The sequence below is a fragment of the Ambystoma mexicanum genome, chromosome 6q, assembly GCF_040938575.1.
Source record: "Ambystoma mexicanum isolate Mex_15411 chromosome 6q, UKY_AmexF1_1, whole genome shotgun sequence".
In the NCBI taxonomy this organism is placed as follows: Eukaryota; Metazoa; Chordata; class Amphibia; order Caudata; family Ambystomatidae; genus Ambystoma; species Ambystoma mexicanum.
The window spans coordinates 931654217-931942574 of record NC_090937.1 but is presented as its reverse complement, the minus strand read 5'-3'; the positions used below and the strand labels follow the sequence as shown (position 1 = coordinate 931942574).

The 288358-nt window shown below is 45.6% G+C and overlaps 1 protein-coding gene across 1 annotated transcript; it reads right to left on the bottom strand.

Annotated features, from left to right (window-relative positions):
- Positions 1-48958: 48958 nt before the first annotated feature.
- Positions 48959-50788, bottom strand: LOC138515296 (zinc finger MYM-type protein 1-like). The gene has a single exon (XM_069630208.1). It carries the CDS (start codon positions 50786-50788, stop codon positions 48959-48961), a length of 1830 nt encoding a protein of 609 aa, XP_069486309.1.
- Positions 50789-288358: the final 237570 nt, after the last annotated feature.

The following is a 288358-nucleotide window of genomic DNA, read 5'->3' as shown; positions in this document are numbered from 1 at the left end:
CCTCACTGTCACTGTCAAAACAGTCCTTGGGGATTGGTCCTAACAGTTCATTTAATAAGTCGATGGAAAAATGTCGGTCATCAACCGCCATTCCAATAATGGTGCCTGCGGCTAGAGTAATACTCTTTAAGTCGCTGTTATCCACCTCTATTGGAATGGTGTCATGTTCTATGTTGACTAATGGAGTTGGGTTTACCCCCAACCTTTGCTGTTGGAGAGAAGCATTTAGATGTATGTAAGCATCAGGGTTTTTCAACTCTTGTCCCCTTTTAACTTTCACTTCCAGGGAGAATTGTCGGGTCCTTTCTGGGATGGTGACTTCCTCTTTAACCTGAATTTCAACTGCATAAGGTAGCAATTGAGCTGACCTAAATGCTTTTTCTGGATCATCAAAGCCCATGGGATTATCCGCTAATCGGGACCAAGCTTTGAAGTTTATTAGGTCGAAACTAATGGCAAAGCGATTGAGAATGTCACTGCCTAAGTAAAAGGCGGCAGTGACGTCTCGCACGACCCAACAATTGTGGACTATGCTCTTGTTGCCAATGAAGATTTTGAGCATGCACCTGCTTGGCAGGAGATGTTTGGAATTAGGTGCTTCCAGGTCCATTTCCCATTTGTCTATCAGTTTGAAGGTGGGAATGGCTGGATCTTTTGGGAGTTGGCGGAACATGGCTTCGCTGATGAAGCTCTTACCGTTGTTCACACACACTCGAGCGAGAACAGAGTCCTTCCCATCATTTAACTGAACAGGGATGAACAACTGCTCTCCAATTTGCTGAATATCAGCCGGGCTCTGAGCTGATTTCACATCTTTCTGGACTATAGGAGTGGGAGTTTCTGATTGTGGATTAGTATAGAATCTCAGAGTGTTTCCTTCCAGCGTGGAGTACCACTTTAGACTGGAAGGAAGGTTGATTTTCAGAAATAGAGAGGACCCTCCTTCATCAGTCTGTTGTCCTACTGCTATTACTGTCACGTCTGGAATTTGGTTATTCTAGAAGTGAAATTCTACTTGGTCAGATTTTTGTTCAACCATGTGGCAGGTGCCGTTTAAACTAACATGGTTGACACTCTGTTTTAATTTTATTGGTCGGCTAGTCTGGGTCCAGAGGACCTTGTTTACGCAATCTATTAGGGGTGACAACCTTCTCAGGAGGTCATTCCCTAGTAAACAAGGGGTGCCCTCTGGGGTCACAACTATGACCGGGTGTTTCAACTTATGTCGCCCAATTTTAATGTCCAAGTCTGCCGTCCCCTCAACGGGAATTTCCTTCCCGTCAAAGTTCTGGAGTTGTCCAGGAAGAGAGGTGAGAGGAATTTGGTAATTCTCTCCCCTTCCTGCATTCAGTTCGTCAAAGGCCCTTCTGGACAGAAGGGTAGCTTGAGATCCAGTGTCCACCAGTGCCGAGATTGTACCCTGCCCCTGTACTTGTACCGGGGCATAATATCTTCCCTCCTTCTCCTCAAGGGGGCACAGATAATGTACATTTTTGGACAACTGGTGGGCTAATTTTCTGGTTCTGGACAGTGCGAGAGAAGAATTTTGGGCAGAATTCTGTGGAGAGCCTTGGGAATCTGAAAGAAAAATTTGGCAACTGGAGATCAGAGCCATTGTGGGTTCCCCTGGCTCCGGTTCTGGGCCGCCCCCCCCTTTTTGGAGGCAGTCACCAGGATGGGTTTGAACCAGGGGATTTTCTTGCTGTTGGTTCTGGGATGAGATGGTGGGCGGCGGTAGCTCAGTCTCCACATCTCCCCAGTCTGGATTTGCATCCCTAGGGACCCATTTTTCTTTGGGAGGAGTTCCCCCCTCTCTGAAGGAGAAGATCCTTTTCCCAGGATCCTCTGAGGATCCCTCTCCCTCAAATTGGAAGATCTGTACCTCCTCCTCAAACTGAGTCTGTTTGGGTCTTTTGTTTCTCCTACCCCCCCTCTGCTCCTTAGGAGGCAGACTTTCAGGGGCAAGAGATTTTGTTTCCGGTTCCTGGGTTTCCAGGGGCTGTTTACAAGTGAGGAAGGAAGCTTCCTCCAAGGCTTTACACCCCCCTTCCCTTTGTGCCTCCTCCCTGGGAACCGGTGAGTTATCGGGGTGCTGCCCCCGTCATTGTTCTGGAGCACCAGGTCCAGAGTTGGGTGCGTTCTGCGCCGGCACGCCCATCTGAGGGTTCTGCTGAGCCCTCAGTATGTGACCCAGATCCCGCGCCATGTTTTGAACCTGGCGCTCTAACTGGGAAACCCGCTCAGGCTGATACGGGGCCCTGTTTTCTCCCCTGGGCTGATCCCGGGAAGGGTAGCTGTCCCTCCTCTGGTAATACCCCGGGTTGGGAAGATTTGGGTACCCCTCCACCCTTGGCCTCCCCTCTCCCGGATTCAGTGGTCTGGGCTCAGGGAATTGGGGAAAGAAGGATGGATGGTTTTGGGGCTGAAAGTCGGGTGGATATCTGGGGAAAAAGTTCTGCCCAGGGTTTGGTAAATTTCTGCCCTCCTGTGGGAAGTTTGGAGGGAAGTTCCCTGGGTTAGGTGCTTGGCTGGATCCCCCCCCTTGGGCTGGAGGAGTCCACACATAACCCAGGATGGGTCGATTTCCCTTGTAACGGGGACTTACATAATCAGGAGAGCGAGGGACCCCATTTGTGGATTGCCTCCTTGGCTCCCTGTCTGTGACTGACCCGAGGACCTCCTGGGCCTAGCATTATTAGGTGCAGGTAGGTTTTTAGGCCCCCCCATCTCCAAATCCAAAACGGGGGTGACCTTTACCTCTGCCACCTTGGCAGCAGCAGGGGTGCTGTTGGCTTTGGGGTTTTTCTGGGCATTACTTTTGCTATCTATCGGTTTCTGCACCTCATAGATCCGGGTAGCCTGTTCAATGACCCAGTCTAAAGATCTTTTCTCGTGAAAATCCCTCACGAGCTGGGTCATGATATATTTGGGCAAGGCATGAAAAAACGTATTTATAAATTCTCTGCTATCCGTGCGCACCCTTCTTGTGGTCTGTGCAAAAGCACGCTTTAACTCCTGCACAAATTCTTGTGGGGCCTGATCCTCCCCACATTGCAAATTGTAGGCTGCCCTGCGAGCCTCTTGAGGATTTCTGTGAACAGAAAAATGTTTCAAGATGGCCGCCTTATAGGTGGACCATCTTAAATGATTTTGGTCCTCCAGCCCCGCAAAGAAACTGGAGTATTCCGGGGAGAAGGTCCACTTTACATATTGAATACAGCTTTGGCTGTCCTTCAAATGGAAAGTCTCCATCATTTGTTCAAACAACTCTAAGTGCTCCCAAACAGAATACTTAGCGTTCTTATGGTAAGGCGTGATGACGCTCCTGATCGCCTTAATCTGCTTTAAGGGGTCCTTAAGCAAGGCCCTTTTTGCCTTATTGGCCTTTTTGGTTCGGGTAACCCTTGTCCATTCGTCCTCGGACTCAGAGGCACTGCTCCCAGAGGTTCCCGTCTGTTCTTCCAGGTTTTCCCGGATTCTGCGAGCCTGGGAATGGCTGGCAGACTGTGGGGACCTGGTCTCCTGTGTCCTGCGCAGTTCAGAGGAGTCTTCAGATTCCTCCTTGCTGCCAGGATTTGATGGGTACCCCCTCCACTGACCTAACTGGGCAGAGGTTTTCAGGATGCCCTTAATGGGCCTACTCTCCTGGGGTTCCCCATTGAACTGTACTGTACTTGGGTGCCCATACCCGGATGCCCACCCCTCCATTCCTGAGTGGTACTGGCCTATGAGCCCCATACTCTTAGCTGGATAGTAATCTGCCATCCCTGTGGCCCTGTGCTCATGTGCGCCAGGGGACATGGGGGTGGTAGAGTCCAGGGACTGGGGGAGATGAAGGCCCCTGGTGTTAGGGCTCCTGCGGTTATGGTCAGGAATCTCTCTTTCCCAGCGGACCTCATCTCTATCCGCCCCTGCTCCCTGTTGCAATGCAAGAGCCTGCATTTGTGCTTTCAGTTCCTCTGTTAAGGCCTTACTCGACTCTATCAGTTTCTCCTGCATCGCTACCTGTTGCTGGAGCCTCTCATTGTGCTGGCAGAGAGCCTCATTTTCCCTCAGTGCTTCCTGGTTGGTCCTGGAGAACTGGGCCAGTCTTTGCTGCAGGAGGGTTACCTCCTGAGCTGTGTCCCTATTGGCCTGCTCCTTTCTTGCTAGAGCATCCTCCACCCTCCTGGTGTGCTCTAGCAAGTTCTGGTGTTCTTTTTGGAGGTCACCCAGTCCCTGGTGGGCCAGGTGGTTTTCTTCCATTTTTCTTTTTAAGTGGCAGACTTCCTGGCCTAAGGTGTCCCTTTCCTGACTAAGAGTCTGCATCTGTACCGTCAGGTCGTCCCTTTGCCTTTGGAAGGCACCAGCTTTCTGGCGCTCCTGATCAAACTCTGCCTGGGTATCCAGGTCTTTCAGAATCAGTTTATTGCTCTCTGCCTTCTCCCTATCTAGGTGGCTTTGCAGGGTGACTACCTGCTCAGCACATGCCCTATTGAAGTCTAGCTGTTGCTCCAGCTTTTTCTGGCTTTGCAGTAGGGAGTCCAAACCTTCTTGGTACTCCTTCTGCAAGGCCAGAAATCTGGTATCCTGTTCTGACTTTTCCTTTTGCAGCACATCCATATCCTCCTTTATTTTAGTGATGTACTGTCTGGTCTCATTTTCTGACTCCTGGCTTCTGTGCAGCCTTTGCTCAGAAGAGACCAGGTCAGATTGGACCTTCTCTAACACCATCTGTTGCCTATTTGCCAGATTTTGGCTTTCAGCACATCTATCCTGCATGTCTCCCATATATAGGTACAGGTATGCTGCTATCCTGGCAATCTTATTGTGTTCCTCTTTGGCTTTAGGAGCCATATATAGTTCACTCAGGGCCACATGTAAGGGACCCTGATCTCTATATATATCTGACCCTGTTTCAGTGACCTGTTGTGTGATGGCCTGCAACCACGCATCCTGGCCCTGTTCGGTCCATTCACCTCTCACAAATAGCTTATGCAAGAGGTGCTCTCTGGCTATTTTCATGTCTACTAAGGTCGTCATTCTAGAGATTGGTCTCTGTCCTGACTTACAGAAGTTTGTATTTTATTTTTGCAGAACAGAACTTTTCTTGGAGTGTCCCTTTTGAGGAATGCTTCACAGCGTAATGCAGCGTGGTGATCCGACTGGATGTATGTATCCCGTCAGTTAGCACACTGTATTAATCTGCACAAGCGATAGATCTAACCCAAACGTCCGGCCCGAGCCCCCAATTTGTAAGAGGATTCAATTCAACACTACAGCCAAGTCAACGCCTAGTCTAGAATACTGAATGAAAACCCTTATTGATATATCTTTATGTCCAGTTCATGCGTTCTGGATGACTACCCCTATATAACACCCCTCTCTTGGAATCCTCCTGACCCCACTGAGCCAAGAAGTAGTTCTGTTTTGCAAGTTAAAAGGTTTATTTGATAATTTAAACAATAGATATATATATCACACTTTATAATAAATTAATAATTGAATAGCACACTTAATCTGATATGATAAAGATTAACAACGGAGAATCTGGCACTAACACACTTCTTTATAATCACTAATGAGTTGACATGAAATGGATAAGATAGCACACTGGTAAATAGGAACAAAAGAAGAAGGTGGTAAAGAATGCTTTATGTAAGCTCAGGTGGATGCACTATTCAATGAATGCAGTACAGAAAATAACTTGATAGGATTTCAGCAAAAGACAATGTAATCACTTTCTTGGACAATTCACTCCCCCCCCCTTTATGCAATGCAAGGAAATGGAGGGAAGCACACAGTTCTCAGAAATGCAATCAAATGTGATTCAGTTCACCCAGCAACTTAGACTACAGAAGTTGAAAAACAGGCAAAACGCTTTTATATGTGCTGGCAATAAAGTGAAAAAATATGCTAAAATTTGCTTTGAATTCCCTCTAGAAGTTCAGGGTGAGTGAAATCAAGTCAATATTAGTCCAGGCTCACTTTAGCAAGGATCTAGGAGTAATTGGTAGGTTAAACGAATTTTTGGCAAATGGAAGGCAAGCAAACTGCTGTTTTCACACGTGGAGAAATTTGCAAATCGCGGTAAAATGTCAAATCGCGGCTAAATTTGCGAATGCGCCGAGCACGATTACAGAGGAACTACAAGGACTATCACTATCGTCTTGGGGTCCTAAGAAAGCCTAGGATCTCAGCTTCCAGATGAAAGTTACTGCAAGTCTCTAGCACAAACGGTCGCGGAGATATGAGCGATTGAATAAAGGTCGTTTTTCAGATTTGAAATTTTAAAGTTCAAAAAGACAAGTGCAGCTTGCAACTAGAAAATGACAGGTGACAGCTTTGCAAATGACAGGTGACAGTTAGGAGGCAGTTCTACTTAGATTAAAATAGCTTGAATTATATTATCTTAACTAAGAGATTGGTTCTGCACAGTCTTGCTAGGTACTCACACTATATTCTTGAATGAAATGGGCCACGCCACGGATCTGGTCAGGTTTTAGACTCGCCTCTGGTCTCTGCACTTCACAGTGATCTGGGTCTGCTCTCTCTCTGGATTCTGAAGATGGAGGGATTTAAAGTCTGGATCTTTCTGCACAGCTTTCTCTGGAGATTGATGGAGGTAAAGTATGGATTTTCCCGGCAGAGCTTCCAGCTGCAAATGGATTTGAAAGTCCCTATCTGTCCTGTCTGTCTGCTTTTATGTGTTTTTAAAATGGGTGTGTGTGAGCATCACTAGACCCTACCCCTCTCTCAGCTTCTAATTGGTCAAACTTCCATTTCTCACTTGATTGGGGGAGCTAACTTGTGTCAGAGTGATGTCATTTTACAGCCTTGCAGAGAGGACACTCCCCAGTCAAATTGCACACAAATCTAGATTTGAAACAAATACATATTTGCACAGGTAAACATTGGTTTAAAATTACATGCACACATCACATATCACAGGAGATATACCCTGTCCAAACTCTGCTCTTCCTGGGGGCTTGCATTCAGAAATGGCACATATTTCACTTTTTAACTGATTTTGCAATTCCGGACATTGACCAAAATTTACATACATGTGCGCAGGGAGTATGGACATTAACTGATGAAGTTTCAGATTTTTAACATGCATACATTTAGAGTAATATCCACTTTTCCGCTAACACCCCCCTGAACATACCACCGGTTCTAAAAACCTCTTAAACTGTGGGCAGAAAAATCACAAGAATTATGGTATCATTTATAAAATTTTCACATGTCCGCACCATGAGTTATTCATCTTTTTCTAAACAATATTCTGGCTACAAAGGGGTGTGGTTTCCCAGGTCACATGGTGGAAATACTGGTTTATCCAGTTCTGCCAAGCCAGCTTGCTCTCACAGGCAGTGCCCCTCCCAGCTTCTGCCAAGAGGAAGCTACATTTTACGACCGCTGTAATAAAACCTTTGCCTGAGTCAAGACAGGCTTTGTTCAGAGCTCCTGTAGAGCACAGGTAATTCAATTATCAGATAGATGGCATATCCTTAGTGTGGCCAGCAAAAAGGCAGATGGGCCTGGGAACACAGTTGTGACTCAAGTTTCACTCCTGATGGGGGTAGTTGCCAGGCAGAATCAAGTTCCTTAAGCCAGACTTTCAGCTAACTGTCATGTTTTTTGTTGCTTTTTAAATTAACTTGCAATTTTACACATGCAGCTAGAATGCTGATTCTAAGTTTAAACTATGACATTTAAACAATTGCAAAGGCATGTGACACCAAACATAGGTCACTCATTTAATCTAAACATTTTCGATTTTAGTGTCTTTAAATCCAGTGCAACTTAAACTGCTGACTCCATAGCAGTTTTGTTATAAGCATTGTTTTGGGCTCTTCATTTCCCAGATTTTGTAGGCACACAACACTCCATTCTACCAAATGTCTGCTGGTGTCCAGTGAGTTTTTAGATGTGTTGCAATGTTTAAAATAGACAGTTTGAGCCTGCCTTCAGAGAAACACAGGGTGGTTTTAAACTGCCGGCTTTTGGATAGTGGTGAGTACTGGTACTGCACCCATTTTTGGGATTTAAGAAAATGAATTCTCCACAGTTATGGGTTTGCATTTGGCAATCAGCATTGCCATTCCCAATGGTTTCAGACTACTGTGCGGGTAGTCCAATGGTGGTTTTAAAGCGCTTTGAAGCTAACCGGCGCTACTGTTTTTCCTTTGGCAACCCATTTCCCTCATGGCAACCCGGCCTTTCATTCTCGCACTGGTGGGTGGCAAGTGAGGCAACCATTTTGGTGTGCGCACAAACTGCGCAGCTTTCCTGGATTTCGGCGCACATGTGGGTTTTCCGCCATCTTGAATTTTCTAAGCCCACAGCACCAAATGTTGTGGCATGATAGCTTAAACGTGGGTCAGGACACCCAACAAGCCCCCCCACGCGACTGCACTTTGAATTTGAGTCGATGGGGAGTCGCGTGCCCAAGGGTTTTGACCCACGCACCGGTCTGTCCGCATAATCTTCTTCCTACTCTGTAGATGGCACAGTTCAGCATCTTCTTCTCCATCCGGTACTGATCGATCGGTTCTCCTCGCCGGTCCTGATGGGAATATTGGGCAGTCCACTGGGCCCATTGGATCTTCGTTCCCGGTCTCCGGATCGTCCTCCTTGGCCAGTCTCAAGGTCTTCTTTCTCCTAGGACGACAAAGGAAGAGCGGCAATACCTACTCATAGACGTTTTTCCACCACTGTTGAGATGGTGGGACAGCATATGCATTTCATCATGACGAAACATTACATTCTTATTTTGATAAAAAACAGTATAACTAAGAGACAGTTTCATGCAAATCACAATATTTTAGAGACTAGATGTGGTATGTTTTATGATTGGAACTGAATTAGTCCGAGACAGTACCCGCTAGGATTCCAGAGGATTCCTCCAGTTGTTGCAGAGCGTGCCTGGGATGGCAACACTTCAACTGGTTTATGTGTACCCACTTGTCTTCCCCCGCTGCCAAAGGACCTTTGGGGATGTGGATTTTGTAGGCCACAGGGGAGATCTTGTCGATGATCTCAAAGGGTCCCTTCCATGTAGGCAGAAATTTGCGCTGCTTGGCCTGGTTCCTTTGGAAGTTGTATAGATAGACCCGGTCTCCCACCTGATATTCCTTTCTGGAAGTTTTCAGGTCATAATGGGTCTTCATGCTATCAGCTGATCTTTCTAGATTCCGCTGAGCATAAGCAAAAGCATGTTGGAGGTGTTTCCTTAAATTCTCTACATACTCATGAGTAGTGGAGGCATTTATCAGTGTCTGCTCTTGGGTCCTGTAGAGCAAATGCTGAGGAAGCACCATCTTGCGTCCAGTCATCAACTCAAATGGTGACATTTTGGTTGCAGATGAAGGGGTAGATCTGATGGCCATTAGGACCAGAGGTAATCGGATATCCCAACTTGGCCCAGAATCTGCCACAAACTTCTTTAATATGCTCACAATTGTCCGGTTATATCTCTCTACTGCCCCAGAAGAAGCTGGTCTATAAGCAATATGCAGCTTTCTCTTGACCCCCAGTATCTCCCACATCTTTGTCATTACTTCACTGGTGAAGTGGCTACCCCTGTCTGACTCAATCCTTTGAGGTAGACCAAAACGGGAAAAGATGTGGTTAATCATCAAGGCAGCTGCAGTTTCTGCCTTGCAATTTGGGGCTGGGAGACATTCCACCCACTTGGTAAACAAGCATGTCACAGTCAACATGTACTTATTCCCCCTAGCCGAGCGAATCACAGGGCCTACAAAGTCGATTTGTAAATCTGACCATGGCAGTGTCATCCCCCTCTTTTGGAGAGGCGCGCGGTGCGTGAGGGATGATGGCTGAAATTGTGCACACACAAGACACCCCTTCAAGTATTGGTCGAGGTCCTGCCCCATGTGTGGCCAGTATGCAACCTCTCTTAAGATTTCCAATGTTGTGTGAAACCCCCTATGACCGGCAGTGGCCGCATCATGGGCGTGACTTAACATCAGGCTTCGGAATGAGGTAGGAACCACCCACTGATCGTGGCCAGCTTTGGATTTCCTTACCAACAAACCGTCTTGGATCCGGAACATTTTTGGACATTTCATCAACACTCTTAGGTCCTCTTTCCCAATGTAATCGGTGTCCGTCAGGGGAAAGTTCTCAGGGTCCTCAAGGTGTTGGTAAAACTTACCAATAATTGGATCCCCCTTCTGAGCGGTAATCAAATCAGCATCAGGGGTCTCCTTACTCCATTGTGCAATTGAAAGGTCGTTGTGAGCATTTGTCTGGGACCTAGTGATAGCAGTGACCTGGATTTCCCCCAACAGGGACTCAATCTCAATTAGATCCCCTTGGATGGCCCCGGTTTTGGCCAGCTGATCAGCTAAGTCATTTCCAGTTTTGTCTGGTCCCTCTACTTTGGAATGACCCTTGATCTTTTTCCAATAGATGGTCATCCCATTCGATGTGACCAGATCATCAATGTTTTGGATCAACTTCCCATGTTTCAAGGGTTTGTTGTTAGCACATAACATGCCTCTGGTTTTCCAATTAACCAGGTGCTCCACGAACCCGTTCCGTACATAATCCGAATCTGTGATTATGACCAGTTCGTGGAGTTGATGCTGGACAGCAGTGAGGATGGCCTGATGCACAGCCATCAATTCTGCCACCTGACTACTTCGGGGACCAATTTTGTATCCAGCGGAGGGTTCTGGGGACTCATTCACCCATGCATTCCCTACGCCAGCCACCAGTTCTTTCTCCCCGTTGTTGTCAACATGGTAAGAGCATCCATCCACATACACAGTGGGCATTCCCTCACACTTGTCTTCTTCAAAGACTTTGTGGGGGGAATTAAGGTATGCCTCCGTGTTGTCCTTTATTTTTAGACTTTCGTCCTCGAGACAGTTTTCTCTGGCACAATCATGCAAGTCAGCCAGACCTTGCGCGAGGGGACTCTTCTTGTTTTGGCCATATCTGACCTCCACAGGAAAGCCTTGCATTGACAGAATCCAGGAAGTAATTCGGGAATTACTCACATTTCCGGCCCGGATTCTGTCACTTTGGAGATATTGCAGAGGCTGGTGTGGAGTCTCCACTATGATGTGTTCCCCCTGGATAAACGGGCGGTAATTCTTCAATGCCCACACCGTCGCCAGGAGTGCCTTCTCACAATCGTTGAATTTTTCCTCCACAGAGGATAAAGTTTTGCTCGCATAGGAGATTACTTTATTGACCTTGTCATGCTTTTGGTATAATACTGCCGTCAAGCACGTATTAGAGAACCCTGTCTCCAGGAAGAACTCCTTGTTTCTGACAGGGTAAGCTAGGCAAGGCGCTTGTGAGAGGCTTCTTTTGAGTTGTTTTACCGCCTCGGCTTGTTCTGGACCCCATTCCCACTTGACCCCCCCCTTCAGGAGATGAATCAGGGGTCTGGTGATCTCTGCGTAGCCCTCAATGAACTTTCTGCTGTAATTAGTCAGTCCAAGGAGGCTCCTTAGTTCCCGCAGAGTTGTGGGGTCTTTCAGTTTCTGAAGTGCTTCCACTTTCTTTTCCTGGGGACAGAGGCCCTGAGGAGTAATCTCATGCCCCAAGAAATTAACACGGGTTCTACACCACTGTGCTTTCTGAAAGGAAAGTTTTGCTCCGGCGGCCCTCAACTGCGTCAGAACATAACGGATCTCCGCTATGTGTTCCTCCACAGATGAACTTTTGATGAGGACATCATCTACATAAGCCAGGTTACCCCTCGCACCCAGGTCGGGCATGGCCTTATGTAGGAAAATGTTGAATTAATTGCCGGAGTTGAGGTATCCGAAGGGAGTCCGGGTCCAGGTGTACTGCTGGCCCCCAAAGGTAAAAGCCAGCTTGTATTGGTCCTCCCTACTGACAGGCACAGTCCAGTATCCATTGGTCAGGTCTATTGCAGTGAATACCTGTGACCCCTGGATCTGGGCCAGCCCTTGGTCAATGTAGGGCAGAGGCCATCGGGAAGTATGGACCCGTTTGTTGAGCTCCCTGAGGTCGGCGCAGAGACTCCACTGGCCGTTTGGCTTCAATATTCCCAGCACCGGATTATTGAAGGTGCTGTGGACTGGACGGATTATTCCCCGGGACTCAAGGTTCTTAATTATTTCAGTAAGGGACTCCATTGATGCGAGAGGCAAACGATATTGCTTCACAAATACAGGAGTCATGCCAGGGTCCGTGGGGATTGTTGTTGTGTGGATGTCGGTGCGACCACAGTCATATGAGTCTACCGCAAAGAGATCTTGGAAATCCAAGAAAACTTGTTTCAACTTTTGCTTTTGTTCCAGAGTCACACAGGCATCAGCTAGGTTGACTCTCTCTTCCACCATCTGCCTGAAGCCTGGAAAGACTTCTGGTTTGGCTATCTCCGCGGCCTCCTCCAGCTGGGTGGAGAAGTCCCTGGTCAGAGTGCTGATTTGGACCGGAGGCTTCAGCTGGGAAAGGCAGCCCTCATGGACCTGGAAAATCACCTCATCCCTCCTGAAGTCACAAGTCACATCTTCCTTACCATAGGGGCAAGAAGTGTACACCAGGAAGTTCCCCCCATGCCGGGTAAAAATCCTGTCTGGTGTTGTATGGTCCTCACTGTCACTGTCAAAACAGTCCTTGGGGATTGGTCCTAACAGTTCATTTAATAAGTCGATGGAAAAATGTCGGTCATCAACCGCCATTCCAATAATGGTGCCTGCGGCTAGAGTAATACTCTTTAAGTCGCTGTTATCCACCTCTATTGGAATGGTGTCATGTTCTATGTTGACTAATGGAGTTGGGTTTACCCCCAACCTTTGCTGTTGGAGAGAAGCATTTAGATGTATGTAAGCATCAGGGTTTTTCAACTCTTGTCCCCTTTTAACTTTCACTTCCAGGGAGAATTGTCGGGTCCTTTCTGGGATGGTGACTTCCTCTTTAACCTGAATTTCAACTGCATAAGGTAGCAATTGAGCTGACCTAAATGCTTTTTCTGGATCATCAAAGCCCATGGGATTATCCGCTAATCGGGACCAAGCTTTGAAGTTTATTAGGTCCAAACTAATGGCAAAGCGATTGAGAATGTCACTGCCTAAGTAAAAGGCGGCAGTGACGTCTCGCACGACCCAACAATTGTGGACTATGCTCTTGTTGCCAATGAAGATTTTGAGCATGCACCTGCTTGGCAGGAGATGTTTGGAATTAGGTGCTTCCAGGTCCATTTCCCATTTGTCTATCAGTTTGAAGGTGGGAATGGCTGGATCTTTTGGGAGTTGGCGGAACATGGCTTCGCTGATGAAGCTCTTACCGTTGTTCACACACACTCGAGCGAGAACAGAGTCCTTCCCATCATTTAACTGAACAGGGATGAACAACTGCTCTCCAATTTGCTGAATATCAGCCGGGCTCTGAGCTGATTTCACATCTTTCTGGACTATAGGAGTGGGAGTTTCTGATTGTGGATTAGTATAGAATCTCAGAGTGTTTCCTTCCAGCGTGGAGTACCACTTTAGACTGGAAGGAAGGTTGATTTTCAGAAATAGAGAGGACCCTCCTTCATCAGTCTGTTGTCCTACTGCTATTACTGTCACGTCTGGAATTTGGTTATTCTAGAAGTGAAATTCTACTTGGTCAGATTTTTGTTCAACCATGTGGCAAGTGCCGTTTAAACTAACATGGTTGACACTCTGTTTTAATTTTATTGGTCGGCTAGTCTGGGTCCAGAGGACCTTGTTTACGCAATCTATTAGGGGTGACAACCTTCTCAGGAGGTCATTCCCTAGTAAACAAGGGGTGCCCTCTGGGGTCACAACTATGACCGGGTGTTTCAACTTATGTCGCCCAATTTTAATGTCCAAGTCTGCCGTCCCCTCAACGGGAATTTCCTTCCCGTCAAAGTTCTGGAGTTGTCCAGGAAGAGAGGTGAGAGGAATTTGGTAATTCTCTCCCCTTCCTGCATTCAGTTCGTCAAAGGCCCTTCTGGACAGAAGGGTAGCTTGAGATCCAGTGTCCACCAGTGCCGAGATTGTACCCTGCCCCTGTACTTGTACCGGGGCATAATATCTTCCCTCCTTCTCCTCAAGGGGGCACAGATAATGTACATTTTTGGACAACTGGTGGGCTAATTTTCTGGTTCTGCACAGTGCGAGAGAAGAATTTTGGGCAGAATTCTGTGGAGAGCCTTGGGAATCTGAAAGAAAAATTTGGCAACTGGAGATCAGAGCCATTGTGGGTTCCCCTGGCTCCGGTTCTGGGCCGCCCCCCCCTTTTTGGAGGCAGTCACCAGGATGGGTTTGAACCAGGGGATTTTCTTGCTGTTGGTTCTGGGATGAGATGGTGGGCGGCGGTAGCTCAGTCTCCACATCTCCCCAGTCTGGATTTGCATCCCTAGGGACCCATTTTTCTTTGGGAGGAGTTCCCCCCTCTCTGAAGGAGAAGATCCTTTTCCCAGGATCCTCTGAGGATCCCTCTCCCTCAAATTGGAAGATCTGTACCTCCTCCTCAAACTGAGTCTGTTTGGGTCTTTTGTTTCTCCTACCCCCCCTCTGCTCCTTAGGAGGCAGACTTTCAGGGGCAAGAGATTTTGTTTCCGGTTCCTGGGTTTCCAGGGGCTGTTTACAAGTGAGGAAGGAAGCTTCCTCCAAGGCTTTACACCCCCCTTCCCTTTGTGCCTCCTCCCTGGGAACCGGTGAGTTATCGGGGTGCTGCCCCCGTCATTGTTCTGGAGCACCAGGTCCAGAGTTGGGTGCGTTCTGCGCCGGCACGCCCATCTGAGGGTTCTGCTGAGCCCTCAGTATGTGACCCAGATCCCGCGCCATGTTTTGAACCTGGCGCTCTAACTGGGAAACCCGCTCAGGCTGATACGGGGCCCTGTTTTCTCCCCTGGGCTGATCCCGGGAAGGGTAGCTGTCCCTCCTCTGGTAATACCCCGGGTTGGGAAGATTTGGGTACCCCTCCACCCTTGGCCTCCCCTCTCCCGGATTCAGTGGTCTGGGCTCAGGGAATTGGGGAAAGAAGGATGGATGGTTTTGGGGCTGAAAGTCGGGTGGATATCTGGGGAAAAAGTTCTGCCCAGGGTTTGGTAAATTTCTGCCCTCCTGTGGGAAGTTTGGAGGGAAGTTCCCTGGGTTAGGTGCTTGGCTGGATCCCCCCCCTTGGGCTGGAGGAGTCCACACATAACCCAGGATGGGTCGATTTCCCTTGTAACGGGGACTTACATAATCAGGAGAGCGAGGGACCCCATTTGTGGGGCTGCCTCCTTGGCTCCCTGTCTGTGACTGACCCGAGGACCTCCTGGGCCTAGCATTATTAGGTGCAGGTAGGTTTTTAGGCCCCCCCATCTCCAAATCCAAAACGGGGGTGACCTTTACCTCTGCCACCTTGGCAGCAGCAGGGGTGCTGTTGGCTTTGGGGTTTTTCTGGGCATTACTTTTGCTATCTATCGGTTTCTGCACCTCATAGATCCGGGTAGCCTGTTCAATGACCCAGTCTAAAGATCTTTTCTCGTGAAAATCCCTCACGAGCTGGGTCATGATATATTTGGGCAAGGCATGGAAAAACGTATTTATAAATTCTCTGCTATCCGTGCGCACCCTTCTTGTGGTCTGTGCAAAAGCACGCTTTAACTCCTGCACAAATTCTTGTGGGGCCTGATCCTCCCCACATTGCAAATTGTAGGCTGCCCTGCGAGCCTCTTGAGGATTTCTGTGAACAGAAAAATGTTTCAAGATGGCCGCCTTATAGGTGGACCATCTTAAATGATTTTGGTCCTCCAGCCCCGCAAAGAAACTGGAGTATTCCGGGGAGAAGGTCCACTTTACATATTGAATACAGCTTTGGCTGTCCTTCAAATGGAAAGTCTCCATCATTTGTTCAAACAACTCTAAGTGCTCCCAAACAGAATACTTAGCGTTCTTATGGTAAGGCGTGATGACGCTCCTGATCGCCTTAATCTGCTTTAAGGGGTCCTTAAGCAAGGCCCTTTTTGCCTTATTGGCCTTTTTGGTTCGGGTAACCCTTGTCCATTCGTCCTCGGACTCAGAGGCACTGCTCCCAGAGGTTCCCGTCTGTTCTTCCAGGTTTTCCCGGATTCTGCGAGCCTGGGAATGGCTGGCAGACTGTGGGGACCTGGTCTCCTGTGTCCTGCGCAGTTCAGAGGAGTCTTCAGATTCCTCCTTGCTGCCAGGATTTGATGGGTACCCCCTCCACTGACCTAACTGGGCAGAGGTTTTCAGGATGCCCTTAATGGGCCTACTCTCCTGGGGTTCCCCATTGAACTGTACTGTACTTGGGTGCCCATACCCGGATGCCCACCCCTCCATTCCTGAGTGGTACTGGCCTATGAGCCCCATACTCTTAGCTGGATAGTAATCTGCCATCCCTGTGGCCCTGTGCTCATGTGCGCCAGGGGACATGGGGGTGGTAGAGTCCAGGGACTGGGGGAGATGAAGGCCCCTGGTGTTAGGGCTCCTGCGGTTATGGTCAGGAATCTCTCTTTCCCAGCGGACCTCATCTCTATCCGCCCCTGCTCCCTGTTGCAATGCAAGAGCCTGCATTTGTGCTTTCAGTTCCTCTGTTAAGGCCTTACTCGACTCTATCAGTTTCTCCTGCATCGCTACCTGTTGCTGGAGCCTCTCATTGTGCTGGCAGAGAGCCTCATTTTCCCTCCGTGCTTCCTGGTTGGTCCTGGAGAACTGGGCCAGTCTTTGCTGCAGGAGGGTTACCTCCTGAGCTGTGTCCCTATTGGCCTGCTCCTTTCTTGCTAGAGCATCCTCCACCCTCCTGGTGTGCTCTAGCAAGTTCTGGTGTTCTTTTTGGAGGTCACCCAGTCCCTGGTGGGCCAGGTGGTTTTCTTCCATTTTTCTTTTTAAGTGGCAGACTTCCTGGCCTAAGGTGTCCCTTTCCTGACTAAGAGTCTGCATCTGTACCGTCAGGTCGTCCCTTTGCCTTTGGAAGGCACCAGCTTTCTGGCGCTCCTGATCAAACTCTGCCTGGGTATCCAGGTCTTTCAGAATCAGTTTATTGCTCTCTGCCTTCTCCCTATCTAGGTGGCTTTGCAGGGTGACTACCTGCTCAGCACATGCCCTATTGAAGTCTAGCTGTTGCTCCAGCTTTTTCTGGCTTTGCAGTAGGGAGTCCAAACCTTCTTGGTACTCCTTCTGCAAGGCCAGAAATCTGGTATCCTGTTCTGACTTTTCCTTTTGCAGCACATCCATATCCTCCTTTATTTTAGTGATGTACTGTCTGGTCTCATTTTCTGACTCCTGGCTTCTGTGCAGCCTTTGCTCAGAAGAGACCAGGTCAGATTGGACCTTCTCTAACACCATCTGTTGCCTATTTGCCAGATTTTGGCTTTCAGCACATCTATCCTGCATGTCTCCCATATATAGGTACAGGTATGCTGCTATCCTGGCAATCTTATTGTGTTCCTCTTTGGCTTTAGGAGCCATATATAGTTCACTCAGGGCCACATGTAAGGGACCCTGATCTCTATATATATCTGACCCTGTTTCAGTGACCTGTTGTGTGATGGCCTGCAACCACGCATCCTGGCCCTGTTCGGTCCATTCACCTCTCACAAATAGCTTATGCAAGAGGTGCTCTCTGGCTATTTTCATGTCTACTAAGGTCGTCATTCTAGAGATTGGTCTCTGTCCTGACTTACAGAAGTTTGTATTTTATTTTTGCAGAACAGAACTTTTCTTGGAGTGTCCCTTTTGAGGAATGCTTCACAGCGTAATGCAGCGTGGTGATCCGACTGGATGTATATATCCCGTCAGTTAGCACACTGTATTAATCTGCACAAGCGATAGATCTAACCCAAACGTCCGGCCCGAGCCCCCAATTTGTAAGAGGATTCAATTCAACACTACAGCCAAGTCAACGCCTAGTCTAGAATACTGAATGAAAACCCTTATTGATATATCTTTATGTCCAGTTCATGCGTTCTGGATGACTACCCCTATATAACACCCCTCTCTTGGAATCCTCCTGACCCCACTGAGCCAAGAAGTAGTTCTGTTTTGTAAGTTAAAAGGTTTATTTGATAATTTAAACAATAGATATATATATCACACTTTATAATAAATTAATAATTGAATAGCACACTTAATCTGATATGATAAAGATTAACAACGGAGAATCTGGCACTAACACACTTCTTTATAATCACTAATGAGTTGACATGAAATGGATAAGATAGCACACTGGTAAATAGGAACAAAAGAAGAAGGTGGTAAAGAATGCTTTATGTAAGCTCAGGTGGATGCACTATTCAATGAATGCAGTACAGAAAATAACTTGATAGGATTTCAGCAAAAGACAATGTAATCACTTTCTTGGACAATTCACTCCCCCCCCCTTTATGCAATGCAAGGAAATGGAGGGAAGCACACAGTTCTCAGAAATGCAATCAAATGTGATTCAGTTCACCCAGCAACTTAGACTACAGAAGTTGAAAAACAGGCAAAACGCTTTTATATGTGCTGGCAATAAAGTGAAAAAATATGCTAAAATTTGCTTTGAATTCCCTCTAGAAGTTCAGGGTGAGTGAAATCAAGTCAATATTAGTCCAGGCTCACTTTAGCAAGGATCTAGGAGTAATTGGTAGGTTAAACGAATTTTTGGCAAATGGAAGGCAAGCAAACTGCTGTTTTCACACGTGGAGAAATTTGCAAATCGCGGTAAAATGTCAAATCGCGGCTAAATTTGCGAATGCGCCGAGCACGATTACAGAGGAACTACAAGGACTATCACTATCGTCTTGGGGTCCTAAGAAAGCCTAGGATCTCAGCTTCCAGATGAAAGTTACTGCAAGTCTCTAGCTCAAACGGTCGCGGAGATATGAGCGATTGAATAAAGGTCGTTTTTCAGATTTGAAATTTTAAAGTTCAAAAAGACAAGTGCAGCTTGCAACTAGAAAATGACAGGTGACAGCTTTGCAAATGACAGGTGACAGTTAGGAGGCAGTTCTACTTAGATTAAAATAGCTTGAATTATATTATCTTAACTAAGAGATTGGTTCTGCACAGTCTTGCTAGGTACTCACACTATATTCTTGAATGAAATGGGCCACGCCACGGATCTGGTCAGGTTTTAGACTCGCCTCTGGTCTCTGCACTTCACAGTGATCTGGGTCTGCTCTCTCTCTGGATTCTGAAGATGGAGGGATTTAAAGTCTGGATCTTTCTGCACAGCTTTCTCTGGAGATTGATGGAGGTAAAGTATGGATTTTCCCGGCAGAGCTTCCAGCTGCAAATGGATTTGAAAGTCCCTATCTGTCCTGTCTGTCTGCTTTTATGTGTTTTTAAAATGGGTGTGTGTGAGCATCACTAGACCCTACCCCTCTCTCAGCTTCTAATTGGTCAAACTTCCATTTCTCACTTGATTGGGGGAGCTAACTTGTGTCAGAGTGATGTCATTTTACAGCCTTGCAGAGAGGACACTCCCCAGTCAAATTGCACACAAATCTAGATTTGAAACAAATACATATTTGCACAGGTAAACATTGGTTTAAAATTACATGCACACATCACATATCACAGGAGATATACCCTGTCCAAACTCTGCTCTTCCTGGGGGCTTGCATTCAGAAATGGCACATATTTCACTTTTTAACTGATTTTGCAATTCCGGACATTGACCCAAATTTACATACATGTGCGCAGGGAGTATGGACATTAACTGATGAAGTTTCAGATTTTTAACATGCATACATTTAGAGTAATATCCACTTTTCCGCTAACACCCCCCTGAACATACCACCGGTTCTAAAAACCTCTTAAACTGTGGGCAGAAAAATCACAAGAATTATGGTATCATTTATAAAATTTTCACATGTCCGCACCATGAGTTATTCATCTTTTTCTAAACAATATTCTGGCTACAAAGGGGTGTGGTTTCCCAGGTCACATGGTGGAAATACTGGTTTATCCAGTTCTGCCAAGCCAGCTTGCTCTCACAGGCAGTGCCCCTCCCAGCTTCTGCCAAGAGGAAGCTACATTTTACGACCGCTGTAATAAAACCTTTGCCTGAGTCAAGACAGGCTTTGTTCAGAGCTCCTGTAGAGCACAGGTAATTCAATTATCAGATAGATGGCATATCCTTAGTGTGGCCAGCAAAAAGGCAGATGGGCCTGGGAACACAGTTGTGACTCAAGTTTCACTCCTGATGGGGGTAGTTGCCAGGCAGAATCAAGTTCCTTAAGCCAGACTTTCAGCTAACTGTCATGTTTTTTGTTGCTTTTTAAATTAACTTGCAATTTTACACATGCAGCTAGAATGCTGATTCTAAGTTTAAACTATGACATTTAAACAATTGCAAAGGCATGTGACACCAAACATAGGTCACTCATTTAATCTAAACATTTTCGATTTTAGTGTCTTTAAATCCAGTGCAACTTAAACTGCTGACTCCATAGCAGTTTTGTTATAAGCATTGTTTTGGGCTCTTCATTTCCCAGATTTTGTAGGCACACAACACTCCATTCTACCAAATGTCTGCTGGTGTCCAGTGAGTTTTTAGATGTGTTGCAATGTTTAAAATAGACAGTTTGAGCCTGCCTTCAGAGAAACACAGGGTGGTTTTAAACTGCCGGCTTTTGGATAGTGGTGAGTACTGGTACTGCACCCATTTTTGGGATTTAAGAAAATGAATTCTCCACAGTTATGGGTTTGCATTTGGCAATCAGCATTGCCATTCCCAATGGTTTCAGACTACTGTGCGGGTAGTCCAATGGTGGTTTTAAAGCGCTTTGAAGCTAACCGGCGCTACTGTTTTTCCTTTGGCAACCCATTTCCCTCATGGCAACCCGGCCTTTCATTCTCGCACTGGTGGGTGGCAAGTGAGGCAACCATTTTGGTGTGCGCACAAACTGCGCAGCTTTCCTGGATTTCGGCGCACATGTGGGTTTTCCGCCATCTTGAATTTTCTAAGCCCACAGCACCAAATGTTGTGGCATGATAGCTTAAACGTGGGTCAGGACACCCAACAAGCCCCCCCACGCGACTGCACTTTGAATTTGAGTCGATGGGGAGTCGCGTGCCCAAGGGTTTTGACCCACGCACCGGTCTGTCCGCATAATCTTCTTCCTACTCTGTAGATGGCACAGTTCAGCATCTTCTTCTCCATCCGGTACTGATCGATCGGTTCTCCTCGCCGGTCCTGATGGGAATATTGGGCGGTCCACTGGGCCCATTGGATCTTCGTTCCCGGTCTCCGGATCGTCCTCCTTGGCCAGTCTCAAGGTCTTCTTTCTCCTAGGACGACAAAGGAAGAGCGGCAATACCTACTCATAGACGTTTTTCCACCACTGTTGAGATGGTGGGACAGCATATGCATTTCATCATGACGAAACATTACATTCTTATTTTGATAAAAAACAGTATAACTAAGAGACAGTTTCATGCAAATCACAATATTTTAGAGACTAGATGTGGTATGTTTTATGATTGGAACTGAATTAGTCCGAGACAGTACCCGCTAGGATTCCAGAGGATTCCTCCAGTTGTTGCAGAGCGTGCCTGGGATGGCAACACTTCAACTGGTTTATGTGTACCCACTTGTCTTCCCCCGCTGCCAAAGGACCTTTGGGGATGTGGATTTTGTAGGCCACAGGGGAGATCTTGTCGATGATCTCAAAGGGTCCCTTCCATGTAGGCAGAAATTTGCGCTGCTTGGCCTGGTTCCTTTGGAAGTTGTATAGATAGACCCGGTCTCCCACCTGATATTCCTTTCTGGAAGTTTTCAGGTCATAATGGGTCTTCATGCTATCAGCTGATCTTTCTAGATTCCGCTGAGCATAAGCAAAAGCATGTTGGAGGTGTTTCCTTAAATTCTCTACATACTCATGAGTAGTGGAGGCATTTATCAGTGTCTGCTCTTGGGTCCTGTAGAGCAAATGCTGAGGAAGCACCATCTTGCGTCCAGTCATCAACTCAAATGGTGACCTTTTGGTTGCAGATGAAGGGGTAGATCTGATGGCCATTAGGACCAGAGGTAATCGGATATCCCAACTTGGCCCAGAATCTGCCACAAACTTCTTTAATATGCTCACAATTGTCCGGTTATATCTCTCTACTGCCCCAGAAGAAGCTGGTCTATAAGCAATATGCAGCTTTCTCTTGACCCCCAGTATCTCCCACATCTTTGTCATTACTTCACTGGTGAAGTGGCTACCCCTGTCTGACTCAATCCTTTGAGGTAGACCAAAACGGGAAAAGATGTGGTTAATCATCAAGGCAGCTGCAGTTTCTGCCTTGCAATTTGGGGCTGGGAGACATTCCACCCACTTGGTAAACAAGCATGTCACAGTCAACATGTACTTATTCCCCCTAGCCGAGCGAATCACAGGGCCTACAAAGTCGATTTGTAAATCTGACCATGGCAGTGTCATCCCCCTCTTTTGGAGAGGCGCGCGGTGCGTGAGGGATGATGGCTGAAATTGTGCACACACAAGACACCCCTTCAAGTATTGGTCGAGGTCCTGCCCCATGTGTGGCCAGTATGCAACCTCTCTTAAGATTTCCAATGTTGTGTGAAACCCCCTATGACCGGCAGTGGCCGCATCATGGGCGTGACTTAACATCAGGCTTCGGAATGAGGTAGGAACCACCCACTGATCGTGGCCAGCTTTGGATTTCCTTACCAACAAACCGTCTTGGATCCGGAACATTTTTGGACATTTCATCAACACTCTTAGGTCCTCTTTCCCAATGTAATCGGTGTCCGTCAGGGGAAAGTTCTCAGGGTCCTCAAGGTGTTGGTAAAACTTACCAATAATTGGATCCCCCTTCTGAGCGGTAATCAAATCAGCATCAGGGGTCTCCTTACTCCATTGTGCAATTGAAAGGTCGTTGTGAGCATTTGTCTGGGACCTAGTGATAGCAGTGACCTGGATTTCCCCCAACAGGGACTCAATCTCAATTAGATCCCCTTGGATGGCCCCGGTTTTGGCCAGCTGATCAGCTAAGTCATTTCCAGTTTTGTCTGGTCCCTCTACTTTGGAATGACCCTTGATCTTTTTCCAATAGATGGTCATCCCATTCGATGTGACCAGATCATCAATGTTTTGGATCAACTTCCCATGTTTCAAGGGTTTGTTGTTAGCACATAACATGCCTCTGGTTTTCCAATTAACCAGGTGCTCCACGAACCCGTTCCGTACATAATCCGAATCTGTGATTATGACCAGTTCGTGGAGTTGATGCTGGACAGCAGTGAGGATGGCCTGATGCACAGCCATCAATTCTGCCACCTGACTACTTCGGGGACCAATTTTGTATCCAGCGGAGGGTTCTGGGGACTCATTCACCCATGCATTCCCTACGCCAGCCACCAGTTCTTTCTCCCCGTTGTTGTCAACATGGTAAAAGCATCCATCCACATACACAGTGGGCATTCCCTCACACTTGTCTTCTTCAAAGACTTTGTGGGGGGAATTAAGGTATGCCTCCGTGTTGTCCTTTATTTTTAGACTTTCGTCCTCGAGACAGTTTTCTCTGGCACAATCATGCAAGTCAGCCAGACCTTGCGCGAGGGGACTCTTCTTGTTTTGGCCATATCTGACCTCCACAGGAAAGCCTTGCATTGACAGAATCCAGGAAGTAATTCGGGAATTACTCACATTTCCGGCCCGGATTCTGTCACTTTGGAGATATTGCAGAGGCTGGTGTGGAGTCTCCACTATGATGTGTTCCCCCTGGATAAACGGGCGGTAATTCTTCAATGCCCACACCGTCGCCAGGAGTGCCTTCTCACAATCGTTGAATTTTTCCTCCACAGAGGATAAAGTTTTGCTCGCATAGGAGATTACTTTATTGACCTTGTCATGCTTTTGGTATAATACTGCCGTCAAGCACGTATTAGAGAACCCTGTCTCCAGGAAGAACTCCTTGTTTCTGACAGGGTAAGCTAGGCAAGGCGCTTGTGAGAGGCTTCTTTTGAGTTGTTTTACCGCCTCGGCTTGTTCTGGACCCCATTCCCACTTGACCCCCCCCTTCAGGAGATGAATCAGGGGTCTGGTGATCTCTGCGTAGCCCTCAATGAACTTTCTGCTGTAATTAGTCAGTCCAAGGAGGCTCCTTAGTTCCCGCAGAGTTGTGGGGTCTTTCAGTTTCTGAAGTGCTTCCACTTTCTTTTCCTGGGGACAGAGGCCCTGAGGAGTAATCTCATGCCCCAAGAAATTAACACGGGTTCTACACCACTGTGCTTTCTGAAAGGAAAGTTTTGCTCCGGCGGCCCTCAACTGCGTCAGAACATAACGGATCTCCGCTATGTGTTCCTCCACAGATGAACTTTTGATGAGGACATCATCTACATAAGCCAGGTTACCCCTCGCACCCAGGTCGGGCATGGCCTTATGTAGGAAAATGTTGAATTAATTGCCGGAGTTGAGGTATCCGAAGGGAGTCCGGGTCCAGGTGTACTGCTGGCCCCCAAAGGTAAAAGCCAGCTTGTATTGGTCCTCCCTACTGACAGGCACAGTCCAGTATCCATTGGTCAGGTCTATTGCAGTGAATACCTGTGACCCCTGGATCTGGGCCAGCCCTTGGTCAATGTAGGGCAGAGGCCATCGGGAAGTATGGACCCGTTTGTTGAGCTCCCTGAGGTCGGCGCAGAGTCTCCACTGGCCGTTTGGCTTCAATATTCCCAGCACCGGATTATTGAAGGTGCTGTGGACTGGACGGATTATTCCCCGGGACTCAAGGTTCTTAATTATTTCAGTAAGGGACTCCATTGATGCGAGAGGCAAACGATATTGCTTCACAAATACAGGAGTCATGCCAGGGTCCGTGGGGATTGTTGTTGTGTGGATGTCGGTGCGACCACAGTCATATGAGTCTACCGCAAAGAGATCTTGGAAATCCAAGAAAACTTGTTTCAACTTTTGCTTTTGTTCCAGAGTCACACAGGCATCAGCTAGGTTGACTCTCTCTTCCACCATCTGCCTGAAGCCTGGAAAGACTTCTGGTTTGGCTATCTCCGCGGCCTCCTCCAGCTGGGTGGAGAAGTCCCTGGTCAGAGTGCTGATTTGGACCGGAGGCTTCAGCTGGGAAAGGCAGCCCTCATGGACCTGGAAAATCACCTCATCCCTCCTGAAGTCACAAGTCACATCTTCCTTACCATAGGGGCAAGAAGTGTACACCAGGAAGTTCCCCCCATGCCGGGTAAAAATCCTGTCTGGTGTTGTATGGTCCTCACTGTCACTGTCAAAACAGTCCTTGGGGATTGGTCCTAACAGTTCATTTAATAAGTCGATGGAAAAATGTCGGTCATCAACCGCCATTCCAATAATGGTGCCTGCGGCTAGAGTAATACTCTTTAAGTCGCTGTTATCCACCTCTATTGGAATGGTGTCATGTTCTATGTTGACTAATGGAGTTGGGTTTACCCCCAACCTTTGCTGTTGGAGAGAAGCATTTAGATGTATGTAAGCATCAGGGTTTTTCAACTCTTGTCCCCTTTTAACTTTCACTTCCAGGGAGAATTGTCGGGTCCTTTCTGGGATGGTGACTTCCTCTTTAACCTGAATTTCAACTGCATAAGGTAGCAATTGAGCTGACCTAAATGCTTTTTCTGGATCATCAAAGCCCATGGGATTATCCGCTAATCGGGACCAAGCTTTGAAGTTTATTAGGTCCAAACTAATGGCAAAGCGATTGAGAATGTCACTGCCTAAGTAAAAGGCGGCAGTGACGTCTCGCACGACCCAACAATTGTGGACTATGCTCTTGTTGCCAATGAAGATTTTGAGCATGCACCTGCTTGGCAGGAGATGTTTGGAATTAGGTGCTTCCAGGTCCATTTCCCATTTGTCTATCAGTTTGAAGGTGGGAATGGCTGGATCTTTTGGGAGTTGGCGGAACATGGCTTCGCTGATGAAGCTCTTACCGTTGTTCACACACACTCGAGCGAGAACAGAGTCCTTCCCATCATTTAACTGAACAGGGATGAACAACTGCTCTCCAATTTGCTGAATATCAGACGGGCTCTGAGCTGATTTCACATCTTTCTGGACTATAGGAGTGGGAGTTTCTGATTGTGGATTAGTATAGAATCTCAGAGTGTTTCCTTCCAGCGTGGAGTACCACTTTAGACTGGAAGGAAGGTTGATTTTCAGAAATAGAGAGGACCCTCCTTCATCAGTCTGTTGTCCTACTGCTATTACTGTCACGTCTGGAATTTGGTTATTCTAGAAGTGAAATTCTACTTGGTCAGATTTTTGTTCAACCATTTGGCAGGTGCCGTTTAAACTAACATGGTTGACACTCTGTTTTAATTTTATTGGTCGGCTAGTCTGGGTCCAGAGGACCTTGTTTACGCAATCTATTAGGGGTGACAACCTTCTCAGGAGGTCATTCCCTAGTAAACAAGGGGTGCCCTCTGGGGTCACAACTATGACCGGGTGTTTCAACTTATGTCGCCCAATTTTAATGTCCAAGTCTGCCGTCCCCTCAACGGGAATTTCCTTCCCGTCAAAGTTCTGGAGTTGTCCAGGAAGAGAGGTGAGAGGAATTTGGTAATTCTCTCCCCTTCCTGCATTCAGTTCGTCAAAGGCCCTTCTGGACAGAAGGGTAGCTTGAGATCCAGTGTCCACCAGTGCCGAGATTGTACCCTGCCCCTGTACTTGTACCGGGGCATAATATCTTCCCTCCTTCTCCTCAAGGGGGCACAGATAATGTACATTTTTGGACAACTGGTGGGCTAATTTTCTGGTTCTGGACAGTGCGAGAGAAGAATTTTGGGCAGAATTCTGTGGAGAGCCTTGGGAATCTGAAAGAAAAATTTGGCAACTGGAGATCAGAGCCATTGTGGGTTCCCCTGGCTCCGGTTCTGGGCCGCCCCCCCCCTTTTTGGAGGCAGTCACCAGGATGGGTTTGAACCAGGGGATTTTCTTGCTGTTGGTTCTGGGATGAGATGGTGGGCGGCGGTAGCTCAGTCTCCACATCTCCCCAGTCTGGATTTGCATCCCTAGGGACCCATTTTTCTTTGGGAGGAGTTCCCCCCTCTCTGAAGGAGAAGATCCTTTTCCCAGGATCCTCTGAGGATCCCTCTCCCTCAAATTGGAAGATCTGTACCTCCTCCTCAAACTGAGTCTGTTTGGGTCTTTTGTTTCTCCTACCCCCCCTCTGCTCCTGAGGAGGCAGACTTTCAGGGGCAAGAGATTTTGTTTCCGGTTCCTGGGTTTCCAGGGGCTGTTTACAAGTGAGGAAGGAAGCTTCCTCCAAGGCTTTACACCCCCCTTCCCTTTGTGCCTCCTCCCTGGGAACCGGTGAGTTATCGGGGTGCTGCCCCCGTCATTGTTCTGGAGCACCAGGTCCAGAGTTGGGTGCGTTCTGCGCCGGCACGCCCATCTGAGGGTTCTGCTGAGCCCTCAGTATGTGACCCAGATCCCGCGCCATGTTTTGAACCTGGCGCTCTAACTGGGAAACCCGCTCAGGCTGATACGGGGCCCTGTTTTCTCCCCTGGGCTGATCCCGGGAAGGGTAGCTGTCCCTCCTCTGGTAATACCCCGGGTTGGGAAGATTTGGGTACCCCTCCACCCTTGGCCTCCCCTCTCCCGGATTCAGTGGTCTGGGCTCAGGGAATTGGGGAAAGAAGGATGGATGGTTTTGGGGCTGAAAGTCGGGTGGATATCTGGGGAAAAAGTTCTGCCCAGGGTTTGGTAAATTTCTGCCCTCCTGTGGGAAGTTTGGAGGGAAGTTCCCTGGGTTAGGTGCTTGGCTGGATCCCCCCCCTTGGGCTGGAGGAGTCCACACATAACCCAGGATGGGTCGATTTCCCTTGTAACGGGGACTTACATAATCAGGAGAGCGAGGGACCCCATTTGTGGGGCTGCCTCCTTGGCTCCCTGTCTGTGACTGACCCGAGGACCTCCTGGGCCTAGCATTATTAGGTGCAGGTAGGTTTTTAGGCCCCCCCATCTCCAAATCCAAAACGGGGGTGACCTTTACCTCTGCCACCTTGGCAGCAGCAGGGGTGCTGTTGGCTTTGGGGTTTTTCTGGGCATTACTTTTGCTATCTATCGGTTTCTGCACCTCATAGATACGGGTAGCCTGTTCAATGACCCAGTCTAAAGATCTTTTCTCGTGAAAATCCCTCACGAGCTGGGTCATGATATATTTGGGCAAGGCATGGAAAAACGTATTTATAAATTCTCTGCTATCCGTGCGCACCCTTCTTGTGGTCTGTGCAAAAGCACGCTTTAACTCCTGCACAAATTCTTGTGGGTCCTGATCCTCCCCACATTGCAAATTGTAGGCTGCCCTGCGAGCCTCTTGAGGATTTCTGTGAACAGAAAAATGTTTCAAGATGGCCGCCTTATAGGTGGACCATCTTAAATGATTTTGGTCCTCCAGCCCCGCAAAGAAACTGGAGTATTCCGGGGAGAAGGTCCACTTTACATATTGAATACAGCTTTGGCTGTCCTTTAAATGGAAAGTCTCCATCATTTGTTCAAACAACTCTAAGTGCTCCCAAACAGAATACTTAGCGTTCTTATGGTAAGGCGTGATGACGCTCCTGATCGCCTTAATCTGCTTTAAGGGGTCCTTAAGCAAGGCCCTTTTTGCCTTATTGGCCTTTTTGGTTCGGGTAACCCTTGTCCATTCGTCCTCGGACTCAGAGGCACTGCTCCCAGAGGTTCCCGTCTGTTCTTCCAGGTTTTCCCGGATTCTGCGAGCCTGGGAATGGCTGGCAGACTGTGGGGACCTGGTCTCCTGTGTCCTGCGTAGTTCAGAGGAGTCTTCAGATTCCTCCTTGCTGCCAGGATTTGATGGGTACCCCCTCCACTGACCTAACTGGGCAGAGGTTTTCAGGATGCCCTTAATGGGCCTACTCTCCTGGGGTTCCCCATTGAACTGTACTGTACTTGGGTGCCCATACCCGGATGCCCACCCCTCCATTCCTGAGTGGTACTGGCCTATGAGCCCCATACTCTTAGCTGGATAGTAATCTGCCATCCCTGTGGCCCTGTGCTCATGTGGGCCAGGGGACATGGGGGTGGTAGAGTCCAGGGACTGGGGGAGATGAAGGCCCCTGGTGTTAGGGCTCCTGCGGTTATGGTCAGGAATCTCTCTTTCCCAGCGGACCTCATCTCTATCCGCCCCTGCTCCCTGTTGCAATGCAAGAGCCTGCATTTGTGCTTTCAGTTCCTCTGTTAAGGCCTTACTCGACTCTATCAGTTTCTCCTGCATCGCTACCTGTTGCTGGAGCCTCTCATTGTGCTGGCAGAGAGCCTCATTTTCCCTCCGTGCTTCCTGGTTGGTCCTGGAGAACTGGGCCAGTCTTTGCTGCAGGAGGGTTACCTCCTGAGCTGTGTCCCTATTGGCCTGCTCCTTTCTTGCTAGAGCATCCTCCACCCTCCTGGTGTGCTCTAGCAAGTTCTGGTGTTCTTTTTGGAGGTCACCCAGTCCCTGGTGGGCCAGGTGGTTTTCTTCCATTTTTCTTTTTAAGTGGCAGACTTCCTGGCCTAAGGTGTCCCTTTCCTGACTAAGAGTCTGCATCTGTACCGTCAGGTCGTCCCTTTGCCTTTGGAAGGCACCAGCTTTCTGGCGCTCCTGATCAAACTCTGCCTGGGTATCCAGGTCTTTCAGAATCAGTTTATTGCTCTCTGCCTTCTCCCTATCTAGGTGGCTTTGCAGGGTGACTACCTGCTCAGCACATGCCCTATTGAAGTCTAGCTGTTGCTCCAGCTTTTTCTGGCTTTGCAGTAGGGAGTCCAAACCTTCTTGGTACTCCTTCTGCAAGGCCAGAAATCTGGTATCCTGTTCTGACTTTTCCTTTTGCAGCACATCCATATCCTCCTTTATTTTAGTGATGTACTGTCTGGTCTCATTTTCTGACTCCTGGCTTCTGTGCAGCCTTTGCTCAGAAGAGACCAGGTCAGATTGGACCTTCTCTAACACCATCTGTTGCCTATTTGCCAGATTTTGGCTTTCAGCACATCTATCCTGCATGTCTCCCATATATAGGTACAGGTATGCTGCTATCCTGGCAATCTTATTGTGTTCCTCTTTGGCTTTAGGAGCCATATATAGTTCACTCAGGGCCACATGTAAGGGACCCTGATCTCTATATATATGTGACCCTGTTTCAGTGACCTGTTGTGTGATGGCCTGCAACCACGCATCCTGGCCCTGTTCGGTCCATTCACCTCTCACAAATAGCTTATGCAAGAGGTGCTCTCTGGCTATTTTCATGTCTACTAAGGTCGTCATTCTAGAGATTGGTCTCTGTCCTGACTTACAGAAGTTTGTATTTTATTTTTGCAGAACAGAACTTTTCTTGGAGTGTCCCTTTTGAGGAATGCTTCACAGCGTAATGCAGCGTGGTGATCCGACTGGATGTATATATCCCGTCAGTTAGCACACTGTATTAATCTGCACAAGCGATAGATCTAACCCAAACGTCCGGCCCGAGCCCCCAATTTGTAAGAGGATTCAATTCAACACTACAGCCAAGTCAACGCCTAGTCTAGAATACTGAATGAAAACCCTTATTGATATATCTTTATGTCCAGTTCATGCGTTCTGGATGACTACCCCTATATAACACCCCTCTCTTGGAATCCTCCTGATCCCACTGAGCCAAGAAGTAGTTCTGTTTTGCAAGTTAAAAGGTTTATTTGATAATTTAAACAATAGATATATATATCACACTTTATAATAAATTAATAATTGAATAGCACACTTAATCTGATATGATAAAGATTAACAACGGAGAATCTGGCACTAACACACTTCTTTATAATCACTAATGAGTTGACATGAAATGGATAAGATAGCACACTGGTAAATAGGAACAAAAGAAGAAGGTGGTAAAGAATGCTTTATGTAAGCTCAGGTGGATGCACTATTCAATGAATGCAGTACAGAAAATAACTTGATAGGATTTCAGCAAAAGACAATGTAATCACTTTCTTGGACAATTCACTCCCCCCCCTTTATGCAATGCAAGGAAATGGAGGGAAGCACACAGTTCTCAGAAATGCAATCAAATGTGATTCAGTTCACCCAGCAACTTAGACTACAGAAGTTGAAAAACAGGCAAAACGCTTTTATATGTGCTGGCAATAAAGTGAAAAAATATGCTAAAATTTGCTTTGAATTCCCTCTAGAAGTTCAGGGTGAGTGAAATCAAGTCAATATTAGTCCAGGCTCACTTTAGCAAGGATCTAGGAGTAATTGGTAGGTTAAACGAATTTTTGGCAAATGGAAGGCAAGCAAACTGCTGTTTTCACACGTGGAGAAATTTGCAAATCGCGGTAAAATGTCAAATCGCGGCTAAATTTGCGAATGCGCCGAGCACGATTACAGAGGAACCACAAGGACTATCACTATCGTCTTGGGGTCCTAAGAAAGCCTAGGATCTCAGCTTCCAGATGAAAGTTACTGCAAGTCTCTAGCACAAACGGTCGCGGAGATATGAGCAATTGAATAAAGGTCGTTTTTCAGATTTGAAATTTTAAAGTTCAAAAAGACAAGTGCAGCTTGCAACTAGAAAATGACAGGTGACAGCTTTGCAAATGACAGGTGACAGTTAGGAGGCAGTTCTACTTAGATTAAAATAGCTTGAATTATATTATCTTAACTAAGAGATTGGTTCTGCACAGTCTTGCTAGGTACTCACACTATATTCTTGAATGAAATGGGCCACGCCACGGATCTGGTCAGGTTTTAGACTCGCCTCTGGTCTCTGCACTTCACAGTGATCTGGGTCTGCTCTCTCTCTGGATTCTGAAGATGGAGGGATTTAAAGTCTGGATCTTTCTGCACAGCTTTCTCTGGAGATTGATGGAGGTAAAGTATGGATTTTCCCGGCAGAGCTTCCAGCTGCAAATGGATTTGAAAGTCCCTATCTGTCCTGTCTGCCTGCTTTTATGTGTTTTTAAAATGGGTGTGTGTGAGCATCACTAGACCCTACCCCTCTCTCAGCTTCTAATTGGTCAAACTTCCATTTCTCACTTGATTGGGGGAGCTAACTTGTGTCAGAGTGATGTCATTTTACAGCCTTGCAGAGAGGACACTCCCCAGTCAAATTGCACACAAATCTAGATTTGAAACAAATACATATTTGCACAGGTAAACATTGGTTTAAAATTACATGCACACATCACATATCACAGGAGATATACCCTGTCCAAACTCTGCTCTTCCTGGGGGCTTGCATTCAGAAATGGCACATATTTCACTTTTTAACTGATTTTGCAATTCCGGACATTGACCCAAATTTACATACATGTGCGCAGGGAGTATGGACATTAACTGATGAAGTTTCAGATTTTTAACATGCATACATTTAGAGTAATATCCACTTTTCCGCTAACACCCCCCTGAACATACCACCGGTTCTAAAAACCTCTTAAACTGTGGGCAGAAAAATCACAAGAATTATGGTATCATTTATAAAATTTTCACATGTCCGCACCATGAGTTATTCATCTTTTTCTAAACAATATTCTGGCTACAAAGGGGTGTGGTTTCCCAGGTCACATGGTGGAAATACTGGTTTATCCAGTTCTGCCAAGCCAGCTTGCTCTCACAGGCAGTGCCCCTCCCAGCTTCTGCCAAGAGGAAGCTACATTTTACGACCGCTGTAATAAAACCTTTGCCTGAGTCAAGACAGGCTTTGTTCAGAGCTCCTGTAGAGCACAGGTAATTCAATTATCAGATAGATGGCATATCCTTAGTGTGGCCAGCAAAAAGGCAGATGGGCCTGGGAACACAGTTGTGACTCAAGTTTCACTCCTGATGGGGGTAGTTGCCAGGCAGAATCAAGTTCCTTAAGCCAGACTTTCAGCTAACTGTCATGTTTTTTGTTGCTTTTTAAATTAACTTGCAATTTTACACATGCAGCTAGAATGCTGATTCTAAGTTTAAACTATGACATTTAAACAATTGCAAAGGCATGTGACACCAAACATAGGTCACTCATTTAATCTAAACATTTTCGATTTTAGTGTCTTTAAATCCAGTGCAACTTAAACTGCTGACTCCATAGCAGTTTTGTTATAAGCATTGTTTTGGGCTCTTCATTTCCCAGATTTTGTAGGCACACAACACTCCATTCTACCAAATGTCTGCTGGTGTCCAGTGAGTTTTTAGATGTGTTGCAATGTTTAAAATAGACAGTTTGAGCCTGCCTTCAGAGAAACACAGGGTGGTTTTAAACTGCCGGCTTTTGGATAGTGGTGAGTACTGGTACTGCACCCATTTTTGGGATTTAAGAAAATGAATTCTCCACAGTTATGGGTTTGCATTTGGCAATCAGCATTGCCATTCCCAATGGTTTCAGACTACTGTGCGGGTAGTCCAATGGTGGTTTTAAAGCGCTTTGAAGCTAACCGGCGCTACTGTTTTTCCTTTGGCAACCCATTTCCCTCATGGCAACCCGGCCTTTCATTCTCGCACTGGTGGGTGGCAAGTGAGGCAACCATTTTGGTGTGCGCACAAACTGCGCAGCTTTCCTGGATTTCGGCGCACATGTGGGTTTTCCGCCATCTTGAATTTTCTAAGCCCACAGCACCAAATGTTGTGGCATGATAGCTTAAACGTGGGTCAGGACACCCAACAGCTAGTAGAGTGCGATGTTTCATGCCCCGAAAGCTAAAATGCAAGCGCTTTGGCCTGTACTTTAGGCACATATTGTGGAACACCTCCAAATCTCCTGTGTGACAGAATTCTGTCAGTCCTCTCAAATCTCTTGATAGAGTTTTGTCGAAAACAATCTTCTCAACGGCTTTGTGTGTCGGTGAAGATGGAATCAACCACTTCTTCTTCCTTGCCTCCTCTGGGGACAAAGGGTCATGTTCACATTGGTGGAAATGTAGGTTTTCTGACCAGCGGTGAACGTTGGTACAGTGGTGCATCACTAACCGCCATTTTTCAAGTAGTATTTCCACTGACCCTTCACAAGTTTTTTAGCTCCACCAAAGATGGTTGGTGATAGACTGGGACCACTGCGAAATACTTTCAAAACCTTTTTTTTTTCCTGCAGCCGAGATTTTCTTACTGATTGATTTAGCAAGATGCCATACGTCAAAATGATGATTAATAAGCGGGAACTTCTCTCTCATTGTCTTGGCAATTGAAACGTGTCTGTCCGTGGCTATGAGGTCGATGTGCATTCCCCTTGATTGTAGATATTCCATTGATTTTATAAATCCTAGTTTCTCCATGGCCACTGAGGATGTACATTGTGTTACCTGCACGACCACCGAACTCACAATTTTCTTATTATACATGACCTGAAAGTGGTAGGTGCAGTGCTTGGCAGAAAATCCAGGGCTGTCGCACTGTCCATCGCCGGCTAGCCTGAAATGTTTCCCTTTGAATGTACTTGCTAGAGACAATTGTTCAATTTTCCAAGCATCACTAATGGCCGGAAATAGATAATCACGTTGGTATATGTAGTACAGCGATTTAGAAATGAAATGGAGTCCCACAAACTGAAAGAAAGCCTCTAACTTTCTAACACTGGAGCCACTAAAAAGTGATGCAGCTGCACACAGTAGATTGCCTGCTGGCATTTTCCCCAGCATCGTTTGTGCAGACCATGAGAACCTATGATTTAATCGACAGGCGGCATTTATTTTGACGTTACTGCCTTTTATTTGACGAGTCACATTAATCAATGGCTTCCCACATACTTTCCCTCTAACTGAATGCCCAGATTTCAGCATACTTATAATATCCATCAAACAACTGTCGAATACAATGTATTTGCTCTCTTTCATTAGACTGTCATCCTGCGTCAACATTGTTTCGGCCTGTGACGTTGCGGAGATTTCAACACATTGGAAAGTAATATCGCTGCTATCAAGTTCTGATGCGTCTATGGATGCTGCGGCTGGTTCATTCGCCGTCATTTCGACATCTGCTACTTCAACATTGATGGGAGAACACAACAATGTCGACATGTTTTTGGGTGGCAATTTTTTGGGTGGTGTAGATTGTGTGAATTGATCTGCAACTACTTCTTAGCTATCTTCAATACATTCAATATCATCTTCTTGTGGTGGTGCGGTCGCACTGTAGCAATGGTCCAATGCAACTTTGCTGTATTCTCCAAACACAGTTAATTCATGTTCTGGCCATTGGACATGAGCATCTCGAGCCTGAACACGCCTCGCCTAAATTAATAGTTCCTCCATAGTGTACATGGTCTGGCAAGCAACATCTCTCATTCGCTTCACTGTCTGTGTATGTATAGTTCTGACACCCACGGGTAACTAGAGGAGAGATTGGAAAAGGGATGTTCAGTTTAAACACAAGATAAAGTGTAGTCCAATTGACTGGAAAAAAACATAAAATAGTCCCCAGCACAAACATTGTATGTAACTAACCTTTTTTTGATTTCTTTTCTTTGCAACTTTTTTGACTCGACCTTCAACATCTGCACGCTGTAGCTCTGATTCGTTTCTTCATGTCCTCCCTTCCTCTTGCGCTGCAACGACTATATTTTCTGTATCCGCATAGACAGCACGGAATGAGGCTCCATCATCTCCCTGAAACATAGTACTTTCATTGCTATGTATCAAAATATTGTTAGCATAAAACACACGTGAGGACGAACACACAGGTACATCTCAATAGCCAAACACGATTTAAACATTGTGTGCAACAATCAACCGACAAGTATTCGACCTGTGGTGATTTATTTCGATGGAACTGTCAGTATCCATACCTCTGGCTCTGCATGGACTGCCATGAATGGTTGTATTGGAGAGGAGGCATCAGCATCTCCCTGAAACACAGTACTTGCATTAGTATGGTTTTCAATATTGGAAACATAACACACACTTGGGGTCGACGGCACAGGTACATATAAAGAGATAACCACAAATGATGCATTGTCTAAAACAATCAAGGAAAATATAAATATGCAGATTTCATCGACTTATTTCTCCGATTCCTTTACATCTGCATCATCAAAATGGGATGTTGTGATTGTAGTGGAAACTCCGTCGTCTCCCTGAAACACAGTACTTGCATTAGTATGGTTTTCAATATTGGAAACATAACACACACTTGGGGTCGAACGCACAGGTACATATAAAGAGATAACCACAAATGATGCATTGTGTAAAAGAATCAAGGAAAATCACATTTCATCGACTTATTTCTCTGATTTATTTACATCTGCATCATCTAAATGGGATGTTGTGATTGTAGTGGAAGCTCCGTCGTCTCCCTGAAACACAGCACTTGCGTTAATAGGGAAGAAAGTATAGCAAATGGAATCACGTTATATGATCACGCATGATGGAGCTGTCAGTATCCATACCTCGTGCTGCTGAAGTATATCTATGGATGTTGCAAATGTAGTGCACACTTCCGAAAGCTGTTGCGCCGATTCGTATACGCATGGTCCCGCTTCCACTTCCCCTGGAATTACTTGAATGTCAGGCTCCGCATCAAGTGCAGGGGTTGACGCTCCATCAACTGCCTGAAACATAGTACTTGCATTAGTGAGGATTACAATAGTGAAAACATAACACACACCTGGGGTCGACAACACAGATACATATCAACGGCTAACCACGAATGAAACATTGTGTAGAACAATCAAACGACAAGAATTCCAGCTCTGATGATGACTCTCGATGGAGCTGTCAGTATCCAGACCTCCTGCTGGTGAAGAACATCTAGAAATGTTGTAGATGTGGCGGACGATTCAGCATCTCCCTGAAAGACAGTCATTGCATTAGTATGGATAACACTAATTATAACTGAAAACAAACACCAGTGGACGATAACTAAGGTGTATATCAATTGGAAAGCACTAACCAAACATTCGGTAAAATAATTACACGATAGAATAAAACTATTACTTGACATGCATAAAACAAGTCTGTAGCGGATTAGCCTAGTAAGATTACCTGATACGCGCTAGAAGTGGTTGATAACTGCGACCACGTCAAGGATGTAGAATGTTCTTGCTTCAGATTCAAGGGATAGTCAAGAAGTTGTAAATTTAAATTAATGATTGATAATGAAATGCCAATATTAAAAATAGCCATGTAAGGCGACAGAATACTTGAAAAATGCTCAATACAGCACAGTTCCCTGTTCCCATATATATACATTTCGTTTGTGGGTTATGAAATCGAAAAAGAATATATTGATAAATGTCATTATTCAAAAAGCTATACACTCATATCAATATCAAAATTATTACAAGGGATAGAACACCTACAATATCAATTAATCAATTCGGATACCTACACACTACCGCAAGGCCTAAAGCTAAATCCGGACACACCGGTGGCAGAATGTGGACGAATAGAGTGGGAATAGCGTTTTCGAGCAATTTCCGTGTCGTTCGCCGTTTATTCTTCTTTGTTACCCAAGATGTTGTGTACATGTCCAAGGAAAAGTGCCGGCTGCAGATGCGGTATCGATCACCCCTCTTGTCCTGTAAGACTTGTTGGACTCTACTTTCCAGCTCATCCAGTGGATATCCGCAATGTCTGACCCATTTTCTTATTCGATCAACAGTTTTCGGGAATACATGCATTGTAGTGCCTTCAGATTTCACATGGGTCTTCGAAGGGCAACCGCTAATCGAACAGGCAGGCATTGTTGATAAATCTGAAAAGTAAATATCGACATTATTATACAATCTTCATGAATAAAGATTTGATAGAAAAGTAAATGAATCACACAGTGATCAATGCAAGGTTTGTTTTGGTCGCAGGAACTATAACAGTTCATTATGTGCGGCTCAGTATTTGCATAAGTTGCAGAAATGTATAAATGATGTGACTAAAATCTGAACATGTGACTCGTCCCTTGGATGTTTTGTCTTGCACGAGAAGGAAACATGCTTACATTATAGACTGGACCCCCGAAGGATGCAATTCGATGACAATAGACAAAGATGAAAATAAATAGATCTATTGATAGCATAGCAATGGAAACTCAAGTCAATAGCAATGAGACCAATGAACATAGCGCTATTGTGTACTCTACTCGCAAATAGATAGAAATTAAAAAATCTGCGAAATATGACTAGGATACATGGCCTTACCTTGACCAACAAACAGTTGGATTCAGCCAGCAGAGCAGTATGTTGCAGGAGAATAGGTGGGTGGCCACAGGTAGCACACTGATGGGTTTGCTCTAAGCGTTCACAGAAGTTCACGGATAGCACGACGACGAGCAGATTAGCGTAGATCTCAGTGGTTGCCAGGTAGCACGTTCAGGAGTTGACTTGCAAAGCACAAAGATGTTCTCATGAGACATATCAAGTGGTTTATAAAGTATTAGAAACAGGGGTGTGTTTGTGAATGAATGACGTATGTATGTCGTGGTCTTAGGGGGGCGGCCTGCTTGAAGGGGAGGCCTGGCTGGAAACACAGGGTCTGAGGAGGCAATGTGACCGATGGCCCCTTGGCCTGGGATACCTTTTGAAGTGTACATGTAGTTTGGCACCTTGGCCTTTCGCGCCCCTGACAGCGCGCATCCACTGGCGCGAACCGCCTTTGATACAGGGGGGTGGGATGGATGGGCCTGGGGCGTGCAGATAAGGCACAGGAAGACTGCTGAATGGAGAGACACTTATGTGGATTGCAGGGGGGCGGCCTGCTTCAAGGGGAGGCCTGGCTGGAGACACGGGGTCTGAGGAGGCCATGTGAGCGATGGCCCCTTGGCGTGGGATACCTTTTGAAGTGTACATGTAGTTTGGCACCTTGGCCGTTCGCGCCCCAGACAGCCCCACATGCCAGCGCTCATCCACGGGTGCGAACTGCCTTTGATAGTATATCGCTGCTTATCAATAACAAATGCCACATACCAGAGATTCTTGTGAGCACAGACCCACACTTCAACCGGTGTATTATAGTGGTCAAGACCCTAAGGCCTGTATAATCCAATGGTAATTGTTAGTATAGATATATGTGTGACTTTTATAGAGACATAACCTACTGAAAGACTTTGAACAAGTGTTATTTAGTGGATGCATTATCGAGAATATTTTATGTTAGCTTAGATAGATAGTGACCACCCTGCTTCACAGCGACCAGACCATCACCCATTCGGAGCACAGATGTCTGACGTCCATCCTTGAATGGACACACACTTGATTCATTTAAAAAATCGAAACAACCGTTGTTAAAATATATGTGGTGTTTTATTTTGTATCTTATTTTCATGACACAAAAGTTCAAGGCTTTAAAGATTATACAGGTCAGGTTGCAGCACAGCGAGAGAAAATCCCCTGTACTGACCGCTGTCACTCGGAAACGTTTCTCTTATGGCACGAACGGCACAGGCGGGTATCACTCTTTGAACGCGGTGTCCAAGCCTCCCGTGGAGCCACCATGTAAAGGAACGATAGGCCACCAGCCTGTACCACCTGTGAAAAGGAATGAAACAAACTGTTTTTAAATGACCAAGATAAGTTTAATAAACGTTTGTTGTCAATGACCATTCTTGTAACTAATGGCATTCTGCACGGACAAATGCTATCTAGACAATGCACACTATTGAACGACTTTCATGCGGTACTATGATATGAGTATATAATTTTGGATATAGTAGAAGAACATGAAATAGGAGTGGCATGCCAAGCTGAGTATACTTACTCGTTTCTCGGATTACGAGGACGAACAGTTGCGCGAAGTTCGTGCATAAGTGCCATCATTATTCTCAACACGGCCCGTGTGAGGCAGGCTGCCCTGAAGTCTGGCAGCTCGGTGATGCATTGCGGTCGTGGCTCGCCTTCCGAAATGTAGGCCAGGCATCCCGAGTTTCTCGGCAGCAGCAGTTCTCGTCCTCGGTTGGCATTAGCTCGCACCGATTGCATGTGCACCAGGTGGAGACGCCGTCCATGCGACTAGGCCCAGGCTCTTCACCTGTTGAATCGTCCTCCAAACTGCCGTCCGAATCCCCATCGTTTTCGCGTGCTTCCCTTTCCAGTAGTTCCTCCTCGGTATACTCGGGCTCGTACATGTAGGGCATTATTATAGCCATTGTGTCGTAAACAAAGTAAAATAATTTACAGAGATGGTACAGGTGCTCACAGGGGCTACAAGCGGCGAAGGTAGCTGACCAGAGCACAGAAACGAGTCACAGAATACTCAAAGTAACACAGAGAGAGGAATGGAATCGAAAATCTGCTGCTGTGTGTTGGGAAACGGTCTGTTTATACTTATTGAGGAAAGAGGCGTCCTGCCATTTCCATGGCGACACGTCATTAGCTGAGGCGCAGCGATTGTTGACACAAGACTTGCTTTGGCGTTGGGAAATGGGCGGTACGAGTCTGCTGATGACAGGCTCAGGGGCGGGGGATTTGATTTAGTGCCGCAGAAGCAGGTCAGCCAGTGCGATGCGGCAAGTGATAGGATTATCACAAAATGGCGGCTCCCTGGTGCCTATTTTCACTTTTGTTTAATGGACGAAAACTCGGGTAAGGTCCATAGGAAAGTTTTCTAAAATAGAGCCACTTAGGCTTAAAAAAACATGGCCGACCCGTAGGGACAATAAAACATTTTACTGGACCATGCCTTTAACTGCACCCCAGTGATAAGGCGTGATAAGGACCTCTTCCATGTGCTCCAACTCCACTATTTGCAACATCCCGTAGTAAAGGCATCTGTGAGAACTTGAAGTTTAGAATCCCTCTATGTAGTGCGCCACAATGTGCAAATGCGAACTGGCTTCTCTCCCAAATGCCACGGCCCGCTTGGCGCGTTCTAAGGCCCCCAATTTTGTCCCCGTTGTCTGCGAGCTTTGCAGCCCAAATGGAGACATTTAATTTTTGGCGGAAGGTCAGGGAAAGTATAAAGTACCACAGGAGTTGAGTTAAAAGTGAGATTTATTGTTTGTTTGTTTGTTTTATTATTTGCAATACGCAAGCCTCCCCTCCGTTAACAGTGCACAACAGTGCGCAGCATTTACATTTACATGAGATGAGACATGAGAAAAATATATACATACACATATATGAGGTGAATAGAGAGAATTCAAATATGACACCCAGCTTGTTCGCCACCCATGATGGTGAAGGTAGGGGTTAGGGTTACAGGTACACTGTACAATAACATTTATTTACAAAAAGACAATCGTATTGCAATTATTTAAACCGGGATTTGTACTTCACAACCAGCTGTGCTTCTGGTGGACATGGCACAGTTGCAATGTTCGGTGGCAATGGATCACTGCTCTGCACAGAAACGTCCAAAATTCCATATCTGTGCTTCTCTAACACAGCAACAATAAGGCCTTTCACAAAGTCGAACTGCATTTCATCATAGACTGGTTTGATCACCCATTGCTTACTTCGTTTTGAAAACACCTTAGTGTAGCGAGGCATCCTTACTTTACCCCTAGTCCTAGATTGTTCACGTCCGACATTGCTGTTATGGGCCAAGACCGCTAGTAGAGTGCGATGTTTCATGCCCCGAAAGCTAAAATGCAAGCGCTTTGGCCTGTACTTTAGGCACATATTGTGGAACACCTCCCAAATCTCCTGTGTGACAGGATTCTGTCAGTCCTCTCAAATCTCTTGATAGAGTTTTGTCGAAAACAATCTTCTCAATGGCTTTGTGTGTCAGTGAAGATGGAATCAACCACTTCTTCTTCCTTGCCTCCTCTAGGGACAAAGGTCATGTTCATATTGGTGGAAATGTAGGTTTTCTGACCAGCGGTGAACGTTGGTACAGTGGTGTATCAGTGACCGCCATTTTTCAAGTAGTATTTCCACTGACCCTTCACAAGTTTTTGAGCTCCACCAAAGATGGTTGGTGATAGACTGGGACCACTGCGAAATACTTTCAAAACCTTTTTTTTTCCTGCAGCCGAGATTTTCTTACTGATTGATTTAGCAAGATGCCATACATCAAATTGATGATTAATAAGCAGGAACTTCTCTCTCATTGTCTTGGCAATTGAAACATGTCTGTCCGTGGCTATGAGGTCGATGTGCATTCCCCTTGATTGTAGATATTCCACTGATTTTATAAATCCTAGTTTTTAAAAAAGAGGATGTACATTGTGTTACCTGCACGACCACCAAACTCACAATTTTCTTACTATGCATGTCCTGAAAGTGGTAGGTGCAGTACTTGGCAGAAAATCCAGGGCTGTCGCACTGTCCATCGCCGGCTAGCCTGAAACGTTTCCCTTTGAATGTACTTGCTAGAGACAATTGTTCAATTTTCCAAGCATCACTAAAGGCCGGAAACAGATAATCACGTTGGTATATGTAGTACAGCGATTTAGAAATGAAATGGAGTCCCACAAACTGAAAGAAAGCCTCTAACTTTCTAAAACTGGAGCCACTAAAAAGTGATGCAGCTGCACACAGTAGATTGCCTGCTGGCATTTTCCCCAGCATCGTTTGTGCAGACCATGAGAACGTATGATTTAATCGACAGGCGGCATTTATTTTGACGTTACTGCCTTTTATTTGACGAGTCACATTAATCAATGGCTTCCCACATACTTTCCCTCTAACTGAATGCCCAGATTTCAGCATACTTATAATATCCATCAAACAACTGTCGAATACAATGTATTTGCTCTCTTTCATTAGACTGTCATCCTGCGTCAACGTTGTTTCGGCCTGTGACGTTGCAGAGATTTCAACACATTGGAAAGTAATATCGCTGCTATCAAGTTCTGATGAGTCTATGGATGCTGCGGCTGGTTCATTCGCCGTCATTTCGACATCTGCTACTTCAACATTGATGGGAGAACACAACAATGTCGACATGTTTTTGGGTGGCAATTTTTTGGCGGGTGTAGATTGTGTGAATTGATCTGCAACTACTTCTGAGCTATCTTCAATACATTCAATATGATCTTCTTGTGGTGGTGCGGTCGCACTGTGGCAATGGTCCAATGCAACTTTGCTGTATTCTCCAAACACAGTTAATTCATGTTCTGGCCATTGGACATGAGCATCTCGAGCCTGAACACGCCTCACCTCAATTAATAGTTCCTCCATAGTGTACATGGTCTGGCAAGCAACATCTCTCATTCGCTTCACTGTCTGTGTATGTATAATTCTGACACCCACGGGTAACTAGAGGAGAGATTGGAAAAGGGATGTTCAGTTAAAACACAAGATAAAGTGTAGTCCAATTGACTGGAAGAAAACATAAAATAGTCCCCAGCACAAACATTTTTTTAAAGTTATGAACGGTTTGTAACTAACCTTTTTTTGATTTCTTTGCTTTGCAACTTTTTTGACTCGACCTTCAACATCTGCACGCTGTAGCTCCGATTCGTTTCTGCATGTCCTCCCTTCCTCTTGCGCTGCAACGACTATATTTTCTGTATCCACATAGACAGCACGGAATGAGGCTCCATCGTCTCCCTGAAACATAGTACTTTCATTGCTATGTATCAAAATATTGTTAGCATAAAACACACGTGAGGACGAACACACAGGTACATCTCAATAGCCAAACATGATTTAAACATTGTGTGCAACAATCAACCGACAAGTATTCGACCTGTGATGATCTATTTCGATGGAACTGTCAGTATCCATACCTCTGGCTCTGCATGGACTGCCATGAATGGTTGTATTGGAGAGGAGGCATCAGCATCTCCCTGAAACACAGTACTTGCATTAGTATAGTTTTCAATATTGGAAACATAACACACACTTGGGGTCGACGGCACAGGTACATATAAAGACATGACCACAAATGATGCATTGTCTAAAACAATCAAGGAAAATATAAATATGCAGATTTCATCGACTTATTTCTCCGATTCCTTTACATCTGCATCATCAAAATGGGATGTTGTGATTGTAGTGGAAGCCATGTCGTCTCCCCGAAACACAGTACTTGCATTAGTATGGTTTTCAATATTGGAAACATAACACACACTTGGGGTCGAACGCACAGGTACATATAAAGAGATAACCACAAATGATGCATTGTGTAAAAGAATCAAGGAAAATCTAAATATGATCACATTTCATCGACTTATTTCTCCGATTTATTTATATCTGCATCATCTAAATGGGATGTTGTGATTGTAGTGGAAGCTCCGTCGTCTCCCTGAAACACAGCACTTGCGTTAATAGGGAAGAAAGTATAGCAAATGGAATCACGTTATATGATCACGCATGATGGAGCTGTCAGTATCCATACCTCGTGCTGCTGAAGAATATCTATGGATGTTGCAAATGTAGTGCGCACTTCCAAAAGCTGTTGCGCCGATTCGTATACGCATGGTCCCGCTTCCACTTCCCTTGGAATTACTTGAATGTCAGGCTCTGCATCAAGTGCAGGGGTTGACACTCCATCAACTGCCTGAAACATACTACTTGCATTAGTGAGGATTACAATAGTGGAAACATAACACATACCTGGGGTCGACAGCATAGGTACATATCAACGACTAACCACGAATGAAACATTGTGTAGAACAATCAAACGACAAGAATTCCAGCTCTGATAATGACGCTAGATGCAGCTGTCAGTATCCATACCTCCTGCTGGTGAAGAACATCTAGAAATGTTGTAGATGTGGCGGACGATTCAGCATCTCCCTGAAAGACAGTAATTGCATTAGTATGGATAACACTAATTATAACTGAAAACAAACACCAGTGGACGATAACTAAGGTGTATATCAATTGGAAAGCACTAACCAAACATTCGGTAAAATAATTACACGATAGAATAAAACTATTACTTGACATGCATAAAACAAGTCTGTAGCGGATTAGCCTAGTAAGATTACCTGATACGCACTAGAAGTGGTTGATAACTGCGACCACGTCAAGGATGTAGAATGTTCTTGCTTCAGATTCAAGGGATAGTCAAGAAGTTGTAAAGGTAAATTAATGATTGATAATGAAATGCCAATATTAAAAATAGCCATGTAAGGCGACAGAATACTTGAAAAATGCTCAATACAGCACAGTTCCCTGTTCCCATACATATACATTTCGTTTGTGGGTTATGAAATCGAAAAAGAATATATTGATAAATGTCATTATTCAAAAAGCTATACACTCATATCAATATCGAAATTATTACAAGGGATAGAACACCTACAATATCAATTCATCCATTCGGCTACCTACACACTACCGCAAGGCCTAAAGCTAAATCCGGACACTTGACTCACCGGTGGCGGAATGTGGATGAATAGAGTGGGAATAGCGTTTTCGAGCAATTTCCGTGTCGTTCGCCGTTTATTCTTCTTTGTTACCCAAGATGTTGTGTACATGTCCAAGGAAAAGTACCGGCTGCAGATGCGGTATCGATCACCCCTCTTGTCCTGCAAGACTTGTTGGACTCTACTTTCCAGCTCATCCAGTGGATATCCACAATGTCTGACCCATTCTCTTATTCGATCAACAGTTTTTTGGAATACATGCATTGTAGTGCCTTCAGATTTCGCATGGGTCTTCGAAGGGCAACCGCTAATCGAACAGGCAGGCATTGTTGATAAATCTGAAAAGTAAATATCGACATTATTATACAATCTTCATGAATAAAGATTTGATACAAAAGTAAATGAATCATACAATGATCAATGCAAGGTTTGTTTTGGTCGCAGGAACTATACCAGTTCATTATGTGCGGCTTAGTATTTGCATAAGTTGCAGAAATGTATAAATGATGTGACTAAAATCTGAACATGTGACTCGTCCCTTGGATGTTTTGTCTTGCACGAGAAGGAAACATGCTTACATTATGGACTGGACCTCCGAAGGATGCAATTCGATGACAATAGACAAAGATGAAAATAAATAGATCTATTGACAGCATAGCAATGGAAACTCAAGTCAAGAGCAATGAGACCAATGAACATAGCACTATTGTGTACTCTACTCGCAAATAGATAGAAATTAAAAAATCTGCGAAATATGACTAGGATACATGGCCTTACCTTGACCAACAAACAGTTGGATTCAGCAAGCAGAGCAGTATGTTGCAGGAGAATAGGTGGGTGGCCACAGGTAGCACACTGATGGGTTTGCTCTAAGCGGTCACAGAAGTTCACGGATAGCACGACGACGAGCAGATTAGCGTAGATCTCAGTGGTTGCCAGGTAGCAGGTTCAGGAGTTGACTTGCAAAGCACAAAGATGTTCTCATGAGACATATCAAGTGGTTTATAAAGTATTAGAAACAGGGGTGTGTTTGTGATTGAATGACGTATGTATGTCGTGGTTTTAGGGGGGCGGCCTGCTTGAAGGGGAGGCCTGACTGGAGACACAGGGTCTGAGGAGGCCATGTGACCGATGGCCCCTTGGCCTGGGATACCTTTTGAAGTGTACATGTAGTTTGGCACCTTGGCCGTTCGCGCCCCAGACAGCCCCACATGCCAGCGCTCATCCACGGGTGCGAACTGCCTTTGATAGTATATCGTTGCTTATCAATAACAAATGCCACATACCAGAGATTCTTGTGAGCACAGACCCACACTTCAACCGGTGTATTATAGTGGTCAAGACCCTAAGGCCTGTATAATCCAATGGTAATTGTTAGTATAGATATATGTGTGACTTTTATAGAGACATAACCTACTGAAAGACTTTGAACAAGTGTTATTTAGTGGATGCATTATCGAGAATATTTTATGTTAGCTTAGATAGATAGTGACCACCCTGCTTCACAGCGACCAGACCATCACCCATTCGGAGCACAGATGTCTGACGTCCATCCTTGAATGGACACACACTTGATTCATTTAAAAAATCGAAACAACCGTTGTTAAAATATATGTGGTGTTTTATTTTGTATCTTATTTTCATGACACAAAAGTTCAAGGCTTTAAAGATTATACAGGTCAGGTTGCAGCATAGCGAGAGAAAATCCCCTGTACTGACCGCTGTCACTCGGAAACGTTTCTCTTATGGCACGAACGGCACAGGCGGGTATCACTCTTCGAACGCGGTGTCCAAGCCTCCCGTGGAGCCACCATGTAAAGGAACGATAGGCCACCAGCCTGTACCACCTGTGAAAAGGAATGAAACAAACTGTTTTTAAATGACCAAGATAAGTTTAATAAACGTTTGTTGTCAATGACCATTCTTGTAACTAATGGCATTCTGCACGGACAAATGCTATCTAGACAATGCACACTATTGAACGACTTTCATGCGGTACTATGATATGAGTATATAATTTTGGATATAGTAGAAGAACATGAAATAGGAGTGGCATGCCAAGCTGAGTATACTTACTCGTTTCTCGGATTACGAGGACGAACAGTTGCGCGAAGTTCGTGCATAAGTGCCATCATTATTCTCAACACGGCCCGTGTGAGGCAGGCTGCCCTGAAGTCTGGCAGCTCGGTGATGCATTGCGGTCGTGGCTCGCCTTCCGAAATGTAGGCCAGGCATCCCGAGTTTCTCGGCAGCAGCAGTTCTTGTCCTCGGTTGGCATTAGCTCGCACCGATTGCATGTGCACCAGGTGGAGACGCCGTCCATGCGACTAGGCTCAGGCTCTTCATCTGTTGAATCGTCCTCCCAACTGCCGTCCGAATCCCCATCGTTTCCGCGTGCTTCCCTTTCCAGTAGTTCCTCCTCGGTATACTCGGGCTCGTACATGTAGGGCATTATTGTATCCATTGTGTCGTAAACAAAGTAAAATAATTTACAGAGATGGTACAGGTGTTCACACGGGCTACAAGCGGCGAAGGTAGCTGACCAGAGCACAGAAACGAGTCACAGAATACTCAAAGTAACACAGAGAGAGGAATGGAATCGAAAATCTGCTGCTGTGTGTTGGGAAACGGTCTGTTTATACTTATTGAGGAAAGAGGCGTCCTGCCATTTCCATGGCAACACGTCATTAGCTGAGGCGCAGCGATTGTTGACACGAGACGTGCTTTGGCGTTGGGAAATGGGCGGCACGAGTCTGCTGATGACAGGCTCAGGGGCGGGGGATTTGATTTAGTGCCGCAGAAGCAGGTCAGCCAGTGCGATGCGGCAATTGATAGGATTATCACAAAATGGCGGCTCCCTGGTGCCTGTTTTCGCTTGCGTTTAATGGACGAAAACTCAGGTAAGGTCCATAGGAAAGTTTTCTAAAATCGAGCCACTTAGGCTTAAAAAACAAGCTGAACTGCCGCAGTCGTCGCATAACATACTAGCGCCATAACAGCTAGAATCTGAAGAATTACAACACAAGCACTATATAATAAATGTGATCATATGCATTGTCTCATTGTCAACCGTTCATTTCAGTGTTCATGTCCCAGTCTGTGCATTTTATTAGTGTCAAATCTGAATTGGCTCCTAAAAACAGCCCCATCATTTTATATGCGGATCATTTTTAATGCAAGAGCGCGTGAACCTGCACCTGTAACGCATTCATCGTACAGATGCAGGTTCATGCCGCGGCAAAATACAAAGTACCAGTTCATAAATAAATGCACCTGTAATGCAGGGCCAAAGCATCCTTTCGCCCAGTGGCATCTCCAGGAATCAAATTCCAGAGGGGGCCACAGACAAAAGTAGGGGGGGCCGCCTATAAAAGGCCAATGTATATGCTTTTGTCAAATTGACGCCGGCAAAGTAGTCCAAAGTGGTCCGGGGCAAAATTGTAATACTTCTGGGCATGAACTGTAAACCGCATGCCATGAATCATAAGTCAGTAGAAATGACACTAGTTTTCATATTGGCCGAGGAGTACGTGCAGTGCACAGCATTGAGTTCCGATGTTCCAGAATATAAAAACATATCTGGTAAGTCGACATGTACAAGGTGTAGCCTTGCAGCAGAAGAATCATATATAGAGTGTAAAATGCCTTACAATAGTGCCTCCATAGAGCTGTACCCAATGTGTAAGCTTTAGTATCACTGCTGAAAGTACTTCTCCTGAGCAGTACATACAATGCAGAACTGGCCTAATTTAGAAGATCTTTTTAACAAATCATTTTATTGTCAAATGCTTGTCCTACCTCAATTGCAACATGTAACTTAACTTGAAAGCCAAACATTTTAAAGCTAGGGCTGAAACTGAACATGTGTGTTTGTGGTCTCAAATTACAGAAAACTGTTTACATTAATAAAGATTCAAACGTGAATTTTTGTGGATCGATGCAAACCTGTCAATTACAATGTCCATGCTTATTTGGCCAGCAAGTCTGGACTCAATTGCCAGTGTGGCAAGATCTGACAGCCTTTCCTCTGTCATTGTTGTGCGCAGATATGACTTTATTAACTTTAGCGCAGAAAAGCTTCTTTCACATGAAGCGCTACTCACTGGCAAAACACAAGCAATTTTACACAGTTGGTACAGTTCAAAGAATGGAACAGCATAAGGCTCCAGAAAGTTTGTGAACTCCAGAATTGTATTCACCTTAATGGCATCAGAGGCCTTCTTCCTTGCTAGGGTTTCCAGTGCCTGCTTTAGTTCTGTTTGCAAGTTATCCAGATCACAGGAGTAGAATGTGGCAATTTGTGACAATTTCTGAAAACTGAGAAAAGAATCAGATCTGGGATTTAGTGCCTGTATACCTTCCATGATCAGCAAAGAATCTTTTGAAAAGCGTGATTTTAGTTCTGAGATTATCCGGTCAAGAACTACATTCACAAAATGTTTAGTGAAATCTTTTGTGCACAGTCTTGGTCGCTGTCCCACAGTCTCCATTATGGCACTATTTCTTAAGTGGAAAGGCCGTCGACAATCACGCTTTTTGCGAGGCGGTTCAGCCTCATGAATACTAGATGCTGCTATACCACACTTACTGCTCAGCGGGACTGCTTTGTCCCAGAGATTTTGTATAGTTGCATCCATGTCTTGATTACGCACTTCCTCAAGTTCTTCTATGACTGTGCGTACAAGGACAACAGCGGAGGCCAAGTCAAGATCTGCTTGCTGTAACATATTTGATAGTGTCTCAGTCCTTTTTAATATGTTTTCAAAAAGCACGAGTGCTAGAATGAAGCTGAAGTCAATTAATTGCCGAATGCCATTTGCTTCTATTGCTCTTTCTGTCTGTCTCCCTTCTGTCACTAGTGTGAGGGTTTCCAGAAGAGGCTCGAGTGTTTGGAGGAGAGCTTTACAGGCAGAATATTGGCATGTCCACCTTGTATCACTTAAATGTTTTAACTGTATGACCTGTTTTGACATTTCTGTTTGAATACTTACAAACACAGAGTGAACACCAGATGTACTGCAAAACACATAAAGCTTCTCCAATTTCACAAAAAACTCAGTTGCTGCATATACGTTTTTAATCGTGTCAACAATGACTAAATTAAGCCAGTGATTCATACAATGAACATAAAGTGCAGAGGGTACCACTTTTTGAACCCGTGCTTTCACACCATTAAGCCGACCACTCATCACTGAGGCCCCATCATACCCTTGCCCAACACATTCATTTTTATCAATGCCCAATGATGAGAGAACATTAAATATATAGCATGTTAAAGATTCTGCATCAAGGCTATCTGCTTTGTAGAATTTCAGGAATCTTTCATGGACAGAATTATTATGGAAGTATTTCACAACAACAGACAGCTGTTCGGTTTTGCTGAGATCTTTAGTCTCATCAGCAAGAATAGAAAATGGGCTTCCTTTAAGGCTTTCAGCAATGCCCTCTCTAACGAGAGCCGCCATAATTGACAGAAGTTCATTTTGAATGGATGGATGTAAATAGCGTGCATTTTTGGGCCCATTAAGTTTCTTTTTTACAATACTGCCTCTTTCAGCAAGTAAATACCATATTTCTCTCACGTTTCTGTGATTGATGTCATCAGAGTTGCAGCGATGCTCCCTTTGGGCAATTTTAGTTTTGCCAGTTAACAGTAAAACTTGAGAAATTGTTTTAATGTAATGCCGATTTTCAGCTATCTCTCTGGTATATGCATCACTGAGTCCTTTCATGATTGATGTATCATCTTTTATATTTCTTTTTAAATCCTCCCATCTCACATAGTCTTCCTTATGGGAAGCAGACTTCTCATGCTGCAATATTCCTTTGTTTCCAGTTGGTGAAGCCTACACTGATAAAAGTTAAATGTTTAAGTTCTCTATGAAGAGATTTGGACATAGAAATAAATCAGCATGGAAAACAGTATGCTGCATCCTGGGAAATGGAGTATTCTAGCCATGTGTATACCTGAAACCAATGCACACAGAATGATCTAAGGCGTGATCCCAGTTTTGTTTGAGGATATGTTTTTAAGACAGGCTGTCGAGGGCCTTCACTACACACTGGCTGATATCACTGGGACCTGGTGGTGCCTTTCCCTTGACAGCATCAACAGCCATTACTTCTCTTTGAGGTCGATCAAAGTCAGTGCATACTTTTCCACAAGCAGTGTATTGGTTGATGGGTGGAGGCATTATGCTTGAACCAGGACTCTGTGATGACGAGGGTTCAACACCTTCTGTGGAAGCATCAGCTCTCATAGGGTAACTATATTCCACACCTTGCCTTTCAAACACTTGATCCTCATCCACGGAAGAGTCATTCAGCTCCCTCTTGTCTTGCTGCTGCTCCTTTACAGTATTATCTGTTTGATGCTTCACTGGCGTACGGGAATCATAGGACCGGATATCCATTTCTGGGGTTGTTGTCTCACTATCAAGTAAAATCAATAAAGAGATATGTTTTATTTGTTAAAGGTAGCCAGCATAGGTGGCTCACTCACCGGTAATCACATTTGAAAGCACGGATGATAAACCACCTCACACGCTGCTTTTTTTTGCCTCCCTCCTTAAATGTATATGCATGTATAGCTCTAGGGGGTTGAGCATGCAAGCCAGTCTTTTAAACAGTACATACATCAAGGGTAAGGAAAGAAATGTTGTAATTGGGCAATTCATTCTGCAATGTTCTGCTGCTTACTTTACTCAGACGTGTGTGAAATTAATGATCTATGATATGATATGGCATTTATAACGCACCTATACACAAGTGTTTCAGTAGCAACGAGGCAAGGGAGGGGGAACAGAGGGGTAATAATTGGTAAAAGGTGAACAACCAACAGATTCAGTGTGAAGATTAAGCTGGGAGATGGCCAGCTTTTCCAGGAGTTTGCCCAGGAAAGCAGTGATGGAGATTGGCTGGTAGTTAGCAGTAGGGCAGGAGGGGTCAGCTGAGGGTTTCTTAAGAAGAGGGTGCACAAGGGAGTGTGTCAGAGGGGATGGGAATGCTGTCTAAATCACTTAACATATCTCTTGACCTATGTGGCACACATGGTTAGCCTGATAGGTTACTTCAGCAAGCGAGTAGAGAGGTTAGCTTGGTGCTTCCACTACTCACTGGCTACAGGGCATGCAGTGGGGTTCAGGAGTACTCAGATCTACTGAAATGCTTACCTAGTGAATGCAAAGTGGAGAGGTTAGTTGGGTGCTTCCAATACTCAGTGGCTACAGGGACCTCGCACTGTGGGCATGCAGTGTGCAAGATGGGGTGTACACCCACAGCGGAATGCAAAAGGTGCGTTTGGGGGACCTCTGTGCCACCAACGGGCATCTTTCGCTTATCTGATCAACTTGTGGTAATGTATATTACGGGCAAATAAGTGTCACGAAAACATTTTGCGCAACTATATTAACCAAGTTGCAGGTGGCCTAACCCACTGAGGGCGGGGCCTTCCTGCACATTTCCCATCCCGTGGAAGCTTTTTAAAAGAAAATCCACTGTTTACGTTCTATCACACGATTACAGCCTCGTTTTGGTGTAAATCCCAGGCCCACATTACAGAAATGGTGCACCGATGCAAGTGCAATTTTGCACACTATTAGCACTCGGTCAAAAATTGTCCATCTGCAAAAAAAGTATTCTTTCAATGCATTTTTGCACCAGGGCAAAATTTGCCCTAGTGCTAATACTATGGCAAGCTTTGTCCTGGTGCAAAAAGGCACTGAAAGAATCATTTATTTCACTAAGACAATAATATTGCTTATTAGAATGTGTATAAACTTTGCCCTGGTGCAAAAATTAATTCAATGAATACTTGTTTTGCTCTAGAGCCATGTTTGCCCTAGTGCTAATACCATGCAAAATAGCACATGCACTGTGGCAAATGTTCAGTAATCTGACCCCAGGCGTGTTTACTTTCTCCAACTCCATGTTGCCCTCCATGTTAGCGAGGTCAGGGGGATTAAAGGACAAATGGACTTCTCTGGGATTTGAACCCATACCAAGGACCTCGTGTAAGGATCTCAACACGAGAAAATGCTGAGCTCTCCTAAAAAAAAGGATTGAACCCAGGACCAGACTGGACCCTTGGTTTGGACCACAATGAAAAGGTTTTCCCTAATCAATAGTCATTTTGATCTTTTTTTGAGGGACTGTTGTAGTGTTGCAGTGTATATTTTAAAGTATATTTGATCCTTAAAACTGGTCGAAACATCTAGCTGCACAACGTAGTAACTCATCAACCTGGCCCACTTTCACCCAAAAAAAACATGGCCCCAATAGCATGTTGAGCCTGCACATCTGACATTGCCCTGCACACAAGTACAAGCCTGATTGAACCCACTGATGTGAAGGTTGCTGTGGGTCGCATGAGCTTAATCAACTCAGCTATTTCCACCTAGCATGCTTTTCACCTATGACTACAGGAGCAGCTCAAACCATGAACTGGCTCAGCAAGCATTAACATGTTGTTTGCAGTAGTAACCCATTAAGCTATCGTTGCCAAGCAGGATTCAAGCGTGTCACTTGTAGATTGCATAAAAGTATTTTCAGCCGGTGCAGTAGATTGACTTCTTGAGCTATCTTAGAGCTAGATTCTATCCTTTGTCTTATAGGCTGCCCACACATATCAGATGGAGCCTGCACTGCAGCCGCCCAACTAACCGAACTATACACAAATCGCAGCAGCCTAACCCACTAAGCCATGACAGCAAAGCAGTATTCAAATCTGTGACTCACAGGTGCACAGAACGCATTTCTGCTGTAGTACAATGCAACCTATTGAGCTAACTCACTGAAGCTATTTAAATTGGAGGCATGCACATTTAAATCCCGATCCTTGAAGCAGGCCGCAATAAGCACACAGAATGGCCTCTTGCCGCTGCCAGCAACTCAATGAATGCCTGTGTGTCATTTGCAGCGTGTTCAGGTTGGGAGTTGAAGCAAAGCAGTGGGGACGTGTCTCTGTTCAGAGGGTCGGGTAACGGGTTTGAGTGCTTGAGTGCTTGTGAGGGACTGCCTCAAGGCTGCAACCACACCTCTCCACAGTCCTACCATGGGCGGCCCGGAAGGCGAAGGAGGGGCTGGTGTTCAGCTGCCATACGCTCCATAAAGGGTCAGAAACTTCTTCCCTGTAATGGCTGGGTGCCCCTGCCCTAGGGTTGCTCAGTAGGTTGTGCACCTGAGAGGCACGGGTGGCTCTGTTCTGGGGAGTGGAGGGTGGGTGGCGCTCAGGTTGCGGGGTGCTGCAGGGGGACTCAAAAGAGGGCTCAGCTGACTCACAGTGGCCCGGGACTGTAGGTGACCCCTGAAGGTGGCTGTGGCAATGAGACGCTCATTAAAGGCTGGTGGGATGGAGGTGGTTTAGGGGTGGAGGGAGGGAGGTGGCTGGTCGTCCACATTTCTAAAAGAGGGTTATGTATTTTTCTCTCCGCCCTAAGCAGGCTGAGCTCTGAGAGCCAAGCCCTCCTGCCGCTGCGATACCAGGGCCATCGAGTTGGTGGGTGGCTATATAACCCCCCGCAGTGCAGCCGGGCAAAGAGACCCAGAGAGCTAAGAGGCCCCAGGACTGTCCAGCAGCAGAGGGCATCGTGAGACACTAGCTGCAGAGCAGAGATGGCACACCAGTGGGGCTATGACAAGCACCACGGCGAGCCACGCCAGGGGTGCCCTCGGCATAAACAGGGATGGACCACTTTTAGGAGCCAAGCTTCAGGGCAAGGGAAACGAACAGCATCAAGTGCCCGGACCCAGTTCCGGGGCAGTTCACTGCAGCAGGGGGCACCCGTTTTGCAAGGCGTTCATCGTGCAGCGTAAGGCACTAATTGCAAGAGTAACGACTTGTGTGTCCTGCCTTCACTGTGGCTGCCTGCTGCAGGTAGCAGTGCACCTGGCAGTGCCAGTCTGTCAGGTTGGTGAGTGTGCCCCTGTCAGTCTAGCGCTTTTCGGTGTACCCTGGTGTCCCCTATCTGCAGGCTGCCGGTGTGCAGAAAATACCACCTCTGCGTACATTTGAGAAAAGGTGTATTCGTTTCGGTTTTTATACACCTGAGGTGGTAGAAACGTTGCACTAGTACAAGTGCAATTATCACAAGAGCCAACATTACCCTAGTGAAAAGCATGTACGTTTAATGCGTTTTTTAGAATTGGGAAAGGACTGGGATAAATAGGGCTCTTTAATACTACCCCGGGTTGCTGTTTGTCCTAGATTTCATACAGAGGGCAAGGATACTGGACACAACATGAAGGTGCGGGGAACATGGTGAGTATCGCTGCAGTGCACTGTGCATTTTCTGACAGTTACCTGTGCCGTGCAACAATGCATGCATTGGCAACTTAACGCATTGGCGTGCATACAGGCAGCCAGTTATTTCACAGCAAGAACCAAAGCTGGGATATCATATGTTCACGACTTTCTACATTTTTTTGTGTTTTTTTTTTAACAATTCCCGTTTGCAGATCTGTGAAATGCAAGGAACTTGCAAACAAACATTCTCTTTCGGAAGTTCCCTTTATTTCTGGGCACTATTGCTGCTGCTTGTGAACTGCAGCGCAGCGATTCCGCATTGTATTCATGGAATGCCTTGAAACCACCTTGAATCTGACCCGAGTTTGACCCGCGGTGCTGGCGTGTGCGTGCATACCACGCTAGACATCTCATGCTGTTATCGAAATAAAGCTCGCATTTAATACCCCGAAACCGTTTGATGATGTAAACAGTTTGTGCAAGACCAAAGTGATTCTATTCTCTATTTAAATGAAATTGGGCTGCTTAGTGCCCACGTACCTTCAATCCGATTCCGTTTGGGTAGGTGCTGCAGGAGCAGCTTGTCCAGCTTGATGGTCAGTGTCACTACACTCAGTGTGCTGCAACCTGCTATGCACTTCGGTGCACACCTGTGTGTGTCCAGTGTCCACAGTCAGACAGCCGCCTCAGCAGATCAAGTGACTGACCATAGGTCGGATTCGAATGAGCAACAGTCCCTAGCACAATCAATCATTTTATCGTCCCAGAGGCAGCACATGCACGAGGAGGAGGCATGTGAGGTCGCTCAGGTCGGGCCTAGCCCTGGCCGGACGGGGATTGGAATTTAGCAACAAATGTTGCTTTTACTAGTAGAGGATCATAAAACCAAGCATCCTGGACTGCAATGCAGACCCCAGGTGCACAGCTAGCAGCCTGGGCTTTGCCACGTGCCTTTGCTGCTAAAAGGCTGGCTGGCATCTGAGAGCTGGGGGTGGGGGGGGCACATAGAGGGGCACGTGATTTCAGAGGGGGGCACTGGCCCCCCCAGACACCCCTAGCGACGCCACTGCTTGCGCCCAGTTGTCGCTGCATTCTACTGACTGCGGCGAAACGGTCGCACTATAACAGCATGCAAACTTCCTGCTCTGCATTGTTGCGCCATTTTTACTGTGTGCACTTACCTACTATATGGCGGGGGGATTCAGGGTTTTGCTGGGGATTTGAGCTGCTACAACCCTGGCACGGCTGTGCACAACAATGGCTAAACCCTGCACCAGCATGAGTGGGGGTTTAGATTCTATCAAGAGATACGGATGGAGGTAAGTATTATGCATTAACTTCTTTACTTCACAACCAGAAGCAACGATTTAAACATGTTTACACCACTTTTAATTTGTAAACATCAAACAAACTTTGGAAACCTAGGGAAAGACCCCAGTCCAAGATGGCAGTCCTCTGTATTCATCAGCCAATCAGCGTCTATTTCCCCAGTATAAAACCCATTATAATTAGTCCCTCTTCCTTTTCTGAAGCTGTGAGATAAACTCAGAAACAGAAATCACGCTGAAAACGAGAAACGCTATCCATACGGAACTTGAACTCCAAACAAATCTTTGACTCCTCAGCAACCTTTGCGCATTCACCCCACTGAGCTTTTCCTCAAACGAACACTGTAAGAAACACGAGACAAACAGTAGTGCGGGGCGGGATCAGGCATACTATGTTGAGACCAGAGACATCCTATTATGCAAATTCAAAGCTCTTGGAACCCCACATTTGTCATATGCTGAACCTTTTTATGATGAAAGGTTTTGAAAGTAAATTCCTTAGACCAATCAGCTGCACAGAGAATATCCTCCAAACTTCATCCCAAAGAAACTGATTTAGAAGCCATTTTATGATGCAAATTAGCGGCTGAGAGGTGGAAGATGATTGCAAAGTGCTAGGCACACATACATAACATTGTAAACCTTGAACAACACATGATTTCTGATCCTCTGGAAAATAATTATTAGAAAGTGAGGTAGTTAAACATAAAACGTGTTGTTTGAACGTACCTCCTAATTACCTCACGTTACTTAATTCACTGGAATTCTAGCTATCCCCCCACTTCCTCCTCACATAAGCTTTTTTACCTGTTAATGCCCTCTGGTTCTGTGGACTGTCCTTCTGGGAAATGTTTAACAAAAAGTCCCTTGCCCAGCACAGATGGTCTTCGAAGGCTAAAGTATACTGTTGGCACAACCTTTCCCCCATATAGAATTCCTATAGAGCAGACACATCTAAACCTACATATTAGTTAGATAGATAGAGCTATATAGGATATCATCGTTCCAAATACCGCAATGAGATGTATCATCGCCCGCTGCCCCTTATCGACTAGAACAGCAGATCTTGCATACAGAACTTGGACAGTGATTAGATGACCAAGACCAGACTCATAAAGTCACCCTCACGCCCGTCCATGACCTTCTCCACTGGAAACCACCACATAATGTCCTTTAATATTGGGTCAAAGCCCAAGCACAGCTATAGTGTGTATATCATTTGATATAAGTGGCTATCAATTGAGGCAATTTCATTGCCGCCAAGATCATGCATTTTATAGAAATAGCTAACTCATTCATTTAAATTTCAATCAACAAAAAACATCAGCTTTCTGTCACAAATCCTCACAACCGCAACGATATCTGCGGCGTTGTTTGAGTTGGAAATAACGAGTATTGCCGTCAGTGAAAAAAGCGACAGTTGTATTTGCATAGCGGGCGTTTGTCGCTGCTCTTATCCACCTGCCGAATACACCGTGTATTCAATTCTCACTGGCCCTCTCTGAAATCATGCATAGACCGATCAGTTTTGGAACACATCTATGGAGCTGAATCTATTGTGAAAACTGCTTCTGATTTTTTTATTTGGAAAGAGGCATTATGCCTATTTTAGTATTTCCTGCTCCTATGAACTGTGTCATGTGATAGTACATTGACAAACTTTGCACATGGGCTAATCTATGCACTATTATTAATTTTAGATATATATTTATCAATTGTGTACTGTTTACTCTCATATTTATGAAATCTACCTTAAGTGATGTTTTAGATTTCCTTTTATATTTGAAATGTCCAATTGTACTGTGGGGGCAGCAATTATATGTATTTTGTGCAAATAAAAATGTGTTCTTTGTTATGTGTTAAAGCAGGGCAGGACTGTCCTATATGGAACTCTGGACATTTCCCGGTAGGCCTTGGCACTCTGGGCCTCTTTTGTGTTGCATTTCCAATTTTTCCCATAGGAAAAGGGTTGGGCTTGCTGAAAATGTGTAATATGGGGCCACTTTGAAAATTATTTCCAGGGACTCTTTTGTTTCTCAGTCCACCCCTGTAAAGGCTTTATTGATTAACCAAAATCACAGTTAAAAAAAAGAAGTGATGCGTGGAGAGGGGCGCTGGGAGAAACAGCCAGAGAAGAACCTGCGCTAATCCATGTACCACCATCACCATTGATGGGTAGATTGCAGAAATACAATATCTAGGGAATAAGTAATTGAAGGCGGAAGTGTGTCTCTTCTACAGCGCGAATGCTCAAAGGACAGCGTTTACCTTGTTCCTCCACAGCTTCCTTAGCTACGGCAGTCTCATGCCCCAGGAAGCACAGTGCTGAAGCTGGTGGTCTGGGATATTGTGTGGGACTGGAGCAATGATGCTCAAATTATATAGCGGCTCCTGTGATGAGAGAGCTCCCGCCTCGAGGGTCGCGCAGGCTCCTGAGGCACGTGCGATATGCTTCACCTTTAGCCAGGTGCCACGTGACGGGACAATCTGTGTGCCACTCAATCTGCCAGCCTTTCTGAAAAGTGGCCATCTGTTGCCAGTGATAGACAGGGCAACCTGTATGTAGCACCTGCAGCCTGCGGCATTATAAGCCTCCGAGGCAGTAAGCAGTGCAGGCCAATAGCACCTGCTGCCAGCTCAGGATCAGAAGCTTGCGTCCAAATACATTTGCGCCGTGCAACGCTAGGTCAGTGCTGCCCAGCACAAGCATTTCTTCTGAAGGAAAGAATCTCTTTGAGAGGAAACATTACGCATGTCGAGTGAACTGAGCTCATGGTTGCTAAGCAACCACAAGCACTTGACCCAAGACACAGTGGTGCCAAAGCTACGCCCATGCCCCCGCCAAGCAGGCATGGAGCATGTGCTTTTTAAAAAATAGTTGTTTGTTTTCAATGTTAAAAACAACAAACTATATATTTTTTTAAATACAGGAGTCGCAAAGGCATTCCAAGAGACACAAGGGAGACGCTAAGGGTTGCTGTTGCAACCCCCAAATGACATCCCTATAAATAACTCCAAATTTTGAAGGAGAGCAGTTGTCAAGTGGAGATGGGGTAGCAGAAGCTCCTACTCTTGTACCAGAATGAGCATGTTATCCAAGCATACTATGATTCTCACACCCTCGCTCAAAGGAAAGACATGACTAGGCACAGAAGCACCATGGTGCTGAGGGCAGGTCAAATGGGAGAGGATAACTGCCACTGATGACCCTGCCACTGAAACTGAAGGTACCAGGGGAGGATACACTGGGCCTATCAGATATGCATCCTTCAGGTCTATCTTCCCCATCCAATCTCCCTGAAGGAGAAAGTCTCTCAACAAATGAATACCCTCCATCTTGAAGTGGTGATAGACCACAAAAGAATTGATGGCCTTGAGATTGATCGCTAGCTTGAACCGCCCCATCCGTCTTTGGCAGTAGAAACATGGATCTGCAGAAAGCAAAAGCTACATGGGAGGCGGGAACCACCGGCCCCTTCCAAATGAAATCTCACACCTCTGCATCCACCAAACACTGCTTTTCTTGATTGAATACCAAAGGCAAAGGGAGGTCCACCTGAATGGGAGATCAAGAAAACTATAAATGGAAACCTAATACTGTCTGCGAAACCCATGCGTCTGTAGTCACTATACACCAATTGTGAGCAAAACGGGCTAACCTTCCCCCAAGCTCTCCCTAGGAAGAAACATTGAAACATAAACCGCTCACCTGATGCAGAACGGCCTTGACTTGCTCCTCTGGTGGAGTGACCCCTCAACTGGGTCCCCCCCTTAAGGGAAGAAAGTATCTGACGCACCTCTGGAGGTGAACGACCCTGCATGCATTCCTCTGAAGGCAAACCGTGCTGGACGGGCAGAGGCCTGAAAGTGGCAGCTTGAGGAGCGGGATCTCCCTCTTCCAGCCCTGGAAAAATAACTACGGGACAAAGCCATTCATATGTTCGTCTGGGCCTTATCCAGAGTGGTGAAGGTTTAATCAAAGGAGGAACATTCCTTAACAAACGTGTCCCCAAACAGAAACCCCTGAGGCCTGCCTCTGACAGAGCCATATCTGCCAATTTGGGATTGGGGCGTATTAGGAATGATTTCCTCTGTTCTGTTGATAGGGCTGTATTGGGGTTGCCCAAAAGAGACACACATTCCTGCAACCACCTTCTGAGGACAGTAGCATCAAGGGGAGAATCCTACACTGCACTTTACCCTAACATGTCAAACACCTGAGTGAGGCGTCCCAAGACATCTAACGGCTTGTCCTGACAAGCCTGTAAAGCCTTATCTATCCTTTTCCTGGGCTCCTTCCCCTTCTTTATAAGGAAAACCACCAAAGACTGGTCAACCGCCGATGTTAAGGCTATATTATCCAGAAGACAGTGACGCAGACACTGCACTCCCACCTTATTTCCGGGCCTCTTTCTTCATGAGCTTTATGACCCAGTGTCGCATGAAGGCCCCTGCAGCCTCCGAAGGGCGTCACTCTGCAGAGCATGGGTGTTGGATATGCTCAGGATAAAAGAACTGCTCACCTAGCATATCCCTGAGTACCCTTTGACTATCACAGGACTCAGCCATTTTAACTTCCTTCCTCTTGGAAGGGGAAACAACTGTGAAAGACGTGGAAGATGTTGAGGGGGAACCCCTACCCTTACTTCTATGCCTCTTACAGAGTCTTTTACTGGGGCCTTTTTATGGAACATTCCCCTGTAGATACACTCTCATTGTGTTTGGTCTTAGCCACACACTTCCCCTGCTTAGCTCTATTCGGCACTGGGACCTCCACTAGCACCGCAGGCCCCCCTGCCTGGAAATCTGAAAAACCCACTGTCAGACGGTCAAAGGCAGAGGCGAGAAGATCATTTAGGTCCCATAACGCACAGTCCATAGACTCCCGGACAGCCCTATAAATATCCTTGGCACAAGCCTCAGACCTAGGAACAGAAGGCCCCTGCCTACCAGTGCCCCCCAGCCCTTCGGAGGAACTAGAATGAGGAATAATAATGCCCTCCTTATCTACTTTTCGCTAGACCTCACTGCCCAGGGAAGCTGACATGTGTATTTTAAAGCTGGCATTACTGTGACAATAATAATACTTTGTCACACTGGATCCAACTGGAGCAGAGGCTTCCCACACTCAAGCAAGCCACAGCCATGCTTTATGGATGAGAGGAAAGGCCTAGCAGGCCATGACAAAGGATGGATCCACGGGCCTCAACAAGGCCTAAAGCCAAGCCGGCTTCCGTTCGACAGTGCAACAAGAAATATGCCTACCCCACGGGCACTGACACCCACCAGGTGAAAAGGAGGAAAGAGGAAACACACCATCCCAAGCATGTGAATGGAAACCCTTGTGATGCCAAAGAAAAACAAAGCCATGCAGGGCCATCGTGAGGCACATGGCTCAGCGAACATGGCACAAACCCCTCACTGAGAGCCCTCAGACCAAGAAACACAGCTGACGCCCCAAGTGGAACTCTGCGTGGGCAAAGTCAGTCACACACTCCGCTCAGGGAAAGAAAAGCAGGGCAGGGAACACTGAACCTGCAATGAAACAGTACAAAAATCTTCCAGGGACTAACAAGACACACCCAAAACTGTAGCGTGTAACAAAGGGAAAATACCAACCCACTATCAGCCCTACCAATACACTGTAACACACTGTACCTAAACGCTCGACAGCAGAAAGTGACTTATCTGCTGGTCAGGCAGCAAAGAAGAGGTTAAGGGACAAATTGTAATGGGTTTTATACTGGGGAAATAGACCCTGATTGGCTGATGGATAGAAGACTGCCATCTTGGACTGTGGTCTTTTTTGTTTTAGCTTACAAATGTTTTGTTGGATGTTTTAAAAATGTTTAATGTGGTGAAAACATGTTTAAATCTTTGCTGCTGGGTGTAAAGTAAATAAATTAATGCATAATAGGAAGCCCACAGTCTCAACATAGAATTGCTTTGATGCTGGAGCTGGTAACAGACTGGCAGATTCAATGCCGGGTTAGAGGATGTGGGTAGTGAGTGGACCCTGATGGATGTCTGGTGTTTACCTGGATAGAATGAAACTTCTCCAGGGCTTTAGAAAGTGTTTTAGACGTCTGTTTACTTATTAGTCTGCAGAGCTGTCCCTAACCTTTTTCCTTCCACTTGCAGCCAATGCACACTGCCACGCAGATCATATCACCGGAGCCGGCCTGTTAAAGCGCTTGTTGCCTGGATGCAAAAGTGTAATCTCAAAGGACAGTGGGGCCGCCGCAGACATCCTCATTCAGGAAATGTTTAAGTTTCCGGGGAGGGTTATGGGGGTGCGGGATCTGGGAATGCATCACAAATTAATAGCTTATACTTTTTAATTACTACATCCATAACCACAAACACAAAAACATGTCAATTTTTAGAACATAAAAAAAGTGGATGAATTTATATACTGTTTAGATTGTCATTGGATCGAGGGAATGTTTTGGTCCTTCTCGGTAGTGCACAGTTTCCAAAAAGGTTGGGCAGACGGTAGCTGGCAGTGCGCTGGTTAGGTGCTGTGGGATCTTTTCCTAACATGGGGTATTATCGTTATAGCCTTTAGATTATTTAAGTGAGTTAAGCACTCGCTGCCGTGGGTCACATGCTTTAATTAATCTAGGACTGACTGCGTCATATGCTTCCGAAGTCAATACAGTGAGTGCCAGAGTTAAACTGCATTTACAAGTGCTCCAAATGAACACCTAGAATCCCCTTTTCGAGTAAAAGTTATGGCACAGGTCACACCAATGTCTGATTGTACATTTCTCTTGGAAGTGGGATTCCCCACTGTTGCTTGTGAAACTAGGGGTAATTTACGCCAGGTTGGGGGTCAGGAGGCGTGTAAATTGTGCTTGATTTACTAACTGAAACAACTGTGTCAATGGCGTTTAGCCTGTGTAACTAAAGGAACTTGAGCCAGCTCAGTTCTAGGTGAATCCCAGTTAACAGAACACATTTTTTTGTTCATGGCTTATTTCACTTCCTCGACATGTCTACCTGATTTGCAGGGCAACAATTTATAACTCACACTTGTACTACATTTAAACCAAGAACATTTGGGTGCTGTCACAATATATTACACAGCACGAACAAGTCAGTGATCTCCTTCCCCTGCAATGAATGTGGAGCACAATATAACGCTTTCTTCATTTTTACAACATAGATTCTTTCTTAAGGAGGCCTCCAACCCGTCTCACACCCAACCTCCACAAGCACCTCGTGTCACAGTAGACTGGGAACCAGGCTGGTGTGTTATCAATAAATATTTTATTAATTTATGATTTAACGGGAAATTAGAATAAACAATTACAACAGCCACCATAGTGTGGCAACACAAATAGTAGAGTCCTTAAGTCCTTATTGGTCAAACAGCACAATGAGACAACTCAAAGATATATAGGACAAGGATTTACTTTGCTTCTTTCATCACTAGCATCAAAACTGGTAAAAACATGAAGAAAATGAATGCAAACAACGGGAAAGTGCTTGTGCACACAAAATGATTCTTGAGTCCCAGAAACCCTCACCCCCTTTAGACCTACACTAGGCTTGTCAGCTTTAAAGGGAAAGCAGTGTCAAGGGATGGGAACACAAGGTTAAAATCGGATTTTGAGTAGTGCTTACAGAAACAATATGGGGAGCCAGCAATGACTTGGACAATTAGTTTTTCTCACCATGAAAAATTGTTTTTTATAATTTTTTAGCACCACTGCTATGGGGCAGACAAAAGGGACTTTGTATAGCTTATACTTAGAAGACAGGCACGGCTTTAGAGAATACTGGCCAGCAGACAAGAGGAGAATCGATTTTAGGATATGCAACCGATGGGCAAATGGAAAGGGAATGCAATTGTCAAAAAAACATCAACATGTCCAACAAGGACAGCCAACTCCTTCAGCCTCATAGTCCCTAAATTTAATCTGAAAAAAGCAGGAGGCAGCAGCTTTCCTGTTATGGCAGCCCAATTATGGAATTCTCTCCCCATCTCTTTGAGCAAGGAAAAGTTATTCTTCAGTTTTAGGAAGAACACCAAAAATGGGCTCCTCTCTAAAGACGGGTGATGTGTTGCTCATGCCCTAGCACAGAATAATATTTTATGTATTTGATTTTGATTGATTTTAGATTTCTGGATGAATTTAATCGTAATTGGCCACAGATGTATCAATTGCCAGTAAACAATGTCTTCATCCACTTCGTCATATGAGAATGAAATGCACCAACTGAGGTCCAGGAGAGTTCTAACAGAACAGATAGGTCTTCACGGCCCTCCGGAATGCCACAAGGGTTTTGATCTCACACATTTCTCTGGGTAGGCTATTCCATGCTCTTGGACCATAGACACTGAATCTGCGGTCCCCTTTGCTCATTTACCTGGTACGGGGTATATGAAGCAGATTTTGATTTGCTGAACGCAATTGTCAGGTAGGAACGTGCCTCCTGATTTTATCTGATAAATATCGTGGTCCTGTCTTGTTAACACACTTATAGACCAGGCAGAGTACCTTAAACTCGATTCTCTCCTTTACTGCCAGCCAATGTAGGGCATTTCTTAAGTTAGAGATTGGAGCAGATGTTTTTACCCTGTACGCCAGCCTAACCACAGCATTTTGGGCCATCTGCAGTCTTCGCAGCTGATAGGCTGGTATACCCGACAGCAGTGCATTTGCATAATCTAGCCTAGAATTAACCAGAGTGCCAATAACTACCGCTCTGTCCTCATTCACAATGAATGGTAGGATGTGTTTCAGTAGACGTAGTGAGTGTAATGCTGCTTGCACCTTCGCACTGACCTGAGCTCCACTTCCCATGTTGTCCTCCCAGACACAGACTACATTTTTTATTTTCTTAGAGAAATTCAGCTGTGTCCCCAGGAAGCATGGGGAGTGTAAGTGCTCCCTCTGCAGATGGTGTTTTGAAGCGAATAAAGTCACTTCTGTTTTGCTGGCATTCAGCAGTAGCTGGTTCGCATACATCCAAGCCTGTATTTCTTGTAGGCACCGTTCAACTATTTTGTACGTCTCCTCTAGATTCTGTATCCTCAAGAACACCTGAGTATCATCTGCATACGAGTGAAACTGTATGCCGTGCTTCCTCAGAATGTCCATGAGTAGTTTAACATATAAATTAAAAAGCAGTGGGGATAGGGAGGATCCCTGCGGAACTCCACAGCTTTGTAGTACTGAATCTGACAAGAAATCTCCCAGTTAAACTCTTTGTTCTCTTTTGGAGAGAAAAGATTCAAACCATTGAAGCGCTTGTTTCCCCACCCCACCCACTTCTCTCAAACGTTTCAACAGGATCTCATGGTCGACCGTATCAAAGGCGGTGGACAGGTCCAACATGACCAACAACGGCACGCCCCCCCCTGATCCACTGTCTCTAATAGATCGTCCCACACCGTCAGCAACGCCGTCTGCGTCCCAAAACCTGGTTAGAAGCCAAATTGCAATGAATCCAGCAGATTCTCCTGGTCCACATGTTCCTGAAGCTGAGCTGTCACAATTTTTTCCAGAATTCTAGATGGCCATGACAATCCTGCCCCTGGCCTATAATTTTGGAAAATCTTAGGATCTAGGTAAGTTTTTTTAACAGTGGCGTGACCACAGATTTCTTCTGAATCGTTGTTACTACCCCTGATGTTATAGATGTGTTAACACATTTTGTGATAAATGGGGTAATATCTGGGGCTATTTGTTTAGCTACTGAGGATAGAATGACGAAGAGTGCATCATTAGTTGCCTTCAGAGCAAAGAGCAGGGTACAAACCCTTTCCTTAGATACTTCCGTAAACATAAATAATGTCTGATCCACCCCCGCGTCTTCATCATGAAATTTGCCTTCTGAGCTAATCTCCTCTATTAATTCCAGCTCCTGTTGAGGATGTGATGGTTTAATATCCATAATCTTTCCTTGTATTAATTCTATTTTATTTATAAAGTAATTATTCAAAGAATCCGCCTATATTTGTGATGATTCAGGAGCTGCTGATGCACACCCAGGATTAGCTAACTGGGAGATTGCAGCATACAATTCCTGTAGCCTATTCAGAACTTTGTCAATTTTCCCAGTTATAAATTTAGCTTTGGCTTCAAAAATGGCTTTTCCATATTCTCTTCGGAAGCTTTTGACCTGTTCTAAAATGCTCGCTACACGATTTTTTCTCAATTTCTCTAAAGATCTCACCTGTCCCCTTTTTTTGGCCAGATCTGGTGAGAATCAGGGGTTACTGGCCTTCCTGACTTTTTTGGTTGGAGAGGAGCCTGTTCATTACATAGCGTAGCCATAATTTCCATGCCTTTATTGAAGAACTATACTAATATTGTCTGTTGCTATGTAAATTATTGATGTGAGGAATATCATGCATGTACTATATTGCCTGTTCCCTGTAAGATTCCTGTATTTTATGTCTGTCATTTCTTGTATATAAAAACTGATATATATCCTTGTGCAAACGGAAACATGATGCCTGTATATAATGACTGTAATATTCTATGCTACTGAAAACTGTAACCTACCTGTAACATGCCCTGATACCTAAGGGTCTGGAGCGCCATATAAATAACAAACAAACAAACCTCAAAACTATATCTGTGAATAATATGGCACTCGGTGGGAGGAATATGAATCATATCTGGCATGTTTCCTCAAATGTTCATGTTTCTCAGCCACACCAGGAGTGCCCCATAATATTTTCATAAATAATTTGAGTTGTGTAGGTCCCACCAAAATCGTTTTTTGGTGACCAGAAGTGCCTGGCTGGGACCTTTTAGGAAATCCTACCCTGATTATTGGGCAACCAATATTGCCAAAGTTATACAATAAAAACATATCTCCCATTTTGCACAATGGGAGTGAAACCACTTCTTAAACCTGGCCTCCACCCTTGGCATGGGTCTGTGACGTCAAGAGGGGTTCCTATGTTTAGATTATCTCAAAGCTTCAAGGGCTAATTGCCAGCTATGGCCAGTTTTATTGCAGCATAAGTGGTTTGGATCAAAAACTGTTGGAGTCTCCTAGAGTTTAAGGTTGTATTTCTAAGAGAAACAATCATGCTTGAAGGGAAACCAGACTGACATCCCCATGAAAAAGGGCTTTGAAATCTAGCTTGACATATGAAAACCCACAGCAGAGAAACACAACCAAGATTGGGGCCTGCCCCCCAATGAAGCATAAACCCTTGGAAATGCACACAATTTTAACATGTACCACCCTTGCAAAATAGTTCCCTGCACACAGTCGTTGCAGAAGGGCAACATAATTATATACTTAGAGACTTTCGTTGCACATCTGGATGCTCAAAGTGTCATTTTAAAGGCACAATTGCAATGTCACTTTGTGAAGTTTCAACCGTGAAAAAGCCTTCCTTCTGTTGAAATTCAACATCTTGTAGATTTTGTGAATTAGTGTTTCCTCTGTGCTAGGCTCATGCTGGACAGAACCCAAGTTCATATATTACAAATCTGCACACATTTTCATGAGCATATTTTTAATTTAAAGGGAAAAACGGATGTATCCATTTTCTTTAATGCTTCTGCCAAAATGCTATCTGCTTCACAGCAACTGTAGCTCACAATGCTGAAATCCCATTTAGGGTTCTGTAGACTGTAATTTCTGAGGATGTTTCCTCAGCTCTACCATAATTTGGCCACTTGTGTCTTATGTCTTTCCCTTAGACGGGCAATCAACATTTTTATGCATCTCTAGGTTTTGAGGCAAAAATTCACTCCTTTTTGTTTTGAAGGTGCAGGGCCTTATTTCCATGTTAGTTCCAGGCAGGCCTTTCATTTTTGGGGAGCCCTCATAACTGACCTGACCCCGGCCTTTGATTATGGCATCCAGGAGTCATTTCACCCTACAAGTGCAAGATACACAACCAGAGTTGTGTTTAAGAATACTTTCCATCTGCAAAAATATAAGTTGTACCTTTGCAGATGTCTACTTCTGTTCACATGACCCATCCACCGAAACACCAATTTCAGATTATTGACTGCATCAGTTATGTATGTGCAGTTTGTGTTAAATCGTATGTCCTTATAAAAGGCAAACATTGCTTCATGAATCACGCCTACGCCCTTTAGAGAATCGCGCATAAATTGCACAAGTTACACCTTTTCCCGCCGGCTAAAGGATCAGCTGCTCTTGTAAAAGGTTTTGGGGAATGGCCTTATTACATTTAAATGAGACCTAGTGTATCTCTCTACCCCTTCTGTGCTTCTCTCCTTCCCTTAAAAGTATTAATGATCATAATCTCATATTTGTATATCGCTCTTCATCCTGGATTAACACTGTTATGATAAATTATTATTCCCATCATTTAATGGTAGTCCATTTATCTACCAAGGAGCAGGGCGGCCTTAGCTTGGGCCTTGCACAGGGCGTGCCAGCAAAATGTGGTGCCTCCTCCCGGGTCCTTGCAGGGGGGACAGGGAGCAGGGAGTTAATCACTTCAATAGAGCACGGCTGTCAAACCAGCATGAGGCTGCCTTTCATACTGGTTTAGCATCAATGCCTTATTGTAATAAAAAGCACCCTGCACATTTCATTACAATAGGGTCGACTGCCGCACCTTTACCCACCACTCCAGCTCGAGGGAGCCCTTGAAAGACAGGCTAATGTGACGCCCCGGATAGTGGCCCAGGCCTAAAGCCGGCCCTGCCATGGAGGGATACAGAGCTGAATTAGCCAAACTTGGATCCTGCTGACTGAACACAGATGTCTGGGACAAGCACTTGACTGGCTGAGATATCTTGTTTAGCTGTGGCAGATTTCACATCAGTTGAAGGCTTTTACGAGAGCTATGTATGCTTGCTAAATATGCCGGTCCCTGAACCCTGTATCTGTATGTTCAATCAAGAAAGCTTGGAGAAAACTTAGTTTTATTGTAATAATGGTACACCCTGTTTTGGCACAGCTGTTTTGGTGCGACACTTAGGCAGCAGAGCCCCTGGCCAATTCACTGCGAACGCCAATTCGGCGCAAGCCTTTTGCCATGAGGGTCGTTTGGACACTGCTGACATTGCAGCCTATGTGCAAAGGGCCTTAGTGCCAAATGAGCTTGCACATCCTCTAAAACGTACTTAGATTACTGATGGGCAGCCAGAGCCCTGGACCCCTCCCCTTTCACATACGCATGCACACGGTGAATATACTGCCAGGTAAATCCATATTGTCTCTGCTCCTTTGGGCAGGGGATTGTGGGTGGTGAGACAGAGAGGGTGCAAGTAGTGTATTTGTTTGTCCCTTGAGACTTGCTCTGCCAGCTGCAGAGCTGTGTGTCGCTTGGTGGTGGTGTGGGCAGCACACTTGCTTCGCTCTCCCCGACTTTGAAATGCATTGCTGTGCACAGTTTGGTAACTGGATGGGCTAGGGGGTATGCGTCATGAGGCCTGGCTTTCTTTCCTTTTGGGGGCGTGTAATGCTGTCAGTGTATTGTCCCAGAGCATTGTCCTAGTATCGCACACACTGCATGGTGAGTAATGTGTCCCACGGCCTACTGATTGCTGGTTCGTAGGCTGTCTCATAGACTGTGCTTAGCACCTGTCACTGAAGTTCTGAAAGCAGACACAGGGTTAATTATTGTGAAATCATTGTACATCAGGCTTATGAGCACAGATTGTATGATGTTGGTAGGATTACATGCCGTCTCACAAATTATGGAGAACGTACTTTGTGCAGTGTGGGCAACTCTGTTACAGTCTCTGATCATTGGGGTGCTGTCTCACACAAACTGAGTGCTTTTCTGTGGCACAATCTGTGCAGGATATGGTGCTCTCTGTGTAGGTTTATGTCTCTCTGTGTCACATAATGTGTGCAGCATGGAGTGCTGTCAGTATCACCCATCAACTGCAGTGCAGGCTGGGCCAGTGTGCTGGGTTAGGACATGGCAGCAGTTATGAAGATATGCCACTAATGGCCCTGCATAAGAGCAATCTCCAGGGGGGTCAAGTCTGATCCTTGTCCAGCTTCACGCAGCCCAGGAGCATAACTGCTGGACCCATATGCAGACAAAATTACATATGTTGTATTGTCATGCCTTGTGGCCCTTGCCCTATCCCATGAAGTATTACATCACAACATTCGGTCAAGTGTTGGCAATAAAAGGCTGTAGGTTTTTATTGTTACAGATATGGTTATGGAACATAAACAAATATCGCATACCGTAATAGTATAGTACATTTGGGCACCAGGTCCTGAGTTTAGCCCCTCTGGCCCGTGCCGCTTTCTTTGTCACACGACTTGTTATGGCCACTGTAGAGTTTCCTGTCTTTCCTTCCATTGTTCTTCTCCCTTTTTCTGGGGTGGGAGGGTTTGCGGAAAAGGAAAGGAAAGAGGAAGACACTGAGTACACAGCCCACTTCCCCAGCTGTTTGGGTACCCGTGCAGGGTCCACAAACAGTTGTATTTCTTGTGATGCAAGCAGCTCCTTATATAGGACCCAGGATAGCCCCTGGGTCCTTGTTGTGTATCTGTGGAGGCTGTGACCCCAGCCCCCAGGCCAGCCCTGGAGCTGACTGTCTGTGCCCCTGGGAGGGGCTATTCTTTGTTGTTCCCTTTTTGGCTGTCCTCACTTCCCTTGGGTGCTTAGCACCCATTTGGTCTTGTGGAAGGGCGAGGTGTTCTTTCACACCTTGCCCTTCCTGCGCTTTCCAGCGTGGAGACTGCATGTCTCCTGGGGTTATGGGAGAGGAGAGCTGGGCCCGCGGGGGAGGGCCGCTCCCCATCCCCTGGGCCTGCTGCCAGGGGGCAGCAGTTACCCTGCCTCGCCTAGGGAGGCCCAGCGGCGTTGCCCATAACCCACGACAATACCCAGGGAAGCAGCAATGCCACTAACAGCCCCCATAGAGAGCAAGAACCTGCACATGTAACTCATTCATGTTACAGGTGCAGGTTGATGACGGTTCATGAGTTTGCGCAGAAACACCCCTGCGCCAAGTGGTCCCTGTGCCCTACTGGCTGCTGCAAACAGGTCATGCCAAAACGGGACCTGCAGGCAAATGGCCACACCATAGCGTCCTGTGCCAAGCCGGTTGCGCCGTAACGTCCTGCTCCGTCATTGTTGGCCACAACAAATACCCACAAGATGATATGTTCTGAATTCTGTGCAAACTTTCTTTTCACTTTTCAGCAGCAATAGGAATGGTTTAAAAAGTTAACTTTGGTGGTTTGGACAGCAAGGCACCCCTGCCTCTGAATCTGAGGATCATGATTTTCTCTTTGTCCAAGCAGGGTTCATTGACGATCCCACCTAACACTGTGAGGACAACAATAATGACTTTTTGATGATGCAGAAATGACGTGCAGGCCAGCATTGGGTCACGCCATGCACGCCTCTGCATCACTCCCCTCAGTGTCAAGTCTCTGCTCCGTCCAACTTCAGCTAACATAGGACATCCCTCCAACCTCCGTCCATTCTAGTGAACACAAAACAAAATGCCCCCAACTAAACATCCCCCAATGAATGCAGGCACATTGCTTATTTATATATGTATTTATTCATTTAGTTATTTATAACAGTATTCCTGTTGATTCAACCTACGAAAATAAAACATCAACATTCTTGTCAGTGAGCATGAGTGCTGTGACCAGATCTGTTGGCAATTAAAAAGGGAATGCCACTTGACATTTCCAAACATCAGGAGCATACTAGGCAACCTGTGGAAAGAATTGCCTCTTGGTGGCTATAGGCTGCGGAATTGAACACCTATTCCCCAGAAACAAAAAGTAAGACAGGGCTCCGCAACCTGCCATTCTTCAGATGTTTTGGACTACAATTCCCATGATTATGCTGAGTAGGGATGATGGGAGTTGTAGTTCAAAACATTCGTGGAGCAAAAGGTTGTAACCCCCTGATTTGGGAAATGCAAAGAGCTCCCACAACTCACGTCACCCCCAGCCAGTTTTCCAATGGTGAGGGAATGGAGAGGGAGCTGTGGCCTAAACCATACGGAGAACAGCAGGTCGAGCAAAACCGCTGTTTACAGTGGCTGAATAACTATGCATGGAAACATACAGTATCATGCAGACAGTCATGCCCCGTGTCCAATCCCCAAAAAGAAGATACAGTAAAGAAAAGACTTCACGCAAAATGTACTGTCTACAATACGAACTGTCTGGCTAGAGCTCCAGAAGAAAGCATCGCCTTTGAGAATGAGAGCAGCTTGTGTGCTTTCAAAGTCAGCAGGACTAACGTTTGCCCCATTGTCTGCTGCACAATTAACACTGTGTGGTACACACCTTTGGAAGACATGATCATCCTGCAGCATACACAGAATGACAAGAGGCCACACCTGCATTATTGTTCTGTATCAGGTGCTCTATGCTGACTGTACTGTAACTAAACAAAGCTATGAGGTACACTATGTGTGCCTTATAGCCATGTGCCCCCTTCTGTATGTACATCATCTGAAGTAATAGGGTGAAAAGCAGGGAGAGCAGTTTCCACGGGCAAGGGTAAGCTTGGCTTGATGAGAATGAGCGTGACACAACACTGTGAACATCGGTAGTCAAGAAGGGCTACCTGCTTTTGAATTTAAATGTGCACCTGGCTTGGAGCACAGCAACATTGCTGCAAATGGGCCCTGAGCCCAGGAGGCCAAATGATGGTTGTGGTTATCATTAAAGTTGTGGGAGAGCTGCCCTACCTCTCCATAGCCCTTGCACTGTCCATCTCTCTGCACAATTTGGGGCACTCTCCCTACAGTACTGTGCAGAGCAACAGAGGTTACCCTGGGTCCAGTTGGTATCATGGTTCTTTAGTCCTCACAAGTTGCAATGTAAAACAGCTATCAGCTTGGAGCCATAATACTTAGGGCCAATTGGTCTTTGCATTCTATGTAGGAAGAAACTGGTCTTTGAAACGGTGCAATGGTTCAGGGGACAGAAGTTAGAATGCACTAGATGCTGGCATCAATCCTGTACCAGGCACTTTGCAGGAGGGTGACACATGACTTCATATGTACTGGGCACCCCTGTCAGTGTTAACATAGCATGCGAGAAAGGCCTTACAGCAGGGACACTGTGTCCTGAGACAATACAAACACAAACCCATCATGCTCTACATGGGGCCTGTCCTGGCCCTATGAAACACAAGCAGGGGCCTGGCAGAGTGGGGCAATCACAGCCCCCACTGCGAATAGTAGTCCACTATATTCGGTTAGTGGTCAATTCTGCTCCAACATTTTAGCACCTTCCTATAACCAACTTCTTACTGTGCATTTCTGTTATTTTATTTATTTTTATAGCAGCAAAGATTTCAGACTTTCAGTCGGTACCTTGCCATATTGCTTGGCAATTATTTAACTGTTTGCAGATGGAAAACAAAATGTTGAGATTAAACTCCCAAGTTCACAGATATACCCCCTCAGATCCGTGAGGGTAATTGCTCCCGGGAAAAAAGTTCAAAAGTTCATCATTAATATTGTGTTGTAAAGAGAAGCCATTTTGGGTCAATGCAAAAAAAGGCTTTGGAGGCTAATTGGTCGCAGAAAAAAAAGAAAGCCTTCAGTACAGTTCATCAGTTCATCATTGTAAAACACTTGTGTATGCGCGATATAAATAAAATATCATATCAATAATATTTTGTTGTAAAGAGAAGCCATTTTGGGACGATCCTCAAAAAAGGCAATGGAGGATACAAACTCAGAGCATGCTTTTAAAGCGCATACTCAAACCACTCTACCAGTGCTGTGTCTATAAAGCACATTCAAATTTATGTTAACTTAGATAGGTCCCATCTTGGCTAATCTCACTTCAAAAACACAACATTTCGCTATCAAATGCATTATGGAACGTGGAGTCCTAAATAAATGAGAATTCAGCTTAAACATTAGCACAAAATCAATAATGCAATGTATCCATTATCTCCCCAAAGGGGAGAGGGTGCTGATCTCTACAAAGGGCTGCCTGGCAGGGGTGCCTATAGCCCATTAAACCAGGGCTCATCAAGGGATCGTGGACTAACTAGCCGGCAGGCGACCTCCCGCCATTAGGCCAGGCCCTGTGGGATGTAATGGCAGCCCCAGCACATGAAAGAAAAGGCCAAGTTATGCCTCCTATGCGAAATGCATGCACCTGAAGGAAGGGCATACTGGCAGAGTGAAAAGCTAACCTTAAAACTGCAACCCTGCTAAAGATATCTAGCAAATCCAAAGATATGTACTTCTGCAAATGACATAAACATTTGAAAATCAAAAGCATATTGTTGGCTGAGAGATAAACACAGGAATTTCAGTGAAACTGTCAACCATCAAACTACTGTGCACGCTAACTTTAAATAAGTCAGCCTTGCAGGTGTAATTCAAAGCCTTGTGAATACCTTTCCTTTCAGGTGACTAAACCCACTTTCCAGCACAAATAATGGACATCAGATAAATAAAAATATGTTTGTGAGTGACCAGAATGAACAGCAGTCCTTCACTTAAAGTTGCCACATTAATAAAGATTGCTGTTTGCAAAGTGAAAGAAAGGCTCTGGAGTAATCAAAATAAAATGTCTAATGGACAGTGGGGCTGACTGCAGCACAGAGATTCAAAACAAACTTCCCCACGACTGGCTTTGCGTAGGCCTTCGCAGTTGATAAACAATTGCTTTGAACCTTCAAGCCCAAGCAGAAGGATGTGGCCAGAGTATGAGATTAATCTATTGGTGGGTTGCATAGACAGAGGCTGCAATCAAGTGAAGCTGAACTTTACAATTTTGTGGACTAAAATCCTGACTTCACTGGGGGATCGCATGGCATAAAGAAAGATATAATCTTTGCTATCTCCCTTAGCAAAGCTTTTGGGCCCCACCCGAGTGATTGATCATTGTATTGTAAGCCTGAACCAACAGCCTAATGCACGCGTCTAGGCCACATGGCTTCAGGACCAAGAACCAAACATGAAACGGTTCTTTATTTATAAAAATACAAGGTAATTGACTTTCATTGAAAATGTCTTTTTATTCAATAACTTTGAGAACACAATAGTTACAGACGTTTGTCATTTTAAAGGTAATTTCAAGGCGATTATGTTGTCACAAATGTCATCCACATGAAATTTTTGGGTCTCATATTATAAGTGAAAATGTGTTTCTAGCTGCCCTGAAAATTGTAGAAATCTGAAATGTGGGGAGCTAATTTACTAAATTGGAGATCTAGTTATAAAGTTTCACATTCCTAGCTATGTTAGTTTTCAAATAAAGGATGGAAAACCATTGCGCACCCATGCAATCACTTGTCGAAATGAGAGTTACCGCTCCCAATCCGTCATTAAGAGGGGAATATTAATATTTATATAACATGGCATTTATTGGTAAATTAAAAACATTTTGCTAGGTAGGGACTTTTAAGGTAAAACTGGACATGGAAAAATAATAGAATCTCAAAGGGGAGTTGTCATATTTCTGTTTTAGACTCCGGAATGAATCCTTAGAGAGGGGCTGGACTTGGGGGGGTGGGGAGAAATGTAAATGTCTAATCCTGGTTGCGAGATCAAATGTTAGCATCTCCTATTGTTCATTTTCAAAAAATCATCTGGGTGGAAATATTGGAAGAGGGCTGGAGATTCCCATTGCTGGGGAGACCACAAAACACAGGCTGTGATACTTACCTGGATCCCATAGAGGGATGATTACTGTGAGATCCCATTGACTGAAGTGCTGGCCAGAATCCTTTTTTTCCCCAAAAGCAAAGCCCTGCTCTGTCTCCATGAGTGCTAAGCCCAGAGATTTCTAAAAGTAAGTAGATTATCCAAAAAAACATTTTAGTTTGGGGACCTATTTAATTAACTTGTTCCCTTTCATTAGTGGGTTCCCTTTCATTAGTGGGGGTGGGGGAATTATGTAGACCCTTAGCATATTTTCTTTTTTTTAATTATTTTTTTCCAAGACAACAACACACTCTACCCCTTTCACGAGTGGGGCCCTCACTACGCCGGATGGGCTTCTGTTGGCTGCACCAGGGCCAGGCTAGGTGCTTGACCACCAAAGGACCTCCCCCTTCTCCAGAATCCAATGGACATTATCAGCAATGCCCAAAGCAAGAGCAAAAGGGAAGCCATCGGACATCACTGTGTTATCAACCCCCAAGACACTGGGAAACCAGGGATGAAAGCTGTGAGAGCTGAGGTCCACTCGCCCCCACCGGGGTCGATCCACCCTGACTCTGTATTCTCCAAAAGGGACTTTGAGGACATGTTAATGGCTTTCAAGCAGAACATCACGCAGGATATAAAGCTGGATATAAAAACCTCCAAGGACTCTCTGGCCCAGTCAATTGCAGATTTGAACTCTCATCTACTGGGTCTCGGATCTGGGGTGTCCTTACCACCAAAACGAAATTGATCATTGTACCATTCCCAAACCCTCCCTTTAAAACAAAAATGTGTTTGTTCCATTCCCAAACCCCGCCTTTAAAACACGAAGGTGTCTGACAATTCTCAAACTTTGTACTTAAACAAAAAGGTGTTTTGCCACCAAATACAATTCCCAATTGTCGCCCCTCCTTAAACATTGTATTTAAAGGGGTGCCCTTGGCCCCAAAAGAAATTCCTAAACTATCCCCACTCCCTGGAGCTGGTCTTTAAACAGACGGGTGCTGCATATCACTGAGGCTTTGGGTTTTCGAGTTGGGAAGAGAAGTGCTTTTCAAAAGGGGAATCTCATATCTCCAGCATGGCAATGTACAATGTGTAATTTGTTTTAAAATCAAACCTGTGCTTGTTTGCAATCTAAATCTTCTAAAGTCATATTTGCGTGTTTTTTCCAGAAAAGAACCTGATTGAGTGTGAAGCTTTGTTTTGTGACACAAAGAAGGTGGCGTGTGGAACATAAACAGAACCTAATTGAACCTATACTTTAAATAAATATACTTTCTTTCTGTACACTGGCCTGGCTCTTGGCTCATTGTTGGCACAGGGGGAGGGATCCAAGGGGCTCCATATGAATCAGAAGTAGGGCATATTGGATTCTAAATAAATGGTCTATTGTGGGATTGTTTAATTGGTGGGAGGGGAGCTCCCTTTGTTGAATGTGGTCTCCCATTATATCGTTACAGCCCCCTTAATGAGCCATGGCTCATTTTCCAGTGCTGCTTAAGGCACTGGCTGACTCCCAAAGCTACCAAGCCGTGAATCTAATTGCTTCCCCAAGCGTACATGTTACCATATTTCACCAGGCTCTCAGTGCCATCTTGAGAATGACAACTGCGGATCAGCGGACAGTACGACTTGCGAGGCAAAAACCTTGAGCATGGGCAGCACGGGCAGTGTAGATGACGTCTGGTGCCACACCATGGAGATAGTGGAGAGGTTCAGTTACTTTGCCTTTAGGCCTGACATAGAAATACATTTGTCACAGGTGAGACACGGAAACAAAGGGTCTCATATCGCGGGAAAGGCCACATTGGTTGTCGGCTGATTTTACAAATGTCTATGACAATGGAAATCTCTTGAACCGAACTATTGCAAAACACGAAAAGACACCCAAGTCTGTTGAAATCATGACTGGAAGTAAACTTGCTTTGTGCATTAACATTGTACCATGCTAAGGCATGAGCAATTGACCATCAATTTACAATAAAAAATATAATTCGTGTTAAGAAACGGAGCAAGTTCACTAATGTGTACATGTGTATGCATATATCTCGCTGTGCAACGAAAGTTGTGTAAACAAAAGGGGGTTTTGCCTCTAAACGGAGCCTGCCCATAATCTGTATTTCCAGTTGAGCAAATATGCCCCAGGGTCTGCATGATGATCTGCGAAAGTGTAGCGCATCATGCTTCCAAGCACTGTAGGAAATGGGCGCGACTGACGCACAATGGGATTTAAAACGTAAAGATGCTAAAAAAAATGGGCATTCGTTTTGTGGGCAAAGACATTTTCCACAAGTCTATTGTCACAAAAGTACCCTATGTATTTTCCGTGCAAAATGTGTGCCAGCTCAGCTGAACTAATCCTTTCAGCACACGAAGACTCAGAGCAAAATGTATGAACTACGAACGGAAAAAGATGAATTTCGACATGTCTGACATGACAGGCCTAGACATTCTCTACGTAAAATTAACATAACGAAGCTGTCGGCCAAAACGCATGTGGGCCCAATGCCATGTTGCTTTAAATCGTATGAATTATTGCAGCACGTGAACATTTCTCTGTCACGTTAATGCGTAGCTTGACTTTCCAACATATACACTATTTATGACATTCCCTCGCATTTCAATATGTTCTTTGTTCCAGATTTATGATTCCCATTTCCTTTTTTTTTTTTTTTTTTTAAATCAAAGTAGCAGAGCAGAGGCAGTGTGGTAAACATATTCAATGGCCGACGAAGGTGGAAAAAACGTGTGGGACTCGGCTCTCAGCTGAAATGGCGGATTGTCGGGCAGAGGGCTCCTTCTATTTAACAGGTGGCAGCATCACTAATACTTTAATATGAATTCCATTATGACCAAGGTCGTGGGTCACATTGTCTAGCCTGAGGGGTGGAAGGTCACAGATACAGTAAAGGACATCTGTTCATGTGAGTGCATAAGCAATGCAAACGGTGCTGTAGCCAGAGTGTAACTACAGGGTGCGCCTGCACTGTATGGTCGCAGGTATTGGGGTTCCCCAAAAACATAGGACATCTATATATTTTATTGGGGTGTAATATTTCCGCGCTGCCGCAATCAGTTTGAACTTTGAGCTGATCTAGGCTATCTTCATTGCATTGTGAAAAACAAATGCTACTATTACCCAACTAAGGGGCCGATTCATGGAATTCAGCGCACAAGTGGCGCACGCGGCTGGCGCACAGTGTGCGCGTGCGAATCCCTGCGCCAGCCGCGTGCGCCAAAACCCATTTCCGCGCACAGCGTATTCATGGATTCCAGCCACCAAAACCAGCCGTGGCGCACAGTGGCGCAGCGACCTTGCAGCAGCGCCAGTTACGCCCCCAAGAACGCCTTCCGCGCAGGGAAAAGCCATCAAAATCCCCAATCCAGCGCAAAGGGCTGCGCTAACCCTGTACCAGCACGGCAAGCGGGCTACGTGTATTACAGGGGTTCACGTGAAGTTTCTCACGCGATCGGTCCTGGGGGAGCGGGCTACGTGTATTTCAGGGGTTCGCGTGAACTTTCTCACGCGAACGGGCCTGGGGGAGCGGGCTACGTGTATTCCAGGGGTTCGCGTGAACTTTCTCACGCGATCGGGCCTGGGGGAGCGGGCTACGTGTATTCCAGGGGTGCGTGAGAAGTTCCACACGCGAATAGCCTGGGCGCGTGTATTTCAGGGGTGCGCGGGAAGTTTTACACGCGATTTCAGCAGGCTATGTGTATTTCAGGGGTGCGCGGGAAGTTCCACACGCGAATAGCCTGGGCGCGTGTATTTCAGGGGTGCGCGGGAAGTTCCACACGCGAATAGCCTGGGCGCGTGTATTTCAGGGGTGCGCGGGAAGTTTTACACGCGATTTCAGCAGGGTACCTGTATTTCAGGGGTGCCGGGGAGTCCTACATGTGATTTGACAGTGTGGGTCCTCCCAGGTGTTCCCTGTACACCCTCCACGGCCCCTGCAGGCAACCCACACCACAGGGGACTACCCTGCATCCCTGGTCATGTCCCGCAGGCAGCCCACCCAACATGGGCATGCCCCCCAGCAAAGGCACATGTCTCCTTGAACTAATGAACACCAACTCATGTCCCCCACCACCCCCACCCCCCAGCACTGTGGGGCACCTGCCAGCAGGCCCCCACCCATGTCCAACTCATGTCCCCCACCACCCCCACCCCCCAGCACTGTGGGGCACCTGCCAGCAGGCCCCCACCCATGTCCAACTCATGTCCCCCACCACCCCCACCCCCCAGCACTGTGGGGCACCTGCCAGCAGGCCCCCACCCATGTCCAACTCATGTCTCCCACCACCCCCACCCCCCAGCCACCATGGCCAGCCCCCACCAGGCCCCCACTCATGTCCCCTATCACCCCCACCCCCCAGCCACCATGGCCAGCCTCCACCAGGTCCTCACAATCCCCAACACACATGCACGTCAGCGTGTAATACGAGGAAAGGGCCATGCGCGTAAGCGTGCGTGGAAACTGCACGTCCACGTGTAATACGAGGAAAGGGCCTATGCGCGTAAGTGACGTGACGCACGCAGGTGTTTCCCTCATTGCACGTGATGACAGAACACACGTGGATTTCCACCAATCGCGTGTGAAAGTTCCCGGCACCCTGGAACACACGTACCCAGGCTATTCGCGTGTGGAACTTCCCGCGCACCCCTGAAATACACGCGCCCAGGCTATTCGCGTGTGGAACTTCCCGCGCACCCCTGAAATACATGCGCCCAGGCTATTCGCGTGTGAAACTTCCCACGCACCCCTGAAATACACGCGCCCAGGCTATTCGCGTGTGAAACTTCCCGCGCACCCCTGAAATACACGCGCCCAGGCTATTTGCGTGTGGAACATCCCGCGCACCCCTGAAATACACGTAGCACGCTCCCCCAGGCCCGATCGCGTGAAAAAGTTCACGCGAACCCCTGTAATACACGTAGCCCGCTCCCCCAGGCCCGATCGCGTGAGTAAGTTCACACGAACCCCCGAAATACACGTGCCCCGCTCGCACAATTGCTGTATGTTGCCACTTTTGTAATGCGCAGGGACGCTACCGCCTGCCTTCGTGTGGCGGACGTGTATCGGCTTGTGCGTGTCTTTCGCTGTGCGTGGCTTTGCCCTATTCGGTTCCATGAATACGTGTGGTTCGGGTGCGTGTGGGCGTTCCCTCTGCTTCCCTGCAGTACATCCCCAGTTACGCCCTTGTTTTCGCAAGTTGTTCCCCATTCCGCGCGTTACGCCCCGTGTTCCGCCCACTTTCTAGTGTATGCGCAGAGGTTGTGCGCTTTCACTGTGCGCGTCGCGCACGTCTTTCGGGATGTTGCAGTGACGTGTGCGCCATGCACGGGTTTGGCGCACATCCGGAGGAAGACACGCGCAGGGTGCGTGCGCCTGTTTTTTTCCGCTTGCGCCTGCTTGCGCCAGCTTGCGCGAAGATTTTCGGCGCACGTTTGTTCCATGAATCGGCCCCTAAATGGCTCTCATTTTATCGATTGTGCAAATATGAAAGCCAGTAAGAACTTTGATAGAATTTGAACATAGGCATCCAAGTTCCACAATGGTTTGTATGTTAGTGAAGTATGGGTGTTCTCTAGGTATGTAAGCACAAAAGTGATGGGTGGAAGGTTTTGAAAGAACCTGAACCACTGGCATTGCTCTGGAACAACCTTCCACACCACCATTTTTTAGCCCGTCATCGCCACTGCAAAAGGGGTCCAGCCATATGCAAATCAGTCAGGTACTGCCACCAATGGTAGCAGCCCAGCCCGAACTGCTAGGCCAAGTCCCCTCTGCACAGAAACACAAGCAACCCCAGACATGTTTCGGCCTTGTTGGGCCTCCTCAGTGAGGTGCAGCTTGGTTCCCTATGGCGCAGGAGCAAGGGACCTACGTCTGGGCATACGCTCTCTCACATAGTGAGACAAACTGTAAGCACAAAAGTGATGGTTGGAAGGGTCTGAATGAATCTGAACCACTGGCACTGCTCTGGGCAACCTTCCACACCAGCATTTTTTAGCCCGTCTGCGCCATTGCAAAAGGGGTCCAGCCATATGCAAATCAGTCAGGTACTGCCACCAATGGTAGCAGCCCAGCCCGAACTGCTAGGGCAGGTCACCTCTGCACGGAAACACAAGCAACCCCAGACATGTTTTGCCCTTGTTGGGCCTCCTCAGTGAGGTGCAGCTTGGTTCCCTATGGCGCAGCGAGCAAGGGGCCCACGTCTGGAGGAGTGCTCTAGAGAGCCACCCAAGATGGCCGCTTCCTGAGTGAGCTCTGTGCGGCTCTAATGAATCCTGCGACATCGCCGCTCTTGTGGTAGCCAGATAATCCCAATCCTCTGCTGTGCACATCCACGGTGTCCTGCTGATTAATTTGAGACAAATCTCATCTCTGACACTTGATCACAGCCCAAGATACAAACTTTTGAATCCGAGGCCTGCAGTCCGACAGACAACGTGTGAGAGGCCTCCTGGGGACTCGGGCCGTCAGACGAGGCGAGCACCTGGCAAAAACACAGTCATCTGGAGCGTGCACTATGCCGCTCAAGAAGGCGGGTGGACGTGTGCGTTTCGGCACTCGAGAGACGCAGTGGTCTCCGTCCCCGCGGCGGCCTGGTGCGGGACCAGCAGGGCAACAGCCTGGGGCTCCGTAGCGGTCCAGGTAGGAGAGCGCTGTGGAGTGTGCGGCGAGGGAGCGGTCCCTCGCGAGGTCTCTGGATGAGACGTGCCCATTTCCCTCGAGCCCTTCCTGGCGGCATACAGTCAACGAGATCCCCCCAGGCCAACGGGCTCTGAACTCTAGCAACAAAAGCACCTAAATCACTGCCGCTGTACATTGGACTTCTCACGACAAACGAACTCCGTGGAGGGGGGGGGTTGAGGCAGCGGGCGCCGTGGCACGGGCCGGCAGGCAGCACGGCAGGAAGGCCCACGCACCAGGCCACCTACCAACGGCTTGAGTCAGGACACGTAATTCTGCAAAATCACCCCCAGCGTCAATCGGACTCGCTGCAACTCTAGCAAGACCCGACTAGGTCATCAAGCAACTGAAAAGTCGACATACCCCAGCTACACGAAACCTGGGGACAATCGTCACACAAACTCAGCACCCACGTTGCTCCGATAACAGAAACACGCACTGTTGCCCACTGGCGCTGCTGGAGAGGAGAAAAACAACAGGTTCTGCCAGAGGCCCCCCCAGAGGCGCAGAAGCACAGAAGGTATTGCCTAATTCAAGTAAAGACACGAGGCTCCCCCTTATCCGCCAAGACCATAGGAAACCCAGGCTAGCCGCGGGACCTAAAAAGGCTGCGCCCTACCTGCCGTACACATCCTGCAACGTCCACTGAACAAACTGCATATGCCCCTCGACAAAAGGAACTAAACGCCACCGTCGTCTCGGTCCAACCAGGTGCTGTCATTGATCAGAACAAACAAAACCTAGCTTTCTCCCACAAGCCTCTCCCAAAGCCATCATGAGGAAAACAGATAAGACTCCGAAGAAACTGAATTTTGAAACTAGCTCCTTGAACAAACCCACGACCAACAGCAGACATGAATCCCCTACGCCGGACGCGGCGCTAATGGAGGTACAGACCCCACAATCAGATATCAGAGAAGTCCTGATGGACCTAAAAGCCGGCATTAGTGGCCGGGGAAGCAAGTTGGACACCTTGTCAACAAAGGTAGATCAACTCCAACACAGACTCGACAAGCAGGCAGATAGACTCGACACCGTCGAAGAGCGCGTGTCCGACTTGGACGACGGGACGGCAGCACTGACCTCCCGAGTTTCCATGCTCGAAACCCAGATGAAGGTAGTATGCGCTAAAAATGAAGATTTAGAGGGCCGCTCCCGAAAGAACAACATCAGGATCATAGGAGTAAGAGAGCAACAACCTCTGGGTAAAATGGAAGATCATGTCGAACAGATGTGCATAGCACTCTTTGGAAGAGAAATGCTGTCTCAGCTTTTCGTGGTAGAAAGAGCGCACAGAATCCCGAATACTAGACCAGTGCCAGGCGCAAATCCCCGACCGATAATAGCCAAGCTATTAAACTACAAAGACCGGGATGCGATACTCAAGGCAGCCAGAGACAAAGGGAAGCTCCAGTACGACGGCAACCCCATTCAGCTCTTCCCAGACTTTTCCCAGGCAGTACAGTCACAGAGGCGGTCGTACATAACAGTCAAGCGGCGCCTGCAGGATAATCATATCCTTTATTCTATGTTGTACCCAGCGAAACTCCGTATTCAACATGAAGGGAGGGCACATTTTTCAATACCCCCGAGGAGGCCAGTGACTATTTGGACCGGGCCGGCTGCAGGCCCTGTGGGAACAATCCGAGATCTCGACGTGAGGATCGAGTGAGAAGAGACCCTCCGTAACCCAGGACTCTAACAATAGGTGGATGATGTCACCACACCTCCATTCTCATTCATGCTAATTACCACAGGAACAAAATCCTGTTGTCAAAGGGAGCGTGGTACCCTCTTGGCAGGCTACTAGCGCCCGTAGTGCAGCAATGTTTACAGTTCTGGTTCTAAAGGAGGGATTTTCACGGGCCAGTTGGAGGTTGCCCACACTAGGGAGGGAATCGGGTTCTACGCGTCCGCCATACTCACCCCACTCTCATTTCACAGCAAGTATGATGCACTCCATTGATGACCCAGAAGCCAAGCCCTTCAGTCACTTATTCAGTTCAAGATATCAGTCTCACCTTCACATCCTGACGAGTAAGAACCTACCTGGCCACCTGAATGGCAGTAACAACGTTTAAAATCGCCACCTGGAACATTCAGGGTGGTAATCAACCGGCGAAGAATAGGAGAATCTTCCAGTATCTCCGTAGACATAAGATCAACATCGCCATACTTCAAGAAACCCATCTCCTGCCAATGTCGGAACTGCAGTGGGCCAAATCCTGGGGATGCCACAAGTACTTCTCGTCGTATTCGTCCTTTGCCAGAGGGGTTGCAATCCTCATTGACAGGAAGTCAAACTTCAGTCTCATCGAGTCGCGGAAAGACACTGAGGGAAGGGCCCTGCTGGTAAGAGGGATAATCGCAGGGAAGGAAGTGGTGATTGTGAATTCCTACGCTCCAAACACTGATGGACCTGACAATTTCAACTGGGTGATGTCCCAACTTGGCAGGATCAACGCTGAAACCATCATATGGGGAGCTGACCTCAACATGCCAATCGACCCCAAACTCGACAAATCCCATAACACAACCGGAAACCTGTCTAGAGCCAGCATTCAAGTTCGAGAAATATGCCGAGCGTTTGATCTATCCGACACCTGGCGACATAATAACCGCAATGCGAGAGACTTCACATTTTATTCCCCTGTTCACAACACTAGCTCCAGGATAGATTACATTATGGCATCCACCCACTGTCCGTTCTCCTGGGGAACGAGTCAAATTCTACCTCGCACGTTCTCCGACCACTCAATGGTCACACTTGATGTCTCCCTGGCAGGCGCAACAGTTCCCGGACTAAACTGGAGATTCAAGCCTGGCTCGCTTTCAGACGCCGTCTTCGCAGACGAATTGCGTCAAGAAATAATAACCTTCATCGAGATAAATCAAGACTCTGTCAATTCAAATAGCAACATCTAGGAAACACTGAAGTGCTTTGTACGTGGTATATGCCTTGCTAAAGAAAACGGTATTTTAAAGCTGATCCGCAAAGAACTCTCTGACAGCGAACGTTGGTTGAAGGAACTAGAGACGAAAACCACCACAGCATCAAACCCTCAAATTCGGGCAGACCTGAAAGAAGAGCTTCAGAAATTCAGGGAAACAGCCGAAAGGGAACTAAAATTCCTCGGCCGCAAGCATCAGATCCGACAATATGGAGAGGGCTAGAAGCCAGGCGCACTGCTTGCCCGATTACTATCGATAGACCGCACCCCAACCCGCGTGGAATGCATTAAAGACGCACATGGGCAGCTGGTATACTCGGAAGGAGACATCGCCAACGCATTCCGAGACTTCTATCAGAACCTGTACAGCTCCAGAGGTATCTCAGACCCTAACTCTTTACAAGAATATCTCAATGACACTGGGCTGTACCGGGTGGAGGCAGCCCTGCGAGAGCCATTGAACGCACCAATAACAGCTGAGGAAATAATAAATGCAATAAAATCCCTCCCGAGCTCCAAAGCGCCGGGACCAGACGGTCTCACTGGAGAGTTTTACAAGGCCCACGCGGCCATCTTGGCTCCTCTCCTGCTACGAGTCTATGAAGAATCTATTGAGCGCGGTTGCCTTCCCTCCACACTACGTGAAGCCAACATAATACTGTTACATAAAGCCGGCAAACCTGCCGATGAATGTGCGTCATACAGGCCGACTTCTTTGATCAACCTGGACAATAAAATCCTGGCAAAAATTCTTGCATCACGGCTTCTCCCCCTCATGCCTGCTCTAGCAATCGGAGATCAAGCAGGATTTATCCCGGGACGCAGCACCACCTATGGCACCACACGACTGTTCGGCGTCATAGAGGCCCTAGACCCGACACAGCAGGCAATAGCAGTGCTCCTCGACGCCGAGAAGGCATTTGACTCTGTGGAATGGCCTTTTATGATGGCAACGCTTAGACAAATGGGCTTTGGCAACTTCTTCATTAAGTTAGTGTCCCTGTTATATAACGACCCACGATCATATGTCACACTTGGAAACACTAGGTCCTCGAGCATATCACTGGAGCGCGGAACGAGACAGGGATGCCCACTTTCTGCTCTAATCTTCGCCCTTATTATGGAACCCTTTGCTTCGCGACTACGCGAATTCCAAATACATAGGGGTCTTAAACTAGGTCCACATAAATTAATTGTCTACCTTTACGCTGATGACGTCATATTGTTTATCGGCAACCCCCAAGAGAACCTTAACCCGGTAATACGCAAAGTAATAAGGTTCGGTCAAATGTCGGGTCTAAAAACGAACCACTCCAAATCTGTGGTTTTTCCCCTGACCCCTAACACAGTGGAATTTGTAGACAATCATGGTTTTAAATGGGAGAACTCGAGGGTGCGCTACCTGGGTATATATATGTCTCGCAATCACCACGAAATATATAAAGATAAGTATGTCACCGCGCTCAATTCCATTCAAGACCGAATGCATAGGTAGAAAACGCTCCCGCTAACGCTTTGGGGGAGGGCCTCTCTGACGAAGATGGTCATCCTTCCTAAGCTTCTGTATTTGTTCACAAATATTCCGCTACTCCTCCCCAAATCCTTTATCCTGAAAGTTAAAGCTGCAGTCTTGGAACTGCTATGGGCAGGCAAACCTGCGCGTGTAGCATATAACACTCTAGTTCTACCAACGTCGAAGGGTGGTCTAGCGCTCCCAGATATAGAAAAATATTATTGGGCGGCCCAGGCGCATTTTTTAAGCTACTGGTACATGTCCCTCTTCGTTCGCCCACATGTGCAGGTGGAACGAGCTCTTGCCTCACCCGACTTGCTCAATGCCGTTATCATAAGTCAAATCCCAGTCCCGTACAACACACTAAATACAGTCCTATCCACATACACAATTTGGAAAAGGATGGCTGTTAAATACGGCGTGACCGTAAGATATTCCCCTCTACTCCCAATCAGATTCATTCCTGGCATCCCGCTCACAAATGAAAAAGTATTCTTAATATGGGCCGATAAGATCAATATCCATTCCTTCGGCGATCTATTCCCAGAGGGCACTTTCCTAACCCCAAAAATGGCCAAGGACAGGAGCAGCAACACCTCCCTAGACACCTTCCTTTACTTTAGACTACGCCACACCCTACATAGAATGTTTCCCACATTTCCTGAACAACCCCCTATATGGGATCTGTTACACAACACCATCCAGGCGCAGGGAGAAGGGAGGTTGGTTTCACTGCTCTACAAATCCCTTGTGGCGGACACCGCGTCACCTAATGCTAAAACACAGCAGAAATGGGAGTCAGCCATCCAGGAGTCAATAAACGCTGAAGACTGGTCCTATATCCTACGCCAAACTCAAAAAGTCGCGGTGAATACACAATATAAACTAATACACTTCAACTTTGTGCACCAAACATACTATACCCCTGAAAAAAAGCATCAGCATCACCCAGAAGCATCAGCCCAGTGTGAATGATGTGCGGCGGCACACACAGATTTTTTTCACCTAGCCTGGGAATGTCCAGGAATTCGACGTTTCTGGGTTTCAGTTTTACAAATCATTGCTGACATTATAGGGGAACATGTGGCTCCGCTGTCATTGGCAGCCCTTCTTGACCTCACTAAATACCTACAACCCACGTCCCATAAACTAGCAGCCCTTCTTTTGGTGTTGGCCCGGAGACGAATCGCCATGGCATGGAGCAGAGGGCCTCTGCCCAAAATCGAAGACTGGAAAAAAGACATAACATATTGTCAAGATGTGGAGAGTGAATTTATAAGAACCCAACCATTACATGCTCGCCCCCAAGACATCTGGGGGCCTTATATTGCATATTTGCTAAACTGTACAGAATCATCTGATGCCGAGAGCAACTGAACTTGGCATAGTGCTTTGGAACTGAGGGCTATTACATACTCATGACTTCAATCTAATAGGCATTAAACAAAGAATGTACTGATATTAGTTGCTGTGGATAATGGGGGGAGGGAGTGGCTATATAGACGAACCCGGGGGTGGGGAATGTTGTGTGGTTTTTTGTCCTGTCTCCTCCTTCTCCTTCCTCCTCCTCCCCCTTCCCTTCCCCTCCTTTCCTCCTCTTGTTGTCTTGACAATGCACCATGTTGGTGCAATTGTTTTTTGTTGTTATGAAAATCTCAAAAATAAAGTTAAAAAAAAAGGGACCCACGTCTGAGCATACCCTCTCTCACATAGTGAGACAAACTGTAAGCACAAAGTGATGGGTGGAAGGTTCTGGATGAATCTGAACCACTGGCATTGCTCTGGGCAACCTTCCACACCACCATTTTCTAGCCCGCCTGCGCCATTGCAAAATGGGTCCAGCCATATGCAAATCAGTCAGGTACTGCCACCAATGGTAGAAACCCAGCCCGAACTGCCAGGCCAGGTCCCCTCTGCACGGAAACACAAGCAACCCCAGACATGCTTCGGCCTTGTTGGGCCTCCTCAGTGAGGTGCAGCTTGGTTCCCTATGGCGTAGCGAGCAAGGGACCCACGTCTGGGCATACCCTCTCTCACATAGTGAGACAAACTGTGACCACAAAAGTGATGGGTGGAAGGTTTTGAATGAATCTGTACGACTGGCATTGCTCTGGGCAACCTTCCACACCATCGTTTTTTAGCCCGTCTGCGCCATTGCAAAAGGGGTCCAGCCATATGCAAATCAGTCTGGTACTGCCACCAATGGTAGCAGCCCAGCCCGAACTGCCAGGCCAGGTCCCCTCTGCACGGAAACACAAGCAACCCAGGCATGTTTCGGCCTTGTTGGGCCTCCTCAGTGAGGTGCAGCTTGGTTCCCTATGGCGCAGCGAGCAAGGGGCCCACGTCTGGGCATACCCTCTCTCACATAGAACCTTCCACCCATCACTTTTGTGCTTACAGTTTGTCTCACTATGTGAGAGAGGGTATGCCCAGACGTGGGTCCCTTGCTCGCTGCGCCATAGGGAACCAAGCTGCACCTCACTGAGGAGGCCCAACAAGGCCGAAACATGTCTGGCGTTGCTTGTGTTTCCGTGCAGAGGGGACCTGGCCTAGCAGTTCGGGCTGGGCTGCTACCATTGGTGGCAGTACCTGACTGAATTGCATATGGCTGGACCCCTTTTGCAATGGCGCAGACGGGCTAAAAAATGGTGGTGTGGAAGGTTGCCCAGAACAATGCCAGTGGTTCAGATTCATTCAGAATCTTCCACTCATCACTTTTGTGCTTACAGTTTGTCTCACTATGTGAGAGAGGGTATGCCCAGACGTGGGTCCCTTGCTCACTGCACCATAGGGAACCAAACTGCACCTCACTGAGGAGGCCCAACAAGGCTGAAACATGTCTGGGGTTGCTTGTGTTTCCGTGCAGAGGGGACCTGGCCTAGCAGTTCGGGCTGGGCTTCTACCATTGGTGGCAGTACCTGACTGATTTGCATATGGCTGGACCCCTTTAGCAATGGCGCAGACGGGCTAAAAAACAGTGGTGTGGAAGGTTGCCCAGAGCAATGCCAGTGGTTCAGATTCATTCAAAACCTTCCAACCATCACTTTTGTGGTCACTGTTCTCTAGGTATGACAAGTTGGAGGTCATCCAAAATGAAGTTCTGCAGAGGTTGACTGGCCTCCCATTGGGAACATCCATATTGTGCTCTTCGCCTTGAATTGGGGGTGTCCGAATTCCAGACCCAGGCTAAAATCAGACTTGGAGCCTTTTTCTTGAAGTTATTCCAGGGAGAGAACAAGAATCCAAATATGCCATATATTTTTGAGGAATTGGTCAAATCTAACTCCTGCCCGAAGTACAGGTGGTTCTGTGAAGGTTTCCTATTATTGAGGAGATGTGGGGCTGAGTCAGAGAACGCGTGAATGACTCATGACTCAAATCTTCATTTTTAGGGGGTGAATTGAGTGCAGATCAGGCGGAGGATTGGAGAGAAGTATATTCTTTGGGCACTTTGAGTCTGTTCTCCTCTTTGAGATGCAGATCTGAGGTGGGGGAGGCAGTGTGAGTATAGTACAATCGCCCAACTGCCTGCGTCTCATTCTGATGATCTGACTAAACATGTTGCCCCTGGAGACCTGGACTAATCGGGAAAAGGATGACCCTGCTAAATAATGTACCTGTGGCCGCTTAGTGAGGGACCATCTTTGGCATTTCCTGTTCATTTGTAAGTGGTATTTGGATTTGCGGAGGGACCTGTTAAGGCCCTTTTTTATTTAAAAAAAACTATGTTCGGGATTGCAAGGGGGATTTTTATTTTATCCTGAGTTTCACAGACATGGACTTTATTTATACATTTTACAACTATGTGAAATTGGCTTTGATCCGTCGGGAGAGAAAATTGTCAACATAGTCATTTTTTACCAGGGATGGGGGTGGAGGGCCGCGTTTGAGGTCTGGGGGCGGGGTCAGTTTTACATTTTCTAAGCAGTATGATGGCTATTATTAATGTATTTGTTTTATGTCTAATGTTTGATGTTTGTGTTTTTACATTTTTGTGGAGAATTCCGAGCAAATACAGTATTAATTCATTCTAGAGATCTACATATGTGTGAGCCTGGCCCCCTAGTATGAACCCTCTTAATTGGCTCATCTTACGCTGCTTCCCGCTGCCCCTGAGCAACTACTGCCACTCCTCACCCTCACCTCCACCTGTTTGCTCTCCTGTTTTTGTACAGCTCTGATTTGCTTTTGAGTTCGATCTGCACTGTATCATGTTTGCATGTATTGGATTGCATGCAGGGGCGTTGCTAGGGGGGGGCTAAGGGGGCTATAGCCCCTGATCTTTTGGTTGTAGCCCCGGATAGAATCTCAGGAGCTACAGCCAAAAGACTAGCTAGCCCCCAGTCCTAACAGTTCCGACATCAGCTTAGCCCCGGGTCTTTTCCAGACCTAGCAACTCCCCTGATTGCATGTATGAATCCCATACATGTAAAGAAATATGCATACATACATGGGTAAATGGTTCCTCATCCGCTGCACAACAGTGATCTGGATGAACCATAACTGCTGAGTGCAAACAGGTTAAAGCTAATAAAGCAGATAAACTACATTATTTAGTCTTGTTCAGAAACAATAATCTGAAATCGAGCTCTCAATTCATGTTCTGAAAGTCCTGGTACTGCTAGCAAAAATCATGTTGCATTCCTTTACAGTTCAGAAATATAGCACTACAAGAACCAGAATGGAATATGACATGAGCATAAAGCCACCACCGATTGGATATTTCACAAGTGGAATGCACAGCTTGAAATCCTGCACAAAGATCTGGATTACTTTCAAGACTAAGTGACACCCCAGAAGGGCCTGTGTGATAAAAGTCACATGCTTGTAGTCATATTTAGTCACAGGCATACAGCTTATTTTGATTTGTAACATGCAAAACAGTTGCAATTACATTAAAAGTTGAGCATGTCTTTTTGTGCATCAAACAAGCAAATATGCACCCTCATCAGCTGATAGGCACCACTCTACACACAGCTGAACGGGATGGAAAGATGATCCCTGGAGCAATTAGGGAACTCATGCCACAGCCTGCCTAAGCATTTCAGAGACAAATTGGCACATTATTTGAGTCTTAAAAAGCCTCATAGCTACTAGAATATTTCATCTGCTGTCAAAAGTACGTAATGCAATGATTACACAAAGCTCACAAAATGGGCATTAGCATCTTTCAGAATAGCATTTAGGCTTCAATAGTTACTCAAAGGTATTTTTTTGTGGCTTCAGTGGCTACCATGCAGTGGTGGGACCACACTTCACTGATCATAGGAGTTTCTCTCTATAGTGAAATCATTAGTGCATTACTATTCATGGCCAAACATTACACTGTTTATGCTTCAATGATTCCTGTGCTTATTATCCCATCAACAGTTTCTTTGGATTACATGTTTTCACGATACACAATTCTCTTTTTTCTGCTGATTTATAAGAGCCACAGCAAAAACCTTTAATGATTGACACTTCAGTGCAAATAATTCAACTGAACACATCATCCATGTGTGCGTTACACAACATATTCCTTTGTACTACGCCTGGTAAATCTGACTAACATGAAGTTTTTAACATAAAAAAGGTTTCCCATAAAAGACATAGGGCCTCGTTATGAGCATGGAGGTAACGAACAAAGGAAGGCGGAATGGTATTCCTGGCATCGTTAGCGGGTCCAGGCCATTACGAGCCGACAATCCACCTATACCGCCACCACCCGTACCGTGCCCCTTCGTACCGGCATGCGCGCGTACATGCTCCCCTTTGCGGCGGAAATATTGGGATGCCGCTAATAGAAGGACATCACAAGTTACGCGGGCATGCACTTACCGGCATCCCGAAGGCAGTAATTAGGGCCTGCACGACGGCGACAATACAGGCATCGTGGAGCACCCCTAAATAGCAACCTGCAGTGTAGGCAACTGCCACAGGTCACACAATCACCACAGGTGGAGTCAATGGAGCCTGTCCCAGTACAAAAGCAGTACACCCACACACCACACCCCTTCCTACAACCAAAATGATACCACTAGCTGTTGCAATCATGGGGCTGGAGGGCATGCCTGTACTGCTACACCTACAGCAACAACAGCAGCAACAACAACAACTGCAGCTACAACAACAGGCAGCACTTAGGAGACGCAGGAGGAGAAGTAGGGTGAGACAGGCCCAGCAAGTTCCACCAGTGCAGCCAGTGGTACCACGTAGGCAGCCACCAATCCCTTGCATCAGACCCAGTCCATTCATTCTAACCCCTGAGCAGATCCACACTCTGTACCGGTTGGACCGGGACACCATCACCACCATAGTGGACATGATACACAATGACATTGTCAGCCTGATAGAAATATGCACTGCCATCCCCCCGCTACTAAAGGTGGTGTCTGTGCTCCACTTCCTGGCCACAGGCACCTACCAGCACACAGTGGGCTAGCTTCATGGTATATCACAACCACTCTTTTCACGCATGCTGGCCCAAGTGCTGGATGCTCTCCTGAAGCATGCTTGCACCCACATATCCCTACCACGGACTGCCCAGGCACTTGCCGACACTAAAGTAGGCTTCCATGCACTGGCAGGCATGCCCAATTGCGTCGGTGCCCTCGACTGCACCCATGTCAAATTGGTTGTCCCTGATGCTATAGAGGTGGTGTACCGCAATCGCAAGCAATACCACTCCATCAATGTGCAGATGGTATGTGACTCCTGCAAGATCATCAAAAAATTGTTGTGCCCCATATCCCGGATCTACACATGATGCTATGGTGCTGCGTAACTCCACGCTACGCCGTTACATGGAGCGACATGCTGGACGACGTGCCTGGCTGCTTGGTAAGTCTGGCCCATGGCAGTGCATCGGGGTTGTGAGGTGGGGGGATGCATACTCCACCTGGGTGGGATTGGGGGGGATGCATACTCCAACTGGGTGGGATTGGGGGGAAGATGCATACTCCACCTGGGTGGGATTGGGCGGTGAGTGGACAATGCACTCAGAGCTAAACACTGTTGTCCTGAACATCCCAACCTGAACATGACACATCAATTGCATACATAACACCAATGCCGCACATCAATGACAACATGCAAGATGCACAAGTAGGCCACCATGGGTATGTCAAGCGATGAATGACTGAACATGATTACTACTGTGCCAATGCCGCTAGTGTGATTAGGTACAGAGTAGCATAAACTGCAATTATGGGTGGCAAGACATTGTTCCGCATCCACAGTATATCCGCATCAGCATGCAAGTGAACACCCTGCATCATCTATACATCGCAATCCATACTAGCAGACCATAGTGCAGTACACAACGCATCAAATGAACCTGTGTACATACATACAGGTATATGTGCATGTCAACACCAAATAGCTGCAGCCATGGCTGTGAATCCTAAAGGTGTCTGCTCAGATTGACTCACACATACCTCTTTGTGCTCCCATGCAGGGGATGGAGGCTATCCCTTGAAGCCGTGGCTACTTACCCCTGTGTGGAACCCGCAGAACAGGCACGAAGAGGAGTACAATCGGGTACATACTGGTACCCGTGTCTTGATTGAACAGACCTTTGACCTGTTGAAGGCACGGTTCCGCTGCCTAAGCAGGTCTGGTGGAGCACTCCTTTATGGCCCTGAGAAGGTGTCAAAGATCACCATGGTCTGTGTAATGCTACACAACATGTGCATCCGGAGAAATGTACCACTGCCACCTGACATTGACATGCATGCACCGGGCGAGGATGATGAGAATGATGATGGAGGAGAAGCAGCACCCCTGCCAGTGCGTGATGCACAAGATGGCTGTGCTGTACGCCAATGACTGATTGACAATTACTTCTGAACCACAGGGACATTGATGGTTATGTGTCAGTGATACACTGAGCACTGGGACCGTGCGGACATGGACACAGGATGTGTGGGGAGTTGGGCACTGTGCGCTGTCGTGAATTGAATGGACACACACAAAATGAACAATGTCCAGGCATTACATGATTTTGAACACAACAGGTGTATTAAGAATATTTACAAAAAAGTGCTTCCCACCTCCACCACTCACACCTCCTCCCCCTCCCCCCAACATACCCAAACACCCCATACCCCCAATGAACACCCCATACCCCCCAAACACCACATACCCCAAATAAACACCCCCATACCCATCAATGAACACCCCCTTAATCCTCTCTACACCACCAACACCACCTCCCCCCTCACCCATTGTCATTCCACACTATTTCTGGGCTTTTTTTGTGTCCGGGGGCACAATTTCTGTCTGCCTTGCACTGCGCTTCATCATCCGCACAGGGCTGGAGGGAGCGGAGCTTGCAGGTGTGGACAAAGGGGCGGATGCGGATGTGATTTGCACCGCCGGTGCAGGTTGTTGGCGCTGCATGTGTTGGAGCATGCTGGTTAGGACCTGTGTGACGGCCCCCAAACTGTCACATATAAATACAGTGCATGTCTATACTGCATTACGCCGCTGTCCTTCAGCAAGTGGATCATTTCACTCTGTCCTGCAGATCTATAAAGACCTCATAACAATTCGAAATCATCATCACCTGAGCCGCAATGCCACGTTTCATCAGCAGAACCCTCATGCACCCAGCAGCTAGTAAGAAGTTGAAATTGCAATTTACCAAACCACAATCTAGATAGCCCTGCCTTATGTTTTTAGTCTGTTACCCAGAGCAAGCATGCTGGTACAGCATTGCGTAGAAGCAATGGCAAACAAGAGCTTTCCAATTCATTGTTTTCAACTGAATGCTCTGCAACGCCTAGACGCATGTTGTATGACCAATTTAAAAGAGTGCCTGCTCCCTGGGTCTTTGTACCAATGTTGTAAACCGGTCTTCATCAAGACAGTGCTGACTAACATAATGTATTCAGGGTATTTGTATGCTTACGGACAGTTCTCTTAGGTCAGTCACACGTGACCTAGCAAGTGTCACGTGCTTGGCGAGGCGTGCGTGCGTGCGTGGCATGGCCTATGCTTGGCGGGCACAGCTCTTGTGGTTTAACCAAAAGAGCATCATCCAAACATGATTCATTGAACTCCATATGGATGCGATCAGGTGAGGAACGCACACAATGTTTCCTAAAGAAATCATTCTCTACTGTTGGCTTTCATTGGTGCCCTAGGCAGCCCCACACACACGCACGCACACAATGCAGAGAAGCACGGACACGTCTGGTCTGTATGGGGTCCCGGCAGCAAGTGCTGTGTCGGGTCCTCATTTATTCGTAACCGGCATGCGCGAACCAGAACGAGGCTCGCGCATGCGCACAGCATCATCGCGCTACGTAACATCCCTCTTTTCTTTAAACAAGAAACACACTAAAACATTAACAATGCAACAACTCAACATGAGTTAACCCAAACTGTCCAGGAAAACCATAGGCCTCGGTGTCCATAACATAGTCTCGAAATCGAGCGGGACGCTGCCGCCCTTCTATGCTCGGATACCTTCGACTGCCCTCTGGGGACGGCATTTCTCCTGGGGCAAGGCCCCCACCTCCATCGTGTGCCTCTGTAGGCCGGGTGGTCTCTGGGTCTGCTGGCTGGGGCACCCTTGGATTCTCCTCCGGCTGGTTGACTTCTAGTTCCTTGAGATAGGACAAATTTCTTGTTATCGTCCCTCGCCCGTTGGCCGCAGTTACCATGGATCCTTTTACATGGGTCACCCCAAGGGGCTGTGGTTTGTACGTGAGGGACATTTTCCCTTCCGGATGTCTATTCCTTACCAGCACAGTGTCTCCTAGCATGATTTCCTTTTCCTGACGATTCCTTCGCTCACTTTCCTTCTCATTCTTGGTCCGCCGCTCCTGCCGGACACGTTTGTCGTCAATTACTCATGGTGCTCTTCCTTCCACCTCTGGTATTAGCCCTCTGGGGCAGCGGTTGAACAAAGCTGGTGTGGGGTCGTCCAATATTCTCTCAGGAACTCGAAGAGATTTTGGCATAGCTCTCCTCCCCCATTTATTGAAATCCTGAAGATTTTGTTGAGAGTCTGCATGAACCTTTCAGCTTTCCCGTTCGCTCTCGGCCAGAGCGAGGTCACCCTCCGATGTTTGATGCCTCTTTCTTCCAGGTATTTGGCAAATTGCTGTCCCTGAAACAGCGGGCCATTGTCCGAGCACAGTTCCAGTGAGAACCCCTGAGTGGCAAAGATCTTCTCAAGTGCCAGAATTGTGTGATCAAACGCTGTCGACTCCACCAACTCAATCTCTCCGTACCTGGACCACTGATCCACCACGGCCAGAAAATACGTCCCCCTTCCCGTGGACCCAAAGTCGGCATGCACGGTTCCCCATGGCTGCTCACTTCTTTCCATGGATCATATCGGGGGACCTCTTTCCGCTGGGCTGGCTGCTTAGCAGGGCACACAGGTGCACACAAACTCTTCTACTTGACCCTCTAGGTCAGGGAACCACATCTTTGGTCTCAGGCGTGCTTTTTTTTTGCCGCCCCTTGGTGTCCGTTGACATGCGGCTGCCAAATGCTGCCATCAAAAGAGAAAGACACCTCATGCCGACTTTGGACGACATCATTGGCGAACTGCAAGGGGCTAAGATATTTTCCAAGTTAGATCTAAGGTTGGGATATCATCAGCTGGAATTACACCCGGTGTCCTGCGACATTACCACTTTCACCACACATAAAGGATTATACCAGTTAAAAAGATTAAGCTTCGGAGTCTCATTAGCGGCCAAGGTGTTCCAAAATGTCATTCGTGGAGCCCTGGCGGGACTAAAAGGGGTAATTAACATGAGCGATGACATCCTGGTCTTTGCATCCTCTGAAGCCAAACACTTGAAAACACTAGAATGAGCGCTGGACAGACTAAAAAGCCTGGGCCTCACACAACACAAGAAGAAGTGTGAGTTCTTCAAAGACCGCATCGAGTTCTTTGGTTTTGTCTTCCACACAGGGGGCATATCCCCAGACCCTGAAAAAGTGCAGGACATTTGTGAAGCGGCTCCCCCAGAGTCACCATCCGAAATTAGAAGCTTTTTGGGCATGGTGAACTATTGTGGCATGTTTATTCGCGATTTGGCGTCTCTAACGGAGCCAATGAGGTGGCTGACGAAGAACGATGTGGCATGGGCATGGACTACCAGGGAACAGAAAGCATTCACAGACCTCAAGACAGTGCTGTCTGGCCAAGGAGCCATGGCTTACTTCAACCCAGAAAGAGAGTTGGAAATTGTAGTGGATGCCAGTCCAGTGGGACTGGGCGCTGTATTTCTGCAAGCAGACACACAAGGACATATGCACCCCATAGCATATGCAAGCAAGGCTCTCTCAGAGACAGAGAGAAGGTACTCACAAATTGAAAGGGTGGCGCTGGCCATACTATGGGGGTGTAAACACTTCTGACGGTACATACTGGGCAAACCCGTGGTTGTCATCACAGACCACAAGCCTCTCATACCCATCATGGACGGGGCATCATCAAAACCTCCTCCCCGAATCGAATGGTGGATGTTGTCCCCGATCGAATACGGAGTAAAACTGCAATACCGGCCTGGCACCCACTATCCAGCAGATTATTTATCCCGGCACCGCAGGTTGGCCATGATCGAGACAACGTAGAAGTGGTGGAGTGCATCGAGATGGTCCGCAGCATTGTGGAGGCCGCCATGCCGGTAGCGCTGTCCCATAAAGAAATAGTGGAAGCGTCGGACAGCGATGAGATGTTTCAGGTCATTCAAACAGCATTGAGCTGCAGTGAGTAGAAGAATGTGCTAGCCAACAATGCCAGAGTGAGGCTGGTGCCCAGAAAGATCTGCAGGCAATGTGGAAAGCACGCAACGAACTATCGGTGGCGGAAGATGGACTCTTATTACGGGGTCGGCAAATTGTCATCCCGCAATCCCTGGTAATGCGCAAATGCGCACTGCTCTGGGCTGCCTAGGCTTGGGCGCCACTACAATCGAGGACACTCACAGAGTCAGTCCTTCTACCCTTTCTATGATGTCCATATCAATCAACAACTGCAGTTCTTTCTCTACTTGTGCCCTCAGATGAAATGGTATCCTCCTGTGCTTCAGGGTTGTAGGCCTCACCGACCCATCGATACGTAGTCTGATCGGGTCTCCCTTCAGCTTACCTACTCCATGGAATAGGCTTTCGTATCATTCCAGGAGGCAGTCGACACCTGTTTGGTACACCAACATGGTGAAGTGGACGATGTCCAATGCTTCTGAGGCAGCACAGCTCATTAGGGAATGGGGACTTACATCAGTAACAAAGAATCTGGCCTTAATTGTATTTTGTCCATGGGTGACAGGTGCTACGAAGACGCTATGAATTGGCAGAGGTGTATTCCCCCAAAAAGTGTCGATCCTTGCTTTTGAAGGTTCAAGTTCAGGAGGACCTGGGAGGGCCTCATAGTGATCTGCTGCTAGATCACAAACCGAAGCCCCAGTGTCAATCAAAACCGGCGTGGGGGTGTCTCCAATGTTAACCACGCATGTGGGATGCCTTCTTTTCTTTGCTCCCGTGGCAATGTTGGAGATGAAAAAAACTTCTTCATCATCCTCCTCTTCCTCCGCTATGTCCAATTCTTGCACACCGTGTTCGATTGCCGCCACATTCCTGAACTTCCTGGGGTTTCCCCCACTCACTCTCGCTGGTCCCCTTGATGCAGCTTGATGGGGCTGCAGCTCTACACACCCTTGCATAATGTCCAGGCGTGTTGCCTCTGCCACACACTCTCGCCTTTGCCAGGCATTTACCCACATGAGGCAGATCGTACCAACAGTATTGGCAGGACTGCAGGCTAAAGGGGGTCGGTGGGCCCTCAGTTCTTTTCTGGCCCCATCGTAACTTTGCCGGTGTGGGCCAACCAACATCAAAGTCCTTTTCACTCCTTCCTGGGCGCATTGCAGCGTCCATCTTGGCCCCCCTACTCTAAGCTAGCTCATACACACCCCCAGTGTCCAGAATCTGTGCTAGCGTCAGGCCAGGCTCTCAGAGGACCTGTCTCTTCAATTTTCCAGAGCTGCACCCTTGGATTAGTTGATTCTGCACCATTGCTTCTTCATTGCCCCACCTACAGGTGCTGGCCAAATGTCTCAGTCTCGCACAGAATTGGTCCAGGGACTCATCTCCCAGCTGCTTCTCTGCGCACATGACAAAACGCTCGTAATCCACGTTTGCCATGGGCAAAAAATGGTTCTGGAGGGCCAGTTTGAGAGCCGCATAGGTGGTCGCCTGCAGGTTTAATGACTCGAATATTCGGTGTACTTCCGTCCCCGCTGAGTATAGTAATGTAGCCACTTTTGCATCGTCCTCTATCTCCCCTGTGGCTTTGAAGAACATTTTGAGCTTTTTCACCCAGAGTACCCATTTTGGTCCAAGTTTGGAAGGGGGCCCCGAAGTGTCAACTCTGGCATGGGCGCTAAAGTACCTTGTTGTCTGCGTGGTACTGGTGCAACAGCGGCACCATCCTGTTCCCCCATTTCAGCAGACCGCACGAGCACCTCCCTTTGCTAAAAGAGGCCGCAAGTCTGTCAGGTCCCAATTATGTCAGGAGTCCCCACTCACTTGTTGTGATGACTTGTACAGCCCCTACAATGGGCGTGCTCCTCCTCGGTTGTGTTGCCTTCTCAGTAGTAGAGAATGTCACCACTGACCTTTCTCACCTCTGTCCTGGGGCAGGATGTCTTGTGTCCAGTTGTTCCTTGTGGTATTCACCGTTTTCAAGAAGATTGGTAGCTTGCTGTGTCAGCCAGCGCACGTGGGGTGTTCACGACACCTTCAAAATGTCCGAGACATGACCATCGGGTAACCAACAGCCATGTGGGTTCCAAAAATTGTATCTTGGTAGAACACGAATGGCGCATGAGCACCCTTTCGGGCCGCAACCGTTGTGATGAAAGATTTAAGATGGCCGCCAACTCGCTGCATCGGATTCGTAGCTGCATCGCGTGTCGGAATGCTTCCTCTGACTAATGAACGTCTTCAGAAGACCTCGCGCACACACACGCAGCACTTCCTCGTCGCCAGTGTTGGCTTTCATCGGTGCCCCATGCCGCCCCACATGCACACACGCACACACGCACACAATACAGAAAAGCATGGACACGTCTGGTCTGTATGGGGTCCTGGTGGCAACTGCCATGTCGGGTCCTCGTTTATTTGTAACCCGCATACGCGAGCTGGAACGAGGCTCAGGCATGCGCACAACAACATCGCGCTACGTAACATCTACTACTTGCTTCGTGTCACTGCAGGTTAACCCTTCCCAGACATCCAGGTCATAACTCACTATACTTATAAATTTACTTTTAAAAAACAGCAACATATGATTGATGGGGTACTAATTTAGTTTGCAGCAAAACATGATTTCTCCCACGCCTGCAGCACCCTAATCTTCGTCTTTTTGTCACTGAAACTTACACGTAGATAATCCTCCGGTCGGCACTTTGGTAAAGGCTTATTCCTGGTACTAGTCTTGGAACTAGGTGAATACCATTTTATTTCGAAGTGACCCGTGTATTAAAAAAAGATGTAGCAATCTCCCAATTTATGCCATACCAAAAAGTATGAGGCATCAACACTTCGTCATCTACATAGAGAAATAAAGGAAGACACCTGGTGCCAATTCGAGGAATACATACAAATTAAACAGAAGAACGGCCAGCACGCACCCCTTTCAAACCCCCTTTTCAGTGCGGAAGGGGCTGGTAAATTCGCCATTCACACCATCATTTATTTAAGGGAGCACCAGTGCCTGTATGTAACTCAGTCAGCGGATAAAGACAGGAGTTAGGAATTCTCTTTCTCCTTAAAATAGACCACAAAGTGGGTAGGTTGACATGATGAACTGTGGAAGGCATGTCAATAAATGTCAAATGCACCTATTCACCACATCCCCAAAAATATTTATTTATAGCCAAATACAAGCTCAGGCACTGCAATAGTTACTCAAGTCCTCACAGAAACCGAATCGGAAACCCGTTAGAACCCCCTACGTTTCTATCCAATCCCTTTACCTTTGATGGAGTGTTTTGGCAAACAATGCTCTAGAACTGTCCATTGAACTGATAGTACAATAGCTCATAGGACTGCATCTATTACCCTTTTTAGTTTGGGCTATTAGGTGGCACAGCTGAAACTATTGTATGAGAGTCCAGATAGGGAGAAATGGCATATGAGGAGGGACACACGTCTGTAGGTGTAGTCTGGTTATTTGCCCACCCATTGACAGCCCATGGCCATGCTAATCCCTACAGCCATTCCCACCCAGTTCCTGCCCCGCCCACTGCCAAAATAACACCTCCTCATGGGAACTGTTTTAGCTCGCTTTAATCAAGCCTGATCATCAAACTTTGCACTCAAAGAGCCTGCCTGTGTTTTTTTCAATGCGGTCTTCAGAGAGTTAATGCCTTAATTGGAGCTGTAAACATGCTACTGGTGTAATACACAAGTTCGAAACCAGTTCTGCCTTCAGCCACTCGATTTATAAGCACTATGGGTATCCTTCACTGAAGTCCTGTTAAACACAAGTATGATACTGGCCTTTTTCCACCCTTCTGGTAATCTCCCACATCTGGAAAAGAAATGAGTATGTTAGCCATTTCTGGAATGTTTTTAAAGATATCAGTAGGCACCCCTATGGATCAGGACTGCTATTGGGAGCCATCGCCCAAATAGCAGCAGTCACCTCCCAAATAGAGATGTAAATAGGTCTGATTATGGACCAAGTCCCCCTACCTAATAAAGCCTCTGGGATTTCCTGTGAAGAATCCAAGGTGCCATTTTAATTCCCTGCCATTTTCTTTGCATGCAATAAACTAAAATCATTTCCCAAAGCTGTCAGTGGAACATGTACCTGGGAGGCACGGCCAGCATTATATTTTGCAATTACCTTCCAGAACTATTTTGTATGGTACTATTCTGCCGCCACTTCTCTGACGTCCAACCAGGTGTCTATTTGCAACCCCTTCTTCCTTTCTCTCAGAGCCTTCCTATATTTTTTCTACAAGTTCCAACCACCGCGCATCCAGCCATGATTTATTTTCAGCCATCATTCATGTTTTACACTATATAATGCTATACTACAATCCAGGAACAATACAAAACATACCAACATTGCTTGGCCATATCCACCAAAGAAGAAGAATAGTTTCCAAACACACGGGTGGGCAACTGTCCAAATACCTTTGCAGCCCCAAACTAAATTTTCCTGTCCCTTAGGTACACCTGAACTGTCCCTTTGAACACGGCAGACCATGGTGGGCAGTCTATCTAATAGAGATAGAGGAGAGAAAAGAATCACCCCTGCTCTGAACTCCCCCTAACACACTGGATGCTACCATGGACACACAAAATCCCCAATTCAAATTCAAATTCTACCTCTACTCCAAGCACAGACTCTAGTTGGAGTGGGGAGAAAACCCCTTTTACAGTAATACTAAAAATGGCCGGAACACGAGACACGCAGGGATTTTAACTTTAATAAACCCTCTCCTGAGTTAGCAACTCCTTCTCCCATAAGGCTTCCGAAATCCACAGTTATAAAAAACACACACATTCTAAAAACACCAATTTCTTTAAAAAAATATCCTCCCACTCAGGAAAAGGGATATCTGCATTCTGGTCGACCGGTTTCAGTGATGTCACTTATTTGCATATCACCTTCTTTAGGACCAACATATTAATTTGTGATCCCTTGCAGGTGTCTCACTCTGCCCTTTGTCTCACCTGTTTATCCTTTACTGTCTTCTTTTTTGGAGGTCTTTCCTTGTTCCTGGATATCCGGGACTTGTACAGGTAAGGACGGGTATCCTCTGCCTCCAGTGTGAGGATAGAACACCAGCCTTGAAGAGATGGTAGGGTTACAGTATTCCAGGAAGGTAAGAGGTGAAGCGGTCAATGTCCAGGATGGAACTAGGAACCAGGAAGGACGTTGCAATACTCACAGAGAGCAGGGGAACTGAAAGTGAGCACGGAAGTACTGGACAAGGCCTGGAAGGGGAAATGAACATGCGGCCCTCAAGCGGGAGCATGAGGACAACAACAGAACACCAGGAAGGGATTTGGAACCGATAATATCAGAGAAACAGCACGGGAAGAAGGGAGAAAGTTACAAACACACTTGCCGTGTACTGGGAAGGGAAGCGTTGAGACACTGGACTGCAGCGTTTCTGCGGTGTCAGCCATGTTGGGAGGATAGTAGATACAACGTTGTGGTGCACAATGGACCATGAAGTCCAAAAGGGGCGGAAATGGTGAATCATGACAGCATGCCCGCTCTTAAATCCTGATCCACCGGGTTTACCTGGATGGGTCAGATGGAATCTCTGTACTAAACGAGGGGCATTCATGTTGGAGACAGGTTCCCATGTTCGTTCGCTGGGGGGATATCTTTTCCATTCCACTAAGTATTGTAGTCAACCTTTTCTATATCTGGAATCACATATCCTTGACACCGCAAATTCAATCTGATCATTGACAAGCACAGGGTTAGTTCGATGAGCTGATCTGGTGGACTGAGAATAGGGTTTGAGCAACAAAGTGTGAAAAACAGGATGTATCTTCTTCCAGGATGCTGGTAACTGAAGTCGACACGTCACTGGGTTGATGATTTCCTTGATGGAAAAAGGTCAGTAGAATCTACTGCAGACAGCTCAGGCTTGGACATAAGCCTTTACTCCGTCGATCACTTTAGGCCACCAAAATTGTCTCTGAATGAGGCGCAGAGTGGTAGTAATGCCTCGATGCCCGGAATGGAAGGTATCATGACAGAGGTTTATAATCTTGGTTCTCAGTCTTTGCGTGGGTATCACCAATCTCTTGTCTTTAAATAGGTAACCATCTTTAGCAACTAAGGACCATTGGTTGGCCTTGATGTAATCCTTCCAGAGATCAGAAAGTGGTGTTTCGGCACTGACGTTATCCAATAAGGAATTGGCCTGGGCCACGAAAACAGTGTCGGGAAACATCTTTGGAAAGGCACGTGCCTCAACTGGCTCGTAATGAGGGTGTCTGGGTAAGGCATCCGCGATAACATTGTTCAATTCCAGGGACGTGGTGTATCTGAAACTGATACTATTCAAAAAAGAAAGCCCAACGTGCCTGACGACTCTTCCTGGAAGTTTCTGTGATCGGTTGGCACTTGTACCGGGAATTTGGCACCCAGAAGTAAATGACGCCACTCTGTAAAGGCCTGCTGGATGGCGAGCAGTTCATTCTACAGGACTGAGTAATGGGTCTCGCTGGGGTTCAGTGTTCGGGATAGGTAAGCGATGGGGTGTTCCACCTTGTCCTCAGATTCTTGTTTTAACACTGCCCCAATTGCATAATCTGATGCGTCAGTTTCTACCAGGAAAGGTTTATTGATGTCAGGTTGAGCCAGGACGGGACCTTGAGTAAATATTTGCTTTAGTTCCTGAAAGGCTGTCTCTTGAGCATCTGTCCAGTTGAAAGGAATGTATTTCTTTAACAATGCAACTATAGTTTGTACAATGTCAGAGAATGTAGGAATGAATTTCTTGTAAAAGTTTGCTAGTCCCAGGAAAGATTGAATCTGTTTTACTGTTGTAGGGGCTGACCAAGAAAGAATAGAGTCGACCTTAGCAGGATCCATTTCTATTCCTTTGGAACTCAAAACAAATTCTAGGTAATGTACTGTCTGGACATGAAAGATGCATTTTCAGGTTTAGCCAGGAGCTTAGTCTCTCGTAAGCATTGTAAAACCAAGGTCACATGTTCTTGATGTACTTGGGGATCGTTGGAATAGATCAGTATGTCATCCAGGTACACAATGACAAAGAGAAACAGCATATCGGAAAAAACTCTGTCCATGAAGCGCTGAAAAACCACAGGGGCATTGCCAAGGCCAAATGGCATAAACAGGTATTCAAAGTGACCAAAGGGCATCCTGAAGGCGGTCTTCCACTCATTGCCTTCCTTTATACGGATTAGATGGTAAGCTCCTCGTAAGTCAATTGTAGTAAAGATTACAGCACCACGAACAGCTTCTAATATGTCGGAAATGAGTGGCAGTGGATAGCGGTCTTTGAGGGTGCATTGGTTAAGGCCTCGGTAGTCCAGGCAGGGTCGGAGTTCCTTAGTGTCCTTCTTGGGTACAAAGAATAAAGAGGCCCCGGCTGGAGATTTAGAAGGACGAATTGTTCCATTGGCGAGATTGGTGTCCAGGTACTCCCGTAGTGCTCTTTTCTCCAGTTCAGAAAGAATAAACATCCTCCCAAATGGTATTACTGCAGAGTCTTCAGTATCGATTGCACAATCTTCTGGTTGATGGGGTGGTAGTGATTGGACAATGGGTGTTGAAAACACATCTGAGTATTGTTGGTAGGTCGCAGGTACTTGGGTAATGTTGGAAACACATATAGATGGTTGTTCAGTGATCGGGGATTCCATGGATATGGTCTGCATCACATTCTAGGACAAACAATGAGACAAGCAGAATTCGGAGCTTAGAAATAGGGATCCAGCCACCCAGTTGATATATGAGTTGTGTTTTTGCAGCCAGGGCATACCCAGAACCATGGGGTAGTGTTCTGCCTTTATGATATCAAAACAAATCATCTCCTGATGATTGTTTATTGAGAGCAACAGTTCCGTGGTTTGCTGGGTTATGGGTCCTGAAGACAGTGGTTTATCATCAATCCCTTTGACAGCTTGGATTGTTTCTTTGGACTCCCGAGTAATGTTGTGCTCTATGGCCCATTCGTGGTCCAAGAATATTCCCATAGCACCACAATCCACTAGGGCCAGGATTGGATGTGTCTCCTTATTGGTGGAAGACAAGAATGCTTGTAGCACCACCAAGGTATTTTGGCAAAGACAATTCAAGGAAGGAGAAGAAACAAAGTGAGTACCTTTCTCCCGAAGCTGGGCTCCGTTGAAGATCGGGAGCTGGCGTTTCCCGAACGCCTGGGTGGAGCTATGGGACAATTTCTTACAAGATGTTTATCCGAAGCACAATACATACAGAGTCCAATATTGATCCTACGAATCCTCTCTTGTGGAGAAATCGGAACTCGCAAGGAGCCCAGTTTCATAGGGTCCGGATCAGGGGAGTGCGGAGTGGTCGTTTCCTTAGGGCTGGGGTAATTCACGGCAACCTTTGGAGGAATTGTTCTTGTCTTTCTTTTCTCTGCCTTTCTCTCTTGGATTTGGATGTCGATTTGTAAAGACAAATCTATTAAAGCCTGGAAAGAACCTGGTTGGGCTACTCTAGCCAGTTCATCCTTTATTTCATCATTTAATCCTCTGCGAAACAGGGTAAAACATGCCTCCTAAGACCAATCAGCCTCCTTAGCCAATTGCTTGAAGCATGTTACATAAGACAGCATGTCTTGGTTTCCTTTTTGGAACTCCAGGAGCTTTTCCTGAGCACTGTATACTTGTTTGGGGTGGTCAAACATGGTTTTGAAGGCTTCCACAAAGCCGTCATAGTTGTCCAGAAGCGGGTCACCCGCATTGATCAAGGGAGTTGCCCTGGCTAAAGCATTCCCAGAGAGATGTGAGATTATAAATCCCACCTTGGCCCTGGCATGGAAAAATAGTACGGTTTAAAAATGAAATGCATCAAAAAAGAATCGAGGAAAGAACGCAGTGCCTTGGAGGAGCCATCGTATGCCTCCTACCAGAGCACTTTCCTGGAATGCTGAGTCTCTGGATAGCACAAGTTGTTTTAGTGCTGCATTTTCGGCTTTGAGGTTTTGAACCTCTGTTGTCAGTTCTTGCATTCCTCTCATGAGGCCCTGGACAGCAGCCTCCATGTTAAATTCAGTATCAAGTCTTTGGCGTCTCAAACTGTCACACTCAGCCCTTTGTCTCACCTGTTTATCCTTTACTGTCTTCTTTTTTGGAGGTCTTTCCTTGTTCCTGGACGTACGGGACTTGTACAGGTAAGGACGGGTATCCTCTGCCACCAGTGTGAGGATAGAACACCAGCCTTGAAGAGATGGTAGGGTTATAGTATTCCAGGAAGGTAAGAGGTGATGCGGTCAATGTCAGGGATGGAACTAGGAACCAGGAAGGATGTCGCAATACTCACAGAGAGCAGGGGAACTGAAAGTGAGCACGGAAGTACTGGACAAGGCCCGGAAGGGGAGAGGAATGAGCGGCCCTCAAGGGGGAGAGAATGGGCAACAACAGAACACCAGGAAGGGATTTGGAACTAATAATATCGGAGAAACAGCACGGCAAAAAGGGAGAAAGTTACGAACACACTTGCCGTGTACTCGGAAGGGAAGCTTTGAGACGCGGAGAGCCGCAGGGGCGTGTCTGTTTTCTAGGAAGCAGCGGTTCTTGCGTAAACACTAGACTGCAGCGTTTCTACAGTGTCAGCCATGTTGGGAGGATAGTAGATACAACGATGCAGTGCACAATAGACCATGAAGTCCAAAGGGGCGGAAAGGGCTAATCAAGACAGTAGCGTCAGCACCAGCAACTCATTCTTTGTTCACTGTGTCATTTTTGACCTAGTGAAGGGACAAAAAGGGACAACAAATTCTACATTTACTTGCACAATTGCATATAAGCACCAACTCAACACCATGCCAGCTGCACCGTACATGTCTTACATATCAACACCCTGTTAAGAACCACTTTACCAATGAGAAGCGAAAGAAGCATCACCCGCTCATATTCACTGTATGTTCGATGTTGGCAGAGAAACCATGGGGATGCCTGAGAAAGATACAAAGGGCCGCGTGAGATGCGGAAATGGACCATGGAGCTAAGCCGCTCTATGTCAAGCAGTCTAATGATCGAGGGACACGAAGCAACCTTACCTGTGACAACGTCTACATAAGAGACTTTTGCAAAAGCATCTAGTATCATTGCGGAATGTGACCATCACATGTTCTGTGCTAAGGTCCCTTGAGTGCACAGTTTAAGTTGCAAATTAATTTACATTTGTTTTGTCACAATATGAATTCTCTGTCGCCACCTCAAATATGTGCATATAGGTGCTCAATGGCCAATTATACGTGTTTATTTAATATTAGTATCCTATTATGTTGCCAATGTTGTGCCAGTGGGGAGGGCACGTAATTGTTTCTGATTGGCCTTAAATGTTCTAATATCTGTTACCTTAACTGGCTGATATTTCTGACTACATATTTTTAATTACAGATGCAAATGGCAAAGTATATAGTTTACCTCGTTCCACGAATAATAAACTATTTGGTGGTACATTGGTTCCGAACACCAAACTGAAGGCTTTGTGTTTTATTTAATGCATTCTAGCAAGCGTTACATGTTCCACTTCTATGAATTGTGTTGCTATAGTTGTAAGCTATGCAGAGGCTGCTTTTGTGGGTATTCAAGCTGACAAACCTTTTTAGTTTGGCCTATTAGGCGGTGCTTCAGCTCTACCTATAAGCCAAAACTATTGCATTTGAGTACAGCTAGGACGGAGATAGCATGTGAGGAGTGGCACATAGCGTGTAGGTGTTGCTTATTTGCCCACCCATTGACTGCCCATGGCCATACTAATTCCTATGGCCATTTCCGCTGAGTACACGCCCTTTGCCACCCAAAACTCATCCTCCTGCGATCTCTATGAGCTATCTTTAACAAGCAGTAACAATGACTTTTGGACTGCCATATTATTTCTAAGCTGTCTGCAGAGAGTTCATGAATTAATTGCAGGTGTAAAATGTGCAACTGGTGTAAAATAAATCTATTAGTCAATCGCCCCTTGATTTATATGTGTTCCCTACACTGTTGTATTGTTAAAAACAAGCATTGATAAAGGTAGACATTTTATCTAACTTCCACAGACTACTTACTCCTATCATGGTGCAGGATAGGAGCTGTAAAGTAATGTGATTTCATTTCACTATTACATATGGCATATTTTCTACCTTAAAATGTGCTTATCCAGACATGCCTGTACAAGAACATTTTCTGATTTGTGATTGCTTATGAGCAGCTTTGAACCGACTGTTCTCATTGTTCACAATCATTACATTTCAGTGAGTGAATGTTTTCTTTACATCTAACCATTTAGTAAGTAGCCATAACATTGTTTCTCAGTAAATAAGCTGTATGTAATGAAATATTAAAACGTCTTCTTCGTGCATGACCTTCGTCACATGAATATCTTTGGTAATGATATAATTATTGGTCAAATCTTTTGGGGACGATGAATAAGAAAAGCCGTGATACATTGACTTTCGAAAGAGCATTATTAATTTGTAACCAGGGTTTGTTACTTCTGCTAATGACATTTGCTCAATGCAAACTTTCAAAAGGTAAAAACACTTCCTCGTCCTTGATAATTTCATAGTTAAAGGCAAATGTTTTGTCTGGTTGTTGTGCACTCCATTCGTAGTTTGTCTAAGCCTATACACACCTTTCATTTCCCACAACCTTTGTTGAAATGGTTACAGTGCATCCTTCCACTTTCAGTTTGACCTGTTTTAGAGACTGTAGTGGGGAGCTGAAGTGGAATAGCGGCTAGAGGCTAATTGTGATATACCACCCTAATGGTTTGCAGACAAGGGCAAATCAAAATGCTTTCTTGAAATACATTTCAGCTCACTGATAACATTGCAATTCAAGCTCAAATGTTTAACTATCCTGACATGGCAAGGAGGCAGGAATCACAGGGCTTTCACTTTTCCCAAGGCCACATGTAAAAAGACCATCCAGACCTGTTGCTTGGAATTCTGGATCTTGTAGTGTTCCTACATTTGAAAACAGAACGAAAAAACTACAAGTACCAGAATCCAAACGGGAAAAAGAGGACTGGATGGCTTTCTCATTCATGGTCATTCAAAACCTGGGAACTCTGGAATCACAAGTTTAAAAAGTGGCATAGTAATGAGATAATGGGCCTCATTACGAGTTTGGAGGTAGCCATGGCGTTCTTACCGGCATGGCTACCCCCAAACTGGGTACCGGGTCCCAGAAATAGGCAATTACCGGGCCATTACGACCTTGGAGGGCTCAGTAATTCCCTTTTGCGGGACCCAGACCTGGTACGTCCCCATTCCCATTTGAGCTCCCATAGGGCATAATGGGAATGGGGAGGATGCTAACAACGGGCCCGTTAATGACGGGCCCGTTGTTAGCATCCATGACTGCTAGCGAGTCCCGCTCTGCACGTCTGGTCTTGCCAGGAACCCAGAGCGGGACCCGCGGCAGACCTTGTAATGTGGCGGCCCGGAATGAACGGTGCCGGTCCCTTACCAGCACTGTTCATTCAGCAGCCGCCTTCCTCGTAATGAGGCCCAATGAGTGTGATTCACCAAATGTTTTCAAATGTTGGCAAATAGATGGCACTTTAAGTGCTATCTTTGAGCTGCAACTATTGGCATGGTAAGTAAAGCTAAGAGAGAGATGGGATGCGAAGGGCGACACACAAGCTGTGGGTATTCTTTAGATGTTTATCCACCCATTGGCCACCCATGACCATGCTTTCTCTATGACAATGCTCACCCACTGCCTCCCCTCCCCAGACAGGATCTCTTTCAACCAGATTATGGGGAAGCATATATTGTTCCTATGCGGTATTCTGTAAGGTAATGGAGTACTATTTGCAACTATAAACCAGCTCCTAGTGTAACAAAAACATCTCAATATAGTTTGCCATCAGGCACGTGATAGACACATTATGTGTGTCATTATGTCTGTTCCTTGCACTGAATTCCCCTTAGTAACAGGCATTGGTAAAGCCAATAGTTGTGGCTCTTGAATAGGTGTTAGACAGGCACCCTTATAATTAAGGCTTCCAGTTTTTCGATTTTTACTGATGTTTACAAATGAATAATGAAGGAAATCAATCTGCTTTCTGTCTATATTTATTTATAAAGAAAAACAGGTTGTTCTGTCTGCTTCTTTATTATGACACTCATACATTGCGGGCCAATCACATTGCAGACAAGAAACATGTGGAGTGTAAAAGTTGTATAAAAATAGCATTAAAAGGCAGCAGCAGTCACACAAGCAACCGTTGGTTGTTATGGAAAAAAATGAGCTAGCATTTCTTTCTTATATGGCTGCATGTGTGCTTTAATAAATTCATTTTTTATTAGAATAATTGCAGAAAAATACTCTTTGCAAATTATCTTTTTAATATGACAAAAAAGAAATGTGGTTAAATACAGAAAAAAGGACACAACCATAAATATGGATGAATACAGACGGAAATGGCAGAAAAATAAATACCATAAAACCAGAAGCCTTACTTATAGTATACGGAGGTGCTAACACCATTTGCCAGCTGTTGACATCTTCTAGCCAGATAGTACCATTATGGTAGTGCCTGGAAAATGCCTTTCCCAGGCCTACATAAAAGCCCAAACTGTTGGATTTGCTAATGTGTGTTTCTAGATGATTCCACAGTACATAACGTGCAGGCAACCAGGACGATATCATGAAAACCCATCTGTGTTCTTCAGGAAATGCAATTATTACTTTCCTTGAAGGAGGGCATTGCACTGGACTCATTGGAAATTTGTAATGACTTTTGAATTAAGCATCACCACAGACGGGAGATACCATCGAAATGAAAAACCGCTTACCTTGCGCATCTATGGCATATTTAATGGTTGTAGAGCAAATCTGGTGTCACCTGCTGCACTACTACTAGTGGCGCCCTAATTTTAATCTTGAATTGTCTCGTCAAAGCACTGGCCGTGAAGTAAGTCTGAGACCCTATGTCACCAAGCACAACTGTCAGCTGAGGGTTCCTCAGAGGCCTGTTCTTCAGCTACTCTCTTTAACACCTACATGGATCTGCTGGAACGTATTCTAAGCTTTTATAAGACTGGCTTCGATACATACGCTTATGCCACCCAGTTGCACCCAGACATCAGTCGGAGCTTGCTACTTATAACTCCATGGTTGAATGACCGTGAACTGAGTACTTACTAGGGTGGTGAAGAGAGGGTCCCAAGAATGCCCCTCCTCACCCTTAGATTCAGGACAGGATGAAGGGCCAGAAATGCTTGCAGCCACCCATCTTATTTCGGACTAATGCCAAGTGCACCAGTGATTGACAAGTACAGAGAAAGGTATCTGCTCAACCACCCATACAGACTGAATCCAATACATGTCTCCACAGGTATAGAAGATAAAATAGAGATTGTGGACGGAAATACCTTTATGGACAGTCTCGACTAAGCACCAAGAAGCCACTATGCTGATGTCATTAGTGAAACCACTACATAGCAGCATTAGTCATGAAGCACATCCGCACTCCTGCACCGCACTACACAGACACACTCTTGCATACACAAAGAACATGCTTACACAGTTCTATAGCAAAAGGACAGATACATATACATACTGTCAAAGCTTTTTTTATTTTTCTCATTAGCCAAATGCAGTAACGCAGAACTGCAAGGCATGAGAGATCCTGAGCAAACCTGCTGATGCTTAAACCAATAATCCGACGGAACTACAGGAGTATGTTTGGAACCTGGTAGGACCATGTGTGATTAACGTATATGTTACTTAGGATAACAGGAACATTTAGAAGTCATATTACGACACACACCACAAGACAACAGCCTTAGGGACTCCTCGAAGATTGATAGAAACTTGCCAACCGGCCTTCTGAATGACATCGGATTAATTCCCCCAGACTACAATTGCCTTAATAAAGACCCTTCGGGGTTGGAACACGTGTCGGCTGACCACCCTCTTTCTAACTATGTGTCCACATAATGGACAATAAAATCACATATTAAGACACAGCAACCTGCGTGAGATCCTCGTTATTTACAAGGGTCTAACATATCACGTCTAACTGCAAGGTAACCAGGACCTATCTGTTAAAATAAAGTGACCCTTATGAAGGCAAGTTCCTGAACGCTCACACCAGAGACAATACAACCCACTAGGGAAGAAAGGCCCAAGTCAATCTTGTAAGTATAAAAAGTTTTAATGTCATACAAAGATGAGCGCAACAGCAAAGAACTCTGCTGCTAAGAACGTTCTGGCGAAAAGTAGTACAAGCAGAATCTTATAAAGAAAATAATCGTCACTGATGACGCAACATATACAGTGGAACCCTTACCGCTGGTTGGTGGGTGCCTGTACATGATCCGCCTGCTACATGAAACATACTGTTCACCTGGGAGGCCTTAGGAGCACCTAGTGCCTTGGAATTCAGAGATCTTAAAGTTTAGTCAGTTATATGGGCTATAACTCGTGGTTGCCTAGGAATGGGACGGGTAATATTTTGGCCAGAGTGTGAGATAACATGCGCACCAGGCGCCAGTCTGTGGTTACTGTCTTGTAGGGCACATTCCTCTTGAGTAAAAAACACATCTTTGCAACACTGTTTGAACAATGAATAGGCGTGGTGGTGGTTGTGGGTGTGGACTGTCCTCATGAGGGCTTGGGCATGACTGGATATTTACCTCATCTCACAATTTGGGCCTAGTGCATGCAGTGCCACATTTGTTGTGCAGGCTGTGTCTTTTACCTATGATTACTAGCATTCTACACAAAATAGCGATGTTGCTCATGCCCTGCTCTACACTATGTGGGTACATTCTATTTTCTTATATTGAAGAGGGGTCCTTTATATTGTGCAGTGGTCTTTTTACCATCCCCCCTACGCCCTGGCCCATCATAGTGCTTCAAATGCATCTCGCCTCACTCTAAAGCACTTAGGGGGTTGGGACGGGGCTGCCCCCTTCCTAACAGTCCCCCTTTTTGTTACTTTTACAGTAACAAACACTTTAATGCCCCTCCACAACCGCTGTCTCCTTTCTGCGTTCATGTATGGCTGTGTCCCCTTTATCGGAACCCCACGCCCTGCATACTGACTGCAAGCTCTCCCTCTATGTGCATATTCCTCAGGTGTGCAAGTCCGTGCCAAGTCCACCCAAACCTCTGTGTAATTCTCTATATCAGGGGGTGGAGAATCTCCAAACGGAAGGGGGAACATTTCATACTTTGAGCCACTCTGTGGAATATCAGTCTGTACTACACTATCCTTTGTCTTGTGAGGTGCCTTTGGAACTCCAATTGATACCATCATTACTGTGCTATGTACTAGCACAACATCGAAAGCCCAGTTGGCATGTGCAAAAGATAACTAGGATGAACACGGTAATGGGCATCAACATCTTCAGGATCGCTCCGAGCCAGGACGGGGCCCAATTGAATGCCAAGGTAAACCATTCATGTCCTGTACTCCTCCCTCCTTCTTCATGAGAACACCCAGGCATTGGACAGCTGCAATGATGTGTGATAATGATGCATTATCTGCATCCTCAGGAGGCACAAATGTGCAGCAGGAATTGCCACATTTTTTCAAACCCCTCCTTCCATTGCTGTTAACATGTCCAACACATATCAGTTTTGCAACGTCATAAGTCTTAATGCACACAACTCAACCTTGATCATGTTGAACCCATTCTCTGTACTGTTCGCAAGCTGGACCAGCTCCCATCTCACGATCTGCAACCATTTGGCATTAGCTGCAGCCTGCGCTCCCAGCAACAGTAGAGATGCTAAAAATGATTCTGCTGAGCTGCAGAGCCTGTATTGTTCGGGTATTTCAGCAAGCAATACGGATGAATCTTTGGATATGTAATTTTATCTTTGTTCCACTTTAGTTGTTGAAATTGTCCTTTCCCTTGTGGGATGCAGAGCTTGTGTGTGGGCAACAGGTTCTTTTCATGTTCAAATACGGGGAGACTGATTGACTCCTTGACAGGCAGTGCTACCCCCTTCAGGTGTTCTTCTGGGATTACTAGTAGCGCTGAGTGCAGTGTGGCCAGTGATCAACAGCCCCTCCATGATGGTGGGAGGTGCAACTAAGGTTGTTGGCCACAGACCCAGTAGTAATCCATCATAGCTGCCATTCCCTTCTTCATGTCTGCAATTAGGAGAGTCTTATTGCAATGTTTGTTCAAACCAACGAAGACTGTACCCTTGCTCCGGAAACAAAGTTTGCATTCTTCTTCCTTGTGCACTTGCACCAGTTTTTCCATTGTTGCAATCCACATCAACTTTGTGATATGCTCTGTCCATATTTGTGCAGAGAAATTGTCCATACATCCTATCATTTCCTTGCTATATGTTACCAGTCCTTCTGCCAAGGAAGGTAGTGTGGTGTCCTACCAGTTGTTATTGACATGTTTATGCCCTTTCAACATCAAATAGGGTAGCTCCAGACACTTGATGTTTTTTGGATCATCGCTGCACTTTACAAGATTTAGACACACCAATTGCAGTTGCACACCGTGTGCCTGGAAAGTTCCTTTTATTCTGCATAGCACAAGCTGAACTAGGCATTGTGACTCTATAATTGGGACTGCGTGTGGCACTATCACCTTGGGAGACCCTTATGTGTGCAGAATGAGTGAACACACATAACAGCTTCCATTCACAACGTTTCTTCCCACACCACTCTTGTCAGTATACCATGAGTTTGTAAACTCGAGATGACGGATATCCTCAATTGCATCCAAACCCAGCCCTTGAATCATCACTTCTACTTATATCAACACTGTTGTTACACTATATGCATTTCCATTGTTATTGTTAGCATTCATATTGTTACTAATATATGTAAATCCACTAATATTAACATTTATCTGTACTGTCCCGTTTGGATAATATACAATCCCATCCTCCTTCTTTATAAGACCTCCCCCTATGACATAATCCCCCAATACAGCCCCAATAGTACCATCAAAATCATATATAGACCTGCAATAATGGCTATTCCACAATAGCAGGCATAAGCGCATACATTTTCATTCGTGCACCTATACTTCGGATCCCTACTTAGCGAACAATTATTTGCATTAGTGACATTCATCTTCTTCTCTCCTGAAATGAAACCAAAAACACACAAAACAAAGAAAAGGAGAGACGTACAAGACATACTTTTACAGAGAGAGAGAAAGTGAGAGAGGCGAGAAAGAGAGAGAAAAAGCTCCCAAAAAAAGAAGAACATGGAACTAGCAGCTGGCTTCAGCCTGTCAATGGAGTGCAGCACTGCACACGTGTCGTGCACGGACAGGCCGGTGAAGTACATAGGGTGCAGGTATTGCTCCCCCTCCTTTTACGATAACTGATGTGCCAACGTGCTGTCTGGAGGTGCCCTGTGGATGTCGGAAAGGTGTACCTAATATCGCAAGGCCTTTACCTTAACCATGAGGGGAGTGCAAAACACCACCTACTAGGGCTCATGGAACCGAGAGTTGTTCCACCTAAGCACAAAATTCTAAATGTAAAGAAAGTCACTAGGCAGCAACAGTTGTGTGGTCATGCGCTTGGGATCTGTCGCCGTTGTGGTTGCTACGGCCGGTGTCTCTGTCGTCTCAATCCTGGGAGGTGCAATCTGTCAGGAGACACATTTAATTGCCCTTGTTAGTGTGGTCAAATAATCTTTGAACTAATCACCTAACACGCTGCTGCCCTATGTGCATCTGAAGCTCTTCTCACAGGGGATATGGAGGTGTGCATACGCCGACCAGTGACCACCTTGTGATGTGACAAATGGTGGTCTTTGCTGGGTGTGTACGTAAACTGATGAGGACTAGGGACAAACAGTGCACCCAGTTGTTCTTCAACATGGTACACAGTTTGGATAACCAAGAGCCATTACAACCTTCACCCATAATGGCATAATCTATGTGTAACTCATGGAATGGCCCACTAGGGAGGGGCAATGTGCCCGGTCACATCCATTTTATCATCCCTGTAGTGAAACTTTGACATGTGGAGCAGTGTATGACCATTTCTGTGATGCTTTCCTGGATTTTTGGTGTAAACCAGTCCTCCTGTATATCTGCTGCGATGTGCTGCTTCGCACTGTGGGACGGATAGTGTGACAGCTCAAATGCTACGGCTAGCAGGTCTTGAGAATTACTGTCTTCTGGGAGCTCTCTTGTCTCCATAATAGATCCGTTGTGGATTGCTTGCATCCCCTTCGTCACCACAATTCCTTTTCCCTTTCTGATGCCCTATCCTATAACTCTATTATCTGGGAGATAGGTAATACTCTATAAGGTGTTGGATGTTCACTGGCTGGTGGGGTGGCTACAATATACTCAACAGGCATTTAATTTGGCAGATATGCTGCCATTTTGGCTGCCACACCAGCGGCTGTGTTCCCCATCGATATTTCCTCTGTCCCATTAGTGTGGGCAGCGCACTTGAGGACCACCACAACAGGCGGCTGGGATAATGCTTCTATCGGTGTTTCGAGCAGTGTAGCATGCTGCACTGGGGATCCATCCACTCTCCAAAGCCCCCTTCTCTTCCAGCGGGGTAGACTGGCATGCACAGTTGTTGTGACGTATGCTGAGTCTGAATATATTGTGACATGGCACCCTCAGGGTGCTCTCAATACATTCAATAAGTGCTATGAGATCTGCCACCTGTGCAGAATAATGCATTGGCAATCTTTTCATAATCATTGTCTCTAACTCCCCTTCCTCAAGTCATACCACTGCTGCCCCTGTTTGTCTTTGTCCATCCTCCTGGTCAATTGTGGACGACCCATCAACAAGGATTACCTCACCCTCCGCTAATGCTCAATCCTTTGCTTTGGGGATGTCCTCCTCCTCCCCCTCATATGTGGTGCAGTCGTGCAATGTCAGATCTTGGCAGTGGTCATAACTGTTTGAAAGGAGGCCCGATTCACCGTTTTGCATCTAATCACATGAATGTGGGGCTTTGAGATAATAATCTCGTACACCGAAGATCTCTGTGTAGTTAGGGTAGACTTTGACCTTTCTAGGATGGAAAATAGAGAATGTTCTACATACAATGTAACTGAACACCCCATTACAATAGTAGAACTATTTTCTATTGTGAATGCAGCAGCTGCTAGATTGTGTTTGCACATGAACTGCCCCTGCATCACTGAATCCAGTGTACCACTGTAATATGCCAACGGCTTATGGCCCATAGTACTTTGCTGAGTCAACACTGCGGTCATGAGCTGGCCATCTGAATGTGAGAACAAGTACAATTCCTGTGTGAAGACTGGGGTGACTAGTACGGGTGCTGAACTAAAGGCTTCCTTTAGATCATCCAACTGTTTGATCATATCTGCAGTCCACTGTAATTTATGATCCTTTGTTTTTTGTGCTTCCCATAAGGGCCTGCAAAAGTGATCTTGTGTATGCCGTGTAATCTAAGATCCATGCCCTACAGTAGTTGCACAGCCCCAGAAACTTCTGCATTTCTTTAACTGAGGAGGGTCTGGGGTTGATGCATACTGACGCTGCCCTATCTGGTAGTATCCTTTTACCATTTGCTGATATGAACTGTCCCAGATAGAGCACTTCCTGTTGGCAGTATTGCAACTTTTCATTATCAACCTTTTATCCTTTATTTGTAGGAGTGAAATGGAATCCCTTCGGCAGTGCTGCTCACTGACACTGCACACTAAAAGCTCATCCACGTACTGAATAATCGTGCTAGGTACCTGAATGTTCCCAAATCAGTGTGCAGTATTCTGTTAAATATACTCTGGCTCTCACAGTACCCCTGAGGTAACCTAGTATGTTCGAACTGCATCTGGCCCTGTGTAAATGCCGTGAGATACCGCGACTCAGGATGGAGTGGAATCGAGAAGAATGCATTTTTCAAGTGCACTAAAGTGAAGTATGATGTGTCTTTAGGGCTACTCCATAACATTGTCACAGTATTCTGGACAATTGGAAATTCTTTTTGTACCACGTTATTTAGGGGGCACACATCCTGGATCAATCTCCAATTGCCCTGTTGATTTTTTGACAGGGTATATCGCTGTGTTATATAGAGTCGTCGATGGCACAATGTTCCCCTGCTCCAGCAGAGCCTGTATTGTATTTCTGATACCCTCTTCTGCTTCCCTTGATAATGGATATTGTTTTACCCTGGGCAGCATTGCACCTGGCTTCAATGTTATACGCACAGGGGTCACGTCTTTCAGTAATCCTACATCGTGTGGATTTGTAGTCCACAACATCGAAGGCACTGTCCACTCCACTCATCAACCTGGTAATAATAAAAAAGAAAATGTAAATAATAAAAAAAAGAAATAGAGGTGGATTTAGTACTGCCAACAGGGTGCACTAAACCCTTCGATACGGTACCATTATGTAACAGGGGATCCAAATCTCTAATATTATCTCCCCATTTTTGTCATTGTTCTCAAACAGCTTGTCATCCATCCCTTCCTTTAACTGTACTGTTTGATCTATACTGAGCACTATGCGCCATTCACACCCGTCCTTGTCTATTCCTATCATGACAACTCTTTTGTCAGAGACCAACAATCCTTGTAAAGCCAGCAACAATATTGTTCCCGCCACCACCTCAGGTGACACAACTGGATGAAAGATGAAATCTGTAGGCACTGCCAACAATGCTTAGCAATCTGAGGCACTGCCTCCAAGAGCACAGTAATGCCATAAATGAGCATATCCAGGTCCACTGTGGTCCTGCCAACCACCACCTCCCCTGTCATTGTATGTATTACCAGCATTGCCTTACTGCGCATATTGCAGGTGTGAAGCAAACTATACCACGATCTGTGAATTATATTGTCATATTTAGTTTGCTCAGCAGATCCCTGCCCAGCAGATTAAGAGGGGAACTTTTGGAATATAGTAAGGGAGCCTGTACCACCTTCCCTCCCACCTTTACATCCAACTCCTCAGTGTATGGAACCTTGGAAATAGCCCCAGAGAATCCCTATGTGTCAAGATATTTGCCTGATAATGGAAAATTTCCCTCCATTATACATGATTTTGTTGCACCTGAGTCTACCATAAATATGAACTGCTTGTTTCCTATCTCCACCCCACTAAAGGTTCCTCTTCATGGTGGCTGGTTGCTGACAAGACCGGACACACAAGTGCTCTCTGTGGGCTGTCATAATCAGCAAATGTGTTTGTTCCAGGCAACAAAAAGGGGTTACAACCATCACTGTTGCTCCTCCAAAGGGGCGGTAGTTCCTCCTGATACCCTATTGACTGGGGCCACACACCCCTGCTTTTGCTGAGGGTGCCATACCTGTATATCAGATACTTGAGGCTGCTGGTTGTATGTCTGGGGTTGCCCCTGTGGATACCCTTGATTTTGATACCCTTGACCCTGTTGTGGATACCCTATTCCTTGGGGCCCTTCAAGCCTTTGGCCCTGCTGCGGCGACCCATAATTATACCCGATTGCAGACCTGCTCCTGCATACCCTTGAAGAATGCCCCACCTGAAACAATTTCAACATTGTGATGGTACAAACCCACCGCCTCTGGATCCAAATCCCCCTCTCGTGCTCCTCGGAATGCCACTCTTCCTCACTGCAGTCTTCCTTGTTGCCACTGTGGGCCGGGATACTGTTGCCCCCGCCCCAGTATCCTTGTCCTCCTTCAGTCCATAGCGCAACAATAGTAGTGCTCACAACCTGTTGGGTGCTCTCTGTCCCCTCCACCTGTACTGGCGTCGACATATATATACTCTATTGGTGTTCCTCCCCCATGCTAGTGATGTCTATCTCTTACTGAACCCGAAAAGCCCCGCTAATGCGCCGCACACGCTGCTACTGTTTGCGACAAAAAGAAAATCAACCACCACCCTTTTCTGTCCCCCTTCTTTGCGCGCACACACCACTCCACAAATCCATCTAATGCCACACATTGCCGTGACACACACATTGCCATGACACACACAATTACCGACACTCCTAGTGCCTGTTCTTCATCCAATAAAGCACAAATACAATAAACTAAAATAACAAGCTAAAATAACAGCCACTACTTGTTCCAGGCCTACTACTTATATGAGACCACTACTTTTATTTCTGTATTCCTCCTTTAAATAATATATTTGATTGTGGTATCACCTTCCCTCCCCTTCAACGGAGGGGCTGCCTGCCCTACCCTTGCCTTGCCTTATAATGCCTGACCGAAATAATCTCTTTACAATGCAAATGCCAATAAGAAATAACACAAATCACACCCACGTCAAATCAACGACCTCGCTCTCCACGTATTCACACTCCACACACTTCCCCACGCATCTGTCCCCGACTTGTTATCACTTACAAGAGTCTACTCACATGTGCATGCTCACCCAGACTCCTCCGTCATGGGGTTCAAAAACCAGCTTGCACTCTCCTCAGAGCTAAACCACTCAGAACACGTGTTTTTTCGGGACCGGTCACTGTAGGTGGGCGTGACTCCTTCTGAAGAAGCGACATGGAAGCCTCTGCAAATACGGGGGGTGTTGGGGTAACGTTGGGATCACCAATTGAAGGCAAGTCCCTGAACGTTCACACCAGAAACAATACAACCCACAAGCAAAGAAAGGCCCAAGTCGATCTTGTAAGGATAACATGTTTTAATCTCATACACAGATGAGCACAACAGCAAACAACTCTGCTGCTAAGAACGTTCTGTCTAAAAGTAGTATAAGCAGAATCTTATAAAGAAAAACATTGTCACTGATGCAATTTATACAGTAGAAACCTGCATGGCTGGTTGGTGTGCACCAATAAATGATCTGCCTGCTCCATAAGAGATGCCAGGTCGTTGGTTCCTGCCCAGTCCGTCCGTCTTCCATCACGTGGGTGTGGCGGTATTCATCTTCTTTTCACGTCAAAGGTCAAAGAACAAATTAACTACACTCCTAACACAATGCTACTTTTGCCACTGGCATGCCTTAAGACGGGCACAAAGGAGGTTCTGGGGCACTCTAACCTTCACACACGGATTTCACTCACTCCCTTTTGCACCATCCGGCCCCAAGGTCTCCACCCTCAATATGATCTATAATATATTCCTCCGAGCACCTTGCAACACAAATCATATGATTGTCGCTCAACAATGTGCACTGTCCCTTCCCTTTAAACAGTCAGGACTTGTGACTGTCGGGTTGGTGGTCAAAGGGCACCTGGTGCTGTGGAATTCAGGGATCTTAAAGTTTAGTCAGTTATATGGGATATAACTCGTAGTGGCCTGGGGATGGGCCGGGTCATACTTTGGCCATTGTGAGATAACATGCACACCAGGCGCCGGTCTGTGATCACGGCCTTTTAGGGCACATTCCTCTTGAGTAAAAACTCATCTTTGCAACACTGTTAGAAAAACAAATAGGCGTTGTGGTGGTTGGGGGTGTGGGCTGTCCTCATGAGAGCTCGTGCATGACTAGATTCCCCTCGTCTTGCAATTTGAGCCTAGTGCATGCAATGCCGCATTCGCCGCACAGTCCTTCTCTTTTACCTATGATTACTAACATGCTACGCAAAATAGAAATGTTGCTCACACCTTGCGCTACACTATGTGGGTTGATTATATTTGATTATTTTGAAGTGGAGTTCTTTATATTGGGAGGTGGTCCTTTCACCATCTCCCCTGGCCCATCATAGTTCTTCGAATGCATCTCGCCTCACTCTAAAGCGCTTAGGGGTGGAACAGGGCTGCCCCCTCCCCAACACGTATTACAAATTTGGCAGTATTCGAATACCACCAAACGTATATACCATTGCCACCATCGCTAACAGTGATAAATTCAACACATAAATCGTTATTCTACATTCAGAATGTGCATGGTGCTTTTCGCTCAATTCATGGAAAAGTGTGCAGAGATCCTCCAAAGTCTGCGTGCCGAGAACAAGGCTACGCGCAGAAGATATTCTGCACACTCTGTGCATTCATGGAATTGTTAGTGCAGAGTAACTGTATACACAAGTCGTGGCTGGAACGCCCACAACGCGCCCCCCACAAAGCCTAAACAGCCAGAACAGCTACCTTTGTGTGCTCCCCTGGGCACGAATACATGCACCCTTCAAACAGTTTATGAGGTCACTCGCAAGCAGGCCTGCATCTCGGGGACCCTGCACAGGGTCCCCCATAACTGTTACTGGCGCCCTGACAACATGCGTATGATTTATCGTAACTCGGGTATAACTCAGAAAATCTGCGTGCAAACCCCCATAAACCATTCCTGCACCCCACTACACTGCATATGCTCACCCCTAAGTCAGATCGGAACCCCGGCTGTGTCCATGCACCCCTAAATCCAACTACCGATCTTACCACTGCGCTGTGAATCCTATGCGCAAGTGTCTGTATGCCTGCCTTCAGGTGTGTGGATAGTATGAGGGCTTTGTGTGGCCATTTCGCAGCCGAGAGGTTGCGCACTCGGATCCATGAATACGTATCGTTGCATGCAATAGCGGGTGTGCGATGGACTCCCTGCGGGCCATCCCTCTTGACACCCCCATTTTTCCTGTTATTCCTCATTTTCCAAGCTCCGCCCCTACCCTGCCCTCTGTGCTAGCCATGCTCACGCTTTCTGTGGTTTCTCGTGCAAAGCACTCAGCCCCTCACAGTGACGTGCTGAAGCCTGTGAAAAGTCCCCGCAAAGTACGGAAAAGAACTGCACAGTCGATTCCACGAATCAACAAACAGGAGTTTGCGCACGGTTTGGCAAGGTCCATATTTGCCGCGCATTTATTTCCATTTATCGTGCCCTTAATTGGAGATTAAAGGAATTACCACCACTGGTAATTCCGCAAGTAATAATTGTGCTATTATTCTGGATGAAATCGATCCATGCAAGTGCTGGAAGTAGTTCCTTCTAATGCGTGTCCACATAATTAGGCAGACTGGAAAAGTAGGCGGGAATTATGGTACTTCCGGTTTTTCCATTTACTGGGCCTCATTACGGGTTTGGCGGTAGCCATGTCGTTATTGGCGGCATGGCTGCCTCCAAAACTGGGTTTGGGTTCCCTGAATGGGGAATTACCAGGCCATTCCGAGTTCGGAGGGCCTGGTAATTCCTCCCTCAGAGAACCCGGGCCCGGACCTTCCCCATTCCCATTCGAGCCCCCATAGGGCTCAATGGGAATGGGAGAGGGAGCTAACAATGGGCCGATTACGAACGGCCCGTTGTTAGCTCCCTGGTCCCGTCGCGGGACCCGGTAAGGACGCCTGGTTTTACCAGGCGTCCTTACCGGGTCCTGCGAGGGGACCTCGTAATCAGGCGGAATGGGAATAACGAGTCCGCACCCATTGGCGGACCCCGTTAACCCATTCCACCTGACTCGTAATGAGGCCTGCTGTCTAATTTGAAATTTGGCACTGTGCCCTCCCATTCAAATTCACTTTTATCACCAGTGCAATCCCACTTTGGCCCTCCCAATTCACTGAGCCCCACCATACCACATTGGCCTTACACAATTCACTGGGTAGCAGTCCTGCACTTGATAGCGCACATCATACCTAAAATTCCACAACGTCAGCCCCCCACCCTCCAGACAGCGCTACCATAAGGATAACAGAGGTGCAATTGTAAAGGAAATTTGCATCTCCTCTGTAAATATTCCTCTGAATGTATCTGTGGTATTTGTGTAGGTCCTACCACATTCAGCCTTTGTTTTCCATTCCAATCAAGGCTGGCTCTAATCATGGGCAGTCTGTGCCGTCTCTCATGGCTCTGCGTTCATGGGGTGCCGCAGGAGCCATGTGCTAGCCTGACACCATTCCTGCCAACATTTATGAAAGAAAAACCCAGAGCATGATGTCAGTGGACGCCCTTTTCTCCGAGACTCCGGTCACCCACGCTGCCCACATTTTTTTTAAAACAAAAAGCAACGTTGTGACCAAGAATATACTTTAAAAACATTTGCCCGCTATAGTAGAAACCAAATGTATCCATAATTTAGGATGCAGGAGGATATGGGTTGTTCATTTATTTATACCAGAAACACAATGCTTCCCCATTCAGATGTCGGTTTATTCTCCTACCCTCGATGTTTGGATGTTTGTGGAAAACTCAAAGCTGATTAGACATCACAAAGCAAGAGTTACTTTCCACTTAGCAGGCAACTGTTAGGACGCCGACCGTCACCACTGTCAGGGGACAGCCTGCGTCACAGGCGAATAAATAAATAGGGAGCTCCCCGGGAAAGAGTCCCAGTAACTAAGACACTGTGTGCACGTGTGTGCGGCTACCGCTGATCCCGGAAATCACAGAGACTCCATGGTCTTCCCCGGAGATCCGGAGAAGAGCGCAAAAACCCAGAGTTTGTTTGTTTGTTTGTTTATTTTATTTATATAGCACTCCAGACCCAGGAGTAAAAGGGTGCTTAAGGACAGGTTACAAGTCACCATATATATAGAATTTGCAGTTATACATTTGTAATATTATGTACAGTATATACAGTCAAAGGTAGTTAGAACATACGGTTGAAGCATTTGTGAGGCATGTACAGTATATACATTTTGTAGTAGGCTTAGTCGGACTTAAGATTAGTTTTTATTCAGTAGCCATCCAATGACAAGTATCCTGAATTATTGGAAGGATTTGGTCAGTTTAATGTTCAGAGGCAGGGTATTCCAGAGTTGAGATGCGAGGACCGTGAAACTCGAACCGCCAGTTCTTTTAGAGGTGAATCTGGGCTCTGTGAGGCATAGAGTGTTGGAGGATCTGGTAATTCTAGTGTCCGGCTTCATGGTGAATTTGTTAGTGAGGTAGGGAGGGGCTAGGTGGTTTAGGGCTTTGTAGGTGAGGCAAAGGGTTTTTAAGTCAATTTTTTGTTGTATGGAGAGCCATTTGCATGATATTCTGGTGGCGGATATATGCTCACGCTTAGGAATGTTTAGTGCTACTCGTAGCGCATTATTTTGGAGAACCTGTAGGTTTATTGATTATAGATTGGTTGGAACCTAGGTAAAGGCTATTGCAGTAGTCTAACTTAGATTGTATGAGAGCTGTGGCCAGCGTGAGGCAGCTATTGGTGGATGAAAAAGGTCTGCAGGCCCTGATTAGTTTCCCGGTGTAGGCGGTGGCTGAAGCGGTCGTATTAACTTGTTTAGTGAGGTTGGTATTGGCGTCGAGATAAAAGCCGAGGGTTTTCACATTTTGTGCGACGGGGATAGTGTTACCATCGATGATGATGTTGGTGTAGTCAGGGCTAAGTTTCTGTAAGTTATTAGGTGATCCGACAAGGAGAAGTTCAGTCTTCTCATCATTCAAGCAGAGGCCATGTGTGGCCATCCATGCCTGAATGATGGAGAAGATTTTGTTGATCCTGGTGACGTCAACACTGTAGTTGCCAGAGATGGTGAGGAGTATCTTGGTGTCATCCGCATAGTTGGTGTAGGTGACACCCAGATGGTCCAGTTTGTCAAAGAGAGGCTTTGTAAAGATGTTATATAGGGTGGGGGAAACACAGGATCCTTGTGGGACACCACAGGTGATGCGGATAGGGTCTGCTGCTGCCGCGAATAAAAACCCCCTCATGGTTCTGTTGGCCAAGAAGGATTGTATTCACGTGACACCAGAGGAGGAGAAATGGGCAGCAGAGGAGAGGTGGTTACAGAGTATTTTATGGTCGACCAGGTCGAAGGCTGCTGAGAGGTCTAGAAGGAGTAGGATGGCAACCTTGCCTTTGTCTTTAATGTCATCAATCCGACTTTTGAGGTCAACAAGGGCGGTTTCTGTTCCATGTTGAGGTCGAAAGCCAGATTGACGCAATCCTAACAGTTGGTTGGTTTCTAAGTACTCCTGAATTTGCAGGTAGGCAAGTCTATCAAGGATTTTTAGCAAGAAGGGAACCGATAGGCCTGTAATTAGTGGGAATGGCTAGGTCTAGAGATTGTTTTTTTAGAAGGGGGAGAACCCATGATTGTTTCAGGTTGTTGGGTACTGAGTTGGTGGAGAAGGAAAGGTTTATTAGGTTGGAGATGAAGGGGAATAGGTCTCTTGCTGCATCTTTGATGATCTGGGCGGGGCAGCTGAAGGTTTGAGGGATGTTATGATTTTTTGGACTTCTGGTATAGTTACCTTTTTGAATGTGAAGCCAGTGGTGGTATTAGTGGTAGTAGGTATGCTTGGGGTGGAGGAGTTACTGTTGGAAAATTGTAGTCGCTTGGCCTCAATTTTCGTTTGGAGGCCAGTGATTTTGTTGGCAAGGGCATTTTGGATGCTCGTGCACCAGGGTTTGTCTTTCACAGACGTGTCCGTCTATGGGTTAGGATTTTCTAGCTCCTTTGAGATGGTGAAGAGTTCTTTAGCACATGATCCTGCATTGTTTATTCTGACGTTGTAGGCTTCTTCTTAGTGTGGATTATCTCCTTTTTGTAAAGGGAGGAGATAGTCGTGAGATTGGTTTTATTTTCAGCTGATGGAGTCATTTTCCATAAGGTTTCCATCTTGGCTTTCTTTTTTCTAAGTATTTTGAGTTCAGCTGTGTACCAAGAGTTCAGATGAGCTCTAGGTTTACCTTTGCGTAGCTTTAGTGGGGCAACAGCGTCAATGGCGTTGGTCATGGCTTCATTGTAGGAACTGACTAGTAGGTTGAGGTCAGCAGTGGCAGGGAGCGTATTTAGGATGGGGAGAACCAGTGGAGTAAGGGTTTCCGCAGTAATGTTGCACTTATTTCTGGTCAGACAGGCTGGTGCAAGGGGGCACTGTTTGGGGTTCTGGTTATTAATGCCAGGGCTAAACCCAGAGGTTAGGCAGCTATGCCTGACACTCTTGTAAAATTAATGAATCTTGCTGCTGGAGGGGCTGGGCTGCTTCCAGCGTGATTTCTCGATCAATGCCATGCTCCCACCTCCCCAAACTCCTGTGTGGCCTGGAGCGGAATCCCCCACACTCCTGCCTCGCCAGTGGCCAGCAAACAGATCACAGTATGTCCCACTGGGGCCTGATGCTTAAGTACTTCACAATCCCTTTGTTATGTTAAACCAGTTAAATAGGAAGCTATTTGTATCAGATGGTTCATTTGAGTAACCCTTGTTTTCGACCTGAGGCCTTAAACTCTAACATTTAGATGATTATTACTGCAATAGGAGCATTTTTATTCTGAATGCAAACACAAAGCACCAGTGGTCTAGCAAACCCCATGCCTTCCCTCAAGACAATACGTCACACAAAAAGAAATGTGTAAACTATTTCCCTTCTTTGTCTCCTAAAAGTGTTTATTTTTGTCGAATGTCACATTTACCTTACATAATATATGAAGCATGACTGTGTCAAACAATGAAAAACAGCCAGGCTACTTTTTCACACGCTATCATTGACTTGAAAGTTCATTTACAAAACCCACAGATCATTTTTTCGCTCCACCCTGAATTCCATTCTGATATTTGTAGTCTTGCATTCTAGCTGGTGCAAAATAAAACAAAACTGATACTTGTTTTGCTTTACGTAATCCTCGAAGGAGTTATATTTTTGTCCCAGTGGCTTATTATGAAATCCAAACATGAGGGTCGAGGAGGAAAAAGAAGGTGTGGGAAAGTGGGCCATGATGCTTTGCCAAATTCAGAGATGTGGAACGAAAAGTTGCTGGACTGGAGAGGTTCTTCTCACTGGCCCAGGCCCTCTGCTGGTTTGGGTAACATTTGAAGACTTGACCTCGCCTGTAAAACGGCTCTGCTTTGTTCACAACATAAGGCAGTGCAGCAGCAGAAACATTTTGCTCCATCAGCCTGACATCCATTCCTAGGCACCAGGTCCTTAGAACCTGCAATCACAGCTGGAGACATTATTTCATTGTTTAAATGACCCTATGTCTTTTTTTTGTTTAATTGCATGTTCATTTCTTTTGACAGTCGAAATAATCCTCATCTGTATCGTGTACATTTAAAGCACATTGATTGTTTGGACAATATGGATACATATATTGACCATGAAAAAGCAATCATGAAAACCACTGCAAAACAACAGTTAACTTCACATAGCAAAGCACAGTCACACATTGCTTGCAATCCAAAGCCAGATGGTGTTTTTAAACAATAATTCTACCAACTACAGCTGGGAAGATGTGTTCAAGTGCCTGAGTTGCAGACTGGTCTCAAATCCTGGCTCTGCCACTTAACCAAAGTATTTACTCCCAGGCAAACCATTTTATATGACATGATATGATAAGTCAAGTGTTTCTAGGTGTGGCATGATATATCACACTATGATTTATCTCCCAAAATTGCAAGTCTTTACAAATGATCCAACTTACATTGCCCCCTACTCCAAAAAAAAGTCTCACTGCCCCATATATAACCGTATATTTCTCACTTGTCTTAATCTTGGCAACTTATTTTAATGTAATTTCCAGTGATCCCCCTCAGGTCTGAGTCGTAATTTTCTGTGATGTCAATACATTTGCACATGAGGAGCCCCTGCAAATGTGTTGCCGCTCAGGGCCTGCAAATCCTAGGGTTGGACCGGCCTGGACCAGATTTCAATTCTTTTTTCACTGTAACTGATGCCCAACATTGGTCAAATAACTTAGTGAGTTACGCTATCGCTGTATAGGTACCTTCCAATAGTGGGCAACTAAGCCTTTTACCCTTACGACGTTGATAAATGTACTCCCACTTTGGCTCTGGGAGCACCTGCCAGGTGGAACTTTAGGAAGCAGGACAAGCAATGGCACCGAAAAGCGAATATAAGAACCACATTTATATTTAGGAATCGTTGTGTAGTAGTTGGGGTGGAGGGGTGGGGCAATCGAGCCCGGGAGTGGGTATTTGATAGCAAACTTGTAGCTAAGCATGCCCATGGACTTTCCCGAAGGTTGTGAAGCTGGGCTGTGTTTAGAGACGCCGAAACTCTGGAGTGCTGCTGCTGCTGTCACTCGAGTATCCCGCCGACTCTCTTGAAATCTCATGGCATAAGCATATCTAGTTTAAAATCAGTGGGTGGTGTGCTGTAAGATCACAGTTTATTTAGGAAAGGAAATCCTCTCCAGGGGTAGAGGAAACAGTTTGGATTCTCGCCCTTTTAGAAATATTTTCCCTTTGCTTAGTGCTCTAGTTCGGAAGCAATATATTGAATTAAAAGTCATGTTTTGAATTCAATAGCATTAGCTTTTGTCTACCGCCATCTAGTGGGCAGCCTTGTATAACGTTTGCTCATTCGGCTAAGCCAAACTCCATGGACATTGTGTTTGGCACGTCAGCGGGGAGAGAGACTGACAGATTGTGAAATAAAGATGGAGAGAAAAGGAGAAAAGGTGAGGGGGGAGAAAGTGATGGAAAGGCGGGAGAGAGTGGGTACGTGATTGAACCATGCCACACACCGAGTTCACGTGTTCCATTTAATTTTGCAGTTTACAACCACCATAACCCGTACACAGCAGAAAAACACACACAAAATAAAAATACAGAGCGCTCAGCCTATCTATTGCATTGCTCCCATTTTCGCAATAGGGTTACCTCGGATTGTGCTTTGATAGGTTTATGGACGTACAGTCTGTCAGGTTGTGAAGCATTGCTCCTGAAATGTATTTCATGTCTGCATAACTGTATTTGTATTTTGTTTATTTGTATAGCGCCTGGCCCAAAGGTTTCTGGGCGCATATCTTAAGTTACATTACATGGTATACAACATAGTAAATTACACAGGCAATAGAAAAGGGTAACACGCTGTAAATACAGTAGGCAGTAAGGTTAAGAGCATACATATCAGAAGCTGATACTGCAGGTAATATTGTAGGAAAGCATCCATTAAAGTCAATTAGGAGGGATCAACAGACTATGTACATAGTTAATGTGCAGAATGGCGGATTTAGTAATCCTGGGTCACCAGCCACATCTTGGCTTTGTGCTTCAATGTGTGGAAGGAAGGTTCATTCCTGATAGGGTTGGGCAGTGAGTTCCATAATTAAGCAGCGAGAACTGGGAAACTTGCCCCACCTGCTTTCTGCAATTTGTATCTGGGTACATTGAGGCTGTGTACTTGAGCAGCTATCTGCGGGCGTGTGGATGAGTGTTGAGAGAAGCAGTTTACCAGATAGGTGGGGGCCTGGTTGGTCACACATTTGTGGATGAGGGCAAGAGTTTTGAGTGATATTTTTGGGTGACTGATAGCCAGTGTAGGCTTTGTCTAGTATCCGAGATGTGTAGGGATCTGGGGAAATTGATGGCAGCCCCGATGGCATTATTGTGGATGACCTGAGGTTTTTTAGGTTGCGTTGGCTTGTCCCTAAGTATGATGCATTGCAATAATCGAGTTTGGACATGACCAGGGTCTAGGCAAGTGTAGTGCAATTGGGAATGGTGATGAAAGGGCGGCAGGCTGTGATAAGTTTACACGTGTACGCGGAGGCTGCGATTACAGCGTTGGTTTGTCTGTTGAGCGAAAGTGTAGAGTCGAGGTAGACTCCTAGAGTTTTGGTATTATTGGAGACCTGGATAGTATTGCCATCAATATTGAAAGCATTGAAAGCCGGATCCAGTCTGTTGAGCCGATTTTGGGAACCAAAGAAGAGAAGTTCTGTCTTATCATCATGAAGACAGAGCTCATGTTGGGCTATCCTTACCTGTATGACTTGATATACCTCATTGAGGGCTTTGGTGTCCATAGTGTGGTCACTCGTAATAGGTATGAGTATCTGGGTGTCATCAGCATAGTTAGTGTATGTGACACCCAGATAGTCGAGTATGTCAAAAAGAGGTTTTGTAAACACGTTATAGAGTGTAGGGGAAACACAAGATCCTTGGGGGACCCCACAGAGGACAGGGGATGGTTCAGCAGAGGCGGATGGGGAGAAGACCCTCATGGACCTGTTGTCCAAGAACGATCTGATCCAGGTGGTGGCTTTGTCCGAGAAGTGGGCAGCAGTTTTGAGATGCCGGCAGAGGATGTGATGGTTAACCAAGTCAAATGCCGCTGATAGGTCGATAAGAAGTAACAGGGCTAGTTTGCCATTGTCTTTAAGGTCCTCAATTTGTTACTTAAGGTCAATGAGTGCAGTCTCTGTTCCATGCCTAGGACGGAAACCTGATTGTCCATGGCCAAGGAGATTATTGGATTCGAAGTAGTCCTGTATCTGCAAGTAGGCAGCGCGGTCTAAGATTTTAAGCAGAAAGGGGACGGTGGTGGTGGGCTTATAGTTCGTAGGTATGCTTGCACCCAAGGTTGTTTTTTTATGAGAGGAATGACACATGCGTCCTTATGGTTGTCAGGAACAGTACCAGAATTAAAGAAAGAGTTAATGAGGGCCGTAATGAAGGGAGCTAGTTTGTGTGCAGCTTCCTTGATAATAGGATCAGGACAGGTGTCACCCTGACAATTAGAAGGTTTAAGTTTGCTGATAATACTTTCGACTTCAAGAATGGTAAAAGGTGAGAAGTTGAATGGTGCATGAGTGTGGGTGGACGGCTTGGTTACAAGGTTAGGCTGTAGATCACTCTGGAGGCAGTTTTTTAATGTTGATTTTCGATTGGAGAGTAGCTATCTTGTCAAAGAGCGCTTTTTGGATATTAGCACACAAGGTGCTGGCTTTGCTTCAAGTGTCTGGTGGGGAGGCAGGTGATTCTAACTCCTTCAGGATTTTGAAGAGCTCCTTAGTGTTAGATCCAGCTTGAGTTATGCGCGTGTTATAGGTCTCCTTTTTAGCTTGGAAGATAGCCTCCTTGTAATTAAGAGTGGCTATAATGAGGCTATCTTTTTTGGCTATGCAAGGGAGACTTTTCCAGCGGGTTTCAGTGGTTCGTTTTTCTTTGCGTAGCACTCTCAGTTGTGGAGTGAACCACGAGTTAAGGCGCGCACACGGTTTAGATTTAGATATTGGTGCTACATTGTGTTATATTTGGTATATTACTGTGAAGGTGTGACATATATGTTAATTTTGAGTACTAATTCCCCCAAACACCTGGTCCATGTGCGCATTATCATTTATTTTAATCCGAGTAATTGTTTTATCATGTTTGGGTGGTTCATGAACGTTTTAACATGTGTGTTTATGCGAGGCCGCTGACAGGAAAGGGGACGCAGAACTTATAAAACACCAATACTGTGTTAACATTTACAAAAGAGACAGTGGAATTCTTGTTGGACTCTGGTATTGGAAGGGTGGGAGCAGAATTATCAGATTACTTTCCGTAATCTTCATTACATTTAGTCCTGCTCTTCCTCATCACAGTAATAATTAATGAAGTCTGACCCTGCCCCGAGAGGAACCCCCTTTTTCTATTTATTTTTTTAATACCCGTCCCCTTTCCGTGGCATTGCATCACTCCCCTTTCCCCAGCAGCCATGAGATTCTTAACACTTACAACCAAGATACAGAGATCCATTCCATCCGAACTTGAAAGGAGAGGCGGGCTGTAAGTACTGTGATGAAGAAGAGCAGGACTAAGAGTAAGTAATCAGAACATTACCTCCATGTCCCTCTCCCTTGTCACAGTACTTACTTATGATGCATACAAAAGCTCCCTTGGAATGAGTTTAGAAATCAGATATGACCAGAAAATATGATGTGGGCATATACCCCAACACCATTTTATTTAGGCCTAGCCAAAGCCCAGCTTTCACAACACTCCTACTTAGGGCACTCCATTGCCAAAGGAGCATGTCCCTTCTGTGTGCAAATTAGTTGATAATGTCTTCTGAATGTGGCAGAGTCTGCCCTGGAAGCAGTCCTACAAATGTCCTGTATGTCCACCCCTTGGGATTTTACCCAGGATGCCGAAATTTCCCTGGTGGATATTCCCCGAACTCCATGAAAAGCCCTGAAGCCTCATAGCCTACCTTAATCACTTTACATATCCAGCTACTTATGGTAGGAGTCATAGCCTTCCTTCCAGGATTAGATCCCCAAAGGTGGTGAAAAACCTATCCGACTTCCGAAATGGGAGCTGTCTTTTCGAAGTGCATGAGAACTGAATGCCACACTTTGAGAGTAGGTAATTGTGCCTCCATTGGGGGTGCCAGTGTGATGAATTGCCATCTGGCGAGGGTGTGAAAGCCCAGGCTTTTTTATTTTGATTAAATAATAAAATGATGCAGGTAATTCCATCTCTGAATAGGAAATCTGCTGATCAGATTCTCCTGTCATAAGCTCCATGCCAAAAGCAAAGGGTGTTTATGTGTCCAGATGCACCAGTCTCCTGATTTGCAGCTCCTGCTTTACCAGTGGCACAGAGCAGTTTCTGCGGCCACCGTTGCCCATTTGACAACTGCAGTGACTCCCAAGTCTCTGCAGCACAGGGGCTGCATTTAAATTATGCACCCCTGTACCAAAACTATGATGACCTGGCAGGGTAAACAAAAAAATAAGGTATGTCTCACTTAAGGCATGGTGCATGACACTACTTATAATCATTGCACCCACAACTAATTTGATATCACACACGTGTCAGCTCCTGTGACCAGATAAAGTTTTACGTTTTTATTGAACAGTTTTCGGCCAGCCAGAGGCCTTCAGTGCACCAGAGTTACAACCAATAGTGCATAAAATCGTAAAACAGAGACAAAAAAAAAGAAAACAAAAAAAAAAAGCATATTCAACGTGTCTATGATATGGTAATAACTGTGGTCTCTTATGCTGTTTCCACTCTTATCAGTGATAAAGAAAAGTGCTATGACTCTATTGGGCCAAAGAACACTGTAGGGAAAATATATAGAGCAGGTAATGCACAGGCACTTGACTATAATCCAGAGAAGAGGATTGTTTGTGTTGGTTAAACTTTGAGAATTATAAATAGAAATTGGCTTGGGTTAATAAATAATGACCCGGGATACATGGGATTTCCAGAGCCTCCGCAGGGTTTAACCAACTAAGGTTAGTCCACCACAATTTTCAAGTTGGAACCAGATGACATGTTTGACGATCTTTCACAGATGCTCAGAAATGAAGGAAGATTGCTTTCACCACAACCTAAAACAATACAGCCTCTATAACTAGAGTCACACCATTCGCCGATCGTTATCCTATAGAGCACTTCCAAGTCGAGCTATCTATGAAGCCATGTTTATCAAAGCTTCTCTTGGCTCACTCCTCGATTGCTTCTCTACATTAGTGATGATGATATTCCTCTTGTCCTGATGTAATGCACTCATTTTACTACTCGCAATTGGTGCCATATGATTTGTCTTTACGCGGAGGTCCCTTGGTGTGAACATTCCTTGCTTTGGACTAGTGGGATAGGCTGGGCCTCAAAGAGGCTGTGCGAGACCGCATGACTGTCGTATCAGGATTGTCGATTCTACTGACACTGAAGCATGATGTGGGAAGTGCACATTCACCCTACTGATTTCTTCTTCTCGTCCATCCTCATTTCTGCTTCTAACCGCTGTTAGGGAGGTTTGATAATATATTTCTGCTGTTCTTTGAGGAACCTCAATTTCTTCCTCTTTGATAGACTCAAGCCACTGCCAAAACTCCTTTCGATTAGCAGATTGATTGAAATTTGTTATGATATTACATTTGATAAATTATCAATCAAGGGAGTATGTAGGCTCTGGGCCTGTCTTCTCCCAACTTGGTCTAGCCTGGCATAAGAGGGTGAAGTGTGCCTGAGGTAAGACTCTTTCTGCCCCATACATTTGAGACTGTAGCAGGGATGTCTTGGTTGATGCTTCAATGACTGGTAATGCACTTCCAAGCGCCATCATCAGGGACTGTGATGAAGTGTTCTCTATTGAGGATGTCAGCTGTGGCCGCTATGACATCTACTGGGTGTAATCCCTTTTGCAGTGTTTTGTTCAATGGCAATACTTATAATTTCACCGAAATTCTCAGGCTTCATTTCTGCTTTTCTGCAGAGCTTGTAGAGCTTGGTGGCACCCTGCTCAACGGATAAAGTCAGCGTAAGCTCCTCAGACTCTATTGGACATAACAGATTTTCAGGAGCTGCCAAAAAAGTTTGGGCTGATCCAACTTCCTCTGCCGTATCTTCAGCTCTCAACTCGCTCAACCTCTTCCTTCTCCTTGCACTCCTTACTAGGACTTCCAAAAGCCAACTCACAGTTGGTGATGGAAAACTTGATACAGTGAAAGGAGCAGGAGTGGACTCTGGCAAAGGTTTTCTAGTTATCCCAGTAATCTTGGAAAACAGGCCCTGTCCAAATAGGTCTTTAAGCTGCATAGGCCATTTAACTTACACATTAATTGAGTTGCACAGGTTGTCCATCTTTCTTACCTAAAAACCTGTATATGCAGATTTCAACATTGGTTGGTGGAATCTTGAGAACCTTGCAATATGTATTTCTTTTTCTTAGAAGATAATAGGGTAATACTAAGGTAAAACTCAAGATATTCAGGGTGATGTTCGAGGAGTACCAAGATGCAAAGATTATGGTTACAAAGTTCCAGTAGGATCCAAAATAAGAAAGGCCACACTGCACTAAGCACAGCGCAGAGAGCACTCAGACATAATCTCCTTCAGAGTGCTATTGCGCATTTAACCGAGCTAGAGCATGGTGCGATGTGTCACCGGCCTGAACATTCTGATACCTTAGAGGAGGTCTTACGGCTTCCGCTTCCACCTCCGAAACTTGAATCATCTCATCTCGCTCATCGATGTTGGCCATGGACAGTCTTTAATCACCAACCTCATGCAGCCTGCAGAGGGATTTCAGTGTGCCTCCCCACACAGCACACCAGCGCCATGGTGGATATCTGCAGGCTCCTCCGTCTGCGCAGAGACATCTGGGGGGTAGCACTCTAATATGCTATTCCCATTAACTCTGCTTCTGATTATATGTCTTGTTTGATAGTGGTGGGTCATCCTGTTGCTTGGCTCTGTAGACCTCCTGGAAATGGTTTTCCTTTTCACAATCACTGCAGTTCTTGGCCATTACTGATCAGGAGCCTTGGGAGGAAGGGGGTTTCCAGCTTACTTGTGTGAGATTGTTCTGGGGTGTAACTCCTCAGGCAGTATGTTGCCTGTCCATCTCTTCTCTCTGACTTGCTCATGATCATAGGGCTCATCTATTTCTGCTGTGCCTGATTCGATGTTGGTGGCTTGTCTTTCTGCGCAGTCATCCTCCCTGGCTTCTTCATGTGTACTGTGGTAAGTCAAACATAGGAGACGGACAAGAGGACATGTTTCAACAGAGTTTATTAACAAGAAAGGTAACCTCAACTAACCCTATGATAATGTTCCCTAACATCAAAGAAAATAACAAACAGGTGCTTGACAGGATGTCTCACAAAAATTCTGTCCTCTGTCCAAAGCCTAGCCTATCCCATGCTCGCCCAACCACTACAACATAACAAGATAACTTGGCCTAAGAAAGTTAACTTGCACTATACTTTGGCTACATGTGGCTGGTTTCTGATCCCCGCCCAACGTGTCTTTGGTTCTCTCGCTTTTTATCTCGGGGTGGGCCCTGCTGGTATGGTTCAAGGAAAATAAGTAATTTGAGTCATTCCAGTCCTTCAACTCCTTCTCTCTCAGAGAGACACACTCCTGGTCTTGAGAAAAATGTCCTTGGAATCTCACCAAGTTCACAAAGTTCCAAAGGTTCAAAAAAGACAAAAAAGTTCCCAAATCTTCCACAGTTCCCACAGTTCACTTCCAAGTTCTTTGGATCAATCACTTGTAAACTACTAAGTTACTCAACCCGTATCTCTCTGTGTCCTTGATTGCTTTCACCATCCCCTGGGCTAATCTCTGCACCAGCGCCTTGTGAGCTGCATGGCCTCCCTGGCCATATATTTCTTTGCTTGCATTCACCCCCTTGTGGAGTAGTCCTGGTGTCAGCCCCTTGTGGTCTACTCAGCTTCTCTCTCTATCTTTTGAGGCTTGCTTTCACCTCGTTTTGGGGTCTTGTCAGTGCTATCCTCTCCTGGGCTCCTCAGCTCCACTGGGTGTGTGTTTCGTGGCTTGCTTTCAACCCCATGTGGGGTCTTCTCAGTGTCCGCCTCTTGTGGGTTTCTCTGCTTATCTGGCCATGTGTCTCGGGGCTTGCTTTCACACCCATGTAGGCTATTCTCAGTGTCAGCCCCTCGTAGGATTCTCAGCTTGTATAGCCACGTGTCTCGTGGCTTGCTTTCACCACCTTGTAGAGTGTTCTCAGTGTCAGCCCTGTGCGGACTTCTCTGGGCCTCATTGCCCTCCACCCGGGTTCCTTCACCAGTCGCGTACCTGTTCTACTGTGATGTGGCTCATTGGGAAAGGCAGCTTCTCCAGTCATCATGGAACCGCAACTCCAACGTCTCCACAGTCAGGTCATATACATTGGATCCTCCTGCCTGTGACCGGCAGGTCTTCGGTGTCAGGACTTGAGGACACCGGTGAGTGCTTGTGGCAGAGGCTCACTTCTCCCTCGGTTTGGTTGGCTCTGTGCTTCTCGGGCTCTCTGCCTTCCTGGGCTCAGCTGTGTTTCCGCAGGCACTGGCTTTCCTCCACCCACCACGTTCTTGCCGTGGCAAGGCCTCCTGGCTTCTCAGGAAAGGGATACGTTCCCTTCCATGTTCTCCAGCACAGGCTGCAGTCACCTGCCCTTACGGTGGCTCTCTCCGCAATTACATGGGCCTCAAGCCTTTTATGTTCGTCCCTGGTGCAAGAGATGAGACACCATTGGTCCAGTTCTACAGGTAAGGGTGCTACTAAAACAGGGTCAGAAACCAAGCCAGTGCTTTTTAAAGCACCCTGCGCATTGGAGTATTGCTCAATCCCCATATGTCCCAAAAGCAATTGGGACTGTGAATGAAAGGGAGATGTAATAACAGCCTTACTTGGGGATTCGTTGTCCCCTAAGGGCAGAGTCACCCCAGTGAGATCCTGCTTACCCTGCCCCATAGGGAGTATATTGTGTAGCAGGCTCACTTCCCTAGTCCCAAAGGGGGTGGATCCCTGTTGGGGGAGGAGGGAATTCCCTGGATTCGTGACAGTAAACACTCGAATTTGCAGTGATGAATAAGTGTTTTGAGATTATATTAATCCATGCATTCACCCTTTTGTTTGCATGCGTGACTTTATGTGTATCACTCATAATATACACTTGTTCTGGGATCAAAATATTTGCAGAATAGTTCCCTTATGCTGGGCTAGGACTCCATTCTGTCACTGGGGAATGTTTAATGAGGTTATTAAAACCGTCTCCCGCCAAGTTCCTTAATATTCATGCTTTTGTTGGTCATGACTTCTTTCGAGCACTTGAATTAAATCCATTTTATTCCATTTATTTTAGTTTCATAGTTTTGCACCTCGCCAAATTGCAGATAGATGCTTGGAGGTGAAAGCGTCTCATGTCATTCCCCAAACTGCGGCCCAGATTGTGCTGCATTGACATGTGACAACTGGGAGGGGGCCCTAAATGCAATGCTGCTTTATGCAAGTGCCTCCTTCCTCATGGCATCACTGCTCATGTTAGCAATCAGCCGCTACATACATTTTGGGGACCTTTGTATTTGGACTGAGCCAGTTTCTACCTTAGCACGGAAACACGAAGAGAAGGAAAATGGCCTCGTTGTATTTTCCAACCTTTGCATTTTTTTTGTGTAATTTGTGGATACCTTGACGGAGTCCATAAGAGAAAATATATGTGCAGAATCTGGTATGCACAGATTTGGTAAGGCCCTCTAATGCATTCCATCCTGCCATACTGATGCCGGGCGCCCCCGCCCCCAAAACTATTACCACGCCCACCCACTATCGATTTTTCCAATGACATTTTACCAAACTCTCTACCTGCAGTGTTGAAAATGAGAGCAGAGTGGCCCAATGGCGATGTCCATGCTGCCCCCACAGCCCAGTGCCCCTGTGCCAGGTGATGCGACAGGCAAAGAGAAGCAGGCAGGGTGTCTGGAGGAAACTGCTATACCAGATGGTGGGCGGGGGTGTCCTTCGAGGAGTGGAGAGGTGGTTCACAGCAAGAATTGAAGCCACATAGAAATTGTAAATATCCCAGGACGGCCTTTGAACGGGAGCAGTTGGGAAGAGTAACTCACGTGATGCCATGTTTGTCTGAAGTCGACCATAGACATCTGGTAGGAGGAGGTGGTTGCGGAATGCTACTGGATTTCGCCATACCATGATTATATAAGAAGATGCTTCTGGCTTGACGGGAACGTCCTCCACGACTAAAAGTCTCTCCCTTTTACTCTGACATGCCACTATAAACATGAGCAGGACGGAAGAGGCGCCTCCAGAATCCAATCACACATGTTTCAGTCAATGAAGAAATGCACCGTCTACTTAAACCTCCCTCCACCTGATTGAAATATGTTAGGAGTTTATAACACACTTACGTAAAAGCTGCTTGAAAAGCAATATAGCATGGAGTTGTTAAAATCGATCTAAATAAAGATTTTTGGTGGTCTCCAGAAATGACCTGAGATCAGAGTCACGTGTGCAGACTGTGAAAAGGGAGCGACTATTCATAGCCTAGAGAATAGGAATCACTGGTGGAGTAATTGAAATATTTACCTTGGAAAGGTATCTTTTCACATTCCCTAGAACAACAGTCGGAGATTAATCAGGAGAGGTGGTTGGTTCCCTAGTTGGTCCACTATGCCTTGGATGTGGACCTCTTCAAAGCTCGCCTAAACCTTGCTTACTTGTCAAAGAGGGAGCTCCACCTACCCTTTCTCCTTTTCGTCCAACCTGACCCCACCACTCCCTCCAGTGCTGTATAATAATGTCATTTTGTGTATTTGTACAGTACACTCCCTTAGTTTCTAGCACTTGTCCCCAAGGTCAATGGTTTTGTTGTGTCCCTGGTCTAAGGCCGACTTTGTTCATACCCTCATAGACTGGCTCATTACTTGTTCCTATGTTTGTGCTATTGTGCTGGCACTCTTCTGGGGAATGGCACTGCCGTCTGTGTAATTGCATGTCATTTATTATCAAAACTAACATACCTATTCTTTAACTCAACATAAAATACAAATACAAAATACAACTGAACACCATTGAGTTGAATTAGCCCATCTTCAACAAAAGAAAGGCAGGTAATAGATTATGGGTTTGCGGACAGAACACTAGAGAATACCTGTACCACCTCTTGTACTTCTCGACATGTTAATGACAACTAAGGATATGCATTGGCAACACCAACAGTTTGGGCTTTTGTGTAGGCATGAGAAAGGCACTTGCCAGGCACTGCCGTAGTGTTATTTACTGGTTATTGATGCTAGCAGGTGCAAAATGGTGAGACTACATGGTCATCTAATAGCAGTGTCTGACGAATGACTAACACTTATACACAAGCGAACAGGACTTCAGCAATAGAATATAATAGAAATAGAGTTGCTGAAGCCAAACCTGGTTAAGACATTTTTCTTACACCAATAGTATGTTTAAAACTACAATTAAGTCATTAACTCTCAGAAGATTGCTTTGAAAAAACACTGGCAGCCCCTTTGAGTCCAAAATGTGATGGTAAATCTTGTTTACAGCAAGTGTGGTGGCCCAATCAACACAGGACACTAGGATGATTATAAGATTTTTTTTTATTAGCACCTTGTAACATGCAGAGCATTTGACATACTCACATTTGAGTCCTTGGTGAGTCAGGGCATTTGGAGGTGTAGGGCCTCACCTCAGGAGGAGCGCTGGGGCACAAGCGTTGCCCTGGCAGTCAGCTCCGGGTCTCATGCTTCCACTGCTTCGCACACGTGGGATTCCTGGGCATAATCTTGTGAGATCTCGGACCCCGAGATCTTGCAGGACGAGTTCCCACATACCTTCTTTCATTAGAACAACTTTGCCCTACTCCATTACGAAGTCTGTGTATTTGGTTGGTCTTCTATTTTCTCGTTGGGGGTCGGAGTGTTCATGCCTGATGTTTCTCCTGAGCATTGGGCAGTTGGGGTTGCTTCTTTGTGTTGTTCATTCGCTGAGGGTGCAGAGCTCATCATGACATTCTCACTTTGGTTCTCTTCTTCCCTCTCTTTGAATCTTGTCCCTGCAGACCGTTGGTTGATTGGCATCTCCTACTCCTGTGGAAGTGCTGGTTGCCAGCATTTTCTTTTTGTACATGGCCACCCTTTCAAGATTGCACCTTTTCCCATCACTGTGATAAACCTGATTGGTGCCTTTCTGGATAACTTCAATGGCCTGGCTATATTTGGTGTGAGTTGTGGTGTCCTTGTGCGGCAATCATATTTTTACTAGATCCCCTTCATTGACTTCAGTGCGATGTATAGCTCGGAATGCGTTAATAATAATAATAATAATAATAATAATAATAATAATAATAATAATAATAATAATAATAATAATTAGGCAGTTATATAGCGCTACGAACCCTCAGGTATCTGAGCGTCGCTTATTATTACCCAAGGTGTGTGGTACTCATTTATCGACCTCAGAAGGATGAAAGGCTGAGTTTGGCCCCGGCAGGATTCGAACCTGCGTTAACAGGCTCTGCACGGATGTCAAAGCGAGCGCTCTACTCGCTCTTCTGTATTCTCCACACTATTTCACTCATGTCAATATCATCATCCTGCCTAACTTTGTGTAGCCACGGGGTACCAATGTAGATGCAGCCCTTCTCCCTCCTAACATTTGGAATGGCAAGACGCCCATAATGGCATTGGGGGTCAGTCGGTCAGCTGCCACCACCTCTTTGACTGTCATATAGGGATTCAGCCTTGCAGCACTCACTAGTTGTAGGGCTCCTTTGATGAACCGGTCCGCTCTTTCCTCAAGCCCGTTGGCTTGGGGGTGGTAAAGACTCGCTCTCAATTGCTAAATGTAGTGCTTCTTGAGAAAACTTTCTTGAGACAAACTGAAAAAAATGAAAAAATGTTTCTCGAGACAAACTGGACTCTGTTGTCCATCACAATTTCTTTGGGCAACCTCTCTCTTTGAAAGACTGCATTGAGTACACCGATGACTGTGGCTCCAATGACTTGGACAGATAGTCCACCATGACCACTCTGTACTTGTTGTCACTGGACATGTCCTCCAGCGGGCCTATGAAGTCCAGCCCTAATTTGTGTGACACAGCCAAGGGAATTTCTGTGGGGATCATGGGTTCTTGCCTCACTTTCAAACTTTTGTCACTGTTGGCACATTTATGGCACCTCTCAATCATTGTCCTAACTTCTTGGTCGATGCCGGGCCACCAATAGGGATCCTGCACTCTGCGTTGTGTCATGTTGCTGCCCAGGCGACCAGCATGGGCTCTACATAATATGGCCTTCTGCATATATCTGGAGGAAATTACCTAATCCCCTCTCATCACTAGGCCGTCCCTCTCTACAATTTCTTTGTTGACCTTCCAATACGGGCGTAGGGCTTCCGGGACGTCCCTCTCATCATATGGCCATGGAATTACGCTCATGTGATGATTGTGCAGCACCAGGGTGTCACCCTGCTCAGTGGACGTGTAGGGCCTCACCTCAGGAGGAGCGCTAGAGCACAACTGTTTCCCTGGCAGTCCGCTCCGGCTCTCGTGCTTTCACTGCTTCACACGCACAGGATTTCAGTGCATAATCTTGGCCCATACTGGGCCACCAATAGGCATCGTGTCATGTTGCTGCCATTGTGACCTGCATGGGCTCTACATAATATGACCTTCCGCATAGCTCTGGGGGAAATTACCTGATCCTCTCTCATCGCTAGGCTGTCCTGTAACAGAATTTATGACACAGCACACTCCAGCCAAGGACTTCTTCAACTGACAATGAATGTGGCGCACAATAAAAACGTTTTTATTTTATTTGAACCCTGGGTTATTGGTTTGAGTAGGCACCCAACCCGCCTCACAACCACCTTAACAAACACCCGTGTCACAATGGACTATGAACCAGGCCAGTGTGTAACAATGAAATATTTATACATTTTTAGAATTCGAAGAAAATAAAGCAAATCAAAATTAGGGCAGCAGCAACCACTGTGTGGCTGTATGCATGCAGAAATCCCCCAATACAGTTATTTCACATTCCTAATATGAGATATATAACCTTTAATAGAAACAGAAACAAAATTACTTTCCTTCATAATACAGATAGCACACAGGTTAAGCACTCCCCCTGCAACACTTCCCCCAAACACCTGTTAACAAAATTCTTTGTGGATGGAAAGCAGTGGCAAGGAGACTACTGAACAGGGCACCAAGCAATGTGAGAAAACCGAGTTTGGGAGGAAAACAATGCTGAAGAAAACACCCGCGGCAGAATTGCAATTCTTATTTTACACTAGCTTTAAAATGACAAGCAGCTAAGAAAAGGCGCTTTGCAGTCAAAATCGGTTTTTGGATGAGAAACAAAGACACATAACAGACAGGATTTTTAGGGAAAGGGAATATTCTTAACAGGTTTATGTTTGGCTTTTTGTATGGGAAAAAGGCAAATCGGAATTCAGAGAAAGACACAATACATGGGCAAATTCTTTTTTTTTGTTGCACAATGACAGGTTCTAATGAGGCTATATTTTAATGACTATATTATTAAAGAAGGACACCGCATGCAGGGAGGTTAATTTTGAATTTTAACCAGCTCACACTATGTTCCTCCTTTAGGGGAGTTAATTAATTTATTTGAAAATGGTGCTAAGTACTTACACAGATAACTGAAATAATAATGAAAGGAATACGCTACAAAATTAGGACTAACACAGATTCTTCTAAGGAAGGGTGAAAAGATGATACTGGCAATTTGAGATTTTGTATCGGATTTTAATAGGAATGGAATAGGATGGAAGGGTAAAAAGAGTGGGATATGCAGTTTTGGGTACTGGGTGATGTGATACTTACAAGGTAAGCTTGAGTTTGGTATTTTGGACAGCCAGCGAGGCCAATGATCTGGTCACTGGGACAGCAGGGTCAAGAGATCTAGTCACTGGGACAGCTGGGCTTGCCTGGCTGGGATGAGCTGGGCAAGGTGTAGTCACTGGGCTCTCCTAGATGGGATCAGGTGCCCTTCCTCCTTTCCCCCTGGATTATTGGGTATGGCTGGATCTGGAGGGATGGTTCTGCCTGGATCTGGATGGTCCTGCCTGGGTGGAATTAGCTACCTCTGGATCTCGTTTTTGAGTTTTTGATTATCCTGAATATCCCTTGTGTCTCTCTGTCTCCTGCTTATATAGCCAGAGTGACATCATAGAATTGTATAATTTTATAATCTGGGGAAGTACCCTGGACTAGTGTTCCCTCCTCCCTCCGGGCTGCTTGGTTCAGGGGAAATTACATCATTTTATGTGTGTGAATTTATGACTTCCTTTGTCTCACCAAGCCTATTTCTTGCCAAAAAATGAGTTATAGATCAAAACTTCAAATCTATACTTGTCACCCTCATAAGAAACAGATATGCAGATTCCATATTTCACAGGGAATCGGACAGTCCGACTGCCAATTCTGTGCGAGGTAGCATCACTTTTGGGCACAATTTCACCATTTTTAGGAGAAACATAATATTTAAAATTCTGCAAGTGGCTACACATAATATGCCCACTACTATTTCACATAGTTTTACCATGTTTTATGACTGTATCAGTTATACTTCACCCAGAAATGCATTTTTCCTGCCTTTCCAGTTCCCCAGGTCCTAGGAACATGTGCTTAGTCTCTTTGGGTTTGTCCATAACTCACATAAAATGCTGGCATAATATAACATTACTGCTTATTCAGGGCATTGTGAGAAATTTCTTAATATAAAAAGTTATTTAAAGTCAATGGGCTGGATTAGTCACGTGTGGCAAACCCCCACAGCCAAATTGTCTTTCCCTGGGTCAGTCTGAACAAAGGTTTTCCATGACGCCCTTTGAAGCCATACAGTTGGGGCTGGGGAGGGATGTCAAAGTAAATCACACTTCCTGGTGAATATTATAGTTGCCCTTGGGTCCTTTGTTCCTTTCTATAGGAATGCCGGCCAGTCTGACGAGGCTGGGTCACTTGTGGAGGTAATTCTTTTTCCATGGCAGGCAGGGCACCTTTGAAGTAAGTGCCTGAGCCAAACTTGTTCTGCTGGTTTCCAATTTCTTACTTTCTTTCTTTTGTTCTTTCTTTCTTTCTTTCTTTCCTTCTTTCTTTCTTTCTTTCTTTCTTTCTTTCTTTCTTTCTTTCTTTCTTTCTTTCTTTCTTTAGAAACCAAGTCTTTTGGGAATAAATATAATGTACATTGTGGAGCGGAACCCCCATCCCCACATATTCAATCCCATTTCTGTGTGAGCACAGGCTGTAATTGTATTTCACTTTTAAACGGCATTCTCCTGATTTGTAGAAGCAAGTGTTGTGTTACTAGTGACCTTATGTGTTGGTTTGTATGTTGCTCTTGTGGTCATTCCAGCATTCCTTAGCTCTTCTATTTGTTTGTCAAAAGTAAAAGATGCCACACGAGCAACTTAATCCGTACATCACATATTTAGTCTCACATGTTGTATAGTCGTTCAGCCTGATTTTATTGCCATTGTTGGGTTGTCTCACATACCCTCCTTTCATAACATTGCTACAATTACAAGAATTTGGGCACGGGAATGTGCCAGTTTTCTTCTTTTTCAATGTCTTTTGTTTGTTAATCTGTCCTTGTTCTGCTTTGACCAATAGGTCTTTGAAGTTTTGTCCCCTCTTATATGTAATAATGGGTGGTTTTGGAAATTATCTGTCTAATTGTGTATCCATTTTAATGATGCACAAGTTCTTTTTTATGAAACAGGTGATTTGGTGGCTTTGTGCAGAGTATCTGAGTGCATAGAAAAATGGAATCTCTTTAAATTTGTTCTTGTTTATAAGGAGATCCCTCCTATCGAGTTTATCAACTTTTTCTTTAGCTTTCTCTATGATGTCTCCAGGATATCCTCTCTTTTTGTACTTGTCTGTCATTAGTTGGTTCTCTTGCTGTGATGTTGCTGTGCATGATGTTATTCTTTTCAACCGTAAAAATGCACCATATGAAAGATTACTCCTAAGGTGTTCCAGATGGTGGCTTAAATAATGTAAAGATTTATTCACGTCTGTAGGTTAATGGTAGATGTTGGTTGTGATTTTGCCTTGTGGAACAAATTCTCTTGGGTCCAGATCCTATCCAAACTGCAGGTTGTAGGCCACTTTGCAGGCCTCCTGGGGGCTTCTGTGCGTGGAGAAGTGCTTCAAGATGGCCGCTTTGTAGGTGGACCACCTTGAATGGGTCTGGTCTTCCAGCCCAGAAAAGAAGCTGGAGTACTCTGGAGAGAACATCCATTTGGCAAATTCTAGACAATTCTGATAATTTTTAATGTCAAAAGATGTCATCATCTGTTCATATAGCTACAGCTGATCCCAGAATGAATATTTGTCATTTTTGTGGTACAAAGTCATGACACTCTAAATAGCTTTTATCTGCCTGATGGGGACTTTCACCAGAGTCCATTCTCCCTCAGACTCAGAGCTGGTGCTATTTGAGGTTCCATTCCTATCCTCTAGGCTCTTTGAGCTTGGGAGTTTCTCTTAGAATGATGGGGCCTAGTCTCACCTCCCTTGTTGTGCCTTAGGCTCTCTGGGTCACTCCCCTTGGACTCCCTATTTCGCACAGGAGAGTGGAGTTCTGACTCCTCCCTGCTTCCAGGGTTGGTGGAGAACGCCGCCCACCACCCTAATTGGGTAGAGGTTTTCAAAATACTCTTTTTGGGCCTCAACTCAGACTCCTTTTTCTCTGCAAAGCGAACCAAGCGGTTCCTTTGTAGCTGATATTTCTGCAAGTATAGCTCCCTGATTTTCTCGTCATAGGAGCTTTCCTGGTCAGATCCATCAGCCATGGCATTTTCTAACCTGAACAGGGACTCCCGTCCATCAGTCTCTGATGGATGCCCGTCCATCAATCTCTGAAGGATGCTGACCTGTCAGCCCAATCATGCTCGGCCTATTTAAGTCTGGCTGCCTCATGGTTTCTGGTTCATGAGAACCTGTGGACATGAAGTGAGCAGTGTCTTGTGCATACAAGGTGGTAAATGGATTTGAGGCCCTTGGTACAGCGGGCATTACACTGTGATCAGGGGTTGCCCTGGCACTCTCTATCTGTTCGAGTTTTGGTTCAACCTAGCACAGACCTTTTCCAACATTCCAAGTTTTTCCTTCTCAGGCCCTACCTCTTGATAGTAGGCAAAGGCCTGGGCTTTCTGCTCCGCTATCAGGGCTTAACTGACCTCTATTACCTTCTATTATGCTGCTACCTGGCTCTGGAGTACCCTGTTCTCATCACAAAGGGCCTCATTGTCTTTTTGTGCTTCTTGTAGTGCCTGGGAACACTGAGACCAGTTTTGTTGCAGGAGATACATATGACTCTGCACATTCTTGGCTTGGGGGTCTCTTCTAGATCACCTTCTACTTGTCCCACATGCCCCATCAATTTTGCATACTCAGTTTTTAGGTCAGTCAACTCTTTAAGGTCTGACTCTCTTTTCTGTAGGTCTGTTTTTAATTTGCACACTTCCTGTTATAGAGCATCTTTTTCCCGATACAGGGTGCCAATATGTTCAGTCAGTTCATCTCTTTGTTGATTTATAGCACATAACTTCTGGCTTTCATGGTCACATTCTGTTTGGGAATGGAGTTCCTTAATGATTAACTTATCACTCTCCTCTTCCAATTACTTGATATGATATAATAAAGTGGTTATCTGCTCTGAGCAGGCGCTATTATATTTTACTTGTTAGCTTAATTTTAGTTGACTCTCTTTCAGGGAATCAACCTTTTCCCTGACACTCTTTTAATGTAGCTAATTGGGCCTCTTGGTCTGAATTATTTTGTCATTGTACAGCCAAATCTCCTTTGAGCTGTGTGATGCTGTTTTCAAATTCCACCTCAGAATGTGTGCTCTCTTGCAATTTTTCTGCTACATGCTTTAATTCACTCTGGGTCTGCTTTAAGAGTTCAGACTGGTTTCGTGCAAAAGTTATACTTTCTTGGTGTTTTTCCTCCATAACCACCATGTGGAGATATATGTAGCCAGTGAGTCGGACCATTTTAAGCTGCTCCTCTTTAATATTCGGAGTCATTTACAACTCAGTCAAGGTTTGATGTAACAGACCACTGTCCTGCCACACATCCATGTTCATGGAGGTGACCTGTTGGATCATGCTGGATAGCCAGGCTTCCTGCTCCTGCTCTGCCCATTCCCCTCTAATGAATAGTTTGGACAGAAGGCGCTGCCTAGCCATGTTAATCTCCACAGTGCTCATTATGAAAAGTGTTCTTCCTTTATTTAATTATCCATGCAAGGACACATTTCTACCCTGCTTTTGTCTAGTTTCCATCCAGGAAGCAGGTGAGTGTAGCCTTCTTTTGTTGCTCCATTTTAGAGTTGTAAATTTTAAAAAAGTGTTTTGCAGGCCCCGTACATTTACCTTCCTCGATCCCCAGTGTACCCGTCCTGGTCTCCCTCTCCCTCTCCCTCTCCCCTCCCGACTCGCCCACCGTCTCTAATTGGCTTACACCTCCCATTGGCTGGGTTTACCAACCTGCTTGTTGCCACCTGCTTCTATTTCCATCGGTGCAGCAGGTGAGTGTAGCCTTCTTTTGTTGCTCTATTTTGGAGTTGTAAATTAAAAAAAGTATGTTGCACGCCCCATGTGTTTACCTTCCCCGATCCCCAGCGTCCACTTCCTGGTCTCCCTCTCCCTCCTGCCTCTCGACCCATCCACTGCCTCTGATTGGCAGTTTCCCCTGGTCTTAACCGACCCTCCCAGGGCAGCCCTCTGCCCGGCAGCCCCTGTGGTTAAGGGCCCCAGGCAAAGGGCGGCTACCTCAGAAGCGTCTCCAGATCTTGTCTGCAGGTGTCAGCAGGGGAAGCCACTAGCCAACCACCTAACTGCATCCAACCATCAAGGCAAGTGTAACCAAGATCACTCCCACCTCACAGAACACCCATTTTAATGAAACGTTAGCCTAAGTCATTCTCTGCTGAGTATTTCAGACCTACCTATGTTAATAGGCATACACACCCAACTCTTAAATCTGTATGCCATCCCTACTCCTAGATGGCACACCCTTAAAATTACTGTACTGCTCTCTACCTGGCAACATTTACTGTGTTAGATTCTGCATTATACTTATTGAGCTATATTTTGCCTCTTAAGACGGTGTCACATCTAGACATTGTGCCCAAATGATATTGTGTTGCATTCCAACCTCTTAACCTATCTCAAGATTAGATAGTGCACTGAAAGTTTACTGTGTTGAATTCTGCCTCTTAAAACTGTGTCACATCTAGATAGTGTGCTGCAAATTGACTGAGTTGTACCCTGCCTCTTAGAGATATTGTTGTATACCACCCTCTCAGCCTATCAATCTAGACATGGCACTGAATCATTTACTGTGTTATTTTCTGCCTCCTAAGACTGTCACATCTAGATAATGCAATGAAAGACTATTGTGTTGTACTTTGCTTCTTAAGACTGTGTCACATCTAGACAGTGCACTGAAAGTTTACTGTGTTGAATTCCACCTCTTATGACTCTGCCACATCTAGACATTGTGCCAAAGTGATATTTTGTTGCATACCACCCGCTTATCCTATCAAATCTAGACAGTGCACTGAATAATTTACTGTGTTATTTTCTGCCTCTTAAGACTGTGTTACATCTAGATATTGTGCCCAAGTGATATTGTGTTCCATTCCACCCTCTTAGCCTATCCCAAATCTATATATTGCACTGAAAGATTACTCTGGTGAACTCTACCTTGTAAAGATGTGTCACAAAATCCCCCTCCCACACCCGTCCAGACCCCTAGGACCCCCGCTCCCTCCCACCCATCCTTACTCAGTCCCCATGGCTCGCCACCCACACTCTAGCACCCACCTTCTCAAGCCCCCTTCATTCCTTCCCTGAGCACATCCATAGAATTACCCCCGCCCACCTCACTTCAGCATAACGCCACTCGCCCAATCCCCTACCACCACCCTGCATCTGACTCCAAATTCGGGCAATCTGGCACACCAACCACCTCCCTCCTCAGAAGCCCATTCCCCCTCCCCTTTCCACCCAAACTCATTGCTCCCCACCCTCCCTCTGAGAACTCCCCTTTACGCCACGCCATGACATCGTGCCCCTATCAAACTCTAAAATCAGAGCCGCACACACTGGTGCGCAAACCACCCTCCTCAGAAGCCCACTCCCCCTCTTCCCACCCAAACTCATCGCTCCTCACCACCCCTCTGACTGCCATTGAGAACTTACTAATACCCCTCACCATGACACCCCACCCCCTATCAAACCCCCAAGCCAGAGGAGCCTGCTGGTGCTCCAAACAACTGGAACCCTCTCTTTATTCCACCCCTTCCTCCCACCCTCCAGCAATCATCCTTCCCCTCCTTTCGCCCCCCCATACCTCGGAGACCCTATCCCACAAACCATCACAGAACTGCAAACCCCCTCCAACCCACAAAGCCCTCTCCCGCACCCCCCTTAACTGCCCCTCGACACCAGTCAACAACCCCCCACCATATCCCTTCCCCTCTCTAAAAGCAGCACATCTCGCCCTCGCAAGAACAATAGCTTCATCTCCATCACCCTCCAACCCCCCGCACCCTCTCTCACACTCCTACTGCACTGAAACCCTTAGAAAGCAGAAAACGAGCCTGGTCCCCTCCATGACTGTCTACTCCTTACCACTTCTACCTCTACCTAGCCTACCAATCTCTCCCTCCCCATCACACCCCCCCTGCCCTCGCCCTGCTTCCACCCCCTCTCTCTCGACTTCTCTCCCCACACACCGGACTCCCCCAATCCTTTGAGATTCAACCGAGACTCCTCCTTAATCCCCTCACCCACTGACCATCTGTCCACTTGCCTGCCCCTCCTCAACTCCACCCACACCCCTCACATATCCTCCTGCGCCTGCCTACTCTTCCCTACCTCCACCGACTTCCCCCCACCATTTGTCACCCTGAGCCTGCTGACACCCTACCTCCCCACTACCCCTCCTCTCCCTACCTCATTGACCTTGAGTGCCCCACCCCTCCCGCCCTCCCACTATCCCCCACACACCTCCTACTCACACCCCAGCAACCTCCATGGCCATACCCCACTCTGCAGTCAAAAGCATCCTTTTTATTGCCCACTCTGTAGCGAGAAACAGACACATCTTCGACCTCCTGTTCTCTGACAAACCTGACCTAGTCTTTATCACTGAAACCTAGCTCTCCAATGACTTTGCCCCTGTTGCACATGAGGCATTCCCCCCGGCACTCCCTCATCCCGCTCAACAGACCCTCAAGAGGAGGCGGCGTGGCAGTCCTCTTCAAATCTAATTTCTCTGTCTCACTCGTTGATTCTCAGTCATGCATTCCTTCATGCGAATCCTTCCTTGTTAAACTCTCACTACCTCTGACTTCCTCCCACAGCTTCCTAATCATTTACAGACCTCCTGGTTACTACAGACACCACAACCAACCTCTGTGACTCTGTAGCCACCATTCAAGTAAATCACCCCTCCCTCACTCCCCTAGGAGACTTCAATATCTGGTTGGACATTTCCACCAACCCCATGACCCATTCACTGGTCGACAGTCGTGATGCGCTCAACCTCTCCTTTCATATAAACGGTCCAACACATGCTAAAGGGCATACCCTAGATGCTATCTTCAGCTTGCATGACCTGATACATCTAGCCCCCCCTTATCAGTTATCTGGTCCGACCACTTTGTCGTGCCTTTCTCTATCCTCACCACAGCCCCAACCCCCACGCCCTCCAACCTCCACCCTTCACCGCAAATGCTGGAACAAACTGAAGATTGTCCCTTGTTAGGGAGAATTCTCTCTTTAGGCTGAATTTCCTAACCTAGTGAGTCCCCCAGCAGCTTTGCTGGATTTCTGGAGTTGTTTTTTTCCTCCTGCCAAGAGTGAGATGCTTTTTCTCCCACTCTTGGACATGATTTATGGTATTCCTTTGACTGGTAATGTGTTTTATGGGCTATGGGGTCCTTCACTCCATAGGGTCTCATGTGTTTTCCTATGTGTGTTACACAGCACCCTCCGTGCAGTAACACAGGGGTGTCATAGTGACACCCCACCATAGACTCCATACCCTGGGACTGACTACTGTCTCCCAGGGCATATAAAGTCACCATTGGCTTTACTAGTCCCAAATTATTAACAGAAACCAGTACAAACCATCATTTTGTGGATGTACTGGTTGGGGCAATTCGATTACCCCGGGGTCTGTTAGCCGAGGGGGCACGTCTCCGTCCCCCCTGATCGAGTTTTGGCTGGTGGCAGTGGAAACTACTTTTTATATTCGACCGCAAATATTTTCCTATGGGATTTTCCCATTGTTCGAGGCTACCAACTTTAATTATTTAATTCTCATAGCCTCGAACATACCACCGGTTTATTTAATTAATATTAATTCGCCGGTTGGCTCGACTCGATTCTAAAATGGCGTTTGTGTTCTCTTCTGTGACTCCAACCCAAGTCGAGCCCTTTGTTCCACTTTTTGGCGGGTTTCTCCACAGAAGCCTCCGAAAGTGGTGCCACTCTGTCTGGCTACCACAGGGGGTGTAGGAGGGGGTTTAGGCACCCTGGACTGAGTTACCTTGGTAACTCAAGTCGCACTCTTGTGTGATTGGCCCAAATGGTGAGCCAGCCGGCACACCACTTAGCATGTTTGAGTGACAGCTAGGCTGAGTGAATGGGGGTTTTCTACATAAAAGCAGGGCTTTGGGGACTGGAACTTCAGAAGTCGCCACAGGACCTGAGAATCCGACGAGGGAGAAGCTGAGCCGACCTACCACGACAACACCACCGGTGGAGCCCTGCAGAACCGACTGACCACTTCCCGACGACAGAGAAGATCTCCCGGCTGGAGAGGCTTCTTCCCCTGACTGGTGGGCACAACCAGTTTACCTTCCTTTCTTCGCACCCCATCCCGGTTTGTGGTCGAACTGCCCGTGCCAAGCACCCTGGCGGCCGGATAGCCACTCACCACTGAACCGCGAATCACCGGACCGCTCCTTGTACCTGAGAAACTCTGTGGCTGGTTTCTTCCCTGGCAGTGCAACGGACTCATGTCTTGCTCCACGACGAGATCCCCTCTTCCCCTGGATGAAGCACCGACTTGCACCCGCTGCCAGGAACAACTGCCCCCGCTGGAGCGTTCTCACCACATTAAGGTACCGTGTCCGCCAGGCCTCCCTTTCTAAAGATTGCTACAAGGTAATAATAACCCCTTAACCTTCTGGACTGGGCTGGCCGCCTTGACCCTCTAACTGGTCCCTTTCTTTGGTCCAACTCCTTTTTGAACCTTTATAAGACTCTTGTGCACTGCAACCGTGTGACCTTGGACACATTTCGTTTGGATCCTCTAAAAGTGGATCCGGCCGCTTGAACTCTAACTTCACAGTTTTACTTTGCCTTTCCCTCTTGTTATGTTCTGATGAAAGTGTTGGGATCTGTTTCAACTTGTTCTCTGCTCTTCTCTCCCTTTTTAAAACGAACTATTAGAGTGCCATCTACGTTAAGCGCTCACCGCTGTCTGAAAATAAGTGGGGCTTTACTTAAGACTTGTCTAATATTCTTTTAAGCGAGTGTATATCTTTTAGTGACAGTGTTTTTGAATTGCTTAGTATTAGTGCCTGTGTGTTTTTCAAGATGTGGTTTTAAATAAATAATTATATCTCTTTTACACCAAGCCCTGGTCAGTGTTTACTTGTTCTACTGTGTTCTCTCAACCTATTGTGAATACTCTGTATACTGCCCAACTCTTCTTGAGGGAAGTCTGACTGCTCAGCTACAGCTACCAAGTGAATCTGTGTGGTAGACAGACCAAGTGGGTTTACTGCCAAACACCTGTAGTCCTAAATCTTTTGCAGTGGTCCCAGAGAGAACTGCACAGGTTTCTGCCTAACACTGGTCAACAGCGGTGGGATTTCTATTGAGTATACACTTTAGAGTGCTTGTTGGACACTTTAGGACAACTAACCACAGAGCTTAGCACTAAAAAGCTGATTTTCTAACTATGTCTGCTATGGAGAGTTACACCCTAGAATCATTGTCTGCCAAAACTGCTGATTGCTTAAAAGTATTGTGTAGACATAAGAATCTCTCCGAGAAGGGCAAGAAAATGGAACTTATAGAAAGATTTTTAGAAAACCAAAGTCTGGGTGGTACAGAGGAATCTACCCCCCCCCCCCAGCAAATGTAGAAAACAGTAATGGTATTGATCTGAATCAAAGTCTTGAGAATGAGTCAGAAGAGGAAAGTGAACCTAATGAAGTTAGCCACTCTGAGCCTCTGTCTGCCTTACCTATTGTACCTACTGGGCCCATACCAGGTCCCACATGTAACCCTGCTTATTTTGAACTTGAAAGAATTAAGCTTGCATTAGGGTACAAATGTTTTTTTAGCTCAATCTGAAAGAAACCAAGAGCTAGAGTTCAGAAGAATGAATGCTCAGGCTGAGCAGAAGCAAGCTGAGTTAAGACTCAGAGAAATAGAGCTTAATCATGAATTAGAAATGAAAAAGTTGTCTGTAGAAAATGGTTCTCTCTCCTCTGGTTCTTCTAGGAGTTCCAGTCCCAAAAGACCCCGGATGCCTAAGGAATTAGTGGGTATGTATGAACCTAGATTGGATGTGTTGGATTGGTTGAAAATCTTTGAGTATAATCATGGGCTCCAGGACATCACAGGGAATGAGTTACTTCCCTGGTTGTTCTCTAGGCTTCCCCCTGTTGCAACTGATGTGGTAATGGAGTTGGGGGAGGTGGATAAGAAGGATTATGAATGTGTGAAGCTAGCTTTGATAGCTAGATCTGGGAGGTCCCCTTCCCAGTACCTTAAGAGGTTTAGGACCCTCAAAAAGCATGATGGTACCCCTTGGGCTACCTGGGTGAGTGAACGTTTGAAAAACTTAGAGGGATGCATTAGGGGTTACAGAGTTAACACTTATGAAGGAATGAAGAATCTTGTAATGTTGGAGTCAATTTATGATGCCTTCTCTCCTGAGCTCAGACAGCACTTGGCTGATTCAAAGGAATTGGATTCCAGGAAGTTAGCTAAGGCTGCTGACTTGTGGGTTGCCAACAGGAACACTCACAAGGATTTTGGGGCTACTCAGAAAAAGGATGAGGGAAAACAGCCAAAAAAGGACTCCAAAGAAAATTCCAATAATTCCAATTCCAAAGAGGGCCCCAAACAGAACCAAAAGGGTAAGCCACCAGGGAAACCAAATCAGGCTAGTGTACCTCCTGGTGCCAAACCAGAAGGAGGTCAGAACAAGCCACCATTCCAAAAACCATTCGGTAAATGCTTTGTTTGTGGCTCTACTGACCATGTGAAAGGAGATCCCAGGTGTAAGGGTAAACCTTCAGGGGTCCAGCTTGTCTCCTTAGCCTTCGCTCCAGAGGAGGAAGTCCAAATTGCAAGTGGAAACTTTCTATTACTGGCTGATGAACCCATTGGAGTCTCAGCTAGTGTTTCTTTAGTGTCTCTGGGGGAACAACAGAACTTAGATGTCTATAATTCTATACCAGATAATACTAAAGAGTATTATAAGGACAGTGTCCAGGTGAATGGTCAGGAGACTCCTGCCATCAGGGACACTGGGGCCAGCATAACTGTGGTGGACAAATCATTTTTTCAGGCTGAGGATGTTGCTAAGGCACCCCAACGCCTCACCAAGTTAGCTTGAGGGCCTGTGCAGATGCTTCCCCAATTACCAGTTCACATCCAGTGTAATGACATGACTGTGAAGATACCTGTCAGCATACAAAGTGAGGTGCCAGGAAGGGTTCTGCTGGGTAATGACTTGAAAACTCTTGGAGTAGTGTCACACACCCCCAGACCTCCTAGTAAAAGGTTACAGGAGCTCACCAGACCTGCAAGGGAGAGAACCATGAGAGGTACTCCCAAGGAGATGATGAAGAAAGAGATCACTCCTGCTCCACTGGAGATGTCAGCTGCTGTCTCTAAGAAACTAGAAGAAAAAGGGAAACCTAAAACTTCTAAAAAGAACCTCACAGCCAGCACTCCAGTGCAGCCAATAAGGACTTCCCCTAGGTTGTCCAAAGTTACACCAGTAACTTCCCCTCCAGCTGAGGCTGAGAGGGAGGTACAACCTTGTGTGGTTGAACAAGACTCTGAAGAAGAGCTAGTGGAAGGCCAGGAACCCATTGGAGATCTGGATCCTGTTGACCATCCTGAGCTGCAGTCTTTACTGGCAGAAGGTGGACCCAACAGGGCAGACTTCAGTAGGGGACAGAGAGAATGTCCAACTCTGGAAGGTCTTCGCCACCAGGCAGATGCTCAGGCTGAAGGGCAAGAGCCTGGGAAATATAGGTTACACTGGGAAGATGGCCTCTTCTACAGTGAACCAACCGAGTCTGCAACTGGGGACAACAAACGACTTGTAGTACCCCAAGAGAACAGACCACAGTTCTTGCAGTTAGCCCATGAGATTCCTTTGGCTGGTCACTTGAGTTTCAAGAAGACTAAGGAAAGGCTCTCACTCTACTTTTATGGGCCAAAAATGGGGGCCGAAGTAGATAAATACTGCAGGAGCTGCCACACCTGCCAGACTTCTGGTAAGGTTGGCTCCAAGAATGTGGCACCTTTAGTGCTTCTCCCAGTTGTGGGAGTCCCATTTGAGAGAGTAGGGATTGACATTGTTGGTCCCCTTGATCCTCCAACTTCCTCAGGCAACAGGTTCATACTTGTTGTAGTAGACCATGCTACTAGGTACCCTGAGGCAATTCCAATGAGGACTGTTACAGCTCCGGCTGTGGCCCTATGCCTTTCTTGGTATTTTTACCAGGGTTGGGTTTCCTAAGGAAGTAATCTCTGACAGGGGGTCACATTTTATGTCCCACTACATGAAAGCCATGTGGAAAACCTGCAGAGTTACTTACAAGTTTTCAACCGCATACCACCCTCAGACAAATGGACTGGTTGAAAGGTTCAACATAACCATGAAGAGCATGATAGGTGCTTTAGAGGACCCCCTTAAAAGAAAGTGGGATCTTCTACTGCCATGCCTTCTCTTTGCTTATAGAGAAGTCCCTCAGGAGGGAGTAGGTTATTCTCCCTTTGAGCTTCTCTATGGTCATCCGGTTAGAGGTCCATTGGCCCTGATCAAGGAGGGGTTGGAGAGTGCTCCTTCTCCCAAGCCAGTCAGAGTGACTGACTATGTGATAGGTCTCCGGAGGAGAATGTCACAAATGATGGCAGAAGCAAGTGATAACTTGAAAGCTGGACAAGCATTGGTCAAGCACTGGTATGACCAAAAGGCTAACATCGTTAGGTTTACTCAAGACCAGCTAGTTCTCGTTATGATTCCAACAAGGCAGAGGGCGTTGCAAGACAAATGGGCATTGCAAGACCCTTCAAAGTTGTGGGTAAACTTGGAGAGGTCAACTATCTGGTGGACTTGGGCACCCCCAAGGAGGCTCCAACAGTCTTCCACACCAACAGACTAAAAGCGTATGTCTCCAGACCTGATGTAGGAGCTTTGCTTCTAGCATCATCAGAGGAAGAAGAAGAGAGTGAAGCTCTTCCTGATCTCCTCAGAGGCTTAGCTTTAGACAAAAAGATTGAAGGAGTAAATCTCTCTTCAAATCTGACACCGGAGCAACAGGAAGAGTGCAAATCTATGTTGAATCAGTTTGCCTCTCTGTTCTCCCTTTCACCAGGCTTGACCCCTTGGGGACAGCATGACATACTCACTGGTGACTGTCTGCCAGTCAAAGGCAGAGGATATCGAATGTCAGAAAATGTAAGAACCCACATCAAAGGTGAGGTCCATGGTCTAGCCCAGTTGTGTTTGTACCAGTTTAAGGTTATGCCTTTTGGATTGAAAAATGCACCTGCTACGTTTCAAAGGATGGTAAACCAGGTTCTGAATGGGATGGAGGACTTCTGCATGGCATACTTGGATGACATAGCAGTGTTCAGCAATTCCTGGGAGGAACATGTGGACCATCTGAGATATGTTTTGCAGGCTCTTGGAAAGGCCAATCTGACCATAAAGGCAAGTAAATCCCAGATTGGACATAGTAAAGTGGTCTACCTTGGACATGAGGTAGGAGGTGGAGAAATAAGGCCTTTGCCCAGTAAGATTGAAGCTGTGCAAAATTGGACAACACCTACTACTCAGACCCAGGTGAGAGCCTTCTTAGGTCTCACTGGGTATTACAGGAATTTCATTGAGAACTATGGGTCCATAGCTTCTCCACTGAATGTCATCTCCTCTCCTAAATTCCCTAAAAAGGTTAGATGGAATGAGGAATGCAATCAGGCCTTTGAAACCCTGAAAAAGGCTCTTTGCCAAGCCCCAGTACACAAAGCTCCTGACTATCACCACACTTTCATTGTGCAAACAGATGCTTCAAATGTAGGATTGGTGCAGTCCTCAGTCAACTGGATGGGAAAGGTAGGGAGCACCCCATATGCTTCATCAACAGAAAGCTGAAGGATCCTGAGACAAGGTGGGCAACAATCGAAAGAGAATGCTTTGCTATTGTGTGGGCACTGAAGAAGTTTAGGCCATACTTGTATGGTTCTACTTTCGTCATTCAGACTGACCACCAACCGTTGAGATGGTTAATGCAAATGAAAGGGGAAAATCCAAAACTATTGAGATGGTCAATCTGCCTTCAGGGGTTTGATTCCACCATTGAGCACAGGTCAGGGTGTCACCATCAAAATGCTGATGGACTCTCTAGGATGTATGTCATTGACTAGAGGCATGAGGTTCATCCAGGAGTGGATTAAATCCTCTTGTCCCTTAGTCTGGGGGGAGGGGGTGAGTGTTAGGGAGAATTCTCTCTTTAGGCTGAATTTCCTAACCTAGTGAGTCCCCCAGCAGCTTTGCTGGATTTCTGGAGTTGTTTTTTTCCTCCTGCCAAGAGTGAGACACTTTTTCTCTCACTCTTGGACATGATTTATGGTATTTCTTTGACTAGTAATGTGTTTTATGGGCTATGGGGTCCTTTACTCCATAGGGTCTCATGTGTTTTTCCTATGTGTGTTACACAGCACCCTCCGTGCAGTAACACAGGGGTGTCATAGTGACACCCCACCATAGACTCCATACCCTGGGACTGACTACTGTCTCCCAGGGCATGTAAAGTCACCATTGGCTTTACTAGTCCCAAATTATTAACAGAAACCAGTACAAACCATCATATTTTGGACGTACTGGTTGGGGCAATTCGATTGCCCCGGGGTCTGTTAGTCAAGGGGGCACGTCTCTGTCCCCCCTGATCGAGTTTTGGCTGGTGGCAGTGGAAACTACTTTTTATATTCGACCGCAAATATTTTCCTATGGGATTTTCCCATTGTTCGAGGCTACCAACTTTAATTATTTAATTCGCATAGCCTCGAACATATCGGTTTATTTAATGAATATTAATTCGCCGGTTGGTATTTTTTGCCAAGACTCGATTCTAAAATGGCATTTGTGTTCTCTTCTGTGACTCCAACCCAAGTCGAGCCCTTTGTTCCACTTTTTGGCGGCCTTCTCCACAGAAGTCTCTGAAAGTGGTGCCACTCTGTCTGGGTACCACAGGAGGTGTGGGAGGGGGTTTAGGCACCCTGGACTGAGTTACCTTGGTAACTCAAGTCGCACTCTTGTGTGATTGGCCCAAGTGGTGAGGCGGCCGGCTCACCACTTAGCATGTTTGAGTGACAGCAAGGCTGAGTGAATGGGGGTTTTCTGCATAAAAGCAGGGCTTTGGGGACTGGAACCTACCACGACGACACCACCGGTGGAGCCCTGCAGAACCGACTCACCACTTCCTGACGACAGAGAAGATCTCCCGGCTGGAGAGGCTTCTTCCCCTGACTGGTGGGCACAACCAGTTTACCTTCCTTTCTTTGCACCCCAGCCCGGTTTGTGGTAGAACTGCCCGTGCCAAGCACCCCAGCGGCCGGATAGCCACTCATCACTGAACCGCGAATCACCGGACCGCTCCTTGTACCTGAGAAACTCAGCGGCTGGGTTTTTCCCTGGCAGTGCAACGGACTCCTGTCTTCCTCCACGACGAGATCCCCTCTTCTCCTGGACGAAGCACCGACTTGCACCCGCGGCCAGGAACAACTGCCCCCGCTGGAGCGTTCTCACCACATTAAGGTACTGTGTCCGCCAGGCCTCCCTTTCTAAAGATTGCTACAAGGTATTAATAACCCCTTAACCTTCTGGACTGGGCTGGCCGCCTTGAGCCTCTAACTGGTCCCTTTCTTTGGTCCAACTCCTTTTTGAACCTTTACAAGACTCTTGTGCACTGCAACCGTGTGACCTTGGACACATTTCGTTTGGATCCTCTGAAAGTGGATCTGGCCGCCTGAACTCTAACTTCACGGTTTTACTTTGCCTTTCCCTCTTGTTATGTTCTGATGAAAGTGTTGGGATCTGTTTCAACTTGTTCTCTGCTCTTCTCTCCCTTTTTAAAATGAACTATTAGAGTGCCATCTACGTTAAGCGCTCACCGTTGTCTGAAAATAAGTGGGGCTTTACTTAAGACTTGTCTAATATTCTTTTCAGGGAGTGTATATCTTTTAGTGACCGTGTTTTTGAATTGCTTAGTATTAGTGCCTGTGTGTTTTTCTAGATGTGGTTTTAAATAAATAATTATATCTCTTTTACACCAAGCTCTGGTCAGTGTTTACTTGTTCTACTGTGTTCTCTTGACCTATTGTGAATACTCTGTATACTGCCCAACTCTTCTTGAGGGAAGTGTGACTGCTCAGCCACAGCTACCAAGTGAATCTGTGTGGTACAGACTGCTACCAAGTGGGTTTACTGCCAAACACCTGTAGTCCTAAATCTTTTGCAGTGGTCCCAGAGGGAACTGCACAGGCTTCTGCCTAACATCCCTGACCTAGCCAAAGCCCTTCTTCTTAGACACCCTGCAACACCCCCGACAAATCCTTAACCATCAACTCCTTCAACTCATGGCTCATTGATTCACTAATTCCTCTCACCCCCTCGCGCCCCTCTTCCTCAGGCACCGGGCCATTTCCTAAATGGTTTACTCCCAAACTGAGGAATGGCAAAAAACTAAATACATCTCTGGAACGCAAATGGCGAGCAGAAAAAACTAGTCTCGGCAGATCCACTTTCGCCTTGCACCATCGCAACTACAAGGCAGGTATCTGGAAAGCCAAAAAAGCCTACTACAACAATCAGATTCTCAACTGTGAAAACTGCAGCAAAGAACTCCACAGAATCATATCCGAATTCGTCAAACCCACCTGCACCTCTTCCCAAACTGCCCCATCACAATCACTCTGCGACTTTCTCTCCCTCCACTTCTACACCACCCATCTTGACAGGACGACTTCTCTTAACAACAAACTGTCCCTCCTCTCCCCCCAAACACCAACCAACCCAAAAAAAACCTGCTCTGCCCCATCCCCCACCTTACCCAGATTTGACTCCTTCAAACCAATCTCCAGCTAATAATTTCTTGACCTTCTATTTGCTAGCAAATCATCTGGTTCCCCCCTAAGCCTCTGCCCCGCCTCAGTCCTCAAATAAATATTCTCTTCCACCTGTGCAGGAGAACATGCAAGAACCATTCTAAATGACTACCTCAGCTCAGGGATCTTTCCAGGTGCCTTCAAAATTGCACATGTCAAACCTCTTCTAAAAAAAAACATCCCTTGACCCCCTTGACCCTAAAAACTACAGACCCATCTCGAACACCAGATTCCTTGGAAAACTCATCGACCGAACAACATACTCCCAACTAAATGCCTTTGTCAAATCCAACAACCTCCTCGACCCCACCCAATCTGGCTTCAGACCACAACATGGAACAGAAACCACCCTGGCCTCAATCTGGGATGATCTTAAGATCACTGCAAACATTGCAGGATGTGCTGCACCAATTCTCCTCGACCTGTCTGCAGCCTTCGACACAATTAACCACTCAATCCTCATTAACCGTCTCCACTCCCTTGGAATCATTGGAACCGCACTTAAATGGATTGCCTCCTTCCTCAACAACAGGAAACAAATAACCCTCCTCTCCCCTTTTGTCTCAGCTGCTCGCTCAGTTAATACTGGAGTACCTGAGGCTATATTTTAATGACTATATTAAAGAAGGACACTGCGCGCAAGGGGGTTAATTCCAAATGTTATCCAGCTCACACTGCGTACCTCCTTATAGGGGAGTTAATTTATTTATTTCAAAATGGTAATAAGGATTTACACAGATAACTAAAAGAATTATAAAAGGAAAACGCTACAAAGTTAGGATTAGCACAGATTCTTCTAAGGAAAGGTGAACAGATGATACTGGCAATTCGGGATTTTGTATGGGATTTGAATAGGATTGGAATAGGATTCAAGGTTAAAAAAAGGCTGGGATATGCTGTTTTGGGTACTGGGGGAAGTGATACTTACAAGGTAAGCTTGATTTTGGTTATTTGGACAGCCAGCAAGGTCTCTGGACAGTGGGGCCAAGGATCTGCTCACTGGGACAGCGGGGTCAAGAGATCTGGACACTGGGACAGCTGGGCTCTCCTGGATGGGATCAGCTGGACAAGGTCTGGTCACTGGACTCTCCTGGATGGGATCAGCTGCCTTTCCTCCTTTTGTCCCAGGATTATTGGGTTTGGCTGGATCTGGAGGGGTGGTTCTGCCTGGATCTGGATGTCCTGCCTGGATGGAATCAGCTGCCTCTGGATCTGGTTTTTGAGAGTTTGACTATCCTGAATATGCCTTGTGTCTCTCTGTCTCCTGCTTATATAGCCAGAGTGACATTGTTGAATTTTACAATATGGGGGAAGTACTCTGGACTTACCCCTCTACTGGTGTAGGCCAGGCTACTGGTGTTCCCTCATCCCTTCCGGCTGATTGATTCAGAGGAAATGACATAATTTTATGTGTGTGCATTTATGACTTAATTTGTCTCACTAAGCTTATTTCTTGACAAAAATGAGTTATGGATCAAAACTTCAAATCTATACAAGTCACCCTCATAAGGAACAGATATGCAGATTCCATATTTCACAGGGAAGCGGACAGTCCGATCCCCAACTCTGTGCGTGGAAGCATCGCTTATGGGCATAATTTCGCCATTTTTAGGAGAAACTAAATATTTAAAATTCTGCAAATGGCTACACATATGCCCACTACTATTACGCATATTTCTACCACATTTTGTGTCTGTATCATTTATACTTCACCCAGAAATCAACTCTTCCTGCCATTCCGGTTCCCCAGTTGCTAGGAACGTGTCCTTAGTCTCGTTGGGGTGTCCATAACTCACATAAAATGTTGGCATAATATAACATTACTGCTTTTTTAAAGTCAATGGGCTGGATAAGTCACATGTGTGGCAAACCCCCACAGCCAAATTGTCTTCCCCTGGGTCAGTCTGAACAAAGGGTTTCCATGACGCCCTTTGAAGCCATGCAGTTGGAGCTGGGGAGGGATGTCAAAGGAAATCACACCTCTTAGTGAAAATTCTAGTTCCCCTTGGGTCCTTTGTTCCTTTCTGTTGGGATGCCTGCCAGTGTGATGAGGTTGCAAACTTCCACACTTTGGGCCATTCATATGGCCGTGGAGGCTGGTTCACTTGTGGAGGTCATTCTTTTCCCATGGGAGACAGGGCACCTTTGAAGTAAGTGCCTGAGCCCAACCTGTACTGCAGGTTTCCACGTTTTTTTTTTCTTTCTTTCTTTCTTTCAACAGAAACCAAGTCTTTTGGGGAATAAATATAATGTACACTTTAGAGCAAAACCCCCATCCCCACATAGTCAATCCCTTTTCTGTGTGAGCACAGGCTGTAATTGTATTTCAGTTTTAAACAGCATTCTCCTGATTTGTAAACGCACTGTTTTACACATGGCTTCATTTGTCTTTTATGTCAACTTTAAAAATGCGGTTTCTACCGCACACAGTTTTTTGCAAATTAACCTCCTGGAGGGCTTTTACAGATATGGTCAGTTTCTGGACACAGAGATATATACTGCCAAGCATTTCTTTGAAATTGACATGGGACAAGAGAGAGAGCCACGCTATTCCTTTCCTTCGCAGTCATTTGAGTGTACTGGTCTATTTCAAAAGGAAATCTTAACCGTGTTGACTGAAACAGAATTCTTGCTCTGCATGTACTTTCTCAGTGAAATTAATGCTGTTCTGGAAGGTATTGCCTTACTTCATGGCAATCAGATGAAATACACAGCAGGATTGTGTTTAATGGAGCAAACCTTTGTGGTGTTTAAAATGAAAGAAGAACAAATTGCAATGCCATCTTGAATGCACGTAATTTCTCTAGTGCTTGATTTGAAGCAAAACAAATGCAGCCATTCGCTGAGGTGACAGTGTTCAAATCTCATCGCACATGTGCCAAGGAGCACAAAACACAGCCGTTTTTGGGTGAAATGTTGAAATGTGGTGTTGTGATGACTGGAATTTCTGTTAGGGCTGGTAAATGTACCCCACAGTCCATCTCTACAATTTCTTTATTGACATCCCAATGCGGGCTTAGGCCTTCTGGGACTGCCCTCTCGCTGGGCCAACCAGTGCAGGCCCATTCCACTACTCTGCTCAGGGAATCATCTTGCCTCATTTCTACCTTCCAATGGGACTCACTCATTTCCATGAAGTCCCTGTTTCTTTGGTCCCCAATGGATGCCACGATGCACTTATCTTCAAGCAACGTTGTGCTTGGGCTTTTGTGATCAAGTAGTCTGGACATGCAGTCCGCTTTGGCGTTCTTCCAGCCAGCCATGTGTGTGTGATTTCATAAGTATATTATTGTACCTTTGCTGCGATTCTTGCCAGTCGTGGCGTTACATCTTCGTCCCTCTGCAAGCATATCCTTCGCGACCGTGCAGTAATTAATTACCGAATTGGACAGTGGTTTGGACACAAAGGCGACTATGTTTTCTGTGTCTCCTCTTCTTTGGGTGAAGGTGGCAACACAGCCTGTAAGTGCAGGCATCCGTCATCACATAGGTGTCTTTTTTCAGGGTTGAAAGGTTTCAAACATGGGGCATACAGAAGTCTCATCTTGTCCGCGTTGAATGCAGCCACTTGTTGTTAGTCCCACGTGTACTCCGCCCCTTTCTGTAGAAGCTCCCTCAGCAGGGATATCATCTCGGATAATCTAGGTACACATTTTGCATAGTACTCCGTGAGTCCCAGGAATGACCGAAGCTCTTCCTTTGAGGTCGGGGCATCAACAATGGCTTGTAAGAGGTCTTTTTTAGGGCTCACCTCTTCCTTCGAGATACAGTATCCCAGGTTCTCCACTTCACTCACTTCAAATACACATTTTTCAGAGCGCAGGTGAACTCTTGCGTCTTGGAGCTTGTTGAGAACTTGTCTCAACAGCCCATCATGGGTCTTCACATCTTTGGCATACACGAGGATATTTTCCTGGAAAAAGGACACATTGTCAATGCCGTCGAGCAGGTAGTTAATCATTCTCTGGAACGCTGATGTGGCTGACAACAAAGGGCATGTGGGTATATTGGTATGTGCCAAACGGCATGATCGGCCTCATCAGTGGCCATGGAATTACGCTCATGTGATGATGTGTGCAGAACCAGGGTGTCAGCCTGCTCAGTGGAGGTGTAGGGCCTCACCTCAGGAGAAGCGCTAGGGCACGACCGTTGTCCTGGCAGTCCGCTCCGGGTCTCTTGCTTTCGCTGCTTTGTGCGCGCTTCCCGTGTGTAATCTCACGAGATCTCGTAGCCCCGAGATCTCTTGGCAAGAGTCCCCACACCGAGCCCGAAGAGTTCCCATGAGGAGGTGTTTTGGGTGGATAGGGGCACAAACTGGGTGGGAATGTCTATAGGAATTAGCATGGTCATGGGCAGTCACTGGGTGGGTAAATAGCCAAACAACAGCTGTACAGCTGTACTCCAATGCAATAGTTTTGGCTTAAAGGCCCCAACTAAAGTGGTTCATCTTAAGAATCACACATTAGGGATTACAAGGAGATACCAACCACTATTTCTGAGTGATCAATTCAAAGAGGTGACGGCAAAAGTGACAATATTTATGGAAAAAAGCATGGAATATAAGACAGCAAAACGTAAGGTAAAAGAGAATTACTAAAAACTCAAACAAAATCTTCCATATATTGGGGGTATTTGGAGTGGGGGGGGGGGCGTTGCTGAAGGGTTACTCCTGTTATTTTTGAGGAGACTATTCCTTTCCTCCTGTGGTCCCATCCTTTTCCTGAGTACACCCTATTTATTTTTCACACTATAATGGCAATATGGTAGCCACTGGTCACTTCACTCTTACCCAGTCTCCCACTTCTGGAACAGTTTACTTCATGGCCTTCCATTTACTCATTCCAGTTTTGTCCAAACATAGAAGGAAAAACCTGTTATTGGTGTTCTGCCTACAGAGCAACTTAGATAGATTCAGCCCCGTAAGGGAGTGGGGGTGTATACCTGTGTGTACCTATGTGCGGTGGCGGTCCTCATCACTGCCTCTGTCCATTTCTGGCCAATGCTCAGAACCCTCAGAATGTATTCTTCGAGAATCCCATTGCACCCATCTACAGTGCCATTCATTTCTGGATGATAAATGGCACTGCACTTGTGAACTATAATGTTCTTAACCATGTTCTCCTCCACTTCTCTGGACTTGTTTAGTTATAATGGGGACCGAGGACCGCTCCCTGTGCAGGACCACCTCCCTAAAAAGAGGATGTCTCTGATGTAGATGTCTCAGAAGAGCTGAACATTTGTCCATTATGATAGAGGGTCTATGAGGGTAATACAACATATAGTTATGCTCTCATGGCAAGGGTGTTTAAGGTCGTGTGGGTTCTTGAGTCAGGATGATGGCAGATTTTGTGGCATTCTAAAGTTAAATCTAACATGGAAAACGCTTTCACTTCCACCACAATGGCCAGTGATTATGACATGCTTGGTAGGTAGTGTGTGTCGGGGTTGACAAACAAATGTAACACCTTCTTGTCCACACAGAGTCTCAGCTTTGTATGCAGCTTCGGTACCACAACTAGTGGGAAGAGTTATTTAGAGACATCTGACATTCTGTCTCATGGTGCCAAGAATGGGAGTGACTTTTGTACCATCGGTCTGGCATTTCTGTGTAGTATGATCATGTGAGTTGTTGGGGTGGTCAGGAAAGGTCCCCATGATTACGAGGGGTTCATGTTGCATGTGCCATGTTGATAACTGGGGGTGGCGTCAAACTGGCGCGGTGTTGCAATGTCATATGTATCGAGTATAGCTGGATAGGCTATGTTATTTTTAGTGTTACTGTCTGTCTAGAATTGATACATATTAGATTTGCACGTGCGTAGAAAGATACAATGTTAAAACCGCAAATGTAAAAACACGATTTGCACACAGGGTGCTCTAAAGTACATGGACTGCTAAAGAAGGAATAATATTTATTAAGACATACACAGGGGTGAACATATAAAAGCACTTTAGTAAGGAGCTTATATAAATCTGCATGCAGTGGGGTTGTGTGAGTTTATTCAGACTTTACAGTTAGCAGTTGCATGATGAATTTTAAGTAGCTAGGAGATTCTGGTTTCTCTGGCTTGTGGGGTTGACGGAGGAAGAATAAGTAATCCAGTATGTAAAGACTGGTAGGGGGTGTCTGTACTTCCGCTCTCTATATGGTAGAGGAGAGGCACAGAGGACCCCAGCCAAGATTCTCTATTGTGGTAGCAATGGACGAGCAATCAAGGCCTAGCTTCTCAGGAGGTGATGCGGGATGGTTCTTAAGTACAGTGTAGTCCCCGAACCCCCACACAGGAATGTCCACACACTGTATTACTGAAAACACAGTCTTTATATAATTAATAAACAAAGGTATGTACACGATCACAATAACGCACTTTGTACTCAGAAGCCAATAATTATAAATATATACAATTCTAAAGTGGTACCACTAATGTTATCGAATCTCATTAAAGTGCATCAACTGTACGGTTAAAATGTCACACAGATGAATAACGAGGAAACCAGCAATAGAGATAGGCAGGAATGTAAAATGGTTGAAACAATAGGCAGAATGCTGACCCCTACCGCTAGGCACAGTTCTGTGTGGAGATCCCCCCACCTGGGCAACCTGTAAATAAAAGATATATAGCACAAGCCCAGTCCATATGTTCAATAGTTTCACTTCTTCCTATTAAGGTTTTACCCCCCTAATGTACCTGGTGGAGTAGAGTTCTCCGACGATGCGTCGACCGATCCTTCTTGAGTGCCTCCCTTTCAGGCGGGAGCCACGGATCGTCGAGAGGTGTCGGGGAACTTGGCCCTCGGTGTCAGGGAATCGACGGCCCTTCTTGAGTGCCCTCCCTTTAAGGCGGGAGTCACTGGTCGTCGAACGTCCGACGGTGAACAGGGTGAACTACGGCAGGGAAGTGGCAGCTTCGTTCCGAGCGGTGCTCATCGACGACAGAGCGTTGGCGTCCTGCAAGGAAGAGGCGTGCAGGGCACCTCGGTGACAATAGTTCTGGACCGCAAAGAGATGATGAAGAACTGTGGCCCAGCAAGGGCGTCGAGTCGTCGGCGTCTCTGCGGTCCTTAGGTGGCGGGAAACCCACCGGTGGATGCTCCTTGGCGCGTCGACGGTCAGGTCTTCTCCAGCGGGAGACAAGCGGGTGACGATGCAGACGAGAGCGTCCGATGATCAATGGAAGTTCTTAGGCAAACGGGAGCACGGCGGCTCCGGTCGGCGATGGCGGTCATTGACAGTGGCGGACAACAGTCCGAGTGCTTCTCCTTGGAGTTTCGCAGCAGTCCCTGTATCGGGTCGGCAGCCTGTCGAAGGTCTGTCTACCAGGGAGCGTTGGCAAAGATCAGCTGTGCACAATGGTCCCTCGTAGCTCGGGAAGAGGGCGCCTTACCAGGTCCTCTCTGGGTCAGTCCTTGGAGGCACAGCAGCTTTCAGATTGTGAAGGAGAGCAACAGCAATTCTTCTTGTCCAGCAGGGCTTCAAGGTCAAGCGTCAGTTAATCCAGTTACTCTTCGTAGTGGACTTCAGCTTCTGAAAACGATTCCTAGCAGTGAGAGGTCCCCAGATATACTGTTGATCTCCTATTCATTCCGCTGGGTCACACTCAAGCATCCAATCACGGCTATGGGCATTCATGCAGGAAGGCAGCCAATCAGGCACACGAGGTATTCAGGCCATTCACTTCTCTCCAGACACTCACAACAAGTTATGAGTATTGGGACAAGTACCGAGCCATTCAACACTCCCAGCTGCATTCATACCGGTTTCGGGCAGGGGTGTCTCAGTCATTGTGTCAACCACCAGATACTAGACACCCACAACACAGAATGCATATTCGTCACACACTCTATTCACCCAGGTCCCACCCACAGGAGGTACCCACAACATACATCACATACAGCCAGTCAGGGGGAAGGGACAGAGTCAGGGCTTCCCAGGACTTTGGGAAAACAAGGTAATGGGTCATAGAAAGCAAGAGGCCACTGGGGCCATCTTGTTTTCCATCAGGAATCAACGGATCCCAATGTCAGGGCCGGGGTATCCCAAAATGGAGGATACTCCGCGCACCTGTCGAATTCAGCATGGAGCTGCCACCAGCCCATACCCTGCTCTGCGGGCAACCCACAGACCCACAGGTGCCCAAAAACATACACTAGGGGCACAGGGTTGTACCCCCACCCATGGGTGCCATAAGGGTATCCCATGGGTCCTTTCACCAAACCAAAAGGGAGCTGCACCGCCAGGAGTCCCACATGCACTCCTGCGCGGAAAACACGACAGAACACACAATAAAAAGCAGTAAAGGACAAGGATACGGAGGCCCTGTCCCTCCGATGCATTTCCAGCATCACACAGTAGAAGGTCAGCTATCGAGCAGGATGTAGGTTTATGGCTTAACAGTTCCGCAAAGAACAGATGGAATCTTGCTCATTGCATTTAAGGTGCACAGAGGGGGATGACCATTTGCCTGGGCTGGAAATAAAGATGGGGCCCTAGGCCAGGGTGTCCGGTGTTCAGTTTTTTTCACAAGGTGAAGCCAGAGGCTGTATGCGTTGAAGTAGTGGTTGCATAAATTAGAATGTCGTAAGAGGAGCCAGGGGGCTGGGGCAGATGAGATCACAATCGGTAGTTCATAGAGTACATGTTTGTTCAGCCTTTCCTCATATTGCTAAAATATCAGAAGTGGACCATGTGCAATCACACGTAAGGTTAAAAGGCTCTAGGCCAGTTGTTACTAAGGAATGAATTCTTTTATATGTGAATGTTTCATTTTACCATGATGTCACGACCTACCACGGACCAATCCCTGGCAAAGGCGGATTTTGAATACGATCCGAAGATGGAAGTAGAGATTGCTGATGACCAATGAGAAATAATTAATTTGGAAAAGATAGAAATTCTTTTTAAATATTTGCCCAATCATTTCTGAGGGGTGGGTGGTAACAAAATATCTGGGAGTGTCTTAACAGTTACTAAAATGTATACAAATGTATCAATTAATGAAGTTCGTTGAGATTTGAGTTGGTTTGGTCCAATGGTACCATCCAACTGCTCCCTGGATAATTTACAATAAACCTTTCGTTGCGTACAAAACATGCACTCATTCCTCAGGTGGTGGACCTGGTTTGGGATGAGGTAATTAGGGGTCCACCTCAACAGAGTGAAGTGCTTTACGCATCTCACCTCTTCTTGAAATCGTCCTTCAGCGCCTATGCATTGCTATCTTGGGATGTCATGACAACCTCTAAGGTATTGAGTTTGAGCTTTATTTATAGTGCCTTTCCGTGAAACCATCTCAGAAGTAGGAAGGAAACCTAAGTGGACACATAATTCAGACCTTGTACCTCTCTCCTCTTAAGGTTGAATTTGGCCCACAAGGTCAGTAAATCTGCCCCATACCTTACTAAGTTAATGTCTACCTACTGTAGGGTAATGTCAACAAATGTATCCTTGAATATTTTCTATAGCACTTGGGTAAAGGTGTTGCTAGAGTCAATCCTCCATGGCACTTAGGTATGTTTGGTACCCCAGTCATTCCTCAAGACAACTGTCTTCCCATTTATTTTAACCCGACTCCTGGAGCTGTGCTTCTCCTCTGCACTGTTACTTTCTCCCACTTCTAGGGCCACATTCTCTACCTCAAGGGTCAGCTCCGTTCCGTTATCTTATTCATAAGGTCTGACTTGCATATATTGGCTAAATGACACTTTTGTCCATATATCACACAAACAATTAGACAATCTCTGCTCTACACCAAATGCAAAGGACTGTCTTAGCTAAATCATGTCTCGCTTTCGCATTTCCCACTTGTTTGCCTTTCTCAGCAGTACCAGTGCACATAGAATTTGCTTTGCAAGTAGTCTTCTTAATATCAGTTTTACCCTCGGAAGGGACCTTTACTGATTGTATTTCTGGGATTGCTGTGGCAAGCTTGTCCTTCTCTAATACACATGGACAGCGCATCACATCCTCAACACTCTTGGTCCATCCTAACACTTTGGGGATAATTCCTCTACGATATAATTCTTCACGCAACTTCCCTCCCATGCAATCAAGCATGAATTTATCATGCAACCTCTAATCTAATTGTGACCTAAAATTACTTGAACATTCCAACCCTCCAAGCAATGTCATATGATTTCTAGCATTTCTCCCCTCCTCCTGGGATCTCATCCCAAAATGATCAAATTCAAATATCACGTTCACTTTCGCTTCATTATATATGTTTAAACTGTTCATTCAAATCACATAAGCGTTGAGTCTTGCAGCCACTTCTGGTCCCAAGTCTTGTAGGGTATGGAATTATTCTTGGCCACGTGCACCTGTAACTGAAATGCATCAGTCAAGATACCTTCTTGTCAACGCCATCGTTTGACCTAAAGGTTGCATTCAAATAATGTTAAAAACCTGTTTGCCATCTCTTCTATTTCATGATTGTTTCTCACAAATTCAATAATTGGGGGAGGTGGAATGCGCTGTGTTTTTGCTGGGCTTATTTCTCCTACAGTGCTCAATTCCTGGTTAGCACCAGCAACTGAACTGATGCCCGAGATTCCTGAACTGGTGTTTAACATGACAGCCACACCCCTGTCCGAGGCACCCAATCTGATGCCCGATATTTCCTACCTAATGCTCGATCAGACACTGGAGTCAGCTGTGAACGTGCTTCTTTTAGTATTCACCCACAGCGCCTGCACAACGATTGGTCACACACCTAAGGCTTGCAGTCCTCGCTGGTTAGCCTTTCTAATGTGATTTTTCTTTACATCACAGTGACCACATTGCATGGGTTGTACTAGGGATATTAGGGATGTTACCTAACAATTAGTGGACATTCTCACCCTTTTTCAGCTGTAAGACTATGAGGGGTCACTAAGGAGCCCAGGTTCTGTATAGAGATATACATTAGTGTGCAGATTCCTCTGTTTCTACTGGGCTGTGTAAGGAAGGCATGGTATCAAAGTAAGACAGACACAAGTGATCACAGTTCAAGGGTGTTTATTGAACTGAATCAGGGGTGTGAAAAACGAAACCTAAATCTAAGACGGGAGCCAGCTATGACCATCAAATAATAATACAGTCCTAGTGGAGTCTAGTCAAATAAAAAGGGCCTATGGAAAATAAATTATTGCCAAACTTTACCGCTATGCTACAAAATAGTGTGGGATAATGTTCACAAAAGGAAGAGGTGTTCACAAAATGATAAGTCAGGATGTTAGGCCGTTGGCCTCCCTTCCCCACGTTTTTAACACAGGACATGGCGGGTCAGTCCAGCAGAGCCCACTCCTAGGCTTCCCTGGCACAAGGTCACAGTTCCTTTCACCAACACAAGGGCCTTCTGTGCCCAAGTCCCTTTCATGCAGTCTCTTACCTCAGAGGACGTGATACACCATAAACAACAAAGAAAGTTCCTTTTTCAATATTAATGTTGGGCGATTTACTCTTCAACCTGGATCCCCCTTAGCCGGGCTCCAATCCTTCTTTCACCTTTAGCCTCCCTCAGTCGGGCTCCTACGAACTTCAATTTTTAGGCATCCTGCAGTCGGGTTCACATTTGCCACAACTATGTTCTCGGGAGTGTTACTTTTCACCCAGGATCCCCGTCTTCTGGGCTCAGACCCCTTTTAAATTTTTAGGCATCCCTCAGTCGGGTTCACATTTGCCACAGCAATCTTCTCGGGTGTGTTACTGTCCACCCAGGATGCCCCTCTTCTGGGCTCAGACCCCTTTTCTACAATTAGTCTCCCTCAGCCGGGCTCAGACTAATTTCAATTTACAGACAATCGAAGACTTTCGAATGTGCACACAATTTAACTTAACCGGCTGCAGGACCTCTGCTATTTCGCAGTTCAATAATTCCTGCCCGTTCAGGGGTGGGCACCAAACAGAGACCTTCGAGTGAGCACCCACTTGGCGCCAGACCACACTGTGAAAACAAGATAAGTACCAGATATACAAAGTTCAATTGTATTCAAGTTCTCTTTCTTCATACAATGTTGCCGCTTGCAACACTGTGCATAACACAGTCCGGTCGGCTATCAGTTTCTCCAACTCATCGGCTGTGCTCAACTCATTGGTGTTGCTTTGCTGTCAGAGTCAAGGACAGTACCATGGTGGAAATTGCTTCTCCCCGCCTTGGCTATCAATGCAGGAGGGGCCTTCTGTACATTTGACACATGCTACAACATTTGTCAGCTGCAATCCCTGGTCTTAAGTTTCTTTTCCTTGAGCCTTCTTAAAGTTGTGGTTCTGTGTTGAAAAGGGCAATGGCATTTCCCTCCTTGTCATCCTCTCCGAACTCGCCGCCTTTCCCCTCAGCTCAAACTGCCATTCTGGAATTGCAGCTGCATTGTTTTTTTTGCCTTGTTTAGTGCGTGCTCTCATGCTCCACCTTTTATCCATGTGGTGAAGTGTGATGGTCTGGTCTGTGTATAATTATCAGTAATAGCCTGACTCTGCCTGACCCTTGTGTTGGAACAAGTCAGGTATACAGCTCTGGTGTTCGTCCGTTGTTGCTCCCATTCAACTGTCTGTTAGAAAGTGTTTGTCGGAAAAGGGGTGTGGGGGTTGAGTTCCTAGGTATCCAACCGGGTAGGATGGGGAAAAGGTGTTACAGGGACTGGGATACCGTGTCTCACCCTTTGGTGTCCCACTCCCACTGCCCAAAGACACCCCATCCATGTGATCCTCCCGCACTGGTCCACCCCCAGGAACTGGATCCAAAAGCGATGGCCATGTCCTGGCCGCCTGGATGACAGATCCCCGGAGATTCGCAGGTTAGACACCTTTAGGTTTCTCACAGCTGCCCCCTAGCTGCTTAGAGCATAACTGTTGCCAGCACAGTTTGCTTTAATTGCTTTATGACTCCTTTGAATCCCACTCTCAGTCTGTGGTGGGATTACTTAATTCTCAAGTTCAGACCATGTTGACAGTATAAGAGAGGTTGCTTGTGCTGATTCATGCACTGATGCTCTAATGACCTGCATTCAGGCCTGTGCTTCTCATTACCACTTCTCGAGACAGCATTGATGAGGCTGCTGGTCATGTGACACGGCCCTGCCACTCAGCTGCTCCACCCACCTCCAGTTTTCACACCTTACAGGCAGCCTCTTTTGCTTTGCAGTTGGAGAGCGGGTGCAGGCGAATCTTGGTCACATGACCTAAGCCACATGCAGCTGTGTTGCCCTGTCACTTCCTTTCTTAACTCCTAGACCAAACGTGTTCCTTGCCTGGGCATTTGAAGTAAAGAGCAGATGGAGAAACGGGAAATTACAGTTTGGACCAGGCAGATGAAGAAAAGGGCAATTCCTGTTTGGACCGGGAAGACAAAGAAAAGGGCAATTCCGGTTTAGACCTGTTCAGACTGGGTGGGCCCAGGACCAGAATGCCTGCTCCTGTAACATTGGGTAAGTTCCCTTGAATATGTGTTTCAACCCTCTCTCCTAACAGCCCATCCCTACCATCACCACTCATCGCCAACCACAAAGCTCACCAGCAAGATCATGGACAATGCATTGCAGCAATCTCACCCACCTCACCAAAGACTCCATCAGCACTCCATCATCTACCACTACATGAAAATGCATGCTTCCAAAGTCCGCTCTGCAATCAACTATGCAGTAGACATCACTGACCTCATCACTACACATGACTTCGATGCCATCTTCATTACTTAGACCTTAGACATCCACCTCCACACACATCCCAGATGTCCTCATCCCCAATGGCTACAGAATTCTACAAGACCATCCAAACAAGATCAGCAAAGGCTTCGCCATCATTCACAAGGCATCATGGCCATGCACCCAACTGGACATCCCCACCATTGGCTCTTTTGAAAACCTTTCCTTCCACTTCCTGTTCTCCCCAATGCCCACAGTCACTTTTCATCTCATCTGCCAACCACCCAAGCCGAACACCTCCTTCATCAATGACTTCAAGGACCTGGTCACCACCATGTCTCTCACGCAAGCCAACAACATCTTCCTCTGTGACTTCAACATTGCTGCCAACACAGCAAACAAGTCAATGGGCCTCATTACAACCCTGGCGGTAGCCGGCTGCTTCCGGAGTCATTTATTTTCCGGCACCCTGAAATGGGCAATTACCAGGGTATTACAACCCGGCGGACCCAGTAATTGCCCATTCCAGGGTGCCAGAAAAAATTCTTCCCCATTCCCATTGAGCCCCGTAGGGCTCAATGGGAATGGGGAAGCCGGATGCACCGGACCATCCGTGAATGGTGCCGGTGCATCTGAAGTGTTGTGCTTGCGGGTGCCTGTGTGCCTGCCAGGTCAGACCTGGCGGGCATGAAGGCACCCGCAAGAACACCTCATAGTTTGCCGGTCCTGGAACTACAGTACAAGCAAGCATACCAGTACCATAGTTCCTGGACCGGTAGACTCATAATGAGGCCCTATGAAGCTAGATGTCCACTGCCTATGTGACACTGAACCTCACACAGCACATGAAAGACCCAACTCAAAGGAAAGGTAATATCCTCTTCCTCATCACTGCACTGCTCATCCTCCATTACAGCTCTCCAATACCGCTTCACTGGTCCGATCCTTTCAGTATCTAGAGTGCATCCTTTTTCCTTCTTGTAAACTGTTTGTCCTCTGCATTCCTTTACAGGGTGGGTAGTGTTTCATAGTGTGCTAGAAGGTATTAGCTTAATTGTTCGCTTTTAATTGATTGAAAGGTACATTTGACTAAATTCGGTCAGTACTATTCGATCAATTTTAAATGAACAATTAGGCTAATACATGCTGAACATAGGGAGCAGGGGTTGAATGGGTGTCCCCCACTCCCCATGTTCGGTATGTATTGGCCTTGGGAGGTTTCAGGTGTGTCCTCCGCTTCCTCAACGTGGGAGGTGGGGGAATGAAAACAAAATAAGAAGAAAAAGAGCAAAGAGGGACCTTGCAGCGTCAGATCTGACCCGCGTTAGAGGGACGGATCTGATGCCACAGAGGTGAAGGGGATGTGACGGCGAGCAAAAAGGTCAATAGGGGAGAGCGGTGGGGTTCGTGGTGGGGGTGGCTGCATTTTGGTTTAAGTTTTTTCCTCTGATGATTGTTCGCATGCAAGCAGTTTTATTTCAAACAGTTCACCACAAACAATTATCAGACGAACAAACAACCCCAAACCTGCTAGAACTGTCTGTTGAGATAATAATAATGTAGAGATTTTCATACAAACTTGACTGGACAGTCCCTTTCATCATTGGGTAATAATTGTATTTTCGCTATGTTGCAACTAACCAACGATCTGCAACCTTTCAGAGATTTTATTTATTTATTTTATTCGGCATTTGTAAGGCGCTTATACATCAAGAAATTGTGTTTCAAAGCGCCCACAGGGCAAAGGGAAGGGAACAGAAGGACAATGGAATATGATAATGATGAGCAAAATACAAAAGCAGTCCCACTAGGCTTTGTGAACATTTGGAGCGTGCAAGTGCAGAGAGATATAAGGGACAGGGGAAAGTGGTAAGTGCTAGAGGTTACTAGAGGGTGGAAGTGTCAGAGAGCCAGTCACAAAGGTAGCAGGTGAGTGCCAGAGAGACAGTTGCAAGGGCAACAGGTAAGTGCCAGGCAGTCACCACATGGTCACCAGCCAATAATAAATGCAGGGCTGTGACACAACACAGGCCAGTGGTGCCCAAAGGCAAGTGCAGGAGGAAGGTGGATGCTGCGGGTGATTGAACAGAAGGCCAGGACCCAGAAGGACGCACAAGAGCCCAGGCCACCAATCACAGTCACTGTGGGGTTTAGCATGGGAGGGAGAGAGGGGAGGAGGAGAAGAGGAATGTTCTGAAGTGCTTGCAGAACCTGAGGAGATCTTTCTCAAGATGGAGAGAAAGGGGGAGGCTTTTCCAGAGGAGGGAGCCAGCAGAGGAGAGAAAACAGCCACCTGCTGTCTGCTTAGAGAAGCACTTGACAAGCAGAGAGTTGGAGCCGGAAGATCAGAGGGATCTGGAAGGCGTGTATTTGGTGAGAGCAAGTTGTAGATAGCTTGGTCCCAGGCCCCAGACAGCCTTATGAATGATGCAGAAGGATTTAAATGTGACCCTTGCAGCAACCGGGAGCCAGTGGAGAGATTTTAGGACTGGAGAGATAAGGTCCCTGGGTTTGTGACTCTCAGCCCTGTATTAGATTAACTGTAGGGGGCAGAGAGAAGAAGAAGGTAGATTAAGGAAGAGGCTGTTACAGTAGTCCAGCCTGGAGAGTACCAGAGCTCTGGAGACATTAAGCTTTGGGGGAAAAGTGAGGAAATAAGATGAGCCTGCAGTTCCGTCCACGTTAGCAAAATTGGGTTAGACCCTGTGTACCCAAATGAAGAAGATCTTCCGGGAGGAGTACTGGAAAATTACAAGCAAGACAGCATGAGCAGTGGTTCTCGCCAAACCATACCTCTGGGGATGGGGGGGGTAAGCGTGGCTTCTCAACACTCTAGAGTTTCAGTGAGGTCAGGGGCTAGTGCAGCATCTCACAGATCATAGGGCCCGAGGCAGTCTCAAAGAGGCCCTATAATTATTCAGACTGTTACAGAGGTAGCAGCTAGGAAGCTCCTGCTGGAGAAGAGGAGACTAGCACTGGAGGAACAGAAACAGCAGGACAAGGTCACCAAAGAGCAGCGCAAGTGGTGCTCGAAGAGAAGATGGAGGCCAACAGATCCACCGCTAGCAAAAGCAGCGGTAGTGGTTCAAACCAACGTGCCTGGGCGCCACATCCCCAAAGCCTTAGCACAGGCGTATGAAGTGGGAAAGGATATTTGTGATTAGTTTGAAGTGCCCCTGGGGCTCTCACATTTACTTTTCATCACGCCCCGTGACCTGGGTGATGCCTGGGTGATGCCTTTTTAATCAAACTTTTAGCTTTGGGGAACCTGCTTTACTTTAGGGGATAATCTTCTTCACTTGTCCCTTGGAGCCCACTCTGGTGTTTTCTTTACTTCAGTTCACCCTGCTCTTTGCTTTTGCCACCAAACTTCTGCTTCTTGGGACTTCTCTTCACTTCCCCTGGCCCTTTGCACCTGCCACCAACTTATCCTTTTTGAGGCCTACTTCAGTCCTGGGGTTTCTCTTAGCCTCATAACCCCTTTGGACACTTCGCTGGGCTGCACCTTCTTCTTTCATTGTGCCCTGGGCCTGCGCTGGGGCCTTCTTCACTTCTCAAACGCCCTACGCTCTGCACCCCTGGGTGAGGGGACTTACTTCCTTGATGTCTGGGGGGCAGTGGTTCCTTCCTTTCTTCTGCTGCTCCCCCCTCAGCAACCTTCTTCTCCAGCTCGCATGGGTTCTTGGTAATCCTCGTTGCCAATGTAATAATGGTACACCTGTACACTCTTGTAGCTTATTAACATAGGCTTTATTGTCAGTTACTTTAAGCTAACATGTAAGGCACCCACTGAGTCCCATCACCCAGGGTTAACTGACATCAGGTAGAACACTCATACAGCATTCACACATCAACATTCCAACATTACATCACAGGGTCTCACATTCACAAGCAAGCACTTCACAACAGATTTCAACTTAATGCGGGCAGCCACCGGCAACCAATCCAAGGCCCTTAGCACCGGGCTAATGTGTGCCCTAAAAGGGGTGCCAGCGGCAACCCAGGCCGCCATATTTTGGAGAAGTTGAAGCCGGTGGATTAAACCGAATGGTTGAGCCATGTAGAGCACATTACAATAGTCAATACAGCTGTTAAAGAAGCAAAAGGGTCTGGAAGAAAAGGCAATACTTTGCACAGGGCCCTCCAAGTAAAATGGCCAATTTTGCATACTGCACTAATCTGTGAAGCCATCGAAAGAGAGGAAGAAAATACCACACCCAGATTTTTTACTTCCTTCACAGGCCAAGGAAAAACCCCTAATTATGAATGCCGTCCCCTCCTGAGGCAAGCCGCTACCGCAGTTTGGAGAAATCCCTGGATGGTGACAGAAGGCCGAATGGCAGGACCTTGAGATTGTAATGTTGTTGGCCCACTAGGAACCTCTGGTACTTCCTGTGCTTTAGATGAATCAGCACATGGAAGTAGGCATCCTGAAGATCCGGGCAAACCAACCAGTTCTGCATTGCAAGAGCTTGCAAGATATGGGCTAGAGTAACCATCTTGAACTTCTCCTTGTGTAAGAACAAGTTCAGCAGCCTCAGATCCAGAAGGGGATGCACGCTTCTGTCCTTCTTCAGGGAGTAACACTCCCTTCCTCATTCAGAGTAGTGAACCAGTACGATTGTGTTTTGCACCAGAAGCTGACAGACCTCCTCTAGGCGGATTGAATGCAGAGACAATGGGGATTGCCAAAAGACCGTGATCCGGTGGGCGCTGGAGAAATGGGAGGCGAACACCCTGATGGATGACCTGTAAGGCCCAAGTGCCGGGCATGGTCGCTGACCATTCCGTGCTGAACAAGTAAAGCCTCCCTCCCACCTGTGATCAGTGAACAAGCCTGTCATAAAGGTTTTGCGCCCTGGCCAACAGTGGGAACAGCAGTTGCTGCAACACCTCCCCGCTGGGTACCCTTCCTTTACCTCTCAGGAAGCGCTTGCCTCGGCCCCTTGACAGGTTGTCCCTGGCTCCTCTGGGCAAAGACAGGAAAGGGGCGAAAACCACTTCCACAAGAAGAGGACAGCGTGGAAGCCTGCTAGACTACAAACCCTAAAGACTTAGCCATCACCTTAGATGACCGGACCTTCTGGAACGTGTCAGCCTTGGCTCAGTAAAGGTTCTGCCTGTCAAAAGGCATGTCTGACAGCCTTCTCTGTACATCGCCCGCAAACCCTGATGTTTGTTGCCAAGAATGGCACCTGAGTACCGCTTCTAGTGGCCATGGACCTGCTCACGCACTCTGCCGTGTCCAGGCTGTGCCACCTCCTTGCCATCCAAGACCAAGGGCAGAAACCCATCTCTCATCTGTCCCTCTGGAACGCACTTCATCGCATTTGCTAATGATTACCAGAGGTCGATGGAGAATTTCGCCATGGCACAAAAGGCGTTCATGGCCTGCAGTTCTAGACTGCCTGATGCAAGCACCTTTTTCCCCTATGCATCAAACCTCTTACTTAAACCTCTTACTCTCCCTGTCCGGTGGAACATAAGGAAAGGTAGAGATATTCAGGCTTGCTGTCAGAGCCTTAAACACCATGCTTTCAGGTGAAGCATGGGCAGAAAGGAAAGCTGGGTCCCTGTCCACTGCTGAAACAGGTGCAGGTTTTTCCCACACTTCGAATGCCACAGCTTCAACCACCACATTAAAGGGCATTATCTTCTTTGGGGCATTGTCCAGAGTGTCACAAAGCTCGTTTTGATCTCTTGACTTGGATGGAACTGGGAGCCCCAGAGTATTGGCCACCTTAGCCATCAGGCACTGGAAGGTGTTCTGAGGTTTACCTGAGGTGGGAGCTGATAAGATGTCCAACTCAAGGGAGGTTTCTATGCCGCTGGCCCTTTGCAGGTCCCCTGCTAGGTCCACAACATGCTCACCTCCCCCATAATATTCCTCCGGCAAGTCTCTTGTCTCCCGAGAATCCATGGGTTGAAGCTCAAAAGGGACCTGGTCACCTTCCTTATCCTAGATGTTGTACATCTTAGAGATAAAGGCTTCCCTGGGGAATGGGATGTATTCCTGCAAAGTCTACAATGCTGATCGGCGCAGACGATGTCGAAGTCTGCCAGCACCAAAGCCACGCCACCCAAGTGTGAGGTCTGGCAGCTTTGAGAGGCCTTGCTCTCCTTCTGGACAAGGCCCAAACCCTTAGGTGTGCGGGAGTGGTCTTCTGAAGGTACCGTAGATCCTTTGGGTGCATGGACTGACAAAACCCTAATCCTTGGTGTTGTGGTCCTTGCCCAAGCAGTTGAAGCATACCCGGAGCAGATCTGGGACCGACATCTGTCAGCCGCAATCCACACACAGCTTCAAACCAGAGGCATTTGATGGATTCAGCATGGGGTTTTCAAAAATAAGAAGCTCGACAAGCGGGTTCCCGATTAGCGAATAGAGTGCTTGGAAAAAAGGAACTGAGGTCATAGGATGCTGCACCGCTATATATACTGAACCCAACATCATAACTGGCACGGAGCACATAGAAGCATCGGAAGGATTTGACTCAGAGCCATGCAGCGCCGCCTGGCAGTGTAAAAGTTTCCGGAGAACAGCTGCTTTGGGATAGGGATATCATAGATGAGAATCTGTGGCAAGAAAGAATCGGTTATAATAAAGAGTGTGTCAACAGGGAGAGGAGGTGTTCAGGGGTGGCGGATGTTCTGGGTTAAGTCAAGGATACCTTGCAGAGATAAGAGATGGAATTTGGCGGAAGATTTGAAAGCAGTGTTATTTGTGATATTATCCAGGTGGGAGGTAGTACCAGTGGGGAGGAGGAAGGAGATAGGAGCGGAAGCAGACAAAAGTGCAGGGTGGTCAGTGAACAGAGTGATTGAGAAGGCTGCTGCAATGAAAGTTACGAGGTAGGGAGTCGCAGGTGATGGAGTTAGCCAGATAGGGAGGTGGTTACACAATTGATTTAAAGACTAGTAAAACTAAGAGAGATGTGTGATCATTGGACAGCCACACGGTATGGAAGCAGTGAACATAAGTAGAAGAGGGGCCCTAGAGGCTTCACGCCATGCACATTGCAAAGCTGAGAATTTTGTTAAGGGAAAATAGGTCTGAGAAGAGGCTAGAATAGTAGTTGATTCACTAGCACATGGTAGTTGAGATGAGAGTTTCAGGGATGTGGTAGTAGAGGAGGGGTCATATTTTCCTGGCATTCAGCAAGCTGAGCCTTTCAGCCATCATGGTGGAGGTGATACATTGTTGAAGTTTGAGATTGCAGATGAAGAGGACCACAAGATAACAGGCCTTTGAGGATTTATTTATTTGTTTTATTCATTGGGTTTTCTAGGAGTGCCATGTGCAATGTTGACTTACTTCAGGGCACTTACATAGGTAAACAATAGAAGGTAGTGTCTACAATACAGTTAAGGTAGTTACACTTGGTTGCTACCGGCATACTGTACACTTATTCTCAGTCTCTCCTGGCTTTTTATTCTAATGTAGGTTGTTACCAACCTACTGTTCAATTATTTATATTTGCCATCCACTTATTATCCACATTTGGCTGATAAAGACCTATTGTTCACATTTGGTCCCTCCCTACATCATACACAATACACAAGGGGAAAGGTAGCCCCCTGCAAATGAGACAAGGTACAGACAAGCCATTAAGTACAACAAGTTATCTCTCCTTGTGATATCCAGATTTGTATATTTCTCAAGCACCCAACCAGTCCCAAACATATCTCCTTCAAACCCACAATGGTGTATGTCTGTGCATGTATGTTTAAGACTACTGCATCTTCTTTGCAGTGGTTTCTTCATCGCAAATCCCTTTGTAGCATGTGCATATTAAGCTCCTTGCTGCTTAACTTCTAGGTGCTACGTGGCACACCATGCCTACATTCTGGTTACATTTCATCAGCATTTTTTAAAGTTATCTTGCTGAGCATGTGCAAATCTAAATGTATCAACTTAATGTATCAATTTAGGCACAAAGTAACACTAAATGTAATGCTTATCCCATTGTCATTAACTACACTAGATAAATTGAACATCGCACCAACTTTGCTGTTCCCCCTGTCACCAATATGGCATGTGCAACATGTAGCCCTCTTTCTCATTGGGACCTTTACTGACCACCCCAACATTCCCCCCTTTAGTTAATACTTTAACTAATAAACTGGTTTCTTGTTCTTTAAAACCATCTTCTCTGGGAAAAACCCTACGATCATCTCTCAATTCAGTCCCAATGTGTGCATCCTCCTCTGCTCAACAAACCCAACTCGTCCTCCCACGATTTTCGCAATCTACCCGCTGCTTCACACAATTATACCAATTTGGTGGAGGACACAAGACATTTTCAGTCTGAGTACCCATGTGATATGAAATCGTAGTGGTCCTAGCTTTGGAAAGGGTCACAGTCATCATGTCAGCTGCATTCAGTACCTGGGCAGAACAGAATCGCAAGAGCTTTTCACAAGAGCAAAAGATAATAAAGAAAAAGACAAATATTGGCATTAGGATTTTGACAGCTAGGCTCAACCAAGATGGTAACCAAGAAGTCCAACCAAGGGTCATTTTTGATTCCTACTTCGTTCTCCACGACCACCCTAATCTTTTTCAAAGCGGGAATTGTTTGAGTCAGAGTTCCATTCTCCGAATCATTAGGAGGCACAAATGTACAGCAGGTTCCTCTTCTTCACGATCCTGCAAAGTCATTGGGTTGTCCAAATGTGATGGCACAGCGGATGCAAGGGGCACAGAGGACAAAGGGGGCACAGAGGACAAAGGGGGCACAGATGTTCCCTTGGGTATTTTAGCGAGAATGAACCAAATTGTTTTCAGCAATAACAAGGACATGTAGCGTAGTGAGACTGCACACACTTTGCCAGGCTGGAGGCAATTGTATATATCCAAATTGTCCACAAGACCAAAACACATAAAGAAGCGCAGCTGTACCTCCAGCCAGAGCAGTCAGTGATGTGAAGCGTGCGATTGCAGTTCAAATTTGTGTCAATAGGCACTGTGCCATCGCCCTTAAAACACAGAGACATCAGGTGAAAAATATGCAGAGGTCGTGAGGTGCTGTCATAGTGTCTGATGGTCAACCAGGTCAAAGGCTGCCGAGAGGTCAAGGAGGAGAAGGAGTGTAAATTAATCTGGATAAGGAGTGTAAATTAATCTGGATAACAGCGCAGCATGCTGGGCAGGGGTCCTGTCAGATCTCCTAAACCCTCTTCTTCACCACCTTGACATACCTGAATGTACAGTAGAGGTTACATATGCAGAGGCTGAATAAATAGTGACTGCCATCTCCTTACTCATTTCAAGTGCCTCTATACGTGCCACTAGTTCCACCGCTTGTGCAGAGTAATGTGAAGGTAAATGCTTCTTCATCCTGACCAGATATTCCCCATCCACAAGGCCCACAATGGCTGCACCCATATGCCTCTCAACAGTGCCTTGCTTGATTGTCAAGGACACTGATTGTCGAGGACACATCAACAAAGAGTACCTCACCAATACTCCTTGACGTCTTTTCCTCCTCTTCTCCCTCATAGGTCGCACAGTCATGGACAATGTCATCAGGTTTCACTGCCTCAGTTACATATGTCACAGGATTGACTAGGTGATACTGTACCGGATGTATGCATGCATTCAACAGAATAGCCTCATACCCCGAGACTCTCTGGGTCATCAAAGTTCACTTGGACTTTTACAAGATCGCAAAGACTGCAGGCTCCACATACAATGCCACTGGGCAACCCATAGTAATGGTTGAAGACTTTTGCTGCCGCTATAGCCTGCTAACAAGGTAACTGTCCTTGCATCACTGGTTTTCGGAGTCAAGCTATATTATGATAATAGTTTATGGCCTAGAGATGTTTGCTAGGCCAGGATTGCTGTCATCACCTGCCCGTTTGAGTGCAAAAACAAATGGTTTCTTGTAATTCAGGGTCTCCAGGACCCGAGCATGACTGATCGTAGCCTTGAGTTCCCGAAAGCAGGTCACCATTTCTTCAGACCACTCTATATGACCTTTTACCTTATGTGCTCCCTCTAAGTCCCTGTAGTAAGAGCCTTATGTAACTACAGTAGTCAAGAATCCAGAATCTATAAGAGTTACAGAATCCCAAAACTGAGGCATTTGTTTGGCATATTCTGAACTGCAGTGACTCTCTCTGGCATAACCTTCCTTGCTGCCGGCAATATTACTTGCCCCAAATATGCTACCTCTGTCTGGCAGTATTGCAATCTTTCTTTGTACACTGGAATGAATCTTGTGGAGTCCTCATAAAATCCCTGCCTAAAGCCTCCTCCCAGGTGGCTAGCAGAAGGCAGTTGTTACCTGATTCTAACGCTGGGGGTGGTATTAGCTGGGTGGATTGCCTGGGAGGAGAAGGGCCCTGAGGGAATGGGACAACTCCATTAGGAGAGAAACTGTATTTCTCTTTTATAAAGGAAGTGGTTTCCATGATGCCAGAACATACAATGGCTTGTTGTCAGAGTGAGAGTTCCCGTTCCAGAACTATCCACCTTATTAGTAGTAAAACCGTTACGACCAACAATGGAATAATATACATATGAATCTTAGCAGTAACACCCTAGTGACTGATACTTATGATTTTCCCTTACGTTTGAGCTATGAATCCAAGAATAAAACATTACCCCATCTAAAACCCTTCCCTAAAGATGTACTCAGTGAACAGAGTAAATTAAATAAGGTTGAAATGAAGTAAGCAAAACAAAAAGGAACCAGAACATTGTGTATTTCAAGTCACACAATGCCCTAGGTACTGGGGCAAGGAAGAGGGAATCAGAGATACAGAACTGAATTATGCAGTCTACTTGTTCTGGTGACCCACAGCTGAGCCAGACTTTTGAATATTTAAAGCCCCCTCAGGTGCAGGCCATCAGAACAAGAAGGTGGAGTAGTAGAAGAAGTTGCCAGCTGCAGTTTCAGCATCAGGAGCAGAGAAACGAAGACACCAGAGCCGCCACTGTCTTTGAAGCAGATGTCGGTGCTGAGAGGGTCTTCGAGATTGAAAACCTGAAGTGCAGAGGTCACGCAGCGGGAAGCAGTGGTTTGAAAGTCATGGAGAGAAAGAATCTCCTAATTGCATGCCTTGTCCCGATGGCTGGCGAGCACCGGAGTGCACGAGGAGCGAGAAAATATCCTTTCCTGATCGGCGTGTTCCATGAGAATATTACCAAAGCCATCAGTCATGCAGAAAGTATCAGAAGAAGCAGAACTAGCAGCCGATTGAGCAGACGTGTATAAAGAGACTTGTGAGTTAACCTTTGTTAGGTAATCCCGGAAAGCTCCGTAGTTGGCCGCTGGTTGTTAATCATTATTTTGAATACTGAACTAATGAAAGAGAATCATATTGGCATTATGAAAACTTTGATAGAGGACAAGAGAAGAAATACAAGAATTATTATTGCCCAGGCCCAGAATATTGCCAAAGCAGAGAGAGAACACTATTGAACCAAAATAGAAACCCACATTGGCAACGTAAAGAGGGGGCAATACTATAACCAACATTATCAAAGCAAAGAGAGAACAATATTGCAGACAGATTGTAACCATTATTCCAGGAGTGAAGAAGAGGCAATGGTTAAACAAAATACCAACAAGCATTGCCTAAGCAAAGAAGGGCAAGTATCAAGAAACCTTGTCAACATTTATTTAATGTGAAAGTGGGAAAACAGAAGTGGTAGGAGAATAGCTCTCCTTGTGATAGGTATCAAGGAGGAGGGGAACAAAACCTGCATTGCATATAGCAAATAAACCACTGGACTAAACAGCACAATTTGTATTATTTCCTTGCAAAAGAAGTTGTGAATTCTAATGTTCTTAAAGGTCATAAGACATTTCTAAATGTTTGAAGAAAACCTGACCACATAGTACTTGTAGTAGTGTTAGGAGTTGTTATCCTGGCAGGTGAGTATACCAGGAAAGGGATTTGTAGAGGTAGTCCTGAAGGTTAGTTTGTTTGTTTGTTTGTTTGTTTGTTTGTTTGTTTGTTTATTTGATATGGCGCAGCCGAGACCCGAAGGTAGTTGGGCGCAAGCATTACAAGGATACTTATCAGCTTAGTTACCAGTAGTCATATACATGCATAGTTGTATACAGACATAGATATCTATACAGTGTTACAGTGGGTGAACATATTAATGAGACAATTTGCAAGGTTCCAGCTGGTGGTACAGTGGCATATATACAATTGGAGTGGTGGTCGGGAAGGAGCTGTCTGGGTGGGGGGAGATTCATCAGCAGCTCAAATTAGACATCATTGATCCATAACCAAGCTAGAACTTTTTGCCTAAATGCGGGGTAGGGTTGGTCGGTTCTAAGCTCTAATGGGAGTTTGTTCCAGGATTGGGCAGCCGTAACTGGGAAGCTGGAGCCGCCAGCTGTGTTTAGTTTGTATCTAGGAACCTGTAGGGTGAAGGCGTTGGCTGATCTCATGGGCCGGTTTGAGGTTCTCCTGTTTATTCTCTCTGTAAGGTACGGAGGTGCTATGTTGTTAAGGCATTTAGAGGTCAGGGATAGTGTTTTGAGGAGGACCCTGTCTTTTATTTTGAGCCAGTGAACATTTCTTCTGAAGGCAGAGATATGATCTCTGTTGGCAATATTTAGAGCTGCTCTTAGGGCATTGTTTTGGATTCTTGCAGTTTGTCTATGATGTGCTTATTGGGCCCCACATAGAGTGCGTTGCAATAGTCCAGTCTAGATAGTATGAGTGCGTTGGCTAGTGTGATACGGCTGGTTTCAGAGAGGAATCATCTGCAAGCTCAGATCATTTTGCAGGTGTATGCTGAGGAAGATTCTACTGAGTTGACTTGCTTCGTGAGGGAGAGCGCTGAGTCAAGATAGAAGCCAAGGGTTTTAACTTCAGGTACCACTTTAATGTTGTTGTTGTCAATATTGAAGGTGGCATAGTTGAGATCAAGTTTTTTGATGGCCATCTCTGAGCCTAGGATTAAGAGCTCAGTTTTGTTGTCATTCAGGCAGAGGCCATGGGATGCCATCCATGCCTGAATGAGGTGGTATATCTTATTTACTAAGGCCGAGTCCTCCAGGAAGTTGCCCGAAAAGGGGATGAGGAACTGGGTGTCATCGGCGTAGTTGGTGTGGGTGACACCCAATCTGTCCAACCTGTCCAACAGGGGCTTACTAAAGATGTTATTCATAGAAGGTGAAATGCAAGATCCCGGAGGTACCCCACAGGGGACTTGAAGGGGATCTGCGGCTGCGACCGGGGAGAAGACACACATGGTGGGGTTCGCTAAGAAGAATTGAACCCAAGTTATGACATCACTTGAGAAATGGGCGGCTGACCTGAGGTGGTTACATAAGATTGTGTGGTCCACTAGGTCAAAAGCCGCCGATAGGTCAAGGAGGAGTAGCGTAGCTGAGTTCCCTTTGTCCTTTAGCTCATCAATTTGAGTCTTAAGGTCGATCAAGGCTCTTTCTGTGCGGTGGAGGGGGCGGAATCCAGACTGACATGTTCCTAGTAAATTGTTGGGTTCTAGGTAGTCCTGTATTAGTAAGTATGCTACCCTGTCTAGGATTTTAAGTAAAAAGGGGACCGTAGTGATCGGTCTGTAATTAGTCAGGATGGATGGGTCCAGAGTTTGTTTTTTGAGTAGCAGGAGTACCCAGGAGTGTTTAAGGTTGTTTGGCACTAAGTTAGTCATGAACGATGTGTTAATGAGCTTAGAGATGAAGGGGGCTAGATCTCTAGCTGCCTCCTTTATCATTTGGGGTGGGCAGCTATCTCCATTGTAGTTGGAGGGTTTGAGCGAGAGTATGATTTATTATGTTTCAATAATAGAGACTTTCCTGAAGCTAAAAGGTAGGATGGTGCAGTCCTGTATGGGAAGAGATGGTTGCTGTTGGGGTAATGTCTCTTCTGGGAGGAGCAGTGAGTCTTTCTTTTTGGCAATTTTGATTTGGAGGGATGTAATTTTATTTGATAAGGCATTTTGAATGTCAGTACACCATAGCTTGTCCTTGGGGATGTTATCCACCTGAGGTATAAGGGATTCCATTTCATGAAGGATAGCGAAAGGTTCCTTGGTGTCTGATTTAGCCTTTGATGTTCTATTGTTGAATGTGTTCTTTTTTGTGATAATTATTTCTTTTTTGTATAGTTTAGAGAGGTTAGTTAGTCTGAGCTTATTTTCTTCAGTGGGCGAGTGGTTCCATGTGGATTGCAGCTTTCGTTTTTGTGCCCTTAATTCCTTCAATTGGGGTGTGAACCATGCATTGAGGTGGGCTTTCTGTTTGCTTTTGCGAATTTTGACCTGTGCAATAATCTCTAGTGCCCTGGTCATGGTACAGATGAAGGTTTCAACTAGTAGGGGGTGATCTGTACTGTTGGGTGAATTATTGAGTTCAGGGAGAAGATGTGGTAGTAGCTTTTCTGCTGTAATGTCCTTTTTGCTCCTAGTAGGGAGGGAAGGAGCCATGACTATAGTATTAGGGCGGAAAAGGTCCTCAGAGGCAGAGAAGGTGATTAGGAAGTTGTTGGTCCACGATTGTGGTGTGGTGTTTGTGATAGTAATGTTGCAGTTTAGGTCGGCAACCCAATCTAGGGTCCTTCCTTTGATGTGAGTTAGTGAACCAGGAAGAAGATATTGAAGTACAGCATTCTCATTGAAGACTTCGAAAGAAGGAAGGTGGTAAGGCCACTAATGTGTTTGATGAACTCTGGAAAAATCATCCTGACAAATTTTGTTGTTTGTTGTTGATGAAGAAGAATTGTAAATGTGTTATTTTTCCAGGAGAAGTTATGTTGAAATATGAACTGTAAGTGTAAAGACAAAGACCTTTTCATTTTGTGGAAACCTTGCTAAAGGTCAAGTGACAGACTTTTAGAGTGAGAAGAACTTGGTGTTGTATTTGGAGCAGAACTTGGCTACTAAAAAGGAACTTTCTTATTTCTCTCCTTGAAATGAAAAATTCTGCTTTAAACATGGCAAAGGAGATCTGACCCTAGTTACAAGGATACCTGATTATATAAAGTTTATGTTTAAGCATTCTTGTTTTTTTTGTCAAACCTGAATTGCATATCATACCTTTATGAGTTTGATGCATGTATAAGGGTTAGACACAGATTCCTTTTGTTAGAGTGTTTTCCTTTACTCTTAGTTGGATAGGTAGGGAATTTGTCTTTAGGTTAGAGATAGTGAGGCATTTATCACACCCTTTTAAGGCAATAGAATGGCTAATTGTGAAAAACCATTATCAAGTTATCCACCTCACATCTCTGATCCCTCACCCCACTTTGTACCCCTTCTCTGCAAGCATTATTGAATTCCCTCAACACTGCTCTTCTGAAGTGCTAAAAACTAATAAGTCATCTACGTACTGAATTCATGTACTGGACACATGTAAATTCCCCAAATCCATTTGAACCACCCTGTTGAAAACACTCAGCATTTCACAGTACCCCGGGGAAACCTTGTTTGCTTGAATCTCTGACCACGATACGTAAATGCTGTGAGGTACTGAGAATTGGGCTGCAAGGGGACCAAGAAAAATGCTTTCTTGTAATCAATCACCATGAAGTGTGTCGACCCAGTAGGGATATTACAGAGAATGGTAGCAGGATTCAGTACCACCGGGAAATCCACCTCAACAATGTTATTGAGAGGGCGCAAATCGTGGACCATCCTCCAACTGGACCCCTTCACTTTCTTTACCGGGTAGATGGCCTTGTTACATGGGGACACAGGAGGTTGTATTATGCCTTGCTTCAACAGTGCCATAATGGTCTCATAAATTCCATCGTCAGCCTCTCTAGACATGGGTTACTGCTTAACACATTATAGTATCCCGCCAGGTTTAATTTTATCCGTACCACTTCAACACTCTTTAACAGCCCCACACCATGAGGATTGCTAGTCCATAAATGGTCCGGCACCTTCTCCAAATCCTCCTCCCAATATGGCGATGTATTTCTAGTGATGAGCATGGTCTGTGGCACTTCCCTTTGCTGAGTTGCTATCTGGCAAGGCACCCCAATCTCAAAAACCATCTCTCCTGTGTCTTCGGTGTCCTCCAAAAAATGCTCGTCGGACATAACCATTACTCCATAAAGAAACAAAGCTGAATGAACAGGTACATCTCTTATTACACTATCACTACAGTATGCATGCAAACGTGCTGCTTCTCTTATGGATACAAACCTGGAGTCGAGCATACTATACCTTACTCTGTTAAAGCAATCAACATGTCTGCCGAGAAGATCTCTTCACAAATGATTTGCCGCAGTATCTGTGCGATACAACAAAGGAGCAGATACATTTTGTGTACCTACCTTAATACATATATCCTCAGTGTAAGGAACCAACAGGATAGCCCCATACAATCCCTGTGTGTTCATTGTTTTGCCTGACCAGGGAAACTCACCTTCTATGATGCAAGATTTCATAGCCCCTGTATCGACCATAGATTGAAACGTTCGGTCACCTACATGTACACCTATCTCGGGTTCCTCTTCTGGATCAGCAGTAAGAGATAGGACTGGACACATCACAGATCCCTGTGGGCTGTCCTAATCCTGGTACATATTAGCACCAGGGAGCAGGAAAGGATTCCCTCCAAAAACGCTTGCTCAAGTGTAGTGAGTGACCGTTCCTTGGGGTAAAGGATTTTTCCCCCATGCATGTACCGGTGCCTATGCTGAAAGGTTGGTTAAAATGCATAGGTCTGTGCGTAGGTCTGTGCAGCCCTGCCTCCGGGTTCTGTTCAACCCATACCTGCTGTGATTGCACAGAACCTGGGGCATATGGCATGGTCGGGGATTGCATTTGCTGGGCACCTATGTTAAAATATAGTGGCCTGTTCTGGCAATCTCGTGCCACATGTCTGATCCATCCACACAACCAACACTGGATCCCAAACAACCCTCTATAGTTATTTCTCATCAGCCGTTAAACCAGGGACCCATTACCCTGAACCCGCCAAATGACCCACCCCTTTGTGAAAATCCTCCCTTAACCCTCAGAAACTCTCCCATTTTCCTTTGACCCGTAGCACACCCGTCCATCTAACCTTGTTTCATACCTCATCCCATATGTCCCTGTTGTAAAGATTGTCCCTGCTGTCCCTCCATTGAGCTGGTAATCACTGTTCCTTCTAAACAAATCTTCCCTAGCTTTTTCTGAAGAAGATTTGCCTCTGCCTTTTGTGCCTGCTCTATGCTCTCATTTTCCTTCTCTTGCCTCTTTTTGCAAACATTTACAATATGTAGCTGAATTTCCGGCCAACTCCATCCCCACTACTTTATCTAGATCATGCTGGACTTCCTTAGGAAATCCCTTTTTTAGCATGTGGTAAAACATTGCCACATTCTTATTTCACTCTTCTGCCATCCCTGCCCTCTACATCTCCTGAATTAACTGGTTATGAGTGGCAGGATTGTCATCTAACTTCCTTGTCTTGGCCAAGATAGAATTTATATCTGGCATATCGGGATACACAACCGGCAGGGCTCCCCATACCTGTGCCCTGTAATTATTGAATGCTGCTCAATCGTGGATGTTCGTGTCTAACTGAACTCCCAGATACCCTGCTCTCCTCCAAAGCTCATCTGACCACTCCCCCATTAGAGTCATGAATACGCTTTTCATGTCCCGTATGGCCAACATGACACCGGCAGTGTGTTTGTCTCATGCATAAATCCACTTCCCCACACCTGCAGTGAGTGAAGGGAGTGTCTTCATCAAATGATTCTGGTCCATGTGTGACCACAGGACATACTACGCCCTTCCCTGACCCATCTGGAGCAACGAAATTGAGTCACAACCACCTTTGCTGGGGCTCACCCTGTCTTGCCCCTGCTGCTCACTACAGCCATACGACTACCACCGCATATCCTAAGACCCCATGGTGTACTTTCTGTTGCTACTACTGGAGCGAGAGGTGGGGCTGCTACACTCTGCTCTCCCTGGTCAACATCTGATTCCCATTCAGCCTCATCTCCTGCTCCTGCTATCAAATCCCCTTGTATTCTATGGGCACAGAAGCATAGTCGGCACTCCCGCAGGGTGCCAGTTCCCATTCACCTTGCTCAAATCCTGTACCCATAGCGGCACTTCCATCCCCAAGGTCCATATTAACATTTTTGATAACTGCCCTATCCAATCTAACAATAGCTTGTCTATGCCTCCACTTTCCTTCATCTATGTCCTTTACCTTCCTATTCACTTTTTCCCACTCTTCACTTCTCTGCTGTCGTAAGAGCACTATCTCTTCCTCTGCTACCCTCAATGCTTACTCTAGTTTCTTGCCCTCCTGGGCCTCCACTGCCATTCACAGTTTCTCCTCTATCCTAGTGGTAGAAGCTGTGGTCTAAGGGTATGGAAAGAAGCTGTGGAACTATGTTCTCTGATGGCCTGTCCCCACTCCCCACAAATCCCATCACAACGCCCCCTCCCACCCGCAATCTAAACCCCCAAACAAACACACCTGCTTTTTAAGGGAATGTTCAGTGCAGTGCACTGAAGTGCAAGTTTCAACTTCTTCGTACACTTTTATTTTAAAGGTAAACCATTTTCACAACAGTTTCTTTTTTAAAATGAAAGTATAGGAACAGTAAAACTTAAAAAGAAAAGTAGAGGAGCATGGCTCCCAACCGTTCCCACCCACTTTGACCACTGGGTAGAAGTCACAGTCTCTTCTTTCCCGTTCATTCTCAGCCCTCCATCTAGTCTTCCAGTTGCCGGTCTCCCTGTCTATCTCACTCCTCTACCCTTAATCTCTTTGCTAACCTAGCAGTCAGGGGAGTTACTCCCTATCCGCTCTCAACCTTTCTGTGGCCTTAACCACCGAAGGAGTTACCCTTCCACTTTCCTCCATAACCCATCTCTTAGGAATCGTAGCTGATGCAGGCATTACCTGTGCCTGTCTTGCAACCACTGGAGTGGCCACTGGAGATAATGGAGGTTCAAACTCAGGGTCGGTATACCCTTTTGTGGGTGATAAAGGATAGCACCCATATGGGGGCGGGTGTGCAGAAGGAATTCCCTCACACTCCTTTTTGAGCCCTTCCACTGAGACTTCAACATTAAGAGCCCCCTGCCCTTTTCATACATCCTCCATAGCTCTAAGATATTTAAACAATTCTCTAACTTCAAACCCTTATGCCTAGTGACTAAGAAAGTATACAGGTTCTCCAATATCTCATTATCATAGGTCCCCTCATTAAGCTAAGAACTGAGCATTTTACCCTTAGTTTCCCACCGCCATTCCCGATGGTACTTTAAAATCTTTACCTTATAGTTAAGAAGTACCAGACATAAGTCAATGGAGTCTCCATACTCCAACCCAATCTAACAGAAACAATTTTACCAGCCAACCAGACAAGCAAACTGAAGGGTATCAGGGCACACCTCACAATGGACGTGCTGGTGGGGATACCACCTCACAATTCTAACATAACAAACTAGGTAAGAAATATATACAAAGGACTTACGACATAAAACAGTTCATTCACTCCTCCAAAACACTCACCCTTTCAATCGAGCTAACTTGGTCTAACTCCCTTAAATCGAAGACAAACCCCTCTTTTTTACCTATTACCCCCTTGCTTTACCAACCAAAAGTGCACTCATGTGAAATTGAAACCTGAAGCTCTCCGAAGTGGTGCTCCTTCAATTTGCCCTGCACAGCTGGGCCATGTTACAATGCCTCCGGGGAACAGACAGGCCTCTAACCAATATGGTGCCTGTAGACCTCTCTTTTTCACCAAGCACAGAAGACTGGTCCCTGTAGAGAAGCGCAGCAGCTGAGTTGCGCAGACAGGAACCACAAAACATCTCGTAAGGACTGTGGCCCAGCCAGGGACACCAAATGTGCAGTTGAGCCTTTTAATCACCTTAACCCAAAATAGGCCCACCACGTAAAAAGCAAGTGCATGGTTGTCCGTAAAGCAACATTACTGTACAAATGGCCGGGAGGGGCTAGATGATGCTGTAAAGTCAAGCTATCCCGACTCTCCTCAAACCACCCAATTTGACACCTTTTTTGCATTTTTTAACAGTAAAAATTACTCCTTTTGTAACAGTAAAATGACTCCCACAGATTTTATCACAAATCACCCCCACACATAATTGGTCAGGCCTATACAAAAGAAATCCACTCTCCTCTAATTTCCACACTCTCATTGGTCTCAGTTATTTAACTACCATCATCAGCTCGTATTCATAGCACACCCCTTTTCTGGGATTCGTCTGTGGTAGGTCGTGATGACATCCCATAGTTACACATTCCCATACAAACATAATTCATTACATATTCTAGCTGGCCTGGAATTGCTAATCTCAGACATGATGCACATGGTTTACAAAGCCACTTTGACAATATGGGAAGGGGAGAAATAATCAAGTTCCCTTTGAACTGCCGATAAATATCTTACCCATCCTGACTTGCTGGCGTCCTTGTTTCACTCTAATCTATACTACGACCAATTCAACATGCATGGCCTCTGGAGAAACTGACCGTAACCAATAGAGCATTTGTCAACTCTGCCCTTAAGCGGCCCTTGCACTGAGTTTATTGCTTGGTCACACACAGATGGCCAGACTTCTCTGGACAATGAATAACACTCTCCCATGTACTTAAAAAGATTGCCTCTGCTTTCCACAATAGTGCTAAACCATAACAACCCAGAGACTGCCTGTGGTTGACCATCTGATATTGTTGCAGCTGCTTGTTGCCCTTCCTGGGACTTCAAACTTGATAAACCAGCTTTCCCAGTCACACAGAGTTCATCTTCCAAACCCAGGCTGAAGGGCCTGCACAAACAATGAAAAAAGCCTGCGATTTCCAGATTAGTATATTTCTCATGTACCCCAACAGTCCCAAACATATGTCCCTCAAAACTCCCATCTGTGTATGTCTGTGCATGTATGCTTAAGACTGTGTCCACTTTACAGTGGTTTCTTCATTGAGAATTTCCTTTCTCGCATGTGCCTATGATGCTCCTTGCTGCTTAACTTCTAGGCGCTACGTGGCACACCATACCTACATTGTGTTTATATTTTATCTGCATTTCTGACATTTAGCTTGCTGCATGCGTGCAAATCTAAATGTATCAACTTAAATACAATGTAACACTAAAAATAACGCTTGTTCCATTCACTACACTAGATGCATGTTAAATTGCAAATTGTGCCAACTTTGCCGTTCCCACTGTCACCAATATGGTGCGCGCAGCGTAAACCCCTCTTTCTCATTGGGACCTTTAATGACCACCCCAACACTACAGGACCACGCTGAACCAGACATGGAACTAGATATCCCAGAGGGAGGGGATCACTATATTGCACACAAATAGACCTGAGTCTCGAGGAGGCAAGGTCGCTCTCATCCACACATCTGTACTAAAAATTCAGAAGATAAATGGTCGGAAGTGCCCTGTTTGTAAATCTCTATTCCATCAAGCCACTCACACTTTATTGCATAATCTTGTAAAGGCCTTCATCATTATCAGAGGATTTTACCTCTTATTTACTAGAGCTTATGATGTCCATCATGGCCAAAGAAGGATAATGAATAGTTATGGATAATTTTAATATTGGATTTAACAACCCTCTTGATTCAAAAGCAACTGACTTGGGGTCAATTCTGGATTCTCTTGGCTGCCCCCCAATGGTTACAGGCCCAAAGCATAATAAGGGACATATACTGGACTGGGTTGTTGTGAGAAACCTGACAGTTCAAAATACCTTAACCCCACATAGCTGGTCACATCACTTTCTGATCAGCTTTAACTTAGCCATTGACCACCCACCACCACGCCAGTCCGCAAACACATTTTTTTATCAAACCCCTAAACTTTTAACTAAAGGGAATCTGACAGAAACGATTGATCTCGAGCAGCCATTGGACCAATTACGGTTGATTTCCACAGGTCCCGCTAGACACGAAGTCGTGCAACGCTGACGGGAGGTGCAAATATTTTGAATTCCACACGAGTGTTTGTCAGTGCACACGCTTATCTTCGAAGTGTGTCCCCCATGTGATTTCTTTGACAAGTGAACATCAAGATACATGATGTATTATGGGTCATGTAGTCCGTAACTGCGGTCCTGCTGAAAGAACGAAAACATTACCGAAAGGAACTTTCGTGCTCGACAGTCATCGAATGACGAAAAAATTATGGATTCCTCCAGATGACGAATTTATGTGACAATTCCCATTCCAGTCTTAAATAACTTGCCCTCCACACCAGAAAGCAATGAATATAAGGTTTCAACTATGATGCACAGGTTCTATGCATCAAGTCAAGTTGAATACTTTCACTAACCTTCTGCGTCCTGAAGACAGGTCTTGGAACCCCACTAGTAAAATTTAGATCATAGACGTGCTGTTCCTTGCCCCAGAAACACATTTTAGTGTAGATGCTTCCATTCCATGCTATGCAAATATCTGTACATTGTTGAAGTCACTATTACTAACATCATGTAACAAAAAACATGCTTATGAAGATCGTTTGCAGTTTTTTCATAGGAACAGCTGAAAAACAACTATTTCTCCTTGCTTTGTGATTTCTGTGTTGCTCTTCAAGTTAATCTCGCATCCATTAGTGTTTTTTATATGTTTTTATGTGAGTACATTGTTTGAAAGATATGAATTAAAATATGTTTCTTTTTTGAAGTTATGCCTGTGGCTATATATACAAAATCATGATATTGAATGTCATTTTGTGAGTAGGCTTTCTACACCTATTGTGTGGGTGAGGTGGGTAGCTAGTGGTGTCCCCTCGTGTTTTTCATATAATTACCTCAAACACCACAGCCCCAATACAAAAAAAGAGGAACTCTGCGCTTGCTCAAACCTTTTTTTCACTTATTGTACCAATTTGTAAAAAACTATTTCTCAAATGTTAACAACAAGGTAAACAACAAGATAAATATGGAAGCACCCCTAATAATGAAAACCATTGTAAGAGATCGCAAGAAAAGCAAGGGGTACAATTCACATGTCTGTTCCATAAAAACTGAAAGCAGAGTCCCTGAGCATTGTTGGAGGAAAGATCTTTCCCCAGCCAACAATCGGGCATTAAAAATAAATAAAATGAGAACAATATGAAAAGGCCATTCTTGAGGCAAGCGTAGGTTTGATGAAACTCAAAGCGACAGTGCTGAAAATGCACTGAAATAACTTTCAAATATTACAACAACTCAGCACCCCAAAGGTGTGTGGAAAATCTATACCCTATTTTGTAAAAGATAACAAAATAGACAACATCAGAAACATAGACCAGAAAGTAAATGAGAAACTACCTAGTCAGGATTGACGTTTTCAGTTCATATTCAGTCAGGATATTTCTCCTCAAGATAAAAGAGCAGCTAAGAACTTAGCTCCCATTTTTTATTTCAAACCAATAACCACCAAGCTGGCATCCTCTGCCATCTCATGCATGAATCTGACTACATGCCCAGGTGACCCACATTCGTCTAGTTTAATCAAACTTTGCAGCTTCTCTGTAATTCCATTCATAAACAGGTCTTTGTCTGAAGGATACATCAAAAAGGAAATAAATAGCACCAGAATTGCACCATTATTAAAGAAAACAATCTCTGGATCCCATTGCCACCGGAAATTACCAGCCTATTTCTGACTGTCCTATCCTTTTAAAGATACCTGATGAAGTGGCTACAATCTAACTACAGGATCACATAGACAAAATTCCCTACTGGGGGGGATTTCAATCTGGGTCTCAGTTAGGTCAAAGCACCAAATCAGCCCTTTTATATGTGAAGGATCAGCTCATAAATATTATGGACCAGGGCTCACCAGCTTTTCTCCTGCTGCTCGGCCATTCCATCTTGTTGGCCAGGCTAAAGGAAATATCTCTAACAATGTACTTTTGTGGTTCTCGTGCTTGTCAGACCTCATGGTCCGAGTCAGGATCGATCAATCTGAGACTAAGATAGACTCTTTAGACAGCAAAGTACCACGGGGGGCATGTTTATCCCCTTTGCTATTTAACATCTACCTTAAACCTCTTCATGACTGGCTCGTCGACAATAACATAACATTCCAGAACTACGCTGACGATACACTGCTAATTTTCTGTATGCCATCTCCTACCAGCAAACAGGTCTATGCGAATATAAACTAAACGCTTAATTATATCGAACATTGGATAGACCAAAACTGGCTTAGCCATAATACAGGCAAAACACAAGGTCTCAACACTAGCCTGACTGTTAAGCACAACCAACCAGATGAGCAGCTTTGCTTAGGCAAAGCCAATATTAAACTCTTACCATCAGTGAAAAGTCTATGGGTCCATCTGTATTCACAACTATCCATGGTCCAACAAATTAATAGACTAGTTAGTACGACTATTTAATGATCTTAAAGCAGATTAGGCCTTTCATCTCACAACGCCATGCAGCTAACATTTCTCATACAGTCATTAGTTTGTGCCTCGATTATGGCAATTCTATGTTGCTCGTGGCCCATGAATACGTTCTGAATAAAATGCAGACGATCCAAAACATGGCTGTGTGCGCTGTAGTCGTCCTGTCATCCAAAATGCATATCTCTCCTACCCTGAAGAAGCTACACTGCCTGCCCATCCTGGCAAGGATTCAGTTTAAATCACTGATCCTGGTCTTTAAGGCCTTGCAGAATATTGGTCCCAAATATCTATCTAGAAAATGTCACTCGTACTCCCCTTTACATGTTCGTCGATCTCCCCATGCCCTCCTTCTGTCTGAGTATCGCTTCAGGCTGTCAAGAGCAATGAAGAGGTATTTCCAAGTGATGGCCACTTAACTTTGGAATACGCTACCCTGTGACCTAAGGTGTCCAAACAACCTCTTTGTTTTCAGAAAAAGACTGAAAATTTTCCTTTTTAGGTAATAGCCTTTTCTCTCTCCTGTGTAATCATTACTCTTTGACCTAGCGCTTAGATGCCTAAGCTGCAAGTGCTTTACTTATGCACAAATGCAAAATACACAAATACAAAATCCTCCCTCTTCTCCAATACACTCTACTAAAACCCTTCTACTAGCTGTGGTATTCAGTCACCTTAACCTTTATGCCATCCTCAAGCTGGCCCTCTACACATTCTCCCTGCTTATCAAAGTACACCACTTTGCCACCCATACCTCTATAATCTCCCACACTCATCTCCCACTTCCCAACACTGCATCCATGTGAGTTGGCTTTCCCTGAGAAAGCGACCACTCTTCAAATGCCGAGTGTTTGTTTTCCTATCCACGCATCAGCTTGCACCTACTTCCTGCTACTGGCACCCTCCTAATCCATCTGTTTCAAAACTACCCTGGGCAGCCTCTCGCTGCTGTTACTTCTACCTCCGTGCCCTGCAGCACTGCAAAGCCCTACTCCATCATGGAGAAATATCCACTACCATCCACTCCTCCCAATTATCACTAAAGCTTCACCTCCTGAGCTGAGAATGAGCCACATGAATTTACTGTCACATCATTCCCCTCCCTCAGCACTCTGTACCTAACTCCACTGTATACAGGACCCTGGATTAAAGTAATGTAAAGCAAATGTATAAAGTGCACCTTCTCCAGCAGGGACATCATGGCACTGGAAGTTTCAGGACTAACCAACGAAGACAGCAATTAGGCTGTAAAAAGATATGTCTTTAGGGCACGACGGAAGGAGAGGTGACCCGAAGCGCCTGCAGACAAAGAACGGTAGAGTTCCACAGAACAGCAGCCGTCACAGAGAAGCAACGTCCATCAATGCGGGCCAGCCTAAACCGGGCAACGGAAACTCTCAGAGAGGAGACTGAGCAAAAGTTCCTCGTTGGAATATTGGGGTGATATTTCGCCTGTAGAAGCCAGGACCTCTCCCGTAAAAGGCTTGATGAACCACAAATAAAGCCTTGGATTTCATGCGAGTTTGCCACCGAGGGGAGACAATGCAGTTTTCCCAGGATCGGTGTGGTAGAGCTGAACCGGGAGGCACCCACTGCCAGTCGGGCTGCCGAATTCTGCAGCACCTGCAGCCACTGAAAAAGGTACACTGGCTGAGCAAGATACAATGCATTACAATAGTCCAAAGAGCCAACTGTAACAGAGGATACAACCTGAGGCCAAAGATGAGAGGGAAGATAAGGAAGCACTTTCTGCAGAATGCAAAGTTTAAAGTGAACTGACTGACAGACAGCACTAACCTGGCCCTGCATGGATAGCGCCTCAGAGAGCTTAACTTCCAGGATCTTCCCCCACCAAGCAGGGCGTGGGCAGAGGACCGATTTCAGATGGGCAGAAGGCCGTAGACCAGCCCATGGAAACCAGAATCGGATCTATGACTAGAACCTCTGTCTTCTCGCCGTTAAGGTGAAGCAAGTTTTGACCCATTCAGAGATGAAAGCCAACAGACAGGAGCGACAGCGTTCAGCTGAGGCTGGATAGGAAAGGTCTAGTTCCACCAGAATCTGTGCGTCATCAGCGTAGAAAAAACACTGAAAACCAACAGAGTGAATCAACTTAATATAAAGATTAAAAAGAAGAGGCGAAAGAGCAGAGACCTAAGGCACCCCATACTTTAGGGGTTTAGCCATCGAGACAAAGGGAGGAAGAGAACAGGACTGAGAGAGATCAGTTAGAAAAGATACAAACCAGTCCAAAACTGAACCCGAGAGCCCCGCCGCAGACAACCATTCCAGCAGGATACCATGGTCGACCGATGTGGAAGGCAGCGGATAGGTCCAGCAGGATCAGGGCGTGGTACCACACTGATCCTTATCTGTGCTAGGTCATCCACCACTGCAACAAAAAAAACTTGGTTCCGCAGCTGGGCTGAAATCTGGACTGGAAGGGGCCAAGACAGCCAGAATCCTCAGGAAAGGAACAAAGTAGTTCGTAACCAGGGTTTCTTGGAGTTTCATAGAGAAGGAGCGAAGAGAAAACAGACGAAAGTTGCTTAAGACTGAGGAATCTATGTTAGGTTTCTGGAGAAGAGGAACAATAAGAGCAAGCTTCAGGGGACCGGGGATGTGGGCAGAAGAGAAGGAATCATTAACCGCTGCAGTGAGTAGAGGCACGATGTCAGGACCAGTCTCCTTCAGGATGCGTAGAGGGATAGGTTCAGCCGGAGAAGTGGATTTCAGGCCATGACAGCATGGCAGATTCTGAGAAGACTGGTAAAGAAGACCAGATGCAAGCCGGAGCAGCAGGGGGGCTAGGGCTCACCATTGCCGTACAGGCACTGGCCGAAGCCAGAATCTGCTGATGGATAGTGGAAATGTTATCTTCGATGAAAGTAGACAGCGAGACACAGAGGCTCTGAGAAGGAGTCACACCGTGCACAGAGGAGAGTGAAAAGAGAGAGCAAACTACCCAGAACAGTTCCTTGGAAGAGTTTGTAGCGCATTGACCTTGCTATTAAAGAACACACATTTGGGCACATATGCACTTTTTAGTAGATCAACTCACCAGCCTATGGGTGGTTAGATTTAACTAGGCACAAGTAGAAATTAACAAAATGGTTGCCCGCGTGCTGCACTGTACGGACTTAACAAAAATAGCATTTTAGACTGAAATATACAATGGCAATAGCGTTTCCTTGCATGGGAGTGTTACACAGTGTGCCTCCGCAGCACACTTATTTCCTCACGTTTGTCTCTTGTCACCAGCATCATTTCCCCTGTTCTCATGAACAAAAATAACAGTGACGGGAAACACACGTTTCCACACAACTACTGCAAGTGTGGAGTGGAAAGCGCTGAGCGGGTTCACTCGGAACTATTTTGTTTTTCATTCTTGTGGCGGTTGACGGGGAACAGTGACCGTAATTACGTGTTCATTTTGGGGTCATTTATTTGAGCGCAAGGAGCTGCAGTCCATGAGAACAGTGATTGCAGAGTGACGCGACTGCTTTTCTTTCCCAAAGTAAATGACAAATGCCCCCCCCCCCAAATGAGTAATGTTGTGCGTGTTTTTTCGAGCACGAATCTGCTATCAGGCCTGACTATTCCCACAACATAGACACAGTACAGAACAGCACGGGCTGGCCCCGAATTTAAAGAAAAGACGAAGGGGCCTGCTGCGTTTGCAGTTTGGTGCAACATTGGACCCGTCCGTGCAGTTTGTGTTTGCACTTCCTAGTGCAGAACGTGTAAATGTCTCCTGCACAGGGGAGTTGCTAGGTCTGGAAAAGACCCGGGCCTAAGCTGATGTCGGAAATGTTGGGACTGGGGGCTAGCTAGTCTTTTGGCTGTAGCTCCTGAGATTCTATCCGGGGGCTACAACCAAAAGGTCAGGGGCTATAGCCCCCTTAGCCCCCCCTCCTAGCAACGCCCCTCTCGCTGCAGACACTCCCATGGTTCTCCGTCTGTTTTTAGTAGGTGCTAAAAACATCCAGATTCCGTAGGATTCCATTGGTATTATGGCACCATGAACATTTCATAACAGAGAAGAAAACAAGTGTTTTTTAAAGGCAGGGGAGTGAACAGCAGCAACGGGACAGCGTTAGCAGAGCCGGCCTTAGGGCAGGGCAGGCCAGGCGACTGCCTGGGGCGCTGTAGTCCCCCAGGGCATTAGCTCGGGGGAGCCTTTAAAGGCTCCCCCCATCTGGTGTGGTTGGAGAAGTGTCATTTTGAAATTAAAAGCACTCGCAGGGGCGGGCGCATTTAACAATAGGGTTCTGGCCCCCTATTGAGATAATGCCACCCTGCTCAGGCGCGGGAGTGGGGCGATAATCATCTTAATGGGGTACTGTAGCACCCTATTGTTGTTAAACGCGCCAGCTACGTGAGCGCATTTAATTTTAAAATGACACTACTCCCACCACAAAAAGAAATTGTTATTTTTCTGCCCGGGGCGCTGCTGCCACTAAGGCCGGCACTGGCCGTTAGTTCCCCACTCTGCTTCCAAAAACCTACAACATCTGCCGAGAGTAAAAAAAAAAAAAAAAAGGAGTTAAGACAGGCATAACACCTTAAACCTGGCTTTATCGCATTTCTTTTACACCCCAGAGTGCGTGGGGGGAGGGGGAGCAGACTGGCAATCGTGGCCCTCTTTATGGAAATGTGCACACTTTTCATGGGTTGCAAAAGGAGCTGGCTCTTCGGCTCCTCCATAATGGGCGAGGGTGCCCGTGGGGCACTGTTCCTCACCCATTAAAGACGAGCCACCACTGGCACCCTCCATGAATCTATGCACAGGATCAAAATCCATAGAAAATGTCTATAAAAAAAAGACGTATGGTAGAATTGTTCGAATTTCGGCTGTACAAAAATTATGTACAGCCGAAAATTCAGAACAATTGCACCATACCGGCAGCATTATAGCGAACAAGGGGATCGGGGGTTTTGAGGGTGTCCCTGCACTCTTGTTTGCTATAATGACATCAGGGTTGCGGGGGTGTCCCCCTCTTTCTAAACAAAAATGTTTTTGGGAAAAAAGGACCCTGTGGCACAGGTTCCTGTCCATGTAAGTGGAAGGAACTTGCGTTGCAGGGAGACAAGGGAGTCAGCGGCACAGAACGAAGTGTGCTGTCAAAAGTTAAGTAGAGAGGGGGTGAGGAGATAATAGCAGAAACGTGAAAATATCGTAAGGGAAATGCGCTTAAATAAACTTTGGTTTTTTCTCCTGCCGACTTTTCCCTTTCGACATGTTCCCGTATATTCCACAGGATCAGCGTGGCAGGAGATGAAACACTGTTGACTTTGATGTCATATACATGAACTGTACTATTTGTAATTCAGTGATTTTGAGCACATCAAGGGATCCATGACCCATCCTACAGTAAAAAACTACCAGGGTAGCTTAGCAGGTTGACTGACTGTTGTTGAGATGTTATGTATTTAAAACTGGCTGTAAATCTTATGACTTTTTGCAATTCTTAAAAAAACAAGTGCAGGGGGGCATGGCCTGGAGCGCCATCGATGAGGCTGCTCCTGTAATGGACTCTGTGTGAAGCCCGCTTTTGCAACTAATAAAATGCAGTTCCCGCTTATGGTTCGGGCGGAAAGAAGAGTCTGTGGGGACTGGAATGCCTCGAGAGTTGCTGGTAACAAGCTGAGCTCGTAACGCTGATCCGTTCACCCGACCGCAGCTTATCAGACAAAGAACACCTTAAGGTGGAGAAGAGGTAAAAAAGAGACATCTTTTACAGCTCAACCATAAAAAACACACGGTGGGGGAGCAATTCCAACCAGAACACAACAGGTAAGGCTCACAGAAGATGGGCGATGGTGTAACAAACACATGGCATTCCCACAATTATTTTTCTTTTTGGAAATCAGGAAGGAGTGGCAACTCAGAGCTTTTTGCTGACAAATAATTCACCACTGGTGAAAGAAGCTGCATAAAAAAACAGAAGGCTGATTACAAACCAAAGGTGAGAACAGAAAAAGTATGCACAGAATATGAATATGGGCACCATAAGGTATGCATCGTTGGGGGTCCAACCTTACAAGTCACTCTTCTCTCAACAAAGAGATTGTCTGCACCTTGAAGTGCCGGTGGACTAGAAGCAGATTTAAGCTCCTGAGGTTGAATACCTATCTGAGCCCTTTGTCATTTTGTTTCCTCTTGCTAAACTGGAGGCCCAGGTCATTTTTGTTTAAGCCTCAGCACTTATTGTCTCTGATTCAGTTTGATTATGACGTGGGATTTTGACAACTTTATTATTTTACCTTTCAGTCAGTAGCAGTTGATCAAAAAGTGATGTGGAGGGTTTTGACCCATGTGGAATCATTAGACGGGGTAAAGATGGGGATTAAGCTGTCGCTGCCCATCATTTTGCCCCAGAACCAAAATAAATAATTGGAGTGGGTAAAGATGGGGATGCGCTGTCGCCGCCCATCATTTCATCCCAGAATCCAGGAGAGCTGCGCAGTTGTGCGCACACCAAAATGGTTACCTAACTTGCCACCCACCAGTGTAAAGAAAGGTCTTTGTTAACAAAATCCACTGTTACTGATGTCAAAAAGTTGCTGAAATCGTGACTCATTGGACCACTTTAAAGATTCAACCCTTTTTGTGGGGTTCCACATAACCATCTTACTGTAAGGAGCCCCATCAAAACAATGTTAAGCAAGGATTTACTACCATGTAAGAACCATTCCTGTTTAGAATGCATTAATCCAAGAAAATCCCAAAATTGCATGCAGTACCAACAAAATCCTCAAGGGGGCGCTGGCGGTCTAAACTCTGACAGGAGAATTGAGTGCAGTTGCTGACAAAGGGATTTGACTCAGCTGACTTCAAAGGCTGCATTTTAATTAAAAATTAGCCACATGCTGTTCCCAGAGGCCTGAAGCCTGGGAAACCCTATCACCTCAAGAGCTTCACACCAGGAGTTAGAATCTCACATGACCTCTTGATTGATAGAAGGCAGACTGGCTGGGAGCTTCCCAGAGACCACACAAAGGACCCTTTCCTCTGAAAGGAATATGTTAATTCTGAAATGTTTAATGTCAACAAAGCCCTGCCTGCCCAGAGGACTGACCCACCCAAGTCTTGGAGGCGGACCTCAACACTCTGAGGACTGAATTGGAAGTAAAATATATATTTTACAAAAACACTGATAACTCTTTGTAATCAAATGACAGAAATGTATAACTTTGAGAGCTTTAATTTAAAAAATGTACCTTTAATTCAAGACTAAACTCGAATTTGTGTGATGTTCTGGGGCAAAACCCCATTGTTTATTAATATTACAGACTCCCTGTTTCAGCTAGACAAACGAAAATGCATTGGTATGTGGGTAGATATGTGAGGAACAGTTGTATAAAATTTAATGAAGATCCAATGTTGTTTAGCACATTAAAAAGTGCTAGAAGTTGCCATTTGTGAATGCAAGCTCCCAGGAAGAGCAGAGTTTGAACAGGGGATACCTCCTGTAATGCATGATGGGTGCATATGATTTAAAAACAATATGTACCTCTGCAAATATGTATTTGTTTCAAATCTAGATTTGTGTGTAAGTTGACAGGAGGAGTGGACTTTCTGCAGGCTGTAAAATGACATCACGCTGACTCACAGTTCATTCCCCAATCAAATGATAAATGGAAGTTTGACCAATTAGAAGCTGAGAGAGAGGTAGGGTCAGTGATGCTAGAACACACCCACATTCTAAACACATAAAAGCAGACAGACAGGACAGATAGAGACTTTCCAAATCCATCTGCAGCGGGACGCTCTGCCGGAAAAATCCATACTTACCTCCACACAACATCCAGAGATCCAGACTTCAAATTCATCAATCTATCCAGAACTAAGAGACCAGACCAGAGAGAAAGCAGTGCTGTACTAAGAGACCAGACCAGAGGGAGAAAGCAGTGCTGTGCCCAGAGAGTGACCAGAGCCCAGTCTAAAACCCTGACCAGATCCATGGCGAGGCCCATTTCACCCAAGAATATAGTGTGAGTACCTAGAAAACTGTGCAGAACCAATCTCCTAGTTAAAATCATATAATTCAATCTATTTAACCTAAGTAGAACTGCCTCCTAACTGTCACCTGTCATTTTAGCTGCAAAAGCTGCACGTGTCTTTTTGAACTTTAAAATTTCGAATCTGAAAAACGACCTTTATTCAATCGTTCATATCTCCGCAACCGTTTGTGCTAGAGACTTGCAATAACTTTTATTTAAAAGCTTAGAATCGTAGCTTTGAATCGCACCAAGAACCGCATTCCTACCCCTTATAGTTTTACCGCAATCGCGGAACACGCATCCGCGAATTTTACCGCGATTTGCAATTTCTTCACATGTAAAAACTGCTGCTGTTTGCTTTCCATTTGCCAGAAATTCGTTTTAACCTGCTAACTATCCCTGCATCATTGCTAGTGTGAGCCTGGACTAATATTAACTAGATACCACTCACCCTGAACCTCTGTAAGGGAATTAAAAGCGTTTAGCATATTTCTCATCCATTGCTAGCACATATCAAAGCATTTGGGCCTGTGTTTTCAAAACTCCTATCTGTTTTCTGTTGTCTAAGCTTGCTGGATTGAACTGATTACATTGATTGCATTTCTGAGAACTGTGTGCTTTCCTCCCATTCCCTTGCATTGCATAAAGAGGGGGGGAGTGAATAGCCAGAGAAAAGTGATTACATTGTTTGGTTGAAATCATATTGAGTATTTTCTGTACTGCATTCATTGAATATTGCATCCACCTGAGCCTACATAAAGCATCCTCTACCACATTATACTTTTGTTCCTATTTACCAGTGTGCTACCTTATCCATTTCATGTCAACTCATTAGTGATTAAAGAAGTGTGCTAGTGCCAGATTCTCCGTTGTTAATATTTACCATATCAGATTAAGTGTGATATTCAATTATTAATTTATTAAAAAGTGTGATATCTATTTTAATTTATCAAATAAACCTTTTAAACTTGCAAAACAGAATTACTTCTTGGCTCAGTGGGGTCAGGGGGATTCCAAGAGAGGGGTGTTATACAAGGGTAGTCATCCAGAACGCATGAACTGGACCTAAAGATATATCAATAAGGGTTTTCATTCAGTATTCTAGACTAGGCGTTAACTTGGCTGTAGTGCTGAATTGAATCCTCTTACAAAGTGGGGGCTCGAGCCGAGACGTTGGGTTAGATTTACCATTTGTGCAGCTTAATACAGTGTGCGAACTGACGGGATACATACATCCGGTCGGATCACCACGCTGCATTACGCTGTGAAGCATTCCTCAAAAGGGACACTCCAAGAAAAGTTCTGTTCTGCAAAAATAAAATACAAACTTCTGTAAGTCAGGACAGAGACCAATCTCTAGAATGACGACCTTGGTAGATATGAAAATAGCCAGAGAGCACCTCTTGCATAAGCTATTTGTGAGAGGTGAATGGACCGAACAGGGCCAGGATGTGTGGTTGCAGGCCATCACACAACAGGTCACTGAAACAGGGTCAGATATATATAGAGATCAGGGTCCCTTACATGTGGCCCTGAGTGAACTATATATGGCTCCTAAAGCCAAAGAGGAACACAATAAGATCGCCAGGATAGCAGCATACCTGTACCTATATATGGGAGACATGCAGGATAGATGTGCTGAAAGCCAAAATCTGGCAAATAGGCAACAGATGGCATTACAGAAGGCCCAATCTGATCTGGACTCTTCTGAGCAGAGGCTGCAGAGGAGCCAGGAGGCAGAAAATAATAGTAGGCAATATATCATTAAAATAAAAGAGGATATGGGCATCCTACAACAGGAAAAGACAGACCAGGATACCCGATTTCTGGCCCTGCAGAAGGAGCACCAAGACAGTTTGGACTCCTTACTGCAGAGCCAGAAAAAGCTGGAGCAACAATTAGACTTTAACAGGGCATGCACGGAGCAGGTAGCCACCCTGCAAAGTCATCTAGATAGAGTGAAGGTAGAGAGCAACAAGCTGATCTTGAAAGACCTGGATACCCAGGCAGAGTTTGATGAGGAGCGCCAAAAAGCTGGTGCCTTCCAAAGGCAAAGGGACGACCTGGCGGCACAAATGCAGGCTCTTAGTCAGGAAAGAGACGCCTTAGGCCAGGAAGTCTGCCATTTAAAAAGAAAAATGGAAGAAAATCACCTGGCCCTCCAGGGGCTGGGAGATCTCCAAAAAGAAAACCAGAACTTGGTAGAGCACACCAGAAGGGTGGAAGATGCTCTAGCAAGAAAGGAGCAGGCCAATAGGGACATTGCCCAGGAGGTAAACCTCCTGCAGCAAAGACTGGCCCAGTTCTCCAGGACCAACCAGGAAGCACAGAGGGAGAATGAGGCCCTCTGTCAACACAATGATAGGCTCCAGCAACAGGTAGCGATGCAGGAGAAACTGATAGAGTCGAGTAAGGCCTTAACAGAGGAACTGAAGGCACAAATGCAGGCTCTTGCATTGCAACAGGGAGCAGGGGCGGATAGAGATGAGGTTCGCTGGGAAATGGAAACTCCGGAGCATAACCTCAGGAGCCCTAGTACCAGAGGCCCTCATACCTCTCAGTCCCTGGACTCTGCCACCCCCATGTCCCCTGGCGCACATGAGCACAGGGCCACAGGGATGGCAGATTACTATCCAGCTAAGAGTATGGGGCTCATAGGCCAGTACCACTCAGGAATGGAGGGGTGGGCATCCGGGTATGGGCACCCAAGTACAGTACAGTTCAATGGGGAACCCCGGGAGAGTAGGCCCATTAAGGGCATCCTGAAAACCTCTGCCCAGTTAGGTCAGTGGAGGGGGTACCCATCAAATCCTGGCAGCAAGGAGGAATCTGAAGACTCCTCTGAACTGCGCAGGACACAGGAGACCAGGTCCCCACATTCTGCCAGCCATTCCCAGGCTCGCAGAATCCGGGAAAACCTGGAAGAACAGACGGGAACCTCTGGGAGCAGTGCCTCTGAGTCCGAGGAAGAATGGACAAGGGTTACCCGAACCAAAAAGGCCAATAAGGCAAAAAGGGCCTTGCTTAAGGACCCCTTAAAGCAGATTAAGGCGATCAGGAGCGTCATCACGCCTTACCATAAGAACGCTAAGTATTCTGTTTGGGAGCACTTAGAGTTGTTTGAACAAATGATGGAGACTTTTCATTTGAAGGACAGCCAAAGCTGTATTCAATATGTAAAGTGGACCTTCTCCCCGGAATACTCCAGTTTCTTTGCGGGGCTGGAGGACCAAAATCATTTAAGATGGTCCACCTATAAGGCGGCCATCCTGAAACATTTTTCTGTTCACAGAAATCCTCAAGAGGCTCGCAAGGCAGCCTACAATTTGCAATGTGGGGAGGATCAGGCCCCACGAGAATTTGTGCAGGAGTTAAAGCGTGCTTTTGCGCAAACCACCAGAAGGGTGCGCACGGATAGCCGTGAATTTATAAACACGTTTTTCCATGCCTTGCCCAAATATATCATGACCCAGCTCGTGAGGGATTTTCACGAGAAAAGATCTTTAGACTGGGTCATTGAACAGGCTACCCGCATCTATGAGGTGCAGAAGCCCATAGAAAATAAAAGCAATGCCCAGAAAAACCCCAAAGCCAACAGCACCCCTGCTGCTGCCAAGGTGGCAGAGGTAAAGGTCACCCCCGTTTTGGATTTGGAGATGGGGGGGCCTAAAAACCTACCTGCACCTAATAATGCTAGGCCCAGAAGGTCCTCGGGCCAGTCGCAGACAGGGAGCCAGGGAGGCAGCCCCACAAATGGGGTCCCTCGCTCTCCTGACTATGTAAGTCCTCGCTACAAAGGTAACAGACCCATCCTGGGTTATGTGTGGACTCCTCCAGCCCAAGGGGGGGGATCCAGCCAAGCACCTAACCCAGGGAACTTCCCTTCAAACTTCCCACAGGAGGGCAGAAATTTACCAAACCCTGGGCAGAACTTTTTCCCCAGATATCCACCCGACTTCCAACCCCAAAATCATCCATCCTTCTTTCCTCAATTCCCTGAGCCCAGACCACTGAATCCGGGAGAGGGGAGGCCAAGGGTGGAGGGGTACCCAAATCTTCCCAACCCGGGGTATTACCAGAGGAGGGACAGCTACCCTTCCCGGGATCAGCCCAGGGGAGAAAACAGGGCCCCGTATCAGCCTGAGCGGGTTTCCCAGTTAGAGCGCCAGGTTCAAAACATGGCGCGGGATATGGGTCATATACTGAGGGCTCAGCAGAACCCTCAGATGGGCGTGCCGGCGCAGAACGCACACAACTCTGGACCTGGTGCTCCAGAACAATGACGGGGGCAGCACCCCGATAACTCACCGGTTCCCAGGGAGGAGGCACAAAGGGAAGGGGGGTGTAAAGCCTTGGAGGAAACTTCCTTCCTCACTTGTAAACAGCCCCTGGAAACCCAGGAACCGGAAACAAAATCTCTTGCCCCTGAAAGTCTGCCTCCTAAGGAGCAGAGGGGGGGTAGGAGAAACAAAAGACCCAAACAGACTCAGTTTGAGGAGGAGGTACAGATCTTCCAATTTGAGGGAGAGGGATCCTCAGAGGATCCTGAGAAAAGGATCTTCTCCTTCAGAGAGGGGGGAACTCCTCCCAAAGAAAAATGGGTCCCTAGGGATGCAAATCCAGACTGGGGAGATGTGGAGACTGAGCTACCGCCGCCCACCATCTCATCCCAGAACCAACAGCAAGAAAATCCCCTGGTTCAAACCCATCCTGGCGACTGCCTCCAAAAAGGGGGGGGCGGCCCAGAAACGGAGCCAGGGGAACCCACAATGGCTCTGATCTCCAGTTGCAAATTTTTTCTTTCAGATTCCCAAGACTCTCCACAGAATTCTGCCCAAATCTCCTCGCTAGCGATGTCCAAAACCAGAAAATTAGCCCACCAGTTGTCCAAAAATGTACATTATCTGTGCCCCCTTGAGGAGAAGGAGGGAAGATATTATGCCCCGGTACAAGTACAGGGACAGGGTACAATTTTGGCACTGGTGGACACTGGATCTCAAGCTACCCTTCTGTCCAGAAGGGCCTTTGATGAACTGAATGCAGGAAGGGGAGAGAATTACCAAATTCCTCTCACCTCTCTTCCGGGACAACTACAGAACTTTGACGGGAAGGAAATTCCCGTTGAGGGGACTGCAGACTTGGACATTAAAATTGGGCGACACAAGCTGAAACACCCGGTCATAGTTGTGACCCCGGAGGGCACCCCTTGTTTACTAGGGAATGACCTCCTGAGAAGGTTGTCACCCCTAATAGATTGCGTAAACAAGGTCCTCTGGACCCAGACTAGCCGACCAATAAAATTAAAACAGAGTGTCAACCATGTTAGTTTAAACGGCACATGCCACATGGTTGAACAAAAATCTGACCAAGTAGAATTTCACTTCCAGAACAACCAAATTCCAGACGTGACAGTAATAGCAGTAGGACAACAGACTGGTGATGGGGGGTCCTCTCTATTTCTGAAAATTAACCTTCCTTCCAGTCTAAAGTGGTATTCCACGCTGGAAGGAAACACTCTGAAATTCTATACTAATCCACAATCAGAAACTCCCACTCCTATAGTCCAGAAAGATGTGAAATCAGCTCAGAGCCTGGCTGAGATTCAGCAAATTGGAGAGCAGTTGTTCATCCCTGTTCAGTTAAATGATGGGAAGGACTCTGTTCTCGCTCGAGTGTGTGTGAACAACGGTAAGATCCAATGTTGTTTAGCACATTAAAAAGTGCTAGAAGTTGCCATTTGTGAATGCAAGCTCCCAGGAAGAGCAGAGTTTGAACAGGGGATACCTCCTGTAATGCATGATGGGTGCATATGATTTAAAAACAATATGTACCTCTGCAAATATGTATTTGTTTCAAATCTAGATTTGTGTGTAAGTTGACAGGAGGAGTGGACTTTCTGCAGGCTGTAAAATGACATCACGCTGACTCACAGTTCATTCCCCAATCAAATGATAAATGGAAGTTTGACCAATTAGAAGCTGAGAGAGAGGTAGGGTCAGTGATGCTAGAACACACCCACATTCTAAACACATAAAAGCAGACAGACAGGACAGATAGAGACTTTCCAAATCCATCTGCAGCGGGACGCTCTGCCGGAAAAATCCATACTTACCTCCACACAACATCCAGAGATCCAGACTTCAAATTCATCAATCTATCCAGAACTAAGAGACCAGACCAGAGAGAAAGCAGTGCTGTACTAAGAGACCAGACCAGAGGGAGAAAGCAGTGCTGTGCCCAGAGAGTGACCAGAGCCCAGTCTAAAACCCTGACCAGATCCATGGCGAGGCCCATTTCACCCAAGAATATAGTGTGAGTACCTAGAAAACTGTGCAGAACCAATCTCCTAGTTAAAATCATATAATTCAATCTATTTAACCTAAGTAGAACTGCCTCCTAACTGTCACCTGTCATTTTAGCTGCAAAAGCTGCACGTGTCTTTTTGAACTTTAAAATTTCGAATCTGAAAAACGACCTTTATTCAATCGTTCATATCTCCGCAACCGTTTGTGCTAGAGACTTGCAATAACTTTTATTTAAAAGCTTAGAATCGTAGCTTTGAATCGCACCAAGAACCGCATTCCTACCCCTTATAGTTTTACCGCAATCGCGGAACACGCATCCACGAATTTTACCGCGATTTGCAATTTCTTCACATGTAAAAACTGCTGCTGTTTGCTTTCCATTTGCCAGAAATTCGTTTTAACCTGCTAACTATCCCTGCATCATTGCTAGTGTGAGCCTGGACTAATATTAACTAGATACCACTCACCCTGAACCTCTGTAAGGGAATTAAAAGCGTTTAGCATATTTCTCATCCATTGCTAGCACATATCAAAGCATTTGGGCCTGTGTTTTCAAAACTCCTATCTGTTTTCTGTTGTCTAAGCTTGCTGGATTGAACTGATTACATTGATTGCATTTCTGAGAACTGTGTGCTTTCCTCCCATTCCCTTGCATTGCATAAAGAGGGGGGGAGTGAATAGCCAGAGAAAAGTGATTACATTGTTTGGTTGAAATCATATTGAGTATTTTCTGTACTGCATTCATTGAATATTGCATCCACCTGAGCCTACATAAAGCATCCTCTACCACATTATACTTTTGTTCCTATTTACCAGTGTGCTACCTTATCCATTTCATGTCAACTCATTAGTGATTAAAGAAGTGTGCTAGTGCCAGATTCTCCGTTGTTAATATTTACCATATCAGATTAAGTGTGATATTCAATTATTAATTTATTAAAAAGTGTGATATCTATTTTAATTTATCAAATAAACCTTTTAAACTTGCAAAACAGAATTACTTCTTGGCTCAGTGGGGTCAGGGGGATTCCAAGAGAGGGGTGTTATACAAGGGTAGTCATCCAGAACGCATGAACTGGACCTAAAGATATATCAATAAGGGTTTTCATTCAGTATTCTAGACTAGGCGTTAACTTGGCTGTAGTGCTGAATTGAATCCTCTTACAGTGACAACAGTGTCCAATGGCAAAACGTCTCTGCATCCTGGACTGGCTTATTGTAGTTCATGAACCTGAGGATTGATGCTAATGCAAAAGTGCTAGTTATCCATTTTCATAAAGAACAATGAGTTGGAAGGTGGCAATGCTGGGCACCTGTGCTCATCATGCCTGCCTACTACTTCAGTCAGCCTGCATGACCGTGGGGCAATAACAGGCATCACTTCCACAGCATCGTGGGTTAACATCAGGACAGACAACCACGTCAACACAGGGGCAATGCCAGGGAAAAGGCCATTGCTGAGGGTGAGTGCCTATCCTGAGTGCCAAACTACCCAACAAGGGCATGCTGCAGTGGTTGGCAGAAAAGTACATCAGTTCAGAAATGATTTCCCCTGCATTTGTGCATCAATTTAGCATAGGATGAAAGAATGCTTGATCTATTTTCTGTGGCAATACAGTCACTAAGTTTTACTTGTCACATATAGTATCGTAGCAAAACATTAACAAGTAGTGGAAAAGCCTGTGTACACAGGCTAATGTGCGTAAAGGAAGACATTTTCAGAGTGTAAATATATCATGTGGTGTATTTGAATGTAATTTATGTTAATAGAAAAACAAAATTGTAAAGGATCTTGCTCCTTTTACGTGGAGGAGTGGTAACTCAAACAAAATCTCACAGAATCCGCTGTAAGTTCAACACAGTGCTTATGACCAATTGTTGTATCTGCTCCTCATTGTCTTGGATTCCACTTACGGGTTTTGGACTCAAATATATAATGATGAGGGATGTCAGAGTAAAACAATTCACGTGCATGCATCATTATTCAAAGTAGATATGAGATCATAAAATACATTGAAGTCAAATAAACTTTAAAACATACATGAAGAACATTATTAATCTAATAATACAAAACAAGAAATATTACAATGAATAATTACATAATACATAAGTACTTTGAAAAAAAAGTAATTTCTTTTGTTAGCGAAATAGTTCTTAATCAAATGAATGTCTGTTTCTATGGTTTTACATTTTATTTATTTATTTAGTTACCGTTTGCAACTTGAAGTATGCTGTTAAAGTGATATCCCCATCTTGGGCCTTTTCTGGAGATAATTGTATGTTATCATTCTTGAAATATGTGAGAGAAGTCTGGATAAGTGGGCAATACTAATTTGTAACTACTTTTAGGAAATCTGGTGTATTCTATCCATTTCTGTATGTTCTGTGGTCCTGTTGCCAAAATAACCTTGCTTACACTGTGAGGTATCAATATATGTCAAAATGGTTCGCAGGTTAGAAAAGTCCAGGAGTTTGGAAGGACCTCTTATGTATAATCACATAGAGGTCATGAATTCAATTTACAATTTCTTTAAACACATTGTACATGGTTCTTGATAAATTGTTCCATGTTCTTTCTGACAAATTCGGTCGAGTCCTCAACAGGGTATCTACAAAAGAGCATTTTATTTTCAAAGACACAGGCTCTAAAAAGTGCAATGCATTTAGGTCTAAGCGACTATCTTCAGGGACCAAATTCTGCCTGATGTGTTTTTGTTTTGTGATGCATTGTCACACCATTACTTCTCCAAAAAGCCTACTACTGTATGTAGTCTTCTTCTGGAATTTAGCTACCCAATTTAGCTACCCACCTAGCTCAGATCTCATTTTAATAACAACTTTCCTGATGTAATTTACTATGGAGGCAGTAGCATCTCCAAGAAAAAAAATATGTTTCTGAGTACAACTGCTCATAACATTGGGGTGTGGCTCCTGTCCTGAGGCTTTTACCTCTTCTACAGTATTAAAAGCCTCACCTATACCCTCAGAGTCATCCCTCCCATATCTTATCAAAAACATGTGTAACTCTGGCTCAATAACTTATGTGACTTGAGAATTCTGGGACAAAAACGACCCAGGAATTTCACGCTCAAACGTCTCTTTGTTACAGGCTCAAATAGGTGTCTGGGAAAGGTTTGTGAAAAGTTATCAGCATGGGACAAGAGGCCCCAGTCCACTTAATTGTGATGGGATACATGGGAGGAGTCAAACATATCATTGCTCATTGATCCTATGCAGGGTCTGACTGGGACATAAAATTGTCTCGGGCGCTAATGAAAAAGTAGCCCACAGTTGCAAATGGAAATTCATTCCTCTTGTGACAGACTGTTGGAGTAGTTCCCAACGTGATGCAAATTGTTCAATTTAAAGAATATGTATTCAGCAGCAATGATCAAAACTACTAGCCGCATCGTGAAGTAACTCATCAAACTGGGCCACATTGGCCGAAAAAGTGGCCCACTTTGACCCCAAAAACGTCCCCACCCACCCCATTGTTGGTTCGGGCATCGCCCTGTGGGCCAGTCCGAGCCAGGTTCTATGATCTTGGAAGTACTGAGGTGTGCACCTTGAAAGATCTGACCGCCCAGTGGGTCTACTGTTATGTGATTGCAGGCCTGCAGGCCTCGTGGGCATGGTCCACAATCTACCCACCAATAGCATCATCATTAAAAGGTGAGAATGCCAGATCCTGATCAGCACGCGTTCTCTCGGCCAGTACCTGAAGCTCCCAAAGGCCAGAGGGTCTACAGCATCTTTTGAAAGCATTAGTCACTGCCCCAACCGTGGGGTGTAAGGGATCAGGGGAAAAGTCACTACCTCCTACCTCTTTGTTTAAAGAGTGTTTCCTCTTTTATGTGGCCTTTCTGGGTCTGGAGGAAAAAATCTCATCACCATCTCTAACAGACACCATGGGCTCGATTAATGGGACTTTTACTGTAGTGCAAAGTGACTTTGCACCGTGCTTAAATGTCCATGAATTGGGCCCCTTGTCTTGGGTACACGCCTCCTGGTGGGAATGTCCCTTCTGTACAGCCTTTCCAACTAACTTTGCAAAACCTGCAGTCGGTGCTAAAATGGGGGAAGCAATCACCCTTTTAAATGCCTGTGAGACAAAGCAATCCCAAAACCGTGCTCCTTATCCTGCCTACAAACCCGCTCTCATTTCCTCGTGCATCGTCTGTCAGGACAAGAGCCGTAATTCTGTTTTACTGTGTTAATGTTATTTAAAACGGATAGAAAATACCTAAAGAAAGGTAATTGTATCTATCAATGCTGTGTGACCCACTCCAAAACAAGAATTGAAAAGCCGGGTGAGCCTGCTGAGTAAATCTCTAATTGAAGGTCCTTGCATCTAATGGTGATGTGCGGCCAAGTCCTAAATTAAAAGGAAAAACAAAACAAAAAGCTTGCCTAGCAAACATCCAGCGTCTTACAAGACCCTCGCTACTTGTGGGAAAATGATTGCTCAGAAAAGCATCCTTCAGGTAAGAGTAAGAATGCTTGCCCCTTTCCAAGTAAAAATAATGCAAATCCCGGAATTCCAAACTGATGTCTCTCCCATGCACGGGACTGGGAAACTTGAGCGCTCTGTGCACTATGCTGTCGCTGTGCCCTATGCTGTGCGCTGACAAGAAGAACCTGCTTGTCCAGCTAGGACCTAACAAGAGAATACACAGATTAATACACAGTGACTGACACATATATAGGGAGATTCAACATGAAACCAGTATACACAAAGCCATGTAGAAATAGGACAGCCACATATAAAACATGCCTGTCATAGAGCACAGTGAGCTAAGCGCTCGCCCTTGATATCTGTGTGCAGCCTGTGGTGGCAGGTTCGAATCCCGGCAGGGTGAACTCAGCCTTTCATCCTTCTGAGGTCTATAAAATGAGTACCACCCTGTTGGATAATAATGTCTTCTATTATTTGAGCGTTCTGAGACCTATGGGTGTGTAGCGCTGTATTAGAAATACATTATTATTATTAACTGTCACTCAGAAAAACACACAGACCAGATACACAGACATTGTGGCATCGGGATGTGGCCCCACCCCATGCAGCATGCTTGTGGAACACTGGTCCCAGATCGAAAGGAGCCGGTGCGAGGAGAAGGTGCACATTAAGGGAGCGAGTGGATAGGGAGCAGCGTCTTCTGCTGCCACCGGGAATTACTGGGCCCACTTACCTGCATGAGACCGGTGAGAGGCACTGCAATAAATTACCTTGACTTCAGCCGCCAGATGCCTGGCTCTCATTGAGTGAATGCCTGCATGTATATGCTCCAACTCCACAAACTGGCATTGAGTACCTTTCCTGCCCGGCACCTGCAGGAGGCACCGCGATGCAAGGCACCACTCCCCTGCTACCATTTCTAAAGATTTTTGGTTAGCCTGCCATACCATGGAACCAGTGGCTTCCTATATTTAAAACAAGCATTGATACACGAGGGGAAAGCCATGCTGCTGAATGCTTTGGGGGTAGCATGCCAAATTAGGATTGCCAGACTATAGGAGGCCCCGCCAGTGGGTGTGGTTGATGACAACACAGAGTACTTAGTGGCGATAACACACCACATGAATCATTTTGGCAATAAAGAGAGCATTGTGCTACACAAAATAAATGTTTACTCATGTGTGCAGGTGCCATGGGAGCAGCAGGACAATTATGTGCTCAAGCTGAGCGAAATTGTGTTATTCTTCCATTTTCAGGACAGGATTGAGGACATCATCTGACTTGTGCTACTGGTACACAACAACAACCAGAAAATGTAGGAGAAATTCATACATGAAAAAGAAGTCTACCTCTATAAAGCCTGACAGATTGCCAGGTCATTAGCAGCGTCCTTTTCCAGAAGAATAAAAGTTACCCACTTGCTGCAAACACCACCAGGGGCGTTGCTAGGAGGGGGCTAAGGGGGCTATAGCCCCTGATCTTTTGGTTGTAGCCCCGGATAGAATCTCAGGAGCTACAGCCAAAAGACTAGCTAGCCCTCAGTCCCAACAGTTCCAACATCAGTGTAGCCCCGGGTCTTTTCCAGACCTAGCAACTCCCCTGAACACCACAAATATAGACCTTATCCCTTTCAAAAACATACGAGTCAGCCAGGGAATCACCCACCTTTCGTGTCCGGGAAGGACAAGGTTAATGCAGCGTGACGAGGAGCCTCGTCAGACTGGACTCGGACCAATAGAAATGTGTGCCCTCGCGCATACGAATTGGGGTTTTGCCAGGTTTGTCGGCAGAGAAACGAATAAAGTAAGTAAAGGCACACTTCTTTCTCCTGGTTTCCATCTCACTCATTTTGGCGTGCTGCGACAATTGAAGTGAGCAGAGGCCCCATAGGAAAGGAGACACACAATCTGGCCACGAGGATGGGTTATTTGTACCTACACATGAGGGGAAAAAAAAAAAATATATATATATATATATATATATATATATATATATATATATATATATATATATATATATATATATATATATATATAGCTGGTGAGCACCACACCTTCCCTTGAAGTAAAAGGTTTGCAGCCAACATGTCTGGGAGTGAAGAAAGAGAAGGCCAAAAGCCAGTAAGTGAAGCGTCTGAGGATGAGGGGCCTAGTGCAGCTCTGTTTCGCCAGCCAGGGCCTTTTGACATGCATAGCCAACAAGCCTTGGGACAGTGATGGGAAAGATGACTGCGAAGGTTCGAGAACTACATGGCTACATACGGCAAGAAGGTGCCAGATAAGTTTGCCAGACGATTGCTCATCAACTTAGTGGGAGATGAAGTTGAAAATCTCATCCCCACATTCCCGTCTGAAGAAGTAAAGACATACGAGGGACTCAAGGAGGCACTGTGTACATATTTTGACCCTCAGCGCAAGATAGATCATGAGAGTCCAACATGTCAAATGATGGGTGAGTCCATGAATGCATTTGCGACTCGACTGCGCAAATTGGTGGCTCCCTGTGACTCTCACAAATTTTCAAATGAAGAAGCGATTAGTCTGAGAATTATTTGAGGGTTCCTATCGTCCACGTTCAGGAAGAAAGTACTCTGCAAACCTCTTCCACTTGCCACCATCTTGCAAATGGCAACAACTGAAGTGAGAGCTCATTCCCAGGCCAGGCAAATCGAGACAAGCAAGGACTAGGGAAAGGACCAAGCAGATTACATCAGTCAAGGAGGAAGAGGCAACAACTTTAGCAATGCCCCGGCCATAAAGTATGAGCCAACTGGAAAATGTTATAGGTGCAATCTACCATTCAGCACGAGGAAGGCACGCAATGGCCTGCATTTGGACACAAATACGCCAACTGTGGAAGGAAAATCCACATGGCAAGAGTATGTAATGCACCACCGTACTGGGTGCAAGGAAGTAGCAGCAGTGGGGCCAGACCAGAAAACAGTATTCTCATTTCAGGGTCCAGAAGAGACGTCAACACGAGACGATATCTGGTCAGCTATGTCCAGCAAATAACTGGAAGGTCCCCATCACTCCCAGCAGTGCAGATAAGAAGCCTGCATGAGTATCGGTATATGATGAATGATATGGTGACTGCCCCGGAAGGAGATATCGATATCCAAGTAGGTCAACATCCTGCCAGGTTTCTCAATGACACGTGAGCTAAGCTAAACATAATGTGCATCTCAGAATTTTGCAAAAATTGCGCATCCGCCCAAATTGATACCATCAGAGTTGAAAGTATTCCAGTGGGCCGCCATGCGTGCAGTCCAAAACCATGGAAGAGTCTTGATACAACTAAGCTACAAAGGGCGTCAAGCCATGTCAGAGTTGCATGTCCTTCAAGGAGAAGTGCCAGGAAGTAATTGTTTGGGGGGACCCACGGCCCTCAAAATGAAATTGCTGCAGTGATGTATACCATGCAACATGGAGTGTCAGTAATGCAAATATTTCCAGAATTATTCAAGGGAAATGGATGTTGGAAAGTAGAACCAGTTACCCTTCACATAGATGGGTCAGTACCTCCAGTAGCACAGCACCCTCGATGAATACCCATTCTCCTAATACCGCAAGTATAGATGGAGGTTCAATGCCTTTTGAGAGAAGACATTATAGAACCTACCTATGGTCCCACCCTGTGGGTCTCGCATGTGGTTGCCGTGCCAAACCAATGAAGCAATCGAACTAGAATGCCATCCTGGTATGCATCTGGACGATATGATTAGCATGCTAAATAGAGCAAAAATATTCACTGAGCTTGATCTATACAAAGGGTACCACCAGATACTATTGGATGAACAATCACATTACATTACTACATTCGCAACACATGAGGGCTTGTTTTGGTACAAGAGATTAAGCTTTTGGCTATCGTTGGCTGCTGAAATCTTTCAGGAGAGCATTAGAAGAGTAATTAGACACACCAAGAACTGTTTTAATTACAGCAACAATATTTTAGCTTTTGGTGTGGATCACGAACAACATGATAGAACACTACATCAGGTGTGTCTGGCGCTCTCTCAGGCGGGGCTAACACTAAATGCTGAAAAGCGTGCATTTCACAAGAAGCACCACAAGTTCTTTGGACATGTGTTCTCACAAGATGGAATGAGGCCTGATCCTGGAAAAGTAACCGCAATGGCAGACATTTCGCCCCCCACACAGAACATGAGTGAAGTCAGGTCATTTCTGGGTATGGCCAGTTACTTGCAGCAGATAGCTGAAAGATTTTGCTACGATCAGCGCGCCTTTAAGAGAGCTCGCCAAACAGGGAAAGGAATATCAGTGGGACCAATCGTGTCAAGAGGCATTCACACAGATAAAGAAAGGCATTGAGTCGGCTGAGTGCATGGCCTACTTCGATCCAGCCAAGTGCACAGAACTAACGGCGGATGCTAGCCCGGTAGGTCTGGGTGCTATCCTGGTCCAAGATAGACCGGGGAGAGACAGCCCAAGAGCCATTGTCACCTAGTACTCACAACCAGAAAAAGAAAGGCTAGCAGTCGTCTGGGCGCATGAACACTTTCAAATGTTCTTGCTGGGAAAGCCATTTACAGTGGTTACTGATCACCAAGTTCTAGTCACTATCTACGGAAACCCTCATGGCAAAATGCCTCCCAGAAGTGAGAGGTGGGGACTAAGGCTGCATGACTTTAACTTCACAATCGTTCACAAGTTAGGAAAAGTGTACAATTTGGAGGACTCTATACCCTGGCACCCACTTGGGAAACAAAACCGAGACTCGTCCATGGCAGAGGAATGCATCAATTTTCTCACTTAGCAAGGACCACCGAAGCCACTTACGACAAGGATGGTGAGCGATTACAACCTGAATGACAGAGCATGGCAGAAAGTGAAAGCACTCATAACATCTCACAGGTGAAGGCACAGTGATCCGGAGTACACATGAGGAAATCAAGTGACTTTGAAACAAGAAATGCAAGCATTCCGACATGTGAAGGATGAGCTGTCAGTGACTGCAGAAGGCTTGGTGATGCATGGGTGGCGCATAATACTACATATGGATCTACGCCAGCAGGTAGTAGACTTGGCACACTAAGGGCATTGTGGCTACTAAGAGACAGATAAGAGATACCATATGGTTCCCAGGAATTGATTCAATGGTGGAAAGCACAGCAACAGTTGGGGAGTACAGAAGCACCATAAGAAGAGAGACACAAAACCACCTATTGCAGAGAACACAAAGTCAGATCCAACAGATCAGGACACAGCCTATACAAGCCACAGTGCAGCAGTCTGATAGTGAGTCCCCACCTAGCCAACGAGGCATAGGTCCAGCAAGAAATAAAGAGTGTGCAGTGTTTGTAAAAATAGGTCACTTTGCCAAGGTGTACAGCCAAAGGGTGAAGTAGGTTATAACAAGCATGGCAAGTGCTTCTCAGCTATCAAGTGACTCAGAAGAAGACACAACCACCATATTGGTGCTAGAACTCAAGATGCTGCAGTCCCATTGCACTGTCCTGGTAGATGAGAACTCAGTAGACGTAATTTCAGGCTCAGGTTTTGATTGAATAGTTATACCTGACATAAATAAAATAAATATGATAAAGAAGATTTTGAGGCGATGAAGTTCAATGTCACTCCTATGGCATACAGTGGATATCCCATAGATCTGTAGGGATATTGCACATGTGAAATACATTTCAAGGGATGCACAGCCACCATCAAAGTGTACTTCTCCAATCATGGGACAGCAGCCCTGGGCTGTCATGGCCAACCAAACTCAACATAATTCTCAATCCCAACAGTCTACACCAACCTCTATGAGTGAATGCAGAGGACAGATATTGTTGCCAATCAGAGAGATTTATTTAGATGGAAACTGGGCTGTTTAAAAAAATATGTTTTCAAAATAAAATTGTATCCCAGGCTAGTTCCCATCAAACACAGAGTTTGCCCAATTCATACAACAACCAGAGAAGCACTTGAGGACGGTGTACACAACTTTCAAGCTCACAGCAATATTAAATCCATGGAAGAATATTGGTTTGCTGGATGAATGGAGTAGGAGATTGGGATATGGCTTGAAATGTGCGCAAAGGTGAAACTTTGCTCGATTAGTCTGAGCGAACGTTCGAGACAAGTTAAAATCCTCAATAGAGTTTATTGGAGCCCGGAAAGACTTAAAAAAAGGGATATGCTGGAGTTGCAGAAGTGAGACAGGTAGTATGGAGCATCTATTGTGGGATTGTGTACAGGTTCAAGGCTTTTGGCATGAGGTGTGCAATGTGTGTCTCCAGGTTTTGCATCAAAGTATTAATTTGGATTTCAAAACAATGGTTTTAGGATGTAGTGCTTTACTTGAGGACCTTTCATCATCAGAAAAGATATTTTTGTTCAGAGGTGCTTCAATTTGCAAAATAATGATTTTGAGAACATGGAAATCCCAATTTTCACCAGTATTGGAGGATTGGATTGCAGAAATGAATTGCTTGGCGAACATTGAGAGGGTTATTTACAGAAAAATGGGAAAAATGAATTTACATGCGAAGGTCTGGGGTACTTTCTTGAATCTGTACTAGCTTTGTTTTGATGTTGTAATTGACAATTTATTGTTTTCTTCTTCTTTTCTCGGGATATACTTTGCTACTTTGTATGTTGTTGTGTGTTCATGTACTGTTTGTTAAAATGTAAATAAAGAATTCAAAAATCCATGGAAGTCTCAGACTGGTTAAGTCCAGCGGTCCTCATGAATAAAAAAGTCCAGCAAGTTCTGTTTGTGCATGGACCTATGTGGTTGCAATAAGGAAAACATCACAGACAATTACCAACTACTCAAAATATCAGAGTTAGTGATGATGTTGAGAGAAGTAAGTATATTTTTAAAACTGTATATGTGGGATGCATACCATCCAATAGGACTGCACAAACATTCCAAATCCCTCTCTTCATTAATTACTCTGTTAGGTACATACTGGTGTACCTGCATGCATGTGGGTCTCTCATCAGCATCCTCAGTATTCCAGAGAATGTTGAACTCCATTTTCAAGGATGTGAGTAACATAGTCTATTTTCAGGATGATATACTAATTTATGGAAAGATGTGTGTGCAGACCACAACAAGGTCATAGAGACAATCCTACAGAGATGTCAATACCTGTGAATTCACTTACGTAAGAATATGTGTATTGTTAATGCAGAATCAGTTGAATATTTGAATTTCACCCTCTCTAAAAAAGGCTGTAATGCCCAAATTGAATGTACATAAAGTCATTGTCGAATCTCCCACGCCAACCACAAAAGAAGAAAAAAAAGTCACGTTTCTACTTGACAGAATACTAAGCTACTTTTACACTTTCCTTCTCGGAGAAAAGCGAACTCCTCTGTCACCTTATGAAGAAAGGTTCAGAATTGGGGGTGTGGCCAGCGGCCGGAGCATGAGCAGGCAGCCCTCTGGAGCTCCCAGGCAACCTGTCTATATCCTGTTAAAATCCTGCTTTTATGGAAGAGATTCATGGACCAGGACTGAGCCCAGGCGTGGAGAACCTTGGGGGCATGGTCTTGTGTGAGGCATGAGGTAAACCTATCTGAACCCCCGGTGGCAAATGCTGGGTCTCGCTGGGTTTCCGAGGTTCCAAAATGGCTGTTGCACTGGAGTGGGCTGCCGGAGAAGGGCGCATTCATAAAGCCTTGATTGCACAGATGAGGCGACTTTTAAGCCGACTCACGGACGAAGTGAAAGAGATAGCGAGTACCCGTCCGGGAGCAGGCAGTGAGTGTGGCTGAGCCTTAAGAGGCAGACGGGAACTCTGCACTTTTGGGTGAGGAAGAGAGGGAGCAGCAGTGACCAGCCCGGAAGCAGCCACAGAGCGAGTACAACTTGTGGAACACAGAGCTCCAGAGAGGCTTGACGCTCAGAGAGAGAGAGACTGGGAGGGCATCCCTTCCCTCAGGCAGGCTTAGCAACCGACGGTGAGGCTGCGTCAGACAGCACTACTGCACGAGAGAGAAGCGCTTGGAAGGTGACCTGGAGTGGCACACAGTAGTCAGGGTGGAATAAGTAGGCTAAAGATTGATTACTACGATGTTGGCGCTTTCTCCACAGTTGATAGATTTATAGTAGAAGATTCCTGCCTAGTGTTGGCTCAAAAATGTTCATTGAGAAATGCAGTCCACTAGTTATTGATTTGTGTCATTAGTTTTTTATTATCACTGTGGGTGCTGACACGTGTTTCGACCATCAGAGGTCTTGATCAAGGCTGTGGTAGTCACCCACACAGGATGTTTGTTTACATTATCATAGGATATCATATCAAACACAAGTGTGGCATGTGCAGGGTGATTTAGTGATAAGTGCATGTAGTTACATGTGCGTAAGTAAAACAAAAAGGTGTTGTGGTGGTGAGTTTAATTTCATATGAAACACATAATTGTTAATGCATTAATAATATATAAGCAGGGAGAAAAAACACACATAGTTGTACCAAGGGAAGAAAACAAAACGAAAGTTAATTATTTTGCAGGATTGGCTCTTTTGGTTTGAAAAGTCAGGTACTTGAAGCTCCCTATTCCCACCTCGAGAGTCACATTTCAATACTTCAATACTTCAAGGCCCACAAATCCTTCTGGTTGTCCACTTGGTGCCTTTCTTGCCAGTGAATTGACAGTGGGTATCTGGCATCTGTTGTTCTGAGTGTGTTCATATGTTAGCGTATCCTTGTTCTTAATTCACGGATAGTGCTCCCAATATATTTCAGTCCGCACATTTGATCGACAATTGATGAATTGGTCAATGTTTTTCTTAAAGATCGTGCCGAATTGAACATGCTCAGTGATAAGTGTATGTGAGCACATGGAACACGTCCCGCATTTATAGAAGCCAGCTTTTGTTTGTTTGTTTAGTCAATTGTTAGTCGTTGTTGCTTGCGGTGCCATAAACGGGGGACTGAGCAAAAGTTTTAGAGTAGGTGCTTGCAGTAGGACCATTACGGTTTATCAGATATCCAATTTTGAATGTCTCTGTCAATGGATAGAATATGCCAGTGCTTATTCAGGAATTTCTGGTATTTGTAACTGTCTCGGTTATACTGAGTTGCAAATCTAATGGGTTCCTCTTTCAGAGCTGGTGTCTTCTTCTTTTTTGGTTGGAGAAGGCTTTCCCTCGGGGTTGCATTAGCTTTATGGCCGAGTTTTATTTGCTGGTTTGTAACCTCTATTCAAAAAGCAAGGCAGGTATTAAATGTCAATTAATTACTGCGCCGCAATAGCCAAGACATTTACCTTGAATTACATTTTAGCACCTAAGCCTACAGCAAATGTTGCAGGTGCTCCGGCTCAGCATTAATGTTTTAGCATTGTTAATGTTTAGGCACGTGGTACACACAAGGGCCCTCATTACGACCCTGGCGGTAAGGGGTTTACGCCAGCGTTAGCTGCGCCGACCCCTTACCGCCAACTACGAGTTCCCAGAGCGCCATGGTCACTTTTCCGCCCGCTTTTTGCGGGCGTAAAAATCCATGGCGCTATGGGACCTCGGTGTTAATTACGCCACCGTAGTGTACGGTGGTGTAATTAACACCTTCCCCACTCCCATTGAGCCCTATGGGGCCGAAATGGGAATGGGGAAGGGTAAATGGGTCAATGGGGACTTACCGCCCCGCCGACCTCGGAATGGGGCGGTAAGTCCGCCATCCGCCATGGCGTAAAGGGACTTTGCGCCATGGCGGAAAAGTCCGCCGATGGCGGAAAGAATCCGCCAGGGTCGTAATGAGGGCCAAGGAGTGGTTTGATCAAGCCCAGCACACTAGGCAAAAACCCTGATAGCGCCCAGGGTGACCACGGCAACTAACACCGGGCAACTTGTATCTACTTGGTGACATCAATATATGTGCTAACCATCGATAGGCTCACAGGACGGCCCATCAACTCACATTTAGGGGCCGATTCATGGAACAAATGTGCGCCGAAAATCGTGGCGCAAGCTGGCGCAATGTGAAAAAGCAAGCGCACGTGCACGTGTGCGATTCATGAAAGGGCCTGCGCGTGTTTTCCCCGGGATGTGCGCCAAATCCGTGTGTGGCACACACGGGCTCCACGTCATTGCAACATCCAGAACGCCATGCACGACACGCACAGCGAAAGAGCACACCGTTAGCGCACGCACTAAAAAGGGGGCGGAACACAGGGCAGAACACGCGGAATGGGGAACAACATGCGAAAATAAGGGCATAACGGGATGTACTGCTGGGAAGTACATGGAACGCCCACACGCACACGAACCACACGTATTCATGGAATCGAATAGGGGAAACCCATGCACGCCAAAGACACGCACAGGCCTAAACACATCCGCCACATGAAGGCAGGTGGTAGCATCCCTGCGCATTACAAAAGTGTGTGCAAACAACAAACACGTATATACAGCTACAATGAATGTCCCATTCTGTGGTCCCCTAGGAGAAATGACATGTCACGCAACGCTCAGGCATCCCAAAAAAGCAAGAAAAAGAGATAAGCGACCCCTGTAGCCCATGTGCATGTAACAAAACACACGCAGTACACTGTGGCAGCCAGGAACACAAAAACACATACGTGATCAACACGCAGGGTAGTATGGCCGGAAAAAAAGGGGTACGCGACTAACAGGGACACACGCATTATTAAAAATAATGTGCGACTCACCGTCTGCCTAGCGTGTAGAAGAAGAACGTGTAACCAACACCCATGCCAAAAGAAGAAGTACGCACTGTAGCCGCTGTGAAGTAATCACGTGTGAACCCCAACGCCTGGAAAACACACGCACCGCTTTCCACGAAAAGCACATACAGAGCGATGGAAACCCACGTGGGACCCTCAACCTGTGCCTGGGAAACACCCGCAAGCATGTTACGTCACATACGCGCTTACGCGCTAAGGGCCTTTCTTCGAATTACACGCTGACGTGCTCTTTTTACATGTGCCAAATCACTCCATATCAAGCTGGCCACGCGACAACACACGGAAGACCACGCTCCTGCTCAGAAGGCCATTATCCTGCCCGCCAGACCCCCGAGCAGACTCCCACCTGCCATCTGCTGCTGCCTGCCTGCCTGCTGGCCACGTGCCCTGCCATTTGGTGCCTGCACGTCAGCCATCTGCAGGGGTCCAGTTGCTGTGACCACCCCTGCTTGAACAGAAGACTCCTGACTGCTGTACCATCGCTCCACAGCCCAGCCCCAGGACCCAGTTGCCCACCCACACCTGCCTCGGGGGTTGCCATGTCAGGGGAAACACCATCAGACACCACTGGCAACCCACAGCCAGAGAGGCAGAGGGCTACCAGCTTCAGTGCCGCAGAAGTTGGTATCCTGGTGGAGCAAGTCCTGGGGCATTATGATGCCCTCTTTGGAAGACCATGCGCCGACAATGATGGATCTGGAAGGACATTGTGGCTGCCATCAATGTGGAGGGGGTGGCAGCCCGCGACATGCGACATGTCTGGAAGCGCTGGGAGGACTTCAGGTCCAGGACCCTCTGTAAGGCCTGGCGCCTTTTGGAGGCAGCGGATGCAGAGAGGTGCCGGGTCCACCTTACCGACGACCAGATGAAGGTCCTGGAATGTATACGCCCAGCGCTTCACTGCCAGGTCCTTGAGAGGCATACCCATCCGGAGTCTAGCAGTAAGTGTCCATGTGTACTGATTGGACGCAGTGCATGTTGAGGTGTGCCAGGTGTGTGCAGCTTGGACATATGTCTTGAAAGGCCCATGTATGGATGTGTATGTGCAGGGACATGAGCCTGTCGCATGTGAGTCCAGTCATGTGTGAGGCACATCAATGGTGTATGTGTTCAAATGCATGATGCACGAATGCATGTGGGGATGCACACATGTCAGCATTTCTGTGTATGTACTATGGCATGGTTGGGGTGTGATACATGGATGCTGGTTCCACCTTCATGTACGTGCACGGCATTCATGTGCAGGTGTGTATTGTTGACATGTGTGTAAATGTGATATGCCATGGATGCATGTGACACAGACATGTAGGAACCCCATTGGCAGAAGTGACATAGTTGCTGATGATTGCACTGTGACAGGTGGTGGAGATGTACAGATGCATGTATGTCTGGTGGTGTATGTGCATGTGGTCGGCACTCCCCGTGTTGCATGCAACGTCAGGCTAACCTTCTGATGTTTATGCTGTTGTATGTGTATGGATGCTGCTGCCTGCTGCATGATTCCTGTTAATTAGCGCATGTGTGTGGGTTCAATCGATATGTGTGTTGGCGAGTGTGATGCCAACTGTGAAGTTTGAGACTGCCACTCATGTGCAACTGTCATGTGTATATCAGACCATTGTACAGTGCCCTGATGCCTGTGTTCTGTCTCTCCCTGTCTGCAGCGTCAACTGATGGAGAGGACGGAGACGGTGCTGTGGAGCAAAGCGGCAGAGATCTCACTGCCAGCAGGAGACGCAAGGCCCAGCTCCCCTCTCAGGTTGTCATCTCTTCGGGCGTGAGGAGTCTGGTGCTGCCTCCGCAGCTGCTGAGGGAAGGTCCAAGAGGCGGAGGTTGGAGGTGGACTCCTCAGGGGCAGCTGAGCCTGCACAGGGGCCCATGGAGGAAGATGGCACGGAGTCATCCAGGTTGGTGGGGGGTTCGGTTGAGGAGGAGGCCGTGGAAGGCCCATGCACGGGGCCTGGAGGGGAGATTCCACTGGTGCTAGTGGTGCAGTCCAGGGGCACGGACAGGAGGCAGCACAGGCCGCCGCGGAGTTGCATGCGTGTAATCCTGTCCCCGATCCTGTGACTGCATCATCCAGCACCAGCATGGATGCCTCCGTCCAGACCCGTTTTCAGGGAGGGGATGTGCACACAACAACTGGCCTTCCTCTCCCTGCGGACGTGGCAATCTGGGACTGTGTTGAGCCTATCCTAGCTGGGGTGGCATTGCGTCAACGTGGTATTCGGGATGACGTGTAGGGTTCTCGTGAGGACAGTGCACGTCATTTCGAATACCTCATTGACCGTGTCAGCCTACTAGGACCGGTCACCAGCGCTGGGTTGCTCCGTGTGCTGGATCTTCTAGCAACCCCTTCTTCAACTGCACCCCCTATGCACCAGTCGTCCTCCGTGCCATCTTCCTGCCCAAATATCAACTGGGCACCCTGTGGAGCAGTACCTGACCCAGTGGCCAGGCTGGTGGAGGACACATCCCTGCCACAGTCGGGAGTCAGAGGTCCAGCAGTGGTGGACACCCCAACAACTGGACCCCAGCAGGAGGAGGGCGTGCAGGCATCGACAGGCAGAGCACATGCACGGCAGCAGCAGGCTGAAGTTGGGAGTGAAGATGGCTCGGGGCCATCAACATCACAGGGGCAGGCATCGGCCGGAGGGCTGGAGGATCCTGGATTGGGAGTGTCTTCTGTGTGGCAGCGGTTGGGCCAGTGGATAGATGCGGAGCGGCGGCGGGCGGAAGAGGCACGGCTCACTATGGTCAGGGTGGAGAACTCCATGCGCAGGGCATTGAGGCGGGCTGAGTGCCTCGAGGCAACTCGCAGGGAGTTTGAGGACTCCATAGCTGCATCCCTGCGAGACCTCGAGGCCAGGTAGAGGCCCACCTCCGGGACGTTGAACAGGAGTTCAGTGATACCCTGGACCGGAACATCAAAGAGTGAGCCGTAGGACTTGCCCGCCACCATTGTAGATAGTTCATTAGTGTTAGGTTTCCTTTGTTTTTCATTTTATTTTGGAGTAAATGGACATTGCTCCACTTCATGTATATAGATTTTTTCTTCATAGGACTTTTTTGTACGTTTCATTTGCTTTGTGGATCATGGACCCTTTGGACTTGGAATGAAGATATTTGAAGACTTGTGCATACTTTCATTTTCAATTTTTCCATGGATCAATGGTTTACCTTTATTTGGATTTCTTATTTCTTATAAACATTGGCAATGGACCACTTTTTTCATTCAACATGAAGTTCATTTTCTTTTTAATTGGATTACCAATTTTTTTTGGTCATATCTGTCATTGTATATTGATTTTCAAGTTTGATGTCCTCTGTGTTACTTCATTATGTTTTTAATACATTTTTTCTAACTTCATGATTGGTGTTGTGTTCTATCATTGGTTTTGTGCATGTCTCAATGAACATTGCCTCAGTCATGTGTTGCCACTGTGTGGCTCCGTTGTGCATTTATGCATGGGCATGGTGGTTCTTTTAAAAATGTCATGGCATGGTTAATTTGGGAGTAGGCACAGTGGATGTTTGCGTGCTTGGACTGCGGGGCAGGGGGGATTGTGGTTGGCATTAGGGACATGGGTCTGTTTACTCATGACATGTTGTTTGTTGGGCCATGTGTCGGGGCCTGCTGGCAGGTGCCCGTCACTGGTCAGTGGGTGGGGAACATGAGTCGGGCCTGCTGGCAGGTGCCCGTCACTGGTGGGTGGGTGGGGGAAATGAGTCGGGGCCTGCTGGCAGGTGCACGTCACTGGTGGGGGGGACATGTGTTGGGGCCCACAAGTGCATGGTGCCATGTGGGCTGCATGCAGGGCATGGTCAGGGTGGATGGGCTACCTGCAGGGCATGGGGAGGGCCCACACTGCCAAATCGCGTGTAACACTCCCTCGCACCCCCAGAATACGTGTACCCCACCTGCGCTAGCGAAAACGCGTGTAAATGTCCCTGCACACTCCTCAGAATACACGTACCCCGCTCGCGCAAGACCTATCATGTGTGAAACTTCACACGCACCCCCGGAATACACGTACCCCGCTTGTGCCAGGCCTATCGCGTGTAAAACTTCAAACACACCCCTCGGAATACACATACCCCGCTCACGCAAGGCCTGTCAAATCACTATCGGTAGAATCCGAGGAGCTTAGAAAAAACCCTTCAAAAGCTAAAATGGCACTAACCTGATCTGACAGCAAGTCCCTGGTATGCAGCAAATGTAGAAATAAGAATCCCCCTGATCGATCTTGCTCCACCCTCTCCGGGGGTAAAATACATCAGAGCGGGTTTGAGCAAGTCCTCCCAGGGAAACCCTCTGGGGAAGAAAACCCTGGACGATGGTGTTCACAGGTGCTCCGGGCGTGTCTTGAGGTAAGCCAAGGTCATCTCGATGATGTCATCTGGGAGTATACAATACAGGTAAGATAACAGGTAAGAATATTTAGCACGGAACTTCAGGAGATGTGCAGAAAAGGCAGGGATCTACACTTACTGGAAGAATGTTGAACTCTCAGCCGAGAGATTCGAAGTTATCGGAAATCACGATTTCTGGTCCCTAAAGCCGGAAACGTTATATCAGTTTCCCTTGAAGAGAAAAGATATGCTTTCTGTAAGAGAACTATTATCAAAGGATAGAGGACCAGGAAAAGAAAGAATGCTAACTTACTCTGAAGGGGATGGTTGAGGGAGCGGCCAGTCAGAGAGGGTGCCGGAAGCACGAGAGTTGCCGAGGGAAAACAAGGTTCTGTTAAGCCTGGAGAGGAAAAGTAACAGGGAGGAAGGAAGGGAAGGAGAGTGAATTGCAGGGAAGAAAGTGACAAGGAATCACGTAGTAGTGAACGTCTATCCAGTGGCGAAACTTACGAAGCATCCCATTCAGGAGTAGCGACGCGGCAGGTATCCATGTTTCCTTTCCTATATGGGATCATGTGACCGCTCGCCTGCGTCGTAGAAGAGCGTGCAAAGTCTATACCATTGTGAGCCGCTACGGGAAAGCCGTCCACGGCCATCTTGGACAGGCGGACGCAAAGGGCTCTGCACAATCGGCGGCGCTGCCAAAGCGACCAATGCCGCAGAGATGTGACAAGGCCCATCGCGTGTGAAACTTCACACGCACCCCCGGAATACACATACCCGGCTCGCACCAGGCCTATCGCGTGTCAAACTTCAAACACACCCCTCGGAATACATGTACGCTGCTCGCGCAAGGCCTATCGCATGTGAAAGTTCACACGCACCCCTCGGAATACACGTACCCTGCTCGCGCCAGGCGTATCGCGTGTGAAACTCCCTGCGCACCCCTGGAATACACGCAGGCAGCCCATCCACCCGCCCCATGCCCCGCAGGCAGCCCATCACCCCTGGGCATGCCCCGCAGGCAGGCCATCACCCCAGTCCATACCCCGCCAGCAGCCCATCACCCCTGGGCATGCCCCGCAGGCAGCCCATCACCACTGGGGATGCTACGCAGGCAGCCCACTCCACAGAGGGGACTTTTTCCACGTGTTTTCGCTGGTGCGAGTGGGGTACGTGTATTCCGAGGGGTGCGTGTGAAATTTTAAATGCGATAGGCCTGGCGCGAGCAGGGTACGTGTATTCCAGGGGTGCATGTGATGTTTTACACGCGATAGGCCTTGCGCGAGCAGTGTACGTATATTCCGAGGGGTGCGTGTGAAGTGTTACATGCAATAGGACTTGAGAGAGCGGGGAACGTGTATTCCGAGGGGTGCATGTGAAGTTTTACACGCGATAGGCCTTGCGCGAGCGGGTATGTGTAGTCCGAGGGGTGCACAGGGAGTTTTCCACGCATTTTCACTGGTGCGAGCGGGGTACGTGTATTCCGAGGGGTGCGCGGGGAGTTTTACACGCGTTTTCGTGCTTGGGAGCTGTATGCTGGTCCACTGGCCTTTGCACCATGTATTGGATTTGTGCGATGTTTTTGGCGCACAGGGCGGGTTTGGGGGCGTAACTGGCACTGCTGCAGGGTCGCTGCGCCACTCTGTGACACGGCTGCTTATGGATGGATAAATCCATTAATACGCTGTGCGCCTAAATGGGTTTTGGCGCATGCGGCTGGCGCAGACTGCCGCACGCACACTCTGCGCCAGCCGCGTGCGCCACTTGTGCGCCGAATTCTATGAATTACCCCCTTTATCTCTTTCTCCCCAGAAACACTAATCAGTGCTCGCAACCACCCTTGGCACTACGCCCTACCAATTCGATTACCAGGATTTTTCACACTTGGTAAGTTTACCTTCAAGTTATCAAGTTACTGGGCCTCATTACGACCCTGGCGGAGAACCATGGTGCAATTTGCACCATGGTCCATGGCGCAAAGCTGCCAACTCCGCCATGGTGGTTGGCGGACTTACCGCCCCATTCCGACCTTGGCGGGGCGGTAAGTCCCCAAACCCCATTTACCCTTCCCCATTCCCATTTTTGCCCCATAGGGTATAATGGGAGTGGGGAAGGCGTTAATTACGCCACCGTAAATTACGGTGGCGTAATTAACAACAAGTCCCGTAACGCCATGGATTTTTCCGCCTGCAAAAAGAAGGTGTAAAGATCACCATGGCGCTACGGGAACTCGTAGTCAGGCGGAAAGGGGCGCCATGGTTTACGCCGGCGTAAACCCCTTTCCGCCAGGGTCGTAATGAGGGCCACTGACTTTTCAAACCAAAAGAGCTAACCCTGCAAAATAATTAACTTTCGTTTTGTTTTTTGTTTTCTTCCTTTAGTGCAACTAAGTGTGTTTTCTCTCCCTGCTTGTATATTATTAATGTATTAACAATTATCTGTTTCATATGAAAATTAAAATCACCACCCACCGCCACAACACCTTTTCTTTTACTTAAGCACATGTCACTGCATACACTTATCACTAAATCACCCTGCACATGCCACACTTGTGTTTGATATGATATGCTATGATAATGTAAACAAACATCCTTTGTGGATGACTTCCACAGCCTTGATAAAGACCTCTGATGGTCGAAACACGTGTCGGCACCCACAGTGATAATAAAAAACTAATGACACGAATCAATAGCTAGTGGACTACATTTCTCAACGAACTTTTTTGAGCCAACACTAGACAGGAATCTTGCATCACTTTATATTCGGGTCTGTGTAGTCCTAGATTTAGAAAGGGAAAATAGCAACACATGTATATTAGAGGACTCGAAAATGCCTTGAGCAAACGCCTGGAGGTGCAGAACATCACTTCAGGACTCTGCTTATTTATTTAATGAGTGGTCAAGGAGTGACTTTAGGATAAAACACAGTAGCCAGTAGTGTGTGTACATCACTATGTTCATTTGAGTTCAGCGTTTCCTCCTCAGCAGTTACTTTGCACGCAGATTATTTCTGTGTGGCAAAAGCGAAAACATGCTACTGCGCTAATCAAGTTAAGGCATCCAAAAGGGCCAGTGGCACCCCTATCTTCCATGTGCCACAAAAGGGGTGGCTTTATTTTCAATTCACTTTAATTAACCATTTTCCGAATTTTTCTTTGTTTTCTTTTTTGCTTGTCTGCCATTTTCTTTTCTGATTTCGTAAAGCGACTCGGTGCGAGTAGTTGAATGCGAATCTTCGGAAAATTAAGGCAAGAAAAGGTCTTTTAAAGGTATTTATATTTTTTATTGGCATTAATAAATTAATATCTTAAAGTACTTCACGTTAGATCTTAACTCAGATTTAACTTTTGCAGTTTTCTGGGAATGTGTTTGTCTTTCATTGTAGGTGCAGTCAAACAAAATCTATATTTAGATTAACAACTAAGTTTAGGCACGCACTGCCCTCTCCTGGCCAATAAGTAATATGTGAAAATATGAATATACAGTTAATAGTCCTTTGAAATCACACACTGTAAAACCAACTATTCCTGCATACTTGTGGAAGTGAATTAGTCGGAAAAACATGGGCGTTTTCAGCAATGTGAGCAGCCTATGTGAAGACACTGAGGGAGCTGGGACAGCGAAGGCTAGAAGCAAGCTACCCAATAAAGAGAACTAATGGCTTAGACTTTGGCATGTAAAGCATGCCATACTCTCATGCCAGCTAAATATGGCCGGGCTGAAACCAAACAATCTACAAGTTAAGTCAGAGACCTTACATAATGTATTTGCCTGGTGTGGAAACACTGCAGTCTCTTACTGGCTGGATGCTGAGCTAAAAAAGGTAATTTGTATTTAAAACCTTAAATGGCACTGAAATCACCTGTAACGCTTGAAAACAGAGGCCCCTGCATGCAATTTTTGTCATTTGCAGAGCAAAGTGCAAAACAAAGGGGGAAGTGCAGGCGTAATAACCTGTACACCTTGGTGTTTGCAGTCAGTAGCGCAAATTAAGTGAATGGCATCTGCCATGTACGCCTGGCATGCAGAGTTTAGAATGGATTCCTATTGAATCTGCCTGCTTTTAGTAAAGATACCATAGGAGTTCAAAGCATTGGTGCCAAAAATGTCTATGCTGGAGTAAAATCCTTGTGCATTTGAATGCCGAAGAGGATGGGGTGGCAGAAATGGCAATGACATCCATGTCCACCATAAAAATTAATTTAAATATGTGCAAAGGTTTTATACGTGCATTTCATGCCTGCTTTTTGCACTAAGGCATGATAAACGTGACCCCCCACACAGATTATACAAATACCCCTGCCCATTGGTGTCAATTCGATGCCTGCGATGCTTGGTGTAACTCTTACACCGGTAAACAAACATAAAACAGTGACATAGTTGGATTTAAAATATATCATGGGGCAAACTACCAAACATAACCTTTGTACAGGTCATAGAGCAAAATCCACTCCTCCAATGTGTTTTGCTACACTGAGCTCATCTTCCAACAATATCTGACGTCTTGTCTACATGGTACAACTGACTGAAACAAGTGCGTGAACCAGGGTGGTAAAATAGCTCAGCGGGATAGCACTTGCGTCAGAGACCCGCGCTTAATCTGCGGCCACACGTTCAAATCCCAGTATGGTCAATGTAGCTCTTTGACCTACTGAGGTTAATATCTTGGGTACAATTTGTGGAGTAACAATCAAACATACAAAACATATTACACTGATTAGAACAAGTGACTGGGAAATCAAATTGATTTTACATTAAAAGATGGCCATGGTGGATAAGCCATGTTAACGGTGATTACTAGGTGTCGTTCTCCTGTAGTGTATGAAATGAAAAAAGACCCACAAAATGGAGACTGATATGTCAATGAACATGCAGCCATGAGCTTCCCATACATGGGCCCTCATTAGGAATCCGGCGGAAAACCATAGTGCTATTAGCACCATGGTCGCTGTCGGAGTTCGCCATGGCGGAATGGGGAATTACCACCCCATTCCATGGTTGGTGGGGCGGTAATTCCCCATGCCCCCATGGCCCTTCCCCATTCACATTTTTGCCCCATAGGGCATAATGGGAATGGGGAAGGTGGTAAGTACGGTATCGCAAATTGCGGTACCGTACTTATCTCGAGAGTCCCTTTGTGGGCCCCTACTTTAACGGCTGGTCTAGACCAGCCGTTAAGGTCGGGTCCCGCAAAGGGACCTCGTAATCAGGCGTTAAGGGTTTAACGGCGCCGACACCTTTTACGGTGCCGTTAACCTCTTAACGCCAGGGTCCTAATGAGCGCCATGGTCTGCATGTTTAGGTAAGGCGCAACCTCAGAGGAATGATGTGAGAGAATGGCAATTGAACTAAGTAGCATCCTTTTGAAAATTGACAATAATATTATGAGGTAATGTTAAAGAAAACTTTAATGATCAATATAAATAGAATAATTGTGTTACTTATTAGAAATAAATATTGTTTATGTTTTATAGGCTTTATTTGCTTTAAAGTTTTTAAACCTTTTGCCTGTATTACAGTAAAAAATGTAAAAGGTATATTATTTAAAATTATTTACACACAGCAACAACAAAAAATGAATTTAAATTTAAACAAAAAACAGCAAAAGCCAGTCAAAATGATTAATTCTTCTTTTCGGACAGACTCTATACAATAGTTTTGAATGAACACTAATTAGTTTTAAAATTGTTAATTTTCTTAAAAATTGCCAACAAAATTTTCACCAATGCTAATAATGTCAATCATAATCGTTGTCCTCCTAATAGCTCGAGCCACCAATCGTCTGGTGAACTATACAAGTACTTGCTGGCAATCCCCACCATTAGTTGCATTCTTCTTTTAGCCATACCTGGGCAGAATGAGACTAAATGTTTCAATGATTCTTTTGTCTCTTTGTCGTGGCAAAATTTGCAATTTTGAAGATGTTCAGATCTTACATGGATGATGTCACCCGTGGGGAACAAATTGAGCCTGAACCTTAAAAACTGATCTCTAAACAGCGCATTTGGAAAGGTTTCCAGATATTTTGGTAGGGTGTTTAATTTTCTGCTCTCAGAGAAAGTTTTCCCAATTGATTTTAGCTTTTGTCTTTCAGTTTGGGTGGTGATCCAGTCCTGTCTGTAGAGCTTCTTCTTGATCTTATCAGGGTTCTCGATCAATGTTTCATCAGATTTGTCCAGATCTACAAGGATTGCGTGACATATTGCTTTCCATTCTATTAATGTTCGGTCTTTACTTTCTGTAAGTGCCTTTCTTATGGCTAGGAATCCACTATTTTGAGGTGGCTCAACACATTTTCGGTACATTGCTAGCGATTTCTATGTATTATTGCCCTTAATGAGCTTAACCCCAATTCCATGTGCAAAGCTTGAATTGGCATGCTAAATGGAATAGGCAGAACTCTTTTCCAGAATAAACCTTCAATGACCACTCAATTGTGAGATCTAAAAGTGAACACTGTTTCAGCGCCATATGTGATTATAGGGATTACTTTGAGTCAATAAAAGCTTATCAGTGGTTTAAGAGAGAACTTGCAATATCGTTTTAGCAAGATTTTACCTTGTCTAACCAAATTGATTGCTTTTGCCTTTGGTAGATCCAGTCTTGGCTTGTCGATCTTACTGTTGTTAAGACACACGCCTAGGTATGAGAGTGCTGAAACTTGTAAGATCTTTTCGCCGTCAATATACCAGCTGTTGTTTTTCGTTCGTTTCTTTCTTTTCAGTTGATCTCCAAAGGCCATTATTCTGGATTTAAGTGGATACATTTTCAGTCTGTTAGTTTGGACATAGTTCTGCAATGCGTCAATTGGCATTGCAGTCCTACTCGTGTATGGGCCAGTAGGACTACATCTTCAGCGTACAAGAGGCGGTTTATCTCAATGCCACCAATTTTGGGTGAACAGCTTCTGGTGTGTTCGAATGCTTGATCGAAATCCGAAATGAACAAGTTAAACACAATTTGATCTATCAACTGAGTCGAAAGCTTTGGTAAGATTGATGAATGCTAGAAATATTCTTTTCCCTTTAGAACATTCGATTTGAGCCTTTAGGATGTTGATTATGAAAAGGTTTAAGGTGGTACCAATGCCGTTCACAAATCCACTTTGCCACCTGTCACAATGGTTGAACTCGATGCTCCATTTGCTCAAAGCTTTCACGACAAAAGATGCAAACATCTTCCCCACTACATCTAGTAGTGCTATGGGCCGATAGTTGGTTGGTAACGTTCTTATTCCTTTTTTGAATATTGGAATTATAACAGCTGTTTTCCAAGATGTTAGTATTTTTCGACTTTGGATGACTTGATGGAATAACAGTGTTAACATTTTCACCCATTGATCTGGATGTTCCTTGAGCAGGGCATTCGCTCAGGAATTGTTTAATTTATTTATGGCTTTTCTCACCGAGTTCTAATTAATTTGAAATATATTTGAGCTTTCTCCAACTTCTTTTTGTTCAGAGATCAATGTGGAATCAGGATCGTAACATTTTTTAAAATGGGCAATCCAAGTTATGTCCGGGATGGGGTTGGACAACAAGGCGTCTTGTGGGGAGTCTAAATTATTTATTATTTTCCATATTTGAGCAGAATTTTTACACTTGATATTGTTAAGCATCTGTTCTGCGTCGTTTATGTATGATCAATCTTTGGTGGATCTTCCTCCAATTTCTATGTTTTTGTTTGATTTTGTTTGTGTATAGTCGTCGCTGGGCAGGAACGATGTTCTTTAAGGCACATAACGCTTTGTTCATTGTCTTTTTTTTAGCCGCAATTACGTGATCAAAACTGTATTTATGTGCGAAATCTGTTTTATTAGAGATTCTGGCTTGTGTTTCAAACATCTTTAATAGGGCTGCAAATGCCTCTTTAACAGAGGATGTTGTTTGCAAAGTATTGATGCATTAAGGTTATTATGTAATCGTGTTGAATGAGCAGATGTTATACGTAGTCTGTTACGACCTGGCATTACATCAGGTTGGGCAATGTAAGAATCCACTGCACTCTCAATTTTGCATTCCCAGGTCATCTCCAAGAGGTTATGATCACTTTGCAATTTCTCCACCACTTGCATGGTAATTGGATATTTCGTTAGATTTTCTGAAATACAAATGTAATCTGAAATTTCATTGTGTTTTTTTCCCCCTCCTTGTTGCTGATCCTGGTTTATCTTCGGATTGATGATCAGTAAGGAGTCTTATTTCTTTGAGCGATTATTCGTCTCCAAGTTATGCCTCTCTGTCTGGATCGAGTGACTGGGTCTTCATCTGTGTCGTAACATTCGTTGTTCCAACACAGGGCATTCAAGTCACAAATAATATTAGAATATGATGTGCTGAGTGAAAAGAAGAGTCTAAAATATAGCTCAGGCACTAGACCAAATTGGAACACAAAAGACCAGCCCTGGTGTTTACACAAAAAAGTACCTTGCATGTTAATATAATAAATAAATATAATCTGATAACACGAAAGTTCAATTGCCTTGAATGACAGATTAGTTTGTGACTTTATTAATTCAGGGCAACTCCTAAAATAATGGCAAGGAAATCAGCATAAGGTTGACACAAAATTGGGATACGCAAATTACTTTTATTTTTGTATTTTTTGTATTGTGTAATAATCAAAATCTTAGACTTTTCACAAACAAGTATAAACCCTACAATTAAAAAGCAACATCTAAAGATACATATAAAAGAAGAACACTTTAAAAAAAAAAAGAAGGACTGAAAAACAAGAGAGAATAAGAGTTCACAGTATTAGGGTACTACCGTTCCAATTAGCAGTCAGTTATTCCAGCCAGATTTAAATCTTTTAACAGTTTTACTATTCCCATTGTCAATAGTGTTTCATTACCTGAAACTAACCTTTCCCAAAAGCAGTTAGTTCCTAACCACCGATCCTTCTTTACAAGTCTCGGGAGGATAGCGCAGGGGCAACGTGCTCACCTTGGATGTAAGATGACACGGAGCAACACAGGTTTGATCCCCGGGGCCACGCTTAGAAACCTCTGGGTATTAAGCGTGTTATAAAAATCCAATCATATCATAAAGTGAGACAGCCTACTCACCCTCTTTTCTAAGGTCCCTGCACAATTACTCATCAGATGCCTCAAAGTCTGTGGACAAGAGTCCTCACAAAAGGGGCAAATGTTGTCCTCAAGCTCCTCTTTCTGTCTAATAAAAAGTATTTTGCGGCTGGGCAAAAAGTTGCGACAAAATCTCAGGAAATGGGATCTATTAACAGGATGCAGAAATCTCTTCAAATATGTAGGGGGCCATGCTCGTGGTTCGACCAGACATAATAGAGATGGGGACACACCAGAGGAGCACATAACCGCTATCGTCCTGATCCAATCAACCCTTTTTATGCACTCTTCAACTTTCTCAGGATTTTGAATTAAATCCACTTCTGTACATTCACAATCTGTGAGATTTTCCTGGGCCCGGAACTTAATTTCATTTAGGTAGTGATTCAAGCATCCCTCCAAAGAGAGGGAAACATCCTCATACAGTGACAATTAGGGGGAACCAGGATCAATCTATAAAGGGATACCCATTTCCATTCCATTCATGCTTTCATGGTCTGAACGCCCAATTTGTATCTCAAGCTGGCAATAGGTATGCAATTCGGCAGATGAAGTACACTCTTCCACAATCTACCCTCCAGTCTGTCCCAATCCATACGATGTGACTGAGGGTTTTACATCTAAACCGAACAATAAGTATGGAATTACCTTTCCAATGTAATATTTTATAACTGGAGAGAGGGAAAATGTACAAAATGTATTGTCTAGTTTCTTCATTTGGGCACCCGATTGGAGAATTTTCCCTTCCAAGATAGATAGCAGGTGTGCTTTTGTAGGGTATGATCAAACCACAAATCCTGTGTATATTACTTCTTCAGTGATCGGAATCACTTGGTCATCCAAACACCAAGAAAATTGCTTGGTAACTTTAAGCAGTCTCTTGAAGACAACAATCTTTGACTTGAGGTGGTCATTAAATCTTGCATAAACTTCAAGGGCGTTCAACAGACTTTGGAGACCAAGCTGAGTGTAATCGAGCAAAACAATGTCGTCGGCGTAGGCAATCTAATTTATTCTAGCTTTTTCAATCTTTGGACTTGCCAGCGCCGACTCCTCCAACCACTTCACCAGATCTGCTAAGTACAGATTAAAGAGAAAAGGGGTGACAATAAGCCTCTGTTGCACCCTCTCTATCCTAATTATACTAGTCAATTTCCCTGTTTTGTCCAGTCTTATTTGGAGTAGGGAGCCCTTATGCATTTCCACTATTATTGACAATAGTTTTTCCGGTAAGCCCCAACTCCTCAATTTGTCCCATAATTGATCTCTATTCACAGTGTCAAAGGCCTGGGATATAATAGCATGGGAAGCCTAGAAATAAATACACCATACGGATTATTATAGAATTGAACTTATTCTTGAATAAAAATGCAAACAATGACTACTTTATCATTTTGGTGGTATCTAATAAAATAAGTAACATGATGTTATGGCAGTGCATTGACATACACTTTGACAATATTTTTTTATTTTATTGTTCAATTGTAATGCGCGTATACACGTGTATGTCTCAAGGCACAACAAGGCAAATGGGTGCGGGATGGGGAACGATCTTACTAGGCCTTGTGCATTCAGGTAGAGCAAGTGCAGGTATTTATAACGTGCTTAATACCCAAGGTCGATTTTAAACACAGATCCAGGATTCAAACCAGTGTTGCTCAGCGTGGTCTTGCTAGCCTCCCTTCAAAATTTAATTAATACTTTTGTTTAATTATTATTACTAATATATGTTCGTGTGCTTTGTGTTTTTCTCAAGTGCTTTGTGTTTTCTCCCTTTATTATTTGTTATCTTATTTGCCCCATTGTTTGTCCCGTCACTTATTATGGTTTTGGTTTGCAATCTGGTTCATGTTTGAAATGGTTAGATAATTACAAGCTTTGAGCTTATTTTTTCTGCATACAATTTCTAAGATCACTATTAATGAATGCCCTGAAGAAGAGCCGTAGCAGGCACCCATGCAACCACAACAGGCACCCAAGCAATAACAACAGGCCCAGCCACAGCAAGCACCAATACAGCAGGCTATGGTACCACAATGGAACATGACCCAAGGCGTTCAACAGGCACCCACACCTAAAATGGGGAGTGTGACTGTGATAGGAGCAAATCCTTTCTCAGGGGCGGGGATGAATTTATATCCACAATAGGACAGCCCACAAAGCGACTTGATTTGTTCAGTACTATCAGTGACACCAGACCCTCAAGAGGAACCAAGACACTGGAGCCACTTGTTCCAGTATCCATGAGGAAAAATACCCAATGTCAGGTGCTACAATGAATGCTCAAGGGTTCTCTAGGGGGATGAGTTTAGTTCCTTTTACAGATAAATTACCAATTTCTAAAGGAGAACATGATATGTCAATGTCATTATTATACTCTAAGCAGACACCAGTTAACATATTGGGATGTGACTTAATGACAAAGCTTAACATGATGATATTGTTCACTGACAAAGGGATAGTGTGCTCTACTCCAGGGATACACTATATGAATGTGGGAGAATGTATACTAGCCTTAAAGGCCAGAAAGAATTGCGAGGAGTGCCTCTAGATCCAGAAGCATTTTTGTATGGAGTGACTATTGGCAGGTAAAATAATGAGAAAACCTGATGAATGTGTGTTTAGGCCAGAAATCCCTATGCACAATGTGGAAGAGCAGATCGTTCCTGTTAAGCGGGTTCACTTCCACACTACAGCTAAGTCAATGCCTAGTCTGGGATGCTGAGGGAAACCCTTATTGATATATTTTTAGGTCCAGTTCATGTACTCTGGATGGCAACCCTTATATAACACCCCTCTCTTAGAATCCCCATGGCCCCACTGTGCCAAGAAGTAGGTCTGTTTTGCAAATTTAAAAGGTTTATTTGAGAAATATAACAATATATCTCTATCACACTTTTATAATAAATTAATATTGGATATCCCACTTAAAATATGACAGTGATCAACAATGGATAACGTTCTACTGGTAAAATGATTTGGGTTACTTAGAAGTAGTACAGAGGATGAGGTAGCTGAAATGCTTTATGGTTTCAAGGAAATGCAAGGTGGAGTAAATGCAGTACAGAAAATAAACTGATATGGTTTCACAAGAGATAATATGTTCACTTTTCCCCTGGTGGCAATTCACTCCCCCCTATATGCAATGCAAGGAGATAGAAGTAACACACACAGTCTTCAGGAATAAAATCAAATACAATACGGAATTCAGTTCCCCCCCCAGCAAGCTTAGAGGAAACAGGTAGAAGTTTGAAACACAGGCCCAAAATGCTTTTAAATGTGATGGCAATGGATGGGAAAATGTGCTAACTGATTTTAATTCCCTCTAGAGATTCAGGGTGAGTGAGAGATGCTTGTTGGTATTAGTTCAGGCTCACTTTAGCAATGCTCTATGAGTTATTACCAGGTTGCAAACGGATTTTTAACAAAGGAAAGAATGGAGCTGCTATTTTGACAAGTGGAGATATTGAGCCAAAATCGCAAATCGCGGTAAATTTCGCAATTGCGGAAAAAGAATACGGAGTAGGAAGTCGATTCTAGGTTCGGTGGAAAGCCTAGAATCCCATTTCGTTCCTAGCCCAAACGGTTCCAGAGATACGGACGATTTAATAAAGGTAGATTTTCGGATTTAAGTAAAACTCAAAATGACAGGTGACAGCTTGCAGCTGCAGAATTGACAGGTGACAGTTGTGCAGCTTTAAAAATGACAGATGACACGATTTCTAGGAGGCAGTTCTACTTAGGTTAAAATAGCTTGAATTAGATTATTTTAACTAAGAGATTGGTTCTGCACAGTTCTGCTAGGTACTCACAATATAAATTTGAACTAGGCCTCGTCACGGATCTGGTCAACACATCCGGCGGCGGTTCTGTCTGCTCGGCGGGTCAATCAGGCACTGGTTCTGCTCACAGCGATCCGGATCTCTGGTCTGCTCACAGTGGTCTGGGTCAGCTCTGCTCTGCTGGTCTAGCCTCTCTTGACACAGCGGCCTCTGGTTCTGGATACTGCTCTGCTTTCCGGTCCGGATCAAGTGGATTCTGGATGTAACACTGCTTTCTGGGTACTGGCAAAAGTTCTTGGCAAAAGAATTCAGACAGCTCGCCCGGCTGTGGAATACTTTGCAAATGATTTTAAGGATGCTGAGGCCTGCTGAGAAGAGTTCTCAGTTTGTGGGTTTAGGCCCTCGCTTTAAGTTCTGAAGTAAAGTTCTGGTCTTTGGAGATTGATGGATGTGAAGTCTGGAGTCTCCCGGCAGAGTGTCCCGCAGAAAATAGAATTGAATCTCTACCTGTCCCAGCAGTCTCTTTTTATGTGTTTTGGAAGTGGGTGTGTGCGTGGCATAACTGAGCCTGCCCCTCTCTACTTGTCATTGGCCCAATTCTCCCCTCTCCCTTGATTGGGAGAAGGAAATGGATTGTCATCATGATGAGGTCTATTTATGGGTCAGAGGATCCTCCCCTGGTCAATTTGCCCACAAATCTATATTTCATTCAAATACATATTTCCTAGGTACACACGTGGTTGACATTACATGTACATATTAACCCTTGCTTAAGGTAGTCTCTGTTCCGCCTCTGGCGTTTCTAGGAGCTTGCATTTAAAAATGGCAACTTATTTTCGATTTTAGTGGGTTGTGCAATATGGGATTTTCATCAAAAATTATACAAAGGTACATTTCCCTTCCACATATATCCCAGTAACTTTCCATGTCTCTAGCGTAAATACATTGTCTACAATATTCATAATTAGCAGGGTTTTGCCCCAGAATATGGTACAAATTGGAGTTTGGACTCAAATCGTGAGGGCATTTTTCAAACTAAGACTCTCAAAGTTGTACATTCCTGTAATTTGGTTACAATAAATTATCACTGTTTCTATAAAATATATATTTGTTGCAATTCAACTCCCCAAAGTGTTTGGGTCTGGGTGGGTCAGTGATCACATGTCTCTCCTTGCTGGCAGAGGGCTGTTGACAGGAAACACTCAAAATTAACATACCCCATTCAACAGAAAGGGACTATTGTCTCTCTCCTCCAGGCTGAAGGGGAAACCCCCTCCCTCTCACTCAGAAGGGCCATGTGATATCCTGCCTCCTGTGGTGAGTCTCTGGGGTGCTAAGAGTTCTCAGCCTCTTGGCCTCTGGGAACAGCAGGTGGCTAAGATTTTTTAATTAACCAACAGGCCTTTGAAGTCCAGTTGACTCAGGTCCCATTGTCAGCCAGTTCTCCTGTCAGAGTTTAGACCGCTAGCGCCGCCTTGGGGAATTTGTCGGTACTGCATCCATTTTTGGGATCTGTCTTGAATTACTGCATTTCAATAGAGTGGTCTTTTGCTTGATAGAATAGGACCCTTGCTTAACATTGTTTTGATGGCATCCTTACAGTAGAATGGTGCTGTGGAACCCCCCACAAGAAGGTTGTATCTTTGGAGTGGTATTGTGCCAACTGCGCAGTTCTCTTGGATTCTGGCGCACATGTGGGCTTTTTGGCCATCTTGGATTTTCTAAGCCCACAGCACCAAATGTTGCAGCTTAATGACTCAAACGTGGGTCAATACACCTGACAAAGCCCCCCCACCTGACTGCACTTTGAATTGGAGTCGAGGGGGAGTCGGGTGCGAAGAATGTTTTGACCCACGCACTGGTATGTCTGCATCATCTTCTTCCAATTCCGCAAATGGCACAGTTCAGCATCTTTTCCTCCATCCGGTTGGATCGATCGGTTCTCCTCGCTGGCCTGATGGGAATATTGGGCGGTACCCCGGGCCCCTTGGGTCTCTGCTCCCGGTCCCCGGTCGTCCTCCTTGGTCAGTCTCCATGGTTTCCTCTCTCTTAGGATGATAAAGCAAAAGCGGCAATACACATTCCTAGACATTTTTCCACCACTATTAATGGTGTGGCGAACATGTACATTTTATACATCCGAATGCATTTTGCAGTCTGATTTTAAAAACAATATATAACAGGGAACATTTGCATTACGTTACTATATTTTGATATGTGGAATATTTTAGAGTTTGAACTGACTTACTCTGGAGCGGCCCCCTCTGGTATTGCAGAGGACTCGTCCAGTTGCTGCAGGGTGTGCCTGGGATGGCAACACTTTAACTGATTTATATGTACCCACTTGTCTTCCCCCTCTGCCGAACTGCCTTTGGGGATACGGATCTTGTACGCTACAGGGGAGATCTTGTCTATAATTTCAAACTGTCCCTTCCATGTAGGCAAACATTTTCGCTGTTTGGCCTGGTTCCTTTGGAAATTGTATAGATAGACCCGGTCCCCCACCGTATATTCCTTCCTGGTGGTCTTCAGGTCGTAGTGGGTTTTCATGCTATCAGCTGATCTTTTTAGATTCCGCTGAGCATACGCAAAAGCATGTTGGAGGTGTTTCCTCAAATTCTCCACATACTCATGAGTTGTGGAGGCATTTATCAGTGTCTGCTCCTGGGTCCTGTAGAGCAAATGCTGAGGTCGCACCATCTTGCGCCCAGTCATCAACTCAAATGGTGACATTTTAGTCGCAGATGAAGGGGTAGATCTGATGGCCATTAGGACCAGAGGTAATCGGATATCCCAACTTGGCCCAGAATCCGCCACACACTTTTTTAATATGCTCACAATGGTTCGGTTGTATCTCTCTACTGCTCCAGAAGAAGCTGGCCTGTAAGCAATATGTAGCTTCCTTTTGACCCCCAGTATCTCCCACATATTTGTCATTACTTCACTGGTGAAGTGGCTACCCCTGTCTGACTCAATCCTTTGAGGTAGACCAAAACGGGAAAAGATGTGTTTAATCATCAGGGGAGCTGCTGTTTCTGCCTTGCAGTTTGGGGCCGGGAGACATTCCACCCACTTGGTAAACAAGCATATAACAGTCAACATGTACTTGTTTCCTCTAGACGAGCGAATTACAGGGCCTACAAAGTCGATTTGCAAATCTGACCATGGCAGTGTCATCCCCCTCATTTGGAGAGGTGCACAGTGCATGAGGGATGATGGCTGAAATTGTGCACACACAAGACACCCCTTATTGGTCGAGGTCCTCCCCCATGTGTGGCCAGTATGCAACCTCTCTTAAGATTTCCAGTGTTGTGTGAAACCCCCTATGACCGGCGGTGGCCGCATCATGGGCGTGACTTAACATCAGGCTTCGGAATGATGTAGGAACCACCCACTGATCATGGCCAGCTTGGGATTTCCTTACCAACAAACCGTCTTGGATTCGGAATATCTTTGGACATTTCATCAACACCCTTAGGTCCTCTTTCCTAATGTAATCAGTATCCGTCAGGGGGAAGTTCTCAGGGTCCCCAAGGTGTTGGTAAAACTTGCCAATAATTGGATCCCGCTTCTGAGCTGTAATTAAATCAGCATCAGGGGTCTCCTTACTCCATTGTGCAGTTGAAAGATCATTGTGAGCATTTGTCTGGGACCTAGTGATAGCAGTGACCTGAATTTCCCCCAACAGGGACTCTATTTCTATTAGATCCCCTTGGATGGCCCCGGTTTTGGCCAGCTGGTCAGCTAAGTCATTTCCAGTTTTGTCTGGTCCCTCTACTTTGGAATGACCCTTGATCTTTTTCCAGTAGATGGTCATCCCGTTCGATGTGACCAGATCATCAATATTTTGGATTAGCTTCCCATGTTTCAGGGGTTTGTTATTAGCACATAACATGCCACTGGTTTTCCAGTTGACCAGGTGCTCCACGAACCCGTTCCATACATAATCCGAATCTGTGATTATGACCAGTTCGTGGAGTTGATGCTGGACAGCAGTGAGGATGGCCTGATGCACAGCCATCAATTCTGCCACCTGACTACTTCGGGGACCAATTTTGTATCCAGCGGAGGGTTCTGGAAACTCCTTTACCCATGCATTCCCTACGCCGGCCACCAGTTCTTTCTCCCCGTTGTTGTCAACATGGTAAGAGCATCCATCCACATAGTGGGCATTCCCTCACACTTGTCTTCTTCAAAGACTTTGTGTGGGGAATTAAGGTATGCCTCCATGTTGTCCTTGATTTTTAGACTTTCGTCCTCGAGACAGTTTTCTCTGGCACAATCATGCAAGTCAGCCAGACCTTGCACAAGGGCACTCTTCTTGTTTTGGCCATATCTGACCTCCACAGGAAAGCCTTGCATTGACAGAATCCAGGAAGTAATTCGGGAATTACTCACATTTCCGGCCCGGATTCTGTCACTCTGGAGATATTGCAGAGGCTGGTGTGGAGTCTCCACTATGATGTATTCCCCCTGGATAAACGGGCGGTAATTCTTCAATGCCCACACTGTTGCCAGGAGTGCCTTCTCACAATCGTTGAATTTTTTCTCCACAGAGGATAAAGTTTTGCTCGCATAGGAGATTACTTTATTGACCTTGTCATGCTTTTTGTATAATACTGCCGTCAAGCACGTATTAGAGAACCCTGTCTCCAGGAAGAACTCCTTGTTTCTGACAGGGTAAGCTAGGCAAGGCGCTTGTGAGAGGCTTCTTTTGAGTTGTCTTACTGCCTCGGATTGTTCTGGACCCCATTCCCACTTGACCCCCCCTTCAGGAGATGAATCAGGGGTCTAGTGATCTCTGCGTAGAACTTTCAGCTGTAATTAGTCAGTCCAAGGAGGCTCCTTAGTTCCCGAAGAGTTGTGGGATCCTTCAGTTTCTGGAGTGCTTCCACTTTCTTTTCTTGGGGACAGAGACCCTGAGGAGTAATCTCATGCCCCAAGAACTCAACACGGGTTCTACACCACTGTGCTTTCTGAAAGGAATGTTTTGCTCCGGCGGCCCTCAACTGTGTCAGAACATAACGGATCTCCGCTATGTGTTCCTCCACAGAGTAACTTTTGATGAGGACATCATCTACATAAGCCAGGTTACCCCTCGCACCCAGGTCGGGCATGGCCTTATGTAGGAAAATGTTGAATTCATTGCCGGAGTTAAGGTATCCGAAGGGAGTCCGAGTCCATGTGTACTGCTGGCCCCCAAAGGTAAAAGCCAGTTTGTATTGGTCCTCCCTACTGACAGGCACGGTCCAGTATCCATTGGTCAGGTCCTGGATCTGGGCCAGCCCTTGGTCAATGTAAGGCAGAGGCCATCGGGAAGTATGGACCCGTTTGTTGAGCTCCCTAAGGTCGGCGCAGAGTCTCCACTGGCCGTTTGGCTTCAATATTCCCAGCACCGGATTATTGAAGGTGCTGTGTACTGGACGTATTATTCCCCGGGACTCAAGGTTCTTAATTATTTCAGTAAGGGACTCGATGTATGCGAGAGGCAAACGATATTGCTTCACAAACACGGGAGACATTCCAGGGTCCGTGGGAATTGTTGTGGTGTAGATGTCGGTGCGACCACAGTCATATGAGTCTACCGCAAAGAGATCTTGGAAATCTAAGAAAACTTGTTTCAACTTTTGCTTCTGTTCCAGAGTCACACAGGCATCAGCTAGGTTGACTCTCTCTTCCACCATCTGCCTGAAGCCTGGAAAGACTTCTGGTTTGGCTATCTCAGCGGCCTCCTCCAGCTGGGTGGAGAAGTCCCTGGTCAGAGTGCTGATTTGGACTGGAGGCTTCAGGTGGGAAAGGCAGCCCTCATGGACCTGGAAAATCACCTCATCCCTCCTGAAGTCACAAGTCACATCTTCCTTACCATAAGGGCAAGAAGTGTACACCAGGAAGTTCCCCCCATGCCGGGTGAAAATCCTGTCTGGTGTTGTATTGTCATCACTGTCACTGTCAAAACAGTCCTTGGGGATTGGTCCCAACAGTTCATTTCCTAAATCAATGGAGAAATGTCAGTAATCAACCGCCATTCCAATAATGGTGTCTGTGGCTAGAGTAATACTCTTTAAGTCGCTGTTATCCACCTCTATTGGAATGGTGTCACGTTCTATGTTGACTAATGGAGTTGGGTTTACCCCCAACCCTTGCTGTTGGAGAGAAGCATTTAGATGTATGTAAGCATCAGGGTTTTTCAATTTTGTCCTCTTTTAACTTTCACTTCCAGGGAGAATTGTTGGGTCCTTTCTGGGATGGTGACTTCCTCTTTAATCTGAATTTCAACTGCATAAGGTAGCAATTGAGCTGACCTAAATGCTTTTTCTTGATCATCAAAGCCCATGGGATTATCCGCTAATCGGGACCAAGCTTTGAAGTTTATTAGGTCCAAACTAATGGTGAAGCGATTGAGAATGTCACTGCCTAAGTAAAAGGCGGCAGTGACGTCTCGCACGACCCAACAATTATGGACTATGCTCTTGTTGCCAATGGAGATTTTGAGCATACACCTGCTTGGCAGGAGATGTTTGGAATTGGGTGTTTCCAGATCCATTTCCCATTTGTCTATCAGTTTGAATGTGGGAATGGCTGGATCTTTTAGGAGTTGGCGGAACATGGCTTCGCTGATGAAGCTCTCACCGTTGTTCTCACACACTCGAGCGAGAACAGAGTCCTTCCCATCATTTAACTGAAGAGGTATGAACAACTGCTCTCCAATTTGCTGAATATCAGCCAGGTTCTGAGCTGATTTCACATCTGTCTGGACTATAGGAGTGGGACTGTTTGATTGTGGATTGGTAAAGAATTTCAGAGTGTTTCCTTCCAGTGTGGAATACCACCTTAAACTGGAAGGAAGGTTGATTTTCAGGAATAGAGAGGACCCCCCATCACCAGTCTGTTGTCCTACTGCTATTACTGTCACGTCTGGAATTTGGTTGTTCTGGAAGTGAAATTCTACTTGGTCAGATTTTTGTTCAACCATATGGCAGGTGCCGTTTAAATTAACATGGTTGACACTCTGTTTTAATTTTATTGGTCGGCTAGTCTGGGTCCAGAGGACCTTGTTTACGCAATCTATTAGGGGTGACAACCTTCTCAGGAGGTCATTCCCTAGTAAACAAGGGGTGCCCTCTGGAGTCACTACTATGACCGGGTGTTTCACCTTGTGTCGCCCAATTTTGATGTCCAAATCTGCAGTCCCCTCGACAGGAATTTCCTTCCCGTCAAAGTTCTGCAGTTGTCCCGGAAGAGAGGTGAGAGGAATACGGTAATTCTCCCCCCTTCCTGCATTTAGTTCATCAAAGGCCCTTTTGGACAGAAGGGTAGCTTGGGATCCAGTGTCCACCAGTGCCGAAATTGTACCCTGCCCCTGTACTTGTACCGGGGCATAATATCATCCCTCCTTCTCCTCAAGGGGGCACAGATAATGCACATTTTTGGACAACTGGTGGGCTAACTTTCTGGTTTTGGACATTGCTAGCGAAGAGATTTGGGCAGAATTTTGTGGAGAGCCTGGGGAATCTGAAAGAAAAAGTTGGCAACTGGAGATCAGAGCCATTGTGGGTTCCCCTGGTTCCAGTTCTGGGCTGCCCCCCCCCTTTTTGGAGGAAGTCACCAGGATGGGTTTGAACCAGGGGATTTCGGTATTGTCGGTTCTGGGATGAGATGATGGGCGGCGGTAGCTCAGTCTCCACATCTCCCCAGTCTGAATTGGCATCCCTTGGGACCCATTTTTCCTTGGGAGGAGTTCCCCCATCTCTGAAGGAGAAGATCCTTTTCCCAGGATCTTCTGAGGATCCTTCTCCCTCAAATTGGAAGACCTGTACCTCCTCCACAAAGTGGGTCTGTTTGGGTCCTTTGTTTCTCCTACCCCCCTCTGCTCCTTGGGAGGCAGGCTTTCAGGGGCAGGAGATTTTGTTTCCGGTTCCTGGTTTTCCAGGGGCTGTTTACAAGTTGGGAAGGAAGCTTCCTCCAAGGCTTTACACCCCCCTTCCCCTTGTGCCTCCTCCCTGGGAACCGGTGGGTTATCGGGGTGCTGCCCCCGTCATTGTTCTGGAGCACCGGGTCCAGAGTTTGGGGCATTCTGCGGTGGCATGCTCATCTGAGGGTTCTGTTGAGCCCTCAGTATGTGACCCAGATCCCGTGCCATATTTTGGACCTGGCGCTCAAGTTGTGAAACCCGCTCTGGCTGATACGGGGCTCTATTTTCTCCCCTGGGCTGATCCCGGGAAGGGTAGCTATCCCTTCTCTGGTAATACCCCGGATTGGGAAGATTCGGGTACCCCTCCACCCTTGGCCTCCCCTCTCCCGGATTAGGTTGTCTGGGCTCAGGGAATTGGGGAAAGAAGGATGGATGATTTTGGGGCTGGAAATTGGGTGGATACCTGGGGAAAAAGTTCTGCTCAGTATTTGGTGAATTCCTGCCCTCCTGGGGGACATTAGGAGGGAAGTTCCCTGGGTCAGGTGCTTGGCTGGATCCCCGCCCTTGGGCTGGAGGAGTCCACACATAACCCAGGATGGGTCGGTTTCCCTTGTAGCGGGGACTTACATAATCAGGGGAGCGAGGGGCCCCATTTGTGGGACTACCTCCTGGACTCCCTGTCTGTGACTGGCCCGAGGGCCTTCTGGGCTGTGAATTATTTGGTGCAGGCAGGTTTTTAGGACCCCCCATCTCCAAATCTAAAACGGGGGTGACCTTTGCCTCTGCCACCTTGGCAGCAGCAGGGGTGCTGTTGGTTTTGGGGTTTTTCTGCGCATTATTTTTATTTTCTATGGGCTTCTGCACCTCATAGATCTGGGTAGCCTGTTCAATGACCCAGTCTAGTGACCTCTTCTCGTGAAAATCTCTCACTAGCTGGGTCATGATGTATTTGGGCAAGGCATGGAAAAAAGTATTAACAAACTCTTTGCTGTCTGTGCGCACCCTTTTTGTAGTCTGTGCAAAAGCACGCTTTAACTCCTGCACAAATTCTTGTGGGGCCTGATCCTCCCCACATTGCAAATTGTAGGCTGCCTTGCGAGCCTCTTGAGGATTTCTATGAACAGAAAAATGTTTCAAGATGGCCGCCATATATGTGGACCATCTTGAATGGTTTTGGTCCTCCAGCCCCGCAAAGAAACTGGAGTATTCAGGGGAGAATGTCCATTTGACGTACTGAATGCAGCTACTGCTGTCCTTCAAATGGAAAGTCTCCATCATTTGCTCATAGAGCTCCAAGTGTTCCCAAACAGAATACTTGGCGCTCTTATGATAAGGCGTGATGACACTCCTTATTGCCTTTATTTGTTTCAATGGGTCCTTAAGCAAGGCCCTTTTTGCCTTATTGGCCTTTTTGGTTCGGGTCACCCTTGTCCATTCATCCTCTGACTCAGAAGCGCTGCTCCCAGAGGTGCCCGTCTGATCTTCCAGGTTTTCCCGGATTCTGCGAGCCTGGGAATGGCTGGCAGAATGTGGGGACCTGGTCTCCTGTGTCCTGTGATGCTCAGAGGAGACTTCAGATCCCTCCTTGCTGCCAGGATTTGATGGGTATCCCCCCCACTGACCTAACTGGGCAGAGGTTTTCAGGATGCCCTTAGTGGGCCTACTCCCCTGGGGTTCCCCACTAAATTGCACTGTGCTTGGGTGCCCACACCCGGATGCCCGCCCCTCCATTCCTGGTTGGTAATGGCCTATGAGCCCCATACTTTTAGCTGGATAGTAATCTGCCATCCCTGTGGCCCCGTGCTATGTGCGCCAGGGAACATGGGGGTGGCAGAGTCCAGGGACTGGTAGAGGTGAAGGCCTCTGGCACTAGGGCTCCTGAGGTTATGCTCAGGAGTTTCTCTTTCCCAGCAAACCTCATCTCTATCCGCCCCTGTTCCCTGTTGCAATACAAGAGCCTGCGCTTTCAGTTCCTCAGTTAAGGCCTTACTAGACTCTATCAGTCTCTCCTGCATCGCTACCTGTTGCTGGAGCCTATCATTATGCTGACAGAGAGCCTCATTTTCTCTCTGTGCCTCCTGATTGGTCCTGGAGTACTGGACTAGTCTTTGCTGCAGGAGGGTTACCTCCTGGACTGTGTCCCTATTGGCCTGCTCCTTTCTTGCCAGAGCATCCTCCACCCTCCTGGTGTGCTCTAACAAGTTCCGGTGTTCTTTTTGGAGGTCACCCAGTCCCTGGAGGGCCAGGTGATTTTCTTCCGTTTTCCTGGCCTAAGGTATCCCTTTCCTGACTAAGAGCCTGCATCTGTGCCGCCAGGTCGTCCCTTTGCCTTCGGAAGGCACCAGCTTTCTGGCGCTCCTGATCAAACTCTGCCTGGGTATCCAGGTCTTTCAGAATCATTTTATTGCTTTCCTCTTTCTCTCTGTCTAATCGAATTTGCAGGGTGGCTACCTGCTCTGTGCATGCCCGGTTGAAGTCCAGTTGTTGCTCCAGCTTTTTCTGGCTCTGCAGAAGGGAGTCCAAACCATCTTGGTGCTCCTTCTGCAAAGCCAGATTTCTGGTATCCTGGTCTGTGTTTTCCTGTTGCAGTATATCCATGTCCTCTTTTATTTTAATGATATACTGCCTACTATCATTTTCTGACTCCTGGCTCCTCTGCAGCCTCTGCTCAGAAGAGACCATGTCAGATTGGGCCTTTTCTAACGCCATCTGCTGCCTATTTGCCAGATCTTGGCCTTCAGCACATTTGTCCTGCATGACTTCCATATATAGATACAAATATGCCGCTATCCTGGCAATCTTATTGTGTTCATCTTTTGCCTTAGGGGCCATGTATAGTTCGCTCAGGGCCACATGTAGGGGACCCTGATCTCTCCATATATCTGACCCTGTTTCAGTGACCTGTTGCGCGATTGCCTGCAACCAGACCGCCTGGTCCTGATGAGTCCACTCACCTCTCACAAATAGCTTATGTAAGAGGTGCTCCCTCGCTATTTTCATATCTACCACAGTCATCATGCTGGAGATTGATCTCCCTCCTGACTTACAACAGTTAGTATTTTATTTTGCAAAACAGACCGTTTCCTTAGAGCGTTCCTTTGAGGGGTGCTTTCACAGTGTAAAACAGCGTGGTGATCTAACCGGATATATGTATCTGGTCAGTTGGCACACTGTATTAATCTGCACAAGTGGTAAATCTAACCCAGAATATCCCGGCTCCGAGCCCCCACTTTGTTAAGCGGCTTCACTTCCACACTACAGCTAAGTCAAAGCCTAGTCTGGGATGCTGAGGGAAACCCTTATTGATATATTTTTAGGTCCAGTTCATGTACTCTGGATGACAACCCTTATATAACACCCCTCTCTTAGAATCCCCCTGGCCCCACTGAGCCAAGAAGTAGGTCTGTTTTGTAAATTTAAAAGGTTTATTTGAGAAATATAACAATATATCTCTATCACACTTTTATAATAAATTAATATTGGATATCACACTTAAAATATGACAGTGATCAACAATGGATAACTTTCTACTGGTAAACTGATTTGGGTTACTTAGAAGTAGTACAGAGGATGAGGTAGCTGAAATGCTTTATGGTTTCAAGGAAATGCAAGGTGGAGTAAAAGCAGTACAGAAAATAAACTGATATGGTTTCACAAGAGATAATATGTTCACTTTTCCCCTGGTGGCAATTCACCCCCCCCTATATGCAATGCAAGGAGATGGAAGTAACACACACAGTCTTCAGGAATACAATCAAATACAATACGGAATTCAGTTCCCCCCAAGCAAGCTTAGAGGAAACAGGTAGAAGTTTGAAACACAGGCCCAAAATGCTTTTAAATGTGATGGCAATGGATGGGAAAATGTGCTAACTGATTTTAATTCCCTCTAGAGATTCAGGGTGAGTGAGAGATGCTTGTTGGTATTAGTTCAGGCTCACTTTAGCAATGCTCTATGAGTTATTACCAGGTTGCAAACGGATTTTTAACAAAGAAAAGAATGGAGCTGCTATTTTGACAAGTGGAGAAATTGAGCCAAAATCGCAAATCGTGGTAAATTCCGCGAGTGCGTAAATCGCGGTTGCGGAAAATGTATAGGTAGTAGGAAGTAGGTTCTTTGGAAAGCCTAGAATCCCAGCTTTAAAATGAAAGTTACATTTCATTCCTAGCCCAAACGGTTCCAGAGATACGGACGATTTAATAAAGGTAGATTTTCAGATTTAAAGTAAAACTCAAAATGACAGGTGACAGCTTGCAGCTGCAGAATTGACAGGTGACAGTTGTGCAGCTTTAAAAATGACAGATGACACGATTTCTAGGAGGCAGTTCTACTTAGGTTAAAATAGCTTGAATTAGATTATTTTAACTAAGAGATTGGTTCTGCACAGTTCTGCTAGGTACTCACAATATAAATTTGAACTAGGCCTCATCACGGATCTGGTCAACACATCCGGCGGCGGTTCTGTCTGCTCGGTGGGTCAATCAGGCACTGGTTCTGCTCACAGCGATCCGGATCTCTGGTTCTGCTCACAGCGGTCTGGGTCAGCTCTGGTCTGCTGGTCTAGCCTCTCGAGACACAGCGGCCTCTGGTTCTGGATACTGCTCTGCTTTCTGGTCCGGATCAAGTGGATTCTGGATGTAACACTGCTTTCTGGGTACTGGCAAAAGTTCTTGGCAAAAGAATTCAGACAGCTCGTCCGGCTGTGGAATAGTTTGCAAATGATTTTAAGGATGCTGAGGCCTGCTGAGAAGAGTTCTCAGTTTGTGGGTTTAGGCCCTCGCTTTAAGTTCTGAAGTAAAGTTCTGGTCTTTGGAGATTGATGGATGTGAAGTCTGGAGTCTCTCGGCAGAGCGTCCCGCAGAAAATGGAATTGAATCTCTACCTGTCCCAGCAGTCTCTTTTTATGTGTTTTGGAAGTGGGTGTGTGCGTGGCATAACTGAGCCTGCCCCTCTCTACTTGTCATTGGCCCAATTCTCCCCTCTCCCATGATTGGGGGAAGGAAATGGATTGTCATCATGATGAGGTCTGTTTATGGGTCAGAGGATCCTCCCCTGGTCAATTTGCCCACAAATCTATATTTGATTCAAATACATATTTCCTAGGTACACAAGTGGTTGACATTACATGTACATATTACACCTTGCTTAAGGTAGTCTCTGTTCCGCCTCTGGCGTTTCTAGGAGCTTGCATTCAAAAATGGCAACTTATTTTCGATTTTAGTGGGTTGTGCAATATGGGATTTTCATCAAAAATTATACAAAGGTACATTTCCCTTCCACATATATCCCAGTAACTTTCCATGTCTCTAGTTTAAATACATTGTCTACAATATTCATAATTAGCAGGGTTTTGCCCCAGAACATGGTACAAATTGGAGTTTGTACTCAAATCGTGAGGGTATTTTTCAAACTAAGACTCTCAAAGTTGTACATTCCTGTCATTTGGTTACAATAAGTTATGACTGTTTCTATAAGATATATATTTGTTGCAATTCAACTCCCCAAAGGGTTTGGGTCCGCCTCCAGAAGTCTGGGTGGGTCAGTGATCACATGTCTCTCCTTGCTGGCAGAGGGCTGTTGACAGGAAACACTCAAAATTAACATACCCCATTCAAGAGAAAGGGGCTATTGTCTCTCTCCTCCAGGCTGAAGGGGAAACCCCCTCCCTCTCACTCAGAAGGGCCATGTGATATCCTGCCTCCTGTGGTGAGTCTCTGGGGTGTTAAGAGTTCTCAGCCTCTTGGCCTCTGGGAACAGCAGGTGGCTAAGATTTTTTAATTAACCAACAGGCCTTTGAAGTCCAGTTGACTCAGGTCCCTTTGTCAGCCAGTTCTCCTGTCAGAGTTTAGACCGCTAGCGCCGCCTTGGGGAATTTGTCGGTACTGCATCCATTTTTGGGATCTGTCTTGAATTACTGCATTTCAATAGAGTGGTCTTTTGCTTGATAGAATAGGACCCTTGCTTAACATTGTTTTGATGGCATCCTTACAGTAGAGTGGTGATGCGGAACCCACCACAAGAAGGTTGTATCTTTGGAGTGGTCTAGTGGTAACTGCGCAGTTCTCCTGGATTCTGGCGCACATGTGGGCTTTTTGGCCATCTTGGATTTTCTAAGCCCACAGCACCAAATGTTGCAGCTTAATGACTCAAACGTGGGTCAATACACCTGACATTCCCTTAGAGTTGGAAACAGCAGTGGTCAGAGAAGAAGGGTGAGGCTGCATGGGACAGATGATGGAGGAAGGGGATAGAGAACAGTGATAGCCTTCAGTGAAGGATACAGGTTGACAGATTTGACAGATAAAGAACAGGTTAGTGATGATTATTCTGATGATGAACTAGTGTTTTTTAGAAGTATCACTTATTGATTTAAAGTGAAGAATATAGAAATACCACAGAGAATGGCATTGGTAAAAAGAAGACTGACATTTTTTCAGGAAGGTTTAGAGAAAGTGCCAGAGATTTTATGGACCATGAGCCCATATGATGTGGGTTTATTAAAAGGAATAGATGCAATTAAAATTAAATTAAAACTAGGAGCTCTTTTACCACAAGCAGAGCAACACCCCATGTCTAGAGAGGCGGATGAAGGTATATTTGAAACCATTTCCGCTTTAATGAAGCAAGGCATATTGGTGCCATCAGATTCATCATGCAACACGGCCATGTACCCTGTGAAGATTTATTTAGTACCTTCGCCCTCTAAACAATATAGCCAGAGCTGAGTTTCCTTTAGATCCAAATCCTGCAACGATACTGTGTAACATTCCCTCCACGGCCAAAAATTTCACAGTTGTCGATTTAAAAAATGAATTCTTTTGATTTCTCTTGATGAAGACTCACAAGATTTGACTTATTTTTCGTATAGAACTACACACCTGAAACATCCTTGTTTGTCCAATGGGTACTGTGAGTCCCCTTCTGTTCTATTTTTGTACTTGGGTAATGTCCAACTCGAAAGTGCAATAATTCAGTATGTGAATGACATTTTGGTGTCTAGTGAGACAGAGGAAAGGTGTAGAGAAGTCTCAGGTAAACTCATGACTATACTCTCAGAGAAAGGATACAAGGTAGACAGGGAGAAATTACAATATTGTCGACAAGAGGTCTTGCATATAGGACAGTTGATCTCTCATGAAGGGAGAAAAGTAACACCTGAAAGAGCATAAGCAATTATGGAAAATGTAGCACCAAAAACAGTGAGGGAAATGCAATGGTTTCTAGGCTTATGCAATAATTTCAGGGCCTAGGTTTTTGATTATAGTACGTACATTCGACCACTTTTAAAAGGGCTTAAAGAAGCATAGGATGATAAGAACACAATGAAATGGACAGATGAGATGACTAAAGGGTTAGAAGAACTGAAAAGGCAATCAGCACCGCCCCTAAATTAGGGATCCCAGATTACAATGTATCCTCCTATTCAAATAGAGAAGTCATGACAGCAGTTCTTACACAGAAAACGACACTAGGACATGGACATAAAACATTGGCATATTACAGTGGTTGTTTAGATCCAGTAATGAAGGGACTCTCCCCCTGTGAACAATCTTTAGCTGGTGCTGAATTTGCAATTGAAAAAGCTTCAAGTATAATGATGAAGTGCCCAATAACGTTATTTGTAGATTATGCATTATTTGCGATTGTAGAGAAGCCCAGAAGTACATTGACCACACAAAGAGCATCGGGGTACAAGGTGATCATTTCCAACCCTGTGATTAAAATTGCTAGATGTAGGGCAGTGAATCCAGCAACATTTATAGCAGAACCAGTAGGAGAGGATGACTATGTAAATGATTGCACAACATATATTGAGAATTATAACAAAGTCCACCTGGCTAGAGAAAATGCCATGGGGGGGGGGAGGTTGTTTTCATTGATGGTCCTTCAAAAATTTACCAGACGACTGGGAAAGGCATATGGGAGCAGCGGTAGTGAAACTGAATAGAGAAGGTGAATTTGAGTTAGTAACGAGCATGGGATTGTCTTCTAATCATTCATCACAGGCTGCAGAATTAGTAGCGCTCATCGAAGCGCTGCAGAGCTTTGAGGATGAGGAAGTGATGGTGTACTCTGGCTCTGCCTATGTGACGTCTACTATACACACAAGTTTGTCACACTGGAAAAGGGGGGGCTTCGTCCGTGCAGATGGCACTCCAGTGTAACATGCGGCCCTATTGGATAGGCTTATAGAAGCATTAGGTCTCCCATTGACCCTAGCAGTCGTAAAATGCTCAGCGGATTCTAAATTAGCAGATTTAATTTCCTGCAGATACAAAGCCACAGACACAGAGGCCAAAAAAGCAGCCTTTTATCCACCAATATCTAGTTTAGAGAAAGAAGATGTTAAACAAATGACAGGACAATGCATGTAAAAAAGGAGGGCTTTAACATTCTGTCCGTTGTCCAGTTATTTGAAATCCAAGGTTAAGCTCCACAAGAAAAACAGGATTTATGGAGAAAGCGGGGGTGTTCTTTATCCCCCACAGAGCCAATCTGAAGACAGGATAGCACTGGAAAGCCAGTTATGCATCTAGCATTATTGTGAGTAGCGCTTGAGCAGCTTCACTACCCAGCACATACGACTAAAGAGAGTCTAGCTGCAACAATTGCAGAAGAGTGGTTCTCACCCAATCTCCTGGAGCATGTGGCACCGTTCTATTTGAATTGCATAGTGTGCCAGAATTTACTGCAGGACACAGTTGGCGAACAGTGAGAGGAGCAATTCCTAGCTCAATGGCACCTTTCGGCATTTGCACATAAATTATGTAAATATGCTACAGATATGCAATGGCTACAGATTATATGCTGGTCGTAGTATGCCCTTTTTCTAGATGGAGGCAGGTCCATGCACACACCCTGATGCCCCTTGCACTGCTAAATTCCTTGTACATGAGGTGTTCCCCATACACGAGGTGTTCCCCAAGTGGGGGGTGTGCAAAGTTTTGTGGGCTGACAATGGACCGCATTTTGTCAATTAACTATTTGGGCAAATAGTACTTTCTGTTAGGTATAAAACACAAATTGTCCTCTGCTTATCACTGTGAGAAACCAGACAGTTTTGCACCCACTAGTCTTTTGTTTTTATTTTGTTTTATTCGTATTTATATAGCGCACAACAGCCCGAGGACATTGTGGCACTTGTTACAGCTTAGTTACTTATTTACATGGTCGTTAGCAATATATATACAGGTTGCAATATAGTTACATAGTCATTAGCAGTATATATACAGGTTACAATATAGTTATATTACATTTGTGTTATATTACAATATACATGGCAGAAGTGGAGGGGGCAGTCCTCCACTTGCTAGTTGAGCAGAGTGGCCTTGAGGTTGTTGCGGAAGACAGAGATGGAAGTTTCAGCTCTAAGGGTGGCAGGGAGTGAGTTCCAGAGTTTCGGTGCAATATAGGATAAGCCTAGACCTCCCGCTGTGGCTCTCTTTATGCGTGGTATGTGTAGTTGGTTGGTGTACTGGGCTCTGGTGGGGCGAGTGGATGTGGTCCTTGATATTGCTTCAGATAGGTATGCTGGAGGGGCTTTGTTGATGCACCTGTGAGTGATGGTGAGGATTTTCAGAGTAATACGGTCTTTGACCTGGAGCCACCATGCTTCAGGTCTGGCGTGGGATATATGGTCTCTTCTAGGGATGCTCATGGCGGCTCTGAGGGCATTGTTTTGTGCGGTTTGCAGTCTGTGAATGTTTTTGGCGGAGGGGCCAGCTAGAAGGGCGTTGCAATAATCGAGTTTGGCTCCTATAGTTGCTCTAGCTATGGCCAAGCGGTTGGGGGTGGATAAGTAGGGTTTCATGGCATTGATGAGTTTGGTGCTGAACGCTGATGCAGAGGCTATGGCGCTGACTTGTTTTTTCATCGATAGATTTGCATCAATGTGAACACCTAGAGTCTTGACAGAGGATGATACAGAGATGGTTGAGTTGTCTATGTTGAAGTTGTTGTATTGGGGGCTTAGTTTCGATAATGTGTTTGTCTGGCCCAGGATGAGAATTTCAGTCTTCTCCCCATTAAGACAGAGGCCATTGATTGCCATCCAAGCTTGGATAGTGGCATAGATGTTGTGAAGGGCCGTGGTGACTTGGTGATAGAGTCCAAATAGGGGTAAAAGTACTTGAGTGTCGTCTACATAGTTTGTATTTGCAACACCCATGGAGTCAAGTAGGTCGAAGAGGGGTTTTGTGAAGAGGTTATAGAGGGTGGGGGCTGTACAAGATCCTTGGGGGACACCGCAGTTTATAGTGGTAGGATCTGCGTTAGCTGTGTCGGAGTAGACCTTCATGGCTCTTCCTTCAAGGAAGGAAGTGATCCAGGATGCTGCTTGATTAGAGAAATGGGCTGCATGGGTTTAGGTGGGTGGTGAGGGTTTGGTGATCTACCACGTCAAAAGTAGCTGATAGATCGAGGAGGAGCAGGGCAGGTTTTCCTTTGTCCATGATCTGTGAGATTTTCTTTTTTAGGTCTAATAAGGCGAATTGTGTTCCATGCCCGACACGGAAGCCAGATTGTCTTTTGCCTAGTATGGAGTTAGCTTCTATGTATGATTGGATCTGGATGTGAGCTGCTTTGTCCAGGATTTTTAGGAGGAACGGGACTGTCGTTATCGGGCTGTAGTTGTTGGGTTGCGCTGGGTCAAGTGTGGCCTTTTTTAGAAGTGGCCGCACCCAGGCTTTCTTGAGATTGTTTGGGACAGTTCCTGTTTGGAAAGATGCGTTAATGAAGGCAGTAATCATGGGTGCTAGGTCATTGGTGCATTCCTTGATGATTTTGGGAGGGCAAATGTCTGCTTTGCAGAGGGATGGTTTGAGTTTTTTGATGAGATTAAGGACCTCAGGTTCAGTGACGTTTCTGAAGGAGAATTGAGCGTGAGTGAGATTACTACACTTGTCTTGTGTAGGGCGGTTGGTTTTTTGGTTTGGGAGGGCTTTGCAGTGGTTTTGGATTTTGTTCTGGAGGAGTTTTATTTTGTTGAGCATGGCGGACTGAATGCTGGTACACCAGGCTTTGTCTTTAGTTATCTCGTCAGCGGTAGCCGGAGGAGTGACTAATTCATTAAAGATTGCAAATAGTTCTTTAGCTTGGGAGTTGGCCTTTGAGATCCTATCATTGAAGGAGTTGGATTTTGCTGCTAAAATGGCTTTTTGATATTGGAGGGCTATTTGTTTGAAGAGGCTCTTATTTAAATCACTCGGATCCGTTTGCCAGTTTTTAAGCTACTGGCACTTTTGAGATCCCCAGGGATCTGTCATCCAGGTGGCCAGGACACAGCCATCGCTTTTGGATCCATTTCCTGGGGGTGGAGCAGTGAGGGAGGATCACCTGGGTAAGGGGTCTTCAGGGAGTGGGACACCTGATGGTGAGACGCGGTATCCCCTCCGTGTAATACCTTCACCCCATCCTACCTGGTAGGAAATCTAGGAACTCTACCCCAGCCCCCTTTTCCTACATGAACACTTTCACATGGACAGCCCGTGCTGGAAGAAAACAGACTTGCACCCAAGCGTTGTACCTGACATATCCCACTACTAAGGTCAGGCAATTAATGTTAATCACTCACACCAGATTTCCATTAAACTTCCCCACATGGATAACAAGCGGAGCACGAGAGCACACTCTGAGCAAGGCAAAGCACATGAAGGAACAGTATTTTCAAAATTGCAGCTGAACAAAGGGAGAAGGACCACAAACCAAGAAGGGTGTACCAGAAGGGAAATACCCTTGACCTTTCCGATGGAAAACCATTACTTTCCAGAGTCCTTCGGGTTGAACAGCGGAATGCTAGGAAACAAGACTGAAGAATCCTGCATTGTGTGTCAGAGATACCCGAAGCCCTCTACATGGCTGATCGAGTCGGGGAGGAACAGCAGCCGCTGTGGTACCGTCCTTGCCTCCAAGATTAAAGCAGCGCCAGAAAGATCAGCACAGCCGGTGAGTTTGGGACACCGATGCAAGACCGGTCTGTCTTGAAGTCAAGGTTGCAAGCGGCAACATTGTATAAAGAGCGCAAGAAGCAAGATTTATGAAGCGTGTGATAAAAGAGGTGAGGAAAGCTGAATTGCTGATGGATGTTTGAACGAAGAGAGGAAAGATACAACACATGTGACAGAGTGGTCGGGCACCGCAAGTGTGCTCAATCAAAGGTCTCTGTAAGGTGTCCAGCTAAAAGTGATAAAAAGAAAAAGTAGAAAACGAGAATGAGAAATTTAGTGAATCAAAGTGGTCCTGCAATGGTTTAAGCAAAATCCATTGCACCATCGAAAGTCTTTGATTTTTTTATGCGGTCTGAGCCTGAACGAGGGAAACCAAGTGACAACATTGTGTTTAAGGCGTCTGAGCCTGAATGAGGGAGATCTGTGGTCTGAGCCCGATTGAGGGAGACCAATCGTGAACATTGTGCAAAAGGGGGTCCGAACCTGAAGGAGAGAGAGACGTATGCTGAATAGTGAACCCGAGAACTTGTGAATGTGAAAAACCTGATTAGAAAGGAACTTTAGTGCTTGTTAGTTATATCAGGCCCTCTGCAACAAGAGACTTTGAATGGTAAAGAAACTTTGGCACAGAAGGCCTAGATACCTATTCTTTGAACTGTATCCTCATGGCAGAGAAGCCAGAGTGTGTGCGAAGCTCGAACGTGCTGCCTTGTCCCGTGCTGAAAATGTGGGGAAGGGAAGCCAACTGCTGAACTATCCTGACATATTCTTTCTTGAACACTTTTCTTTTTGCATACATTGTTGTCCCACACCATTTTTATTTAGAAGTAAGGATTGGCAATAGGTTCATTAGTATAGGCCCTTTTATTTTGACAGAGACTACACTAGGACTGTGTTATTTATTATTTGATGGTTGTAACTAGCTTTCGTCCTTAGATTTAGGATTTGATAGGCGTTTAACCAACTCATTGAAGTTCAATAAACACCCTTGAACTGTGATCAAGTGTGTCTGTCTTCACTGTTTGATGCCATGCCTTCCTTACATCACCCACAGGTGAATGCCGTCTCAGAGACGAAACAGATTGTTAAAAGAGCGCATAGTGAAGTTAAAGATTCCTCTAAAAAAGGGGTGGCTACATTGCCTGCCTCTTGCTTTATATGCCCTAACAAAATCAGCCTGTTTCACAACCTAACTCCTCATGAGTTGGCGACTGGACGCTGTATGAGAACCCTATTGACTCCTCCAACTAGGGTAAGAACTAATGCCCACAGTGTAGCGAAGGCATTAGGTGACGAGATGCACGATTATTTAAGAATAATGCTTGCTAGTGTTTCTTTCATGCCTCAACAGATCAAGAACAGAAGGAAGGGGCCAAAAGGAAGTGGCAAAGACAATCAATCGCATGAAACAGAAGATTTGCTGAAACCTCCAAGGTTGTACCCAGGAGACCAGGTGTTAGTACACAAATGCATACGCACCTGGAGTATGCCCTGCTTTGAAGGGCCCCATGAAGTAGAGGAAGCTAGCCATACTGCTGTAAAACTGAAAGGGTGAAGAGCGTGGCTACATCTACACAACGTCAAACCTTATAAAGGCGAAACATCGGCCCTCTCGAAGACATACCAAGAGAAGCAAGAGAAGTTATTCTGCATGTGCTGATCCATCCAAACGAAGCAAGAGAAGTAGTTCCACGCATGCAGACCACCAAATGCTAGAAATGAGAACAAGGAGAATGTAGTGCACACAAGCACTATAGAGTAGGGTTCAACGTTTTTCAACACCAACTAAAAATCATTGGTTTTCGGATCTGATGAGAAGAAAATAGACTTACAGCTACCTTGAAAAACCTCTTTTAAACAGGCTCAAGAGACTTGGGGGTTGATTCATGGAATTATTTGTGCCAAAAAACGGGGATATGTTCGCCATTCTGCCGCAAATCCCCATTTCTTAAACAGGGATTTGCGGGCAGAATGGCGCACAAATCCCCGTTTTTCGGCACAAATATTTCCATGAATAAGCCCCAATGAGAGAAGAGTCCAGACCATGAAGAATAAAAGGATAACAGTAACCATTGTTTATGATACCCTTACTCACACTAGTATAAACATTTGTATCTGTTCTTTTCTCCTACATATTGCAGACTTTCATTTTAATACGAAGAAGAAGAATAAATATGATCACATTTTTGGAAGATCCAACGAATAATTGTTATTGTCTGGAGAGTGATAATTGCAATAACACTCCAGTTTCTGGTATAGAAGTGATTAAAAAGGACATAACAAATTAGCAAAGTAAATACCAAATGAAGATGCCTCAACATTTCATAGGTTCATTGCCATCCAGAATGTCGATAGGTTTTCATGTAATTTTGATTGTGATATCAGCTGGTATTATGATTTGTGTTGTTCTACTAATTATTATGGCACTACGAAGTGTTGCAAAGAATGACACTGATATGGAGGATATTAATTAAACAGCTACTATTGTCCCCACTAAAAGTATAAACAGGCTGTTTTATAATATAACTGGGAGTTTATTTCAATTTACAAGGTATATTGAGGAGAACCATGAAGGTATAAATACATATCTTGAAAATTCGGTTAATTTAAAAAATAACCTATGGTACCAGTACATGAAACAGGTGGGCTAAAGAACATCAGACGAAAGCTGTTATGTTTGATCGCTAATACCATATGCCATGAACGCAGCAAGAACTTTTTTTGCGGGATAAATGCCTCCACATGATGCAAAATGCCTCAGTCATCTAGCAGCATGCACAACCAGAGGACCATTTGAAGGAAAATGGGCTATGTTACGATGGCGATCAAAATTGGTACTCCCATATAAGGGCACCTATGTGAAAACAAGAAGGATGGAAAATGGACTAGGATGAACAAATAAGAAACTAAGAAACTTAAGTTATTCATCCCAGAATGAAGAAAGAATAAAGGTTGTCCAGATGAAGAAGCTGAGTTGTTCAGAAAAGACTGAAAAACCAGGAAAGCCAAGATGCGGAGAAAGACCTCAGCTAGTGATATATGGACATGTTTTCACCAGTACCGGGTGGGAAGAAGGATTATTGGCCTGCCCTGCACATCTGTCGAAGAAAGAATCAGCAAGCATAGTGCAGATAGTGAGTAACAAATACCTGGAATCATGTACCAAGTACTCAAAGCTACTTTCATAGGTCAACAATGAAGCAGGACCAGTATCTATAACATGACTAAGAAATGCAACAACATGCTTCAGGAATGATGGCTTCATTCTGGTGAGACAAAACAAAGGATGTGGACAGATAATTGAAGTTACAGGAATTAATGCAGAAACTGCAGTATTAAAGGATCGATATTGGGCCTGTGTATCCAGAGACTACATGCAGTTGCTTGAGAATTGGGGAGGAATATGCTCCATGGCAATGCTACATGTACCAGCATTGGTGATTCCCCAAACTGACCTGCATATTGATGAATTTCCAAAAATGGATGAGCACCTGAGGATGAAGAGATCACCCGAACTCTGTCGACTGAAGAGGAGCAATTATTTCTCAGCAAAATCAATGGAGGCCTATGATAATATTCCAGATTAGTATAAACTGTTCAGCAAGACAGCAATGATAGTGACAGCTATAGTCTTGCCAGGACTTCAAGCTGCAGTAAACGCCAAGTGACTGCAGATTACAAGATGGGAGCTGCTGCAAATGCTTCGTGCAACAATAAAAGGATTCAATGCAATCAGAGAACAATTGAGAGCCATCAGGCTGATGACCCTCCAGAACAGGTATGTTCTAGACCTGACTATAGCAATGGAAGGAGCTGTGTGCACCACGATCAGGCCTTCTTGCTGTACATGTATGCCATCCTATGATGGAGGGATTGGAACCCTGACAGAGGCAATAACTATGTTGATGACCCTGCATACAAAAATGGAGGCTGAAGTTGATGAGACATGATGATTGGTTTTCATTTTTATTATCATGGATTCCAACTTGGCTGGAAAATGCTTTTGAAGTAATTGGAGCAATACTAGTGTTCGTATTTCTAGGATTCTGTCTTGTAAGGATCATCTTGGGACAGTGCCAAAAGACAGCCAAAAAAGCTGTTGAGATGTAGATAATGATTGGCATTGGCTCTGGAATGGGTGAGTAGATGCAAAATGAAGCCAGCACCCATGAGAATATAAAGAAAAGTACTCTTGCACCTCCAGGAACCAAGATCCATTAACTTAAGTATCGGGAAAGATATGTAGGATGTTTTATATTCTGTTCACCACCTTTAGAGTGCTGTCGAATTACCTTGCATGTGGATGAACACATTAAAAAATGCAGGCTACCTGAGGAGGGTGACAAACATTTGGATCCCAAAAAAGAAACAGGATGAAGAGAAGATGTTGATAAATGATGAAGAGGAGATAATAATCAAGGAAGAAGAGAATTTGGTCAAAAATTCAATCATAGGGGTGAATGTTCCTATAGCGCATCAAGTATATGACAGGCATTATGCACTCAGACAACCATACAGAATGTACCCCCGCACTGAAGGTGTGGAAGGATGCCGCATGGAAGAATGCTACATGAAAGGATGTTGCCCGCAAAGATGTCAGAATACATCAATGAATATTATGGATGGACGTTAAAGTGAAATCTGATGAAGACAAAGTGATGTCATGAAGAAGATGTATGAACCTATGCTGAAACAATATGAAAATACTTAGAAGTAATGATGTAACTGAAGCACTAAGAGTAAGATATACTTAAAGCTAAAGAAATCATGAACATAAAGGCAATAAAGTAACTTACTGACCAATAACTGTAAATTTGCAGTAACACAAGGTAGAAAGAAAACATATAGAAGATTGCTAGAGAGGAATATATAACGTGGCAAGGACGGCATATTAGGAAAATGGATGCTGGTTCACGTTGAATTTAACCAAACTACCAGTCAGAGGCTTCAAGAATCAAGAGACCCAGGAAAACAGCTTTGGGTGCAGAAACGACGATGAGTCAAGGTTGGCCCTCAATTAACAATGCTATTTTCAAAGGATAAGCACAAAGCACAAAGGGAGTACATGGATAAGCTCTGAATGTGGGACATTCTTCAAAGATGGAAGAAGATAAAAACAGCTGTGAGAGCCAAACTGCTGGTAAATTAAAAGTGTACAATGTTCATATGAGATAGAGTGAGCAAGTCTCTAAAGACAAAGAGGAGCAACAACATCCAGTATAATTAATTCAAATAGCAGTAAATGGAAGCCTGAAGTTGACAAATTTGGGGTCTTTTCACATGTCACTCAGAAGTCGAAAACAAAGGCTATTCGTTAGAGCCTTCTGCTAAGATAGTGGTGTGCTCACACTCTCTTGAGTGCTCCAGTACAATGAGCAGACACAAGGTCAACTACAAACAGAAGACTTTGGCTGATAGTTTACCGATGAGAGATGATGGACTAATTGGGAAAATGGTGAGTAGTCCAATGGGATTCTAACACCTAGGTTTCATTTCACGTACGTGCTGCTAAAGAGCCAAATGTCAAAGGTTGGGATAATATGCCAACCAATCAGTGGGATTGGGGGGCAACCTAACATACAATGTTGCAGGAACCAATCCACTGTTATATCCACTATAATCAATACTATAAGTATTTAGCGATAGTTTGAGGCATGCCCTGCAGACAAGGGGTAGCAAATGATTCTAAACATAATATGTTCTATAAGTAGACATGCTCCCTTCACCAATCCCTTCCCTTGATAGGTTTTTTATTTAGTCATGTAGAATGATGTCATAGATGACGCATATTGGGGGTACAAGACCTCTATGTAATCGAGCTTTTGTGTGAAAGCATGTTTAATTAGTCCGATGTCTGCCAGTTACCCGGCTTTATTGAATTGATAATAAAGTAGTACTTTGCATATTCTTTGAGTATGTCCAATTTTTGGGTCCGAGATCATTACTATAATTACATCTAGAACAATAGACGCTTCAAGGTGCTACATCACCATTATTATTCTACACAATCTAAGGATAGTGAATACAATACCAACTTTATAAGACAGGGTGCCATTCTAATCAATACAGATATTTTTAGGCTCAAATATAATTAAACACTTTCAAATCCATTGAAGTCTGACATGAAACTTTAGCTTTAAAATGTGATATTACATACCCAGCTGTAGTTCCACTGTAGTTGAATTGAAGTTTCTATTGAAAGGTGGTTTATAGAGCCTTTTAACATTGGCGCCCTTGAACAATGTACAACTGTTAAAGGCACACAGGCAAGTATTATGCACTCTTTGTATTTCCACTGGCAGAAAGCTAGCCGAAAATTGGCCAGTCTCCAGTACCAGCATGCCAGTGAGGTGGTGCAAACCATACATGCAGTCATTACCGCTGTTGGAAAACTGGCAAATTTTAAATCCACAATTCTCTGCATGAGGCCTTTAGTGCTAATTGGTAGGGTCTATGTCACACCCACTCTCCTCTCTATATAGCCTCCATGTTTGAACCAACATGAGCTCTTTTTTGAACAAATATCATCCATCCATCCAATCAGTAAAGCATCACACCAAACCTGGATCAGGGCCTCAGGATGAGCCACTTCATTGTGGAAATCCGCTACCAGCGCTCAAGGCTAAATTGACGCAATGTGAGCTATATAAGAGGGTTCAATTAAATTATAGAGGAATGGATAAAACCTCGTCTTTTCATGGAAAAGTAGCGAAATTGCAATTGTAATGCAAGGCATGATGGCTTTTCGTTATGCAAGTTTGAGCCTGCGTTAAAACAGCCACAGAAGTATGTTCCGTAGGTTTGCAATAACATATACAAAACACATTGTCATTGGATCAATCCCCAGACCTGAGGATGTCTTCCAAAAAAACACCACACCAGTATCTACCACTCCATGTGACATACCAAGTAAACTAGTTAGCAAAGGTGGAGAGAGGATGAAAGGGCCTACTGAAAGAAATAAATAACTTTGTGAAATAACCAAATATCGCCATAGGTCTTTGATAGGATCCTCATATGATTTAGGGTAACAAACACAAAGTTGGGAAGAGTCCAAAAAACATGGGTGTTCTAGAAACCTGGAATTTGACTCAGCATAGTGAGACAGGAAATAACGAACCACAGAGGGTAAAAAAGGAATGTTCTTTTAAATCTATTTCCCTCACATCCGAAACCGGATGAAAGGAAATCTCACACAAAGACATCACAAGTTTGCCAGAAAGTGCTTGTCATGAGAGATCTGCATTCTCAATCCAACTCCAAAAAAGTAATACAATCAAATTCTTGTCCCACAACATTAAGAATCATGATTTTTATTCTTAAAGCTATAGCATCAGTTATGTTGTGTTGAGCATAAATGCCTTATCTATAAATATTCACTGAGCGATCAGCATGTGAGTGCCATTTTGCTAAGGAAATGAAGCACTTCTACAACAGGTAGGTTACTACAGGTAAGTGTCCAAACAAGGGGTGCGTGGCTGCCTGATCATCTTGTTCCCTCTCCACCGCTTCAATTACTTAACTGTGGTGGTGATGGCAGCATTTGGCCATCAGGGCTCTCGATAGAGGCTTTTCAATCATCCAGTGTTAAAATGGATTTCTAAACTCTGGCCAGGTGCACAGAGTTTAGGAGGCCACGCTATTTATAGTGAACAGGGGAAACTCTGGGAGCTTAAGCAAACCAATCAAGGTAGCATGTTGAGTTGTCAAGGCTTAGTCTCAGGATAGGTGAGGGGGATGAGGGGTCCATAATGAGTCCACACAATGTGCAATCAAGGATTACACTAAGGCAGGTAAGTACACAATTATTTATATTTATTATTGGACAAAAACACACTCTAAAAATGACTTAGAACAGGTAATAAAATCACACAATACTAATAATATAAAACATACATACAGTCACAGAAAGGCAGTGTAAAGTAATCAATTCACCCCCACAATACCTGAAAAGGGAAGGGAAGTCATTAGTTATAACACCAACAGTCCACAGGAATAGTAACCTAACTGTAAAGTCCAACCCTAAATTGACTGGGTCCTAGTACCCAAAGGTTCAGAATGTTTTTAATTGTTTTAGGAGTTGGTAAAAAGTCAGGGAAAGGGTCCTGTGGATGTGAAGATTGGTCCAAAATGTTGTCCAATATGTTTACAAGTAAGTCAAATGCTTGTCTACCTGTTGGAGGGCTTTCAGAACAAGTGTTACTAAATCCATTGGGTTTTAAAAGACATCAAAGTTCTGCACACACTTTAAAGGGTGTGGATGGGGGCCTGTAAGTATCTGTTGTGCAGCTGTCCAGTGAAGCACACACTCGGGTAAGAACTTGACAGTCTTTATTAAGTAGTTCAGCAATGAGGCCCCCTCCACACAATCATGGCAAACGACTCTTGCTAGGAGACGGGACCCTTTATACACTCATAGCAAACATAGAATACTCAATCATCACCCAGGAACCAGGTAACATTCCTGTGATCCTGGGACAGCTGAAATAAAAAACAATGCTAAAAGTAATCAGAGTTTGAAGAGAAATATGCAAAACCCTGTCTATCACAATTTTTAACTATAACATATATTTACAATATGTACAAGATTTATTAAACATGTAATGTACAATAAGACCAACACCTAACAGTATCGTTATAACTTACCACCCGTACTCCAAATTTCCTCAGACTTGGCAGGTCATTGGAGGGTCGCCAGAGGTAGGTTTTCCCGCTGTTGGTTCAATTTGAAGACACCCAGAATCTGCGGGTGCAAAAATAGTTCTGGTCAGGTACAGGAGCTGTGCTCTTCTAGTGGAACAATGCATCATGCACCTATGCAGTACTCTTCAGGATCCTCGACAAGATGTGGGCAAGCTGGTTTCAGCGACGGTCACGATGCACAGCAACAGCAGGCATCACAGATGTCACGATTGAAGAAAACCTTCCATCTCATGAACCGTTGATGCTGGGAATGCCGAAATCTCACAGGAAGGCTACTTGCAGGACAAGCTGAAGACCCCTACAGTTCCAAGTCAAAACGCAGAACGGTGATGTTTCTACCGCGGTAGCCCAAATTAGAGTTGGTCAGTCCACTGCAAGGCCCAGGAATGCTTCTGAAGACTCTAAACTGCAGGAACCCAAGAAGATGGTGAGAATGGTTGTTTGCACCACTCCAAAGGGCCAAATCACTGACGAGGATCTTCTAAGATCAGTAGACAGACATGGCTCCACTGGGACTGCAGCAAAGTTTGGTCACCAGGCCTTCTCAGGATCTGTCCATGGGTCTTCCAATGTCTTATCATCTATGTAGGATACTTGGCTCCTCTTTAGATGTTTGGGGAATGGCTGCAGGACTCCTCTTCTTATCCTAAAGTCCATGTGAGCACAGAAACTCAGCGCAACCAATGGAAAATCTGCCCCTCACACACACACACACACCCCAGAAGTGGTCTAATCACAGACCACTGTTGGCAAACTCATGCATACACTCTAGAACACTGACACCAGTTTGTGAATTGGAAACAGACAGTCTCAACCCACTTCCTGACTTCCAACACAAATGGCCTGCACTAGCCGGCGAAAAGCAAGGCTTTCCTGGGGAAGTGCATGACCATAAAAGGAATTTCCTGTCTGGCAAGGCAGGAAGAAGGACAAAGAACAACTGAAAAACCTTATGACACTGCCATGTTAGGACATAGCCACAGTTAGTAGCCAAATGTGGTCAAAGCTACAGAGCAAATACAGTAAAAATTGTAAAAATGGAATTGCTGCCAGCAGCTTGTATTTAGGCAGATTTAAAAGTAACCAAAAATCCTTTTAGTGTAGGTCTAGGGCAATACAAAACTATCCCATTGCACTGCACTGTAAGGTGATGTGTGCAATATGAACATTTTACCCAAAATAGATAACATGTTAAAAGAAAAGGGAAACATTGTTTCCCAGTACTGAGTGTCTGAAGCACTAGTCAGTTTCCCCATGACAAATTAGCAAAAGGCCAATGAAGTAAATTTGAAGGCTTCACTTCACTGTAAAACATCTGGAAAAAGTGTAAAAACAAAGGCAAAAAGTGTGGGGATCCATAGAATATGGAGAAAAAGTTTCTCCAAGAGAAAACGTTCCAAAATCTGGTTTTGCCTTGGTGTCTCCGGATCCATCCTCTCCTTTCCACAGGCATCGTCATTGGGGGACTGACTGGGATCCATGCGTCTTCAACGTCCGATGCTCTGGGCCTGGAGATGGGGAGCTGCATCAGGCCTTCCACTCCCGTTGCTTTTGCACCCTCTGAGGTAACCGCTGCTGAGCATTTTCATTCCACGGCATGGCGCTTTGGTGCTTTTATGCTCTGTGCATGGGGCTGTGACTGTTCTTGGCATCTAATTGTAATGTTATATAAGAATATAATTGTACAAGTTGACATGGCTTGCTTGATTGAACAAATGCTAACTTGGCACTCTTTGCTTTTTATCTCCCTACTAGCATGGTCTCATTTTGTTTGAACTAATTGAATAATACTGGTGATACTTTACACCCCTTTTGGGCATAGATTCAAATTGAATGACAAGCATTGTTCCCACCTCAGGCTCGCCTCACAAAATAGTTAACTCTAGGTACATTTTGAGTGTGTATCTATATAGACTCTCAAATAAATTCTCAAAAAGATATGCCTTGCAAAGAGGTGTCTCCATCCTCTAACAGCAATAAACAAAAAACTAAAATTGATTCTCCTCCTCCCTTACAGACTTCAAAGGACCCAGCTATGGAGACAATTCCAGCAGAATTAAGGGCATTAAAGCCTTTCATGGAAGACACTAATATTATTTTACATCAATTAGATAATAAATAGACATCTTTTGAATTCAGGATGGGGGAGGTTGAAAGGAGAATTAGTAATGCAGAACATGTGACTCACCAGGGGGTGCATTTGGAAAATGCTTTAACGAATATACAGGAACAAAGTAGATTTTGAAAAATAGATGCTGAAGCAATAACCTTTTTCTAATTCGCCTTCTGTAGAGGGCTGGAGGAGATGATCTTGTGCTTTCCTAACAAAATGTTTTGCCTAATCTCTTTAACTTTCTGGCATCTACCCATATCAATATCAATAGAGCTCACAGGGTGGGTCTGAAAGGTACCTGTGCCCAAAAGAATTATTCTCATAGAAGCCTGATTTTCCTTTAACTAGAATACATTCAGTTGGAGATGGTTATTAAGGAGGCGAGAGAGAGAACAAGCAACTGATCTGGAAAAGGTACAGACTTTTTGTTACGCAAGATATCTCTAGCGCCAGGGCTATGCACAGAAAATAATTGTGGTCCTTTCGCCCTGCATCTCAATGAATGGTAAGGGTTAGTCCACCCGCGCTCTTGTAACGTTACTGTAAGGGCTAAGACCTTAGTGTTGATGATCTTTCCAACCTTAAGCACTTCATTCAGATGTGTAAAATGGAGGACATGGATACATCTCTGCCTCTAATGGGTCAACAGCTGCCATCTACATCTAACGGGAATGCTAGATTTGACTCCATATGACTTAGTTGTCTTATCCATTATCATCATTACCTTTATTTCAACTACTATGGTGGTAGAGTGGGGACAGGAATCTGTGTTCTTCCGGCTCTCCACTCTCCAATGATTTTGGCTTCAAGCTTGGATTATTGTGGTCATTTTGAGATCAGCACGTCAAGGCCTGCTTTTATTGCAATTGTTCTTTCTTTTTAATTTATATTTACATTTCTATTTTTGACAGTAGACTGAGTGATGTTATTGTTTTTTTCACTTTAGTTTCCTTATGCTTTATCCGTTCCTTTTGTTCATAAAGCTTATTTTATTGTCTATATATGACTAATTTCTGTATGGTCAAAAACATCTCTGATGGTTTCCTCATGAAGTGGATTTATTTATCTATATGTTGCAGAATTTTGAGAGTAATTATTATGTTATTTTTCAAATGTTTTTTAAATGTATTTCTTGAAATATTAAAGACCCGACAACCCTGACAAGAGACAAGGTTGTAGCATAACTAAATAGTTGCAAAACATCTATTGCTGGTCTACAAGAAACACATGTATCCCTGCAGGAGACTATGAAATTAAAGAAGATTTGAGTAGGATATGTAATTTCCAGTGACGACGATGGGAAACAAAATGGGGTTGCTTTCCTTATATGATGATAAAGGTAGAGGGGCTTTAGTTATACTTCAGATGGGATCAGATATTGTTGCCATTTTAACTGCACATGATACTACCAATTTGGATCATGCTTTTTGAATTTATCTTAAAAAATGTATAATTCAATCAAACCTCCTAAATGTATAGAAGTGTGGCGAATAGAATAGCATAATGGGTAACATTTTAATAGCATTTTGGATAGAAAATCTAAGCTTATTTTTTAAAGTTGCAAAAAACATAAATCATGTTTACATTGTATGACCAAATTTGGGTTAGTGGACTCATGGAGTTTAGGGCACTTGTGTGACATGGAATTTACCTTTCACTCCCTCCCACATAACACATTTACTCTGTCAATTATATTTGTATTGTTAAGTTACTTTCGGGTGCTGTTTTTAGCTCTACAACTGAAAGCATTCTTTGTTTGCTTGATCACGCCAAGTTGTTACTCAGGATTTTCAAGATAGTTTTTTTCAGCTGGTATATGGAGATTTAACAACTCTCTCCTAGGTAATTAAATGTTTAAGCAATCTACTCATACATTCCAAAACCATTTTTGTTTTATTTAATAAAGATAAGATACATCCACAGTCAATAGGGGTCATTACGAGGTTGGAGGTAACCCTGGCGCTATTAGCGCCATGGCTGCCTCCAAAACCTCACCGACTCCGCCCTGGTGAATGGAGCTATTACCGCCCCATTCCAAGGTTGGTAGTGGCGGTAATTCCCCATTCACCAGGGCCCTTCCCCATTCCCATTTGAGCGAATAAATCCAGTACTGAGCGCATGCTCAATGTATTCCTTTAAGACAATATCCTCCTTGGGTGTAAGAGAATAAATACGACCATTAGGAATAGAGGCCCCAGGTTTTAAATCAATGGGACAATCATACTGTCTGTGGGGAGGTAACTGTTCAGCACAGGCTTTGTCAAAAACATCCAGATAGGCATTGTATTCAACCGGCAACTTGGATACAGAAACCGTCCCCACAACGGAACCAGACTCAGGAGTGCCTTTAAGGAGCGCATGGCATGGACTCCTTGCCGGTGAATGTGCTGGATAAAAACAATGTCTCTCACAAAACACAGAGAAAAAGCGCACATCGTGCTTTTGCCAATCAATGCACGGATTGTGTTGCGTTAACCATGGTAAACCGAGAATGACCCGATATTGGGGAGCAACAATCAGATCAAATGTCAGTTCCTCAGTGTGACGGTCCTCCGAAACCATGGTTAACATCTCCGTACTTTCTGTGATCATTCCAGAAACCAGAGACGTGCCATCAACGGCATTAACCATCTCAGGGTGATCTTTGGTAACAGAGGGTGTGTTGTTATCTCGAGCATACTGTATGTCCAGGTAATTACCAGTTGCCCCGGAATCTATGACTGCAAAAGCAGTCCATGGTATGCCAGAAGGACAACAAAATGACATGGCAATAGTAAAGGGAGAAAACCCCCCACAAGTAGTGGAGTCCTTGTACATAAGGCTCGGCATACGGACCCCATCTACTGCCGAGCTTTGGAGTTTCCCTTGGCCCTACTGGGTTTCTTGGGGCATGATTTGATGTAATGTTCTGAGGAACCGCAGTAAAAACACAAATTGTTTTTTCTGCGTCCCTCCCTCTCGTCTGGTGATAAAGGGCCTCATACTGCCCCGATCTGCATGGGTTCAGGTTCCTTACTTCCACTGACGTCTGGAGACGGGGAAATGGGAAAAGATGGTTTGCGTTCTCCCTTTCTCTCTATGCGTCTGGCATCAATCTGTAAAACCAGATCCAGTAGGTCAGTGAAAATGGATGGTAGAACTGGAACAGTAGCCAAAGTATCTTTTAGGGAATCAGAAAGCCCTTTGTAAAAAATGGCAGCTCTTTTTTCCTCCTCCTTAAACTTGGCAACGTAGGACAAGAGGGGGGTATTACCTTGCTGGAGGTTAAGCAATTCTAGGTCTGTAGCTTGTGACTTATGATGCGTATCAAAAACATTACCCATGGCAGCGAGCAGAGCGTCACAATCGTATAGCATGTGACTGTTCTGTTCAAGCAAAGGATTAGCCCAAGCCGCTGCGGTTCCGCCCAAATATTAAAGGACAAATGCAGCTTTCATAGTGGAATCCAGAAAAGAAGCCGACATTGATTAACAAAAGTCCTGAAATACCTCGGGTCTCCATTAAACCTCTCTGGGGCTGCGAGAGGAAATTAGGCGGACATCAATACTGGGACTGGCTCCTGCCTAGGTAATGCGTAACCTTCCCCTGTTGATGTAGAAGGGGTGGGTAGTGACCCGGTAGCCTGAGCTGCCTGTAGGGCATCAATGCGGCGATGAGTGGCATCATGAGCGGCAGACATGTCTGCACGCAGCTCGGATACCAGTTGGACCAGTTTGTCTAGAGCGTCTACTGTCTCCATGTTAGAGGTTTCTGATTCTGTCATGGATCACCGCAAAACGCTGTAATAGGTTTCCCCACTATGGTTCTGGAGACAGTAGAAGAAGAATTCTTCCTACAACTGTAACCCTTTGTTGTGTAAAACTGTCAAGCAAAGGGGTCTAGTAGTCGGAAGATTGGACATCACTTCCGAACACCTGTATGTGAACAAAATAACACAGGTTACTATTCCATAGTACTAAAACGTCTCCCTGCCCTGTATCAGAAAGGTTCCCATCTGAATGTATTTCAGCTCTGAAGTCCCTTAACGGGTCCCTTCCATAACACCTGGTAAAACCAGGTGTTGAGGAAGGGACCCGCTAAGGGACCTCGGAATAGGGTGGTAAGGGATTACCAGCACCGGTGTCCTTACCGGTGCCGGTAATCCCTTACCGCCTACCTCGTAATGGGGCCCATTATGTTTTGAGATTAATAAACTGACCACAGTGCAAGCTTGTGGGAGGTTATCAAAGTACAAAGCCAAAATATATCAAACTTCTGACATCTAATGAAGCTAGAAAAGCCATTTCTTCCTATTTAAAGTTAAAAAAAAGAACAGTGTACAATTCCACTTATTTGGAATGAGAATCTCCTCTGACAAAGATATTTTGGAATTGTTTATGAAATTGTATAAAAAGTTGTATTCTTCAGAACATGCTAATGTACCGAGGTACTTCAAGGTACTTTTTAATAAATGTTGTCGTAAGTCTTATACCCACTGTGATCTCAGGTACTTGGAAGTTCTTAGTCATATTGATGAAATTCATAAAGACATTAAGCATCTTAGGAGAGGGTTTTCCTCTGATTTTTAGAAACACATTTCTGCCCTCCTGGCCTCTAAATTACCTGAATTGTTTTCATATTTTCTAAAGTAGGCTCTTCCTCAGATTCTTTTTCTGATGCTCTTCATATACTTTTTCCTAAATCTGCTATACATTGTGGACAATCTCCCTGATTAACTCTGACTGTAACATTTTTGCAAAAAAGTATTGCAAACAGAGTTGACCCTTTCCTATCCTGGCTTGTGAAAGCAGATCAGGTGGATTTTGTTAAATGGAGGATTTTATCTTCTAACTCAAGAGTTTTCTTTGATATGCTTCATATGGAGAGTAACAGTTTTGCTGTGATTGTGTTAGAAACTGAAAAGGCTTTTGATCAGATTGAATGGGAATATTTATTCAAGACATTACATTGACATGGTTTTGGCCCCTTTTGTATTTCTCTTATTAAACATCCCTATACTTATCTCAAAACGTCTATCACGTTTAATGGGAAATTCTCTTTATTTTTTCCCTTTTGCATGGCATCCAGGGTTTCCTTCTTTCTCCCATTTTTGGCATTCTGTCCCTTGAGCCTTTCCTGGAATTTCTTAGGAGCAATGCTAATATTTCCAGTCAGTGCTGTGTGTGGTAATAATGGAAATAAATTAACGGCATAGGTGGATGACATTTTGATCTTTCAGAAAAATTCTGGCTCTAATGTTCATCATCTCTTGGACACCATTTTGGTATTCTACTCAAATTCAGGATACAAATTAAATAAGGATAAATCATAAATACTCCTGCTTCATTCACATTGGTTTAAGCAGGACATGGAAGGCTATGGATTGAAGTGATGCCAGTACTATATTAAATATCATGGGATTTCTATAACATCATCTGTTAAAGGAACAGTAGAGCATAACTCTACAGCTCTATTATCAATGCTATGTGACGGAGTAGCTTTGTGGTCTCCTATATTTTTGACTTGGGGTCATTTGGAAACCATTATCAAGATGTCTCTCATTGTGTTATATTATTAAGCATGTTTCCTGTCCCTCTCGCTGTGTGCTTTATTAAAGCAGTCAATTCTAGTCTTTTGAAATGTTTCTGGGGCAGCAAAAGGGTCATAATTTCACTTAGTGAACTAAAACCTCACAGAGAGAATTGTGGAATAAGATTGCCTTATGTTACCACGAAGCTTTTATTTTTAAGCTGGTTTAATGCTGGTTTGTCACAGACTATTGCCTCGATGTCCCAACGTGGCCTTCTGCTGATACAGCACTAGTGTCATGATGCCTACCTCCAAGGAGCCAGGTCCGACCCAGCAACCCCAGAGGCAGGCATCATTCCCCCCAGGGAAGTGCCAGCGGGCCCAAGCTGGGGCCCTTTGGACACAGTCTTGGCGCCTTAGGCGCCAGGCTCATGTTGGACCCCTGTCCTGGCGCCTTAGGCGCCAGGCTCATAAAGCTAGACATGTGTTCAAGTGTCTTAATGTGCACTTACCTGATGCAGACCATGCGGCTACATCCAGGCCCTCTTGAGGCCTGAATGGAACTACTTTACCTGTGGGACTACTTTCCACCTGGGTGTGGTCGGGGAAGGATACATACCTGATCGGTGGAAGTATACATGCCTGGAACTTCTTCCATAGCTATTTAAACCACGCCCGATCAGCAACTCACGCTTCTCGTTGTTCTGCTCCTCGCAGCTGGACGCTCACCATGTCAGCTCCTGCATCTGGACTTCAGCCACGCCTGTCAGCATCCTGGGTTGCCTGCAAAGGGAGATAAGAGAGAATTGGAGAGAAAGAAGACCTTACCTGCTAAAGCTGCACCACAGGGACATCACACCGACGATCCTGAAAGGGAAGACATCATTTTAAAAGCATTTCGCTTCGATCGCTGCAGCGCTGCATTTCACTCACCTTTCCTGGGCACCTCCATCTTCAGCAGCGATCATCCGGATCCGCACCCACTTCCCAGAGCCTAGAGAGAAAAGATAAGAAAACAAGGTGAGAGAAGGAAGGGAAATAGGAAAAGCCCAGTTTCCTTCTAAGACTTACCTGTTGGGTCATTCCCATTTCATTTCGGGTCCTGCCGCTTCCTGGCATTCCGGACCCCGGCCCCAATGGGGAAAAAAGACAAAGACATTGAATGAGCGAATGCAAAGACATTACCTGAACGCTCATCCAGAACTTACACTTCGGGTCGGCGCCATATCTCCGGCATTCCGAACCCCGGCCCCTAAGGGGAAAAAGACATAAGCATTAGCGCTTGCTGCAATAAGCCAATGAACATTATTATTAAGCTTGAACTTTTGAACTTGCAACAGAACTCTTACAGCGCCTCACCTGAATAGTCAAGCTTATTTTGAACTCCCATCAAACCTCAATCCAGTGAAGTAACTGGGTTTCAACGCGCCCCTGCATCAGAAGCAGGATGGAGAACTCATCCTTCCAGACCCTAAGGTGAGACTTCACGGGGAATCGTGGAAGGGTATCGAGGAGGGTTGGAAGGGAGTGGGAGGCTTGAGCATTATTCCGTCAGTAGGTAATATTCCCTTTTCACGCACAGGGTAATATTCCTGCGAGCCAGAAAAGCCAGAGTAGAGGGGCCCTTCCTGTCCATCATCAGAGTCCTGCGCTTCACCATTGAAGAAGCATCAGCACTCGAAGCCAGACCTGCGCCTCCGTGGGAATCAGGTGAGCGTGACAGAATGCGAAGCCTACCCACAATTTCCCACCCGGGCGCTATGCAGACTTCCGAGACAGATCAGCTGGCCCAGCTTTTGGGGGAATTACGGGCAGAAGTGCACTCAGCCCGCCAGGAGACCAACGCTCTCAAAAGAGAACTGATCCTATCTAAGGAAAGAACTGATGGCCTGGCCAAAAGGTTATTGCAGGCCCAGGCAGGGCACACTCCTTTACATAATTCCGGAGGTACTTCCACATCAATGGGTTTGAATAACCTGGTACAAATCAATCTACCTGGACACATGCCTTTGTCCCCGCCTGAACGTTTTGCGGGGGATCCCAAGAAATATGCCGTCTTTATGAACCAATGTCGTTTACACTTTCTATGCAGACCCGGGGCCTTCCCTAACGACCAGACCAAGGTAGCCTTTATACTATCTTACCTCAGTGGCAGTGCTGCCGATTGGTCTATTCCATTGGTAAATCAGGATGATCCCATTCGCCAGGATTTTCAGGGCTTCCAGGCCAGCATGGAAAGATTGTTTGTTCGACACTCTCAAGGAAAGGCCCTTGATAACGAACTGCTATCCTTAAGACAAGGTAATCAGGATCTCCTGTCCTATGTTGCCATCTTTAATAGACTGGTTGTGGAAACTGGATGGCCAGAAAACAAAAGGATCACATTGTTTCATTGAGGCCTGCGCGGAGAGCTTAAGGATGTTCTAGCTCAGATAGTAGATCCACCCCAGGTCTGCGCAGACTACATAGACTTGGTGGTTCAACTTGATCACAGACTTCAAAATAGAAAAGCAGATCGGTTCAAGTACGAAACCCGAGTACCGATCAAAACCCACGCTAACTCCAAGAGTACCGACGTATCTGAACCTATGCAAATCGGCAGTGTTAAAGGACCATTAACGCAGAAGGAACGAGAGAGAAGGCGGCAAATGCAACTTTGTCTGTATTGCGGGACTTCCGGTCACTTTCTTCGAAATTGTCCAGTTAAACCACCTAAGAAGGTGGTTGGAGCCACTGATAATGATTTATTGACACCTGATTCGGGAAACGACCTAGCCCGACAAGCATAGGGGTCCGCTAGCCGAGCTTGAAAACAAACTCTTTGACCTCGCATTTTGTCATGCCAATGGTGCTCGTGGACCCAAAACAGCCTCAACAGTTGCATGCTGTAAAAGCATATATCGACAGTGGAGCTATTGGAAACTACATAGACTGTGAATTGGCTTCCAGGATTAAGCTCCCTCTCCGCCCGAAAGTAACCCAAGATGTCATTACTACAGTAGATGGAACCGAAATAGCCTCAGGGCCTGTAACGCATTCCACTGTTGAAATGACACTGGTGGGTCAGGATGGACATCGGGAAGCAATCGTGTTTGATGTGATCAAGGCCCCACAATTTCAAGTAATTCTTGGAATTCCTTGGTTAGAAACACATAATCCCAGAATCGACTGGCGAGCAAAGAAGATAAGTTTTCCTGATTGTGAACCAACTTGTTATCCAAGAAATCCAGGTATGGGTCTAGCCTCAGCAACTTCCACCCCTGTACAGCTACCGTCAGAATACCAAGAATTCCAAGACGTTTTTCAGAAGGAACAGGCTAACACGTTACCTCCCCATCGGTCTTATGATTGCCAAATCGATCTGGTACCCAATGCTCAACTACCTTGTAGTAGGATTTATGCTCTTACGGAACCTGAGAACCTGCATTTGCGTCAGTATTTAGATCAGTACCTAGCCAATGGTTTTATTCGCCCGTCCAAGTCTCCTGTCTCCTCAGCTCTGTTCTTCGTGCCGAAAAAAGAGGGCGACCTTAGAACATGTATAGACTATCGCGCCCTAAATCAAATAATGATTAAGAATCGTTATCCTCTGCCCCTGATCCCTGAGCTTATCGACCAGGTAAAAGACGCTTGTGTGTACACCAAGTTAGATCTCCGAGGAGCTTATCACCTGGTGCGTATAAAAGAAGGCGGCGAATGGAAGACTGCATTCCGCACCAAATTTGGGCTCTTCGAATATCAGGTGATGCCCTTCGGTTTGTGCAATGCACCTGCCGCCTTTCAGTACTTTATGAATGATGTTCTTCGGGAACTTTTCGATGTCTGTGTCATTGTTTATATTGACGACATCCTGGTGTACTCTTCTTCAGAATCCGATCACAGAAAACATGTTAGGGCAGTTCTTGAGAAATTGCGCCAGCACAGACTATTTGCAAAGCTCGAAAAATGCGTTTTTCATACCACAGAAGTTGAGTTTCTCGGATTCATCCTGACACCTCAAGGAGTCCGAATGGACTCGCGAATGGTGGACGCCATCCTCAAATGGCCATCTCCTAGCTCGGTGAAGGGAGTTCAGAGCATGCTCGGCTTCGCCAATTTCTATCGAAGATTCATTCCTGAATTTTCCCGAACAGTCCAACCCATCACAGCTCTCCTAAAGAAAAACAAACGCTTTGAATGGACTCTTGAGGCCGAACAAGCCTTTCAGGACCTGAAAATCAAATTTTC

Excerpts from the sequence above, each read along its gene's own strand:
- LOC138515296 (XM_069630208.1), bottom strand. The coding sequence starts at position 50,788 with ATGAAAGGACTCAGTGATGCATATACCAGAGAGATAGCTGAAAATCGG.